The sequence below is a fragment of the Chroicocephalus ridibundus genome, chromosome 2 (assembly GCF_963924245.1).
Source record: "Chroicocephalus ridibundus chromosome 2, bChrRid1.1, whole genome shotgun sequence".
Lineage (NCBI taxonomy): Eukaryota > Metazoa > Chordata > Aves > Charadriiformes > Laridae > Chroicocephalus > Chroicocephalus ridibundus.
In genome coordinates, this window is record NC_086285.1 from 140,686,114 (window position 1) to 140,974,471 (window position 288,358).

Consider the following 288,358-nt stretch of genomic DNA (forward strand, 5'->3'; position numbering starts at 1 on the left):
ATTCTAGTCTAACATGAACCTGCAGAACTTAAAACACCAGCAGAAACACACAGGTTTCACCTTTCATAGTTAATTAGATATTGCCAGGGAAGACTTTTGGGCACTGAAGCTTCATCAGCTGTTAAACCGTTAGCATAGTTTTTAAATTTCTGGTACGGTCCTTAGCATGAGCTTGGCCTGAGCCAAAACACTCTCCCAAACAATATTTAGATTCGAATCATGGATTTTCATAGGCCAGAATCCATTCCTTGTAGGTAATTTTATGCAGCCTGTTTTGAATGGTTAGGGAGTTTAATGCTATGTAATAATAAACTATAGACCGTGTTCTGCCAGCTGGCTTTAGTGCCAGAGACTTGTCACAAGCCTTTCACTAATCTTGTTCTGCTCAGAGACCCCGTTTGATTGTCTAGAGCTACTTGCCCTCTCCCTCTACTCCTGTGACTCTTTTTTTTCCAAATCTGTTTCAATAAATCTGTTTTTCTGTTCATCATTAAAACCCTTTAGGAATTCCAAGTCTTCTTGGAATGGAAAAAGAAAAGTCACAGAAAAAAGTAGTACATCAAGAGATATTAAACAAGAAGATATAACCTTGGCTCAAGAATTCCCCGTGTTGCTGACTGCTAAGGGTTTAGAGGATTTACCAAAGAAATATTGTTATACCATTACCTTCTTCTTGTAATTTTCTGAATAATGTGCAATGGCTAGAGGGACTGCTCTGTACCCGTACAGCTGTTCCTTTGTTCTCATAAGAACAACCAGAAAAATACCCGTGGGAGAGATATTATTGTTCTTTTTCATTGAGTGGCCTAGGAATTTTTATTACATGCTGGCATCGTGAAGGATAGCAAAGTTTGTAGTCTAGTGTATGAAAATCCATCTTGCTGATTAGCATGATTATTGTGCTTTTTTTCCTGCAGTAATTATCTGTCATTAATAAAAGAAGAAAGCAGGAAATGTTCACATCCTGTTGTACAATAGACTAATTTGCAAAATCTGTTAAGAAGGACTTACAGTTATATAAGACATCACTCCCAAATATAATGAGATTAAATGTTGATGTTTTCCTTTTGACAACAGATTTATAGATAGCACCAAAATATCTACCAATACACACACACGCATATATAAAAATAATCATACACTGCCCATTTTTAAAAAATGTAATAAAAATTACATCTAAATGTATTTTCCTAGTGTCACATATGATCTGCTAGAGAAAATATTAAAAGGCAAAGTAGCAAAACCACAACTATTCCAGATTACATGGCTGTGAACTAGTGCATACAGCTTATAAGAACAGTATTGGAAAAGTATGTAGGATTGATGATGTTTTTACTGAGATCTGTGGGATGTTGTATCTGGCATTTATTTATTTATTTATAACAGGACTAAAATTTTACTCAAAAAATCCTTTTATCCTTTTTTTTTTTTAATAGCTGTCCAGCTATTAAATTCCAGATACTATTCCTATGCCATTGATTGAAATAAAGAAAATGATTCTTCACAACCTTGAATTGTTTAGTTTTTCCATATAACTGTTTCCAAGTGATTCATTGTTACATGGTAATTTTATGTTTTAAACTGCAAGTTTAACTGAAATAATTTGGCTTTTCAAAAAATCCTAAATAAATTTGATCTTTAATACATTCGAATCAACCTGTACTCATACTAGCAAATCTACTCTTGAAGCAGTATTTTTTTTTCCACTGGTCCAGTGAACTTCATTTGCCTTTTACTTTCTTTTTAGAGAAACACTATGTGAACCAGGATACACTTTACAGAAAGAAATAAATGTTGATCTTCTACATGCTATGTAAAAGGCTAGACTCTCTCCTCGATCTATCACAGTTAGGATGTTGTCCTGTAAGGTACAGAAACTGTTCCTCACAACGTGCTGAATGGTGTATAGCGTTCAAAATTATTTTTTAATCTAAACAAAGCAAGTTGTGCACATCCGATTTTAAATATTGGTTTACAGTGTTTTTTTCCATTGAATGTTATTTTGGATACTGTCCATACAGACAATATATGTCATATTTCAGTTGGAAGATAAAGTATATGGTGAGACTTTGCAGACTTTTTTGGCCATGTTAATATCATTCTCATTATGTTTTTTCACATTTCTGTCTAGACTGTTTAAAAATAGACTTTCTTAGCATATAGCCAGGCAACAGAAATGTTTATACAAATAGATTTCCCTATTATCATAGAATCATAGAATCATAGAATCATAGCATTGGAAGGGACCTCTGGAGATCATCTAGTCCAACCCCCCTGCCAGAGCAGGGTCACCTACAGCAGGTTGCACAGGAACGCGTCCAGGCGGGTTTTGAATGTCTCCAGAGACGGAGACTCCACCATCTCTCTGGGCAGCCTGTTCCAGTGCTCTGCCACCCTCAAAGTAAAGAAGTTCCTCCTCATGTTTAGGTGGAACTTCCTATGCTCACGTTTGTGCCCATTACCTCTTGTCTTGTCCCCAGGCACCACTGAAAAGATCCTGGCCCCATCCTCCTGACACCCACCCTTTAAGTATTTATAAGTGTTGATAAGATCCCCCCTCAGTCATCTTTTTTCCAGACTGAAGAGACCCAAATCCCTCAGCCTTTCTTCATAAGAGAGGTGTTCCAGTCCCCTAATCATCTTGGTAGCCCTTTGCTGTACCCTCTCCAGCAGTTCCCTGTCCCTCTTGAACCGGGGAGCCCAGAACTAGACACACTACTCCAGATGCGGCCTCACCAGGGCAGAGTAGAGGGGGAGGATGACCTCCCTCGACCTGCTGGCCACGCTCTTCTTGATTCACCCCAGGATGCCACTGGCCTTCTTGGCCACAAGGGCACATTGCTGGCTCATGGTCGTCCCGTTGTCCACCAGGACTCCCAGGTCTCTTTCCACTGAACTGCTCTCCAGCAGGTCAGCCCCCAACCTGTACTAGTGCATGGGGTTATTCCTCCCCAGGGGCAGCACCCTACACTTGCCCTTATTGAATTTCATAAGGTTCCTCTTTGCCCAGATCTCCAGCCTGTCAAGGTCTCTCTGTACGGCGGCACAGCCTTCCGGTGTGTCAGCCACCTCCCCCAGCTTTGTGTCATCAGCAAACTTGCTGAGGGTGCACCCTATCCCCTCATCCAGGTCATTGATGAATATATTGAAGAGGACTGGACCCAGTACTGACCCCTGGGGAACACCACTCGTCACTGACCTCCAACTAGACTCTGTGCCCCTAATCACTACCCTCTGAGCTCTGTCTTTCAACCAGTTATCTATCCACCTTACTGTCCATTCATCTAACCCACTCTTCCTAAGCTTCCCTATGAGGATGCTGTGGGAGACTGTGTCGAATGCCTTGCTTAAGTCAAGGTAGACAACATCTACTGCCCTCCCCTCTTCTATCCATCCAGTCATGCCATCATAGAAGGCTATCAGATTAGTCAGACATGATTTCCCCGTGGTGAATCCATGTTGAGTACTTCTGATAGCTTTCTTTTCCTACACATGCCTTGAGATGACACCCAGAATGAGCTGTTCCATCATCTTTCCAGGGATGGAGGTGAGGCTGACCAGCCTGTAGTTCCCCGGCTCCTCCTTCTTGGCTTCTTTGAAGACTGGAGTGACATTGTCTTTCCTCCAGTCCTCAGGCACCTCGCCTGTTTTCCAGGACCTTTCAAAGATGATGGAGAGCGGCCCAGCAATGACTTCTGCCAGCTCCCTCAGCACTCTCGGGTGCATCCCATCGGGGCCCATGGACTTGTGAATATCTAAATGATCTAATTGATCCCTCACTTGATCCTCCTCAACCCAAGGGAAGTCGTCTTCTTTCCCCATTACTTCCCCCAATGCCTGGGACTCCTGAGGGTTGGGCCGAGCGGTAAAGACCAAAGCAAAGAAGGCATTCAGTAACTCCACCTTCTCCGCATCTTCTGTCACCATGGCTCCTGTCTCATTCAACAGTGGGCCCACAACTTCTCTGGTCTTCCTTTTGCTTCCAATATGTTTGTAGAAGCCCTTCCTGTTGAGCTTGACATCCCTGGCCAGGTTTAATTCCAAGGCGGCCTTGGCTTTCCTTGTTTCATCCCTGCATGCTCTGGTGGCATTCTTGTAATCCTCCCAAGGGGTCAGTCCCTTCTTCCACTTATTGTAAACTTCCTTCTTCTGCTTGAGCTTTTTCAGAAGCTCCCTGCTCAACCATGCAGGTCTCCAGCGTCCCTTGGCCAATTTCTTTCTCTTAGGGATGCACCGATCCTGAGCTTGGAGGAAGTGGTCTTTGAATACCAACCAGCTTTCTTGAGACCCTTTGCCTTCCAGAGCCCTAGCCCATGGGATCTTTCCAAGCAGTTTCTTGAAGAGGTCAAAGTTAGCCCTCCTGAAATCCAAGGTTGTAATTTTACTTCTTGATGTTTTGTGCGTAGTACCCATGATCCTGGACTCTGTCATTTCATGATCACTACAACCTAGGGTGCCCCAACCTTAATGTCCTCCACCAGTCCCTCTGTGTTTGTCAGTAGCAGGTCCAGGAGTGCTCCTCACCTTGTTGGCTCCTGTACCACCTGTGTCAAAAAGTTATTATCAATGCACTGGAGGAGCCTCCTGGACTGTGAGTGCCTGGCTATATGGTCTTCCCAGCAGATATCAGGGTGATTGAAGTCCCCCATGAGAACCAAGGCCTGCGATTGCGAGGCATCAATCATAGATCAGTTATGCATATGCTTCAAACACTGATAAAGAACTAGATATGTCCCCGAGGTAGCTAAGTTTGTGGCATTTTTCTTACTTAGAAAAGTTTCATTGCAAAATATATACCATTCCACAGTAGGTAGATTCTTGACCGTAAATCACAGGAAGCTAGAACAGAGTCATGAATTACTAACAAGAAAGGGTAGTTTGTGTTAGGAATCTAACCATTTGTAGAGATTGAATGTTGTCGATATTTAGCTCCAACCTGGGTTTAACACAAAAACTTCAACCATTTCACTCTAATTTTGAATGCCTTTCTTATCTCAGGTCCCTCACTTTTTGCTGTAGACACGCATTTCAATTCATAAGGGAGTTTTTCCAGGAAATGCAGCTCACTGAATTAGCATTTCTCAGATTATAGAGCAATTTCTCTGTTCTACTGTCTGTGCTACTGGTAGTACTGAAGCATACTTTCAGAAGAGAAAATATCTGTTTGAGCAAAGAACTGTAGGTTGGACTTAGCCCAGAAACGTATATTACTGCCATATATTTTCATCCTGTTCAGGGTGCCCCAGAGCAGTGTTCTCCAAACTTGGGTGCTTGCAGCCTAGGGGGTGTGCATTCCCTTGGGTTTTTGGGAAGAAAATATTTTTGTATCTTTAATAAATAAAATTAAAAAATTAAAAGAGTGCTTATTTCATATTTACCTCACCTTGTTTTAATTTCTAATGGGTTGTATGTCTTATAATGTGCATAATATAATATTACAGTAATAAAAGTATATAATTTATAATAAATAAAAAAATGTATTGGGAGTCTGTGCTCAAAAATTTTTTACCGATAGGGGTGTACAATCAAAAATGTTTGGAGACCACTGCCCTAGAGGTCCCCTTTGTAATTACAGAACTCTACAAAATCTACAAGCCAGGCTGACAGCAAGCTCTAGCTTCCTCTGTCGGTCTCTGTGGTCCAGCAGCAATGGAACAGAATGGGCTGCTGACACCCTGCTCTGGCTTGTCCTCCCACCTTCCTAAAGGGTTTGTCCCAGAGGCCTCCAAATATATACCATATTGAAATTTTCAGCATCTTGTTCTTCGGTATGCAACAGATGTTTTGTCATTGCTCATTTAGTCTTATGGATGCTCCATAGCCGGTCTTCTGTGTTTCCTTACCTTATCTTTTTTTTTTTACTTCCTTTACACCTTGCTCTTCATGACTGTTTTTGTACCCACCCTCTTATTTTATTCTCTTTACTTTCCTCCTGTCCTCTGCTTCTCCCTATCTCTTTCTTTATCGTATCCTCTCATTTCCACACACTTATTCTATGTGACTGCTTCACCACACAGCAGCTTTAAGTTCACGCCAATTAAGTAATTATAAAATGCTCCCAAAGACAGGAACAAGTGTAAACAAGAAAGGGAGAATATAGCAAATGCAACTTTCCTATTATTGTAACTCTCATACTCTCTTGTTTGCAATCACTTACCCTGTCAGATCTAAGTTTACACTCTAAACTCCTCAAGGCAGAAACCATTTTTCACTTTCCTAGAAACTGTTATGCCGTCCTATTGCACTATATAAATATTGGTGTGCATTTTTAAAGACGATTAATCATTTTGTACACCACAATGCTCATCTGTCCAGCTAAAGAGTGCTTAAAGGGTTATGAATTTTATATGGCAGGTACTATGCGCTTCCTAAAATGGTGTTTCTTCAGAATGCCATATATTGGGTAACTGAGGTAATTAATTATGCTAGAAAATTTGAGCTAATAGCAACATCAATCATCTTATGCATTTTGCACAGGTCAATCTCACTGGCATCGCTGCCAGGAGGAGCAGAGGAGAAAAGCAGCAGCAAAGGAACTGCTCTCTGTTAGGAGCTGCCCAATCCAGCTGCCTGATAGAGGTGCAGTGGCTGCAGCTCCATCCGGCTCATTCCTCCAGCCAGTAATGAGGCTGAGCAGATTGTCCCAACAGGTACACAGACAAACACATGTATACAATACGCATACCCACACAGCCAGCCACACCAGCTGGCACAGACAGAAAACACAACGCTCGGGCAAATGCAGGCAGCACCAGTGGCCTCCTCCAGTTCCCCTCTTCGGTCCATCAGGATAAAAACCTCTTAGTGGAAAAGTGCATGTACGTACAATATGGATCCCTCCAGTAACTGGTGTAGACACTCGGTCTGCACTAGAATTGGCCCCTGGATTCCATTCTCCCCTGTTGTTAACAGCTGGACATAGGAGCCCCAAGGCCTGCAGCCCCACTCCAGCTGCTGGTGCAGACCTACATACACACACACAGTGGATGCACCCATTAACTGATCTTAGACACCCAGTTTATCCAGTAACTTTGAGATCCTCTCACCTCCTTTTGCCTTGTGCATTGACACACACGTGTGCAAATGGGTCCCTCAGTCAAACCCTTGACCCCATGGTCAGCCCAGCAGCTGATTTGGTCCTCCTGATCCCTCCAGTAATCAACTGGTAGATTCATTGGTCTCTCCAGTGTTCAGCCTCCACTTCTGTCCATTTCAGTATGTGTTTCCCAGGCCACTTACCCTACGTATTGGGTAGTCCAGCTTCATATTCACAAATAATCACACACTGACATATGTATACACACACTATGCACACGCTCCAGTCTCTGAACAGGAATGTATGCGGCACAAGGAGAAACACATACCAGTCAGAAAAATGGATGCAGGAATGTCATATGCTGTTTTCCCCCAGATTTAGAGGATCCCAATGTATTTACTTGCAACTGCTTAGGACAACCAGACTGAAAAACAAAGGACAGTGAGTAAATTCTTATTACTCACAAAGATGAGAAAAAATGGAAAGACTGTCAGCTCCTAGAGGACAAAAAGGTTATCCAAAACCAGCACAAGGCAATGCTTGGAGAAAGGAGGAGGACAGGACCCTTTGCCTTCTAGGTCATCACCAGGAATCCTGCTCGGACCACCTGAATACAAATGCCTTGGATGCTAGATGGACTACTTGGACGCAGAGGTTTTAGTGGTTTTGAGTATGTGGGCAAGACGGCGTGAGCGTGAATGAATGAAATAAGGTTTGTTTTAAAATTAAATCACCTTTTCCTGTAGCGCCTCAGGGTGAGCTTTGCTGTATTTCTGTTGCTACAGCGTTGCAACATTATTTCCTACAGCCTGGTTGAGATATCATCTTGCTTAGCCTACTGGCTGCTGTGAATCCCATTACCAGGCTCACTAGAAGTTGTCTCAAGAACTTAAATGCTTTCAATTAATGAATTTCATTAGGTGCTTGACACGTAAGTGTTTTGTGGGGTAACATGTCATGCTATCACACCTAAATCTGCTTGTGTATTTGGCTGTGTTTCAGTCACGATTCATTCATTGGGAGAGATCTGTTCTGGAAACCTTGCCTGATGTTCAAAATAGAATTTGTTGGCATATTTAGTAGGCAATCATCACTACCGTATTTGACTGCTAAAGGGCTCGAAGACCTCCTAAATAATCTCACAACAAATTCTAAATTTACACAATAGTACTTGTACTACCAGATTTGAAAATTCCCCATCCAGACAGTCGTCTTCTGTATTCACAGAAGTTGTGTTATATCCATTGTACTATTAAATGATAAATAAACAAGGACAGATTCTGACAATTTAGAAAAACTGAATTGCTATGAAATAAAGAGGAGTTTGGTCAGAGGAAGAACATCAGGATTTAGTCAAGCAGTTGAAGCTGAATTTAATGAAATACAATTACTTACTGAGCAGCCAGAGTGTGTGGGTGAAGTGAGACTGCGTGGGGGGGGAGGTTTAAATACATGTACATATTGCTATTTGTAACCACCCTTCATACACCAGGTGGTACATTCTGTTTCCCTAACAAAAAACATTTCCTTTCACTACAAATAAGTGCCTTTTTCCTTTTCCTTTTCTCATTTATTTTGATATGTAGGGTTACCGTATAAGGTACAGCTGTAATAACAACAGCTAAAAACATCATAAGGAACTAGGCAAGAAGTGCAGTATACAGGTTACTGTTAAACTTACAGGGATGAAGCACTGAAAGGGCCCAAGAGCTCTCTCCTTTAGTACCAGACACATACTGAGACACGAATGGCAGAGCATGCTAAAGGTAGGAATTTAAATACACAAAATTGCAATGCAATGTAAAAGTTTATATCTCCCCCTCCTTCTCCTGCAGGAATGTTTTCCTCATCATTAGAATAATACTGTATCTCTTGGACCCCCTCACCGGCTCCACACTTGACTTTCTAGTGAATGGCATACTTGCTGCAGAGAAGGCGTACGGTGTGTGTGAAGGTCTACTGTTCAGGGCACTCTTCTTGGAAGTGAAAAACCTGTGTTAGAAATAGTCATGCTAATAAAAGCTGGAGCCTTAGGCCAGCTACTTCCACATCTACTGCCCTAACACTAGGAAACCTAGATATTCAGGTCTGTGGAAGGTGAGAGAGCGCTACAGCCCTTTTTTTTTCCACATTCACTACTGCATATATTTGCCATCTCCCTGCTCAACACGCTTGGTGTTGTAAATCCCCCCCTGTACAGTGTATACAGCTATGAAAATGCAGTTTGCTCTGAGCTTTTCCAAATCAACCTTGCCTCTCCCTCCTTCTGATAAATGTTCATTCCCTCAGTCTCTACTTTCAAGAAGACAACTTTTTATGGGAGAATTAGGCGATTCATTCCTACCTGCACATTTTCACAACTACAGAACCCATCACACAGCCAGTTCCCCCTATACATGCAGACTTAGTTTTTCAGCAGTCACAAAGATTATGTTTTTTCCATGTTTATATTTTAAGAGACTTGAAGAAATGCTTATGCGTGCCTGCTACCTTTAAGCCAAAGCCAAACAATACCCATATTTTCAACTATGAGTCACAGCAGCTCTCTTCAGTTTCAGGTTAATTGATTTGATTGTACATTTTATTTTCCCTGTTAAAGGAAGTCCAGATTTCAGTACATACTTTTATATACTCATATTCAGCATATACACATATATACTCCTTATTTTATGATATGACTTGTCAAGTTCTCACTCCACTCAACTCAATGACAAGTTTAACTCCAGAATTTTATCCACAGTTACAGAAAATAAAGCTCTTTCCAGCCTGCTGTTCCGGAAGAAGAACAACCTCTTTTAGCAACAAACATGCTTAAAGTACTGTAATATATTTGCAAAATAGAATTAAAGACATTTTTGCCATCTGGAGGAAACATTCTGTTACCATGGGTTTGTTTTGAAAATTCAAAGGTGGCATCCTGGATGCGTAAGCAGAACAAGATTTGTTTTTCAGACACAATGGCTTACTTGAGCATTTGACAAAGCCAAATGTAACAAGACGGTCTATTCACTGCTTAAATATCTTAGTAGGCAGGTTTGTGTACCAAAACTGGGACTAATCCAGGTTGTTTTCTCTTTCAAAGTCCTAATTTTCTCAGCACAAAACTGCTGAAAGAGGGATGTGGTCATTTTCTGTTTAGAATCTTTTTCTCTGACTCTCTCCTTAATTACAGATCTCTTTTCCAAATTTTACCAGCTGCTGCTCTAACAGAAGATAAACAAATCAACTTGAGAAGATGTTCAGGAAGAAGAAATCAGAAAAGATGCATGGGATCTGGAAAAAAGAAAATCTCTCTGTCAGGAAATAGTGAGACAGTGCTTTAGAAAAAGGTTAGGGTAGATTGATTTTTCTTATGTACAGAGCTCTCCTACAACTGTTGCAATAAAATCCATAAGTGTAAAAAGGATAACTGGATGAAGCCCTGAGTTAAAACTGAATAAAATAACAGTGACAGGTTAATATACAGAAAGTGATGATCCAAGTGTAGTAAGTCAGCAATAGCTCTGATTTAAAGCTGAAAAATGAAAGGACTAGTATCCAGTACTTGGCATAGGATAAGCAAACTACTGCATACAGAGTTCCCAGTCATCATTGTCATCATCGTCTCCTTCTTGCTCTTCTTCTTCTACCTGCAGCTTCACCTTATGTGATGCTGGAGCACACCCTCAGCTTCTGTTCTCTGTCTTGTTTCAGGTGGATGCTTTTACTCAAAGTCCCCAGGTGTAGGACAATATACCATCACAGATGGTACAGCAGGGGTTGACCCTGATGGTACAGGCCACCTGACCAGGAAGACTGAACAGATGAGGCCCTCTATAGACAGACAGGAACAGCCTCACGTTCACATGGGGGACTTCAATCACCTGACATCTGTTGGAGGGAAAACACAGCAGGGCATAAGCGATACAGGAGGCTCCTGGAATGCGTGGATGTTAGCTCCAAGTGATAAAAGAATCAACGAGGAGTGGTCCCATGCTGGCCCTTGTTCTCACCAACAAGGAAGGGCTGGTGGGGAATGTGAAGCTCAAGGGCAGCCTTGGTTGCAGTGACCATGAGATGGTGGAGTTCAAGATAATTAGGGTGGTGAGGAGGGCACTTAGTAAGCTCGCTACCCTAGACTTCAGGAGAGCAGACTTTGGCCTCTTTAGGCATCTCCTTGGCAGAGTACCATGGGATAAAGCCCTGGAGTGAAGATGGGCCCAATAAAGCTGTCTAATATTCAAGGACCATATCCTCCAAGCTCAGGAGCGATGCATTCCAACAAAGAAGCAGTCAGGCAAAAACGACAAGAGGTCCACATGGATAAACAACGAGCTCCTGGACAATGTCAGGAAAAGGAAGCCTACAGAGGGTGTAAGCAAAGACAGGTAGCCTGGGAGGAATACAGAGAAATTGTCCAAGCAGACAGGGATCAGGTTAGGAAAGCTAAAGCCCAGATAGAGTTAAATCTGGCCAGGGATATCAAGGGCAACAAGAAAAGCTTCTACAGGTATGTCAGTGAGAAAAGGAAGACTAGGGAAAATGTGGGCCCTCTCTGGAAGGAAATGGGAGACTTGGTTACCCGGGACATGGATAAGGCTGAGGTACTGAATGACTTTTTCACCTCTGTCTTCACCAGCAAGTGGTCTAACCACACTGTCTAAGTCACAGAAGACAAAGGTAGGGATTGGGAGAATAAGGAACTGCTCATTGTGGGAGAAGACCAGGTTCAAGACCATCTAAGGAACCTGAAGGTGCACAACTCCTTGGGATCTGATGAAATCCATCTGCGGATCCTGAGGGAACTGGTGGATGAAGTTGCCAAGCTACTATCCATCGTATGTGAGATGCTGTGGCAGTCCATTAAAGCTCCCACTGACTGGAGAAAGGGAAACATAACCCCCGTTTTTAAAAAGGGAAAAAAGGAAGACCCAGCAAACTACAGGCCAGGCAATCTCACCTCTGTGCTCAGTAAGATCATGAAGCAGATCCTCCTGCAAACTCTGCTAAGGCACATGGAAAATAAGGAGGTGATCGGTGACAGCCAACGTGGCTACACTAAAGGCAAATCGTGTCTGACAAATTTGGTGGCCTTCTATGACAGCATTACTGCGTTGATAGATAAGGCAAGAGCAACTGACATCATCTACCTGGACTTGTGCAAGGCATTTGACACTGTCCCGCATAGTATCCTTGTCTCTAAATTGGAGAGACATTGATTTGATGGATGGACCACTTGATGGATAAGGAATTGGCTAGATAGCCACACTCAAAAAGTTACAGTTAATGGCTTGATGTCCAAGAGATGACCAGTGACAAGTGGTGTTCTTCAGGGGTCGGTACTGGAACTAGTGCTGTTTAACATCTTTGTTGGCAACATGGACAGTGGGATTGAGTGCACCCTCAGCAAACTTGCTGATGACACCAAGCTGTGTGGTGTGGTTGACATGCTGGAGGGAAGGCATGCCATCCAGACAGACCTGGAGAGGCTTGAGAGGTGGGCCTGTGCAAACCTGATGAAATACAACAAGGCCAAGTGCAAGGTCCTGCACATGAATTGGGGCAATTCCAAGCACAAATACAGGCTGGGCAGAGAATGGATTGAGAGCAGCCCTGAGAAGAAGGACTTGGGGGTGTTGGTTGATGAGAAGCTAAACATGAGTTGACAATGTGCTCTTGCAGCTCAGAAAGCCAACTGCATCCTGGGCTGTGCCAAAAGAAGCGTGGTCACCTGGTCAAGGGAGGTGATTCTCCCCCTCTACTCCGCTCCTACGGGACTCCACCTGGAGTACTGCATCCAGCTCTGGGTCCCGCAACATAAGAAGGACATGGACCTGCTGGAGCAAACCCAGATGAGGGCCACTAAGATGATAAGAGGGGTGGGACACCTCTCTTATGAAGACAGGCTGAGAGAGTTGGGGTTGTTCAGCCTGTGAAGAGAAGGCTCTGGGAAGACGTTATTGCGGCCTTCCAGTACTTAAAGGGGGCCTACAGGAAAGATGGGGAGGGACTCTTTATCAGGGAGTGTAGTGATAGGATGAGGGGTAACAGTTTTAAACTGAAAGAAGATAGAGCCAGATTAGTTATTAGGAAGAAATTCTTTCCTGTGAGGGTGGTGAGACAGTGGAATAGGTTGCCCAGAAAAGTTGTGGATGCCCCATTCCTGGAAATGTTCAAGGCCAGGCTGGATGGGGCTTTGAGTAACCTGCCGAAGTGGGAGGTGTCCCTGCCCATGGCAGGGGGGTTGGAACTAGATGATCTTTAATGTCCCTTCCAACTCTAACCATTCTATGATTCTATGATTTTCATATTAGAGAGGGATTTTGATTCAGGGTTTTGATGGACTGAAAAGGAAGAAAAAGACCAGTCATTAAGGCTTACTATTCAGCTCTCTGTGTAGGGATTTAGATGCCTTACCAGAGCATTTGGATTGAAAATATTTATTAATTTGCATATGCAACTAGTAAATATTGTAACTCAGACAAATCACAAGGAACTAGCTCCTCAGAAAGGTTTAAACATCTAGATGCCACCTCAGACACTTGCATTTAAAATAAAAACACCCATAATGCAGTTTATGTGCTGAAAGCTACCTCTGGAGGGACCTAAATTCCTTAGATGTCTAAGTTTTTACCAGTAAAATACCATGGGTACTGTACATGTACTGCTGACCCCATGCAAAGTCACCAATGGCATAACAGAAGTGAATCGTTCTTTGTATATGTCAGGAATATTCACAAATTATGTGTTTCCATGTTTAGGTCATCTCTTCTGCTTGTTTTAGTAGCATTTCCAAAACTTGGTTAATGGTTCTGGTCTCCCATATAGGCTGGTGTCTCTTTTAGCCGAGAGCCCAATGCTTAGAGCAAAAAGACCCATTTATCCACTTAAATTTAAGAGGGAGTCCAAAGTTCCCCATTCACAGCCCTTGTTCTATGCAGGTCACATAATCGCAAATAAAGCCTTACATTTGCCCCTTAGCTAGATGCAAGTCTCCAGGAGATGTCTCTTGCCACATGAGTCCCAGAGGCTGAGACCTGTTTTGCAAATAGGTGCTTGCGCGCCTGCTTTCCAGAAAGAGTGTTGGGATCTCTTTCCTGAAATGTTTGTAATAGTGGTTGTCTTGGACCTTCATTTCTGTTTCTTTTCTCTGACCTCTTCTAAGCAGGCACCTGCCACTGTGTTGAACGTATGGACATGTTTCACTCAATCAGTCATTACATGTTCAACTTTTCATTTTCTTAACTACAATGGTAGAATAGAGTTATGCAAGGATTCTGAAATACAATCCTGTTTAAATGAAAAAGAAAACTCATATGAAGATGCAGGTTATTCTATGCCACATGAAAAATTCTGTTTAGAACAAAGATGTTGACACAGTCTCATCACTGGAGCACAGAATCATAGAATCATAGGGTTGGAAGGGACCTCTGGAGGTCATCTAGTCCAACCCCCCTGCCAGAGCAGGGACACCTACAGCAGGTTGCACAGGAACGCATCCAGGCGGGTTTTGAATGTCTCCAGAGACGGAGACTCCACCATCTCTCTGGGCAGCCAGTTCCAGTGCTCTGCCACCCTCAAAGTAAAGAAGTTCCTTCTAACGTTTAGGTGGAACTTCCTATGCTCACGTTTGTGCCCATTACCTCTTGTCTTGTCCCAGGGCACCACTAAAAAGATCCCTCACTGTAACATACCTGGGCAGCTTTGGGGTGTGCAAGCATGCCACGCCTTTTTTAATAGCAGACTAAATGACTCACAAATTAGGCTACTTAGGCAAGGCAAGTGTAAATAACTTCCTCAACAATCCATAGCACCACAAAGCCCTATACTTTACTTTAGACTTTTAGATTACTTTGCTCTACAGACAGATGCCAGATTTCTACCCAGAGATATGATCTGGTAAAGGTACTTTTTCTGCTTTTTAAGATGGGAAACATATATATTTATATGATTATTGCCCAGATGTTTGAATTTATTTGACATTTCATGGCCTTGGCCTTGCCATGATTTTCCTTCCTTTCTGGACCTGTCCCTCCCTGTTTATCTGCCAGAGGAATGCAGCTGACATCTAAGAAGTTTCCTTGATGTATCATAAAAGTTCTGATTTAGCACTTGCTGCTTCACCTGATGGGATCAATCTACCCTTTCCACATGCACAGCGTAACGCTTCTCTCAGTTAGCCCCTCTCCACTGGAAGTTTAACTGTGCCAGCTACAAGGCAGTGCTTGCTGATGGCTTCTCTTGGGTGATACACGGCTGCAGTAGGTATGATCTGCTTTCTTTTACATGTCTTTCTCATCACTAGATTACTTTTTCTGATTTAAAAATAAAACTGTTGTTACAAGGAACAGCAAGCGGTGCATCCTGTCTCTCTTTGGTATTCTGATTCGTTTGTCTGAAACAGACCTCGATTCCTATTCTCAGAATAGTTTGAAAAGCAAGGTCATATAATATGATTTTCTCATTTAAACAACATTAGGCAGTAATTCTTCAATTCAGACTATCCCACAGTGCTCTGCTCTTATTACATTACAGACATGAGGACTGCACCTGTGAAAAAAAGGGGGAAAAAAAGAAAGAAAGAAAAAAGAATCAAGCCAAAAGAACATTTTACATACATTAACTTCATGGGGGAAAAAAAAAAAAAGTTTATTCTGGGCACCTTCCCTTTTTCAGTCCTTTACAGTATGCTACAGAACGTATGACAAATTTCTTTGCTTGTCATGAATGTCCAGTCTTAAAAGGAGTAATCATTGACAATCAAACACACAATCACTCATATGCCCCAGACAATAGACACAACACATAAACAAGATAGATGAAGACATTTTTGTTTGAGCTTAAATTCAACATCAGAAAATATTTTGCATACATTTTTCCCTTCTCTCCCCAAAATACCTAGTTTCTAAAGTAATATATGATCATGGACATATAATAGCATGTGAGATTATTTTTCCTCTCAGCATTGGAGTAAAGGGAAAAATATAGGTTATTTTCAAGTCCCGATCACCCTATAACTTGGTTAAGAACCTCAAGTACAGTATGGATTCAATACGCAGTTCTTCCCTCTTATTTCTATTTGGCAAAATGGAATATGGGGACAATATCAAGTTTACTGACATTAATATCCATCTAAATAAATGGATCAGGAAGGCTCTGCAGAGGATCAGGCTTCCTGTAAAGTCAATGGAAAGACGTATGAACATTCATTCCATCACAAAATAAGCACCTAAAATAAATATCATTCTTCTTTGATATAGGAGGTCTGTCCATATAGGGGACGCCCTTATCTCCCTTCTGGATATGTCTACTTCAAAACAGTAACTCTGGAAAGAATTTAGATAGCTACTTCAAACTTGACACCCAAAATACACTAAATGAATACAGCTCCAAAGGATAATGCAAACAAACAAATATAAAAGTTGTTGCCAGTCACTTCAATAAAAATAAGTACCAAGACATAAGCATCACAGACTAAGGTAAGGATTCACATTAGAAAGGTACAACTTGTTTTGTTTTGCTTTACCTCCTCTTAACACTACAAACACCACATCTAATTCCAGCCAGAAGCCCTATAAACAGTTCCTAAACCCAAGGAAGAGCCTGACGATCTATATAATAGGATGCAGGAAGCCTCTACTTCTCCTTGTCTAGTCATTTGAGTAGGTACACTCTAATATCACTTGCTAAAGCAGGCTTTGCAGACAAGGCAAGACTTAATTGATGGAAACATTATTATGGGATGATTAAAGATTTATAATTAGTAGCTGGGCCGAGCTTTAAAATACTTCTGTAGTATCTAAATATGGGACCTAATGAGGTGGAAGGATTCACCCCATTCAAGGCACTGAAGTTGGAAAAATATTCCTAGATCCCTTTACTGTTTGTCAGGGAGAGAGAGGCACTTCTAGAGGGAGATTCAGTTCCTCTGATTCACTCCTCTGGGGGTCGTCTCTCTCTACCTGTTTTGACTTGTGATTTTCCAGTTAGTTGCCCACTGACAGGAGAGAGGGTGGGAGGAATTCAAGCTCTATAATGGATATCAGCATTTCAGTCCTTCCAACATTTTCCCATTCATGTGTTTGTTTGTTTAGTTTTGTCCATTTAGTATGTTCTTTCTTTTGTACACATTAGTGGACAGATATATAGCTATTAAATAAAGCATCTGTTATGCGGCTTCCATTATCTGAATGATAACTAGTTTAGGGGAAAGGCTGAGACATTTGTTGTTCAACCCGGAGAAGAGAAGGCTCTGGGGAGACCTTATTGTGGTCTTTCAATACTTAATACTTTCCTGCTCTGGCAGGGGGGTTGGACTAGATGATCTCCAGAGGTCCCTTCCAACCCTATGATTCTATGATTCTATGATTCTATGATTCTATTCTAAGGGGCACCTTGTAAGAAAGATGGGGACAGACTTTTTAGTAGGGCCTGTTGCAATAGGACAAGGGGCGATGGTTTTAAACTAAAAGATGGTAGATTTAGACTACATATTAGGGAGAAATTTTTTACCATGGGGGTGTTGAAACACTGGAACAGGTTTCCCAGAGAGGCGGTAATGTGCCACCACTGGAAACATTGAAGGTCAGATTGGACAGGTCTCTGAGCAACCTGGTCTAGCTGAAGATGTCCCAGTGTGGAATAATTACTAAGTTGGCCAAGAATACGAAAGTACAGCATTGTTCACACATTAAGGAAAGTCATAAAATCAAGAGGCTTCTGAGGTAGAATACAGCCACAGCTGGCACGCAACGAATGCAACATCTGTGATTCCCTGTACAAGGTTCTTTGCGAAACTACACGAGGGATGGAATGGAATGCGATTGTTCCGTGGCCTTCCCTTGTGATGAATAGCAAATATGGGAACAAGATGGTACTACGGAACAGATAAGCTGCCTACTTGCTTACTACAAAACAGATAAGTGGCCCTACTTGCTCCCCTAGCCAACATTTTGTCAAATGTTGATGAAATGCTGTCCTTTGGGCGAACTTTGCTCATTACAATGTACCAAAACACACCTCCATCACAGAGGCTGTCCTCCCCCATGGTGTGACCACTCCTCTTTGAGTACACCAATCATAATAAAAGTATTAATGACTAAAGTCACTCAAACTCCACTTTGAAGATAAAAAAAAAGTATAAAAATAGCCCAAGAGAGGGGGGATATTGGGGAAGACACCATCACGAACAAGTCGGGAGAACTCCATCACTGACTTCCGGGACCGGTCGACGGGCTGAGCCTTTCTTCCATCCCATAGGGACGCCTTTGGGTAAGACTTAGATTATACCGAGTGTTTCCTCGGGGAACTTAGAAATTTCTCTAGAGAATCTCTATCCTACATTTATAGCCAGGCTGTATTGTTTATAACTTTGTCACACGTTTGTATACTTAACAATATCTTTATTTGCACGTGCTTTGCAGACAGTGTATTTATCACCGGCAATCCTGAGAACCTATATATCTGTTGTTTAAATAAACTGCACTGTTTAAGTAGCTAGTCGTTTCAGTTTCTCACTGAACACAACCAAAGACTCGAGAGTGGCCGTGCTAGTTCATGAGCACGACTAGACTGAAGGTGCAGTCCACTATTAGTGTATCCAAATCGTAACAGGTTAATACATATTAAACGCTATTGGACTGATAATGCTGAATTGGGCGTCACTCAGAATTTAAACCTAGCCACACCTGGCCTCCCACCTCCGTGAGGAGTGTTAGAATGCAAGGGGGTTTATCTTCTGCTGAAACTGCTATGCCCCTTTTCACACAACACCCTGCTCCTTGCAGAGGGGTTGTCACCTACCATTTAACTATGCATAATAATGTATTCTTTCTCACAGGAGCTTCTACCATATATTCAAATACTGCTAAAAGATAACTTTAAAAAAGCAGGAGTTTTGAAGTGACCAATTTTTCAGAAACACAAAATAAACAGGAGCTGAACAGGTGCCCCAGATGCACTGCCTATAATTCTGGTACATCAGCCTTTCTATGCTGTGTAGGAGTCTGGTGATGCCCACCACAGTGATTCACCTCCCTTTATACCCTTTCTCCAGGGATAATATACATCACCACTGATGTATATTACATATCCACTCATTCCAGAATCAGAGGAGCTTTATTTTAAACAGGCAGATAAGAACCCATTAAAATGAGTTGTCCCGTTCTTCTCAGACTCAAAGCAAATGGACATGGTTGTTTAACAAACAAACTAAATAAAAAGTTAATCTGCAGGAAGAGGACAGCAGGCAATTTAAAGTTGATGGCAGATGTTCTTAGACCCGCATCACAGCAAAAATTAATTTGAGCTAAGAATAAAGAAAAAAACCCAACAACTTTAAATGAGGTGCTGCTATGACAGTTTTATATTTAAGTAAAAATAAAACATGAAGCTTGGAGTTATATTCTAGTTCTACACTTTTCTAAATAAAGTGGGTTTGCACAGCATGAATAGGAGTTTCATAGTGGACTATTTATTATATGGCCTGACTAATTTGAGGATCTAGTTTAGCCAGTAGCCAAAACAGATCAGTATGATGAAGGCAGATGAATAGGATGGCCTTTACACAGAATCATGGAATGGTTTGGGTTGGAAGGGACCTTAAAGATCATCTAGTTCAATATAAACTTTATATTATATTTGTTAGAATGGCAAAGCAATATCTGTCATTCCTAATAGCTAGGGTGATTTTTTTTACCTGATATTATGAGGTAAAGTTATTTAAACAACCAAGAATTCTTCCAGTAACTTCTATTAATCTATTGTATATTGTTCTGGATTATTTAAAATCACGATAATAAAGTTGTTTGGTTAAACCAATGATGTACATACTAGGCTTAAATTTCAACCAGCTACTCTCATGTTGCCATCCCTCTGTGAAGGAGCCTTTGTTCATTCTGCAGAACAAGTTTAAAAATTAAAATGCAGAGGCTAGGAGAGACAAAAAATGGGAGATAAAAGATGATTCATGAGTTACCTTAGATCAACATAAATTGCTAATAACTCTCTGTCCCCCAGACCTTGGACACTACTATGTCAGAGCACAATACAAATCCCTAGCATTCAAACCAATTGGACTTCTTTATATAATTCAGGAAAATAGAACCTGTTCAGACTTAACCTCAGATGCAATGTCAACATCTGAAGTATTTTTAGTTAACTGTTGTACAGTTGTGAAAAAACCTCCGTAGCTTTACAGTTCCCATATATCCTGAAACTCACTTTCAATGTCATTTATCATTGCATTTGAAGTGAAACAATAGTCACTGACAGGCTTTTACAGACATATTTGGTTTACGAGTAGAGGCCACTTAAAAGAAGTGGAAGACTGTTTTTCTTTGAGCGACTTCTCAGTTGGCAGTATCTGAAGTATCATCTCTTCAGGAAACAAAACCTTCACTGAATATTTTTCTTCGCAGTAGAGTTCAGCAGTTGTATGACTGTTTTTCTAAACCAAAAATGTCAGCAACCTAGCTGTAGTATTTTTCATGCCTATTCATTCAATTAAATCTTCCAGCATTGAGCTTTCATAGCAGGAAAAAGATTTTATATTACTATGACTGATTATTTTAAAAGAATGTATACCTTCTCAGAAGTGAAAGAACTGAGCCTGTAGAAACCCTACATTAAAAAAACCATATGAACCGAAGAGCTCTATTGTAATATCTCCCCAGACTGGTTGCAGGGTGTATACATCTGCCTGAAACACATCAAGTTATTTTAACAGATTCAGAATTGCACAAATCCATCTTCAGGATTGTAATGCAGTCATACACCCTTGAGCTTAAGTGTCTCTCTAGAAATGGGGAATCCAGAGGATGGGAGAAGGAGTCCAAAGTAGGCACAAGTATGTGTGAAAATTTCAATTTGCAGCCATTTAGAAGGGAACCAGATTCCGCATTTACCTCACAGAATCTTTTCTGTATAGGGTTGCCTTAAAATGACAAATTACATAAAAATGTTATTTAATACTTTAAGCTTTACTTCTGTCATGGAAGTTTCAGTTTATAAATTAGGCTTTGAAACACAGACCGATAAATATTATTTTTACGAAAAAATTATGCTTTTCAGAGCAAGAACAGTAGTGCATTCATATGCACAACTGACATCTCATATAAAGATCCACAACCTGAAAAAAAAATTGAAAATAAAGACTATGTTTACTGATAATGGATTCGTTAGGATCTCTATCCTGCTGCCAACAGGCACAGGAAAAAGTTCTTTGGCTACATGTGCTGGCTACTCCTAGTGTTGATGGAAGAACTGAGACATCTTTCAATAGCATCCAAGTGAAAGGAGATCTTTGTTCTGTGTTCTAGTGTGACTGAAAACATACATTTTGAAACTCAAAGGTGTGTGCTGTAGGAAGACTTAGAAGATGTTTGTTAACTGAGGAGGCTCCAACAGGGGAAGTTAGACTAAATGTGTCACTGTTAAATTTATTATGAGTTCCAGAGGCCCAGACACTTTCAGGTTCCAAGAAATCTCAAAGTAATGCAGAATATGAAGGAAAATTATTTTTGCATGTACTTCACAAAAGCAGATTCATTGACTGCATAATTCTGTTTGAATAAAATGTTTAAATTTCAAGTTTAAACTTTACTTACTAGGAACACAAAATATTTCCATGGTATAGCTTGGAAGAGATCAGGAAAAAAAAATATATACGGAAAGCAGTCAGTTATTCTATAAGGCCCTAGGTATACATATTACTTGCATATTATTAGTCTAAATATCAATATAAACAAGAGTTTCCCCTAAATTTCTTTCTTCTTTTATGTTTCATTTAAAAAATCTTAATGGTGTGAGTGATTGAGAAAAAAAGTTGGTTTGAATTTGGCTTCATACCAGTTGTAAGACATTTCATCTCTTAGGGTCCTCACAGGGATGCTCAACTTGCCAAAATGTCAGGTGACAAGACAGGAACATGAGTATAACAGCGTGTGTGAATGGGTCTCCCAAAACTGCCTGAGAGATCATTTCACCCCAGTTTGAACATGGTAGCAAGGATGATGACAAACAGACAGGTTAATCAGTAATTGGAGAATTATCAAAGGACTTTGGAAGCACAGGAAGAGTCAGCTCAAAAAGAAGTATAAGAAATAATGAAAGTTGTAATGGTGAGAAGTGAGACTTTGGAAAGGAAAGATCAGCAACAAGGTTATATCTGGCATGACCCTGCCAGATACAACCTTGTGGCACTGGGTGGCGGCTCTGCATGGACCTGGCACCATGGCCCTCTACAGGCATCCCCAGCAGCAAGAAAAAGTTCAACATTTTGAAAACTGGAGTCCGTGATTACCTTCATCTTGTCTGTCTCTCACAGATAGCTGCATCCTGCATCTGTTCATGGTTTTCACTCCCAGGGTTAGGCAGGCTGTCCTGTAAGAAAACAAGATTGAATTTTCTACATCAAACCCTCCAGCCATAGTAGCAGTAAGAAAAAGTAAATGAAGGCAATTGCCCACTTTGCCTCTAGTTCACAATTTATTTGTTCATCTAATGTAGTATGTAGCACACCCCTGAGATGCAGATGGGAGAGAAGTTGACAAATAGAAGAGTCCTTCTGCTGGTAATTGTTCTACTTTGCATATCTCCCAAGCCAGAGAAATTGCTAAGCTATTTGATGCTGTCTTTTAGTGATGTTTACAATACATTTAGCGATTTAAAATTAGTAGTTTGTAGATATAGTGAGTAAAAAGAAAACATTCTGAAAGAATTAGAGTTGATAACATAATTAACTTGAAGAAACAACATGATAATAACTTTTCCTTGGCATACAATAATGTCAGAAGAGATATTTGCCTTACCTCAATTTTATGAATCATATTTTAATTCATAAAAAAATGCTCTGCTAAAAGATTCTAGGTGACTATGAATGATCACTGCTTTCAGTACATCACACATCCTGGCTTTTTATTGTTGATCAATCCCTTTCTACTACAACCACATACTTCAGGCAAGTGGGCCCAAACTCAGGAGCCCATCTCCCTCTGGGAAAGTATTTAAACATACATAGACATGTAAACTTAATTTCGTTCCTAAGCAAGACTTAAGCATATAAGTCTTAAGTATAAGTATACTTAAGTATAAGTGTTCATGTTTGAAACGTATTTGTCTTCGAAAGCGCCTGTGAACGGTTCCAATTACCCATTGAAAATCAGCTGCTACTTATTGCATAGCTATTAAAGCACATTGGACCATACCCTTCTTCCAGTTATATATTTTAACTGATTCAGACATTTACAACGTTTAGATATAATAAGTGTTCCTGGAACTTTTGCTGGAATCATTACAGGGACTGTAAAGAGGGTAGATTCAGACAAGATATTAGGAAGAAATTTTTCATTATGAGGGTGGTGAGGCAGTGGAACAGGTTGCCCAGAGAAGCTGTCGATACCCCATGCCTGGAAGTGTTCAAAGCCAGGCTGGATGGGGCTTTGAGCAACCTGGTCATGTGGGAGGTGTCCCTGCCCATGGCAGGGGGGTTGGACCTAGGTGATCTCCAAGGTCCCTTCCAACCTAAGCCATTCTATGATTCTATAATTTTGGTTTACCAACACAGCTTAGAAATGCAGGAAATTGTTGCTACAATTTCTTTGCTAAGTTCTCATGAGCATGTGTATACTTAGGAAATAGTCCCTAATTAAACTGAATCAAATAAACTATTGCATGGATGTAGTGGAACGTGTGGAAGTAAAGATGCATAGTTAATGAGGACACCTTGTTAGTGGGTACTTGTTCTGGTTTGGAGTGGAGCAGAGCCAACTTTCTGTTCAGCGAGAGAGGCTCTTGCTCACACTTGTTGCTGTGACAACCCAGGTCAGCTGACTTGGTTCTTTACCCTGTGGAAGTGGTACACCTGTGGACAGGTCAGGTAACCCAAACTGACCGATAGGGTGTTCCATCCCATCTGCCATGCTCAGCATAAAAGCTGAGGGATCAAAGGGGTCAGATTAGCTCTTCTTCAATGGCTTGGCTTCTTTAATGACTTACTTTCTTCAGTGACTGACATCTGAGGAGGACCCTGTGGATCAAAGGGGCTTATAGGAAGGGGGTCTGGCAGCTGAAGAGACAGGGGCCTGGGGCCAGCTGCTGGATAGGCTGAGGGTCTAAGGCCAGCTCCTGGAGGGATCAATTTATGTGTCCACGGTACTACCAAATTGCAAGCTGGACTAGCCAATGAGTCACACCATGAGGCCTGGGATCTAGTTACTGTAGAGGCCATAGGTCTAGGGAGACTGGGAGCAGCTACTGGAGGGGTGCTAGGACAGGGTCAGCCAGTAGAACTTCCCAAATGTAAGTGTGTGTGTGCTCTATTAGTAAGCCTCGAGGCTGATTAGCCTGCAGGTGAGACAAGAACCATAGAATAGTTTGGGTTGGATGGGGCCTTCAAAGGTCATCTAGTTCAACCCCCCTGCAATGAGCGGGGACATCTTCAACTAGATCAGGTTGCTCAGAACCCTGTCCAACTTGACCTTGAATGTTTCCAGGGATGGGGCATCTACCACCTCTCTGGGCAACTTGTGCCCAGAGAGGCACTTGTTTCACCACCCTCATTTTAAATTTTTTTCCTTATATCTAGTCTAAACCTACCCTCTTTTAGTTTAAAACCATTACCCCTTGTCCTATTGAAACAGGCCCTCCTAAAAAGTTTGTCTCCATTTTTCTTACAAGCACCCTTTAAGTATTGAAGGGGTCTCCCTTCAATAAGGGAATAAGGTCTCCCCAGAGCCTTCTCTTCTCCAGACTCAACAGCCCCAACTCTCTCAGCCTGTCTTCATAGGAGAGGTGTTCCAGCTTTCTGATCATCTTCATGGCCCTACTCTGGACCCGCTCCAACAGGTCCATGTGTTTCCTGTGCTGAGGACTCCAGAGACGGATGCAGTACCCCAGGTGGGGTCTCACCAGAGTGGAATAGAGGGACAGAATCATCTCCCTCGACCTGCTGACCATGCTTCTTTTAATGCAGCCCAGAATATGGTTGGTTTTCTGGGCTGTGAGTGCATGTTGTTGGCTCATGTCCAGCTTTTCATCCACCAGTACCCCCAAGTCCTTCTTGGCAGGGCTGCTTCAATCCCTTCATCCTCCAGCCTTTTTTGGTACCAGGGGTTGCCATGACCCAGATGTAGGACCTTATACTTGGCCTTTTTGAACCTCATGAAGTTCACATGTACCCACTTCTTGAACTTGTATCAGGCCATTGGTATAATTCACATCTGTGGGAGTGTTAATTTGTGGGCATGTGGCATCTGCCTGTAAGGGCAGTGTTTTCCTGGCTGTTTTACTTTGCTGTTGGTTGCTTGTGTGTGCATCTATGTAAGAGTGTGTGTGTGTATCAGGAGTACCTGCTTGGCCTCACTAGAGCTTTTGGGGACTGGGCCAGGAAGACTTACCGGAGTCTTTGGCTCTGGTGGACTGGGAATGATGACTCCCTTAGGTTCTGAACTTCACTGGATTTGGCATCCCTTTAGATCATAGTCCTAGAGGACCCTTCTGAATTATGCCTTGCACGCAGAGGGAAGAAACTGCAGGCACCAGGCTTCTATGAAGCCTTACCCTGACTCCTTCAAGGAGACCCCAGCCCCACTGGAGCCCCCACATGGCTCCAGAAACCCAAATCCAAGCACAAAATTTCTGTGGAGAATACCAAAAGCAATCTATATGACACAGAAAGAGAGAGGATAGCCACCAGAGTGCCAAAGCCCCATCTTGTGCAGTAATAGAAAGTTAACTAGGTAAAAACTCTTCCAAAGGAGCCTAGAGCCATCTCACACGCTATGAAGTAGATCCCCAAAAAGCTGTTGGTTCCTGTGAATTTGATCTGGAAGCAGACACAATTCTTTCTTGACCTCCAGCCAGGAGGCTGGATCTGGGGCACTTTAAACAGACACCCAACAGAGTCATTGACGCCACTAAAAGCAGAAATGCTTTTTTTTCCCATGTCTTGTACCTAGCATGGCCATCCTCTGAATCTCTTGAAAAAGGTGAAATGCAGTTCTGATACACAATTGTCCAAGTACAAGGGAAAAAGTCTTTCTTATCTACAAAAGTGCCTGCAGGAAAATCTAAAGCATGGAATCAATTTAGTACTGTACAAATACAGTGCAATATGTTTCCTGGTATGTATCAAAAATTCATGGCCAAGTGTTATTGATACAGAACTTATTTCTTTTTATCTTTCCAGGGTACTGAAAGGGGAAGAAATGGTGACGGAAGGGAAATAATGTTAGTGCTATTTCTTTTGTCAGCTATTTTTTCTCGTTGTGTTTTGATTTTTATTGTATTGTTGTACTGTTTTGTATCTATGTAAGTAATAAGTAGGCTGCCAACAGAATCACTTTTTCTTGGCCTCATTCAAAACACTGGCAAATATATGAAATATCAGAACAAACTCCTTAGTTTTCAGTGAGGAGAAGATTTTCAATTGCATTGACAAAGTTAATTCTTTTACGTTTAAAAATGTCATTCACATCCCAGATCCATGTTGACATTTCCTTTTCCATTTGTTTACGAAAAATTGTTACAAAGAACTGTACAGCTGTTAACTATGAAGGCAACTGCAGAAACCCCAGTGCAAAATTATGAGGCAAAATTTTCCTGTGTTACCTTGCTTGCTCCCAAGGGCCAGCAAGATACTATATATATAGGGATAGTAAATCCATTGAAAGCAAGGGAATCTTGCTTTTAAATTTACTTATAAAGTGATGATTTCTGAGGAAGACATCTGAGAAGGTCTTCCTTAATCAGCCACTTTCTACATTACATATCTTGAATTATTTTCTTAACACCTTAGGGAAAAATCTTTCCTTCTCTTCAGAAACTACAGCAAATCACTCATCCATTGCAAACTGTACAACAGGTGCGTGGGTTTTACTTAACCTTCCTGCTTGCATAGATATTAGACCTTATAGACCTTATAGCGACCTTCCAGTACCTGGAGGGGGCCTACAGGAAGGATGGGGAGGGGCTGTTGGCAAGGGCAGGTAGCCATAGGATGAGGGGCAATGGTTTTAAACTAGAGCAGGGTGGGTTTAGATTAGACATTAGGAAGAAGTTCTTCACCATGAGGGTGGTGAGACACTGGAACAGGTTGTCCAGAGAGGTGGTGGAGGCCCCATCCCTGGAGACATTCAAGGCCAGGCTTGATGAGGCTCTGAGCAACCTGATCTAGTTGAAGACGTCCCTGCTTACTGCAGGGGGGTTGGACTAGATGACCTTTAAAGGTCCCTCCCGACTCAATACATTCTATGATTCTATGATATATATATATACACACACACACTGAATTTTTTACAGAGTAAGTGGTAGAGTGAGCACATAAAATTATACTGATTAACTTACTGTGTTAGGAAAGGAAAAGATATATGAAAACTATTCCAAGGATTAATATTTAGTTTTTAATATAGAAGTACTCAGCTGGCCTCAGTGTGCCAAGTCAATCTTTTCATGAGTCACACTGAGTACCAACACACAGAAGGCATATTCAATAGGAAACTTGATGATGTAAAGATCTGTATCAGGGGAGACTGTCACAATATGATACACAGGAATCCTTGTCTCAGATTAGGCCTTCATCTGCGTAAAGATTCAATCACTAATGGTGAGCGTGACTGTTATGATAGCTCTAAAAAACATATTTTCAGGATCATTATCCCAAAACTCATCATCCCCCAAGTGGTTGATTATCATTGTGTCTGGTTTCAGTGCAGAACAGAATTACATGTATTTATCTCATCTAAATATTGATATTAAGTATATATACTAATGCATGGGTTGATATGAAATACAGAGTTCAGTAACTGAAGATTCTTCACATTTACATTTGAAGTCTCAGTTACTCAAAGCAGCGGGAAGCTTGGTAGTTTACTCCTCACTGAGTCGAGTCAATTGTAACAAATGCTGCTTGTTTACCAACTCAATATATAAACACATAAATGACAGTATGGGATCTAGTCCAGTATCTTGAGCTGCTTCCCCAGAGATATTACTCTAAATTTGCATTATTCTTATTTTTTTTCCACAATCGAGCACCTTGCTGTGTCAGGTCCTGTCTGGAGGACTCCCTGTGCCCATGGGGGTGGTTGGTATCGAATAGCTCTAAAGAGATTTTGCTGCTTTGCTTTTGTGGGTTCACTTTTTGAGTATATGTTATCTTTTACTGTCTATGTTAATTTGTAACAAATAGATGAGCATCTTACCTGTGTGTTCTGTAAAGTATCTACTATGGCTAGCTTTAAGCCTGACACCTGTTAGTTTAATTTGATTCACTTACCGGATAAGTAGGACAGTGAAAAATAACTTCACTTACATTTATTCATATAACTCAAGTTTTTAGACCATTTTTGTGTTTCACTTTTTTGAAGAGTCCTCCTACATGTAGTCATTTCTTATAAAATAGAAACATCTTTGATAATTTTGCCCATCCTTGCAGCCTTTATCCAAACACAGCTACATTATACAAAATTACTACTTTGTTACTATACGAATTTTGACATGCAAATGGAGGAAAGGAGGCAGAACTTCAAATAGAATTCAAGATGCAGGTATGTAATAGATTTATACAGCAGCATAATGATTTTTTATTATTATTATTTTGGTTTGTTCTCTATCCCATTCTTAACAACTTCCAACATCTCATTTGCTTTTCTTCATTGCTGCAGCATATTGAACTGATGCTTTCATAGATTTCTGTCTCCTATTTGTAAGAGCTTTTCTCAAACACTAATACTTGGCTCAGGAAACATCATTATATATATGAATTTTATTTTTTTCATATGTATTTCACTTGTACATAATTTAATTTATATGCCATTTCATTTCCACGTCCCTTAGTATTGTACGGCTTTTATTTTTACAATTATTAACACTCATTCCATGTCTTTATTACTGTTAGTATCATCAACAAACTTTGTCATATAACTCTTTCCAGATCATTTATGAATATAGCCTCTGGCAGAGACTCCTGTGAGTTTTATTTATGATGTCTCTTTATTGTGGAAACTAGACAATAATGCTTTCTTTTGTTTCCCATAGTTTAATAACCTTCTCATACATCTTACCTCTTTTGCTATCACAGCTAAATTTCTTTAAGAGTGTTTGGAGAAGGATCTTACTAAATGCCTTTTGGAAATCCAGAAAAGTGTATCAACTTGATTAGCATTATTTTGATTAGCATTATTTAAGTGTTTCAAGAACTCTAATAGATGATTCTGTTACTAAAGTAATTCTGATTCTACTCTCATATATCATATTTATCCATATATTTGCAAGTTCCTCTTTTAGGGTCAGTTTGCTCACTGGAGATGATAGTTTACTTTGCTACAGTTTTTCAGATTTCAGACAAAGTTCTTTAAAAAATTGCTGCCACTTTAACCACCTTCCAGTCATGAGACAGTTTTAGGAAGACACGATACAGCACAATTCATAAGTCAGTTATTTCTTTTTTCAGTTCCTTCAGAATACTTAAGTTAATTCCAGAGGAAATTTGATACTTATCATCCTATCAACTATTCTTTAACATCTTATACTGACATTTCAGCTTGAGATGATAATCGCATGCAGGAAGCCATTTCCACTTCGTGTTCTTCCACTCTTAACACAGTTACAGGATTTTGCATCTCTACAAAGGTTTGCCCAGGAAAACTATCAAATAAAGTAAAGTAAACCTAAAGAATAGTTGGAGAGGGATTAACCTTGGCTAGCAGCCAGCCGCCCACACAGCTGCTCACTCACTCCCCCTCCTCAACAAGACAGGAGCAGAAAATAAGATGGAAAACTTTGTGGGTTGAGATAAAGACAGGGAGATCACTTACCAATCACTGTCACGGGCAAAACAGACTCAGCTGGTGGGAAGTGAATTTAATTTATTGCCAATTAAAATAGGTTTGGATAGTGAGAAACAAAGGCAAATTAAAACACCACCTTCCCCTTTTCCCAGGCTCAACTTCACTCTTTTATTCCTGACTCTTCTACATCTCTCCTGCCCAGTCGGTGGTGGGGCATGAGGAATGGGAGATTTGGTCAGTCCGTAACAGCTCTTCTCTGCAGCTCCTTCCTCCTCACATTTTTCCCCTGTGCCAGTATGGGGCCTCTCCACAAGCTGCAGTCCTTCAGGATGCACCTGCTCCAGCATAGGATCCTCCATATCTGCTCCACCGTGGTCTTTGGACGGGCTGCAGGGGATTCTCTGCTCCAGCACCTGGAGGACCTCCTCCCCGTTCCTTCTTCTGTGACCCTGATAATTGCAGGGATGTTTCTCACCTTTTTTCCCCTTGCTCTTCACTGTCTGTGCAGTGTTTTCACCCTTTCTTAAATACATTTTCCCAGAGGCACCACCCACTTGGTTGACAGGTTCAACTGTGCCCTGCGGTGGGTCCATTGGAGCTGGTTGGAACCAGCTGGAACCGTCTGTGTCCAGCATGGGGCAGTCCCAACCTCTCCTCAAAGAGCCCGTCCTGCAGCACCTGCTGCTGGTGCCTGGGCACTGACAGCAGGTACAAAACAAATCCCTGTAAGACACCAAGAGGCCTCTGGGAAGAAGATCAGCCACCTTGTTCCACTCAGAAGGAACTTGCTGTGACAAATGCAACCTTAGAGTGTGAAGAAACACAGAATCCTCACAGAATTTATCAGTGACCCAGCTTAAGACATCCACTGCAAAGAGCCTTTGCTTTTATATCTAAGCTAGTGCCTAAATTCCTTCTGTGTTGACTGGAGAGGCAGTTTAGAATCAGATTCACACCAGTTGGCATAATATTTCCTAAATGAATGCTGAGGAAAAAACAATACTGAGAATTACTGAGGAAACAGAGTATTTAAAATCTTTCTTCTCTCTCTGGGTTAAGTACGCAAATGACAAAAGCTCTCTGGAAATTAAATATATAATTTTTCCTATTTTGGACGCAGAGGAAAGGAGACTGAGATGATGGAAGTCATCTAATTCCTAAGAACAGCCGGTTCCCCTTGAGCTCAGGGGCCTTTGGAGTCCAGAAGTCCCCACACCCTGGGAGTCACTCATCACTCCACACCTTAATGAGTCACTCGTCTTCAAACATGCGAGTTGCCCAACTCAGCAGTTGATGATGACCCAGAGCTCAAGATGCATCTAGCTCTTTCCCTAGCTGGTGGCTAAGACAAGAGGCAGAGTTGTACTGTCTTCCTCCTTCTAATAATAATCTTAAGCATCACCTTGCTAAACAGGTTGACTATTATGAATCATATTTTTAGTGCTCAGGGTATGGAGAGCTTAGACACACAACTCTATTGGCAATTCTACTCTTGTCAATACAGAGCATTACAATAGCTAGCCAGAGGAGATCACGGGATTCACCGAGGGTCAAAAAAGTAATCTGACTGTGCTGGGAAGGTGAATCTTATTCCAGTTAAACTAGTATTGCCATCACCTATGTATCTTTCTCACTATAGCCATAGGACTACAAAAGCAGATGCAAAACCTCTTTATGTTCTATGCAGATGGAAAGAATCAGCCTTAGAGACACTCTGGAGGTTGCCGGGCTGCAGACTGGGACTAACCGTTGTAATAATCCATGTAAAGAGTATGAAGGGAAAGAGACACGGGGGAACAAGATTACCGATGCTAAAATAATTACTTTTATGTATAAAGAAGAAAGCTCTGCATGAACTGTGCAGCTTCTGAGATAAACAGGCCCCTATGACTGTGCCAATGTAATTTGGAGAGAGGTGGGAGAGGTGAAGTGAGAGGTTTTGTCCCTCAAGGAACTGTTCCTGCAGCCCACATCAACAGAGGCATACGTACTGTGCAACACCGTGTAGCCTGACCCATCAAAGGAATAATTTAATCTTCAGAACTTTCAATTTCTTGTCTCTCTGAACCACTTAAGTTCAATTCTTTTAATTAACATTTAAATGAGATTACAATTCCCTGTTTGCGTTTTCAAAGGTCATTAGGACTTTACAGCATTAGGCAATGTCTCTTTCTTATCAAAGGATTTGAGAAATCTTCTCACATCCAGGCATTTTATACTTTCCCAGTACCGTTGATCTGGATTTATTTTGCTGCTTCCTCTTTAACTACTGATTGTACGTGGGCTTGATAAATAACACAGCCAGAAAAATGTGCATGGTCCAGATTTCCCCCAAAGTTAAGTACATAGAAATTCCACTGTCAAAATTAATTTCCATATTGTATAAAGCAAAGCTCAGAACTACTCTTTCTAAACACTCTGGTCTTTACTGCTTTTCTCATTAGGCACAGAATGTTTATCTTTTCCCCCATTTCCATCTTCTTATTACATTAGTAATATGCTCTGTGTCCCCATTTGTCTGTTCCTTCATCCTCTGAGAGACCTGAGTATACACAGTATAGTAACATTTCTCAGCAAGATGTAAGCTTGTGCTATATGCTATAAGCCAGCATATAAGCAAAGAGCTGTACACAGAGCTGCGCGTGCAAAAGCTGTAGGTGGCATTCAGCATTAACAGCCAGAGGGCATTCGGCACTGATGCCCTTGCAAGGCCTCTTTTTGCGTCACCTGTGTCCTGTCCGCCTAACCGATGTCCATATGGGGTAGCTCAACAAATGTGTCTTCTCTATGCTGTTTGCAATGTGCAGAAGCGCTGTCACACACGTGGATTTCAACAGTGAATCAGTGGAGGCACCTTCCATACAGGTGATAAGAGCGACTTAACGCTACCTGAATCATAGCTGACTCAAACAAAAGAAATCAGGAAGTGGTACACCCAGAAACCATGTATCTTGGCTGGGCACTTGTAAATGGGAGACTCGGGTTTCGTTGTTACCTGGGCAGTGTCCAGTGGTAGTACACAACTGTAGGACAGTTGAGTCTACAAGCACATGTCAGATATTTAAACACACAGAAGCATGTGTTAAGCTTCCTTTCCATTTTCCTTTCTTTTCCCCTCTTTTTACTGTGATTCCTGACAGTCCTGACATACCTCATTTATTTTAATTGTGTGGGATCTCTGAGTATTGCTGTTCCCAGCATCTTTTTCTATTGTCTGCATCTCTGTTCTCCTGGCTTAGGAGTGAAAGGGATACAATTCATTTAACTTACATGTCTTATCAAGAGAAAGAGTTTTAAATTAACTCCCAAATGTAGCTGCTGTTCAGTGGAGAGAGGAACCAACTTCTGAAGGCCACCAGCTAGGGTTCAAATCTATTATACTCAAGTAGAGCCCTAATGTGGCTACTTTAGGCACAGGTTAGGAGCTAAAAGTTGGCAATTATGCCCTATGCTAGACTTTTAAGGGACATTTAAGTTCCTGTATGCCAAACTGATTTTCTAGTAGACTAGGCTGACCTTGGAGAAGGTCTAACTTTTCTTTACCTCTGAGTTTGCACAGAGTGCTGAGTCTAAGCAGTGCCCGACTGGTTGTCAATTACACCCAAACAAGACTTACAAACTCATTGTTCTTCTAGCTGAACTGAACTTCTCGTGAACTGTGAGGTTCTATTTCTTTTTGAATTGAGGTATTTTCAGAGCATGCCTTACGCCTGGAAGTGTTACGCCTGCTGGGATCATATTATCCAGTATGCCAGAGTGATTCCTGGAATAGCTGCCTCCCAAAAGACAGCACAGGTTTTATCTCTAAAAGACCTAGCTAGTGCAGTCCAAAAGAAAATCTGCCATGGACACACAGTGTGGACCACCAGGGAAACAGGACCTGGAAGACCTTTGGGAATGAAGTTATTTGACACTGTGACAGTATTCAGATATTTCCTATCTTCCTTGTAAAACTAGTCCTTCACACATAATAGCGCATTTCCTTACAAAAGAACAACATGAATAGAAAAACTCTTCAGATTAAACCTGAATCTATCACTTTAACCAAGTATGAGCGAAGACATGCAGTGGGAAGTTGGGCAGTGTGACAGAGTAACAAGTTCCATGTGTAGAAACAAGGGGACTGCAGACACGCTTGTCATTTGTCATGGTGAGAATGTATGACTGATGCTGAAAATCAAAGCAAAAATTATCTGTGAACCACAACACAAAAGCACTGCACAGTGTATCTCTGATCTACCAAAGAGAGAGCAACTGAGGAAGACATGGATAACAAGGATGCCTCTACATGTCATTTCAGGGGAACATTTTAAATAGAAGAATCCTGGAAAAGTGAAGAAAGATAATCAATATGGTGATTAATGACAGTAATTTCACACAAACATCTGAGAAATTAAGCATGCTCTTTAGGAGTTGTTTCTTGCAGTGACTTGTGAAGGGATGAATGAGTTGCAAACCAAACTTCACATCAATATATTGAACAGTGTGGTAGCAACGATACTTATTTCATCTTGGAAACTTTCCAGAAAGTAAATACTAATATATAAAATTCTTCATTAAATATTGGGTTTTGAAATACTTTTTTTTGTTGATGTTTTCTTGGATGCTTCTTTACTTTTACAGCTTACCCACTCTAGTTCTTCTGAATTATAACTTGAATATTTCAGTTTGCTTTGGTTTTTTTTGGTTTGGGTTTTTTTCTTTTTTTTTTTTTTTTTTTAAAAAAAAAAAGAATTTCATAGTGGAAAGAGGCACTTAGGTAAAAATGTCTATAAGTTGCATTTAATGTGACACACACTGAAGTAAGAGAATACAGTTTCATTAGGTCTTGGAAAAGCTTCTTTTTATTCTGAGTGTTTGTGCAGAGGGTCATAACACACCTCCTTTTGGCTTGAAAGTGGCTCAAGTGAACACTGGTTAGGCGTTGGTCAGGGTCTAGCTTTTAGTACTGGTGAAGCACAGTTCAAATGTGCACCTAAACTTTGCGTAACTGATAGCAAAAATCTCTTTAGCAATACAGACTCATTTTCACCACTAGCAGCAGTACATTGCCAATATACTTGGGGAAAAGACAGTTTGACTTAGGTGTATTGTAGGCTTTAGGACTGAATAATGTTCATTAAAGCGCAGTCCTCACAGCTCATAATAAGCACCCAGAATTTTCCCAGTTGGCTTAGTAGGTGATCTATAAAATACTCGTTTCTTTTATCCTTAGCTTCTCATGAGCAGAAAATGAGTGTGTTCCATGCCATTGTATGCTGTTTAGAACTGACCAAAGTCATGTATAATATATCCATGTTTTAGTTCCATTGAAAGCTAGTGATGTCCAGATGTTTAGTTGATTTTGTTCACTGTTTGTAATAATTCAAACAAGTAGCATCAAAGTGGTTGGCAGGCAGTGATTAAGAATTATTTGTTTCATAATCAGTTTTGTCTATTTAGTTAACCTAGTATTGATTCTATTTCTTGATTGGAAAGATTTTTGGAGAAGAGTAATTCCTGGAAGCTACATCTTGAATTTTGGGCCTAAATATTAAAACAAAAATTTAATTATCTGCAACATAATTACATGAAAATAAGTCTGAAAAAGATTGAGTTATGGCACAAGATTTCTCATATGTTAACTGTGATTACTAGATGTTTACTAATAAGTTTCCTGCTTGTAGCAGTATCTTTACCTATGAAGTGAATGGTATTATGAAAACATGGATCAACCTGGAAGTTGTTTTTATTCATATCTTTCAGAAGCAACACACTTCCATGAACTTAAGATGCTAAGATATTTAAGACACTTCCCAAACCCTTTCATTCAGAACTGGTATTTTTCCTGTCAGTCATCTGCAGACAAGGTTCAGCCAGGAGTCTTTACCTCTCCCATGTGTGAGAACTGCAATCAGTGACTTCTGTAGCATCTGTTTTATTCAGTTTTCTTCCTTTAATCAGCTAAATAATGGAATTCCCTTTATTTTTTTTTCTTTTTTTATTTAATGATGAATCTACTTTTGAGTTTTGATAGAGTGGAAAAGAGTGAGGCTTCAGATAGCTTATATATGTGATGAGCTTGGCCTCAGGTTTTGGATCAGCTGACAAACACTTCCTTCTTTCTTACTAGGACTCTGAACCAATAATAAGTTTGTCTCCAAACAGATCGAGCTTGTTCCTGGTTTCCTGCACCCTCACACATGCACAGGTGTAAGAAGACTTTAATCCTCTATAGCCTGAGAAGAATTACATGTTTGTTGACATGAGAGGAACATAGATCTTTGCAAAGCTCAGCTGGATGGCCAAAGTTTCATAGAACTCTCCTTTGCATTTTAGTCCTGTGGTCTTCTATTGTGATCTGATTTCAAGAAAACTGTATATTTTTCAGTTGTTCTCTTCAGCTATTTTCTAACCTGAACCATTAGACTCACCTTTTCTTTACATTATACTTTTCATAGTTTTTCTTACACACAACAAAGGCAAAAATTCAGCCACCTGTTCATCATTTTTGTAGTGGATGTGACAGCAACCTCTAATGTATGGCCCTTCAGACATTACAGAAGTAGCTTCACTTGCACACACGTCACCTCTTTTCCATACAAATTAGTTTTTCCTATTCCATTTTGATTACAAAAATTAACTAATGTTTCTTTCATCCTGCTCGTACACAGATATATCTGTAATATCTCTATACGTTGTCATTACCTGTTAGACATTCCTCTTCTGAGGCTAAAGTTGGCTGTAGTGTTAGATGGTACATAGAGAGCAGCAGCTATTCATCTTAGAGTAGTATATACCAATTAAACCACAATGCCTTTATGAAACTTTTTTTCTGTTCTCTTATTTATTGACAGATTTTTTTTTTAATTACAACACAATGAAACGATGGTAAGTACATAAGATGCAATAGTATAAAAAGCCATTTTAACCCTTCCCTTGGTTAAGACACTTACAGCAGACAAGAACTGCCCCACCCCAATTCCCCCCTTCTCAAATGAAAACAAAAAAATAAATATAAATTAATAAATATAAAACAAATCACTGCACAGCCCTTAACTCTTTGATTGCCATGGCAAGAACCATAATGATGATCCTAGCATGTGACTTTCTGTGGTTAAAGGTTGCCGCAGCAGTCAAAGGGTTATAGCATTGTAAACATAAGTACTTTGTTGAAAATGTTCAGTCATGTTAATGGTCTACAGCAATGAGATTATTATCATGACCCCTTGACCTTTAATGACACAACATTATAAGGAGTTAAAGAGATAATAGCTTGGTGAGCTGTTACATAGATTAATTAACCCATTTTGTTTAACAATGCACTATGAGGTCTTGATTTACTAATAAAAGACAACTTGTGTATAATAAAACACTGTTCAATGCATTGATCAATAAAATCAATGAAAAAATCAGTCTAAGCACCACAAAATTTTGCCTGATTATATCTGACAGTCATAATACACTTTAGCACCATTTAGTCAGCCTTGCATTTGCACACAAACAAGCTTTGTGTTTGTCAGTAGAAGCTACCTGAAGGAATAACATATGTCAGTTATAAAAAGGTTACTGTATAGAATGCTGTGTGAGCAAATAAAATAAAATAAAATAACAATAATAAAATGAAATTTAGTTGCAGAAAGCAAGTAAATGCTCCAGTTATTTTGCTGCTAACACACATCTTAATGCACCAAACATGGGCATGAAATGCATATGGGGCTATGCAGAGAAAAGGGAATAAAAATGAGAAATTTGCGTCACACAAAGAAATCATCACATCCATATTCTGACTTATTTGTCATGCTTTGTAAATTAAATGAACAATTGTTGGGTGGTTCAAGAAGTAGAGCTTGAAAAGAGCTGATGTTTAACAATGTGTGAGTTTTACGGTCATGTTATGCATAAAACGACTTCCAGAGATATCCTAACAACTGCACCAAAATCCTTGCCTCTGCATGAAAGGTTGATTTCCTCTTTCTCAGAGGTGGAGGATAAACAAGCAAATCACAGTGTGGGAAGAGCAGTCACAATTGTAGTGGCTTCTAGCTAACATATTGGAACCAGATTTCTGCTGGAATTACAGGGAGGAGGGAATGGCAACAAGATGGAAAATGGAATCAGCTGCTAAAATAACACCCAACACGCAGAACTAAGGAAGAAATCAGGTTCTGGTAGATACTAGAGTACAGCACTTGGAGGGAAAGCAAGGTGCCTGTTATTCAGAAAGTAAGAGAAACAGGAACGTGTATGAAGCATGGAAAACAATGTACCGTTCTTGTACATGTCCGTATCAAATTCTGATTGACTACACACTGACAAAACTGGCTGTACATGCTTTAACTGCTAACAATAACTAACTACAGGACTGGCAAGGAGAAGACACCACCTCCCTCAATTGGAATCCTATAGGAACACTTATCACATACAATAAACCTACAGAAGTCAGACACCTGCATCTTTATCTGCAAGCTGTGACTGAACCATGCAATGAATCCAATTCCCAGACTTCAGTAGCAGATGTCAAAGAGAGCTCTTCATAAATATGTTATTTATGATACCTAAAAATTAGGATCAATCAGAAAACAATGCATAATAGCAAAGCATTCTGCCATGTAACAGTGCTCGTGTGTTATGCTACAGCAGTAATGTAATGGTAGTTGATATATGTGTATGGACTGACCGGTGGTAGAGGAAGGAGTCCAGCCATATAATTATTGTCTGAATATCCATGACACAGATTATAGGCATCAGAATGCGAAGGAGAAAGAGAAAAGGTTAAAGATGAGAACTGGAACTACTGGAAACAATAAAAACATTTTTGAAATGCAGCTTTCTAGACTGCAGACCTCTCACAAAGGGCATAAACCATGGATGCAAATGGTATGCTATGACTGGCATGAGAAACGATAGGTCTCTGCTGTTAACACCGTTTTACATGAGACCAGGCAAGTAGCCACAAGCTGCAAATGAGGAGTCCACGATGGTCAGTGCTGGCTATATCACATCATTTTTATGGTTGGACTAGATGATCTGAAAGGTCCCTTCCAACCTAGGCAATTCTATGATTTTCATAAAAGACTTAAAGGATGGAAGTGTCAGCCGATGGCAGAGATTTTGATAATGTGAAGTGAGTAACTTGGAGCTCAGTGTTGGGGAACTGGACAATGAGCGAGTTTTAGTGAAAGTTATACATCAAGTTTCTCAAATGGGCATGGGAGTTTTTGAGAAGGTACTACCTCGTCACCCTAGACCCTAGACACAAAAAGCTGCATTTCCTAGTGACAGACTGTAAAAAGTTGTGTGTGATTAAATGAGATAGATAGACAACAAAATTGTATTTTCTCATTTCCTCTGTATAGTGAACAGATAATTTCTCACTTGCTTACCAAGAGCGTATAAAATTAAACATTGCCTTAATTAGTCAGGAAACATGCCAAGGCACAGTGAAAAAAGGGGTGGAGGGGAATCAGAAGTTTGATCATATTTATCAATTTACCTAAAGAAATAGCAATAGATGATCCATACAAAGGTCATAAATGTATTTCTATTATATCAAACACTTCAGGACTGAGATATGGAGACAAAGATACATGGCTGTAGTAAAGACTAATAGAGCTATTTCATCCAGTGGAGTTCTTCAAATGATAGATAAATTCTTGGCCAATTTCTGAAAACAAATGTAAGAACATTTCACTGTGACAAGTTTTTGCACATAGATTCAGGCTGATGTTAGTTTTACTAAATCTCTCTTGAAAGATTTTTGATTGCAGCAGATAAATAATGCGCTCTCTATATATATTTGTAGTCAGGTTTAGAGTAACTATACTGAGGAGCCTTTTGATTGACTGCTTTCTGGTGGGTTGTGACACCAAATATAGAATTCAGTGGACTTTCTACAGCCGATCAGGTATCCTTGTTATTGGAGACCAATAATACTTTCAAAGCTATCATGAACTTCCTGATAATACCTCTTCTCTTTTATTGTTGATTACATAGCACTTACATGCAATTTTAGTGGTGTCAGTTGTCCTTGGCTCCTTCCTTGCAATTATAAAATGAAATGGTCTCATTCCTTTTCTTACATTCTTCTGGACACTAAAGATGGAAATGTACTTCTGCTGCTTTTTCTGTGTCTGTCTGTAGTCTTTGACCAAAAGATATAGTTGGCTTTCCTGTGGATCCTAGAAGTTGTGGAAAGAAAGTTCATGACTAATTTAAGTTTCCTCTGAGAAAGATTTCAATAAGGTTTTCCTTTAAATCTGTATTTTTCATCACTGTGGTTCAAGGAGTACCACCTTCAAAGGAATGCGTATTGATAGCAGATGATGACCTGTGTATCTTGGACGATGAGAAGGGAGGATCATAATCCTTGATCTATCCTATAAAATGGTTTTCAACCAGGCACAGTAAGACAGTATTGTGCATGAATTGATAAGAGATGCCTGCATGGTTTTGGAAACACAGTAAAGATGGATGTTAGTTAGATCTACTTAGTTGACAATGTTTTACCAAATGCATTACATAGAGTAAGAGCTGGGAATAGATTCTCTGCATCATCACATGTTCCTTGAATCCTGGATTCCTATTCAAGATTAAATTTCCCTGGGTATAACAATCTCAGGTATTTCTGTGTGTTGTGTGAGTATTGACAATGGCTATCCTAAAAGATTTTTTTAATAGTTTTCATCTACCTTGTGATGCATGGCCAGAGTTCATAGAACTTTATCATATGGAAAAAACACAACCTTGTAAATACAAGATGCAGCTATGCCTTACAGGTATGAATTGTAGTTGTGACGATCATTTAAAACAGCACTAGAGGTTGCTGAAGTTGTCTTCTGAATACACACCGTCACACGTACGTGTACCTTCTCCTAACTTAGATAACTCTACCTATATCCAAGCAGACAAACTGCTTGGAAATGACTTCAACATGGTGCTCCCATGAAATACGAAGATGACCAGTATGTGAGCACTGACAATTTTGCGGCAATAGCCAAGCATAGTGCACACAGTATGTGCACCTCTGTTTAGATTCATCGTATGCCTCAGTATGGGGCTGTGCATTTCATCTGGAATATATCAGTTGTACAACAGTACTTTTTGAGTTGTATAGAATATCATGTAATTGTGAACACTGACAAAGTATTATAAACCATCATTTTACATTATGGAAAAACCTACTTTCTTTTCTTTGAGGTTGTAAAATGATAGTAAGGGTATCAAAATTTGTTCACACCTTATAAACGAGTTAGCATTGCTTGCCTGCTGACCCTAAGCACTCTCAGCTTTCACAAGGCAGATGATTTTATGTACAGCCACGTAAACTACGAATATGTGTGCAGACTGGGTGTTAAACTATGCCAACACATCAGGATGAAAATATGGATTAGAAACATTGTTTTCTGATTTAACACACTACTCTTTGCAAGTGGCGAACCCATCTGGGCATGCACTCATTGGCAGAGTTCCACTGCTCTGTTGCCAGTGGGTATGTCATATTATACTTCACTGAAAACTCTTCAAACTCTGTTGTCATATTGTTAAGGGCCGACCAGGTACTTTAGGAAGTTATTTAATCCCAGCCTTCTGTCGCTAATCCCACTTCCCAGAAAGCCAGTTCCCAGAAAGATGGATGGGCAAATGGATGATCCAGGACGCATGCATGGCACAGAACGGAAGTGATTATTCCATGTGTTAGTGCCAGATGGCAAGATGGAGAGAATGTCCAGTATACATTTCACTGCAACAGCAAAAAAACTAATGGGCATGAAAAACTATGAATTAAGATATGCCAATAGTTTGCCAAGGAGATAAAGGCTGTAGTTGTAAAAGTATGTGTGTGCAATTTCATAGGGTAGAAATTACTATTAACTAAATGGAAAGCTTTGGTTTATGTGGTGGCTATTACAATTATCATCTGTGGACAATGTCATTCTACAGAAGCAGAAGAAACTAAACTGTGTGACTGGAAAGCTTTCTGCCATCATAAATGGCTGATGCGTAATGATTATTGTTTATGTAGTTTTACTGTGCCAGCAAGTAGCACTATGCTGCATGCACATCCAAATGCAGAAAATTGTCTTTAGCATGCTAGTTTACATTTCTTCATTGATGTCTTCTCTGCCTCTAAAATTTATTTCATCTATACTGTGGGCAGACCAGAGCAGTACTTAAGGCTATCTCCACAAGGCAAACATACTTTATGTACACCTCTCACAGAATGTCATATCTCAAAGTCATAACAGGCAGCTGCAACTGCGAATGTTAATAAACTGACTATAATTTGTAGATGATATGCTAAAGCTTATGTATACTGGGAAACAAGACCTGTTTATGATGCATGCGTTTAATGCTGTGTACATGCTTCTTTGAAATACATTTTGATTTTAGGAACAGATGCTTGCTGTGGTCACATACTGATGATCCTTCAAAATATGATCTCCTGATTATCACTGGGCTTTCCTAGTTACATGCATGCATCAAATAATGCCACTTCATACAGAATCTATGCTGCCTAACCTTAGAGGCTACCTTAGATCAAACATCAAATGGAGCCAGTCTGCAACAAGTGATGGTATGCTTTTGATGCTTACCAGACGTTTTCGGCATCGATGGCACTGATGACAATGTCTTACTCTGTCAGCCTCTGACATCTCAGACGGCAAGTCACAAGCATGAGTTAGACAGATTTGACTCACACATTACATTTTTTCCATGAGACCAGCGGCAGACAACTCATTGATTTACATGCATAAATCAGAGATTAATTTTATGAGTATATGGTTCATTTACACCTGATTTTGTAACTGACATATGTTTAAATGGTCTTATCTTATGCGAACCACTCTGTCTGCAGTCTGTGTAGTGTGAGCTAAGGAAGTACGCCTAACGTTACACTGCTGGTGTATCGGTCATGGCTATACCATTGTATGCAATAACAAGTTATCTGTTCCTCAGCTCCCACACAATATTATTTGATTTACAGCGTAGCTGAACACCTAAGTGGCCAGTGACAATTGTTCCCTCCACTGATAATAACGATTTTCCTTATGGCTCATAGGGCTGCAGTCAACTATTTACGCTTCTGGAAATAGAGCTGTCCAAAGACAGTCTTGACAACAACAAAAGGCGACAGGGAGCTATTGTTCTGTAATGGCTGCTTCACATCTCCTACTGCCACGGTGCAGGGCTTCCTCCGCCTCTGCAATTGGTGATAAAACTTAGGCCACGCTGTAAGAAGATATGGGAGCCAGGACAGAGGAAACCCCTGCAGTCATATCCTTGCTCCTCAGCCCAGTCATCTTGTGCTATCTCCATTTTAGGCTGCTAATGGTGTGGTAGCTTGCATTTCTACTTTCTTAAAAATGCAGTGCCTGGAACATTCACTGTTCAGTTTGCTATGTGTCTTTTTTAAGGTTTGCCCTAGCGACGGTTCAAATGCAAAAAACTAGAATAGGAATGTAATGCTTCCATTGCTTATAGGCAGACCTACTTTCTATTCTACACACTTTTTTTCTAACCAACAAGCTAGAATTTGATTCTATATAATTTGGTACCAAAAGCTACATTTAACTGACATTAAGATTGTGAAGTAAGACCCCCCAAAAAAGTTGAAAATTAAAAAATTAAGCCTTACACTTTGTTCTTAACTCACAGTGCTAATGGCACTGGAGTCTTGACCAAACAATTGGGGAGGTGAAGTACACTTCTAAGAAAAAGTGTAAGTCTGCCCCTTATGTTTGAATCTATTAGCTTCTGTTATTTTCATTCAAAAATTGGCCTTAAAAAAATCTTTTTCTTTAATTATACCCTCCCTTTGCCCCACTTTGAAAGAAGAAAAAGAACAAAAGTTCATAGGAAGATATAAAATATGTATTACATTTATTCAGGAGACTTGAAAGGGCTCCTTTGGAGCCATTTGAGTCTCTCCATCCCAGCCTATCCAGTAAATATACAGTTACATAGTTTTCAATTTTTTTTGATAAAAATTAATTTTTGTCTACAGTCAATAACCTTTTCATAGGTTTATACATTAAAATGCCAGAGGAAACACTGCCATCATCTACTCTGGCCTCCTGCATCATACAGACCATAGTACTCTGAAGATACACGACCCTGTATAGTCAGCTTGATAGACTGTAACTGATTAACACAATGCATATTCAGTTTTGTATTGTTCCACAGTACAGATCATGACAATAGCAATACGGAAATGTTTATTAAAAACTTTATGAAAAAAGTTACGGCACATGAGCAGGAACCCAGATTGCAGAACTGAAAATATTTTCAAATTGTTTTTTCTTAATTCTCATAATTATAGGCCCTGGTAGAAAAACAATTGTTCAAAAAATAACATTGTCTTAGAACTTTTACTTGTTTGAGTTCAAAACTAGATCAGGCAACATCACTAATTTACTTCTATAATTTGAAACTAGCCAGTACGTATTTGGGAATTACAGTGAACACAATTGCTCCTACATCTTTTACTTAAAACAAACCTTTATGAGTGTTATAACCTACTGAAAATAGGAGTATGCAATAGAAATGCTGACACAATCTTGCTCTGCATGACATAAACATGCCAGTATAACATTATTTTTCCTCCCTCTCTCTGTATATAATATATATGCACTTTTAAGTAAAAGAAAATAGATTAAACAATCAACTTATCATGTATTCATGTATCTATGATGTATCATATACCAAGCACTAGACTTATCACACTTACCTTCCCGCATAATTAAAGTTAAATTCTCCAAATACAAACATTTTTGTTACCTTATCAAAGAACAACAGTCAACATGCTCAGCACTTCATTACTGTCAGGGAAACAGTTGCACAAAAAGTTAAAGCTGCCATGAAAGATATTTCAAAATTGAAGTGAAATTTTCAAGTGAATCAAAAACCAGATAAGATGCTGTTCTGACTTAAAGGTAACAGAAAATGAGTTCTCCTATTGTAGAGGAAAACCAAATGCAGAATATGTCGTGCTGTTAGTATTTTCCACCAACTATCCAAGGGACAAAATTGGAACAGCAACATGAATCATTTTGTTCTGTCTGTAGCAGAACATAAGTTATAGTAGTTTGTTGACAGTAAAAATCTCTCCATGGATTAAAATATGCATGTACGTGTATGTGTGTGTTTGTGTGCATTTGTAAGTACACAAACACACACACATTTTAATATATATGAGAAACAGGCATAGAATTCCAAATTCACCAAATGAGCTGATGTGCAGTAAATATCCTATGTTACTGAACTGTCAATTAATCTACATTTTCAGCAACAACTGAATTGGATTTACTAAATAATGCTATGGGCTGATACTGGTGCACTTCTAACCTACAGTATGCAGTACCTCTACAAAACATCTCCAAAATGCCATCTGCATTGCATATTTGTCGTAAAACTATATCTTTTTCTAATCCTCATTTTTGTTAGCCATACATATGCATATCTGTTTATGCTCTAAGAAATAAGTTTGCAATGCTTTATAGCATGCCACATATGTTCATAAAATAAGTCCTCAAATCAATATAAAATCATGTAATTGAACAAAAAGGCATACTATTTTTCATGCTATGCTCAATATAAATATAAATTCAAGGCAGTCAAGCTATCCATTACCAAAATAATAATAACCATAATATATATGCATATATACCTACACTCTCTAAAAAGTGATCCAGTTGTGTGGATTAAGAAACCAGTAAGAAATTTGTTGAATGTAGTATAAAAGTCTCATTTTATGTAAAAGCCAATACTGGCCATTTCAAGTATTTTTATACTTTCCTATAACCTTTTCATTAATAACTAGCTATTTGTAGAAATGATAATTTTATACTGAAAATTGTATTGAAGTTAAATAAAAATTAACTTCTACTGTAGTTCATTTTTAGAGTGTGCATGTATACATAGCAAAATACCCTTCTACAGCTCTATCATAAATATTTTAGTTTATGTCAGTTCTTTTCTGTGAAAACACTTCAACCTTTTTTTTTTTTTCAAATTTTGGATAATGTATATCAGGCCTTTTAAGAAACAAAACTCATCTTAGTTCATTAGCAACACCAGATTCCCTTCAGTTTGTGCCAGTTTGCAAGTTAAAGGTCAAAGATCAAAGACATAGGACAGTACACTTTAAGGAAATTCAGACAGTGAAGCTGTTCACAGAAGACAATGTTTAACTTGGTAATGACAGTCAACAGGTCAATAATCAAGTTCAAGGCAAGCTGTTCATGGTTGCAAAAGCTACTCCCCTCAAATCCTGGCTTTCATAAAAAACCAGGTGTCTGACTTTTGGGGTGCATCATTCTGACCATCTTTAGTAAGTTCACAGCCCAGTGACTGTAAAGCCTATCACTGCAAGAAGCAGCTCCTAAAATCAATAAAGAGGTCTGTCAGTTGCTGACTTTTCTCTAGGAAAAAAATATTGATACAAACCTGCTCTGCAGGTCACATGAAAATGACAATACTGCTGTTAGCACAAGTTACACAGAATGACAAAATGCTTTGGTGGTCCCTTGGCTCTGTCAGTGATACCATGTTTGGCTGAAGGCCAGAAATTGGACTAACCCTTTGAGAACTATGGTGAACATGCAAAGGGGTAACACACCGGAGGATACTCATGCAATATCAGAGTCATCGTTTTAGCTTTCCTTTGAAACTGTAACTCTACCTCTGCAGAGGCAAATTGAATTATCATGCAACATAGTTTAAAAGAGAAATCCAAGATGCTTAAGTTAAAAGGCTAAGCTATAAAACTGTCTGTCGCCCATTCAGAAAAAATCTTGGTAAGTGGTAGAAGTTATTAAAAGAGGTTTGGTTCCTTTAACCAGAAAGTAGCTGGTAAATATATTTTGTTTGCTATTTATGTTACAAATGGTTTTCTATCAATAATGCAAATAATTAAAAACACTCACTTGCAGTCACAGGAAATCTGTTTTGAAAAACTGATTTTCTTTTAAAACCTGTATTACCCAAAGACAATCCTATAATTTAAAGACAACCAAGATTAACATCCACCAGACTCTGAAAATGGATGCAATAGTTCTCAAAGGGTTACACCACCAATGTAATACCAGTGTCAAGTTTCTCTGTAGCATGACTGTTGCTTTATTTCATTGAAATCCACTTTAGAGACACACTGCTTTTTACCATGCTTTGGAATGAGTGCTCCTGACAGACCTGTGAAAGGCCTGGGGCGGCTGGCTTGGTACAGCTTGGGAGATATTATGCAGGAAAACCAACCAAAAATCAAAGAAACCAATAAAAAGGTTCTGCTTGAATATAGTAATGAATAGAAATGAGTTTAAAACATTGAGGACATAGCCCAGAACAGCTGTAAAAAACACAAAATGAATGTATTATTAAGGCTGTTACTATATTGCAGATATTTTGGCCCCTTGTTTGTTGGAAAATGGCTGTCCAAACAGTCTGAAGTCCTGCATGTCATCCGAGTCTCCCACCTGACAAAACTGGAAGTAGGAGTATAGGACTTTATCCATAGCAGACAGAAAGCAATCCTCTTTGGAGACAAAGCTGTTTTGGGTCTTCTCACTTTCCTGAAAGTTCCATTGTGGGTTGTTGTGTTTTTCTAAAAAAATTTAATTTCAGCAAAAAATTTTTCAAAGGGGAACAGGCCTTAAGGGAAAAATGTAGAAACATGGATATTTTTTTTTTCCTCTTCATTAGTTAATCCTGATAGTTTATAGGGCTTTGAACGTGCAGAGGAAAGGCCTAGAATCGAATGACAAAGAAAGACAAAGGACTGAAGAAACAGCAGATACTGTGTATCATGGAAGCTTCCCAGCTGAGCGAATCGCCACTCACGCGCAGGACAGGCAACCCCCTGGGTTTTAAAGATCAGCTTTGATTCAGACTGACAGATGCCCGCTCCTAGCTAGGAAACTGCATAACAGCTCTTGTGTTGAATCTCAAGTTACCACAAACTCCTGGGAGGGAAAGAAAAAAAACAAAACCCTACATCACACCCACTCTTGCATAGAGCGTTTGCAGTACAGTATGTGGCGGGGTGTTCCTTTCCTTTTGAACTGGAACACAGTGTAAACCAAGACAAGGAGGCACAAGGCCAGGATGCAGGGAATGACGATGGCTATGGCTTTCACAGTGCTGGCTGTGTTGTCCAGTTTGATGACAATGTCAACATCATCTTGAGGGCTGTGTCGGTCTTTATCTCGATCTGTTGGTCCATCACAACCCATAAAATCCTTGAGGATGGATCTGGGATAGCCAGGTTCCACCCTGAGCATCTGGTTATTGAATTTCCAGTACTCTTTTCCTTTGTAGAAATATGTGAAGCCTGAGGAAGAAAATTGCAATTATTCATGGTCATATCACATCAAATCATGTCATCAACGCACCATGACCAAAACTACCGGTATCGGATTATTTTGTAATTAAAATATTAAAAAGATGTAAGGAATAGGCTTCAATTACATGTCTTTCAAATCTTCTTTACAAATTTATTTTCTTTACTGTCTCTAGAAAATCTAACATTGGGGTGGTTTTTTTTTTTTTAATTTAATAAACTGGGATTTTATTTTCTTCCATTACTACAAAAAATTAAAGGAATTCCAGAGAATATGATCTTTGACAGACCAGGGTCTAGCTGATTTGTTCATTCACTGAAAACCTAACCAGAGCTGGAATCCTCATGGGCAGGACTTTAAAGGATCACAACCTCTTCAACATGAGAAATCTTCTGAAACAAATTGCAATGCTATGCTACCGGAAATGAGAACTGACCCTCTTTAACGTCACATAGCCTACTGCTGTACTTCAGAAGTGTAACCAGTTTATGTTTTCTGCAAAGAGCTGGTATTTGATCATTCAGGCACAATCCAATGTTATTACTAAATGTGCCTAAATAGAAAAAACAAAACAAAACAAAACCAAAACCAAACAAAACCAAAGCTTGACTCCTTGCCAAAAATCTACACGACTTTATTATCCCAACTGAAAAATGGCATTGATCTGGCAAGCAAGAGACCTTCAGGAAGGGTGAACTTCCTCCTACTGTTTATGAACTGAATGCAAACAGCTGAATTTTTCCTTATCTTCACTTTATAGACCTCAACTTATTTCCTGCAGTACTAAAGGCCACTAAGAATACTAAGATAGATTGAGCACTATTTGTCGTTTTAACAATGCTTCCGAAAAAGATCAGTAATTGGCTATCTGGAGAGAATATTAGTAATCACCTATTCAAACAGCAATTAGTTTCTTTCAATTCTAAAAAATAAAATTACTTGATAGTATGTTTTTCAGCTCAAACTGTAAAAAAATCTTGATCATCTACTGCCACTTTTCAGAATATTTAGAATATTTGAACATTCTTCTACATTAGCTATTTATGAAATTTTAATGGCTTTCCTAGCCACTGAAAAGGTACTGTTTTCATTTCCTTAATCCCTTGCAGTTTTATTATCTGCAATTGTGTTAGTGTATCTATAGAAAGGTCTAATACTAGTTAAAAAGAAAAATGAAAAGAAAAGCACTAAGCTATACCAGAACAGTAGTTAGGAGGCTTGTTCACAAAATGCCTTCTATTCTGCCTGGGACGATTCAAAAAAGAGGACTGTAATTCTTTAGATACAATGAAGTTTTAAAATTTTAGCATATAAAAAGTTCCTTAAAGCAATCTGTAAACAAAAAATATTATCAAATACAAAATTTCAGTATTTGGAGCCAAATGTATTTTGCATGTGAGAAAGCACTGTGCATACTGGCCCTGGATGTGGAAATTTGATATATTATCTCTGTCAATATTCTAATACATATCAGGAGACCATATACAGATATGCCATCACTAAATCTATATTCTTACATATTTACAGACTACATATATGTATACATCAGGGGTACATATAGTATTAATTGTTATTGTACATTAAAATATTAAACTAAAACTGTTAATATCAAAGGATCAAAGGAATTGACAGCCCCTATAGGTCCAGTAAAAATTCTTCAATCAGAGCATATTTTCTACTGGAAAACTCTGAAGGTAGTTTAAACTTTTCTGTCATTTTGCTGAGACAGGGGCCAGGATAACAGTCAGTAACAGCTGAAGGATGAAAGTTACCAGCAGAGAAGGGTAGTTCTAAGAGACTGAGTAGTTTTACTGCTTCTCATGGCAGGACAAGTGGCTTCACATAACTGTTGAAAGTGATTTCATCTTATCTGCTTGTCTTGTTGAGCCCGTTTTGTGAGCTGCTGCTTACAATTTTCCATGTGCTAGTTGCTGAGAGTAGTGAGTGCAATGCTTGACCCAAACAGCATGGAAGGGCCTAGCAATCATTAACGTGTCAAATAGAAACTCAAATTAGTAGTGGTAGTAAGCGCAAGGCAAAAAAGCTCAATGGGCTAATAAAGTAGACTGCCTTTTCTCTTTTCTCTCTCTAAAAATTACCCCACCATCCACATCAGCAGAATTTCTAGATGGGAGGTGAGATTTTCTATGCTGCTCTCAAGACAGAAAGAAAGATTTCTCCAATCTGGAGAACTTTGTGTGATCTCATGGAGCAGCAGAAAGGAAATGTCTTCTTCATCTATCTCCTCCTAAGAGTTTCTACCACAGTGTTAGAAACCAAATCACAATATAAGAAGTAGCAGGGAGAGTTTCAAAGAAGTTACCTGTACCTTACCAAGCTTCTAGGACACTGAGTCAGGATGCTGACTAGAGTAGGAAATTGTTTTTTTTCTCATCTTTCCCAAGCCTCTTACTGCAAGATTACCCCAAATTTTTGTAGACAGTCAAGGAAACCCCTTTATGATCAGAATTATTTCAGGTGTTCATTCTCATGGTTTACGCAACAGAAAGACAAGGGAAAGAAAAAGGTATTCTTTAAAATTAAATGGATTTACTGAAAGACGTGCTTTCAGATGTTCCCTTACGAAGCTATATAGTAAAACTTCCTTGTCAACTCTGCTTCTGCCCAAAGAAACAAAAACTGTTTCAGGCAAAATGCAATCAACTTCTTTCCAACTAAGCTGTGGTACTTATTTGCATCTGCTTTCGTTTCTTTCTCTCCTCATACTAATAAGAGTGGAGCTGTGAACTGTTTCTTAAGACGTCTATTTTCTTGATTTCAGGGAAAATGTCTTAGTGGTCTTCTCGGGAACTTTATGGTGTCATTTTCAGTCCCTCTTTCTGCCTTGGGGCCCTTTTAGGCTTTCTGAGAAGCCCAAGAATGCCCTCTTTCCCTTCCCTTCTCCGCGATCTCATGGCATGTTTTACCACCCTCCTCACTGAAAGAGTTAGACAGACTATCAAAGCCACTGGGGTGAAATAGAGAAGTGGCTTTGATATAACCAAGAGTCTTTCCTGCCTTAGGAATGAGTGCTCTGCCTCTGCAGTACTTTCAAATCCACTGGTCTGAGTGTTACAGCACGATAGTTTCCATTTGTAATGACAGACACATATACCTGAGCTCAGTAAAGAAAACTTATTTTGGGGAAAGCAATCAAGGTAAGAAGAAACCCCAAACCCGCATATACATACATATATATATGTGTGTGTTAAATTCCTTTTGGATGTAAATCTTTAAAAATATGCTTAAAAAGTATTGAAGGGAAGGAAACAGAGGTTATATCCATTATGTTTGTCTGTGCACACATAATGTTTGTGCCTATTTCCACATAAGTGTGTATTTACAAACAGTTATTGAGTGTGATGTATGCAGAATATCATCTTGACTGACCCACTTTCCAGTTAAAAACAAACCAAAATAAATAAAAAGAACACAAAAAAATCCAGTCTAGCCAAAAGGCCAGAATCCAGAGACTGTTTCTGCTTCTGGATAAAACAGAGACAAAGCAAGGAAGCAATTAAACATATTTATGAAAAAAATCCCCAAACATTTCCATGGTAAATTACTTAATCAAGTTAGAGGTTGAAATAGGAGACTGAAATGGTTTATACAAGGAAATAAATGTTTTTATCTGCTTATTAAAAGGAAATTAAAATAATATGGCAATATATACGTGTGCTGTCTGGGAGGCAAACAGAATAAACTCAGAACATGCTAATAAATAAATCATAAATGCCATACAATTGACACACTTATCAACACAATGATAAGTGACGGCAAATGCATATTTTTATTCCCGTCAAAGGGATCTAACCTCTGCGCAACTGAGGGCTCTGCTGGCAGCCTCCCAGCAGCCCCTGGGTAGCACTGAATTCTCTTAAAATGGAGGAGATTTTGGCTGCTCTCATTCATTTGGAGGTGTGGCCAGCTGAGATTCTAGGTTCCTGTATGTGATGATGCATCTTGATACAGGTAATAGCTGTACTATTACTACTAATAGCATACTACTATTACTACTAATAGCATACTAACATCCTTGTGATCTGCCTTTCTACATCACGGGCTTATGACATCTTTGATTTATATAGATTCCCAGAGATATTTCTCCTTAGATAAAGATTTTCCTTCCCTTTTATAGTTGTTCAGAATGAAAGAAATACCTTCTAAGCTGTTTAAACAGGCAACACCTTGAAAAATCAAAAAAAGATATCCTGTGTTTGGGAAGCTTGTTTTAAGAGGTACCATAATTCATCAGAGAACAAAAAAATAAAGTGAATTAAGACACAAGAAAAAAAAAAAAGAATGGAGATTAAAGTTTATGATAGCAAATTTGAAAGATTTTTCTCCATGGTGTTAAATGATACATGCAAACAAACAGCCATTTTCACAACAGCAAGTTCTATAGCAGGAAACGTTCTGTTTACAAATCAAGAATTCCTTCGCTACTTAACCTGAATAGTCAATCACCCCTCTAGTACTCTATCTTACTTAAAGGGTGTTAGTAAATCATTAAAACAGGAATGTGTTTGCATACCATTTTCTTTGTGGACAAAGGCTCCCTGAGGAGATTCTGGGATACCTTTCCAAATTGTGATTGGTTTAGGGTAACCAGGGTCCATGGATCTCATTTCTTCACTGTATCTCCAGTACCTGGAATTTTTTTTAAAGGGGGGAAAAAAAAAAAGCATTTATAGGAAAGCAGATAAGTAACTACGTATTATTTTTCCTTCTAACATTTGCTACATTGATTAGCCACAAATGGGAATACTTGACTTCTTTTCTTTGAACATACTACCGGATTACAAAGAAACCTTTTTGCTGACTGGACAACTGTTTCATGTAAGCAGAAAGAAGATAAAAAAATTTTGCATTTTGACAACTACACCAGCATGCAACCCACTTACAAACTCAGCAATTCTGATACCTAGGACTTCTGCACAGTGATAGAGAGATAAGATTAGATAACATTTTAATCACGAAAAAGACAGCAGATTTAGATTAAAATGCTCCCAGCAATCTTAATTTAACTCTTTATATGTATGCATTACAGTAGCTTTTCGTTACATTATCATTAGGGAGATCCAGTGTAACACACAGTTCAACTTGGTTTTGTGCCTTTTTGCCAGCCAGACTTCCTCAAGTTTAAAAAGCTTCACCATGCAAATTCTAGGCAACCTGAACATGTAAGAAGAATTTACACTTGTGATTTTATTTACACTTACAGATAATGTTGATAATTTTGTTGTCCTTATGCAGCTGGCAAAATCACTATGCATATCTTATTATAAACTGGTTCTAAGAATTAACATACTGTATCTCTAGTATCTCTGTATATCCTGATATAATATTAGGGTGGGTAATCTCATATTTTGATTGGCTGCACTAATTTAAAGCATACCAATTTAGAGCCTAGTTTTCTTAGATATTTATTTTTCAAAATCAGTTTTATTCATGTAAAAAATTACATAAAAAGACAGCCGCTCACCGTTTCAGGACATCAAGAGCCTGAGAATATATCACTTTCATTGATAATCTGGTCACTGCTAAAAACTTGACCCTCTTTCTAATTTGAATTCATTTGACTTCAGCTTTTAGAAATCCTTGTTATGATCATTCCTGATACATTAAAGGATCCTTAAGTGGATGATATTTTGTTCCTGCAAAGGTACTTAGACACTTCAATCAATTCACATCTTAATCTTTTTTAAAAACAAAATGGTCTAAACTCCTCTGCATTTCTCCCTGCGGGGCTTTTCTCTGGCTTTAAACTTCCAATGAAATTAAAAGGTGGCAGGTTTCAAGTGGGTTAAGAATTGGCAAGTTACCTTAGAAAACATTTGTATTTATTTTTTCTTTCTTATGCATAAATTATTTTTATAGCCTGATTTCTTAACCTAGTCACATATGCATCAGTAACCAGCCAACAAAGTAATGCTCTTTATTTTGAAATGTAACATCTTTCAGAGTTTACAGTCTTTTACATGGAGAAAGAAACAACGTATAGAAGCAGTAAACATACTACTGCAGTTCTTCCTCATCTTTTGACTATGTGTTTCTTCATCCTTAGTTTGCATTTTCTCTTTTTACACCTGCCTGTTCTCTCTCTGCTTCTTTATTCTCACTCTTTGCTGAGCTTAATATTTCTTATCTCCATTTTTATCTGCATTTCTTCTTTATCAGCTATCTCACCTGTTCCTCTGTCCCTCTTTCCCAGAACCTTATTTCCTTCTTGCATGCTTCCACTCATTTTCCTTTTTGTTCATCCAACCTTTTCGCCTTTTTGAGATCCTTCTTTTACTAACCTCTGTGTTTTTCCACTAGGCTGCATGGTGGAAACAGACATTCTTATAGGACATTCAAAAATATACGTTGTCATTAAAAAACAAGTGTCTGAGGACACACCCAGTGCACACTCAAAAGTCCCCAAACTGTTGTTTTTTCAGCATCGATGAGAAAACCTCTGGGGGCCCATGACACTATCCAAGCAATCTGTGCTGGAATAATGAGCATGTCTACAACTAAGAAAAAGCCTAGTCTTGATTCTCTTTGGCATGTCAAATGTTCACAAGCAGACTCCTCAGTGATGATTCGAGCTTTACAAACTATATAAATTGTGTTACTGTATGTCAGTGACTGATAAAGTAACAAAGAGAAAATAAATGAAAGGGCACCTCGTTGCTTTAGAAAAAGGGAATTTTGAAAATATTGGCTAAAACATTATTTCCTGTATCTAATCCAATTTATATAATCATACTCTGAACTACTGGATGACTAAGCTTTATGAAGAAAAAAGTATTGATTTAAACTTCAAAGTACAAAAATCAGACACACCAGACAGGGTCATAAACAAGGCCATGTGTCAAGAAGTGCAGCAAACCTATTATCATCTTAGAACCATAGAACATTTTGGATTGGAAGGGACCTTAAAGATCAACTAGTTCCACCCTCCCTGCCATGGGCAGGGACATCTCCCACTAGACCAGGCTGCTCAAAGCCCCATCCAGCCTGGCCTTGAACACTTCCAGGGATGGGGCAGCCACAACTTCTCTGGGCAACCTGTTCCAGTGCCTCACCACCCTCACAGGAAAGAATTCCTTCCTACTATCTAATCTGAATCTCCCCTTTTTCCGTTTAAAACCATTACCCCTTCTCTTATCACTACACTCCCTGATAAAGAATCCCTCCCCATCTTTCCAGTAGGTCCCCCTTAGGTACTGGAAGGCTGCTATAAGTTCTCCCTGGAGCCTTCTCTTCTCCAGGTTGAACAACCCCTACTCTCTCAGCCTGTCTTCATAGGAGAAGTGCTCCAGCCCTCTGATCATCTTCGTGGCCCTCCTCTGGACTAGTTCCAACACGTCCATGTCCTCCTGATGTTAGCGGACCCAGAGCTGGACGCAGTACTCCAGGTGGGGTCTCACCAGCGCGGAGTAGAGGGACAGAATCACCTCCCTTGACATGCTGGCCATGCTTTTTTTGATGTATCTCAGGATATAGCTGGCTTTCTAGGCTGCAAGCACACATTGCTGGGTCATGTTTAACTTCACACCAACTAACAGTCCCAAGTCCTTCTCCTTAGGGCTGTGCTCAATCCATTGTCTGCCCAGCCTGTATTTGTGCTTGGAATTGCCCTGACCCACGTGCAAGATCTTGCACTTGGCCTTGTTTAACTTCATGAGGTCGCATGGGCCCACCTCTCAAGCACTCTGAATCTCAAGCCCTCAGGTCCCTCTGGATGGTATCCCTTCCCTCCAGCATATTGATCGCACCACACAGCTTGGTGTCTTCTGCAAATTTGCTGAGGGTGCACTCAATCCCACTGTCCATGTCAATGATGATGTTAAACAGCACCGGTCCCCATACTGACCCCTGAGGAATGGCACTTGTCCAATCTTGTCCTACGCTATTCAGTTCTGGTAGGAGAGGAATGAAAAAGGGCAAAATGTTTGCTGTAGTCATATTTTGTCCACTCTTTTGCTTTCACACAATTATTTGGGAGAATTATCTTTAGTGTTTAAGTGGATTATTTCAAATATTAATAATAATGATCCATACATGAGCTGCTTTAGACAGATAAGTATTACAATACCATTTACTATTTGGACTTTTAAATCTTCTTACTGGTTTGGGGTTTTTTTTGGTTTTAATTTTGATTTTTTCTTTCATTTTATAGACAATATTTGATGCTTTGTATTTTATTGCTCTTTTTTATGTATACTACTGTTCTGGGACATTTAACTCTGTCTAGATTCTATCCTGGAGCTCCTTAACTACAGGTTACTGTCAAAACAAAGTAAGTATACAGGTCCTTGAGTTACATAAGAAGGAACATTGTTATTTTGACGCTGGTGTAAATTTTTAGTTCCCTTTCATTCCTACCTCCTGCCACCAAGAAGCTACATTTATGTTACACCTTCTTCAGGAAAAGATCCACCCCTACAGTAGAATTACACATACTACTAAAACCAGCAGGAGAATTCAACTCCAACTTTACATTAAATAAAAATTGTGATATAAACAATACACATCGAGAAGCTTAGTGGTATATGGGTTTATTCCCACTGGTGGTCAATATCCTGTAATAGGTCAATTATCTCTGCAAGGTTCATGTTGTTCGATCTTCTAACATACTGTATTGCATTTATATCCTGCTGAGTTTCATCGTGCTTGTTAGCTCTAAGTAGCAACTTCTCTGTCAACAGATGTTTTCTCTGATAGTTCTTTTAGTCTAGTGTTATTACCAGTAGTGTTTTAGGAAAGTCTTGACTATAAGTAATTGCCTGTGCATGGAAATATAAAGGGAGACTGCTGTATAAAGGCTAAAGGAAGTACAGGGCACATAAGATTCCTACTGTACATATTTTCCCAGGAGTGTGGAGGCAGAAAATTATTACCTGAAAATGAACTTACATTTTTTAAAAAAATCTACTCAACCATGAGAAGCAAATTATTTAGGTGGTTTTCTTCCTCACTGTGGAAACTGATTGCTTGAAATGATACTTAATTGTCAAACACCACAAAAAATTTTACTTAGTTATCTACTTTACTCATCATGAGCACGAGTCTTTTTAAAAAAAAGCTTCATCATCAAAATTGGTTGTGGCAATCTGTAGTGCAATATTACAATACTGCTAAAAAACTATCAACTGTAGTGTGCTAAACATATTCTATGACGTGTATTAAATTAATTTCTTAAGTGATCCATGAATACTATTACTTTCCCAGAATACTAAGTACCACATAGTAACAAAAGCAGTCATCAGACTTTTCATAATACTAATACAAGCATTACAATTATTAATAATTTGTCTCTGAGTGCTCAGAATTTGCACAGTGATACATCAATCAACAAACATAGTAACATCCTGAAAATCTGTAAAATTCATCATTCAGATAACTTTCAGAGTTTCAAAAATGAATGAGTTCTGTTGACATCTCTATAAAGTAGACAAATATTCTTTCCCTTATTTTTACAGGCAGGAAAATGAAGACACAGAGACACTAAGTGACTAGTGCCTCTTTCAGGACTGGAAAATAACTCAGATTTTACAATTTTTTTCTGGTCTTTATTAATCATAAAAATAAGTGTCCCTCCTGAAGGGAACTGTAAGATTTATTTAAAAATAATTCCTAGGGAACTGCTCAGATTGTTCTCTAGCTTCCTGGTTTAGCTGTCATTTCCTTTTCTTACCTCATTTTTAAATAGCAGAAGAAATGTCACATTTTCACTGACCTTAAAAAGCTTTGGATCATGCTTTGCCTGTTTATGTGTTAGGATTTAGAAATGTGGATAAAAAGGAGCAGGTTAAGAGTGTACATAACTACATTACTTTGAATATTTAAGTTTAAATTTGTCACAGCTGTGACTTGCCTGTTGACTTCTGAAACATAACTTTTTCACTGGATATATATACTCATTTCAGTATATTCTCACAAATATAATTTAGGTTACAAGAAATGTGAAAACAGCATGGGCCTCTATGTAGGAGGAGTTAATTTCATAGACAGAAAATTAACTGTTTAAATGATTTGACTTCTTCTTTTGAGAAACAGAGGAAAAGATTAACACGCTTAGCTGACATCCACCAAATCGCTTCCTTGCAGAATTCCTATACCAACCTATCTCCTTTGAAGAAGTAGGTTTTCCCAACATCTTCCCACCAAATTGCTGAATCAATGCCATGGGAAGGAATTCCACTTCCAAGTGTTATCAAATCATGAGGATAACCTGGCTGAAGAGTAGTGTCCTTGAAAACCCAGAACTTGTTACCTGTACAAAAGCATATATATACACATACATACATGTGTGTTAGTCTTCAGTACTCTCAGTGTTAATATTAATACACTCCTAAGAAATAAGAAAACCTCCCAAAGGGCTATAGTGGTTCTGCCAAACACAATGAAATAAAAAATGTTCTATCACTGCAGATAATGCAAAATTAAATATGCCTTACAGATACCTTGCATTTATAAAGCACCTTTCATTCAATAAGCCCACAGAATATTTTGATACCAACTATACAGGGATCAAACCCAGAATGAAAATGAAGTCATGTCAAGAGGCTCTGTGGTTGATAATGTAACACATTTAGAGTAATACTACATAAGAGATTTACATTTCATGAGGAAAGAAGAGTGAATTTTAAGACAAAATGAGGTAAAACATATAAGTAAATAAAAAATAGAAATTACCATCCTCATACAGACCATATACTCTTACTACCCTTTTATTACTTTTTTTCTCAAGAAGTTAAATTACTTATAAAGGATGTACAGATTATTTCTGAAATGCCCATAGAATTTAATTATTATTTTTTATCACATTTTCTTTAGTGTGGCCTAAAGACAGCAAACTGAGGTTCTGAAGTTCCACAGGTGAAAACCTTGTGCTTCCGAAATTAATGGGGGGGTTGCCTTTACTACCAGTGGCAGTAAGATTTAACCTTTGTTTGTGGGTGATGAATCATTCAAAACCACCCAATTGACTTATTACATGCTGATAATACCAGGTAGTTGTTTGATGCTAGCTGGTGTTAGCACAGTGTCTAAACAAACCTCAGGTTACCTGAGCTGTCTTAAATACGAATAATAGCCTAGTGCCTCCTTGACAGCAATGCTCAGATAACTATATTGTCTATATAGGGGTATGAATGTCTACAGAAGCAGCACTTGCACCAGTGCTTTGTAGTATAGCCCACCCTGTAACTGGTTTTGGACAGGATATTTCCTGTACTCTCTCTTGTAACTGGACAGCTTACCTCAACAGCCCACAACTTCAGTTTCCCAGCTTCAGTTTGCTCCAGCTTCCCAGCCAAGCTTTTTTCTCACTGAACGCTTCCACGATTATCTCACCAGGTTCATCATCTCAGATTAAGCCTTTAGTCTAACACTTTCCCCAATAATTGTGTTGCCTTCCAGACTCTGTATTAGGGTTTTATCAGCATACTGTGCCTCCTGTCCTATTCTTGCAACTATCTTCTCCTTTTTACATTTTTGCTTTCTTCTAATTCTTCTTCAAAATATACTTCTCACCTGTTTCTTTTTTGGTTGAGACTTCTCTTTCAAACACAGTCATCTTTGACTGAAAAAAGGGAATAAAGATTCTATATGCCCCCTAGAAATAGGGAAAAGGGAGCATAATTTGCATTTTAGTACTTATCTGAAGAGCTTGCTTTGTCTTCTCTTTGCATTATATCATCTAGGCCACAGGGACACTCTGAGATAGACTATAGGCTCCATTGTGTAGAAAAAAAATTTCTCTTCAAAGCACTACCTTCATCTGTGTTTCCAAAAAATGTTGCTATTTTTTAGTAATAATAACACTGAAGGAGAAGATACTCTTTGACATCATGTAGACCCTTCTGAGTTACATCACAGAACAGTCTAGAGAAGATGAACATATATATTGACTTGGTCTATTGGATACTTCACTTTGGTCTATTCATTGTTATTTATGATGACGATATTTAAAATATAAGGGGAAAAGTTTGAAAATATATTTTGCTCAAACACTTTTGGAAAGAGATGCTAAGAGATAAAATGATGGCTCTCTTCATATTAGCCATTGTACTTACCTGTAAGGCTAGGCAGGCTATTAAACAGACTTAGAAGGCTAAGGCACTGTGCTGTATGAATACTTTATAAGGAAATGTAATATCATCCCAAAGATCTGGGATCAGGTGTATGCCAAGGTCACCAAGAGGGAAAATCCACAGAGCTGTTTAGCAGTTGGTTTTATATTTTAGTTATCCCTGAGTGACATTCAATGTTTGCTTAAAGGGAGGGGTTTTTTAATCTCCCTGTTTGTACCGTAGTGATTTAAAACATGTTTTTATTTTATCACAATTTTAATTAGGAGAGGGGATATAGCTTCAGTTCCTCCCATGCTGGGTTTCCAGAGTAAATTTTTTATCAGCTTCTTTACAGCTGCTTGTCACCCACTTCCAAGCACAGATACTACAATTTGTTCAACAGATCCATCTTCTCCCCCCTGCCAGTTGAAGGAAGAAAGGGTTCAAAGAATGAGTATGTACAGAGCCATTTGAAGTACTGAAAATAAAAGAGACCCAGAGATTTATGAATAATAGTCATGGAAAGCTGAGGTTTGTGTTGACCCGGGATTAAGGTCTATGCTATTCAAATTTACTATTACAAATTCACTTACAGGGTCTGATCATGACAGGGGTGAGCATCTTCAGTCACTCGCTGTCCCTCCTCCCATGTGGTTTATCTTTTTGCCAATTCACATGGCCAGACACAGAAGGCTTCAGATGGTAATGGCAGTTTCAAATGCAACGATAAGAGAAGTCATGCATTTTGGACCTTACTAGTTGGTACTTATGGTGTGAACAACAGATGGCATCCAGAGAATGATACTGAGCCAGCTCATTTCTGTTTCAGAAGATCATTCAAAATGACAGCTGTTGCACAGCATTGAGAGGCATATGCTGTGATGTATGTAATGCCATTACCTTTCTCTGTGCCTTACAAGGAATAAAAGTAACAGCAATTGTTAGGAATAGATCATTACCAGCCATACCCAGCAAGTCAAAAAAGATCAGGTCATACCAGAATAAACAAGGGTTGAGCACACACCATTATAAGTGACAGCATTACTGAGCCAGGTATTTGTTGCATATTCAGATGTACTGAAGTAGAAGGAAAGTGTAAATGTGGGAACACAAGACTTAAACTAAATTCTTCACGTGATTTCTTACTAAGAAGCAAATTCCTTCTGGGTAGAGAAAAGGTAAATTTAACTGTATTTTATGGAGACAGTAGGGCATTGAGTGCTCAAACATATGTGGGCAAGACTTCTATTGATTCTAACTAGAGGGAATTGTATTTAACATTTGCTTTGGAAGACATGTTTAGTCTGCTACAACTGTGTTGATTGTTAATGGGAAGGACTGTATATAAGAAATCCAAATGTTCCATCTGGCTGACAGTTTTCACTTTGGTTTTTTTTGTTTGTTTGTTTTTGTTTGTTTGTTTCAGGGGTTTTTAGGTGGTTTGTTCTGGGTTTTGTTGGGGTTTTTTTGTTGTTTGTTTGTTTTTTAGCTTCTGTCCCTCAGCTGGAGGAAAGTGGGTGTCTGTTGATCAGAGGGTTTCAGAAAAGTCAGGAAAAATGAGAAGCTTTGCAAACTCAGAACCAAATATTAGGAGGAGTTAAAGCTGAAAATCAATGCCTGACTATGATGAGAATTAGCTCCTTTTACTTCTAACTTATATTTATGTATCTTAAAATGTATTTAAAAAGAATGGTTAAATCAGTATTCTTTCATTTAGCACATATTCTACTTCCACTAGAAAATAGTCAGTACCCTTAATTATATGTGATTATAACAGAAATAAAGAATATATGACAAAACTAGAATAGTTATAGCCTGATGCTTCTTATAGATAACTAATGCTTGTTCAGAGAGTCCTAACCTACGCCCTTGGCAGAAATCACCACTGTATTTATTTTACAAATTGTTTTTAAAGGTCTGGTTGGTGGGTTTGTGATTCTCACCACATGTTTCATGAAGTCTGGCCAACCTTCAGAATGTTTCATCTCTCTGCTTTTATTCCCTAATGTAAGATCTAATATAATAACAAGCAGAATGGTAAGGTCACAAGCTGAGAATGAAGCAAGTGATAAAAAAGTCAAAATGTCTTACTTTTTGCAATAATGCTTTGTTAAATATCATCACTGTAGGGAAACAATTGAGAAGGATGAACTGTGACTGCAATTATTTGAAGTCTCTCAACATCTATCTTTGACATTCTAAAAAAATTACTGGAAATAAAGGCTATCTGTATTTCTATGCTTCACTTAAAACATTGAATATTTAAGTCCAGATATTTTTCAGACTATTTAACTGTCTCCTGACTATTGCAAACACTTAGGCAGTTTTTATCAATTGTAGTTTTTCCTTTGAAGAATCAGAATGCTGAATAGTTGTGCTCCTGTGTTGTCAGCACCCAAGTTTTTTGTTCATATTATATGCAAATATGATAGGTGTGTACTGCAAGACCTGTGCGGGATATTGCATATAATCACTGTAAGCATTACAGTGACGAGACAAATTCTCAAAACTTTTAGGAATTATATTCAATGGAAGCCAGTTAAAATTTTAATATCTAATTCTGAAAGTTTTTTTCTCCAGTCACCCTTGTTCTTCATTTTGGTCTTTCAAGACAGGATTAAGTAAGCGTCTTTTTACTAGTCCCCCCAAATTACTATTCATGCTTCTTTTTTTCTTATTCTCTGTTTCACACATTAAGTTTCTGTCATTTCTCTGCTCCATGACCTGACACTATAGTAAATATATTTTTCAAAATAAAACTGTCAAGCAGTGGGATAAGTGCAGTTGAAAGTTATGATGGTGGCACTGGTAGTACGAGTTTTACAGCAGCCTTTCTGTTGCTACATTTGGTTTATCATAACATTCAATAGCGCAGATGGCTTGACAATTTCATTTTTAGCACTATATAAATTCCCATAGGCATACAGAATAAATTTTACTATTACGTTTCCTCATTAAAAAAAAAAAAAAAAAGAAGAAAAAAGTATCGTTCTGGTGCCATCTTCTTATTATCATTCAGCATGGACACCAGCAGTGAATAATAACAAGAATGTAAACATCTGCTTTTTCTAAGCAGTGATCCACCAGATTGCCATGTACTTTATGAGCATTATGAGGCACAAGGAGGCAGGCCAAGTATCTTAAGCCACCCAAAATGAGCAAGCATTGCCTCGCACTACAAGCACGCTACTGAATTTTTACAATTGTTTTACCTTGTGTAAATAAATATTAAATTAAAAGAAAGAAAAACAACAACAAAAAGGAAATAACAGTTTAAATGGTAAAATTAAAAAAAATAAAATAAACCCAATGAAATTTCAAAACCAAAGATGACACTTGATCCAATAGTTTTGACTTGATTCAGCTTGATTTTCTGTAGACATCTAACACATTATGCATGATCTCCCAGGCTTCTCCAGTATTCTCAGGAGAGGAATATCAAATAGGTATAAATTTACTGATAGATTTTATTAGCACAATTTAATAATAGCTAAATTTCTCATCGCAAAAATGTAAGTTATAAAGAAGTTTCAAAGGTTCATAAATAAATTTTCCATCCTGAGCTGCCATCTTATATCGCTTGCATATGGCTCATATTTTACAACATGTTTTTAAATGTTTTAAATACTTTTATACCTTTACTAATCTCTATTTCTACTACTGTAAAGAAGTCTACTAATGTCATGAATCCAACTGTATACAGAAGGAAGAAAAATCTAATGCCAATAAAAAAAAGATAATAAAGATCTAAACCTTTTTTATAATTTAAATCAACTGTTTCAAATTTGATGTTTGCCATCCTGAAAGACAAGGATTGAAAGAATCAAATAGAGCATAGATTACTGAAAATAAGTGAGATTTGTGGTTTTCTAAAGAGATAAACAGAATGTTTCAGTCCAGGATGGTTCACAAGGCCTACCCTGAAAGCATCTTAAAAATGTCACTGGCCTAAATGAATATTGTTTATCCTTAACTTATGACAGTGTAGGCACATAAGGAGAAGCAAGGTGGCAATTACTCACTAGCAATTGCAGATGAGTAAATTGGCTTACTGCTTTCTTCACCTTTCTTAGAGAGTAAAGGTATTGCTCCGCAGGTATGGAAGCAAGAGTGAAAAACCAGTCAGTCACAGGAGGGCCTGTTTCACAGTAGTTAAAAAGTCTCCAAAGTGAGTGAAAGAGAGCAATGGAGAAGGAAGGTGTGTCTGGAACCTTCCTTTGAGCATCTGCAGAAGAAGCAGTGGCTGTTCCAAAGGGAGGATATTTACACACTGACCAGTTTCTCCAGCACATACCAGAGATTCAATACTCTATACCCTACAGGACATTGGAAGTTACGGATACCTTGAGAAGAAGTTTTGGAGACTTTATTTAAAAATCTGCAAGTAAATGATGTCTTCACTCAAACACCACACTTCGCTGTGAAGAACTGACCAGTCTTAAAATGAAATGATCTGGAAAAATGTTTTCCGAGAGGAGTGTGTAGTGACATTATTTCATTCCAAGCTCTGTGATGGCACTCACTCCATCTTTTCTATTTTTTCGCTGAATAATGGACATAAGTGTTGGCTTAGATATATGCTTTGTAAGCACATCTGTATGCCAGACATTAGATTTAAAGCTCCTTCTAGAACTTACTTGGTTTGACCAGTTTTAGATTGGTAAAGCATGCTACCTGGATTACACGTTCTACTTGCTCATCATCTTAGCAACAAGTCTATTTCTAGCTCCTTTGTGACGAAGACATATACTCTTTTCCTAGGAAGAAATTATGCAAAGGAATGGAAGAAAAGAGACAATGATTGTTACCTACAATCTATTTATATAGACTTCTGCAGTCATGTGCCACAAGGCAGCTGAGATCCTTGGTAAACAGGAATTTTCAAGGACACACAGACAAAAGACTTAACTGAACCTATTGATTTTGTGGCAGTGGAAAAACATGAATTAGACTAATAGACAAACACCATCAGGTAGATATTGGAAACCATGAAGAGGAAGTGGCCAAGAAGCAAAAATTCAGAAAAAATTGCACACGGACTTTTGGACCTTGGCAAACAAAGGGGCAATACAAGTGTCACTGGAAAAATAATGGAAGGAACTTTGAAAAGAAAGCAGGTGGAAAAATACCTGCAACAGAAAATCCAAGAATCATATGATATCAACTAGAAAGCACAGAACTAGGTGGTCTGAAATCAGAGAGCATAAGCTAAGGGATGATGAGGAAGGAAAAGAACATAATATTCTGACTTCTAAAAGTAGAAACCTGCTGCTTCTGCTTGCTTTACTTAATCTTATTTAATTCCCCAGCTAGAAAATAGATCACTTCCTCTCCATTTTTTTTGTTAACTATAACCTACAGACTAGAATCAATCCATTCCTCTAAGACCTAACAAGAGTCAGTAAGTGTTGGGTGAACAGTTAAATAATAATAAAACATATTTTGAGGTCATTGGGAAGGAAAAGAAAGCAGGTATAAGACTATGATCTTGATCATTTCTGTCTGAAGCTCAGGTAATCGGAAATAGTGTGGCCAGCAGGACTAGGGAAGTGATCCTCCCCCTGTACTCAGCACTGGTGAGGCCCCACCTGGAGTACCGTGTCCAGTTTTGGGCCCCTCACTACAAGAAAGACATTGAGGTGCTGGAGTCCGTCCAGAGAAGGGCAACAAAGCTGGTGAGGGGTCTGGAGAAAAAGTCTTATGAGGAGCAGCTGAGGGAACTGGGGTTGTTCAGCCTGGAGAAAAGGAGGCCTTATTTCTCTCTATAACTACCTGAAAGGAGGTTGTAGTGAGGTGGGGGTCGGTCTCTTCTCCCAAGTAACAGGTGATAAGATGAGAGGAAATAGCCTCAAGTTGCACCAGGGGAGGTTTAGATTGGATATTAGGAAAAAAATTTACACTGAAAGGGTTATTAAGCATTGGAACAGGCTGCCCAGGGAAGTGGTTGAGTCCCTATCCCTGGACATCTTTTAAAGACGTGTCAATGTGGTGCTGAGAGTCATGGTTTAGTCATGGACTTGGTAGTGCTAGGTTAATGGTTGGACTTGACGATCTTAAAGGTCTTTTCCAATTTAAATGATTCTATGATTCTATGATTCTAATGGATCCCAGAATTATCAAGGTAGAGGTCTGGAATGTGCAGCATATGTCCTTTGCTCTATGTAGCAGTGATGAGCAAAGAAATTACAGAATAATATTTGTATTGTCCCATGACCCATGGACCCAAGAATCAAGTAGAGGGATGGAGATTTGGAGGTACTTTGATCATGATTCCTGATCTTACCAACTTCACAGAGTTTATGACATGAAGTTTATCTTACGGCAACAGAAGTAAAAGCATATACGGCATTGAAGTCATGTAAATAGAAAATGTACTATATAGAATGTAATTTTCCTTATGATTCACACAAAAAATACAATTTCCCTATTACTAAAATATCATCTTCATTGTACTGTTATGCAGTGTTTCTGCATGTTATTAAATATTTTTCATTTAGCATTCACAAGATGATAATGTTTCCATAGTGAATGAAATATAATTTCTACTTCCCTGTTAACGATTCCACTTGTAAAAATGAATTCATTTTTGATATAACAACTTTTAAAAAAAACCTACTTTTTTGTAATGAGTTAACAAGCGAATCACTCACAATACTAAATAGATGAATAATTTTTCACATATCTATTGTTTCTTCTTTCTTCTCCCAAATTATTGTCTTATAAAACATATTTCACATGATTTTCACTCTTTTGTTCCTAAATGGGTACTTATTTAACATATAGGATAAATTTCTCATTAAATCTAAATTAGATGCACTTTCAAGAACTTTAATTTTGAAGAATTGCTGATGCCTGGAGTGAAACTTTGAAAAGAATGATTAGCAACAGTTCAATCTATACAACATATTTTCTGGAGTTTATGCTTCTTTAAAAACACTAAATACACATCTATGTAAAAGATATTTATTTTTCCCACTCCTAACATCTCTGTTCTCAGATGAATAAGTACAGTGCAGTAGAGTGAGATATATGCAGCTCAGATGCCATTTAAATATATGCAAATTTCATTTGTAAAAAGGAAGAAGTGGAAAGAGAATCACAAAGAAAAATTCGGAAATCTGTTCATTCTTGCTTCCTAATGCACATTTTTCATAAAGGAGTTCATAGTAGATCACTGCATTGCTATGTATGTCTATTATTTATACTTCCAAATTTTTACTGAATATGAACAGTAAATGATCTGATACTTTGAAGGGTAATCATAAATTAAAGCTGTAGTTGCCAAAATGAGAAAACATAACATATACTTTTCATTTAGCTATCAATTTGCAACATGATTTACAAATCATTAGTAAAAATAAGCAAGATATGTTCCAAGAAATCATCACAGCCAAAAGTATTACATAAAATCTTATTTTTCTTCTTTTCTTACCTTTAAAGAAGACAAAATTCCCCTCACTGTTTTCATAAACTGCATCAATGCTGGGAGGCAGTCCCCTCCAGAAGTAGGTAATCTGCATGGGGTATCCATCCATCACCCTGTTGTTTCTGACTCGCCAAAACCACTGATCCTGGAAACCAAATATACGTCTCTTACTATGCTTTGAGGCATTTAAATGTGTTCAGTTCCTGTCTTGAAAATACTAAACGGCCTATCTTAGCATTTTTAGAGCATGACCTTTCGCCGTTTGCATAACCATATTTGTGTTTGCATTTGTGTCACATCCACACATTACAAATGTGTCAGAACTAGTTGTTCCCTGAGGTGGGAATAAGCTACCCATGTGAACCGTGTGTTTGGTGTAGATAACCTTCGGCAGTACATACAGTGTGCTGTATGAGATGATGTAACTTTCTAAACATCTTTCCTATAAGGGGCCCAATTTAAAATTTGCTTTTAGAGCAAACGGTATGCTTATGTGTAAGCCTAATATATAAGGGGACTACAGACAGGCTTTGAAGATCAACTAATTCTGCAAGACATTTTTTTACAGTGGTTGCTAACAGTGAAAGGATGATAAATATTGCTGTAACATTACTATGTCAGTCTGATAAGAACTACTCTTTGATGACAACTTTACTGAAGATTTGCAGCCTTTCTGCGTAGTAAATGGTTAATATTACAGGCAGTTATAGGTGCTAAATCCAGTGTCACGGTAAATCTCTCTTAGCTTGTTGTCATCTAAAATGGCTTCTCCCCATGGGATATGCTATTGCTTTCAATGAGAGTTGTACGGAAGTTGCATTGCTGAGGAATGAGGAATGTTCGAGTTGAGAAACGAGTATGTGAAACATTAGGTGGCTGTTGATAAAGATGTCATCGTTGTACCTTTTCAGCTCTTATAACAACAACGGTTCCAGTCCATCCAATATTTAGAGATGAGGGAAGGGGTAAGCAAGTATTTAACTTTTTACACACATTTGCACATTTTTACAACGTTGATATTATATAAAACAAAACTCCTTAAATGATAAAGAAAGTGCTATTCTGTCAGATATCTGTCACTGTTTTACACATCAGCTCAGCCTTCTTTCTGTATAGGTCAACTTGCCAAGCAAAAGAGATCTGTGGTCTTATGGGAACTGGCACAGCTTAGAGAGAAGATTAATACTTTGCAGGAGCAGGCTTATGATGAACTGTATTCATCATTTTTCCAAACCTGAGATCACAGCTCTCTAATTGTTTATCTTTCCAATGACTCAACAATTTGTAAATCTCCATAAAAAGTATTAGCCATACAAATACAAAACAGCTCAATATAAATACAAAAATACATCTTAATCATGTGCATAAAAAAAGCCTAAAATTGAAAGAGTTGTTTTGAGTTCCAGATTTCTGAGAACGTCAGTGTTAAAAAAAGTTCAAATAGCTTAGACAACCTGAAATATATCATATTGAAAAGTTGCAATTGTCTGGAAATAATACTACTAAAATCCCTCACATTTTTTCATGTCTAGTTATTTCATTGTTAGTGTAACACAGTTGCACTATTCTCATCTGATTAGATTCCTATTTTCAGCTTTCATTGTTTTTTTATTGTAAGATGTGTTATAACATTTAATGAAGGTCAGCAAAGCAATTTTTTAGGATTAATTGACTAAATTCCAATAAGAGAACTGGCAAAAGTAGGGGAATACAACTTAGAGATCCAAGTATTTAGGAAGGCCTAACTGAAGCATGTGTTCTGAATGCTGGAACAGATAATGTCAACCTCTGTTATTTTTTATTATAGCATGGAAATAAGACAATAGGGCTTCGGAAATTAAAATTAGGGGGAATATCCTCAAAGCAGACATTTGGAAGTATTTTTTTTATTGAAACGGTAACAAATACTTGAAATGCAGATTTTTTAGGCATCACCAATCTAGGAATGATTTAGGAAGGAATCTCAATAGGCCAAACAGTTCTTTGTCCTCCACAAACTTCTATAAAACCCTCAAAGGTAGGCAGCATCTCAGAGATCACTTTATTAATAAAGTTTTTAAAAAAGGACAAACAAGTACCAAGCTGCAGTGATTTAAAACTGCAGTCTTTTTGATATCTGTTACTATCTTTAGTACAATGGAATATTCCAATCTTACCTTTCTTCATTCCAAGACAGAGACAACCCTTTTTATTCATCTGAATTTGGTTGCAAAAGCACACCTTAGAAAACAATGTTTAGTTGCAGGAAGGAACATATCCAGCTCTCATAAAATGTCCACCAACTTAGAAGGACATTGAGCAAATTGCAGGTACAAAATAAGCAAGATATAAAGCTGAACAAAGGCTGACTACTTAGCTGAATACAGAAGGACATAAGTACACACATCATTGCTTCATTGAACAAAGGTTGTAAATGAAACGTGCAGGCTTTCAGGAGTTTCCCAATACAATGCACATAGTACAGAAAGTCTGGACATCAGTGCTACAGACAAAGCTTATAACATTCTAGGTTGGCTAATGAATCAAGTATTCCACTGACACTTTGATATTACACCAGAAATCACCAGAATCTCAATTTTCAGGTAGTATACAAAAGCAGATCATGCAAATCACATTAATGTGTTACAAGAGGATTTCTGTAGTTCTAATGACAGTAATAATCTTCTTTTGATCAGACTTAAACTACATTGTTAAATATTCAATCAATTCCATTGACTGCTTTTTTCTTAAAAAAACCCAAAACAACCAACCAGCCAAACAAAAAACCCCCAAACTTTAAATAGTCATGGCTATATTCAATAGTTCACAAACTTCCAAGTATTAGGATAAATGTGGCCGGAGTAGCAAGCAGTCATTTTAGTTTGCACTACTGATTGCCTAGTACTATCCCATCATGGTGATTTCTGGTATAATATCAAAGTGTCAGTGGAATGACCTCAACAAGGAGACTAAACATGCATTCTTGAAAGAAACTGACTCTGTAACCAACACAGACTTCAAAGTATAACAAAACCTGTAAAATCAAGTAAAAAAAGATCTTCTTCTTGAGACTGTGTTATGTTTCAGCCTTAGTGATTTGTGGAATATATTTGCATTAACTCATTTTGATAACAAGACCAATAAAACTATATTCTGCAGATTTGGTATTGAGTTGCATGTCAAAGTGCATATTTCATATTTAATATTAGCGATTTGCAGCAAAATAGTGAGATTATTCTTATTTATTTTTTGCTCGAATTCCTTGGCAAACCAATAATTTGCCCTGCTATACCACAATTAAAATCTTCACAATAATAAAATTATGGCAAAGCTGGAACGTTTGATTCATGCACCATAGCCCCAGGAATATATATTTATAAATAAATACATTGAAAAATATAAATAAATATAAAATATATATGGTGACGTCAATACCTCTGTATCCATAAGCTTTCAACAATAATTCAAGGTATCTGCCAAGAAAATAATTCAGCAGGGTGTTACTGTGTACACATAGCCATACTGGACTGGCATTAAGCCTTTTCACCTGAGATTGCTTATAGAAGATCCCTACTCTATCCTTTAGTCATTTTAGAGATACTTCCAATAGAAATGGTATCTAAAATGGTATCATGAAAAATCATGAATCTTCAAGAACTTTTCTTTTTTTTTAATATGTACCTTATTACTTCCCAAATTCTACAAAGAAATGAGACCACCACTTCTGTACTAGTACCACTAGATGAGTGTCCAGTGAGTTACATAAGTAGAATCGATTTGAGCAGATTTATATGTCTACAATGTAAAAATCTGTTTTAGAAATTAATCACTTAACCTAACACAGTAAAAGTCCTTCATAGAAACATTCTCAGTTTGGCTTCACTTGTTTGTTTATTTCTTTATACCGATTATAAAGGGAATCTAGAAACCTGGCTCCTGTTTAGATGTCTGCAAAGTACAAAGTGGGCATCTAAATGCAAGTGAGATAAATCCCATCCATTCTCTACTTTTTGTTTCCTGGGTTCAACCTGTCATAATGCAAAGAACATCATAAGGATGACCACACAGGGCCAGATCAGGGTTCATCTACGCATGTATCTTATCTCCACTCAAATCACTACTAAAATTAACAGTTAAGACTTCAGCTCTGAAATGGTCAGGCAGGTGGACAAGATGATCATTGTAGGTCCCTTCCAACTGCACTATTCTACTCTGTTGTACTCTGCCTCTATTCTATTCCATTCCATTCCATTCTGGGGATGGACTCTTTATCAGAGAGTGTAATGATAGAAAGAGGGGTAATGATTTCAAACCGAAAGAGGGTAGATTGAGATCGGATATTAGATTTAGATTGGATATTAGGAATAAATTATTTACTGTGAGGGTGGTGAGGCACTGGAACAGGTTGCCCAGAGAAGTTGTGGCTGCCCCATCCCTGGAAGTGTTCAAGGCCAGGCTGGATGGGGCTTTGAGCAGCCTGGTCTAGTGGGAGGTGTCCCTGCCCATGGCAGGGGGGTTGGAACTAGATGGTCTTTAAGGTCCCTTCCAACCCGAACCATTCTATGATTCTATGATTCTAATTCTATTCTATTCCAATAAACACAAAGGGAACATGCAATGACACCTCTCTGATACTCTCTCCCAGTCACCCATCACTTGTTGTTCAGGGACCTCCTGGACCAAACGTAATAATTCTTGATGGACTTTTACTCTTCTAGACTCCTTCCTAAACACATGCAAATTCAGAGCATCCACAGCTGTCTGCAGAAAGACGCATGACAATTTAACGATCCACAGTGTGAAAAGCCATAAGCAGTCAGCAACAGTCACAGCTGCTCACTGGTGTTCAGCCCTCATTCACCTTATTTCTTTTTCTTTTATTTTCTTTTTCTTTATCATCAAGAATAGTAGCACTTTGACTGCAAGATCTAATCTAAGATCTTTGTCGCTTCATATTAAAACTATCTTGTAGACTAAATCCTTCTGATAGTTTTCAGGAAACCTTTCTATACTGTAACACATCTGGCCAATATTAAGGATAAAGGGTCTGTGGCTTGAAACAAGATCACGGAATCACGGAATCACGGAATCTTCAGAGTTGGAAGATTCTTCCTATGCCATTGCCTTTAATGTCTAAATACTCCATTCCAAATCATAATTGTGAACATAACATACCATGCTCTCTCTTTTGCTGATGGAATCCTTATTTTCCTGCTCTATTTCTATTTACATGCCATTGCAATAATCGTGAACAATGGGGTATTGCTCACCAGTGAAGACCCTACAGGTTTCCACAGAACTAAGATATTGAAAATGTATAATTTTAGCATTTTACGGTCTTAATTCAACAGACAGAAGCAGGCACATGATTTGCCAATAGATGTATTTTTAGAGACAGACAGACCGACATGAATCAGCAAATATCTGGAAATGTCTGAGAGCAGAACTGGAAGTTTGGATCATTTATACAGTTGGGCAAGGTAGATGTTGGCAGAGGTTGACAGAGTAATTTGTTTATGTAAATTTAATTTTCCTGGATGACTTATAAACGTACTGGACTCAACGGTTTTAGACTGCCAGAGTTCAAACTCTGGAACTCAGGTTAAGAAACTCTAGCATGTGGCTGTAGAGCATGCCAAGGATTTTTCTGAGGTATCAGATGGGGTAGGCTCTGCTTATAGAAAGAATGGAAGAATTCAGCACATATAACTAAATGTACCTAATTTATCTTAAACAAAGTAATGTTTACCAGCAATTTTATCATCTGCATTTTGATAAACGGGTACAATTACTGAAAATGTGTTTTCAACACAGTTCAGCTACTACTGAAATTGGAAAGAGGCATAGTCCAAGAGAAAGTGTATTCACTCTAAGAAAGCTCTTTCACACTTGAAGTAAATAGCTTGAAACAGTTTCTCTGACTAAACCTGTCTCAGTGTGTTTGGTTATAGTGAATAAACATAATTTTGCCTCTTTTGAGAGATACTGTGTATTGAAAAACTGTTTGTCTTTCCCACTCTATTGGTTAAATATACTTTTATTTCCCCAAAACACATTAACTCCTGCAGACAGGTTGAACACATGACTTGTCACATACACTGCAATTCCAAGCCTGACAAACGTGTACATTGAATGCATAGCTATTAGTGCCTTTCCTTGATGGCTAGCAAACGCCTTTTTGTATGCGTCTGTAGTTACCCAAAAGCTCCAAATATATGGATCACTTCTGTGCAGCTGGGATCTTGCATAATAATGGATCATTAAATATTATGACTATAGACATACTAAGTAAATTAAACTTGGACAATTATTCCCAGTTCAAAAAGCAGAACTGAAACAAAACCCAAAAATAATCAAAATTGAATTGAAATTAAGCAATATATCTAAGAATCAGAAAATGGGCATTGAGTAAGGAGAGACTGTAAGCTGTTTCAGAAACAGTATTATGGATAAAGAGTAACAGTAGAATGAAGAAGCAGGAGCAGTCACTCAAATTGAGTGTTATGAAATTTGTTTTATTTAGAAGATGGGATACTTCTGAGAAAAAACAGACAATAAAGCTTTTTAGAGAAAAAAAAATCAACAGAGGTTATAAATAAAACATTCTGCACTGTCAGTAAATGCTCTAGGTATTTTTTCCTGTGCATATGTAACTCAATGATGAGATGAAGGGACTAAAATATAGTATGTTCTTTATGATCATAGTAAATACCTTCCTCATAAAAGCACTTCTTCATTAACAACTTGGAGAATCTTGAATGGAACAGTGTATTCAAGTAAAAAAAATCTGGCTTATAATGCATAATTAATTTTCATAATTTATTGTTAGATACAGTCTCCTCCTAATCTTACAATAAACCAGTTTTATCTTTTTAGGGATGATCATGTTAAATTGTTCTTCATGTTTGATTCTATGAACTCTTCTAGCAAAGTTTCTAAACCAAAAAGTTTGTAACTTCCCTTTTATTTATTTCGATTTCATGCTGGTAAGCATTGATGCCATCTCATTTTTTTTCAAATGAATGTTTAAATCTGTACTCCTATGAATAATTAATTTCAAGTTTGGTATTTATTCTCACCGTAAACATCTTTCAGGTTCCTTAAGGTACACAGCTGATGGGTACGAGAATTAAAAACAATCTCCAGAATTAAAAACAATCTCCAGATATTTCAGTTCATCCATAATACACAAACTGATGGAGTTTTTAGTGCAAAATTAATGGAGCTTTCTTCTCTCAGCACCTCATTTTCTCCTGCATCTCTGGACCAACAACCATTGCCAACAACAAAACATTAATTTGCTACAAAATCTCTAGAACTCTGCCCTTTATTTTATACCTAATGAACTCTGTCTGCAGTTCTGTAGTGACAACATGACACTCCGACTCAGAGGTCCAAATGGTACCCACTAAAAACAGAAAGACTGCCCAATGTGACATTCTGAAAAATCTACAAACAGCTGTAAAGAAGAAAAAATTGGAAATCTTTCAAGTAGCAACTTCTGTAACTACTTTGAGATGAAGATTAAGCTGACTTCAGCAGAAATTAGGGTTTGTGTTGGTTTTACAAGGAATCTTAAAACTCGCTGTAGGTACACAAGGCAGGAAAAGATGAATGGCAAACAGTGGGATAAGTGAAAAAAAAGGACAAATCACAAATGTAAATTATAATATTTTGACTGTGATTATAAAAATGTGTGAAACCCCCCATAATTTGTGAAAAATCCTTGCATTGTACAGCAAATAACTCTGTGTCAATTTCTCTCAGTCAATACTGAGACTCTGTCTTGATGTTAAAGTATATATATAGTGCTGTTAAGGGTATCCCACCACAAAAAAAATGGAATGAGATGCAAAACTGAAAAGTTTAATATCTACAGCTGCTAGAGAGAGAAGTTTTACTATGGCTAGATTCCAAAGGATCACTGCTTGGCCTATTTAATTTCCAAAAAAAAAAAGAGATGAATAAACATAATACTTCTTCCCTAAATCTATGTTAATCAAATTCTGAATTCCAGTTAATACTGTAGCTTAATATTATTGACCAAACACATCAAGGTTTCACACTGGATCATGTCTTCTCCCATAAGCTACCTCTGACCATGTACAAAAGCAAGCCTTTGTCAATGGAAGATTAAACATACCCAGCAGCTATGCAAAGCAGGCGCGGTAGACTGAAACATTCAGTCAAATTAGTATGTTTATAATTTTTTTTACCATCTGAATATTGCTAAAAAAAAGCCACTGGTAAATAATATACTAAGCTGTTTAGTAACTTTATATTATTCTCTTAAAGAAAGAAAAGTTCTAGTTATGTACAGAGAAACTTACCAGAGGACAGAACTTGCAGAGACTATATTTCAAGACTGTGATCCAGCAGAGAATGAAGTTTCGCTATTATGCATCTTTGTGGGAGTATTATAAAACTTCTTGAATTTGGGAAATGCAAGGTATGTGTATTTTATCTAAGTCAAAATAAATCAGGAATATCCTTTTAAAAGTCTTGATCTAAAAAAACACTTTTCCACATCTAGTTCATCAGTTCATGTGAGATTCACCAGGGGATCTCAAAATGATGCTAGTACTGGGCCTGCAGCATGTGAGACTAAAGGCTTTGTTCCTACTCATGTGGGGAATTCCACTATTTTTTAATAACATCCATTTTCAACATGCCAAATTTGGAATTTACAACATTTAACTCAAAGGACACCACTGCACAGAATAGGAAAAAGAATGCTTTTGAGCAACTTTTTGTGAAATAATTTTCATGGAGCAGAAAAAAGAAGTTACAGTCCAGGGGAATTAAATGTAGAAAAAGTATTAGCACAATTCAGCTATGAGAATGATTGCTCAGATTATTTTTATTTTCTGTTTTGCATTTTTTTTTCAATATGGAATTTGAAATGAACCTTATAGATTAGCCCCACTTCAGTTCCTACTTAATTCCATAGCGGAAAACAATTGGCTCTAGTGAGACTGGAATCTGACATTAAATGGATGCTACCAATCTAGCTCATTTTAGGAAGCAATTAACTAAATGGGCTATTCTATACATACAGAGAATGCTTTAGCTCAGCTTATTATTAAGCTGATTCACATTAAGAAGAAACAAAGCTCCTTTAAAACTACAAAGGACTGTTATCTGTTCATTAACAGATGAATGGGTCATGCATTGAAGATGACTTATTTGAACTTCTAGAAGAATTCATCTTCCCTAATGTGTTTGGGACAACAGCATGGTTGTAATAGAGTAAAAATGTGGTCTGAGAACCACTATGAGAAGTCAGAGCACCAGGAAAACCTCAGCACTTCCTATATTGAGATCCTGAACTTCCTGATCATCTCCTCGCTGGATATGAGACCAACTCACTGGGTTTGAAACAAAGGGATGCAAAAACATAATGAAATGCTGTTGCTAATTCTCTTGTTTCCTTATACTCCCAAACAAGGAATGTACTTCCTTGATGCAATTTATTAACCACTGTTGATTACCATTTATTATTGGCATCTAATCAGACACTGAAGCACTCCTCCAGACAAATTATAGCCATTGTTTGTTACGATCTTATTGTTTTTCTTAACAAAATGTTAATGCTAAGCAACACCATGAACTAACTGCTGTAACTCAGAGTACGAGCAAGTAAAAAAACTGGTATATTTACCCATTTGTTTATGAGAAGTACTACACTGAAACTGCTTTAAAGTGTCTGTTTTCAGCTAAGTCACTGACATGAAAAGCTCACTGGTCTAAATACATTTTCAAGGAGAAAAATTATCTAGTGATTTTATCTAGGAAAACTTTGCTAAGGAGTAGCATTTTTTTTTTCTAATATCTGCTCTTGACTGTTTTTCTACATAACTGACAAAGTCAAGTCAAGTCAAGTAATTTATTCAAGGTCAATAGTGGCTCTGTTTATGTTCAAATCTACCTTCTTGGCTTCATATTCTTGGTCCTAACGATTGACTTGAATAGCCTCTTTTGCTCATTTGAGATATGTGCAAAACTTGTTTTTCATCGCTCATGCTGAAATCTATAGCTATGCTTGCTTTATTTAAAAAAAAAAAAAAAAAAAAAAAAGCAAAGCCTCACTAATCCAGAAATTAGGCTTCAAAGATTACGGAAAATATGAAAAACAACATTCCTTTTTCCAAAGGAGGCAAAGGCCTATGGCACTCCATATAAACTCTGACTCTCTTCACAAGAGAAACCTCTTTTTTTTCCCCTTCATTTATAAACTGCTGTATAGATCTCCTTCATGGAGACTATATATGAGAAAACGGTAATGTGCACTCTCGCTCACCTGAAGTCTGATTCTGCTTTACGCACCACCCGGATGACAGGATGTAACAAGACAAACTATGACTGAAGCTGGAGCTTAACGTTCAACATCAAATTCTAAAACATGGTCCATTAGCCAAAATGTTGGTATAATCCCTCTGAAACCTCTCCTGTCTTTTTGTAGTAATTTCAATAAAGTACTGCCAGCTGCACCCCAGTTTTCCCACTTCTAGTGCTGCACAGTGGGAAATCTGAGATGCAGGGTTTCTCCGCCTTTATTTTATCTTTGAATTTCTTCTTTTCTTTATAAGCTTCCCTCATTTACTCTTCCTCTAATTCGTACTTTGGCCATTTGTATGGGGTGTCGGTGCCCAGGTGCCGGCAGCGGGGCCTGTGGGGTGGCCTCTGTGAGGGGAGGCTGGGGCTGCCCCATGCCAGACACAGCCGGTTCCAGCCAGTTCCAGCCGGTTCCAATGGCCCCCCTCTCCCTCAGGACAAGCTGAGCCCCTCAGCTGAGCTGCTGCTGCCTTTGAGGTAAAGTATTTAAGAAAAGGCAAAAACATCACTCCCCACTCAAGAGGTTTTTTTTTATATTCAAAACACTTTCATGTTCAGTAGCAGATTTGAAGAATTCCTGATTATATTTCCAATACACAAAGCGTAATATTGAATGAATGCCTGGCAACAAGCTATACAAGAATTCAGCAGCTCTTCAACAAGCTTTGAAAAACACCCATTCATATCTAGACTAGATGCTGCAAATCACTCTTTCATGCTATATTTTTGTCATTTGAAAGACAACATTCATTGTTCAACTATTTCAAAGAGGTGTTATTTTGCCTAAAATCATCAACATAAAAGGAATATAAAACTATTAATATTTTTAGGATATAACTGTGAAGTTTATTTTGGCTATTGTATGTTGAAATTTTGCTAAATATCTTGCATGTTACAAAGCAAATATGAAAAAAAGTGCACAATACTGTGAACTTACATTACCTCTTCCTAAACAAAATATAACAAAATATGCAGCCAAGTACGTCATGCAGTTTGGTCCTTTGCTATGCAGAAATGGTTTTGGACATCTATTTGGTTGACTGTTAGTATATCCAAATACTCTGTGTGCTTCCTTGAATATTGAATGCATGTATGTATAAGACATTCACACACAAAGAAAAACAGGTCTTAAAAATAGATGTTAGGCTTAAAAAAATGCCCAAAGAGGCCAGTAATATTTTTGTAATCATAATTTTTTTAAGGAAACAGACTTGGTATAATTCAGGGAGAACTGCCAGAGAAATTACTTCTTTGAATGAATGTAGTGTACATAGCCTACTTGCAGAGGCATCCACAGCCACGGCTATAGTTCTATTTTGGAAGACATGTCTTGATTTAAATCCTGGCCCTTTCCTGTCTGCTCAGGTAACTTACTTTCATCTGCATTGCAAAGTGCATATGATTGCAATTGCCCTTTCCAGTGCAAATTCAAATAGTTTAAAAAAAAAATAAAATCTTGTCTACATTTCAAACTAACAAATTTAAATTCTTGCACATGAACAAATTCATTCTAAAATAGACATCTCTTAAGACTGCTATTAGTGTTTGGTGTTCTATGGAAATAATTAATTTAAGAACACTTTGATTTACATTTGGTTATTATTTAATTTTGGAATATTGTATCCTCATTTTGTTACATCTCTGTTCTAATTAGTAAATGATTCTTTCATTATATACTTTATTTCAATTCTTTCAGCCTCACTCAAATACGTATTTTATATTTATAATTTCTTAATTAACAAATTGTATCTGATCTTTTTATAAATTTTTTGATGCATATCCATCTGTCCTCTCAATTTTTCCTGTGTAGACAGTAGCAATGGCATTTATCTGGTTATTTTCTTTGTATACATTAACCTTTCAAAACTACTCTGAAGCAATCAAAACCTGTAAGTACCTATAGAATACTTTCAGTTCAAGGAAAAACTGTTACGTAGAATACTATTAAAATGTGCTACAGAGTCTTTGGTTACCACCAGCGGCTGGGTGACACTAGATCTTATCCCTGAAACTCAGCAATCTTAGAGACCCCTAACAACACTATGGGTTGATTTTGGCCTTATGTGGAAGATTACCACGTACTATATCACTATCATATACTTTCAATAGCACTTGGCTCCTCCTGGAAAATCTTCCACATCTGAACTTGCCTGTGTATCTATTCAGATGGCAAGTCTGACAGCTACAGACCTTGCACTATGGTGCAGCTGGAGATGATATTGCGTGGTGCTATTGCTTTTCTGATGTGTCCCAGAACATATTAACAGTAACAACTCAGGTATGAGAGTTATGTCATCAATACTTTTTCTTTGCCAACTGATCATTCAATTAAAAAAAAGAAAACATAACTATCTCCCTTTGGGTGGGTTTCTGTATTCCTAACTGAATTCAGCATTTCAATTCATTCTGATTTTGTCCAAATAACTAAAATTATAAAGACTCTATAAAGTGTTCCCATTGCCACATGATGATGATCCAATATGAAGAAACAGACGGCCATAAAAGAGGCACAATAAAGACCTCTAAAGACATCAAATCTAGGCTTGCAGCCAGGCATCTCTGGAATGCTCTCATTCCCCCTAATGCTCTGTAGGTAACAGCACATGCATATGAAGCACTGCACAAAACACTTCATCCACAGGTTGAATATTAGGCCTTTACAGAGCAGTTGACTGTTTTTTTCCCCAATGTTTACACTTTTGAGTGTACAAAACCCTCTGTAAATTTTCGTGAACCCAGTTCTGTTTCCTGTACTCACAGGGAGTTCACATAACAGTTAATGAGTTCCATGAGTTCATGGAGCAATGGTCCTTTCTGCACCATGGAAAGGTAAGAAAATTGCGCGTTTTTAATTATAAAAAAAAGATGACTCAAATGCAAAAAAAATATGGCATGTTTTCATTGATACACGTGCCTTTCTATGTAATATTATTCAAACAAGCGATTCCTGATAGATCCATCTATGAAGCCAGTGAGGTATGTAGTAGGGGCTAAATAATGAAAAGGAGTGAAAAGGTTTAATAAGTGGTTATAACAATGTGAGGTGAAGATGTCTGCTTTGCAGTAGCTGTCCTTGTCTCTTTACAAATAGTGTAAAACCAAGTTGTAACGAAAATCGGTGTTCTGAGAGGCCTGCATTTATACAGGCTGTGTCAACACATGATCATGTTTCTTGGAAATATAATGGGATGAGTGATGAATACGGTGTTCAAATGAGTGAAATCTCCTTTTCCATTTACCAACATCTACTTCTTGGAACTTCTCTTACACTAACACATTCCCTTCTTGATGCACTCTGTGGGAAACTAAATAACCAATACTTTTCCATGACAGATTGCTAGCTTAAATCTGACAAACCTGTGAGCCTCTATTCTATGAAAGCTCAGTAATACTAATTTTACAATGCCCTCCATTCTCCAAGTCATTGCTGATATTATATGTCATACTCTCCGCTTTTCTTCCACCCTTTTACAGCCTCTTTTACCACTCCTTTAAAAAAAAACAAAAAACCAAGAATCTTGGATTACCTTTTTCCCTTTAATAAAATTGCCAAGTGGATTTGAAAACATGTGCAATTCCCTAGAAATAAACAGGATATCAGCATAAAAGTATTTTCAAGATTCTTTTCCCAGCTGCACAGTATTCCCTAGCACTATGCTATATTGTCTTACCAACACTAGCACAGACCTTTAGAACAAAAGTCTCCTTCCTGGAGAAGATCAAGAGTACCACCTCAGATCCTATATAAAAATTAAGTATTTTTTTTTTCCACAGTTGTTTGTAATTTATTTTTGCTATCCAACTTGGTCTGTGAGAATAGAATAAAGAATATTTGATTTTGTGTGCCTACATTTTTTTCCGTAACTCCTCCCTAGCTCCCCCCACCCCCAGAATTATACTCTATCTATTTCTCATCAGTCTGAAATTGTTGACTCCACATTTTGTAAGGAATAGACACACAAATACGTGAAAATGGTCCAGGACAGACTTATCTTTGTAAGACGGACTGTTGCAATGAAATCAGAATAATTGTGTTTTCTCTACTTGTCTGCCCATATCACTTTATCCCTTGTAATAGGATACTTCACCATCTGCCTGAGGGGTGACCAGACTATTTTAACAACTACTACAAATATGTCTGAGTCATCAGACAGAATTGGGCACTCCCTGAAAATCAAACAGGACAGAGGAAAGCAAAGTCAACTCCCTTTCTTTATTTTTACCCCCAAAACACAGGAATTAAAGCAGGATGGAATGGAGACTATCGTTTTAGATAACCAAAAGTTACTGACAATCCAAGAGAAGGTATGACCTGCTTCATCAAAATTTCTAGATGTAGGCAGGGAAAACACTAAAAGAAGTCAAATGGAGACATTGTGATTAAGCCAAAGCCATAAATACTTGTTTCTAGTTTCTTTAACCCAGCTAGATACCACTGGCAAACCAAGAAGATTGGAAAACTCCAAATAGAGCACAGAAGGATTCACTCAGGAAAAAATAATATTCACCTACATGAATAGCCTGTGGCTTGTAAACTATGGATGTCTAGGAGATCATTTAGCATAATTTCCAGCTACAGGAAGCCTCTAAATCTCTTATCACTGTGGAAATAAAATATGAGTCATTATCATTTACTTTCTTTGGCCAAAAGCTTGTGAAGACGAGGGAGTAACAAACTATATCCACCAAGAACAGCCAAAACCAACTATCAAAAATCTATTCTTGATATTGTAGGAACACAGAAATTAGTACTCAAAATATTTTTCCTAGATGTAATACAGTTTTCATTTCCTTTAAGCAGTGATCTTTTTACTCTGAATGAATTGTGATGTATTTATGTTAATATTTATATGACTTATCACTATATCACCTGTCTTTTCATATTTCTGTCGTACCCATAAATTCATACACATCTGTGTTTCTCTCCATATGCATATGTATATCCCTGCCCATGGCAGGGGGGGTGTACTAGATGGTCTTTGAAGGTCCTTTCCAATCCAAAACATTCTATGATTCTATGCTTCTGTGACTAATAATAGGAAAGCGTTCACAAAAAGTAAGAAGAAAAAAACATTTAAAGAATAAGTGAAAAATTGGACAAAATGTTCCTAATAGAACACTAACATTACAAGTTGTAAACAAAGATGGATGCCAGTGGGTGAGGACATAGCATGAGCTGTTGGAAACCACAATGTAGGTTGTCATACACACATACACAAGTACAAAGCATGAAAACAGCTGTGTTGGTAACTCTCATGTTGACATTTGTTACCTCTCTGAAGACCTAAAATAATAATCTCCCTCCCTTGAAGCTTCATAATTACTGAAGCCAAATTTCATGGTTTTGCAATACAGATGCAATTCGATGTGATCCTAAGTGCAGATGCAGTACGTGCTCATCCTACCACTTATCCAGTCTCCCTGCCTTCCCCACACTGCACATTGCATGCATTCTCTGAGGAGACCAAAAGAAGGTTCAGTGCCCTGAAGAGTCATATCAGAACCACAGGTGAGAGCAAGAAATAGTGACTAATTTAAGTATTTCCTCCTGGTTGCAGTAGTTTAGGACAGTCCACGTATAAACAAGAGACTGAAGCTACTCTAACCAGGCTGGGGCTCTCAAGAGCATATCCCACTCCTTTTACACAATCTGTGTAGCGGAAATGGAAGAGGACCTACCCTACTGATTTCAGGGCCATACCACCTCTGTCCACATATGTCTACCTTTAACAAGCAGATGTGAAAAGATGTATATCAGCCTTCAAAACTTCCATGGTTTGGTATACCTAAATGCAAGATTTCAGAAATCGCAAAGTAGAAGTATTCAGGTCAGAGCTGTGGTTTCTTTGCAAAACGAACCAGAGACTTGTAAACAATGTAAAAATGCATTTAATTTTATACATGCCGCCAACCTTTCTAAATGCAAATAAGTATATATTTCTGTTAAGTTTCCTTTTTTGTTCATGTATTATCCTCAGTGGCCATGGATGTCAACTAATGCAATACTCCAAAGGCCAAAATGTCCCAAGCTTTTGCCCCAAAACCTAGCTATTGTAATTGTGTAATTGAGGAGACAAGTATTCTGAGAGAGACTGAAAATAATGAACTAGCTAACTAAACACTTAGGTAATGGACTAACAAGAGGCTGTTTGTAAATCCTCAAATGATGTACAAAAGTCCACACAAGTCAGTTGTAAAGAGCTATATGTGCAGACCAGGGCATAAATAAATTCAGATTTGAAAAGTATACAGCATGATCTGAATAAATGTTGCTGATAACTCAATCTTTCCTGCTGTTTACAGCATGAATTACGCAATGAGCTCTGATGAAATGATAACATACGAAAATAGGAGAAAACATGATGTAAGAAACTCTATAATTGAGTGTATGAGTGTTATTTTGGATTGAAGCTGGCGCAAGCTAAGACACTAATATCATAGAATCATAGAATCTTCATGGTTGGAAAGGACCTTTGAGATCATCGAGTCCAACCAAACAACCTACAATCTCTGCCACTAGAGCATGCCCTGAAGTGCCACATCTAGATGTTATATGCTGTTTAATCTCAGTTTAATGCTTGTGATCTATGAAACTATGCTGAAAACAAAAATAAAAAAATCTAGGTACCAAATCTAGCTTTGAGTAGCATGGGGCAAGGCCAAGTAAATCTTCTCCCCCATGGAAGTGGTTGGATTAGAAAAAGACTGTAGAAGTTCCCACTGTAATCAGAAGGTGAACAGCAATATTCTTGGAGTGACTCAACTTTGAGGTGGACAGCAGTGGCCAAAGAGAAAAACAGGCCATTAAGAGTGGTATATCCAGCAAAGAGCAGCCAACAGTGACATCTGTCATGACAATGAAAATAAGATAATGGTAGATATTTGATTGTCTTTGCTCACTGTCTCTGTCACTCAGATACAGGGTCATGAAGAAAGTGAACAAATTTCTATATGAATATGCAATATTGTAAATTACATCTGATTGCAGATAAGCCGTGAATGTACAATTTGGCCAGACTCCAAAACATCAACAAAGGCTTCATCATGATAAGACTGAGGAGAAACACTGGTGAACTGCTAGGGAGAATGGTGGGAAAGTGTTGAACTCTGTCATTATCAAGTATAACCTTTGACCTAATACAGTTTATTCTCCTCAGTGAAGATATTCTCACTGGACAGATATGTCAAATCATTAATTAAAATGATCCCTGTCTCATTCTCATTTATAGAATGGACAAGTAGTATACTCAAATTTGATTTTGTATAGGAAAACAGTTTTTGATTTCATATGGTTGGTTAATCTGCTGTTTCTTGTGTTATTTTACCTAATATGTATTACTCAAAATAGTCTCCCTGTCACGTCAAAGGTACTTCATTCTGAGGGAAATCTTGAATCTGTTACAGTCAATGGAATTTTTTTTCCCCATTACTTTCAACTGGGCTGAGTTTTCACTCAGCAGGCAAGGAAGGCAACACTTAAAAAATATTCAAGCTATATCTCATAAAAACCAAGAAAATACAGGATTGAAATAAATATCTATTGTAACTTTTTGATACTTTTCAACAGATTATCAATAGTGTGAATCATGTTTGACTGATTTTTTGAACAAAATAAACATGAATGTTGTTCTAATAATAGATTTAATAATAATGCTGGTAAATAATTAAGACCTCAGCTGTTCAGTAGTGCAGTATTTTGCATAGGAAATGGCTAATTCAGAGGAACAAATGAGATTAGTTTCTTTTCATTTAAATGTCTAATAAACCTCTTTTTGTGGACCCTCAACTCCTTGAAAGGGAAAAAAAAAGAAGCAAAGAAATTAAAAATACACAAATAGTTCTGGAATTTAAAGTTTTAGCTGTAAATCAAGATAAAGCAAATATTTCCAAGACTGATCAATACTACTGCTTGAAATAGCTTACATTACAAGTCATTCCAATTGTTTCACAAAATGTTTACCTAAATTAGTTGAAAGGCCACAATTTTGTACAACAAGAAATTTTAATTAAGCCTTGTGCTTGAAGTGTTTTTGCAATTACTCCCTTTGGTTCCATTAGGATGTAGCCCCAATTAAAATGTATTGTTAATATTACAAGATAACACTTGCTGGTGGTACAAAATTGAAGATATGCCTCCATGTAATTTTAGATTATTCCTTGCTGTGAGTTTTTGCAATTATTTTTTGTCAATAATGCTTTTTTTCTATTCTCTTGCCAATGAATATTTTTAATCAGTTTGCTCAAGCACCGAGTCTCTGAAAATGGGGAAGTTCTGGAAAATTAAATACCTTTTGAACCCTAGTATTCAGTTAAATATTTTTGTTAGTCATTTTTGTTGTAGTAAAATAACAAGTGAAAAATGAATAGGGTCACAGGATTCTCTGACTGCAGCAAGGAAATATTGTAACTGTGAGGGAAAAAAAATAAATCAGGATTTCATCTTTCAAGTTTAATTCACGTCATTAGTCCTTACTCAAGCAATTATGCCCATCGAAGGCACATGTGCGTATATTTTCTGCAATGAGATTCTCTGTCTAGGCTTGAGTTACTCAGAAGAAGTAAATCTGCCAGATCAAAGTCTTTCACGTGCATTTGTTTATCTGTATTTTTAACGTCTTTTAACGTCTTTCACTTATTTTAAAGTGCTACGCAGAACTATAATTGTTCTGTATTTCTTGCATTTGACAGTATGTAAAACTTGTTCTGATTGAAAGCACAAATAAGTTAATGGTCAATTAGATTTCAGAACAACCTTTTGCTATATGGGAACAAAAAAGGAACAGTTATATTCATTGATTTAGAAAAATAGCAATTCTAAATACAAAACCACCATATAAGCATGCTATAATTAGTTGGATGATCCTGTGGATTATTTTTTGTGGATCAAGAAAAAGTTATAATTTTTTTTTAATTCAGTATTGTTACAAATACTTTCCTAAGAATACATAAAAATTTGACCCACTATATCCTTTTGCTTACAGACAGTAACAGAGATGTTCAGATTCCACCAATTCAACTCTTAAAAACAGAACAAAAAAAACCAAAAGAGAACAAAAGAAAACAAAAGAAAACAAAAAAGCTTCTAAAGAATGACTAATTCTTGGAATTTTGGCCTATGATTTACAAATACTTAGTCTAAAATTTTTCAGTATTTATTACATTAAAACTAAATCAGAAATAAGAATTTGTTAAGATTCACGTTTAACTGTACAAACCTTTATGAACATTGTCCCAAATTCTCCCACCACATTTGTATATGGGTTCATACAAGTACTTGAATATTTCTGTTAAGCTCAGTCTCTCCACCCCATTGTGAAAACTCTTGAAGAGTCTGAAGTACCTTTTTTCAATTTGTGAGGACCCTCTGGGGTAGGGAATGCCCTTTGTGGGTATTAACAGCTCACCATGAGATGGTGAAAGTCTCACAGAGACTGGACTGGGTCAGTCTTTGAATAAAGTGTTTTAGCCCAGGGCCTGACCCTAGAAAGCAGGGTGATTTCCCTTGAAAGCTGAGACAGAGGAAGGAGACAGCAGAGGATCTGTCTCACACAGCTGGAAAAGGTGGACATTCCTTCCCCTGCAGTCCTCTTAGTGCTTTGTGAGCAGCAGCCGCACACACCAATCTCCTCTGCCTGGTCTCTTCTAAGCTGAATACAGAAATCACAAAACCTGACCAAATCTCCTGACCAATTCTCACTAGCTATTGCCTGTGAGTGCCATATCCTAAAAAGACATGATGGATCAAATGCTACTGGGAAATGAATGGGTGAAACAGTCACATTTCAGTGGATTCACAGAAAACACAGAATGGCTGAGGTTGGAAGGGACCTCTGGAGGTTTCGGGGGAGTAGGAAGAAATACTTGATCTTTCCTTTGGAGGAAAGTAGGAAGAACAGGTAACACAGAAACATTTTGGGAGGCTATGCCTTTTTAGTGCCTGTATTTCAGTTGCTACGCAAAATCACATAAGGGTTGAGTCTGGAGATCCAACCCCCTCCTTTGCTCAAAGCAGAGTCAGCTACAGCCAGCTGATCAGGTCTATGTCCAGTCAGCTTTTGAGTATCTCCAAGGATGGAGACTCCACGGCTCCTCTGGACAACCTGTTCCAGTGTTTAATCTGTAAGGGTTTACCATGAAAAAGTTTTTTCGTGTGTTTAAATTGAATTTAAACAAGCCATTCTGCCTTGTTTTTCTCTCAGGGAAAAGAAAATTCAGAAGGATATTAGTCTGTGAAGTCAAGGTCATGTCTCAGCACAGCTGTTAAATCTACCTCTTCTCCCTGGACTGTATTGAAATGCGCATTGTTCAAACTCGCAGTACGGAGGTAGTCGAGCAACAGGTACCACCATCGTGTCACGCAAAAAATGGTATGAGCAGAAATAATAATATGTGTTTTGCCTGTGAAGGCTTATTTGTGTGAGCAATTACATGTTAACAAGATGGTAACACCACTTGCATTGGTTGAAACACTTGTGTGGTACACTCTCAAGGGCTACACAGTCAAAGACACTAGTGTCTGAGAGATAGCTGCCCTTCAGAAAAATCTGAACCACGTGTATAGTGGAGCTGGCCTCAGAGGACAGACTGTATCTAATTCAAAGCAAAGCACATATGATGGACATGAGAGGAGCTGCGTACCATCTGCTATGCTACTGATCAATTCCTTTTACACCACATTGTTTGCCAATAAAAACATAGCCTTTTGGAAAAAAACAGTACTCTTTCCTCTGACAAATCTAGAGCGCTGCTGAAGATACTGAGTTACGCACCCTGCTAAGGTTATACTTTCTAATGGGCTAGTACATGAATAATAGGAATGTTATTAGCCAGATAGTACAGATTGTTAATCAGTTCAAGTTGCTTACAAGTTTCAATAACATGTATGTCCTTTACACTGATGCTTTTGTAAATAAAGCCCTAATAATATAGTTAAGATTTTTTCGAACTTTCTATAGATGTTTATATGTGTACAAATATACCTGTAGGTTAGTAGGTGCTAGACAATAAATATAGCTATGACTGGGTTGACATCTTTTGAATGGACATAAAACCACGTAATAAAGTCCAAGACAATTTTTTAAAAGGTGAGAGGGTAGAAGGATTTTTAACTGAACTACTCTGGTGCAATTACTGCCCAGGTAATCACATTGTTGTCTAAATTCCTCTGCAGCCGGATGGAATATGCTACCTACTTTCCATACAGTGATGAAGAAAACGGTGCTTTCCATTTTAAACCTGTGAAACGTGTTAGCTAAAACCTTTTCCTAGCTTAGAAGCACACTGAAAGGTTTAGGTAACATTTGGAAAATATTTTTGCATCTGTCAGTAAAAGTACCCATTTATCAAAAATATACAAGCTATGACCTTGTAGTATTCCAGAATGTCCCTGCTTTTTTCCGTCTTGACATCCTACAATTTATTTTTTGTGCCACAAAACATACATCCTGTACATTTCCAATGGGCTTGGTCTGCTGTGATACACTGAAGTCCCCAATGAGTTTTTGCTGCTTTTCTCCTTCCTTTTCAACATACCTGAATTAAAACAGCCTTCCTCCCTTACGAGTTCAAAAATGGCAAATTCCACCAGATTGTTCTTCCTAACATAATGATATAAAAAGTACAGGGAAAGGAGTCTGCTCTCTGCAGACTTAACTATTTCTGACCTCCTATTCCCAGTCTTTTAAAGATCAGATGTTAAGTGGTTTTCCCTCTCAGATCCCAAAGTGTCTACTTCCACAGCATCCTCTGCTGAACTTTCCCAGGCTGCAACTGACAGCCCAGACATCCACAGCATCACACGACAAAAACCAGCTACACAAACAGACCAGAAGAGCTTTGAAAAAATGTCTGCGTTCAAATACAGTGGAGTCAAGTCCCGTACTGTAGCTGATTCTTTGTCTCTACTTTTTGTTAGTAGTATTTTCCCTCCATCTCACAGATTTTTTATTAGACCTACCAGTTATGATTAAATAGCCATTGCTAAAATGCCTTAAGAATTCCTCATGTGTTTACCACATATCAAGAAACAGTTGTTTTTTTTTCCTTTTGTGTTTAACAGCATACTCTATATAAATACACAATTCTGAAAGGGATATTAAATGGCATCTATACAGTTATGTATAAAAGCAACTGCAGTCTAAACTAATGCCAAGGGGTAATGACAGCCTAATTGGCTTGGCTTGTTTGGTATGTCATCAATGTTTTTACAATGGTTCTTAGCAGATGAAGAGTCAGAAAACAAATTCCTGTGAGTTGTGGAGAAATTACTATAAAATACTACAACACAGCCTTGTTAAGGCCTCCCTAAAATTGGTTCCATATTCTACCATCTGTAATGTTAACATTTCAGAAGACATTTCTCTCAGCTGTAAATGCCATTATTCTGACGGACAAGCTTCTTTCTCTTATACTTACATTTCAACAAACATCCTAGTATACGACAGTGTTTAAAAATGCTTCTTCAAGGACTGAGCTAACTTTTCCAACATGAATGCTAAAACCATTATGGATTATATAGGATCCATTCATTTGTTTCTTAAAGATTTGGCATTAAACAAAGAAAGGACAGGTGCAACCTATATAAGGTGTTCTTCTGTGAAGCAAAAACCTGTGTCACATAAACAAAGAGCAGTCACCTGTCCCTCTAACTTGCTAATTACGCAGGACAAATTCCACACATTTAGTGCTTATTTTTCTAGATGTAACCTGTTCAAAAAACTAAGGATTTTGGTAAAATCTGTGAAACTGAAAAGGACATAAAGAAAAAGGATATTAACTGCAGCAACACAGATTGTTGAAGCAGAACTAGAGGTAATTTTGTTGCCAAGGAACAATCAGCACGTAGAGTCAAATACAAGCTATATGTGCCTCAAAAATAACAGAATAAGCAACCAGTGTTACTTGATCTGCATCCTTTGAAAGACAATATATTCTGTGCAACCATTCGCTCCCTTCGATTACTTTTTTTCACTTTGTAAAAGATTCAGAAGGTGTTAAAGTTAGTACCTTTACTGATAAGACATCCTAGGTTATCTTCAAAACTGTTTTGCTATAGAAGACTGGAAAAGCAGTGTGAATTCACAGAACACAGGAAGAAAGTGGAAATATATGCTGTAAACTTCTTCACTAATGGATCTTTTTTGGTGACCTTAGACAATGGGGTTCCTTTTCATGGTGCAGTTGCCCTAGAGGTGCTCTCAGGAGACTTTAAGGAAAAGACAGTGTTGTCAGATACCACATATTGCTATGTACAATGGCTGAGATGTTTTTCCATTAAAATGGTAGACAGTGTCATGCCACTCCACACAACTTTCCCAGAAAAGGAAACCAATTTGTTTTTCTCCATTTTCAGCCATTTTCTGTGTCCCAGGGGAGTTCTAACTAAACAGAGGGAGAAAATAGCTGGAGAATAGTTTGGAAATGAGAGTGACAGATAAATACTAATTGCAGTAAGCATAAATACAGAAGCTAACTGGAATCTCAAGACAAAAACTTGACACTCATGTATTTTGGCATAGAAATTTTTCTGTCCTGATGGTTGCTTATACCAGTTCCAGCATGTGTTAAATAATAGCAATAATTAAAAAACTGCATTCAATTAAGATAAATTTCATACAGTTTAACATATCACTTCATACAACTGAAACCAATACTTACAATACATTGATTTTAACTAATATTTTTCTTCTATCGTACACTATGTCCCCAAGCCTTAAAGCTAGTAGGGGCATTTTAAGGACATCTAATTTAAAGAATTCAGGAAGAAGTCCTTTTGGGACAATACATTTATATGTCAGTAATCCGTGTATATTTGACGAAAAATAATTTTGTTTTGCTTAAAATCCAATCATTTCTATGAAAACAATTGATCGGCAAAATCCTAATTTTATTTGGTAATCTTTGGAAATCTTTAATAAATTGATTGTTTTACTTTTGTGTTTACTGTTCACGTTAGATTAAGAACAGTTCCTCTTTATTTAATTTCTATAGCCCTACAAGTTTTATCAAGTGTTGCCAGGAATATTACTTTGCCAAAGTGATGGCAAAACAATGAAAAGGGTTGCATAAGTATAAATTCCATTTTCCCTTTAAGTTTAATGTTATTCAGTTTTACTCTGGATATATCCATTTGAGAATGATGGATAGTCTTAAAACCACAGACAAAGCTCATCAATTTGACTGAACATAGAAATTGTTTCTAATATTCTGATACTGTTAAGCGTACTTAATAGCTCAACAGCCAAAAGAAAACAATCTTCTTAAAATTAGTATTGTTTTTCACCTACTATGAAAACCCATAGTGTATCTCAAACTTATCTTTTGTGCTTCAGTTTTATGTTTAAATTATAATTTAATTATTCAAAAGGGCTCACATTCTTCAACTCTGTGGCTAAGTTCCCAAGCAATTTCAAGGATTTTTTAAACAAATTGAGCTCCAGAGCTTGAGACTTGCCCATGAGATAAAAAAGTGTCTATTTTCAATTTGAAATTGGTACATGGCATACGTGCCATTCAGAAGGCAGTAAAATCTGCCACTACACAATCATTATAGACCTGTGGATAAAGACAAAGAAAGAAAAGGATATCATTTGATTAGCCTCCAACTTTATTAATTTAACTCATCTGGGAACTATCCAGCAATAATTCCTCCAATGAAGGTCATAATTCTTCTTTAATTGTTTCCACCTGGTACAGTACTGCCATCAATCCCCTCCTGTTCTCCACCTCTCTGTACTTGGCTCTCAGCCCATCACTCATGACTTCCCAGTCTATCCTTGTGCTAGCATTAAGGGGCAAGGGCAAAGAGGTTTGGCTTTTTTGTTGTGCCACATCACAGAACTTCCAGCTTCGCTTCCTCCGTTGCTGAATGCTTTCCCTGAATTCAGTCCTTATTCCTGCTTATACCTTCTGGGAATTAATTCCTGCCCTGCTCCTGCTACAGTCTGACATGCTGAGCTTTTCCTTATAACCTGCCCCCCTGAGATGCTGCAAAGTAAATTGAAAATTACTAACAACCCCTGACTTTTCCCGCTCCTTTCATACTCCTCCCCATACAGCAAAAACCACCTTCCCCCATACAAAAAAACCAAACAAAAACCTCAAAGAGGTAATGCAACTCCTTTAGCAGACAAAAATCTTCATTAGCAAATTAACGTACAAAACAGAAGGTTAAGGCCTACTAACTTAAGCATTCAAAGACACTCGGACTACAAAGTCAAGATATGTATGCTTGAGTAAACTCCAATACTGCTTAGCGTGCTAACCCAAGTCATGCCTTACCGTGCTCCCAGGTATCCTGAGGAGAAAAAAGGAACTGTGGGACCCTTGAATAAATTAATCTGGACAAATTTCATCTCTTTCTTCCCTTCCCAACATGTTGCTTTTATGATTGCAGCAACTTCATTTTGCAGAGTCAGACTCTAAACATGAAATCTGTAGACACTCCGTTAGTTGTCATTGTTCACTGACAACGTTTTACTGTGTTTTCTCATTAGGGAGTGGATCATACATGGAGTTTTAATTTTGGAACATAAATGCAGTTTGCACACTAGTAAGCATACAAACTGTATAGTAAATACGTAGTGTTAAGGCAGCAAGCAGTAAACATTTTTGGAGAAAACTTAATTTGTATTTTCAATCAGAATAGGTAAGAGTGATTAGTAAAGGTGGTGAATCTGTTTATCCAGGAACACAGACTTGGCTAGACGGAAATTTTGTATTAGTGGGATAGCATTTCACTATTTGTTGATTTATGTCTAAAATCAATGAGAATACATTTTATGGCTCTTGAGGTGGATAACGTGAGATTGAAGTAGGTATTTTAATATCATGTTTAATGTCAAGTTAGAAAATTAGATTCTTCCTTAACCTTTGAGTTTTAATCATAAAAAGACTGATGGTTCAGGACCTCCCAGTGTTTGAAGATATGCCATCTATTCAAATGGAAAGGACTGACAGCCATAGGGCTGGCAAAATCCTTAGCTGTTTATGGGAAAAATATTTTGTGCCCATTGGGTTGGGAAGGTAGCTCAATAATGTTGAATGAATTTGCGTAAAGCTATTTATACATATTTTTTTCAGGTATGCTAAAGAAAGTGAAAATCTGGGTAGCTTTCCTAGTAAGATTTATCTGGAGTGGTAGATTAAATAAAAAGAAAACATATAAGGGAGAAATGGGGCCTATCAGATAGGGCAACAGAAGCCATTGAATTGGGAGCTTCATGTTTTGGGAAAAATTCATTGCACTTCCCTTGTACTTACACTATTGCTGAAGGGAAAACTGTTATTTATTCCCGTGAAAGACCCTTCTTCTCTACCTATAATGTTGAAGTTAAAAAGGATCATATCTTATATTTACAAAACAAAGACCCCACACTTCCTAGTGCTTAAGCAAATTTGATATACCAGTAGTTCAAAATAATAGATTATCCTGTTGCTTGTTTCTGTAACATTTGCACAGCACTACCTGTCAGCAAATTGGTTTAAGATTTAAGAGAATGAATAATAATGATTCTGTAATTATTCTTCAACATTCAATGCCTTCTGGAAACCATACTGCAGATCATCCTCCGAAGATGGCTTGATGCCCGTGAGTCTTAGCAAAGTCCTTCTATCAAAAGCTTGCCTTTCAGTTCAGTTTGTTTATTTCGATTTATTGTATGTACCACATTTTCAGCTCAGAGCAAGAAGATGAATGAAAATAAACAATGACACATTTGCAATAAGACTTTTGTGGCAACGACCTTCACTTAGATATTGTGGTTACAATGCAACCACAATACAATGACAAACTTCCTTTTTAAATGACTGATCTAATTGTAAAGTTGAAATTATACCTCCATGAAAAAAAAAAAAAAAGTGTTGAAGACACAATATCTACTGTATGTCTGGATGTGGCTGTATTCCCAACAAAATCATTCCTATTATTCATGAGTTGATTTACACTTTTTATCTCTCCATAACATGCAGTATTTATTTACCCTTACATTTTGAGGCATTACGGTTTCTGCTGACATGGGTATTTTCCCAAAATAGAACATTACGGCAGTCCTCTGCTAGACATTTAAGCCATGTGCATGTTTATTTTTTAATTTCTTTCTTGAACTTTCTAACTGTGAGCAGGCTGGGAAAGTGGAGTCATGATGAATGAGAGTTTGCTTTAAAACAAAAAAAAAAAAAAGGAGAAATGTAGACATTTGATGTAACATTGAAAAAAATCACAGCCTCCTACCTTGAAAACAAACATTTCCCGGCGAAGAATAGCCAGAGTGTTGAAGTTCCCATCACAGATGTTAGGCTTGGCTCCGGGATAAGAAGGTTTGTCACCAGTGGGTGGCCGGGGAGGTTTAGGTTGCCTGTCATTCTTCCGCGGGTCTGCTGGAGGGATTGAACGATGTGGGGGCACTGTTGGCAGAGGTCTCGTTGGTGGTGGGATCCTGTCAGGTGGACCTTTAAAAATATAGCAGCAGGATGTAATTTACATGCCCAGCAGTGGCACTCAGAGAAGAAATACACAACAAAAATCTGCTGTAAGCAGTGAAAATCCTACAGTGGACGGGGAATGGAAAAAGTGACCTAACATACCTTCCCTGGGTTGTTAGAGGGTATCATGAATGACTACCATAAAATCAAGGCACAAATGAAGAAAATAATTACTTTTCACTATCCAGAATCTTCCTTCCTTACTGGAATTACATTCCATTAAAACCTGCAACGGATGCATAGTCCACCATCATTTCAGATGAGAAGTAATTCACAGCACATACTTTACCAACTGAGTAAGAACTGTTAAAACAGAATCATTGTCTATTGTACAAAATAAAGGAAAACAAAAAAAAACCCTGTTCCTAATAAGATCATCAGCATTCAATGGATTTTCAATCCATATTTTTAATGGCCACTCATCAATTCACATATGCATATTTGTAGCATACATGTGTTTCCTACTGACCGATTTTATAGGCCACGTACTGTCATGTGCATTAGTGACAGGACATTCCCAGCTTTCCCCAATGCCCCTTGCTATGTATAGGAGCTCTTGAAACTGGACTTCAAATCGTAGGCATCCATATAAACAAACCCCATAATACACGTGTTTTCTTCAATATACTGAAATTAATTTTTATTTTTTAATTTTTATCTTGCAGTGAGTCTTACAAAGCTAGATACCTGGTCATTAAAGGAATTCTTCTGAGGATAAAGGGATTAAAAAGAACTAAAGTGAAAAACTGAAACTCCATACAGCAGTTTTAAAACATTTTTCTTCTTTCAAATACATTTTCTGTCATAATATACAGACTTTGATGACAGGTGAAACAACTTTCCCGCTCATAATTTCCCTACCTGAAAGTCAAATGGCCATCCTAGACAGATGCTATTCATAACCCTAATGGCATACTGAATGACTTGCAATGGGTCTACTGAAAATGTCTTTCCCTTTCTACACATATTACTATGTTTACTTATATTTTCCATGTACAAAAAGATAAGAAGTTTAAGTTGTATCAGTAAGATTTCTGGAAACAAGATGAACACTTTAATTTTGCTCATTTTCTTTAGGGCTCTCTCCAAATCATTGAAATACATAATCAATTTTGACTTTAAAAAATAAATATTTGCACGACCTGCTTCAGGAAGACTTTTGAACACTAAGACAACTCTAAAACTGCATAAATGGCATTTGATTTTCCGACACTTTTTCAAAGAGAGTATACTTTTTAAAGAACAAGATGGACTATGTAAGGAAATATTAAACTCGCCAAATGGTTGTCATACAATTTAATAAGGCATTTATTTCATTCACAGTTTTAAGGCTTGTGACATTTATAATTTACAGTTAATAATGGTGTTTCAAGGAATACTGCAGACCAAAGTAATTATTTTAATAGTTGTGACATTTTTATTGAGGCATATGAATCCAGATCACTTCTTGATTTTAAAAGGAGCAAAGAAATCAGTTTGCAGTAGCTCGTGTTGGAAAGTTTTTAACCCCAAACCAAAGTTTTCATATGCCGTTTGGTGGTGATGTCAGACATTACTTCCCAGGGGTAACACATTTCTCCTAATGTATAGCCCACAGCTGTTAGAGCTTAGCAGTTAGTTTTCAGCAAAATGTTCTTGTCTAGCCCTTAAGTCTAGACTACCAACTTATGAGGTCATGAGAAACAACCTTCCTTCCAGCTAATCACACAAGAAAAAAACCAACCAAACAAAACTTGATCAGTCAATCACTTGGAAATTGCTATTTATGCTTTATGAAAATATATATCAGTGCTTGTTAACATAATATTTTAAAAAGCTTGTTAACATAAAAAACTCGATTTTTTTATGGAGGCTGCAGGGTCCTAGTTAGCAGTACAGTAATTCCACATCATCATAGTTGTCCTTTCTAGTAGTAAAGATAAACAAGGGATGGCCCTGATAATATTCAATATAAACCTGACAAATCTTTAAACTGAAAATAACTGTGAGTACAAAATTGAATCAAATATAAAATTAATTGGGGAATATTAAGCAATGCAATTCCAAATGATAGGTACTGGATACGTAGCATTAACATACTGATACCACAGATTTTTCACTGTAGCAGAGAAAAACAAAATATCTTTTTAAAGAAAAATCCAGACTGTTTAAGAGATACCAATGGAATCAAAGTCTTTAAAATCAAGAACAAAACCATGTCTTTGGACATGTAAAAACAGTGAAACAGGAGCTAGTGGTACCTCCAATCCATAATCAGAATAATGTTACTATTTCAGATTTTTTTCTTAATTTTCAAATACCTTGCCTTGTCAGATTGAATTCGATCCCTGCAGAATTTATTTATATCTCATGTCTTTTATATGAGGCCACAAAAAAACTTAAACAAACGTATTTTTAAGTAGGCCTCTTTCTCCCAAGGTAACTCAAAATCTTGGGCTGGTAATAACATTCTTTTGAGATCAATTTGCTGTATTTATCACAAGAAAGGGTTTTTCCAGGACCACAATTTTGTGCATCCAGGGAACTATTTAGTATTATAACTGATAAAATGAGAAGCAATAAATTAATCCAGTTACACAAGCTTGGACTACAGTGGAAATAAGCTCATTATGGTTAAAGGCTTACATTTCTTAATACTTTCATAGTTCAGGATCCTTCTCCAGATATTTTCTTTATGGCTTTTAAAAACATTCAAAATTACTATTCCAGTTGAGTGCAAATTTGAATGCAAGTTGTGAACACTGAGAAAGAAAGTAAAAGATCTTCATCAAAATCTTTGGCCTACCCATATGAAGTGACACAACAACTGGCAGAGTCTACACTAACAAACTCTTTTGAGAGGTGGCATGGACAGGAGGACCTCAAGCATATTCTAAAGCAAAAAACTTATGTTGCTTAATTAGAGAATGACATACCGTATATCTTCTGGATGCCCTGTAAATCATCATTAGGTAGTTTGAAGTTATCGGTTTCCATATACTGGTAAAATGGAGCCATGATTGCAGTGGGATCATTAGAGTGCTCCAAGCCCAGAGCATGTCCTAGTTCATGCACTGCAACTAGAAACAGATCATTTCCTATGAAGAGAAGAAAAGGAAAAAAGACCTTTGAAACCATAAGCATAGTAACAGAAATAACACAAGTGTAGGACTCTGCACTTGAAAGACATTTTTCACTGAATTTGAATTTTACAAGGTAATGTTTAATAATGGATAACGTGGCAGCAAAGGCAGGTTTCCCTTTTTTTAAACAGGGAAACCATTATTGTTACATATAATATATGATACTCTTACAGACACCATAAACACAATCTTTTTTAACAGATGCACAAGGTTAGTCTAGGGTTCAAGTGTCATATCTCATGTCTGGGCTTCTGTGCAGTTTCTGACTTGAAGTTGACATTGCATTGAACCTGACTAAAAATACTTGCAGCAAGACATAGTTCCAAAAGGAAAATATCTGTGCTGTGTGTGGTAAACTTCACAAACTGACGGCTATCTATTGAGGACAAACCCCACAGGAAATTTAGTCATCCAAGCGCTTGTAATCCGACCCCTGCTGATTATTCGTAGACGTTGTCCATTTCTGAATCTCCATAACTGAAATACTAATGAGGAGAATATGAGTCTTGTGATATCCTTCTTAAAATAGGATGCCCTTATTTATTTCATTGTGTAATTCCCTGATAAGTGTAGTTGCTTACATAAGTATTAGAACTTTTTGATTTTTGTAGGTCTAAAAAATAAAATAACACACTCATGCTACAGACTGATTTAGCTTTTTTTGTTATTTCCTTCTAAAAGTCATCCTTTAATTTTTTATTACAGGTATTAGACACAACTAGAAGTTTTGGCAGTAGAATTATGGCATTTTGTGAAGCAAACACAAATCAAAGCCAATGGGATTATTTCTATAGAAATTTCAGCGCTGCACCTCTATGGTATTAATTTTTTTCTATTTTTATTCATCTAAGACTTAATTCAGCATATCTTTTTATGCGTCTTTTGTGCAGATTCTATCTGGAGTCGATCTGTCATATAATGAGACTTTGGAAAAATGTTTTACATCAGGAGAAAGATTCAGGACACTTGGAAGACGGTCACATCCAGGATATTGCTCATTTTCATCACCTAGGGATGGGGAGAATCATCCTCCAGAAGCGTGTTCCTGTCCCACTGACAAAAGAAGTATTCTAGATCAGCAGCTTATGCTGAACATCTAACTTTTAGATTGCTGGACTCAAATGAAACAGGTGCCACCTACAGTAGGAGTTTCTTGTTGAAAGAGCAGTATAAATAACAAAAAGCCTATACTGTGGCCTAATAGTTGTATATTGGAACAAGACAATGTTCAACATTAACTCTTATCCTATATTCTGTAAATTCTTGGCTGCGGACAGCTGGCACTTGTTCTGGAATCCTAAGGACTATTATAATATTAAGAGTAATAGTATTAAAAACTTGAATTTAGAAAAAAAAAAAATCACATATATATATAGATACAGAACTTTGAGGACATAGTTGGCAGCATTTCAATTTTTCAAGTATTTTGTCTTGTTGACACAAAGAAAGAAACTTTCTCCCAAGTATATATGAAAGTGGAAACACTTGGCAGTAGATGTCTTCATGATGCACAGAGACATGCTGATGTTTTTAAAATAAATGTTTGATTGAAAGCTTGGAAACAGTCACAACTAAAACTATGTGCTTAGTTGACAGAGTCTTTTCATGTCTTTCTGATTCTTAATCTGGAAATACGAACACTAAATGCTCTTGCTCTTTTATTCAGTATAACTGCAGAAAAATAATGTCTTTCAAAAATTAATGTGACATAATGTGCTTTCAGAAAGGAGAAGAGTTTATCCTATCATTTATAATTATGTGATTTCCAGATGAAATATTTTCATTACAATATTTTTTCTTGGATGCAGTTCTTTTTATAGTAAAGCAGATTCTCAATGTGCTGTTGTAACAGGTTTGATAAGCTTGACTGTCCTGGCAACGAATGGTTTTGATATCTGAATCTGCCCTTCTATATACAGTCAAAGCTGATCTTGGCATTATCTCACATGAATAATCCACAGGTTCTGTAGCTAACCTCAGCATTGGAAGCAATGCACCGGAATAACTCTGTAAAGGTTTTCATTCTGCATTCATAATGGAAGAATAATTAATATAATTTTAAAAAATTATAGGCTTTAGATGGAAAGACATGAAGGAAGAAGATGTTACTGTACTACAGCTATTGTACTGTGACATGTCTTACATTATTTTTCAGTTATTTTCTGCATTTTTTGAAAGTCAGAGTTCTAACCCAGGTTTATTAAAATGAAGTATTTCTTTGTCTAGCATTAACTCACTTATTTAAGATGCAAGTTTCTTTCGCTTTTCAGACCTTGTGAAAGGCAAATTTGCCTCCTAGACCTGTGATTCCTACATTTTAATGAAGAATATTAACGAATCTAGGTCCAATATTAATAATTGTGCTAATAGATTTGCCACAATATTTACTGAAACATTTTAAATTATTTTTAAATTAATAGTATTTGATTTTACCACTATTATTAGGCTGGTTAGTATCACTAGACCAAAGAGTGTTTCACATGTGGTACTCAACCTCTACTCCTTGAGGCAGTGAAGTTCACCAGAAAGTGAACCTGTTACAATTTCTAAAATTTCAAGAAACCATAGTTAATGAATAGTCTTGGAAGAGTCTACTGCTTCTCTCTATTTGTGCCAGTTATGCAATGCATGAAGAATCAATACATCCTTTGGTTATAAGTCCTCATTGAGTCCCCATAAAGATGTCCAGGAATTTCCATATTTTGTTCTATATTGACCTTGAAGGGGTGTGAATTACATAGTAATGGGGGAATAAAAAACACATTCTCATCTACTAGCATATCTTCCTTCTGGGATCACAGATAATGAGCATATGGTAGAGCACTTCCAAAGTAGTACTTCTAAATGACAGTGGAACTACGTCAGAGAACAGATATTATGCAGGGGGTGGCTGTTTCTTAGAATGTCTTTCTCCCATTGTCTTTTGGATATGGATGATTATGTAAAAAAAAAGAAAAAAAAAGAGAAAAAAAAGATATTTGCCATCTGACTGCCCCTCTGGACTTAGTCAAAGCCTATGTCCAAAAGTGAAAAACGCGGAAGAACTATGAGAAGTAATTTCCACCTCCTGCAATGCAACTTGTAGCCATCAGGGGAGCTATTATATGTGGTAAAGACAGAGCAGGCCTTGGAGCAAATGGGTAAGGGTGGAAGGGAGAAGGTCACAGGAAAGAGCTGGGAGAATAATATTCTTGCCTGGGGTGACACTGATTTAACAGGGAACATATTTTCTACTTATAGTCAAATAGCCCCATTATTCATAACAATTTCCATCAAGAATCATGATTGTCTCCAGGGCATCCTGAATTTAAACTGACCCAAATAACTTAGTGCAGTTGAAACGGAGGTTTAAACCAGTTCAAGATGTGTTGTCTGAGACCAAAGCAGGTAGGACTTACTAATGTTTAAGTTTCCATCCTTTTCCTTTGCATATAATTAGATTTCTCCAATTAAGCAACAATTACTCACTCCCTCTTTGCTTTCGGGAGCAGACTTGCCTTGAGCATCTCAATGTTACTGTAACTAGCTACTGAGAGTGCAGAAGGATAACCCTGAGCGCTCGCTCATTCACTCCAGGCTGCACAGAAGTGTACCTGTGACAGCAAAGTTGATAGTAGGCCAACTTCAGTTCCTTGGCCAGTGGTCAGAGTACGATGAAGGAGTGTAAAGGCAAGTGAACATTCATACTAGCTTTGTTATAGTACTGACATTGGATATAGTTTTTTAAACATTTTCAGTTGCCACTATTGAAGGGGAGAGTCCCAAATGATTCTATATTTCAGTATACATTACCCAAGTAGAAAAATATATTTCAGTGCACTTGGCAAAATGAAGCACCATTGCAAAACTTTAACAAGTTATGAGTAACAGAGTTAAATTACATATGACTATGATGACTTTTAAACTAAAAGTTGCCACTGCAGGATATATGATGGTGAATATTCATTGTGATAGTCTCGGTTACATCTTATATTTATCTATAGATTAGTAGAGAAATATTGGAAAATATATTTCACAAGTCCATAACTTGTGCATCTCCGGTTTTGTGTTCCCCATTAGCATGGAGATTTGGAATAGAATAGATATAAGTTCAAAAAGAATGTGATTGTTTTTCTTATTTTATCTCAAGTTTGATTTCACAAGGAGAAAAAAAGATGCTGTGCGTAAAGAACTAAGACAAAATGATTATTTTTATACTGACACTTTTCTCTGAGGCTATAAACTATTTTAGGCACTAAATCTGCCTGACTTTACAATCACTGCCCAAATTCCAGAATATAAATATGTATTAATATATCAAATATTCAACAGCCAGCGCTGTGGAGCATGGTGTATGGGGAAACCTTTCCCTGTAGCTAATATATACACTATTTTTCATGTCTACAGATAAACAAAGCTAATATGTTTGTCCACAGCAAGCTGTTAATAAACCCTAGTTCTGAAGATATACATTCCTGGTTTAAATGGTATGTGAGCTTAATTTATAAAAGCAGTACCCTAATGGCTTAGCAAGCCTTTGATTCATCACTTCGCCACCTTTTTAATGTAGTAGTAAAGGACACCTCACTTGCCATGTGACAGTTACCACTACAACACATTGTGAACTCAAGAGTCGTTCATGATTTTAATGCCATGTGACCTCAATTTTGAAGACTTTCTCATCCAGACAATAACAAAAAATCTAGAAACCGAATTTCAAATGACAGACAAACTGAAAAACTATAAAAATGTTTTCTACATAGACATACACTGTTTCTTCCAAAGATTATTCTACTTCATTTTTCATGTGATGCAGATAGATGATTTCAGATTAAATCTATATGAATCTGAAATGTTAATCTGTACAAGAAAAACTTTGATTCCAGCCCTATTAGCAACAAGACAGTACCTCAAAGTCAAGCTTACAGTTAATCAGAAAATATTGCACACATACTATGCATGAACTTGTGTCCAATGTATTTAAAATTTGCATTTTCATTATTCTGTTCATTTGTACCATTGACTCATCAAACCAATGCTAATCCCAATCAGTGGAAATGCTGCAAACTTTAGAGCAAGGTTCTTTCTCTACGTGGCATGCAGAAAGATAAAAATAAGTAATTAAATCTCTGATATTATTATTCTTTCCTCATAGGACAGAATTTTGAATGTGCTATTTCAACAGTCAGTGATAAAAGAAGATTCTTTCTGTCTCTGACCTTATTGCAATACAGCGGAATTGAGCATATACATTATGTATGCACTTACATAAGCACCATATATGCATATATATGCTATACAGAGAGTATACATGGACCTAAATATAAATCATAGGCATACTCTTACTCAAATAAAGGTGCAACACTTTCCAGTCTAAGAAATCATATACAGTTGCTTGACATTATCTCAAACTTCTGCCATTGGCACTGAAATTTAGTAGCTTGGTCATTATTTTGGAAAGTTTTGCTAAAAGATGGAGCTGAAATAGTGCAGTAGCTTTGAAAAATGAAGAGCAAAACTAGATTTTTGTGGTTTTAAATAAAAATGTATCATATATAGTACACCCCATTTGCTGTATAAACTTAGTTTATCTATTTTGTACACACTGTATTTTAAACAATAATTTTTCAATACAGGCTGAGAGAGTTGGCATTGTTCAGCCTGGAGAAGAGAAGGCTCCGAGGAGACCTTATAACAGCTTTCCAGTACCTAAAGGGGGCCTACAGGAAAGATGGGGAGGGACTCTTTATCAGGGAGTGTAATGACAGGACACAGGGTAATGGTTTCAAGCTGAAAGAGGGTAGATTTAGATTGGATATCAGGAAGAAATTCTTTACTGTGAGGGTGGCGAGGCACTGGAACAGGTTGCCCAGGGAAGCTGTGGATGCCCCATCCCTGGAAGTGTTCAAGGCCAGGCTGGATGGGGCTTTGAGCAGCCTGGTCTAGTAGGAGGTGTCCCTGCCCATGGCAGGGTGTTGGAACTAGATGGTCTTTGAGGTCCCTTCCAACCCGAACCATTCTATGGTTCTATATCTATACATTCAGCCTTTTTTTCCATTATGACAAAAGAGAATGACATAAAAATATATTTCACTCTATTATTACATATGCTAAGATATACACTAAAATCTTTGCAGGTTGACTTACTGAGATATATATATATATATATGCAGACAGAAGGAGAGGTACAGGCAGTTTGTTATATACAAATATGGACTAATATACTCTGTGTATAATTTAGTATACCTACACCCACACATATGTATTTTTGAAAAAAATATTCTGTTTAAAAAAGATCAACAGATTAGTGTGAAATTTAAACCTGTTTGCTTGAAATTTGACAAGGGGATATTCCTATAGGGCAAGACCATCTTCAAGTGACTCGGTGATCATTGATGAGATATGATACGGACATGTGAGTTTAGAGGTGCATATGTCCCTCCTGGCAGTATTCTACTGTCTCTGCATATTATGGGCATAATTTAGAAGAAGTCAGGAGCCTGATAATTAACATATTTGTTAGGAGCCCACATGCTTTTATAATACAGATCAGCCTGTACTTTAGAAGGCAGGGACATGCAAAGGGTAAGAATTTCTGCCTTACTACTTAGATTTATTACTAAGTACATTCTACAACTTTCTATTAAATTGCTTGAAAGGGGTGGAATTAATTACTTTATGTATTCTTAATTTGCATTCTAAAAAAGCACGGATGTAAGGATATTTCCACTTTGTTTCTCACAGTTTCAATCCCTAATACTGAAAAATTTCGCAAACTATTCTGACTAGCGAATCAATAGCAAGTTCTCCAAAGAGACAGAAGTGAAGCAGCTAGAGATGATCGACACGAGAGCTTGCTGCTTCCCAAAAAGGTGTAAATATGATGGTACGTGTTCCTTCTGCATGTATAATGCTTATGGCTTCATTTCATGCTTTGAGGAAACCCTGCTGTGACAGTGAACGTAACAAACGAAGAAAATCTACCCTTATGCTGAAACTCTAGCTCCTGGGATTAACTCCTTCATCACTCAGGTCCACTACTAAATTTCTATATTATTCTCAAATGGCATTTTCATTCTATTAGTAATAAAGTCATATTGATTAACAGACTGTAAAGATTTATTTTGGGTGTTCTCATGGTCATCTTTAGATAATAACTGTTTTAAAGAAATTAAATTTAAATCATAATGGAATTTTGCATTTTGCTAGAAAATATCTGCATAAATTAATTTCTCTCAGCAAGTTCAATCCATTAGAAATGTTTGAAAATACAATAGTCATTTTTATAACATTACCAGTGACCAGTTGCTAAATAACATTTATGCTATTTTTCCAGTAGTGTCAATGCAATTGCAAATGCTGCAAATAAAGTAGCAGCCTTATCTATTTATACTCTTTTCTATCTTCTCTTTGTTTCTGTTTTTAGTTGTTGCTGTGGGAACAATAAACTGGAGAAGTATTTAAAACTTCTTTCCGAAGTCCGTGAGAATGAACACATGCTGGGACTGAAGATTTGGATATGTGCATGAAAAGAACATGTATCACACAATTCTCAGCTGCCCTCCACGGTCCTGTCCCTGAGACTCATACACGTGAAGGGAATGGACATCTTTCTACCGCTCCTGCGTAAGTGCTAGTCTGGGTGAGAATAAATGTAAAAGGACCTTAATTGTTCATGAGTCCATATTAAAACCAAATCCTTGCCTTTAACAAAAATAAATGTATGTTTTGTCACTAAGCCACTCAGCTAAAATGCTAGCATGCTAACACTGCGGCTGTTTTTGTTTTGAAGGGATGATTTTTTTTTCTTCATTTCCCCTAACGTCCTGTGTGTCCTACCATAAAGAACTATGTGTAATTACTAGGAGGAAGGTCAAAGTCACGCTGCCAATATTCACAGTAGACGTAACTTGCCATGGGGCAGAAATGTGACAAGGGTCTTACAGATCACTGAAATCCCCACAATAGAATGTACATAGAATTATTTTATGAGCAAATCTTGTGTTGGCTGTCTGCAGAGATAATTTTTTACCCTGTGTCAGTTAAACTACTGAGACTAATTACATTATCCTCTAACTTAACTCACATTAAAGCCATCAAAACCAAGTTATTATTCTTACCCTATCATTGTATCTACTTAACACCTACATATGACTTTTAAGAATTTTGAAAAAGAAAGTGACATACTGCTGTATATATATTTCGGCATTTTATGTGAACAGTTCTTCTTTGACGGTTATTTTTATTGTTTAATTCCTATTAAGAAAAAAATGTCAAGATAGAATTGTCTATGTTTTTTTTTTTTTCATTGGACTAGTGATAAAAGAAGTGGGAATTTTGAATCCTAATTGGCAAAGTGATTAGGAGAGGAAAAAAAATCATTAAAATTTCTCTGATCTGAAAAGCAGATATGTTTTCTAAGAAGTCTGCAGACTTCAAAGGGAGACCTGATCCAAGTGTGTATCATATTCTAAATTGAGGCACCTTAAACTGGGGATCATGTATATGGAGAAAGTGACAGAAAGACAAATCTTCTACTTTGGTTTTACTTTGTTAAAATTCACTCATTTGAAATGCTCTGATCTACTGGATAATCTGCTACTGTTAGTGGGTATATCCATATAGCTGTTTGTTTCACTCTAGCTAGTGGAACCACTGTAAGCCTCTCTAGCACGCAGAGAATACTGTCAGTTTGGCACTGGTGACTCTTGGCACTTGTCAGCGGGGAGATGCCTTGGCACCCGCCATGGAGGGGCAGCCTCCAGGATGAAGGATTGCAAAGGGCAGGGCAAAGGGTGCTGGAGAGGCCGAGATGGTTAGGCAGCCAAGCCATCCATCTGGGCCTACCGCCAGAGGAAAGCCTATGAAGAGGATGCTTAGAGAGAAAGACGAAGGCAGGAGATAGCTGCCCCTGACAAAGTGCAAGAGAGCTTGGACATGGGAATGTTAGCCAGGGCAGAGTCCTGGCACACTTTCCCTTCTCTGAGTGAGGAGGTCAGCAGGGCCCAAGCCTGAGGGGACAGCGGCTGGCACAGGCAGGGAGAAGGGACAATGCCAGAGGTCCCATTTCTGATGGCTCTCAGACCAGAGCTTCTCACAGGACAGCAGGGAGCTGAGCGCAGAGTTGCTGGGGACACACTGTTCCCACAGCTGCTCTGCCACAGCCCACACTCAGGCAGGTCCGGGACCATTACCTCTCCACCTCTGCCAGTCAGCACGGCCAGCCCTGCCTGTAACACAAGTCATCACTAGAAACACAAACGAGCTACGGACTGACCGTTGGTATATATTGTAGGTGCTAACTCTTCCTGAAGCTCAGACCCTAATATTTTTACTGCTGCTGCTAGCACTGCTAGCTGGAGCACAGCTAGCAATGGTAACCCTATGTCACTACCATATCTGCAGTTTCCTGAATACTCAGTGATAATCCCATTTCCTCATACTTACACTGTATCAGTTCCTAAACTGCATCATAAAAAAGGTGCTTTGTATGATTCTTAGAAAAGTGAAACTAAATGTTTACACATTACTACATTACCAGCTATGCAATCAAAATTTAAGTGGTGCAATCCATTTGTGAATTACCATATTTAGATCAATAGGAGAGTGTTTGTCCTGCCATACCAAGAGGGACAGGGGATAGCCTACACCAGTCATTACCTTTTCTGAGTGTAATACTGAACTGTTCCCAAAACAGGCATCCCTGCTGCTCAGAAAGATTTCTTTGGACCCCAGTTGGTGCTGTTATTTGGAAGTACTTATCACTTCAGTTCTCCTCTAATCTGAAATTGCAGATGATTCAACATCACTGGTGGAAGCCATCTAGCTAAGGAAAACTGTAACACAAATGTCTATACCTGCACCTTTCACAGCCAGTGATGAGAAACAGGTATTTCAGGACATGATACATCTAGTTTATTTCAGACACTTATTTCAGGATGCAAAAAATCTTACCCAGGAAGGCAATATATTTCTAAAGATATACTCTAAAGGGACTCTGTGAGATTAACTCAGATATAAACATCAACATATGGTCAGATTAATTCCACCCACTCAAGTCTTCTGGCTTCTGACTTAGGTCTTTTCATTTAAGTCAGTGTCAAAACATTAATTATAAAAGTACAGGATATGGACTTCAGTGATATATGCACAAAACCAGGAAGACTTGAACTAGAGACTTAACCCTGTCCACTACAACAAAACATTTTGCACAAAACAATACTGTTCTTTCAATTTAGCTCGTTCTTTTTGATTTTTCTGTTTTCATCTTTTTTCCCAACCTGACGTTTTAGCTGTAGATGTTTCCAGGTATTGGTGCTAGCTGCTCAGCATTTTTTGAAACCCAAGCCACTTAGGAGGGAGTCTAAATATAGATTAAAAACATTTTGGCCTCAAGAACATATGGTTTGAGCATTTGAAGTGAAGATTTGTCAGGATAGAGCACAAATTATTCTCTAGGCTTGAGAACAGAGGTATTATAGAAAATCTTTCATTAGTTAGTCATATACTATCCTTAAAAAAGTAATATATAGTATTATCTTAAATTTTAGGGTTATCTTACAATTTTCTACTCTTGTAAAACTAATTCATTAAATTTCTGCCTAATAGATAAATAAATAGGTAAATACTGCAAAATTCTTGTCTCATTCTGTCAGGAAACCATGACAACATCCATAGTAATTGGCAACATGATTTTTCAGATTCTGTTTGCCCCTGAAAAGGCAGGGGAAGGGAGAGGTCAGCACAATAATAATATTCTATAGAACATCCTTGGTAAAAATCAGATTTCCTAAAGCTGCTGTCTTGGTGAAAAAGTCTTCACTAAGTGGTCCTAGCAGCAAACAGAGACTCAAAGATCTCTGGACCACATGACAGATGGAGTGCTAAGCCTGGTGCCTGCTTTAAATGACAGAAATGCCACTTTGTGGCATAAAGGGATAATTTGAGGTAGTTTCTCTTTCCTAAATAATTTCTATTAGCAGATCAGACTGAAAAGAAAAAAAATAATTTAAATTTATTAATTCAGTCGTTGATTTTTTAGTTGTGAATTGAACTTATTTGCAATAATAAAGGCGAATTTCTCTTTTTTTTAAGCCACTATGTTTGAAAATCTGGCTCTTCACAAGCTCTCCAAAGCAAGTAGTCTTTCAAGAACCTCAAATTCAGTCTCTTGTGTGAAATCTCATAGGTCATAAGGTAGTTTCTTTATTATTAACATTAGTTTTATTAGAATTAATTTTTTATCATACTTTTTAAGGAAATATTGCCACTTACAAAAAGATGCATAGGGGATAAGAAAACAAAAAGCACTGGAATATGTTAAATTATTTCCTTTGTCACCCTGCTTCTCTATAATTTTCTCTCAGGTACAAGAATTATATGAAGCTCTCTCAGATACAGGACTCAAAATTTGCTAAGTTTCTTTCTAAGAGGAGGAAAGGCTGAGGTAGCAGACAGATTTATTTATTTATTGTGTGTGAGATTTTACTTTTATTTTTTTCCTTGTCATTCCCACACAGTAACCATGTGTGAGGGGTTGTGGGGTAATAAAATAACCATGAAGGGGCTGGCCAACATTTTATGTATGCACTCATTCAAAATACATCTGTTTGCTTGAACAGAAAAGCCTTCCCAATGCTCTGTTTTAACACACTGGAGGGGAAAAAAAAAAGGAAAAAAAAACCAAAACAAAACCAAACCACAAAACATTGTTTTGGAAGTACTTATCCCTTTGGTGTCCCAACATTGTTAGTTTCAGCTTTTTAATATTTTAACAAACATTTTTCAGCTTAATTTCCCTATATTAACTCAGTACTCTTAATATACTAATATGAATGTCTGATCAAATGAATACAGTTTGGAAACATAAACTTATCTTCATTGTTGAATAAACAGTTGTTTGAAACAAAGACATCTTTGAAAAAAAAATAAAATACAGCAGTTCTTTTTCTGTGAATGTAGGTGCAATGGTTGCCAAAATTGTCTGCAAGGATCCATTCTGCCTTTCAGCTAGATGTTTCCTTGGCAGTAAAGTTGATGTAACAGACAATGTGAACTTTCCTCATTTATTTCCATGCAAAGTCAGCCAGCTTCATTTTAACACTTTTCATTAGGAAGATAGGCTGGCTGATCGCACACTGAGGCAGATGGCAAATGCAGTTTGTTCTACTGGCCCTAGTACGTGGGAAATAACCTCCAGTTGCAGTTTGAATGGATAACTGAGTTTGCAACTTCCCTAATTACTCCACGTAGGCTTGCAATGATCTGTGTTTACCTACACCATGATGGAAGCAACACGCAATTTCGTGGTTCAGGTTACGCTGCCTTTTTTGGTTTACGACCTGCATTATGACCATCTCTGTTTGGCTATTTAGCCACAGTGTAAGTATCGCCTTGCTTCTATGGACACAAAAAGCACAATGTAAGATGTGCGTAACAGTCTACATTTCCGTTGTTATAATTAAGAATATCGCAAAGTCCTTCTTGACATATTCCTCAGCCCCTCTTTCAGTTTGCATAACGGTGCCCTTGGCAATTTTAGCCCAAGAAGAAAGCTGAGAGCATGATTTTGCACACTGATAACCCCTGGGATGTATTAAAGGCAGACAGATAAACACACATCTAGAACATGGGGCTGGATTCATCCACAAGACTGCTTTCACTGACTGCCAATGTTTAACAGATTTCCCTTTTAATGAAATGTAAATGAAGTGCTTTCCTCAAAGCTGAAAGGTTGTTCCATGAAAGCAACAAAAAAGACTTCCCCCAAAACAAAAGCGAGGCCATTACCTTGCCAAAAGTTAATATTTGCCATCATCTGCCTTCCAGGCAGTAAATGGGGTCTAGCAGACAGATCCTCTTTTCCTATCTGTATAGCCCTATGTCTGATGACTGAGTCCTCACAAGCCAGCGAGGGCCATTTATGGTTTATTTTTTAACCGTTTTCCATCTCTTCAACTACTGAAAGGCATCTTTCTGTTCTCAAGTGCAGCTTTGCTTCCTATCATAATACTTTCAAGGACACATTTTATGTGGAAGACACTGAATGTTTCAGAGTTACCATTTAATGTAAGATCTTGGGGTGACTGGATATGGAAAAAGTGGACATATGTACACCTAGCAAGTATAATCCATGGAAAATTTGGGAAGTGTGAGGACAGATTACTCGTTAAATTCTTTCAGCACAACATGATGGGGAAATACCGGTTTGCTTTTTAAATACTGGAAGCCTTGAGGTTTAGCAATAGAAAGTAGTATCTGTGTTAGTTGACTCCTGAATTAAATTGGGTTTCAGGGGGAATGGTGAAATGAAAAGAATCAATCGTTACTCCATTTGTCTGCACCTTGCAAAGTTCTTTTAAATATTATCCTGGCATCTTCATCATTGTGCAATGTTATAACTGTAATAGTTGGGTTTTGCTGTCTTTATAATGGTGTTAATTCTCTCATTTTTCACTCAAATAGATTCAGTTTAAAATAGAAGCTGTGCTGCCTTAACCTTACAACTACATATAAACAACGCTGTAACTCAACTGGCTAGGTCTCTTTATCCTGGGAACAAGATGTGACAGAGGTCCATAACACTATGAATGGTACAGATAAAATGGTTAGGAAATTACTTCCTCACAATATAAGCACCAATGTACCTAAAGTGAATTTATCAATGGTAGGTTCAAAATTCAGAAAGAAGTAGTTTGTCACATCTGCTTAAACTGTAAAACACATTGTTCTCTAGTTGGATGTTGTGGATACCAAAGGCTTACATGAGTTCAAATAGAGATTACACCAATTCATGAAAGGAAATCCCTCAAAGGCTATTAAACACAAAAATATGGCCTGTGGCTCAGAAATTCAATGAGCCACAGATTGCTGGAAGCTAAGAGGGAATATGCTGGGGTTATGTTGCCATATGTTTGCCCTTCTCTTATTCTCTTCGGTAGGTATCTGTTAATAGCCATAACTGGAGATAGGATATTTTGTAAGATAACCTTTGATCTGAACCCATGTTGGCAATTCTGTGTTTAAAAGTATATACAGAAGTATAATACAAATTCAAATAAGATATTAATCTTTTACATGTTTATCCTAGTACAGAACTGGAAAACAAGCATGTGGCAATGGCAGGGTCACACCGCTTGGTTACGGATCAAATTTGATATTGATAAGAGCTTATTAAAAATATCTATAATCAATTAGGAGCACTATGCTTTATGAAATTAAAATCATGCTACTATTGTAATAGAGAACTTCCTTTAATCTGAAGTGCTTGGCTTTCTTTATACCTAACCATTGCATATGACATGAGCACGGTTTGAGACACAGAGCTCCCTTAGGAGACTTCGTTTTCGCGGCTCCACTGGTTCATATTTCCAGCAGCATATATCTCCTGCACTGTGTCAACCACACTGGCAGCCAAAAGAAATTTACTACAAGTTGATCTATGCAGTTCAGAGATCAGGATTTTCATAAATTTTTCTTGGCTGCCAACACAGTGCCCACAGCAGAATCTATGCACTACCTAGAGTCCAAGTACATGACACTAGATACTGTATTTGCATCAGGTCCAAGAAGCTTTTACTTGGGAATCTACAAACAGAATGGTACAAAGTGACGGGCTTGTTTTTCTCCTTTCTTTTTATTGCCTGCAAAATTTGAATAATCTTTTGAATGCTGTAAAATTAATAAAAAAAATTACCGGATTCTTGCAAGTTTTGGGCTTCTTTTGCTGAAAACACAGCTTCATGTATATACACGATACAAATATTCCACATGAACGTGAGCGCTCTGGTAATATTCTCCTTACGTTTAAATGTAGCTGTACACTAAAACCATCTATTATTTCTGTAATGGAGTTTCACTTGCTATTATTTATTGTAGATTCTTTGATGGAAGAACTGGTTTCTGCAGAATTTTAGTATGGTACAGTAGCTGCCTTGGTACCTACAGAGGTAAAAAATCATGCATTTTACTTTGATTTCTATTTTTCTTGCAGTTATGAATATGAAGATAAGAGTATCAAAATACCATTACTGATCTACTGTGTTTATCTAAGGAGAACTTCAACTTAGCTTTTGCCAAATATTTTCTGCCACTGTAACACACAGTTCTATGGTCAGATTTTAGCCAGTAATTGGTACATTAAGCATCATGTCTAATGTGCTTCAAACCTAAGCTCCCAAGAAATCCTTGTTTTCCCCAAGAGCTCCTTCTAAATCTTGCTCTGTTTTAAAAAGCTGCACTTGTTTAAGTAGGTCAATCTTAAATTAATCTAGTTAAAGTAGTGCACTCTCCATTCAAACTGGTTTAACACTCCCTTAAATAGTCTTAGATGCATTCAGTGATTTCCCAGAAAAAATAGCTGCTTTAAACAAGGTTTAAACTAACTTAAGTGCATGTAGCCAGGCAAATGTGAAATCAATTTTGATAAACCGATGCAATTTCTGAAATAGAGGAAAGAGTTTATGTCTTAAGTTAGAGACGTTTACCGTCTGGCAGATCGCAAAAATATTTTTATACACTCTCAGGTGAAGAAAAGAAAATATATACATTAAGGAGCCATAAAATATATAATAATATGTATTAGTAATGGATTTTTGCTTTCTTTAGAGCATAGGGTATTTATCTTAATCCGTTCTGGCCCCTTCTCTGAATGTCTTCCTTTCTGCTCTCTCTGCCATAATATTTAGGATTCCATCTGAGAGATTTACTATTTTTAATAGGAATTATTTTTATAATAAATCATGCAATAAATCCAAGGAAAAGAGATTGGTGGACAATACATAAGGCAATAGTGAGGAAGAAGAACAGATACATCTCAGTCATTATCTATGACTATGACCTGCCACTATCTGCCAAAATGAAACTTTTGAGCATAGTCACTAATTAAGGAATCTGGCTTTCATAGGTTGGGGTTGCCAGGGAATCTCAGAATGTTACACACACTTGATCGGTGAAATGGCCCTCAGGGTTTGCCAACAGAACGAGTGAAGACACACAGATTTCTAAATATGAGACAGCTTTCTACGAGGTCACTGTTCAGAAGACTGTTTTCAGACTCTTCATCTGTCCCTCTTTTGGGTTTTACTTCATAAATGGTGAAGGTTCTTAGATTCATTTAGCTTTTGAAACTCTCCACTTTTAAATTACTGAGAAAACTACAAACTAAACTGAGGATTGTTCTTGTCCTCTCCAAGGCCTTACAAGGGATTTCTTAAAAAAACCCCAACAAACGAAACAAAAAACAAAACCAGCAAATAACACTTTCTCTCCAAAATATAGCAGCTAATGATCCTATAATAAGGGACATATATATCTACTTCACCACTTCAGAAGCAGCCCCCACTGTGTAGACTGCATTTAGCAGCTCTTAGATCAAATGTTGCCTCCTCTCTTTCTCAAAGTTCTGTCATGGGATCAGAGGCAACCTTCAGCCACAGGAATGAGGCAATGAAATAAAATCTAGTGAGTACTCTATATAAAGTATGTTTTGACTTCTTTCTAATTCATATGTTCTGAAGCACACATAGGAAAACTGGCCTACTGAATTTTGTATGGTTGTATTACTATATGCTATTAACAGGGCAGAGTTGCAAGGTAAGCCCTATACCTAATTGTGTCACTGTAGAAATACACCCTCCATTTTTTCCAGTAGCAAACATCTATGCTCAGCAGACATTATCAACAGCTTTCAAAAGACTGTTGCTCAAAGTTAGAAAAAAACATGGAGAATATAAAAGTAGAAAAAAAATAAATGGCGGTCTTATGATAGGGAAAGCATCTTATCTAAAAGACCTTGTAAATGTGTGTGGTCCGTCGTGCTCAGTAACCTGGAGGATACAGGTGGAGGAGGACACTATAGGCTCTGAGGCTTACCAACTCCATAATGAAGCAGATCTTCCAGAAATCTAGCACACTACTTGTTGTACTAGAATCTAACACTGCAGCCTCTAATTCTATTGCAGTGCATCAAAAAATTTCAATGCTGCAGATTGAATAATGGACAGACGAAGATAACATGTGGGAGAGGCTAATGAGAGCCTGTTAAGGCTGAGAAGAACAACACTGTCAGTTTTGGTACAGGAAGACAGGGCATAGGATAGGATTTTTCTGCTAGCAACAGGAAAATTTACTACAGCGACAGTCCCTGTCCTGCCCTGCTCCCTGGCAGTGACTTTGAATTTCATCACAGTGATTTGAAATATTGCAATTGAAAAAGATTTTTGTTGAGAATTTTGACAATACTATATCTCCAAAATATTGTCACTCTTAGCAAGAAGTCATTGTCCTTTTCTGCATTTAGCTACATTATTCATTGTCCATAAATTTTTCATTCAAAAAATGAGGTGATATACATCACCTAAATGGCTTGGAGTACTGGGAACAATGAAACCTCTCCCTAGCCTCAAGAGTGGTATATTAAGATTTCTTCCTTTCCTTTCTTTTTCTCTACTCCTTTTTCTTTCCAGCACTTAAGTTCAGAAGAAAATAAAGATTTACAGTTTTTCTTAATAAGCACTGATTTTTCAGATAGCTACTTATGTAACTTGATTTTCATCTGTTTATTCTTTTTTACATCTTTAAGTGTACATATTGTGAAATGTTTTCCTGCGACATTCCTGTCCTTTCTGATTTGCTATTCCTGAACAGTGTTTCACCTTCAACGTTTGTTTCCCCCATCCTCTTCTTCTACCATAGTTGCTAAGTTACCAGAGTAACCTGAGTTTTAACCGAGATCACCAAAGAGCACGAGGTGCTTCATAAAATGCATGAAGAAACCATCCTGTCCCAAATAATTTACAAACCTAAGGCTCTCATCTCACACTGAAGCCTGGAAAGGCAGACCATAAAGGAAATAGGGTCTACTATAGGTGAAAATGCCTTCTCCAACAGAACAACTTTAGAAGTAGATGTCTTCAAAGCACAAGTGGTACACGAAAGCTGACGGGAGGAGGGCTACAGTCCAATGCACACAAACACTTTGTCCAAAGTACTGGAAGACTACCACTACCCTACCTTGCAATAAAACCCCAAACACCTTTCATCCTCCAGTACATCCCTCCTTCCCTAGTAAAAGAAATTCTGTCCTTGTTTCCATTGACACCCTGTGATGGCAAGCTTCTTGTCCTTTTTTATGGCCAATACTTCTGGCATCATCTGCAGCACTCTGGAAGGAAAGTCAGATAAAAGACCTCTACATCTCAGCTGTAGTTAAGGTACCAGCTGTGCTCTGCTTACAGGGTATTATGAAAGCAAAGAAATACATCATTTTAGAGAGCCTGCAAGTGTTAAATTGTATGACAGGAGGGTTTTTTTTCCTGAGCGACGGGCCCATTAGCCTTTACTCCTACAAGAGTCTTATTCATTCTTCAGAATGAGGGAGGAGTCAAAGCATAGATCTCTTCCCCAGAGCATGATTGATAAGATAGGTCTGTGATCCGCAAAAATATACCACTGAAGTGAGAACAAAGGAAAGCAGCACTGCACTGTGGAGATGACGTATTCCTATTGGAACTGTCCTTTCAGTCTAGAAGACTATTAAAACCAAGGAAAACACAAGAAAATGAAGCAAACACGAGAAGAAAAACAAAACCCAAACCAAAACCCAAACCTAAAGTATGAAGACACTGCAACTAACTAGTCAGGTTTAATTACCTTAGGAATTTACTATAGTCAGAATACTGAATTTGTATATGATTCCTTATATGGAATGAAAATTATTTTAAAAAGCACAACTGTTTATGAAAGCATTTCAAGTTGACTGTCTTTTCTGAGGTAGACACTATGCAAATTGCTTTCATTAGAAGAACAGTATAGGGTGGAAAATGAGGCTAGTAGTTTTCAAGAGGATCTTATATTTGCATTTTTGCTGCTAAATAACCAAGGTGGTCTGTGTTTTCAAATCACTCTGGAATAATAGAATAGGAATCAAAGAAAATCAGCCCCTTGGGGCGAGAGTTAATTTAAAAACAAAAATAAAAATAAATCACCAAATCTTTTTCCCCTTCTATTGGATTTCTAATAACACTACATGAAGATGACTATTGGACTATTGGAGCAATGAACCTTAAAAAAATGACACTCACACGGGAAAAATGACTCATAGCTAAGATCATAAATATATTTTTCAACGCTCTGCTTTTCAGTGCTCTGAGACTGAGCTCAAGATGATAGGGAGCCTACGAGAGCTGTAAATCTTTTCTTTCTGTCAATCCCAAATGGCATGCTTGTCTTCTTTTTCCACACAGAAATTTTTTCCAGTCACAAAAAAAATTCTGGATGTTCCTTCAGGATTCCTAGACATAAGCTAATGCAGTAAGATCATCAGCAGAACTTGGCCTACCTGATAACTGGAAATCACCAATCAGAGAAATAGCCACTCTGCGTATACAGATCAACTGCACATACATTGCTATTTCTAGAGTTACAATGACATAAGGCTTTTCTCTGAACAAGAGCTATGACCTAATATCCATGGTTCATACCATCTCAACAATGAAACTAGGAGTTGCCAAAAGTCTGCAGAAAACTTGCATTGGTAAGATATTTATTTCAATTGTCACGTATTTTGCACAAACTTTCCAGTCATAAAATATCATGGGTTTTCTACCTTGACTATTCCATTCTAACAGGAATATGTCTCCCTCAAAAAAGTATATATGAGCACACCAAAGTAGATAAGCTATTAAATTTGCAGAATAAATTTCCAGTAATACCTATTAAACCTTCATGATACAGATAGCAAAACATTTTTATTATAAAAGTTCAATGTTCTAAGATATATAAAAGCATATTTTTAGCAATAGTATAATTTTTCTTTCACTTGATTTTCCTTCCTTCAAAATATCTTAAATTTCATTAATACAAGAAATATCTTTTGAAAACTCCTTTATAAAAGTCAACCACAATAGGGCATACGAAGACATGAGCGGCCTTTTGCACTCTGAAAATTACTTAAGTTAAAGGAGAAGGAGATAGCCAGAAGTTTGCACGCTTTCATACAGACTAAAAGTATCCATATGTGGAACTGCTCCAAAAGAGTTATCACATTTTAAATTGACACCTTGACTTCAAACTACACATGCCTGTAGATTTTCCTGAGTGCTTGAAGTAATAGCTCCAAAACCATGGAACATTATGTGCAGTGTTGGTCTCCCACTGAGAGAAAAACACCTTTATTTAGCCTCACAATGCTGTGACTTATGCACCTGAACTGCTCAAACAGAAGATTCCCACTGCTGTTTCTTTGAGCTAAACTTATGAAAAGGGCAAATATGAGCAGTGCAATAGTACAGATTTAGCTCCAGTAAGAATCTAGGGCTTGGTCCACAAGAAATAAGCTTCTTGAACCCAGTCTGCTGCTAAGGGCTTTCACAGTGCAGTAGACTGCTCTTGCTTCACTGACCCTGGCACAGCAGAAGTATTGCACCATTAGAACAGTCACAATACCGTATTTATACGCCTGAAAGCTTTGTCACAAACTCCAGGCTACAAATACTGCTACATAAAAAGCTCTGAATTTTACTTGGAAGATCTCAGGCAAGAAAGGGAAAGGAAAGGAATTAGATAAAGCCTCTCATTGTTCACAAATTCAGTGTAACATTGAAATACACACTTCTGCACTTCTTGTCATCCTTATCATCTTTTGTAGGCCAGAAACATCCTCTTTGTGCATTTGTGCATCCTCTTTTGTGTATCGTTTGCTGAAGAGACTCTCTCAAACTCGATGTAACTGGCTTAGAGAGATTTACTAGGACAACTGAGGCTGCTTGGAACCAAAACCTGTCAAAGCACCAAACACAGAATATGCCTATACAAAAACTCTTCTTTGATACTGTTTTGCAGGGATGCAAGGCTAGCTTTAAATTAGGTTTCCTAGAAAATGGCAGTAATTTAGTCACATGAACTTGGAGCTCAGCAAGAGCCACATTATAGTTCTGTGAAGAGTAACTTTAAAGAGTATCTATAATCTTGATTTGATAAATTTTAGGTATGTCAAGTGTACTATGCAGTCACTCATTTGAGTATGGGCAATGTACAACTTAAGTAAACTGGAATTATGGTTGGAATTAACAATTCCAAAAGATGTTCAAAAGTTATTGGGAAACACTAACCCTGTTCTTGCAATGGCATCTCTAAAAGTTGTCTTTAAATGCTGCCATTGCATCACCATAAAGAAAAACTGGACAAGACTGGGTGTTATGTACAGTAGTATCCACTGTACTGGTGGAGTTCTTAACCTCTCTTATATCACCGCTAAAGAAGATTCCACATTTTCCCTAAACCTAAATAAGATCTATATGACAAACAATTTCAGAATGAAATGAGTTTATGTAAACATTCAACGGTACAATGTTTGAATGAACAGAAAAGTTTCTAACAAGAATTCAATGTTTTTCAAGAGATACACATTTTCACACTGTAACTTCCATTTAGACAGAAACTGCCTCAGATTCTAATAGACCAATCAACTGAAGATATTTCTAAAGTAATGTGAACTATATGACTTTAGGGGCAGGGAAGCACGGAAATGTTAGCTGAAAATTCATGCCATCTATTATTTTGTTTAAATTGAAATATTGTCTTACCATCATGATTGGGATTTCCCAAAGTCCATGGCTCATCTGAGTCAAAATGAGTGTCTCCCCCAATCCCTGGCCCAGGGAAATATGCATGTGCCAAAAATCCTCCCTCCCCATCAAAGGGAGAACTATCTCCATGAAAACCTGATGCAAAAATGATTGTAATATCCACGTCCCTCTTGCCATTTTCTAATTCAATATAAGGAACTTCTTCAAATGTTAGAGGAGTTACATTCTGCCACACATCGAAGGCACGGCGAATGGCTTTACGAGTTTCAGCATCACCTACTTTTGGAGTGACGTTCTTTATGCTGAAAGAAACAGAGAAATGTTAAAGAGATTAAATTTGATGGAGCGGTAAGTGACATTGCTTACATACGTTTTCCCCGAATTATTAAAAGCACATAAAACATGCTAGTCTGGCATTATATCCTTTAAGAAGAGTATTTTTAAACAAGCTGGTGCGAAATTATTGTGTCAATCTGTGTAGTCCTTCATGCTAGAACGTATTATATGTCAGTTAGGTTACTCTCATCAGTACGAAAAACTTATTTTTAGAAGATTAAAAATATTTTAAAATGAGAAATTCTTAACAGTGGGATAACTAGATTAATCAACCACTGACTGTTTACCTCCTGGACCACAATTAGAATCCATCACGGCTAAAGAACAGCATGTCATTTCTGATCAAAAGAAAAATGTTTCCAGTTAAATGAAATTTTAACTTCTTAGTGAGTCCATTAACAATAGCAGAGCTCCATACTGTGACCACCAACCAGTATTCACAAAGCCTTAAAAACAGTTCTTGTTGCATTTGTAACTGGATAGATATTTCCTTATCAGAAACAAAACCTTTTTATTTCAATACAGGCTAAGATGTCCTTTTATGATCTGATTACTTCTATAAATCTTGCATAAAACTGTAGAATTCATCAGAGAAATCATTTTATGGAAGATAATTATGTGCTAATTCAGAAACATATTTAAAACAGAAATTTCAGTCTCTACTACTTCAAATGACACACATGAGAGAAAGGCAAAACAACATCAGAATTACAGTTGAGTTCAGAATCGTAGTTACTAGTAAATTATAGTGGAACCACCTTTTCTTTATTTATTTGTATTATTGAATTCAAGAAAATAATGGCAATAATCAGTTTCAGACCTATCCAGTTTCCTCCATCGTTTTTACTTGATTCATATGGCCAGCAAAAACTCCGTTAGGTTTGTGTCTATTCTGAAACTGCTGTAATCAGAGGCTCTTTGGTCATTTGACATGCGCTTGACTGAATGTCCAGCACAAATTTCAGAAATTACATAGTTCTAGAGTATATGCAAGATTTATGTAAGTTTACACCGCATGGCATGGTAATGGAGAACAAAAATATTTTCGTGACTAACCCTGGAATGATTGATTTGTTTGCTGCATTACATTTGCTTGATTATATGGTATTGTAAGTTTATATAAATGGAAATAAATCCTTCAAGTCTAATTTTTACAGATTTGATTTCGCATATATAGTATTTTATTCATATGTTCATGTAGAAAACATAGTCACATATTTTGACTTCCACTCAAAAATATTCTTGCATTGAGTCCAATAATGCTAGTCTAAGCAAAGTACTATTTCTTTTTTGCTAGTATGTATGTTCCAAAGACATATCAAGACAGATTAGAAGATAGTATCTGTACAGAATCCACTGCTTCCCTTGCTCTTTTGTTCCGAACATGATTTAACCAGTTATTACATACTTGTGCCTATTCTCTTATTTGCCTGGCATGTAACATTGTTTCTTGTTCTGCCTTTCTCTTTCACACACATGAAATTTAAGAACATTTTCCCCCTAAAAAAAGGGGGACATTTAAAAGACATTTCTGCACTATGAAGTCATTACCTTTTTGTTGTCTCTTTGAATTTAAAAGTTTGAACTCCTTAAATCTCTTATTATAAGACATTTTATCCAATTTATTAAATATTTTCTGTGATTTTTATCGAACTCACTCCAATTTTGCAATGTTCTCTTAAAACTGACTCTGTCAGCACTACAAAGTACTGCTGTACTGATCTTGTTGTCAGAGAGAAAAAGTTCTCTGATCTATAGGCATAGCCTTAACCTATATGATATAAATGTCACATGATTCAAATTGCTCTGTATAATGTCGTTTCTTCATAGTTATTTACTTATCAGTAAGTTTACAATCAGTGTTGTGTTGATTTTTAGGTGATTAAAAAAATACTTGATGCACTGGACTAACTATCAGTCCCTACAGAACCCCTTTCTGAAAGCTCCTTCCTTTGTGAATTACTTTTTTGAGATGCTTTGGTTAGCAAATTCATAAACTACTCATCCTGTGCCCCTTGAGAATGTACAGTATTTTGCAACCAGAGTGTCATATGGCATTAAATCAAAACATCTCACAAAGCTACACTTACTGAAAACTTGACAACAGTTAACCTGTTGCTGTGCTAAGAATATCATTTACAAAGCTGATGAATTTTCTTTTAGTCAGTCCTGCAGTTTGGTCTCTAAAGCACATAAATTGTCTCATGCACAGGTCATTGAAGGATTAGAGCCTCTGTTATTTGCTACGTATAATGAATACAGCAAATGAATCAACAGGCTTTCACAGAAAATAGAATATGTCTAGCAAAACTGATATTTTGATGTAGGGAAAGTTCATCTGAAGGATACAGTTTATTGGGTTTTTTTATTGATTTGTTTTTAGGAATCTTAGTGATAGGTCAAAGTCACACTTTGGGGTTATATAAACAGAGTAAAAGGATGGACTGATGCTGTTATATGTTATATGACGAAATGGATAAAAACAGATTGGAATTTTATATTGGTGGTAAATTGATTAATTACTTGGTCTGAAAGGGTTTGACTCACGTTTTAAACCTTATCACTTTACATTTTCTTGCTTTTTCAATGCATGAAATTAAGTTTTAGCCATTGATTACAACTGAAAAATTGAACCATTGTGCTAGTTTCACACACATTAACTGGGGGTGATTACCTATGATGGGAGAACTTTTCCAGGGGACTCAGCTATTTAATTATTTTTGAAATAGCATCCTACATCTCAAGATTCATTGCCAAGTCAAAAGATTTTTCAAAGCATACATTCTGTATTAAAACAAGACAGATTTCTGTCTTCCACAACAACCTTCTGGAGAGGGTGAGATTATACTGAAAAATGTAGCTTCTAAAAGAAATGAAATAAATCAGTAGCTATTCCAACATGAGTATTTCCAGAAAATCACTGCCTATTTTAATGTGTTTAACACAAGCCATCTTCAATCCTAAAAGGGCAAATTCCAATATTGTGTGTAACACGAATGTTGAAGTTGTCTAGCTGGGAACTTTGCTTAGAATAATTCACCAATGTAGACATATGAAATCCAAGTTATTTTACATTTCTTTCATGGTATTGATCATATACCCTCCAAAGGAAAAAGTACAGTATGAAGATCAGTCCATGCAGACAATGTATCAACTGTCAGAGAGAGAGAGACTTATCTCTTAGAAGTCTTCAGTTTAGATACTGCAATAGCAAATAAAGTCTTATATGAACACTTTTCTTATTGTGTTGGGCTATACATCTTAAAGTCAGCAGTCACATTAAATAGTGGTAACTGTCACTGCTAACAAAACAAAAAAAAAAAAAAAAAGAGGAACTGGGTATCTTACACTCAACATGTCCAGATAATGGAGTTAAAATAAAAATAAGTGGAGGACATGACAACTCAGAACCACTCCTATTGCAAGGTGGCAGCATAGCAAGACAAAGGCCATCACAATAAGAAAACAATATCGCCTAAGTATTACTTTCTTAACCTCCAAGCCTGGTTATCATTTCACAGAAAAGACGTTCAATCAAGAGAGAAAGATCCATTGCTGACCTTGGCCAGATCAGCAGTGCAACTTTATAAAGAAGATAAAGAACATACTCACAATTCCTTCCGAAAGGGAAGTATTTTAGTAAGCAAAAGATGATCTATAAGATGAAATATCTAATATGATGTAATTTTTTACAAATTAGTAAACTGAGTGATGCTTTGTAGAAATTTTGAAAGCTGTTATTCTTAGACAACCACAGCAAGGTATCAATTTAATACAGTATTTTGTGGTTATTATTGCTCTTTGATGAAAACATTGTTTTCAACTTGATAGGTGCTTTAGGCATTATAGCTTTTAAATCCATGTCTTGCACAAGAATAAGATTAGACCAGTGATATGCACTTTTCACACTGATTTACTCTTTCTACAGATGCCTGAAAAGTCTTGTTTTAGAGACTGTTATTTTGAAATTCTGAGTCCTATTGATATTAGAAAAGCTTTGGGTTTTCCTGCCCCTCCTCCTCCTTCCCCAAAATATCCTCAAAAGAAATTATCCATGTTTCAGTGACACATTTTTGTCTGCAACAGCTTCAGTAGCCTTGCAAGGCTGTCAGGATATACCTCACTTGGCTTTGTAAAATCAGTCACCTGAAATTTAAATACAGTATATTAAGTAGCACATATTTGCCATTGAATTTCACTATTTTCTTTTTTCCTTCCTGAGCTGTCATTAGAACAAATCGTTATATGCTTCATGTAAATTGCTATGATTCTGTATACAAAGTCAACTCTTCTGACCCAAGCTAGACCAAAGAGGCAGTTCAGCAAAGGCTAAACAAAGCTCAAAACGCATAAAGCTTATTATTACTGCTTACCTTAGCGGTAATGGCCTGCACAAGAATTGCAATAACTCAGTGACAGACTTCTTCATGGCCTGTAGACTTTGATACTTCTATTCTCCACTGCATATAATAAATACTGGTTTTAAATTGATTCTATGCTCATTTCTGCATTAAATCCAGAGTACGAGATTAACAATATCTTACTACCCTGTTGTGCTGATTAGACTGGGTACTAATGAGTGCTTTTAGAATTATTAGGTGATTATAATGATGCAAGATGATATACTATTTTTTTTTAGAACACAAATATATCCATTAAATATAAATGGGGAAAAAGTTTCTACATTTCCACTTCTCTCAAACATTCAAAGATTTTCTTGGAGCAAAGTCACAAATTGGAAACCCCATTCTAAAGAAAGAAAGGACACAGAAGATAAAAGAGCAGGAAATTCAACTGAGTAGGTAAAAAGATGCATTCAATAATCTGTTTAAACCAAGCTAATTATAGATCTGTATTTGATATGAAACACTTAAGATAAAATGAATTGAAACATAGCTTAAATTCAAATAACTTGTTGAAACTACCTTCTCATTACTATTGCTGTAAATCAAACCTAAACTCAACCAAAGCTTTCCCTTTTTTTTTTAATCCCACTGTTACTTTTATTCAAATTAATAGATTACCTCTGTTTAAAGTTATACTTCATTTTGTGCCATCATTTCTCTAGAGATGTTTTCTGTCAAGTTGCTTCATTAGTCTCTCATTGATGTGTGTTTCTTAGCTTCAACTTCTTCCCAGTTTCACTTTGCTAACTCTTTGTAGCTATAACCTACAACTGTTTTTTCATGTAAAGTGTGATCTCGGTTCCTATAGCTCCTGATCTAGCTGATTAAATCCAAGTCAGAACTATTGCTTTTGATTTTCTCTTTCTGTGACCACGTTAAAAGTCAAACTACTGCTGCCATGTTGGAAGGAATTTAGAATTCTCTTGCCTATTCGGTTTCATGGGTAATATTCTCCTGTTATTCATTAAAAGGAGATGAAAGGTGACAAAGATGAGATTTCCAAGATACAAAATCAAGACTGGCAAAATACTTGATAAATGCTTTTATAGAAAAGATGTTCTAAGTAGTCCCATGTCATAATTTACTACTAATTAATTTAAAATGAATAAAATGCAACATAAGCATTTACAATTATAGCGTATTGATATTCAAATATTTAATTATTTCAGGATTGCTGAAGTAGGTAAGTATTAGAGAAATGAGAACTGATATTCTACAATTTTCAAATTTTATATGAAAAAGACTGACACTAAAAATACCTATTTTTTGTTAATTACACTGCTGAAAAACATAACTAATAGGATTGATTGTTACATTGGCATCCTCTCTCACAATTACAGTTACCTAGACTTTTTTCATTGCATAAATTTTAGAATCACGACGGTGTAATTCAATCTCCTTTTATTAGGTCTATTTTACATGTTCTCCCCCCTTCCATTCAGAGGTTAGAAATGCTAAGGTATATAACATTGCAAACATACTTCTTTAAGAAAAAGGCAAGCATTACCTTTATTAAGTTGGACTTTGGGAAAGCATCAAACTTCACAGAGGGACAAATATGCTTAAATCAACACTCAGGAAGTGAATTATTGCATTTTATTCAGATTTCTAACCATTGCCTATAATGGCACTAGCAGATATCAAGTAGATAGGTACTGGGAACTTTCCTGTATATGATTAGGTTGACTAGAATTGCATTTTTAACAGTATTTCTGATTGAAAGCTGGTAAGAGATGCAGTTATAATGACAAAATAATATTTAATAGAGCCTTAATTAGCATCTAATCCTGCATCCATGCTTACTACATAAAGCTAATGCTTAAATGTCAAGAACCATAGCATCCCTGTCCCATTAGTCCTTAAGGGTTGAAACTCTATGGTAGTCTAACAGTTTATGAGAACTTTATTGTAGAAACAAAGTCTCTGTAGTACAAATAAATTTTCTAGATTTGCAGCTGTAAATCATCAGAGTTCCAGCAAAACATGTGAGTAGGAATGCTAAGAACTTATGGGGGCTCATATTGAAAACATCTGTTTTCAGACAACCCTGAAAACTTCTTCACCATCCCACTCAGAATGCTTTCCACATCTGGAGGTATCACTTCTCAATATTAATCTGGAAGCATTTTCTATACTACTGTGTGCTCTGTGATAAAGAGGAGATAAGAATTTCAAAATTTGTTACTGACTTAATAATGGTAGGGTAGGGTTCTAACACATAGTTAGGTATTTCCACTGTCTTCAGGTCTTGTAGATCTCATTGAGGGAAAAAAATTGTGTCGAAGTGCAGCCCAATCCTGTAAATGTTTCTGGCATGTTTCAAAATATGTTAGTCAGGTACAACTGAATTAAAGCACAGAACATTGCTAGTGCATTGAAGAAAAGTCTTCAGACATTTCAGTAATTCATAAATTTGTTCTTGGCATCTCTGAAAAAAAACCCAGATAATAATTATTTGCCCTTATTTCTGCTTTTCATTTTTAATGGAAAGACAATATGCTCGTGCCTCGATGCTGAAATAGTGTAGCCATATATTTAAAAAATAATGCAGTGTGAACATCATCACAATGCAAAGCTTGTGTTATCATTTCAACATGACACAGAGCTGACCTTTTTTCATCCATGAGCCAAGCACAATCAAGGAAATTCAGAATATACTGACTTTGTGACAACTATGATTAATATGGTGTGCAACTCCTTGATTTACGAAATATTTTCTAAATATTCCTCTGTAGTAGTACACTCAAAATATTATTTTATTAAAAAATCTTGCTGCTACTTTGAATCAATAGTATTTTCTAAGTTTTTTCTTAATTCAGTTTTATCTTACTTTTCAGTGTGGCTTTTAAACACCCAAGAAAAATTGTCTTTCCATATTCCGCACAATATGGATCACTCAGACCATAGAAAAAACAGTCTACTGTTAACAAGTCAGATGATAGGACTTCTCATTGCATACTGAATCTCCCAGCCAGCATTAATTCATTTAGCTGGACAGCATGAAGTTAGACATGTCCAAGTCTTTCATCTTCGGTCGGTTTTTGGAGAGCTGAAATCCAGGATGTATCCAACTTGTTGAGAAAGGAAAAAGACATTAATCTAGGGCTTGATGCAGTGTCCACTGAAGTCAAGAAAAAGATTAAATCAATTCTAGTTGGGCTGGGATGAAGCCACTGACCATCTACAGTTAAGTTTCCTCCACCAATTAAATTATTACATATTGCTGAACAATCAAATTGTTTTGTCCTTTTCTTCTTCAAGTCAGCAAAATAAAGCAGAATAGCTTTTAAGTTATTATTTTCTTTCAAATAGTTATGAGTTCCAAGGCAAAGCTCAGCTTTTTAGAGAGTATTCTCCAATTTTATTTGCAAAAGTGTTCTGCAGACTGAATAATCTGAGCAATTCACCAATGACTAACTGCTGGAGTTAAAATTATGAATAGTACACATAGAATTCTGATGAGGAGGACTTTATATTCAGTAATTCTCTGTCTAAAAAGGACATATAAGCATTTATGTTCTATTTTTACAAAGCTGATTGCTTTATTGATTCACATTGTTGCTCCTTCTTTAAAGTTACTTCCCTAGAAAAAGAGATGGTGATCGTTTTTTGAGAGAGACTCGTAAGTGTCTTTGTAAACACCCCCTTAAAATATGCGTTTCATAGATTTCTTCTCTGACTCTATGTAATGTTCAGAGATTGTTATGTAACCTGATACGGTCTAAAACACTAAGGAAGAATCAAGACTATATCATTAAGACCTTTGTTATGTAACATGGATATAATTTTCATATACTCTAGATATTTGCCTTCACTCCTATACTCTTCTGGCTGGTAAAAAGGTTCAAATAATCACTTTCTGTTTCTCTCTTTGTAAGAGTCATGTTAATATACAACATAAGTACTAATAATGTTTACAAGATATACCAGGCAGAAAAGATAGATTATAATAGTAAGTCACTTTTTTGAAGCACTATCTTGAAATTTTGGGGAACTGTTTCAGCTTGAAAAATTACAAATTGAAAATATGGAAATGTAGGAAAAATATCACGTCACGTGTATCTCTTTTGATCCTCTTACCCATGATTACAGTGAAAATCCAAGAGGAAATATATTCTGAACAACATTAACTATTTTAAATTTAACAGGTAACAGGAGCAGTTCTTGGGGGGAAAAATAAGTGACAGACAGAAAATGCTAAAGTATAAGTAGGCACAGTTTAAAATGCATTTATATGTGATCTCAATTCTATTTTTCCATTAATACTGTCTTGATGTTTTGCCTGAAGTCATAATTATTTAATTTTAATAGAGCATCCGAAGATATACTCTAAGACCAAGTAGCCAGACAGATAGTAAGTGGTAAACGTAGCTTTTGGACTCTTTGAAAGGGCTCCCTGCAGCACTGCAGTTACACCTATTTGACAATGTTGTATATAAAGGAGAACTCCACATCTCTGGATTTCACAGAGTCCAACAAGAGTTTATACATTTATAGTATTATATTAAATATTTTCTTTAAATAAGCAACAAAGAAGCAAATTTGAAAAGCTTGTCTTGCACTATTGCAATCAAAATCCTTGGCAAAAAAAAAAAAAATCACCAAATATTTTAGGAAAACCCATTAACTGCTGTTAAGGTCCATGTTGTGCTCATCTGTTTGTCTCTTTTTAACATAATGGGTACGTCCACAAAATACTTTTTTTTTTGCTATTCTTTGTGCTCAGAAAAGCTGGTGAGTGCAGTCCTATGATAAGATAACTCTGATGGACATCATATTTTTTTATTGTTTATTCTGTGTTTCTGTTCTGTTGGGGGGTGAGAGGGCTTGGTTTTGGGCGTGGTTTTTTGTGGGGTTTTGTTTTTGTTTTTCTTTTCCAGAGAAGTGTAAGAGGTAGCAGACACTGAAATGAGGGAAAAAGTGCTCTTTCTTTGGAGGAATTACTAAGCTTGCTTAGCAGGCACACTTCACGCCACAAGGTTTGACTTGCCAGGAAGACGCAGAATACAGCTGGAAACCCACAGGTTATAAAGAGACTGAGAAGTGGCACTGAGAAAAATGGAGCAGACAAGTGGTGCTAGAGATAAGATCAAAAGTTTAGGCAACAAAGCAACTTAAAATGTCATTCAGTTAACTGGTATTAAGCCTGTAAGCAGGGAATTGCTGGGAAGAAAAAAGCAAGGGAGGAGAAGCATGTAAAGAATTTTATTTATCTTTTTGTTGTCCTTAGTTGCTTTGAGTTATTTTTTAATTCAGAAAGATTAATGTTATATTTTTTATTCTAATAAAATTTGGGTTCTCTCCTTTAAATATCTTTTGATCTGTAATTCACTATAAAAACACGATAGGCTTATTCTCTTCAAAGCCCTGGTTGACTGGAGGTCTTGTCAAAGTGAGAGAGCGAACATTTTACAAGAGGGAAGGCAGGAGGTAAAGAATTGCTATAAATTCTTCAAAGTGAGAAAGATTACTAGATAGTTGCCACATAGTTTAATACTGTGCACCCCTGTTTGTTATTATGATTAATGCCTTGGGTGACAGTACAGAAGATATACAAGTGGTAGGATTTAGACTGTAATGAAACAGAGAGAAAATCCTGTAATGAAATAGAGACTTAGACTCTGGTACAAATCAGAGTGATTTGCAGGTGACTTCGGATGCCTTCTCATATGTGTGCACACACACTACATTTAAATTTTAAAATACAGATAAATGGAAAGTGCTGTAGGTGGACATTCTTATTCTAAGCAATTATGCATTACATTTAACAATAAAACACTCCGGCCAATGCAACATATTAATCTCAAGGCAGTCAGATCTCTATTGCTTGTAGTTATATCAGTGTGTAATGTCTTAAAACAGAATTTTCCAATTCAGACATATTGACACAGAGCTGCTAATAAAATGATCTCTTCACTGTGGTATGAAGAACATCTATATGACCATTACAGCTTATGAACTTATAATTTAATACTTATATGGGTTCATGAATAATAGCACCAGTTAATGAATTTGAAAACTATTACAGGAATCCCAATGAGGCTGTGTAAATTTTCAAACAGGCTGTATTGGAATCCTTGGTTTGCTGACAAATTACGGATTTTATATTATATACATGACACTTTCTTTGGTTGGCAGAGCTCTAGCGAGTGCACAGTTTGCATCTAACTTTCCTTGCAAAGATCAGTTTTGACAGTAGACTCAAGAGTTATACAGATGTACACCTCCGCACATACCCCTATGCCCATCATCACGTAGGTAGGAAATGGTTGGGTCAACGACTCACCGAATTATGATCAAATTCATCTACTTAGAACAGACCTGTAGGCACCTACATTTTGCAGAGACTGACTGCTTTCAATAGCCTATTTTAAATACTTAAATTAGAGATCTGAGTTTCATTACAGCACTCCTAGTTTCAGAGCAATATTCCCTGAGAAGTTACCAAGAGGGTTAAAAGGTAAGGTTAAAAGGGTGTTAAATCAATGCTGAAAACTTCTGAGAATTTACCGGTTACTAAACGCATGCACTTTTAATCCAATAAAATAATTTGGTTCTTATGCAGCACATACATACTTATTCAAGAGGTAGCCAAATCAGAATTTTATATCACATATTAATAATAAAATTATAAAAATACTGGAAAAAAATTCAGAAATTTGTATTTACTTTAAATTAAAAGTCAGCACTACCAGTGACATTTATATACCTATATGAATATCATTGGTACCTGTAAGTGATATGTTTGTGTTGCCATTTCTGTCCGGTTAACGCGTAGCGTTTCCGACGAATGTTAAATTTGGAGCTACCTCTTGTTTGGTCAGGCACACCACATCGAGGCTTCTTCATCCAGCTGCAAGAAACAGCACCACATAGTTAAAGCAACAGGAAAGAAAAATCATAACCACTGCACCAAACTAATAAAAACATCATACTTTTTTTGAATTCACAGTATTATCAGTTTTGTGTCTACATGCAGCAATGACTAGCAAAAGGAACAGTTGCCTTGTTACCAGATGTACAGTTTGTGAATCTTCATTGCATCCCACGACACTCAGAAACCAAGTGCTTTGCTGCTATTTTTCCTAGTTTTCTTTTGTTACAACCTCTGAACAAAGACTTGACAACTACACAAGTCTTTCAGTCAATAATTTATTCTGATTCATTCAAGGTAATTATGATCCGTATTACTAGCTTGCTTGCTGAAGGTGAAGTTAAAGTATATACAAAAAGATTTAGTCAAATCACTGGTTCCTAAATTATTTTTTGTATTCTGGGATCCTTCTCTTTTGTCTCATTGTCATGATATTTAAACAAGCCTCAAGTTCCTTTAATCATTTTTTTTTTTAATTGAAGATACTGAAACTGCTAACTTCATGATGCTATTAAGTTCTTCTATTTTACTCTCTGTCACACAATGAAGAGTATCTCATTGCAACTGTAAGCTCCAAGTGGAGATATTTAATTCAAGAATTCTGATTAAGAATACTTACTGCTCTGCACAAAATCAAGCTGAAAAGCTCTAAATCACAAACAAGAAAAAAGACCATTGCAGCAGCACCAGGCTTTCCACAGAAATGCTCCATTTTTACAGTAGCCTTCAATATTTCGATGTTTTCCAATATTTAAAAAACTTCAAATTCGTCAGCATTCCAAATATGTCAACATTAGGATGATATCTAATGCAAAAGCATGAGTTCAACAGCAGTATCATTGAAGTGTTTCTCACTTGTAGTGTAAGGGGTTATTTAGTTTGAGTAAAAGTGAACAAAATCAGCTGAAGTTATTATTTTATATAAGCTGAATAGATGCAGAACAATTTACCATCAGGAAGCTAGTAGGATCAAAGACATTCACTGCATAAGTACAAGACAAATCTCCTCTGTTACTTTTCCAGTTCATTTGATTTTATTTCTATCATGCCAAATAATTACTGATGTAAAAGCTATAGTTTTCTGATGGTATTTACCACAAGAGTAGTCATACCCTATATTCAGGCTTGCATGAATGAATTTCTGACCATTAAACTGGCATTTAGGCATTGTTTCATAAAAAAATATACACACAGCAGCTGTTTGTATGTATGACTGGATGACAGCAAAGTCATTTGAAATGTCATCTCAGAATGTAGACTTATTTTTAAAAGATGTGCAGGTAACAAAAACTCAAAAAAAACAACGAGCCAAACATTTTTCATCTTTTCCAGTAGATATTCTTAGTTCAATATATGCCAAACAAAGAAAAACCTGTTGTGTTGTCCAAAAGAAAACATTGAATATTCGCACTACAAAAGAGTAGTGTGTGTGTGTGTGTGTACAAAAAACTACAGGATCTAATGAAATCATTGATTTTTCTGTTCTGTACTCAAGGAATGAGATGTGCATTCTAAGTTCTGTACCTACGAATACAAGAGAAACCATATTGCATACTGAATGAACTTTTAGAGATGGGCTAATCCAGTCAAAATCAGCCACACACATTTTCATAAATCCATGTGAAGAGGTTTAGAAGTACAACCAGATTTATAACGCTTCATAGATGCTGTAGCTACGGATATATAGCAAACTATTGTTTAAATGTATAAGTAGGAGTTCAGCTCACCAGCCTGTGGGAAAATACAAAATTTTAGTGATAGTACCAAGATGGCACTGCACTCCACTTGCACTGATAGAGACGATGGAATTGCCTGCAAAAACGTTGATGGATGATGCATCCATCAAGTAATCCGAGTGGAAAAGCCAAAACTTATGAATCTGACTGCCTGAACTGAAGACACTGAGCTCATAGTTACCTGTTTCAAATAAGAAACACAGAGTGATTTGCTCTAATTTCTGGTCAGAATAATTACAAAGTATGTGTGGCACATCAAACAGTTGATTATTATTTGTATTTGTAAGGAAGACAATCTTCTTTCCTTAATGTCTACAAAGACAATACTGCAAAATTGATAAAACTTTACCCCACCAGTATTTGCTGAAACACCCTGCAACTTTACTTCAGGCTCCTCTGTTTTTTAAAAAGAAGCATCAATTCAACAAAGTAGATGTTAGTGATTTCTGGGATGAAATGTCATTGAAAAGTTTAATTTGCTCTAATAATAAAAGAAAACGAAGGAAAGAAGCAGATCTTTGTTACAGACCAGAGGGCAGTTCTATTCCTCTTAGTAAAATGATATCGAATTTACACTTCAGCAAAAGAGATTAGAATTGGCTCAGACCTCAGCAAACTTTTAGACATGTTGTCAACAATACTTTTCCCCAGTGCATGTTAGATTGGCATGCAGTTACCATGCATTTTAATGACAGGTTATATTTAAATTATGCTGTTAAAACTGCACGCGCACATTGCGGAAAAAGACACAGAGGTAACAAAAGATCAGTGTTCTCACCTTAAGGTGATATCACTACATCAAAAGAAAGAAGCAAGGAATAAAGCAAAAACAAATAACTATTATATTTTGTTAGAAACAATGTACAAAAACATTGGGGTCTTGTATAAAAAATATAATATATCACTTATAGTTGTATTGTTTCAAGGGCAATGACTTTAAATTAATTGAATTAGGCCTCCCTACCCCCCCAAAAAAACCCCAAAGTTTAAATTATTTAGCTTAACTGATGGAGACCTATTTTAATAACAGGGTTTGCTCAGTGGCAAGCCAGGGGCAGTTAAGTGTCAATATTCCAAGTTGTGAATTTCAAAATTAATCTTCAAAGCTGTTGTTGAAATAACCTCTCACGTTATGTCAACGGTTTAATACCATCAGAGAAAATGTTAGCATAAAATGTTTTACACTTGAGACTTAATACAAAGTCAAGAACAGTAGGTAGCATGAATTCAAAATTCAACATTGTATTATCTTACTAGAACTACTGACAATCCATTTTTAGCTAAACAAAACATGGCCCAAAATAACATGTTATGAAATTCAAGCAGTCACAGTTTGTTCTTGCATTGATTTTGAAGTGGTATGTACCTATCAAGAGCATTATGCTTGTATCCTTATTGGTTTGGATGGGCCGGGGATGTTCCATGTTGTCATGCTGCCTGGCCCACTAATGTTCCTACTGTTCTTCCATAAGTACCGGGACTGGGGTTCACACACAATATAAACCCCAATGTAAATCAAATGGAAGCCTTTGCACAAGTGGTTGACTAGCTTTCGGGAAATTATCTTCACGTAAAATTTAAAGAAAGATGCGATATCTGAGTTGGGCTACCACCAGATCTATCACTTCGATCTTAGCTGAGCTAAGTTTAGCAGTCAGAATTTTTAACACATTATTACATGGTTAGTATTGGAGTCAGTATTTTCTAGCACAGAAATGGGGCAAAATGTTAACAACTTCTGGCACAGAAATTTCACATCTTTTTTTTTTGTAATACATTAACATTATTTTTTAAACAGTAATTATTCTCACACTGACTGGAAGACTTCTGTCAGTAGTAAACGTTAATGCTCATGACATTTGGGGATACTTAGTGTGTAATATGATCTTCTATCTGGGGGGAAGCTGAGAAATAAAACATTAATTTCTATTTTCTTCCAAATAAAGATGCTTTTAACATAATATGATCAAGGTCTTCCATGTTCTTGATTGATTTTTGGAGTTTTTTGGCGTTTTTTAATACTTGTTTTTCATTTATAAAAGGTGCATACTGGTAATGACTTTGCCTCTCTTTCATGTTTGTTTCTGAACTTGTACAAATCTTTTATGCAGCAGCCCCTAAAAATTAATATTTCATTGGTACTCAATAAAGAGGCTTAATTGTGACTAATGTACTCTATCTGTAGGCTATGTCACATCAAATTCCTCTCTTAGCTCCATTAGTTTGAATCTTGAGAAGCTATATATGTCAAGAGAATTAAAACAGTTTAGACTCACAGAAAATCTGAAAAGATTAAAATAAAAATATGCAACAAAATTGTAATGCTCTTCCAGCAGAGAGAGTGAGCTGAAACTGAACTTCTCGGAACTCAAACCCCTTGTCTAACCATATTTTGTTCTTTGGGGGTTAAGAGGAAGAATCTATTTCTGTCCCCTCACCTTCTTAAGCCTTCGGGTAAAAGTTTTGGTCCAGGGCAAAATCAAAACTTTAACAAAACCCACATTTGGTTAAACATTCCCCTCGTTTATCCCTATTCAAAACTGCTGCTTCGGCTGTATAATGTTTTTGTTGGTGTTGGGTTCTGGGGTTTTTTTTTGGCAGTGTTATAGCAAAAATGGAAAATAAAATGGAGAATTCAACGTGACTTAGTGCAACTTGGCTTAGTGGCTGGAAAAACAACAGGCAACTATTTACGAAAACTACTGAATGGCTCCCTTAAACTTCTTGTGAGGAGAGATATATGTTTTCTAAACATCTTTGCTTTTCCCTACTGTACTCTGCTATTATAAGACTTTACTGACACTCCTGTAAGTAATAGAAGCAGTAAAAGACGGATGTAAGATACTGTATTTCTGCCCTAGTACTAACGATGATTTGCCTGCAAGGCTTCCCATTGAATGTTTACTGAGGGTACAAGATCTTATGTATAGCTTTTGTACAAAAACATTTACTAATAAAATAGACAACTGAGCTAATTTCAACACCTCAAAATTTGTTGTTCACTCTTACTCTGTGACTGACAAGTAATATATAAAAGTCAGAGATCACACATTACATCTTAATTATGAACCTTGCAGGAAACTTGGTTAGAAGCTCATCTGAGCATTAAAATAAGCACATTTGCCATTTATTTATAAAGGATGACATAAAAATAAAATGAATGCTTTGTCACTATTGCATAGATATAGTCAGCATCCTATACACAACCGTTCTACCTGTATACCAAGAAATTTGTAATATAGTCCTCTAGACTGCAAAACTTGTTTTGGAAATAAATATGTATAGCAGTTTTAAGAAAAGACAAGAAGTAGTCTTATTCTATCTAGTATGTTTGGTTTAGGGATGTGAAAGACCGGGATGACAACAGTGGGTTCATTTTCAGAAGTCTCCTTTTCAATGAATCATTGACTGTGTTTGGTAATATATAAATGAATCACAGAAAATACTGTAGCATCCCATGCAAATGTCAGACACTGTTTTCATTGGGTTTGCCATTATCATGATACTGGTATTCATAGAACCATAGAATCATACAATGGTTTGGGTTGGAAGGGACCTTAAAGATTATCTAGTTCCGACCCCCTGCCATGGGCAGGGACACCTCCCACTAGACCAGGTTGCTCAAAGCCCCATCCAGCCTGGCCTTGAACACTTCCAGGGATGGGGCATCCACAGCTTCTCTGGGCAATCTGTTCAGTATCTCACCACACTCACAGTAAAGAACTTCATAAATCTAATCTAAATCTCCCCTCTTTCAGTTTAAAACTGCTGTCCCTCATGCTATCATTTCATTCCTTGATAAAGATTCCCTCCCCACCCTTACTGTAGGCCCCCGTTAGGTACTGGAAGGCTGCAATAAGGTCTCCCCAAAGCCTTCTCTTCTCCAGGTTGAACAACTCCAACTGTCTCAGCCTGTCTTCATAGGAGAGGTGCTCCAGCCCTCTGATCATCTTCATGGCCCTCCTCTGGACTAGTTCCAACACGTCCATGTCCTCCTGATGTTAGCCGACCCAGAGATGGATGCAGTACTCCAGGTGGAGTCTCATGAGAGGAGTAGAGGGGCAGAATCACCTCCTTCAACCTGTTGGCCATGCTTCTTTTGATGCAGCCCAGAATCAGGTTGGCTTTCTCGGCTGTGAGAACACATTGCTGGCTCATGTTGAGCTTCTCATCAACCAACACCCCCAAGTCCTTTTCCTCAGGGCTGTTCTCAATCCATTCTCCACAGAGCCTTAATTTGTGCTTGGCATTGCCCTGACCCCCGTGCAGGAACTTGCACTAGGCCTTATTGAACATAATGAGGTTTGCACAGGCCCACCTCTCAAGCCTGTCCAGGTCCCTCCTGGGGCAGGGGCCCAGGGCATCCCTTCCCTCCAATGTGTCAACCGCTCCACACAGCTTGGTGTTGTTGGCAAACTCATCACTGGTCTCCACTTGGACATTGAGCCATTGACTGCAATTCTTTGAGTGCGACCATCTAGCTAATTCTTTATCCACGGAGTGGTCCATCTATCAAATCCATGTCTCTCCAATTTAGCTACAAGATGTTGGACGAGACAGTGTCTAATGCTTTGCACAAGTCCAGGGAGATGATGTCAGTTGCTTTTTCCTTATCCACCAACGCTGTAACCGCATCGCAGAAGGCAGCCAAATTTCAGACACAATTTACCTTTAGTGAAGCCATGTTGGCTGTCACTGATCACCTCCTTATTTTCCATGTGCCTTAGTATAGTTTCCAGGAGGACCTGCTCCATGATCCTGCCAGGCACAGTTCAGATTGACTGGCCCTGATTCAGAATGTCCCTCATATTTTTTATGCCATTATAATGATGTCTCAATCTACTACTCACTTTTCCTTATCCCCAGCAATAAGCATGCATCATGCTTTTCAAGCCACTTGGGAAACAAATTAAAAAAATATAGCAGAAACAAGTGAATGGTGAGTAGTAGGGGGAAGATGAATATTGTTCATATTTATGCATACCAAAATGCTCATTGAGGGATTATCTTTTTTTCAGAGCAACAAAATCCCCCAGGGGACTTTTGATGATGATGCTGCAGGACATTATTTCTCTGTTAATATCCCCAAAGTTTGTTCCTATCAAGTTACTACTATAACTTCTTTTAATTATTTGTCCTTCTGAAGACAAGAGGCACTCGTAATCTCTTCTCAATACATGCTAGAGAAGCAGGTAAATCCTTATGCACAAGATGAGAACATATTGTTTTTATGAGGTTCCTGCGGTACTCTTTATTTTTAATCCCAGCATTGTATGTGATTATAAGACATTAATCACAGAGAAACAAACGGTAAACTGTCACTTATTTCTGGCCAAAAGAGAGTATATGTATTTTTTGTGTATATGAAAGGGAAAATTATTTCAAACATTTACAAAATACTGCTATAAATGAACGACTGAAAATAAAAAATTATCCTTTGTTATATGGTCATATCTCCCAAGAATATTCAGTGGTCTTAATTAATGGTAACTTGAGGCCACAGTTTAGTTTAATGAGTTTATTTGTTTTCTTAACACCAATGCAAATGTGACAAATCTTTAAGAATCAGTTCCGTTCCCAACTTGACTCAAGTTAATGCAACTCCAAATGTGTAAGCAAATGCAGAATTCATCCAGCATGAGTTATTTGTATGTAAGAATTGCCATGCTTTAATATATCTTTCTCTGTAGAAGAAAATAATGCATCAAAGAGATTTGGAAGACTCAATATCCACCAGATTGTAAAATTAATGTTTTGAACTGCTGCATAGATGGATTCCTTTTACATACCAGAAGAAGTGAAGACTACCTTACTGACATGCTGGTCAACAAGCCCAATTTAGCAAACATAAACCACTTCCCTTTGCAATTAAAGTTTTGGGTTGCTTTGATTTTTTTCCACTCGCTACCTGATACTCTTAACTAAGAGATGGCCCCCGCTTTCCCTTAGGTTACCGCTTTCTATCTTCTCTGTACTGCTAACTGTGAACAGATTATTTTCCTTTTAGTGAAATATATTGCCTCTTACAAAGCTGCCACTAATGTGTCTTTAAAAGGCTACTAGTGACTGGTATAGCAGAGCTCTCCCCTCAAGGATCAATCACTGCAGCTGTATAAAGAGCCTAGTCTCTCCACCCTGCAGACTGGATCATAAACATAGTTTTGAGTGTGGCTCTCACAAGGCGTTTACTGCTATTGCACTGCATGTTCTAAGGCCCTTTAAATTCCTAAACTGAGGGATGTGTGATCAACTCACCTCCCCCTAGGGCAGCCCTAAAATCTGCTTTGCTTTATTGCTTTTCAATGCAATAATGCATGTGCCAGTGGAATAAAATGATTTTTCCAATCCTGCCTGCATTTTGGGTAGCCTCTTCCCTAAACTCCAAATGATAGAAAAATAATTTGCATCAGCTACTTTACCAAAAAAAGAATAACAACACCTCAGATTTGGTTGGGGCTGGTAAATGGCAAATGAAGGAGGATTATTTCCCCTTCCCCCAAAAAGCATTTTTGAGAGGTAGTAGAAATATATTTCAACAAAGTAAATGTTGGATATGTACTATTTTGTTATTGTTTGCTTTTCAAGCAAAGTAACTTTTTCTAAAATCATAAAATAATCTTTATTGCATTTTAAGTGGAATGAGTCCAACAAGCACTTCAAATCTTAATCCCAGATACGTTTTCTTAATTGTGCACAATTTTTTATTTTTTTTTTCATTTTCCTGGCACCTTTTAAATGTTTGCATAGAATAGAGTTGTTTGGAAGTGTCTTTTACTAGCTCTGTTTCACAAAGTTTCTCTGTGTTCAGTCTGTCAGTAAAATCAGACACTGCTGGCCTCGCACATCTTCAGAATTGCAAAGGTCATGCAATACTAATCCAATTTTACTGCATATTAAAATGACCACACCTGGTCTTTTGTTACTGGAAACCATTAAATGAATGGGCCAGTGGAGCGTGCTAAATTTTTTTTCAATGAGGATAAGGAAATTTACACTGAAGATTTTCCAGTAAGAAAAGACTCTTTCACTGTGAAACACTTCGTGAATTTTTGCCAATTTTGAATAGGTTTTTCCACTTCCACATCAATAACCTTTTGGCCCTTTCTTTAGTTAACCCTAAAACATTTTCTTTACAGTCACATGCCCAAAGGCAGACAACAGGCAGGTGACTACCTGCTTCCATGAAATACAGATGATGGAAAAAAAAAGGCAAGGAGAGAAACACTTTAACTCCCCGTCTGAAGCTGCAACGCTATTTGGATATCACGGTCACCCTGCTTCATGTCTTATAAAGTTTTTCCAGTTCTATTTCACCCTGCTTGAAACAGAAAAGTCAAGAGCAGTTCAGTACTGGTTACTTACTCAATTGTGTTCCTGTCCACTTTTCCTGTCATATTAATGCCATAGAACTGCTGCATGGCAGCTATAGCTGATTGCATGGTTTCTGCAGAGCGCAACACCGACATTCGGGGGTCAGTTGGTGGAAGGTAGCCATACTTTTGTAACCATACCTGCAATGACAAGTGCAGTGGCTATTAAATAGAAATTAGAGGTAAATAAAATGCTCCCTAGTAATTAGTTTTGTACCATATATAATGAAGCTTCTAATTCACCAAGCATAAATCCTGTTAGTTTGGGGTTTGGTTTTTATTTGCAGAGAAGAAATTCTTTGGGGCTTTTGTTTCATCTTCTTTATTAAAGATTCTGCTGGTTTAAGACTTACAGTGTTTTCTACCCAGGAGCCAGCTCTCTTTATTATCTGAAGCTGCCTGCTTCAATTATTTATTTAATGTATTTATTTATTTGAAGTTACAACTTAAGCACCTATCTCTGGCTCTAGGCACTTCAAGAAATTTTTAAAGCAGACAAAATATAAAATCCACAGTATATGCCACATATAATTGACTGTCCACAGGGTACATAATAATATTCACCACCTACAATAATAAATCCACGATAGCTCTCACACAGTTACACTATATTGTTATCATCTCTCAAAAAATATGAAAGAGAGGGTGGGGAGACATTCAGCTTTCCGAGAAGAATATCAAACCCACATACTTATAGGCAAAGCAGGTGGCCAGGAGGTAGTGAAGTAGCAGAGTCTGTCCCCACTTACAGTAAATTCCCTGATAAGAGGATCTTCCCTTTTAAATCAAGATGGATTTAATGCCAACTGTTTATGCTCTTAATTGTGTAGAAGTGAGAGGGAGAAGGCATGGTCCAAATAACTGAAAGCTTTATGGATTAAAGCCAATATCTTAAGAACACCTGGAAAAACCCTCTGAAACATGCTGTCCTCTTGAGGCAACGTTTCATAAACAAGTAGCTGCGATTATCCTAATGTTTCTAAGCACTCTCAAAATCTACACAAAGCACAGTGTAAGATTTTTGAGGCAATGAGAGCACTGCTACATCTTTAAAAATGTCTTAGCTTCTCATCTAAAGACTGGAACTACTGACTAGAGTGAAAGGTACATATATTGCCAGTCTACAAGTTAAATTAAATTGCATTGCTGCAGCTTCCCTCTCCCCAGTAACAAAATACTTGTGACGTCATAAATCTGATCTTCTGATCTTTAAAAAACTGAATGAATATATAAACAAATAAAAAATTTATTTCACCTACCTCTTTCAAATGCATAACCTCCCAGTTCACGGATTCTGAGTCATTACATTAATGAATGCTCTCCACCCACTCTCCCCTTATAGCGTGTCGTGGGCTCTGTCTGCCTCATACAACACTTCTGGGGTTTTTATCTGTTTATACACACTGTTTACACACAACCTAACACCAAACTGTGTAGTCTGCAATCTTCAGCCTTAATTTAGCTTGCAGAGTCCACCTGATTCAGTTCCGTAGCAGGTTAACCATGCTGGTGGTGCACTCCTCTTTTACGGACCCAATGAAGAAACTCAAGATGCTATGGTTCACTTTAATAGCACCGAACAGATATTACAGGTGAACATTGGCTCAGCGTAAATGAAAGATCAAACTGGCACTAAAAATAGGGGAAATTTTCAGTTTATGAGTTCAGATATTTCTCATTGAAACAGGTATACCTTCCCACAGTGCAGTTCAGACACAATCTCAATGTCTGTGAGCTCCACACAACAGGTAGATACAGTACAGACAAGATTAAGACCCAGCCTGACCTCTTTCACCTTCGCACTACCTCTATATACGGCAGCTGTTCAGAATAAGAACAAAATTTTGTTTAATAGAAAGGAAGATGCTCTCATTTCAAGTATAAATGAATTGCTACAATCAGCACCTACATCCAACTTTACATACTCCTGACTTCTTGCACATTTCAGCTTCAAAGGTGAACTTGTGAGCGCTGAGTTTGTGCTAGATTTCGGTCATCACAGAAATAATTTAGCTTACGTGTCACTCTGCACAAGAAGTCTGTTTTTCCTTCCATTGTTGGAAGACAGCTCTGAAAGGCCAGCTAGAGCTGGAAGGTTGTCAAGAGCAATGCAATATGTGGAAACAAGACTATGGAAGTAAGGAATAAGTTTGACACAGAATGGGTTGATTTCAATGTAGCATGTTGAGTCCCTCTGAAATACTATTTACAATGAATATATGTAATAACGGGGTTATCTCGAGATTCATCTTCTCAAGTCAGTGTTATTAAAACACATGCTTAGTCAGGGAAGAAAAATAATTCTGAGCAGCGTGACACTGTTGTCTAAAATGATGCCACCTTCTCGCCACCTTCTCAGCGTGAATTTGGTATGCAGACACAGAGAGAGCTTTTCATGAAGCTCTCTTTCAGGTGCTAAGGGCATAGAAAATTGCTTGGTAGGCCTGTGAGGCCACCTATCATCACTCGAAATTATCCTTATTGTGGCATAACCGAAGGAGACAGAGGTATGTATGGGGTTACAAGTAACCAAATTTACCAGGAGCTAAACCTTCATATATCTGAATTAGAAAAGCTATAAAGAGAAAGGCAGAAAAAATAGCCTGGAGGGTACTACCCATGGGAGAAGGGGAGCAGAAAGTACAAACTGCAATCTAGTAGACTGCCACTGCAGACACAGAAAAGAAAAGCAGGGGTGGCACAGAAACAGCAGAAGAGAACAGTGTAGCCTTTTCCCTTCTAAAAACTTAAATACAGGATGCCTGGTAGTCACTCCCTACCATTGAACAAAGGAAGTAGACTGCCTGGGTCTTCCCTCAGCCTTCAAAATAGCAAATAGAATACACAGCCAACATACCAGAAACTCAGATGACACTCTGAAAGCAAGTTTCCTTTTTTCAAAATTTAGACAAGTTGACCTCCAAGACTAATAACTGGTAAATGCTTGAGAGCTAGTACTAGTATTCTGTCCTTGTGAGCAAGGACCATGAAACTAGATAAAGGGACAACAAATCTGGTTCCTGTTGCATTCCTCAGATTCTTTAGTTTTCTATTAACAAATCTAGAAGGACCTTGGCTCAGTCTGCTGTATACTTGAAGTATGCCCCTCAGATTCTGTTGTACATAGTCCAAATGCTGGGAACTGTGGAGCGGAAGCTTAGCTTTACAAAGTCCAGAATATACAGGTGGGTAAAACAACAAAGAGGAAAAGAAACAGAATGATGCAGAGACAACAGGAGAACAAAGGAAAACAATTTTCTCACAGCCTTTTATTTTTGAAGTAACCTATTAAAGAAATTATGACCACAAGAATTTCCCCCTTCCCCTCTACTGAAATTAGATGTCTCTGCCTTAATGCACTTCAGCAATGACAATGCAGTGCTGGTGAGCCGTCTGTCTTGGAACTCACCTGTCTTGGAACAAGGAAATAGTGAAGTAGATTCATCTAACATGTAACGTCTGGAATGCCAACAGAGATCCGACTCCAAAATCAGTGATATGTCTCATTCCTTTATACAGTTTAGGAAGACAAAATACTGGGACTTCAAGGGAAGTTTTTGGGCGGGACTTTCTTGTCCTGCAGCAAAATGAAAGCCATGGCAACCTCTCATGGTAACCACAGAAAAACACAGCTGGAAGACAATGGGTTCCACCACTTCCCGCTCTACTACAGTTCTTTACTATCCTACCACTGTGAAGTTTGCCTTAGAGTTGAATCTCCCTTACTATATTTTAAGCCTGTAACTTCTCATTTTACCTGCAACGGGTGAGAGGAACTGATTACTCCTTTCCCCTCTGCAGCACCCATTTATGTAGTTGAACTCTTATGTCAGCCACTCTTTCTGATCTTTTGAAAATAAACTAAAGAAACCTCCTTTGGTTAACCTTATTTCGTTGTTAATTGTTAATTGTTAATTCCACATTAACCTCCAGGAAACTAGAAGCTAAAATCTATCTTTACTAAGCGTCAGGTTGCACTAGAGTTGTATGTTAGTTCCCATTATTAGCCTACTAACAAACACTGGAGTTTAGCTGAAGTGTTAGGAAAAAATTCAGAAGAACGTGGACAATCAAATACTCCATTGTGAAAAAAAAAAAAACAAACAAAAAAACCCCAAAAACCAAACACCAAAACAAAACCCAGGAATAAAATTATCCTAAAAATATTTTTTCCCACTAAGTGAATATCAAGGCTTATGTCCCATTTATCTATACATCTATCTATAAAATTTTCCACCAGAAAAAATCCTTCACTATAATTCCACTTTCTCTTTTCATAATTGTAAGGAAAAAGATAAACAGAATTATTTGGTGATGAAAGCTGTAGAGATGCTAGGAGTTTGTTGGGGACCTGGCACTTTTGCAGGAGTCCAAGGAACCTGTAAGTGCGTGCTCCGCACATGAGCTGTATCACCTTCCAGATTTTGGATCTTATTGAGTAGATGCCAAAGGTTTGGGATGGGGCAGGGGGGTTCTGCCATGATGAAAAAATCTTTTAATTTTAGTTTGTGACTGCTACTAATGCTATGCTATATGGATCATCTGGATATGGAACACCTGTTTCTTTGTCACATGGCTGTACGTTTGTCTACTTTAAAGGATAAAGCATCGGCTTAAAGTGTGTTAAATACACCAATGGATGTCAATCATTCAGATCTTTGCTAGTTTGGGAAGAAAGAGTGCTCTCAAAAACAGTATGTCGATACCAAACTGTTATTAAGAACAAAGGAAACCCATACATCATCATTAAAGGTTAAGTAAGAATATTAGGAAGATAATTGGAGTTTCAGAGAGCTTACTGATTTCTAAGGTAGAAGAGAACTTACCAACAAATTATTAATGTTCCTCAACAACAGTACATAGTATAAGCTACAGTACCATTATGTTCTGTGAATGTGAAAGCTTAGTAAATCAAACAGCCTAATAAAGCACTGATCAAAACAATTTCATAAACACCTTCAGTAGTACAGCTGCATATCATTAGTATTCATGTATTCTTGTTCCTTTTTTAGATTTTATCATGCAAACAAAATTCCTATCTGTACTGAGTAAAACTGTGAGATTTCATAATTTCAAAATATTTTGACTTGTGTTTTTTAATACGCTTCCACCAAAGACAGTGTAAGTGAAATGATTTAAAATGTCTGAGTAATTCAGATTTATATTTTTAAAAAGCATACATTTAAGAATCTAACTTACACTGATCACCACAGGATTTAGCAGTTCAAGTGCTGATGTCATTGTGAAAAGAGATTGAGGCTTTTACTATGGTATGGATAAATAACCTAACTCCAAAATGAGTTACATATGACCAGGTAATTTCTCCATTTAGGTCAATTAATCATGTGTTTTAATTACAGACCTCACTATTGCACCTAATACTGACTTTTCAGTGTCAATTTGATAGCCAGATAGACAGCGATAGGCAAAAGTGTTTACACAGAACATTATAGGGAATCTTCTGCTGGTTTTCCTACGTCATATCTCTAATGCCACCGGTTCCTCATTGGTGGTGTTTTCTCTTTTTAACAGAAGACATGGATGTGAATTTACAGAATGGGTATATTGTGTATGGTACCTGCCTAGTGATAAAAAAAACAAACCTGTATAACAAGAACATATAGTCCGGGAGAGTCTAACCTAGTCTATCAGAAATGTTTATAGAATGACAATAAGAATTACTATAGATAATATAATAGACTAATGGTTATAATCGGTTTGCTACCTACCCTTAACAGATAAAAAAGTGCCTGCATATTCACAATATATTGGTCTGGGATGGCTTGAAGCTAACAAACAAATACACTTATTGGAAATTGCATGGCAGGGTGGAAAAGTTCTTAAATAGAAAGAATCATCTTTAGACCAAGCAACTATCTTGTTTGTCACTGTGAACATGCCAAAAAGAAAAGGTCAGCATACCAACTTGCAAAATTCAGTTCTCCAATGACCCAAACTAGAAAGTCACCGACTTATTTTCTTGTGAATTACTATGACCACTCCCCAAAAAACCAATTTAGATGCGGTATTGGCATAGACACATGAATGATGGTAATCTATTGTGGAGTATAGAATTTGCAACAAGGACTTAATAATTCAGAAAAGTCTGTGGGATATCTAGGTTGCAGATTGCACTACAGTATATGCTTAAATGCAGTACTAGAAGTAGCAGAGTTGAGCTCACGGTGGGCCAAAGAAGAGGATAAATTAGGCCTCATTGAGTTCAGCGTTGCTGCAGCTAGATAGTTAAAAATTAGTTGAGGCATCTCCACTGTTCTAGTATGTATTTTTTGCTTATAGTTTTTTATGAGTTCTGGCTGTAAAATGGATGTGAAACTGGGAATTCATATTATGTAAGTCTCGGATACTACAAAACCAGACTTACCAATACACAATCTTGTAGGTCTCTTCCTATATGAAGTCAGGAGAGAGTGGACAGTGTCTAGAATTTCCCCACACAACAAGCGTATGTTGACTGAGATAATTTTAAAAGGGAGCTCCTGCTCCCAGTGAGAGAGAACTCCATTGGAAGAACCCAGAATGCAGCCCAAGGCCAGAAGCTCTGCCTGGTTAGTGATTTAAACCAAACTCGGGGTCCAAGGAGTGGCAAAAGTAAAAAGGCCAAATATATTCAAAAACTGTTTGCTGATTTCCTCTCATTTATAATTCAAGTTTAGTTTAAATATTCTAAATCCTTTGCCTTACTGCCACACTTGTGCATGGAAAAAACAATGTAGCTTGAGAGCAGCAGGAGTGGAAGGTGTAAAAGAGCAGCCAGGAGCACCAGGACAGAGCCATTTGCAGATCCCAGGCAGGTGGGGTCCTACCGAGAAGTGGCAGATGTGGTATCTGCATGTAATGCAGTGCTTGAGAGACTCTGAAATACACTTGGAAGAGGGATCAGATACTACCCAGCTCCAAAGGCAGGAGTTATCCTTCTGCTGAGTGTCTGTAGTGAGAGTGGGTTAGTGTTATAAAAACTATGAAACAAATCCTTGCCCTGGAAAGAAACTCTTTGTACCTTGATCATTCCCTGTAACAGTACGCACATTTATAACTGACTGCAGAATGTGGACTTTATTCATTCGTTGCTCAGGGAAATTTTCTCCAGTCACTAATAGAAATCTCTGGAGAAGTCTGGCAAGGACGCAGACCAGTGGAAACACTTCCACAAATAAAACTAACAGTTCTAGTGGATGTAAACACTCATTCATATAGCAGAGGTTAGGGGAAACTCTTCTTACATCTCACTAGAATTTCTATAGCTTCTAGAAAAATATGAAGTGCTCTGCAGGGATAAGGATACCGTGTTGAATAATCTGGCTTTATAATTCATGACTGCTTCCGGGGGGGGGGGGGGGGGGGAAAGAAACTTCTAGGGCCATGAAGATGATTAAGAGATTGGAGCATTTCTCCTTTGAGGAAAGACTGAGAGATCTGTGACTGTTCAGCCTGGAAAAGAGAAGGCTCAGGGGGATCTTATCTATGTGTACAAACGTGTGAAGGGAGGGAGTAGAGAAGATGCAGCCAGGCTCTCCTCAGAAGTGCCCAGTGACAGGACCAGAGGAAATGGGCACAAACTGAAACACAGGAGGTTCCCTCTCAGCATAAGGAGACACTTTTTCACTATGAGGATGGTCAACCACTAGCACAGGTTGCCCAAGGATGTCATGGAGTCGCCATTCTTGAGATATTCAAAAGCCATCTGGACAGGGTCCTGGGTAGCCTGCTCTAGGTGACCCTGACCCTGCTTGAGCAGAGGTTTGGATCAGATGACCTCCAAAGGTCCCTTCCAACCTCGACCATTTTGTGGGATTCTGTGATTCTAAAATGAAGTTCTCAAAACTAATATCCTGAAGACTTGTAGAATCCTGCTTATACTGGCTTAAACCATGGAAAAGTCCCTGAGGGATTAGAAATCCAGGTAAGTCACTACTGGTATTTTTATAGGATTTTTTCCCCCAAGGTCTGTTGTAATAATTACTCTAAAATTACTCCAGAGTAATTCTCATATGGTCGAACAAAACAAAAGTTTTGGAGATAACAATCTATCCAGGAGAGCATTCGAAGATTACAGAAAAATAGTCCTCATGTTTAAAGATGAAAATAAGTCCCAGGAAGTTAATTCTTCACAGAGCTCTCTTTCTACAATACCTATTCAATAATACCTTTTGTTTACGAATCCCAAACTAAGGAAGACTTTGGGTGCAATTTTGTAACTTCTTGCCTGAGAGCTAAGCAGTCTGGCTTCTTATATACATTTTGCCAGAACTGTGGTCTACTTCTTTGACAACCATCATCTTGTGGCATATGGAGATTGCCCACAAGATTCCATAATCTCCAGTCCCTATTAGACTCATTTTATTTCTCAAACCTTTTACTTTTTCTGCCTCCTTCCCTCTCTATGTATCTTCTGAGAGGTTACTCATGTTCCTACCTGGAACATCCTTGATCTTTGCTGGGTTCAGATTTTTCTTTTTCTTTTACTGTTTTCTATGGCTTGTTATATGTAACTGTGGAGTCCTTTGAGATGCCAGGACCCCAGAACACTACTGTCCAGATCAAGGTGATTGGCATATATCAAAAACAATGATGGAGCTGGAGTCAGAATAATCCTGGTTGAACCACGGGCCCTTTAGATGTTCCCAGGAAAATCAGCTGGCTTTTGTGGTAGTAAAAATAAGAATGAGTGATGCTTCTGAACTTATCTCAGCACAGCATTGCAAGAATCCAGACAAGGTTGGAACATATAAAACGCTATATAAAGGCAACTGTCATTTGGTGATGTATCAAGGATGGCAAGAGTTCAAAGTGATTCCTTCATCACACTCCAGAAGATTACCCCACATTGCCATTGCCTTGGTATTAGCATCTTTGATCCCTATAGCTTTGCAATACCTCACCTGCAAGCTGATTATTTTTGTCTAATCCATCCATATATTGCTGGCATTATTTTGACTATGGTTACCATCAGAGTATTTTACTGCACAGTTTTTTCTTCTGTTTCACTATTTCTAAAAGCAAGGAGGGAACCGAACACCAACCAGGCAAACAGAGTTTGCTGCTTAGATCCCACAGCTTAGCATAGATTCCACAAGAGAAAGGCCTATCTCCTCTCACACACGTATGGTAAATGACCAAAGCAAGGCATTTCATCATGAATTCATAAGGACTGCCTCACTACTTCCATCGCCACACTACAAGCAGCAAAATCTCGAAGTGGCTGGCGCTATCTGGAAATGGCCATTTTTTAGGCTCTGAGAATTACTGCTGCAGTCAATCATGTACCTCAAAAAAGAGGCATTCACATCAGTAAAATTTAACAGTAACAGGATTTTTCCTCATAGACTAAAGTCATTAGCAGCAGCAGCAGCTACATCAGACTAATAGAAACTGTATACTGTTATAAGACTAATGTAAAAAATCTTGGTTATTTGGTATGTCTTCTATGACACAGTTATAAATTACATGCTGTCACGTAAAAAAAAAACAAACCCCCCAAAAAACCAAAAAAACCCAACCAACACTGTATTAACCAAAAATACATTAATAAGTACCGCCCTTTTTTATATGTCCCAATAGGTTGTTTCAAACAACCTTAATAAAAGTAGTAAAACTATAAGATGTTTATACAGGAAATGCATAAATGCATAATGTACCAACAGATGGTGTTGTGCTACTTTAAAAAGGCTTGTGGAAAGGTAGTCCATTGTATATAAAACCAAAAGGTCAAGCTACAAAGTTCCTTTAGGGAAATGATTATTCAAACCATATCTGACACTTGGTATTTTAATCCATTAGATAAAATAACTTTACTATTATAGTTTATGCAGTTTTAAGTTTACATCAGTGAAGTAGATGAACTGCAAGTTAAACATGTATAGGAAACGTGACTTGGCCAAACTTTTTTTTTTCCTCCACATCACTTATATTTAATTTTCTTAATTTTATAGGGTTTTTTTCCTCACTTTATAGAAATAAGAAATATATTTTGAATCATAAACACATCCTTTAAGTATCTATGCAAATATTTCCTGTATAGATATCAACATTGTGAATATTCTTATATTATGGACTAAAATAAAATTGCATTAAAGAATCGAAATGCAACAACACATTGCGTATCTTTTGTGGATTTATACTTCATAGGGTTTTTTACTACACCTTTACAGATAAGATAGCATGTAAATTCATACAGTACTGCACAAAAGCAGTGTTTGAAAGTCTACATCTGTAAAAAACCAAAGGCCATGCTAAACTCCACAGCAAAGTTTCCTTCAGTGGAAACAGGAGGTATTTTAACTGAATCAGATAGTTCCTTTATTTTGTTGAACGTTACTTTTATTTTTTTCCTTTCTATGCCTTTTCAGCAATTAAGATGTCACTACTACTTGCAGTATAAGCATTTATGGCACAGTATGTTTATTTCCCATGGTCAAAAGAGTTTTTAAATATAAATTGATACTAAATCCACCTTTAAATGGAATTATTTTTTTTTTCTGTCTTCTGCTTTTCAAAGTCAGATATATGAGATGTAGAATTTAAGATGCTGCACTTCCTTGCTGGTTATCTTCCCGTATTTTAGAAATTCTTCTTTTTTACAACCAAGCTGGTATAAGATTTGTGATATTTTGAGTACCGTAATAGCTCTTTGAAAAATATGATTCATGTTTTCCTGCACAAATCTGTAGATAGAAGATGAACATGTATTTTACAAGTATATAAAAGCCACAGGTACTATCAGTTTAGCACTTCTCAGGGAGAGAGAGGAAGAGAACGCAATGAACATAATACTGCATTTTCCCAAATTAGTTTATTTGGTCCACATAGCAGAATGAAAACAACAACAACAACAAAGTAAATACTACAACACAACATAATTTGGAAGAAAAGCCTTGTAACTTCTGCAAGGAGGCCAGGGAGCTAATAGAGGAGAAAGGAAGTAAAATCCTTGAAACGTTTGATTTCTTTGGAGCAACACACCCAGTTGGGAGGAACAAGGGCAACATCTTAATTCAGCCACTCTCTTCCTGTTTTGCAATGAAGACAATCTATTCAGCTACATAGTAACTATCTGATTAGAAGCTGTAATGATGAAAAGGAAAAGGCAGCACAGAAACCAGTTCGTCCTCTGTCCCATCCTCTTTTTGTTTCTGACTTACTCCCCAGTTTGGAAAATGCTGTTCCAGGAGAGGAGTTTCCATGGGATATTGATCTGTAATTAATGTTTCCCACTTTCATTTGCAACCCTTCTTCAGAAAATGCCCGTGGGAGATGATTCTGCCACAGGGATGGCAGGGATCAATCAGAATTTGGCACTTCCATGCTTGCTTCTAATGATTCTGATAATTCATGCAAATTACACCTGTCTTATTTTCCTCTTGTACATGTGGTTCAAATGGAGGCAGGCAGTGTTCTACAACTGAAGGGATAACAACAATACTTGTTAAATGTTTTTACCTTTTCATCATCTTCAACAGTGACCACACACCTTTCATAAATTCTGGTTTAGCATGGATCACAACAGGTGAATACAGTAGCTTTTCTGGATAGAGTTCAAATCTTAAGTAGCAAAAAAAGGTGAATGTAGTACGAGTAAGACACTATCTTTGCTTCAAATCACCACTGAATCCACCAGAATTGACTCCTGCCATCAACGTTAAGGTGAAGAAAAAAGACAGAAAGTGTAGAGAAAGCTATCTTGCTTGCTGTAATAAAGACATACAAATTCTGAACTAAAACATTCCCTTTCTTTGAAACCATCTCTGTGTAGATTAGAGGCAGAATATGACCCACTCAGGCTAGTTGTATTAGCCTCCTACTTTCATAAAGATAAAAAAGTCCTCATACTCCATTTGATAAGTAAATCTATTTTACTTGCAGTACACTAACTCACCAGCTGTTTGTAATCCTCCTGCAAGTAGCAGAAAGATCGCATACATTTCAGTACATCTGCAACTCTCCTTTTTATGTCATCCTCTAAACTCTATTTTTGTTAAAGGGCAGGATTACAAAAATAGAAGGGGGGAAGGGAAAGTGGGAGATTGATGCAAGTGAGGGATGTGACAAGGTGATTCCTGCAGGCAAAAAGGGAGATACAGTAATTGCTTCTAAGCAAACCACGGGATTATTTTTTATTAGATCCCCTATGGATTACGGTCTTGTGTTTTGCAATTTTAAGATGTAATAGAAGAATTTTAGCTTTGTTTAATTAGGACCCGCTGCTGTGAATTCCCCAGTACTCTCAATAGCCGTAAGTTCAGATGGATGCTCAGAGCACTCAGCACCTGGCAGAACTCAGTCAAGTGCCTCTATCAACCAACAGCAAGATTAGGATTTATCTATACTTTTATATAGATTAAAAAAATAAGTTGCTAAAATAAAATAATTTCCTTACACTCATCACTAGTAACATTTACAAAGCTCAGACATTGTAGAGGGTTTTTGTTTGTTTTTTTTTTAATAAATATATTGTTTTTCTAGCTCAAACATGCAGAGAGAATCAAAATAGCAAAAAAGGCCAGGGAAAATGATATGTGCATGCTTTTCTGTTTGTTTTTTTTTTTTCTTCCAAGAGACATGGTCTTCCATGCAATTGAGAAGGATAATATGCAAAACAAGTAGCCTAGTACATTTTAGAAATTACTTTTGCAATTAATAAACTTAATAGGTCCTGTATTCTCATAGCAATGTCATTAATATGCTAATCCTGTGAACCTAATGTTTAGGTATCCCAAGCAGCACTTTATTTGATATTTGTTTGTTCTCAGTTTAACATAAGGTTTTAAGACTTGGTCTACCATAAACTAGAAGCAAAATTAGAGCTGATATTACCCCATTCAGCAATTAAATTCAAATTTACAAAACTATGTATACTTTTTGTACAGGCTCAGACTACAAATGAGAACAGCTTTTGCACGTATAAAAGCCAAGGGTGTTTACGACTGTTTATCTCTGTATGTATACATATGTTTAAGATTAAAATTACGCATTTTTTTTTTCAGTTTTGGTCTTAGAAACAAGGAAAAATGCTTTAGTATAATTATTAAGTTAGGAATTGTTAATGGACAAGCTGAATATTTGATTTCTCAGCTCCTATCAGGAAGGAGGAAAAAACCTTAGGAAAAAGGAACAGTGTAAATTTTGCTATGCTGGGGGGAGGGTGGGGGGGAGAGAACACAGGGTTAGGAATCAAATGAACTCCTGCTCTTTGCAAACATCAAGCCCTCCTCCAGATTAAGGTACCTCAAAGCTGCAACTAAGGAACCAACACCCAAAACCCCTCCAGCCTGTGAACTACATATAATGAACAAAAAAATACAGATTATGGTGGACGTGGCATAAACTGGTTAGAATACATTGTTTTAGTCCATGCCGTCCCAAAACAGAACAGACACACAAAACATTTCCAGCTGAGATCTTCCAATAGGTGGTGGACATCATGGAAGGAGTACTCTCATGCTGTTGTGTTGTTTTTCTGTATGACAGCTAAACTAGAGCTTATTTTAGACACCCGGCAATGTTTTTTGACTTCCTAAAGGGAAGAGCTAACAGTATGCTTTTTGCGTTGTTTGAGGATGATATCTGTATGATAAACATTTGCACTATAAATTTCATAAATTTCATTTTTATCAAGAACCATCTCCTTATTCACCTTAAAATTTTGCAATTGACCTTCACCATATCTGTTCTAAGGTTCAATTTTGTTTAACACATTTGCTAAATACCATTTTATATATGCTTTTTTTTTCCCACAAAAAGTAATCTTTCTTCTTTTTCCCAATCTAAGGAATATTCAGTTTGAGAAAAGTGATAAAGTTACCCATCCTTTTTTAACAATGAGAATTTCATATTACTAAAAAGTAGAAATTATGTTACCTTTTAATTTTGGAATGTTTTCTGAGATCAGCTTATAAAACAATGATAGCTTTTCAACTCAACAATCTAACTTGGGTTATTTTTAAAGGTTTTTTAAGTATATCATTAGGACTCAAGTCTTTTTTTTTCTTTTTTTTTTTTTTTCATTTTAATAGTGGATTTAATATTGCAGCCATTTTCTGAACAGAAACTGGTGCAAAGATGACTTCCTGAATCTACAGAAGAGTACTTGAAGTGCTCATGCTGCTCTTTGATTATCTCATAAGGAGGAGCAGCGATATGAACAAGACTTTAATGAGAAGTTCCTAGAGAGTGAAAGCTGTAAGGAATCACATTGCTGAGAAAGCTACCTGTAGAAACACAGGGATGTAAATGGAAGCTGAAAGAGTGGCAGCAACCTTTCCGGTCTTTCTCTTTATAGCAGAAAGTCTGAAGAAGCAGTGATGGAGACCAAATCTGCAACTTGATGCAAACTTGAAGAAAGTTCTTCTGTCTTACAGCTAAAGGACAGAGCTTCAAAGTTACCAAGCACCTAATAGTTAGAAGTAGATTTGAAGACCCTAAGACATTACCTTAAGACATTACCTTAACAGGAACTATAACCAACTTTCCATTAGTTGTTAAGATATGGGACTAAACATGGGAAATTCCACAATGGATTGTCTCAATGGTGCTTCATCTCCTGCCTTAGTAAAAACTTCCTATTGGACAATTATGGAATAATCTGGCTCTTGGGGTGGATTCACCTTCACCCCTTCAGCTAAAGGTTGTTTTTTTAAAAAGCAATTTTCACTTCAAAGTTTACTGTCCACTTCAACTGATCCTAATTAATTTTTTAAAAGATAAATAGGAGAACTCAGTTTAGCCTTTCTTATTCTGACGGCTGATCCTATTTAGTCTCCTCAAATGGAACAGTATTAATATAGACCGTTACAAAAAGGCATTCCCTTACTCCAATTTTTCCTCACCCCTTTCTAGAATTCTGTCTTTTCTTGTGATGAATCACTTCCTGAGATGAAGTTGTCAGACCCTAACAAACACCATGTAAGAAAATAGTAATAGATTATCTTAATGGTATTAAAATATTTCATAATTTTTAGAATAGTTTTTAAACATCCTAGCATTTTCCCTTTTCAGCGCACTGAACAGCTGTTTTTGCTGAGCTGTCTAAAACATTGCCCAAGTCCCTTCCCTCAGTGACTACAATTAATTTAGAAATCTGCAACGTGTGTGAGAAATTCAAATTATCCCCTCTAGGATGCGTTACCTTATCAGCACTGAATTTCACCTGCCACCCTCAATAAATTGACAACCATTCACTCCAGTCCACACATTCTGAGAACTGTACTATAACACTCAGCAAATAACCTCTCTGTCTCTCAAAATAAATTCGAAATCTCATCATAAACTCACTTCTCAAAAAAACACGTGAGAAAAAAGTCTTGTAAGGGTAAGCAGCTAATGGAATAAGTTTCAAAGTTTTCAGAAATATTCTCCTCACTGGGAAGTTGAAAATCAGTATGGATTGTCTTTTCCCTAACGGATGTGCTTTATTTCAAAGCAGAATTAGTTCAGGGAAATCTTATGACCTTTACTATGAAAGCAGGATGATCAACAGTCTGCTATAAGAACAGGGCTCACATTATTTTCCTCCTCGAGTTAACAATCTTCTTAGAGATAATAATTCTTCATAAAAACGAAGAGATGGGATACTTCTACAATCACCATGGCAGTAGCTATTAGACTTGCGTTTTTGCGTATCATGATCTAGAAATCATTAGTCCTTCTTCTGTGCCTATCTCAGCCCCACGAAACACATGTGGTTGTGACAGCAAAGAGGTAATGCTTACTGTAAGCGAAAGCTGTATATTTAAGCGATATGCATCATTGGAGTTTGGGAGGTCTGGCAGGTGATGCCACCAGGGAACAGTGTTGAAGCCTTAATGAAAAAAAGCAGCAGGGACTGACAAATAACAGGACATAGATCTGCAGAGGGACTAAAATAGACCATTCTGGGGTTGGAAGGAACTGGAAAAGATTCATGTGGTTTTAGTGAGCACTGATCTGCTTTGTAGGAAAAAGAATCTGAGAGAAATGGATCAAAAGTCTGCTACTGAGGTCTGGGAGGATGTATTGGCTCAATAGGTGTTTATATAAATGGCTTCATTTGTACACATAAGGTCTAGACAGGTGGAAAACACATATACATCCCTTCAAACTCAACCAAAGCCTGTTTTCTGTCGTATGATTAAAAAAAAATTGAAATCTGCTTGCAGGCTCAGAATGAGCTATTTATTTTGTTTATTTCCGTAGGGCACACAGGGCAGCTGACATACCAAGTTCTGCACATGTCACTTTTCATAATGGAACACTTGAACTAAATCTTGTAAATTCCTTACAACTAATTAGTGTGAGAGGAATATATATAAAGTCTCTGTTCCTAATGTTGTGAAGGTCTTTAAACATTTCAAATAGTGCCAAGCAGTGCACGACGGCATTATAATAGAAATACTTGGCAAGACTTTTTTCTTCTCCTGACACTAATTTTTGTGTTCTCCTTTCCTTCGTAACTTTAAATATTGAAAACTTGCAACACCAGGAAAGTATCTGAAACCTCTCGGAAATGATGTTTTGATACTCCTATCATGTATTGAATATTCTGCTTAAAATTCAAGCACCTCCCCACGTCGCATGGATCTGGTACCCTCAGGCACTATTCTGCCATTCTGAAAGGCTTCTCGAGTAGCTGCTCTTTCCTAGAAAGGCATAGAATCTAATTTTGAAATACTCAGATTCAAAATTTAATTCCCACACAAGACTGGAAAAGTTTTATTATGGAGAGGTTAATTCAGTACAGCATGGACATGTACTCATAAAAATCTGTCATAGAGTTTGCGTTGCCTTAATAAATTAGTTTCTCTGAATATTTCACAATCTTAAAAGATTTCTTCTTACAGGAGATCAGATAGGGAAATAATGGTACTTTCCTTTCATAGACGAGCAACTGAAGTAGAGCTAAGGCAAAGAACAGTCCCACAAAGCCTCTGATGGGAGATTGAGAGGAGAAAACTCTGTTGGATATAAACTCTGCTTCCTCCTGATTCATCAGAACAAACTCTTATGCTGATACTTTAAAGTTCCTGAAGTTGATGGAACTGCTTTCACCTTGATGTTTGACCAAATGCTTTGTAAACCCATAAAAATACCCACTAAGGAAGGTTTCAGGACAATTTAAGTCCTTTGCAAAAGAGGAACTACATGAATGAAAGCACATACACTGTCATCATTTATCTCCATATTCAGATATTGGAGCCAGCTTGATAAGGTGTATTTAACTGGTAGCTAATTCGTGATTCGTCCTCTCTTTAAGTATATTCATTTTAAAATAAAAACCACATACTTTTTTAAATACTAGAGCTTTAAAAATCTCTGCCTGTGCCTCTTGTATTACTCATTATCTTTACAGATGTGTCCATGCACTATACTTTGGATCATATTAATTTCTTGAAATAACTTTTCAAGTTATTTCAATTTCTCATACTCCTAAGCAAATAAATATATTTCTATTGTATTAGTATTACAAAATATACAGTACCAATTAGCATGCTGTGGGTTATTTCTATGAATAATTAAAACCAATGGAAATAAATCAATATATAGGCATATAAAGGAAAATAAATCAATGAAAATATGCATATGACAATGCTTTACTATTTGTTCATCTTTTAACTCATAAAATTCAATTACCTTCAGTTCTCTCCCTGTAAAATCCTGCTCTCACCTATGAAATACCAGGTAAGATCTTTGGAAGTTATTTTTAAAGAACATTGAAGTATATGTGTTCTTAAAAATGGATCTTTCCCTATTTTAGTGCTATAGGTACAGGAATTTGAGTCATTTTTCCAGCATTTTTGCATACATTCATTGAAAAAAAGCCTATCAAAAATTTATGCCAGAGTACACAGATACTTCCCTCCCAAACTTCAATTTATGCAGATTTTAACTGTATTTAATAAATATCATTAAATGTATTCCAATTTCAGTGAATTTACAGAAATGTGAACATTGGTTTCATGGAATATTTTCCATTTTTTCTTCTATCAGATGGTTGGAAAACTGTTATTTGAAACTTTGTATCTCATGGTTCCTTTGAGCCACTTATTATAGAATAGCTGATTCCTTAATTAGTCTTAGTGCAGTACCTATAGTGCAACTCTGCTTTATTTTTGGAGACAAACACGTTTTCCTTGGCTAGTATAAGCATTATCCCAGATTCCTCAGGCTGCTTTGAATTCAGGTATTTGCTATTCAGGAAGATCTTTAGATCACAGAGGTATACATGCAAATTTCTTTCACAAAAAGAACCATAAGCATTCTTTGGTTCTATTCTCCTGTTTCCTGTTCTAACCACTGGAATAGAAATCCACACTGTTACTTGTGCTCTACTCTGTGGAGGCATTCCCTCTACTTCGGATAGCATTCCTCCTATACAGTAGGATTTCTTCAAAGGTTGGAGAGCTTCAAACTTGCCTCTAGTCAGACTATTGCAAGGGACTGTGGCAAAGAAGAGCCAAGAATATGAGCAAATGCTTTATTTAAAAGACTATAATGGAAAATTTGATGACTCCTTAACACCAGCTATCTGGAAGTACTTCCCAAAGACCATGGTGAACCAGCTACTCAAAGAGCTTATTTAGCTTGACAAAACCTGAAGAGAGTAGATGTCACAAACAAACTACTCTTTTCCACATTTCTGAGTGGAAGCTGAAGGTATTGTATAATCCATGCTAAATACCTTGTTCTCCCTTCCCAGTAAAAAGAATGCAGATTTGGGACATGATTTTTTTTTAATTCTCTTCCCATTCTGAGCCCTGCTAACACTCAACTTTGTTACGTTACATCTTCCTGTTTTCCTGGGTCTGACGTTTTCACATGCGATTGCACACGACAGCATATACTACAGTGAATGTCAATATGAACAGCTGAAAAAGCATAGACAAAAAAATTGGGAAAAAGAACACGATGATGAAAACAAGATAGGGTCCTATACAGAAGAGCAGGCAACCAAGGGAGGCATTCGCCCTTGTGATCCAAACCAGCAAACCCTTTCACGGTCTTCCGCGTCTTTGTATGTAAAATTTTGAATGCATCTAGGTTTTTGCAAGGCTCATAGATGTCACAAAGAGAAGTGTAACACGGATAATTACAACAAATCCTCAGAAGCCCTCAAGTGGTAGCTTAAGCCGTTTAAGTCCAGAGCAGCATCTCTGAGGTAGACTGAGAAATCTAATAATGGACTTGAACACGTATTCAGTGTCAGTTGCAAGTAACAAATTATAATCTGGAAATGCTTCCATTAAAATCAAAAGCCTGGAAAATTAAATCAAGGCCTCTTCAGGAAGATAACTGAGTAGGTAAGGTGGAACTGTACACAGGCTACATATTGTGAGTATTTCTTCATTATATATTTCTGACTAGCCAGGATGGTTATATCATGAAGGGTTTTTTTCCAAGTAAAGCCATATTTTCATACTGTATACTAATCATCACTACTCTGAAGAATTATAAAATACATAAAAATATCTAAAATACATAAAAATATCTAAAATACGTATCTTCACAGATAGTTGCACATGACTGAACTTTATGAGTATGGACTGTTTAAAAATATCTCAAATTGGGAATAAAAATGAAAACTACACATGAACCGATGTACATAAATAGTACAATTCATCTCAGGTATAAAAAATATAGTTAGCTATTAAACCACATATAGTTTATCTTTTTTATGTTAATAAAGCCATAAAACCAAAAAGCATGGATTTTTCCAACTGGAATTGCAGACGGACTCTGCAACGTGTTAGTCTGATTAAACTGAAATACCTTACACGCATTCACTGTGTTTGCAGCCAGATAGAAATGAGTTACGAATTTCACAGTGTGTTTACATTTTACTTCCATTACTGTTACATTAACTGTCTCATAGTTTCAAAATACCTTAATGATTATCACTTTGCTTCCTGTCCTTCACAGGTAGTCTTCTCCCTAGTCTATTGTTTAAAATGCCTTTCATTTGACAAAACATACAGCATTTCAGTTTACTCTGGCATTAAGTTTCATTATGGTATATACTTGGTAGTTTTTTTACTACATAAAAAACCAACACAAATTGGCAGCTAGGCAGAAGCTTTAAATTTGGGCAGGAAGTCTCCACAAGCAGAGTTCTTACCAGGCATTTTTCATGTCCTATTATCAGTGACAAGGCCCATAGATCCATATGACACCTTAAATACTATCATTTTACTGTAACCGATCCCAGTAACAATGGCTTGACTTTCATTTCAGTATCTTCCATCTTTACAACAAAATCTGTACATACTTAGAAAAAGAGGTCTGTGTTTCACCGTACTTTAACGTATCAAAGTAATACTTTTAATGTTGCCTGTAACACCCAAGCTCTTGTCGATAACTGTGCTTCAATTAATAAAATGATCTGCAAACACATTGGTTTTCACGAAGCATTAAGTTTATGTTTTTTCAACACTTGGCTGTGGAAACGTGGAATTAAATCCAGACCCAGATGTCCTCCCCTGTGTGTTACAAATTCACGCAGACTTGCACATGAGGAAAGGCTTAGCTTAAAGCACATGAAAGTCAGAAGTTTATTATCTAAATGGGATATGATTAAAACCGGGATTAAAGTGGCCTCACCAGATGTTTACTCTTGTGAACTGCTTAGCAGCAGCACCAAGTTAGACTTGATGTCAACTGCTTACTCTCATTTTTATCAAGAATTGATAAATCCTACTTTTTTAATTAAACAATGGCCAGTGTTTTGGAAAAACAGTTCTCATTTCACCTGATTTTGCTGGCAAAAAAATGTATCAACTTTCTGATATGTAATAGCATGATAGATGACTTCGAGAGTTACATTTTCAGAAAATGCCCAAATAATGCTCAAGTTTTTTATCAGCCTATATTTTACTGACCCAAAATTCAAACACAATCTCAGTGACAAGGGATCTGACAAAGAACCTCTAAGCAATGCCATCTGTGATGAGAATCTGACGTGTTCGGCTTTAGAAAGGTCAATGCAGAAGGACAACCTTGCTTGCAGCATCCATCACAATGGAATTCAGCAGCTTGGATGAAGAAAATGCTTTCCTTTAGTCTGATCAATCACACAATATCAGGGCAATGTTTCAAAATACTACGAAAAAGCACTAACGTGTTTGCAAATAATGATTTTTCTTTGCTTCTCTCACCTTCAAATCTGCATAATACTCCAGTTTGAGAGACTACCTCGAACCATTTGACATCATAGAAAGAATGAATTAGAAAAGTTGTCAGAAAAACTACATCAGCAAATAGCGTTCTCTTTAAATCACAGCTTTTATAATGCCTCAAAGTTCTTGTAAAAATTCTATTTTTAGTTGAAAAATATGTATAGGTTTAAGTTCTGGTTAACAAGTTACGATGTTGTTCAGTCCAACAACCTCCAGGTGATGAAACTACTTTAATTGTTTTATTCCTTCAGGAGTTATTCGATCCTGTCTATGCAGACAATGCCCTTCATCAACTTTGCAGTGCTTCTGGTCTGCAGGAACAATTTGACCTTCTGTATGTCTTTTCAAAATGTGACAGCAAGGTAAAATTACTTACGCTGTGCTTTGCTCAGAGTTCAACATTTTCCACGGACATGTCAGAAAAACAGCTACAGTAATCAGGCAACGTTTGAGTCTCGAAGGAAGCTCGGTGTTACTTTTTGGTGGTGCCAGCTTTGTAGCTACATAGATAACTACAAAAAAATGCAAGTAGAAACAGTACATGGAAGTACGTATGGACGCGATGAATGCTGTTCAGAAGAAAAGCAAATAATGAAGAAAAACCAGTAGGAGTAACACTACAGAAAGCTACAGAGTGGTAGTCTGGGACATGCTGCCATTGAAATCAGTATCAAGCACTGCTTGATCTCTGCGGTATAGCGCCCTATGATACACCAGCTCTGACGGTAGATCAGTCAGAAGTCTATGTATGAAAGAGTATAAACGTGGCCCCAACTCTCTGGTTACTTTCCACTGTTGAGATAATATACAATAATAATTTACATATGATGATAATTATTTCTTTAGCTGGATGGAACGCTCAAGTAACACTGAATTCAAGAATGTATTTATTTCTTTAAATAGTTCATGGCATCTTTTTACTAGCAACATAAATTACCATAAACAGACTGTGTCTTCCAGAACTACTACTTGCTCTAATTGTTTCATCCACATACACATCCACACATTCATCCACAAGTTGTTTCTCCTTTTCATTTTATTAGCTAAAACTAAAAGAACAATTCAATAATAGTCTTATTTAGCATCCTGAGTAGATAGCCCCCTGGACGCATACAGTGTAGCAATCTACAGGTAGAAGCACAAACATGAAATAAAACTGGAGTGTGAAGAAGATGCTCAGACCTATGATAGTCGCTGCCATCAAAAATACATCTGCAGCGGTTAGATGAGTCAAACATGACGAGAATGATTTAAAGGTTATCACGTCTCTTAGCGGCTGTAGTGCCACCTAATGAGCATAATCTGCAAAAGCCAACTCAAATTCCACTATTATTTGTTTTAATTTCATTTTAAAGAATGATTCAAAAGGAGTGCTCCAAACAAAATTTGGAGGGTGATGTGGACACAACGTGGACAGTGTGATGCCACTCTTTATGCATGTTAGTTTAGCATCTCTAAGTCCAAGTGGAAGGGTAGGGTAAAGGGAATCACCTAAGGCTGACCTTAAGTTAAACTGTAAATGTGTTTTATTTCGTCAGTTGTGCCATAGGCTTCTTTAACCGAAACCAAGCACCTGAAAGCAAGGCAATTATCGGTAAAACACATGGAAATGCCTCATAGCTCTCTGGCTAGCCCTGCTTCGTGGTGACATTTTCTATTATGTCACTTTTTCCACAGAGGTTCCCCTCTATAATGAGCAGCCACTCCTGCAGGGTCAGTGCTGGGTCACACACACACTTAGGAAGTCTCCTGTCCCACCTCTTCCATATGGTGATGGTGGTAGCTGGCACATCTCTGTGCCAACCTCTGCACAGGTGCAGGAGGGGGTATTTACTGGACACCCAACAGCTGTCATTCATTTCCTCTGTGAATAAAGGAGCAAGATGACATATTGTTGGTTTACTGCTATTATTTTTCATGCTGCTTTGAAATAGATGGTGTACGAATTGTGAAAAAAAGGTATGCCCCTGTTTGGTAATCCTTGTTTTGGACTAGAACAACAGCCAGCAAACTGTTCTGTGATATCCGAGATTAATTCAGTCTTAATGGCAGCCCATCGCTAGAAGTGGTGCGGCTCCATGCTAGTTATGAAGAAGTCCAGCTAGGACATTTGCATTACAGTGCTGCCCCCCATCTATTGTGCAATGATAATTACTGCAAACAGTGCACACTCCTATTTAAGCTCAGTGCTTTCCAGTCAGTCAGGATGAACAATGACTCTCGCACATTTTTATACCATGAAATGTACTCAACGTTCCAAACCTGACAGCCTGCACCAAGTTCTCCCCAGTCCCAGATAAAAAACATAGAATCATTTAGGTTGGAAAAGACCCTTGGGATCATCGAGTCCAACCATCAACTCCACTCTACAAAGGTCTCCCTTACACCATATCCCTTAACACCATATCTAAACGAGTCTTAAACACATCCAGGGATGGTGACTCCAGTACCCCCCTGGGCAGCCTATTCCAGTGTCTGACCACTCTTTCTGTGAAGAATTTTTTCCTAATGTCCAGCCTAAACCTACTCTGTTGCAGCTTGAACTCATTCCCTCTTGTTCTATCACTAATTACCTGTGAGAAGAGACCAGCACCAACCTCTCTACAATGTCCTTTCAAGTAGTTGTAGAGAGTGATGAGGTCTCCCCTCAGCCTCCTCTTCCTCACACTAAACAGTCCCAGCTCCTTCAATCGCTCCTCATAAGGTTTATTCTCCAGGCCCTTCACCAGCTTTGTTGCCCTCCTCTGCACTCGCTCCAGCACCTCGATATCTCTCTCTTATTGAGGTGCCCAGAACTGGACACAATACTCAAGGTGTGGCCTCACCAGTGCTGAGTACAGGGGGACAATCACCTCCCTCCTTCTGCTGGTCACACTATTTCTAATACAAGCCAGGATGCCATTGGCTTTCTTGGCCACCCGGGCACACTGCTGGCTCATGTTCAGCCACTTGTCAATTAGAACCCCCAGGTCCTTTTCTGCCAGGCAGCTCTCCAGCCACACTTCCCCAAGCCTGGAGCGATGCATGGGGTTGTTGTGGCCCAAGTGCAGGACCCGGCCCTTGGCCTTGTTGAAGCACATACCGTTAGCATTGGCCCATCGGTCCAATCTATCCAAGTCTCTCTGTAGAGCCTCCCTATCCTCATGCAGATCAACACTCCCACTTAGCTTCGTGTCATCTGCAAACTTGCTAATGATACACTCTATGTCCTTACCAAGGTCATCAATAAAGATGTTAAACAGAAACGGTCCCAACACTGCGCACTGAGGGACACCACTTGTGACCGGCCGCCAGCTGGATTTAACTCCACTGACCACCACTCTTTGGGACTGTCCATCCAGCCAGTGCTTGATCCAGCAGATCGTATGCTCATCCAGGCCATGAGCCGCCAGTTTTCCCATGAGAATTCTATGGGGGACAGTGTCAAATGCTTTTCGAAAGTCTAGGTAGACAATGTCCACTGCCTTTCCCTTATCCAATAATCGGGTCATCTTGTCATAGAAGGAAATCAGGTTCATCAGGCAGGACCTGCCTTTCATAAACCCATGCTGACTAGGCCTGATCCCCTGCTTGTCCATTATATGATTTGTAATGGCACTCAAGATGATCTGCTCCATGACCTTCCCTGCTACCAAGGTCAGACTGACAGGCCTATAGTTTCCCGGATCCTCCTTTCTGCCTTTCTTGTAGATGGGCGCTACATTTGCTACCCTCCAGTCCATTGGGACCTCCCCAGTTAGCCATGACTTCAGGTAGATCATGGAAAGTGGCTTGGCGAGCCCGTCTGCCAACTCTTTCAGCACTCTTGGATGTAACCCATCTGGTCCCATAGACTTGTGCGCATCCAAGCGACGTAGCAGGTCACCGATCACTTCCTCTTTAATTGTGATGACCTCGCTCAGCTTCCCCTCCCTGTCCCTAGCTCATGAGGCTGGGTGCCCAGGGAACAGCTAGTTCCACTGCTAAAGGCTGAGGCAAAGTAGGCATTGAGCACCTCAGCCTTTTCCTCATCCTTTGTGACTATGTTTCCCTCTGCATCCAGTAAGGGAGGGAGATTTTCCCTAATCCTCCTTTTGTTGTTAATGAATTTATAGAAACATTTTTTGTTATCCTTAACAGCTGTAGCTAGGTTGAGCTCTAGCTGCACTTTGGCTCTCCTAATTTTCTCCCTTCATAGCTTCGCTATATCCTTATAGTCTTCATGAGAGACCTGCCCCCTCTTCCAAAGGTCATAGACTCTCCTTTTGTTCTTGAGGTCCAGCCAAAGGTCCCTATTTAGCCAGGCCGGTCTCCTTCCCCGCCTACTTGTTTTTCAGCACACAGGGACAGCCTCCTCCTGTGCCTTTAAGACTTCTCTCTTGAAGTATGTCCAGCCTTCCTGGGCTCCTATATCCTTCAGGGCAGCCTCACAAGGGATTTTGTCCAGCAGTCTTCTGAACAGGTCAAAGTTTGCCCTCTGGAAGTCTAAGGTGGCACTTTTACTAACCCCTCTCCTTCTTTCTCCAAGAATCAGAAATTCGCTCATCTCATGATCACTGTGCCCCAGATTGCCACCAACCTTTTCTCCCCCCACAAGTTCTTCCCTGTTCACAAGAAGCGGGTCCAGGAGGGCACCTTCCCTCATCGGCTCACTTACCAGCTGTGTGAGGAAGTTATCTTCCACACACTCCAGGAACCTCCTGGATTGTTCCCTCTCTGCTGTGTTGTATTCCCAAACATACATCAGGCAGGAAAGCGAGGTAAAAGAAAGCAAAACCACTGCTGTCTTAAAAGTCCTTTGGGATCACAGGCAACCAGTGCAAGTCAAAGCACGCCACTCAGGGTGCACTCAGAGACTGGCTTTATGAGAAACCAACCTGGCCTGAAGTAATGTTCTCACCGTCCACCGCGTAAGATGAGCCAAGCACTACTTGGCCACAGCTGTGACTCTAAATCAAAATATCTCTTATTTGAAAAAAACAAAAATAAAAATACATCTTTCACTTACAAAAGATAAGAGCTTCCAGATGGCACAACTGTCAAGGCAGATCAGTTTCTGATACAGTTCCAGCTACCTTGACAGTATCGTCTTTAACACAGATGCAGACCAAAAAAAGTCCAGAAACACAACAGGACAGATGAGATTTGAATTCCAATTGTAAGGTTCTCTCTCTTTGAATCTTGTGATAAAAGTCACTTCAAAATCATATACATTCTGCTATTGCTTTTGGAACATAATATGCAGCTGTATATTGTAGATACAATTAAAAAGCCCACCTCTGAAAACAGTACAATGACACCAAACTCGTGTTTGACAATACAGAACAGCCAATGCACACTTCAGTATTGTTTCAAGCAAAAGCAAAGCAGAATTGATACAGCTGAAGTGCCTAGGAAAACTGACAACTCTAAGATATGAGAATATGTAAATCAGAGAAACTGCACATCCCGCAAAGGGAAATAACTGCTGATACTTTTGAAGGGATATTACCAAAAAACTTGAGTTAACCTCAGTTAAGAATGACATGCAATTCTAACCAATTAGAATGTTATCTAATTTCATAACAAATTTAACTTGATGTTTTCTCCGCTGTTTTATACAGGTTACACCGTTACTTCATCCTATCAAGAATCTTTCTCAGAACATTTGATCACCTGACATTCACAGTTCACCCAGCTACTGCCGTGCAAGCTCACAGAACTCTGGAATAAACTGGCTTGTGGCAGGTGAATTCCGTGGTTAAAACATAATGTACAAAAGATTTAAGCAAAGGGAGCCATCACACCTCACGTGGGAGACTGTTAATTCCCAGAACCCTCTGCTGTACATCATGAAATGCTGGATGTCTGGGAAAACTTCAGAAATGGGTTCACAGGAAGGAAAGGAGAAAGAGAGAGAGAGAGAAGTGGGATATGAGTATGACGGAAGACACAAAAGACAAGAATAGTAAAATAGTATGTATTTAAATTTATATAAGATCTTCATAAACAAAGGTATTTCTAAGCCAAAAATTTAAGTTGGCTCTAAATAGATTCCAATAAAGGCCTATAGGAAACACTTTGCATTATACTTATGATGTGTGCAAACCATTTCGATGTTTATCTCCTCACCTACGCTGCGTGGGACACATAAGCATATACACTTTAAGGTGCTTGCCAGTTAACTTTTTATAAATTACTCATATTTATAAACAAATCACAAAACATTTTTTCAAAAAATTTTCTCCATTTGAGGAGCAGGGAAAAAAAACAAACATCGTCCACAGCACGTCACAACCTCAAGTCCCCACCACCTTCCAATCTTAGAACAGGCTTTAGACTTCCACTATGAAAGACCAAGAGCCTCATAATGATAACGCTGCAGTGTAACATCTTTTTTTCAGGAGTGTTATGATAAGTTATTTGGAAATATAGGGTTTATATCTCGCAGAAGAGAAACACTGCTGTCAAGGGGAAAACTTGAGGGTATATTGTGATGAAAGTTTCTTCTATTTGGTTTCTCATGCCTGCACCTGGTGGTGCCATTTATAGCTGTTTGCCATCATAAGCATACTGACCTAAAATGAAAATAGGAACCATTACAGAATGACATGCGTAAGCTTTCTCAAATAAAAACATACAGGCAGCCATCAGCAGAACTAAATTCATATGATCAACCTGAAGTATGCTCTAAAGCAGCTGTGCGTTGATTATACTGTAAAGGGAGAAACTGCAGCTGGAAAAATCTTCAACAGCTTCATGTCTTTGCCCTTTGATTATAAAGACGTAGGAACATAAAGAGAGCTGATATCAACTGCACCTCACTTCACCACAGTTTCTTTGTGAATTAAATAAATTGCAATACATTTTGAGTTTAGAAGAATCAGACATTCCTTCATGAACCAGCTATTTAAACAGTCTTCCTTCTTAAAAAGCATGTATTTTATATTCTTTTATGTGATTGTATAGTTTGCTTCCATTTATTTGCCCACTTGTCTCTGAAAACCTGATTGATACACTTCCTAAGGCTTTCCCTGCTGTCATCCGCCTGCCTTCTCTGCCTCCTTAGACTTCCATTCAAAGCTCTGCCTCTGCCTTGTTCAACTTTTACACGGTTCTGGATGATTCCTACTTACGCTCTCTACAAACTCCAAGAGAATTTTACCTTTTCTTCTCTTTCATTACCCGCCTTGGCATTTCAAAGCACGAAGTTTAAGTGCAGTAGTAGCTCACTCACTTTACTCAGGCTTTACCCCAGCCTCCTTCCCTGTCTTTTTCATGCCAGCAGCTTCCATAGCAGATTATAGCCTTTCTGGCAACGGCCCACGTGAGCCTACACACTGCATTACAGGAGATGATGAGTTCGTTCTGCCTGCCCTACAAGCTAGCCAAGATGTACCTGCTTTACATAGAGCTAAGCCCGAATTAAAAAAGCCCTCCCGAGATATAAAATACATCAGCTCAAACTCAGTATTATGTCAGTATGGGCACAGATCGTTTGGATTCAGCTCAACTCACATTGCACTTTCTCAGAGCCCACATGAGAGACCCTAAATACAACTACAGAATATCTTGGAGACATCACCTCATTCTTCTAATTCTTCCTCCTCTCACAACTCCACATGCATTCATATAAATACGTGCAAACCATTCCTGGGTGAAGGAAAAAAAGATCAGTCCATACTCCAGAGTACTCCTCCTTGTTTACCCTTGCTATTTCCTCTGCAGTTTTGAATTAAAAAAAAACTTAAAAAAAAAAAATTCCCCTTCCCTCAAAACTTCTGCTGAAGGTGCAAAAACACCTGAGCCAACTCTGCTTAGGATGACGTGGATATAGAGGATCACTAGCCCAGGTTCTCACTCAGGTACAGTTGTCCTGCTTGTGATGCTGCCTTTTTTGGGGAGATTCCTATTCCCACACCTTGAACACATTTCCTACCATGTCATAGATTACCATGTCCAGTTCTGGACTTCACAGTACAAGGGAAGCATAGACACATGGGAGCAAGTCCAGCAAGGGGCCATGATTAAGGGACTGGAGCACCTGCCATATGAGAAGAGGCTGAGAGCTGGGACTGCTCAGCTTGGAGAAAAGGTGGTTCAATGAGGATTTCATCAATGTGCGTAAATAACTGATGAGTAGTAGTAGGAAGACGAAAGCAGGCTCTTGTCAGTGTTTCCCAGGGAGAGGACAAGAGACAATGGGAACAAATTGACACAAATTGACATAAAGGGAATTCCATTTATACATAAGAAAAATCTTTCTCCTTGTGAGGATGGTCAAGCACTGGAATAAATTGCCCAGAGAGGTCTTGGAGTCTCCATCCTTGCAGGCATTAAAAATCCAGCTGGACATGGCCCTGGCGAATCTGCTTTTGCTGATCTTTCTTTGAGCAAGGAGGTTGGACTAGATCTCCAAAGATGCCTTCCAGCCTTCAACCATTCTGTGATATCAACTTTGTGTCTCCACTTTCTTGCTTTTGACATCATTCACAACTCCCTCTTCTATTTCCTTTCCCCATTCCCAGCACTTTGTGTCTCTCTTTCTTGGAAGGCTCACTAATGACACTGAACTGCTGAGTAAGCTCAAATCAGAAAGCGGCACAACCAGCTCCACACAACTTCTGGACTTCTGAGCAATGCCACACACAAGAATCTGAGCAATGCCACACACAAGAATCATAGAATCACAGAATGGTTTGGGCTGGAAGGGACCTTTAGAGGTCATCTAGTCCAATCTCCCCTGCAATGAGCAGGGACATCTTCAACAAGATCAGGTTGCTCAGAGCCCCGTCCAACCTGACCTTGAATGCTTCCAGGGATGGGGCATCTACCACCTCCCTGGGCAATCTGTTCTGGTGTTTCACCACGCTCATTGTAAAAATTTCTTCCTTATATCTATCTTTTAGTTTAAAGCCATTGTCCCTGGTCCTACCACAAGATAAAAAGAAAAAGTTTGTCCCCATCTTTCCTGTAGGTCCCCTTTAAGAACTGAAAGGCCACAATAAAGGCCAGAAGGCCAGAGGAAAGAAGTTCCTCTGAATGAAAGAAAGCCAGAGCAGAGTTAATTGTGCTGACTGAACCCACAGCATGATCCACATACAGACCAGATAATTGATAACAGAAAGTTGATTTCCTTTCTGTTCTCTCAATTCCTGCTCACCCTTGTCAGCTTTGTCTAAAATGTCTCTGTGGTTTTTCGGACCATGGGTCATGCTAGCTCTGACTAAACCCAAACTACTTCTATGACTCTTTTATTTATAATAATAGGGACAATCTGGCTTTTAACCGGGAATATTAAAGTAAAGAAGGCCTTAAATCCTGGGATTTTAAGGGAAGACTTATAACATTTTTATTTCCTTATTTTTTCAGTTATTTTACTCATTGTGAAATCAGCACATCCAGAATACAGGACCCCTATCTCTGCAGACTTTGGGTAAACTGCAGCCCTGATCATCCTCTCATTATCCCTGATGGTTTCAGTGGAATTATTCCTTGCTTACGCTGATACAATGGAGGGAAGAAGCTGGTCCTCCATGTTGCAAGACTTACATCAAAGTACTGCGAAAAGAATCACCAAGATTTCTACAGCCTTTTTTTTAATATTGCATTTAATTACTGTTATAAGAATGGTCCATAACAAGCTTCAAACCTGGTTATATATTAACTGTATTTTTTTTTTGTTGCCACATATGCAAGCTGACTTAAAGGAAAAACTTCAAAGAGCCCTGTTTGTCCAATTGAGATGGGCTAGATTCAATTAAAGATAAGAAAAAGGCAAAGTAGTAAATTATTTAATCAACTGCATGTCTGCTTTACTAGAAGTTGCAGGATAATAAGGCTTTCTCTAATAAGATTTTACTATATCACAAATCCAAAGAAATAAATTGAAACATTATCCTGCTTCATGAAAAAATATAAACTACCAATGCTATCAAAAAATATTTTTTCTGCATTCTGTTATATAAGCCGGTACTGCCAAAAGTTATGTAGTGCTTAAAATACATAATTATACTGAATAACAGGGACAAAGCCCTGAGGAGGTTTAAAGTCACAGATAAAAGCCAACACAGTAGATGCAGCTCTGCAGCAGGGAGACTGGCGTTAGTGCTGCTTGACTTTTACTACTAGAAGTAGACTGACAAGTCAAAATCTAGCCATGATAGATGCAGGCACAGGTCAAAATGATTGAAGAGCTATGTGGAACAGAAAGCAGGGAGGGCCTGCTGGAGAAGGTGCTCCTATTTTAGCTTAGTGCTTGCAGGACCTATGAATGACATGACAGTGACCTTCCACGCTTCCCCACCAACAGAAACATTTCCGTGGTAGTTAAGTTAGGACAAAGAAGCTTACATGGATTTTCCACTAGACAGGTACTTCTGGTATCCCTCTCCTAGAAGCCAATTTCCTAGGTTTTTCTGCCCATGCTTTTCTGAAAAAAGGAAAGAAAATGAAGGCAGAATAATATATTCTTGCTGAGGACTGAAGAAAAAGGTAAATACTAGATTGTCACTTCCCATGTAAAAGGAGAGAATCTCCAAACAAGACCCATGAAAACACATATAAAGCTAAGAAAGCATCTGTGCAGGTTTTGCTATAAAGTAAAACAAGTATTAAGACCGATTTGGAAATTCCCACCATATACCTACTGGACATCAGCCATGTAAAAAAAAAAAAAGGTTGAAATAGCTGATCTCAAAGAGAAGCGAAATGCAAAACTAATCAATGAAGAGAAATGAATAATTAAAACTGTATTTGTCATTTGCTGGACCAGAAACAAAAACGTTGCAGTGGATGAAGAAATATGGCTGCTATTGTTATTCAAGTGGACAGACGTTTTGCGTGAGGTTGCTTTCATTATCCACAAAACTGCAAATACTTAAATGCTTTCAAGGAACTTTATAGCTTTAGTAAGTTTCCATTGAAAAACAACATGACATGGTGTGCTACTTATGTTTTTTTCCACAATAAATAAACTGTTACAAGAAGAGTATAATGCATTAAAGAGAAAATGTGACAGTTTCACCAGAAATAATAATAAGAAAAAAAAATCAAACCCAAAACAAACAATTGTTTTACATAACATGTTTGGCTTCAGACTGGAAGAGGGTAGATTTATCTTAGATGTTAAGAAGAAATTTTTCACTATGAGGGTGGTGAGGCACTGGAACAGGTTCCCTGGGGAAGCTGTGCAGGCCCTATCCCTGGAAGTGTTCAAGACCAGGCTGGATGGGGTCCCTGCCCATGGCAGAGAGGTTGGGAACTAGATGATCTTTAAGGTCCCTTCCAACCTGAACCAATCCATGGTTCTGTGATAATCACTTCAACTATGAAAAACAGAAGAATTCTGATTAAAAACCAGAATATCCCTAAGTGTCACCTATCAGCTGTGCAGGAGCAAAATTAAGAAAAGATTACATTACTGCTGCTCCTGAAGCAATGTCTTTCCTTACTCCAGCCAAGGATCCATTTTTTGGGGGGGTTTATTCCATTTATTGAAGCAACAAAGATGGGGGTATCTATGGAAATTAATTTCACGATCAATGAAAATAAACCCTCCCTGTCTATGCTTTCATATAAACCTCTCAGCTTTTAAATGAAAGGAGAAAATATTTTTGAAAAGAAACCCTCCCAATTACGAAACAAGGCCCTGTTTTCTTACTGAATCACACAGTTTGACACAGTCTGCTTATGGATCTCCTGCTTACGTAGGCATAAATCAGGAATAACTCTATCAAAGCTTCTATAATTACTCTGGTACAAAATGATGCAAGCAAATAGAATATCCAGCACAATTTGTTCTAAAATAGCGGTGAAATACCTGTTAGCCTGTCTGAACTACATCTTCCATGAGGCACTGGAGTCTCACCTAAATGAAACCAATGTGACAGAGGAGATCTAATCTAGTAAGAGAGATAGAAAACAAATGTCAAAATACTGGAATTGCCTACGGACAAAATTTGTGATTCCAGCTAGCTCTAATGTGATGTGTTCAGATACGGTGGCTGCCATTTCCATCAAACAGCACCAAAATAAACAAGATCGAAACCTGGAGAGGTGATATTCTCAGTCCACAGCAGAGAGACTGCTGTGCTCCAGATGCTCATCTGCAGCATCCACAAGACAGAAAAGTGTTCATGCAAAACTGTAGAGAGAGTATCTGTGGAATAATAAATAGCAGCGGTCTGGCAAGTGACTCATCCTGAGCTGGTTCAGAAGTTCTATTCCCTGCCGCTGTCTGTGTAAACCTGTTTGGAATAACTGATTAATTAGGAAGGCATCATATTTGAGGTAACCTGTCCAGTTCTCCAAATACAAAGACCAAATTAAAAAGCCACAGTAAACTAAATAGAAGTTTAAAAAGAATAGAGATGAGGGCGAAATCATAATTTTGACATAGCATTTTGCAAAGAATCATAAAAAAAGGAAGGCTAGCCGAATGTACAGGAGTAATGAAGTCACTTGCCTATCCCAAAGGCAGAGTTAAGTGTGTCTAGACTGTTCAGGATAGATTTTTTTCTTTAAGATCCCCAGTGAAAGAGAATCCACGCTGTTTCCCTTTAGTCTGCATTCCTGCATTTCATTCACAAAGGTGAAGGCTTTTCCCAATACCACATCTAAAGCAGTGGGCTTTGATTGGTTGGTTGCTTCTGTTTGGTTTTTTTGTTCATTTGTTTGTTTGTTTTGGTGGGTTTTGTTTTGTTTTGTTTTTTAAACTAAGTTAATTATTACCTGCTTATCCACATGGATGTCTTTTGAGTGTAAGTGACTTTTATGTCCTGGAATTCTGTTATCATGAGTTCCACCATTTAGATTAAAACAATTAAATATGTCTTCTCTGCTGAAAAGGTAATTTCCATACCTCTTGTAATTTTGCTACTCCCCTCTGAGCGTGTTATAATTTTAAGCTCATTTCTAAAGTGCGAAGGCAAAGAATGGACACATTATTTCATAGTTAAGCCTTTATCAGATCCAGAGGAAAATTGTTAACATATGTACACTGCATATGGCATTCTGGTTAATACAACCAGAATAACATCTGATGTTTATTTTTCAAAAACATCAATTTTCTAGCTGACAAAGTCTGTGGTCTAGTATGGTAATCAGATACTGTTCTTCAGAATAAATATCTAGTTCTTTATCCTCACTTTGTATTTGCGCATTTCACTCTTTCCCCAAGCATTTCACACTTATGTATTACTGAATTTCAGCACAGTGATACAAAACACCTTAAATTTTCCAAGATAATCATCTTTCTTTCTTAGCGTTCAAAATTATTCCAAACTCTCATATTTCATCCTTAAATTATATGAAGTATACTTGTTAGCCTGTTACTCAGTCATTTATGAAAATGTTGAATAAAACCAAGCCCAGCACTGTCCACCCTCCTTGACAGTCAGACATTGATAACTCAGCTTTAAGTATTGTTTCCAACTAGTTATGCGCCTTGTCTTAATTTCTTCTAGATCATATTGTCCTAATTTATTTAAGGGCTCCTTTATGGGACAGTGTCAGAAACCTTGCCTGAAGTCACAATTAATCCTATCTGTTCCCATATCCGATTAACCCAGAAATCCTATCAAAGAAAGTAATTAGACTATGTTGATGCAATTGTTTTTGACAAAACCATACTAGCTGGTTTTATTACTTTATTATCTTCTTTGTACCAACACGTTGAATGCCTAATAATTTGCTCCAGTAACTTCCCAGATGTTGAAATTACACTGATTCATCTATAATTCTAAAATAGTGTATTATTTCTTTTTTAAAGTTAGGTACTATGTTTGCTAATGGTTCAGGGGTTGAGCTGGCTAGGTTTTCTAAGTACTTAAGGGCAAATTTAATTGGATCCTGTCAGCATTAATACATCATGTTACATTAATATTCTTTAAATTGTTCCTTCCCAACTCTGTTTGTACCGATTTGGTAATGTTGTTTTGTTAAATACATGCCTGCAGAACTGAAGGGGATTTTTTTTCCTCTGTTTCTTGTTATTCTTTCTTGCTGAGCAATGGACCTGACTATCCTTTATCATTCTGTCATTCTAACGTATCATTCTAACATCTTAAGAACTTTTCCCCAAAGCTTTCATGTGCTTATTTGCGTAGCGTGATGCATCCATATTTCTGAGTACACTTCCTGCCTTTCCTCCCCATTGTGATAGTTTGCGACTCTGCTTTTAACACATTCTTTTTTCAGTAACTGCTAGCTCTCTTTCACTCAGTTATCCTTTAGATTATCTTCCCAGGAGACCACTTCTACGAGTCTCCAAGTGCATTAAAGTATACTTTTTGGAAGTCAGTTGTTCATGTTCTAGTAGTAGGCTGCTTCTTCCTAAAACCACAAACGTTGCCATTTTAGAGTCTCTTTCACCCAAATTGGCTTCCAAGTGCAGATTCTCATCTGGTTTCAGAAATCTCTTTGTCATAGCCAAATCTAAGAAATGCTATTTGTAATAACTTCCTCTGTCTTTTAAAATAAAGTTGTTTATATGTCAGACCTTCTCTATTCTTACATACAATTTTTCGAACCAAGTAATTGACGCTCTCCAATTCAACCACACCAGATCCTTCAGGTGTTTCTAGTGACTCTGTTCTTCTGACCAAGCTGTCTACAATAGATTGCAAGAATGACAAAGTTCTTTTTTCTTTTCCCCTCATAACTTTTTCCAGGCTGGTGAAGTCTACTTCTCACTTTCTTGCTTGAACATCAGAGCGCTATAAATACATTTTTCAGATGAAGTGTAACTACTGGTTCTCCTTGTCTTTTCTAAACCATACTCTTCTAACCCAGTAGTCCACCTTTGCTTTACTTCATGGCATCTCTGTCATTCATATAAAGTAATTGTTCTAGATGTGTGTTCAACTTCAAGATCTTCCAGTTTATCCTCCAGGCATCTCTGCAGAGAACTCTCAACGTTTGGAAGTTTTAACCTTCTGCTCTTTCCTACTGTCCTTCTATTTCCAGGTTCCTCCATCAGTTTTCAGGTCTGTTAATACTTCAGCCTATCAGTGATATCTTTACTCACAAATAGGTTCTTGTCATTAATTTAAAAGGGCTAGGACACCTCTCCTATGAAGAAAGGCTGAGAGCGTTGGGGTTGTTCAGCCTGGAGAAGGCTCTGGGGAGACCGTATGCAGCCTTTCAATACTTAAAAGGGGCATATAAGAAAGATGGAGAGGGACTTTTTATCAAGACCTGTAGTGACAAGACAAGGAGCAACTATTTTACACCAGAAGAGGGTAGATTTGGATTGGACATAAAGAAGAAATTTTTTGTAATTAGGGTGGTGAGACACTGGAACAGGTTGCCCAGAGAAGTTGTGGATGCCCTATCATTGGAAGTGTTCAAGGTCAGGTTGGATGAGGCTTTGAGCAGCCTGACCTAGAATAAGATGTCCCTGCATACAGGGAGGTTGGATCATCTTTCAAAGGTCCCTTCCAACTCAAAGCATTCTATGATTCTATAAAATCTGACTATGGCTGAGCAAGCTGACAATGGAGTGTACTCCCTTCCTAAAATTCACCAGAAGAGTTTTATTAATTGTGTGCCTATATATACATGTATGTTAATACAAGTGAAATCAAAAAGAAGGTGTTTACAAAACTTATAAACACCACGATAAATGCTATTAACAAAATTAATCAAGTCTTTCAATATTCATACTTAACACAAAAACCATTCTGTTACAGATACCTTTTTTTAGGTTTTGAACATTTTTGTTATTGCTTTAGACAGAAGCAATGCAATTCTAAATGCCTTTATGCTTTCTTAAGTACTAGGGATGATGTGAATACCTGTCAGTCATGTCCCTTGATCTCATTTTGACTGGAATTTTCACTAAATTATCTTCAGAACTGTGGGGAAATTCTGAATTACAAAGACTATAGTGAAAAAAAGTGTGACTCTACTAAAATAAATTGATTAGTTTACACTAAAATAAGCACTGAAAGTATGTATTCAGAACACTGGGCCATACCTGGCGGAACTAGCTGCTGTTAGATTCAGTGAAGTCACAGCACGGAGATAATTGTGCAACAAGGCTAAATCTGCAACTAGAAAGTTCCACCATTGACATTACAACATTCAGCTGCAATTTTGTGGTAACGTGCATAGCACCTTCCTTATGCCAGATCATTTATGGGATTATAGGTTTGGGTTTTTTTCATATTAGCAGACTAGTGAAGGAAGATTACTTCCTCAGAGAGCAGGCTTTGGAGAGAAAAAGGATGCAGACCTAAATTTATCCATCGTCACAGTAAAAAAAAATCCACAGCGATTTGATTTCTACCATCACAAGCTTGTCTTTGAAAGGAGGTGAGCATTTTGCAATGTATACTTCACACCTCTTTTTCAAGATAAACATGACTATTGAAAAACTGGACCTGTAAAAACTTTCTATATAAACAATACAATCATCATTTCTATAATTTTTTAAGCATAAATAATGATAAAAACACATGCAAATATTTCGAGTGATATATACTTGGAAATAAAGACTTAATTTGTATTCTTGAAATGGATACAACAAAACTTACAAAGTCTCTATACAGTTTGTATCATATATGTATTAGAAAAATGCAAGAAAAATTTAAAAGGAACAATTTAAATTCTAAAACCACTGCTCATATAAAGCTGATCTATTATCTCAGATTAATACTAATTTAAAGACTGGACTTCTGAGTTAGAAATGTAACACTCTATTGCCCTAAAATCAAATTAAATGAAAAAAGTATTCCAATAAATAGTAAATTCCAATGAGATAGAATATTTTCATAATACTTTCTTCATGTTTCACATACACTGCTGCAAACAAACAAACGGAAACAATGACTCTGTAACTATCTTGTACAGTGTCATTATTTGCATTTTATTAATTGTTCAATTTACACTTAATTAAGCTATTGCATTCGCATGAGATTTTCTCAGTACGTAATTGTTTTATACACAATTCTGACAAGTTAAAACTTTGTCAGTCTTCTGCAGTATAGCTTAATATTTAATTTAAAAGAGGGTTTCTTTTACACTGTCACTAGCAAATGCCTGACAATTTAACAATCTTTCTACAGTATAAACATTTATGAAAATGTCAATCATTGTGGCTTCCACGTGCTTAAAAATATTTAAAATTTCCCCAGAGGGCAGTAAGCTCAATTTCTTGTCCCGTTCTTGATATAGTAATGGGCTGTTATTACTGAAAGTTCTCCCAGGGTTTTCTATTTCTTTTAGATGGACGTAAATATGGTGAGAAGGCAGCTCTCTCTAATGTCGTTTTAAAGGCTCCTCCAACATGACCTTATCTCCAGCTTATTTGAGTTTATTCTTGCATTCTCTTCAACAAGGTATAGGAGATGGATTCTGTGGTCTTTAAGGTTATGTAAACCTAATCATTAGAATCACTGTAGATGTAAAGTCTTTCCCACCACAAGATAGCTAGCATTATTTAAAAAAAAAAAAAAAAACAAACAAAAAACCAAAACTAAAATGTGTTTAATGTATACCAGGATTTCCAAAGGTGCTTTAACCTGGTTCTGTTTCAGATATTGTGTAAACTGTCTTCAGCTGTGCTGAACAGAATGAAATGGAGAAACACTTTTTCGTAGTTTAGCTCATTTCATTAATTTAATGATGAATTAGGTAATGGCAGTTTATAATGAGTAGTGTGCACTGGTGCAGAGAATAAACAAAAATTAAAGAGGAGGAAGAGAAGCTGCAAAGATTTAAATACTGAGAGATAACATCTCTTCACTAGAAGGCAACTTAAGCTATAGTACAATAACCTTTGGAACTGCACAAACCTGCTTGGTCAAATGCCAAAAGGTCAAATGCAAACTTTGTAACTCTCTAAAAGTAAGGAGAATATTAAAATCCACAAAAGACTCAGTAGCTTCAACAAGATCCTGATTTCCTCAGGACATTGTAACACCATCACTTCACTGTCCCAATTTACTAAAGATGTCAAAGCTGAAATAAAATTGTAGCGTTGAAAATAATGAAAAGAAGTTTTGAAAAGTGTAATGTAGTCTACGAAAAAGTGACAGGAAAAGTATATTTGATACAAGTTTCAAGGGGAATTCAAGAATTCAAGAATTTCAAGATTAAAAAAAAAGTGGGGTCAGATGTTAGGTTGGATCCATCTTGGACTTTGTTACAAAGAAATTTATTCATCCTTGATGTTAAAATAATAAGTTAGCTCTGATCTGTTTCTGCAGTAGCCTACACTGCCTGATCCAACAAAGTAAGATGTTTTTACAGTTTCCACTAGAAAGGAACAAAGCTTTTTCTCTTATTAGCAGAAAATGTTATAGAAATTCAATAATATGTTCCCAAAGTTCACCCTACAAATTGAAGAAAATCTTGTTCGCAGAATTACACTAACATGCTAAAGAAACTCAAAAGGAGACCATTAAAACAATGGCTGAATTTGTTCCAGTTTATATGAACTTTGTCAAAACCTGTAAGACATATTAGCTGAGGAACAGGCCTGGGAGAAAATCACTGAATCAGAAATAAGTCAACAGACTAGAGAGGTCTGAAAAGGAATTCTTACTGTGATGAGTTGTAGGCACTCAGACAAGTCATGTTTTCTAAAATTTAACCTAATTTACTGGAATCAGATCCTTGCTCCCAGATTCTCCATACAAAAACAGATTTATCAGTAAACTAAATGTCATTGTGTTATGTGCAAATTTTTACTAAAATCACATACTCTGCTATCCAGCAGTGGGTTCTAAGGATGACAGCTATGATTGATTGATAACAAAGGTTTGAACTGTACAGAGAAATTCTGACCAAAGCAAAATTCTGAAAAAAAAAGGTCCACTGAAATTTGGAGTCCTATAAAACAAAACAGAACGAATTACCCATTACAGGAATTTAAGAAAAATGATTGTTTTGCAAACGAATACAGACTGTGACTGTGTCACGATTCTTTTCTCTAGAGTAGGGGATACAACCTTTCTAGACCAACCACTCTCAACAACATCTTTCATTTCTCACACATATACTTTTATTACTTAAAGGCTTTAAGCTAAAAAAAAAAAAAAAAAAAAAAAATCTATCTTTTATCATTATAATAAAGTCCTGAACTCTTTTGGAGTCAGTTCCAGGATACATGCAAGAATCTGTAGGCTGCAGAATGGAAAGCGCACAGGAAGAAAAGCACATAATGTTCCTGGCAACCTGTAATTTATTCCCTGCAACCTTTTTTTTTTGTACTAGGAGGCTCGATGCTCACACAGGAAGTAGGTGATCACAAATTCTGAAAGACTTCTTCCCCACTAGCTCCTTTCTGAAAAGTGCGGTTGAAATTGGATGTGTTAAATTTTATCATGTATTAACACGACAAAACAGTGAGTTACATACATTTAACTTGTTATCTCACTAAGTTAAGAACGTGAAATAGTTTGCAGGACCACAACCCAAAAGATTTACATGCACATAGTAGGTGCATGGTAGAAGTTGGTTCACTGAACTTTATTTCCTTGGATTGACTGGTCTTGAGGCATGAGTTTAATGAAGGAGGCATATGTGGCTACCAACCCCAGCTTTCAGTTATTTTGTTGCTTCTCCTAGAATCCTTAAGCTTCATATTTGTTTAATTCTCAGACTAATTTGCACCTTTCTATTTCTGACAAGGCAAAGATATTATATTTAGTAATTCTAAATAGCTTTTCTCATACTGTCAAATAAATGAGCAGAAAGATGGTCTGAAGGCCATTACGGAGAAAACATCTGCCCCTACTCTAGAATTCACCACATGTCAACAGAAAATGTTACAGAATAACGAAGAGGTATTTTTATTATTTTTCTCCCCTGTTTTATTTGAGTTTGGAAAAGCTAGCCTCAAATAAGAGGTAATTATCTGTAAGGCTAAACACTAAACCCTAGATGCAAATAAACAGGAGTCACCATCAAGCAATATATCAGTATCTCCTACCAAACATCCAGAAGTTAATTATACTAATTTCACACATTAATGGCTTTGGACTCTACCTAAAAGAGCCTACAGCCATTTTATGAAAGAAAAAAAGAATTAGTAGCTGCTGCAAGGGTGAATTTGAACAACAACATACATACCCTGGTTACACCTCTTGCTACTGTGAAGTTATATTTAAATTCTTACACAGTAAGTCAGCTAGTGATGCTTTTCTGCCTTAGTTGTAGAGCTAGTTGTACAAATCTTTATTTGTCCTGGTTTTTAGATCAAAGAGATGAGCTCCGGATCAGATGAAGAGACAACCAATTCACATTCCCTGAATGGAAAACACCCATTGTGGGCTCCTCCAAAAAAGCCAGTTTAATTATAGATCCAGCCACAACCTTTCAGAAAAATACATACATCTAGATCCTAGTTTATATACTCACCTCAAAACTAACTTTTTTTCCTGACCTATGAAGGTATCAGCTTGTATCATTTGTTGTAACAACTGTGCTAATTCACTTTCATAGTGAAAAATATGTTACCTAAACCCTGCTATTCTGCAGAGGTTCCATGCTACATTCTTTGAAGTTAAGGGGCACTTTGGCATTGACTTCGAGACTGCTGTGATATTGTAGCCTTTTAAAGCATACTGTATCCTCCAATCTACTTTTCACTCACAATGTACAGACCTGCTAACCATCGTCTTTTTATCCGTGGTGAATTCTACATGGTGCAACTAACTAATTCGGAATCAATGTTAGATTCAGATCTGGATATGCAATAGCCATTAAGCAGACACTACATTCTCCCTATTTTTTTTATACCCAGGGTGCAAACAAGGCCACTTCAGTGTTTACTTGACTGCTGTGATAGTTGCCAGGCCAATTCCACCGCAACTCAGAGGCCTTAGAGGGAGACTTGACCAGTGGACCAACAGGAGCGAATGACGGGCAGTTGCTCATGCAAATGTTCATACCGCTTTGCCTCTGGACATCTAATGAAATATAAGCTTATGATTCTTCTGGAACTGCTGAAGTGGGAAGTCTGATTTCCTGTAGATGTCCAGAGTGATCTTATGAGTGAGTATGATTTTGAAATCAATACATGATATAGGATTTTCAGTCTTCCTAAAGTCTGTTTTTTAAAGAAGACTGAGATCTGAGAACCTACCATAAACCCATATTTTTTTTTTATTTAATAGTCTAAGATAAATAACACTCTTTCTAGAAAGCTGTAAATTCTGTAAGCTCTGCGTAAATTCATCATTTTTGCAATCAGTATTCTGAAAACCTTAGAGTTAATTATTACAATGGACCCATAGGTGATGGCATAACAGATGTCTTCAACTACTTTACAATGAAAAAAACCAGAAATTTTATTTCCAATCATTTTACGTATGCAGTGTCTTTCATTTTTCAATGATGGATCAGGGGCAATATCAAGTAAAGAATCCAGATCTTTTGACTCCAGTGCTCTGCTGTGCCACCTTAGCGTTAAATTTCCTCTCATTCCTTCAAAACAATTAGTGAAATACAGTGCCTACTTAACAAACTATATTAAAAATGTAACTTAAGCAAGAGAAAGTTTTATCTTTTTAATTGAAAAAATATGCTAGCAACTATCTGCTTTGTAGCTCTCACGAATTAAGTCTGCTACAGCACCACCATGTTTTGAATTCTGACTTTAATTACAGCTGTGGGTAAATCTCCTTCGCCTGTGGTTAACATAACACATTGATATGTATGACCTACAAAAATTCAAAGTCTTAAAATAAACCTAGTAAAATCTATTCTCCCCTTATTTAAAAGTACTCCAGTATACTCTGCTCACTGCCTTAAGTACTTCGAAGATTAGAAATCGTCATTTTCTGTTACAGACGAAAAAATAACTTGCCCATATTAACCCGCACAACATTGATTTGTGCTTAGGAGAATAAGTTAGAACTAATGTTCATTTCCAAATACAGTGTTAAAAGCAGCTGCATGTACACTGCAGGCCCGCAATTCCCACACCAATTTGTATTTCTACAATCACAGTTTCTTAGTGTTAACACTTTTTCTGTCCTCTTTTGTAGTGTAAAGCACCTACATTAAAAGTGAGAATCGATTTATTAGCACTCTTTTTAAGCAGATCTAATGCACAAAGATGCATCTGGAGCATCTCTCTACTCCTGTCAAAGAGCAGAGTAGCTCTGCAGCCTATTTATCTTTTTCAAAACTTAAACCCATTTGCATGAGCAGCGATGTTAGAGATACCGCTCCTATCTGGGACAGATGCTACGCCCAAGAAACAGCTACTGAATATTGACAACATCTTTACTCCGAAACAGACAGACCACTCCAATTTGCTTCAAATATTACTGATGCATGGCAGAATGAGAAGCAGTAGTTCACTCATGTAGCACAGACAGTTTCCTTACACATAACTGGGTAGGAACACTTGACAGTAGGAGGCATATAATTGCAGGCAATGAAAAAAGATCTTCTTATGTGGCAGAGGAAAGACAAAAGTAGGGCACAAAAAGAAAGGAGAAAATGGCATGTCTGGCTGAAGTCCACACCCCTGCTTCTCCCATTAGTACAATGTTCTTTCCACTACAGATTTACTATTGCAAATCAGTGAAGGACATAATTACACCAGAGACAAAACATGTCAGATATCTTTTTTTTTTTTCCTCATTTGCTTGTTCTGAGAGGTCTAAACCTCACTTCCAAACTCTACTCGATTCATACTTAGTTGAACCACATGCTTTATGCAAACTATATGCAAAATATTGCTGCTGTAGCCAGCACTACATATTGTGCTAAAAAGAAACAGATCCCTTCATCCATGCATCCAGTTTTTCATTGTGGAAATTCTAAATTCTTCCTTAATCTCTACTCAGGCATTAAAGAAATGTGATAACCTATTGCTGCATAATGCATCCCTACAAATAATATCAGTATCCAAATATTATTAATTTTTCTAAGTGCAGTCCAAAAGTTTAGATTTCCTGTGAATTCAATGGACTGGCTAAGTACTATCTAAGGTATTATCTCTATCACTTTATGTTTAGAGCCACTTTCAGTCTGTTGTCTTCTGTTTCCTCAGCTATGCAAACAGTAAAATGAAAAGCCTATAATCTATTCCCTCTTTAGTTTACTGAAAATCCACAATATAGCTTTTCTCTTCCAGTGTTTACCCAATAAGCACACATCTTAAATGGGTTAATTCTTGATAAAAATGTCAAAACCAAGCCCTGTATCACAGCACGGTTCAGCTGTTCTCAGTGAAAGCTAGTCTGTTGGGATAGAATTAAACACCTTACTTGCTCTAAAGCTCCCTCTGTTTAAGCAGTGGGTGATAACCGTGGTTAGTTTGGCGCTCTCAAGTGCCAATTCTAATCTGACACTATTCCAGGTGAGCAGGATCCTCAGATTCAGCTGCCTCAACTCTGGAACTAGCCCTTCAAGCCTTTTAAGCGCCACAGTTAATTGAATAAGTTTCTCCGAGACCACACATGGCCACAACTGAGATTTCTTAAAGGAGAACAAGTTGGTAACAGACAGGGCACAAGGTCAGCAAAGGAATTTCTAAAAACAGCAAAGTGCTGTTCTCCTGAAAAAGAAAAAAGTGAAAAATAATTTTAAAAAAGGTAGGGGGAATTAAGTTCCTCAGGGAAACAACCTTCTGAATGCAATTTTACTTCTCAAACTTCTAATGAGCATTATGCTCATCCAGAAGCTTCATTCATCCTCCCCCTTCATATTCCATTTCTGGGCAAAAATAGCCTCCTTTTAAATCTTTCCTACTTCTGCTGTTTCAGTAGAAGTTCTGTTTGCTCTAATGCTCCTGTCATTTGCTACTGGATTTCTGGTCAGAGAGCTGTTCAAAGTAAATGGCCCAGCCTAGAGAACATCCACGCCGTTCCCAAAGGGAATCAATGCCAATAGCACTGCTTTTCTCTCACGCATCTTCCCACATTGGGCAATAGTTTTCTTGTAGAAAAAATTAACACTTAGAGCCTTAGCAACAATCATATTCAAAGTAAGACTGAAATACATTTTGACAGCCACATGCACACGCGGGGGGAAAAAAAAAACGTCCAAAACAGCAAGGACTTCAAACCCCGGTGAAGCCTTAGCCATCATCTGGGCATAGTATGTAGCACAACAAAATATGCTTGAATCAGTGACTGCAGTCAATTTTAAAGGACTATTCAACCCCAAAGACTGTTCCTGGAAAACAGCACCTCATAGCTCAATCTGTACTGTTTTTCAATGGCTTTTATCAGTTTTCAAGTAACAAGATTATAAAGAAGCTCCTCACCCCACACCCTCCCCCTTTCCAGGTTTCAGTGTGGGATCCAGAAAGGCGGTTTCTCTCACATTCTCCGCAGTAATCTCGATCCAACTTGTACACAGCAAAGGGACAACTATGGCAAGGATCACTTCTCTGGACTACTGCCCTCATCAGTAAATGTGGACATTAAGAATTACCTTTATTAAAAATTATGATTTGTTTGAGAATATTTATAAACTCCACGTGCACATGTTGTTTCAAAAAAACATCTTTACACACTTTTTGAAGGCTGGCAACAACAGATAGGGTGTACAAACAGTTGTGCTCCAAGGCTGCCGCAGGAGGTGACTATGGTGTTTGAGAATGCTCTTCTCTGTAATCACTGTGAAGCAACAGGTTCTGGACAGATTGGCCATTTTCAATTTCTAGACACTCACCTTGGATAAAGGGTAGTTGTATTTCAATTGAGGATGATGTGGCTCAAGCAACATTAAAAAAAAAAAAAAAAGATGCAAATTTCTGGGCATAAAATTCAATAACAATTTGTCACCTGCTCTCGCTGCAGACAGAGCATCATCAGTAAGGGCTGGGATCACATTGCCGTACAACAACTAGTAGTGCAGCCAGGAGAGCGCTACCAGGATGGATGCTGCCACAGTTTGGAAGAAGCCGGCAGACCTGAGACAGGCAGAACCATGGAGAGGCAGCTGCATCAGACTTAGACTGTGTGCTCCAACTAAAGAGGGAGGCTACAACCACCTTCACCTACTGAGTAAATCCAAGCTATATGAGGGTACAAATGACTACACTCCAATTGTTTTTTTTATTGTCTGCTTGTATTAGCGGTTTAATTACTTTTCCATATTTTAAAAAAGCATACAGGTACAATAGAAAACCTTAACTCTTCACCATAAACCAACATCTCATTTGAAATATTTATGAGTAAAGTATCACCTGTGTTAACAGGGAATTTAGTTTTGGCAGCTAATCACTTTGCACCAAAAGAACTTCTACCTTTCATAATATTTCAGGTAGTCAGAGGTTACATTCTTGATTACCTAATCAAACACCTGCCTTTTGCAGCACTTGGCTGTGTAATTAAAGGTGCAGCACTGAGCCGTAGTGTTCAAGGTCAACAACTGAAAAATCAATCATTTAAGTAATAAGCCCTGGCTGACTTTCCTAAAACCATTCTTCAGCTGCAAAATGTTTTTAAATAGATCAAGAAGATGGCTAGGTTACGAAATAGTTGTATTTCTCACTGTCAGACCTTTACAGAAGTTTTAATTAGAACATAAGCTTCAGAAACCTTAGCATAGCCTGCTTATTAAGACTCACATTGGTAAAATCAGGAGTGGTGCTCAATTCTAAGCATGTTATGAAATTATTCTGCCTTGGTATTCCTCCAAAGCTAAACACTTCCCCTCATACTCTAAATATTATCTTAATTAACTGTATCTTAATAATGCCCAGTATTGTGTACTGTAGATATAGTTTATCATGTTTCATTAGGCTCTAATTCAACCAGATATTTAACTACTAAGAATGTAATTGATGTTATCTAAGTCAATGGGTCTATTTAATGGGCATAAAGCTGAGAATTTCTTGCGGAAATGTTGAAGGTTAGGACCAGCACAGAGGCTGCAGAAGCAGTTGTGCTCCAAGGCTGGTGCAGGTCCCTGGGGAGATTTAAGATTTGCTTGCGGAAGGACCTTGTGGTATCAGGGGAGAAAGAAATAATTTCACGCCCGTATCTCACTGAGTGGCGGATACAACTAGTCTTTCTTAAGCAAGGTTCCATTCCGACTCGTGTAGCGTACATTTCACCCGAGGAACTGAGCCAGAACGGAGCATTTGGTCCAAACTGCCTCTCTGAGTTTTGCAGTGCAGCACAATACTGAAAAGCAACCCAAACGTTCCCTGAATGTTTGACTGCCACCTTTCTCCATTCAAACATCCAATATGACCTCAGAGGAGTTTAACATGTCTCATTTTAACTGTTTAAAAATGGAGAATAACATCAGCCATGTGCACTGATGATAGAATTATTGAAAATGTAAATATCTTCCCTTTTTCGTAACTCTCAAGCACTCAGGTACATAAGGAGTTGAAAGGAACAGCCATATATTGTAGCTCAGTGCAAAAGAGTTCAAAATATTTTTACAAGGCCATGCCACAAAGGAATAATTAAACTAATTTATGTTTTCAGAGCATTTTGAGACCTTTGAATTAATTTTAGTCACTTTTAAGGAACTTAAAACTCTCTTCCAGATTCCAGTGTTCCAGGAAGCAAATACCTCTGCCCTTTTTATTCAATTTCTAAAAGGTTCTCCTTTTATTGGCCTACCCAAAATGGAAAAAAAAAAAAATACAGCATAGTAACAGCAAGAATGAAAAGCAGTTGCAGTGGTTCACTGTTTCACAACGTGCTGAGTGGAGAGTAAATGGTAGAAAGAAGAAAAGAAGAGTGGATAAAGTGTTCCAAACAGGGAGAAATTAATGCTTTGTAGTACGTGTGAATCTGTTCTGCAGTTATGGTTGCTCTGACGAGGACAAAAGTTGTATTTCTTTTTTAAGAGTTAAGAAGAAATCTTATCTATTTATCATAAATACCAGCCCCTCCAAGACAGTAAAAAAAAAAAAATAAAAAAATATGTATTTCCAATATAATGGCCTTTTCACATGCTATCATATGCATAGCTTACATAGCCTACATATGCATATCTTTAAAGGGAAATCCAGTGAATCTGCAGTCTCCTCCCACTAAAGCTTCCTGTTGGAACTGTGTGAATGTTTCTGTAAAAAAAACATGCCACGTTTTGTAAATTATCTGTATACGAACTGCAAAACTAAAGGGTTAAGCTTATAAAAGAATCACAGCTTGTGATTACATGAACTAACTCCCTGTCATATCAACATTTGATCATCGTTCTGTAGAGGCCATATATTTCTGCCTATAGGTCTGTTTAGTGAATCCCATACAAAAAGTACAAATTAATGGCGAGAAGGTGGTGTTTGCATTAAACCAGGGGCTAAGAACACTCTTTATTCCTTATATAGCAGTATGTATGTCAGCTATGTTGCAAGTGATATTTACCCCCCTGAATTTGCAATTCAGATCAGATCTGAGGGCCCTATATAATTCTCTTTAATCTGCAGCATTTCTTTTAGGGTCTCATTCCTCCTCTGCAAATGGTGTTTCAAACAACTGCTCATAGTATAGTTAAATTTGTCAGAAAATGATACCTACTGTATTATATTAGTGTGGATCTAATATCTGGGCACACATCATACAGAGCCCTTTCAAAGCACAGAGTAGAGGTCATTCAGACCAAACCCATTACCCGTCAAAAATGGCTTGCTTCCCTTTATTGTCTAATTTCAGTCAAGTGCTGGTTCTTAACCATGCAAATTATTCTCATTTGTATGCTTACGTAAAGTTATAGCTGTCCATTATTATATAAAATAGACCTTTCAATTTATAGTGTATTAAACATACGCGTTTCGAACTCCACACTCTCAGAAACACTGAGATACCGAGTAAAGAATTTCAAGTATCAGCAAAGAATTTGAAGGATAAATATATTTCCTCTTTAGCAGTACTCTTCTATTCTTTTTAGGCAAGAAAATGGTCAATGCATGTTCGTATTTTCCAGTGCACTGACTGCAACAACCCAATAGAAACTGTAACATACAGCAAGAGAAAGCAGAGACACACTTTCACACATTTACACTGATTTATATTTGCGCCATTTGGAAAATATTGATTTTTCTTCTTGTTCCCTGAACGGAAGTGAAATTTGCATGTCTGCATTTGTTTAACAAGAGCAACTTCGACTTTGCACAGTGTCTTGACGTTCCCATATATCGTAGTCTGCGTACTACCATCTTTTGACTGATCCTTGCATAGCTCTAGGGATAGCGAATGCTTTTTAACTGTATCAGCATAACAAGGGAAGAACCAAAAGTACCAGGCACTCCACAGAAATAGTGGTTTTAGAAATCCTTACATCATAATACAATAAAAGAAGAGTAACCCGGCCTAGACAAGGGGGATCGGAAGACTATAACCCAGCAGAAGGTAACACACAACAACTGGGCCTGATTTGATGTCTGACATACTATTGCACAATAAATAGATCATGACAGACTAACATCTGGCTGACTTCTGGCCACGCTGCAAAGTAGCCTGATCACATTACCTTTGAGGACCTGAGTAAAAAGATGGGGTTTGTTTCTTGTACTGCTAATGAACTAATACTAATGAATACTAATGAACGCTGCTCTGCTCATGCCCTGAAGAGTCTGCCTTCTAATAACACAGAGAAGAAAAAACGTAAGGAATAACTAGGAAATGGGAATTACGTATGTCTCAAAGAAATAACTAACGAGACAAATAATACTCTATGCATAATATGTTGTAAATGGATGATACATGGAGCCAGTTACAAGTTTCCCTTACAAATGCATAGTTCTAGTTACTTACTGATATAGAACTTCAAAGGCATTTGACAAAGGAAAACTGAGTGACCTTGAGGACAGTCCCTGAGTTCTGCTACTATTGCACTAAGTGAGAAAAAGAAGTGTCTTTACAGAAGTGTTATTTCCCAACAAAAATTCTTGTGTGCATGCCCCTGTGTGGCATTTAAAAAAAAAAAAAAAAAAAAAAAGACTTTGGCTGAAGAGCCTAGCATATTAAAAACTGTAATAAAATCTTCCACGTAATTTATTTGTTTCAGTAGAAAACTGGAGCTGGTCCAGGGCATTTCACTTTGTAGCAAGGAAGCAGTTAGCCGCATTTATGGAACTGCAGTCCATCTTTGAATTACATGTATTTGACTCAGCAGTCACTTACAGACAGAAAAGTATAGTTTTTCAAATAGTAAATCTTAGAGTAATAGCTTTAGCTAGCTGGTACTGTGGGATTAAACTTCTTCAGTAGCTCATCAGCCACAGTTTAGCCCAGTCAAGTTAAATTAAGGTCAGAGGTTCAGGTACAGCTGCCTTTAGCTGATGAGTTCTGGGATAAGCAGTGCAGGTTGTCTATTGCTGTTATAGGCCCAGAAAATGTGCAGAACAGCATGTTTCTCTTCAGTTTGTAAGGGTGAGGTTAACAGAATGGCTTTCTCTCCATCCCTTCCCCATAAACTCTTAGCAGAAGTTTCCCTGTTCTAAATTTTGAAGTATATATTGATATTCTAATTTATTATTGAAATAGCTTTTGTCAGACCTACCTGTGGAGGGCTTACTTTTCTTAACTATTTCTCTGCTATGCTTTGATATCTGCTTCACCTGCTGTGCCTGCAGTCAAGCAGGGCATGTTCTGCAGATGCTTCATCCCATATTCTCATTTGAGATGTTACCAAAACTTCATCAGCCAGGACATGCTTTTGCAAATGGAGAACAGAATAAGGTAGCTAGTGGGGCAGTGTCCAGGGAGGGACAATGAGAAATGGAAATGCAATGGAAGGAGCAATAAATATTGAGAGGTAAAGTTGAGGAAGGAAAGGGAAAGAGAAGGCAGAAGGTTTGAGGACACATGACAGTTATGAAAGCATTCTGGGAGTAGAATTTTTGGTAAAGTTCTGTGGAAAAGGGAATAAGGTGAACAGATAATGGCAGAAAGTAGAGAACAGAAAAAGGAAGAAGGAAAAGAAAAAAAACCAGGAAGCCATAGTGAGCTTTTTAATATTTTAGAACATGTTCACCTTAGTCAGTAATTCCTAGGTATAACAGTGAAAAGACAGCCATGCCTATTAAAAAAAATATTAAAATCTCTGGATGAGAAAGCAAAAACACCTTTTCTTCGAACTTTTAACTCTGCCTTCATCTCCTTACAGGAAGGTATTTTAGTTGACTTCAGTTGATGCAATCCGTGTCACCAAAGGAAGGTAGGGCCATGGGGATTCTCCCCCAAAAATATCTTCTCTTCTTACATGCAAAAATTTGCTCCGTTCACAAGAAATACCGTACAAGACACTTCTCAAAACTCATCAGCCACATAGAACTATGTGATACTAACTGGAAGTTCAAATAATAGATAAAACCAAAACTAATTGATGAAACAGAGCAGGGTAGGTCTATAGAGCAGGGCAGGTTTAGATTAGACATTAGGAAGAAGTTCTTTACAATAAGGGTGGTGAGACACTGGCACAGGTTGCCCAGAGAGGTGGTGGAGGCCCCATCCCTGGAGACATTCAAGGCCAGGCTGGATGGGGCTCTGAGCAACCTGATCTAGTTGAAGACGTCCCTGCTTACTGCAGGGGGGTTGGACTAGATGACCCTTAAAGGTCCCTTCCAACCCAACACATTCTATGATTCTAAAACTGTAATGGAATTTGAGAATTGCTTGCAACATTTTTTTTTTCTTTCTTTGAAATTTCAGCATGTTTCTAATGAAAACAATAAAATCAAGCAAAACATCAAAGACTGGTTTCTAATGGCGCATTTCATTAGGTAGACACTTATTCCCTTTTCAACCACAGCCATGGGAAGCAGATATCAAGCTATTTAACATTCTGTAAAGTATTAGAACCAGACAACTGAATAGCACGCAACTCCTTGCAATATCTTCAAGGTATTCAAGCTGGTAAAAAAAAGAATAAAATAGAAGAGGCAAATATAGCAAACCCGAGAATATGGCCAAGCAGCCTATTTTTGGCTCCCTACTTATAAAAAACCTGTCTAGTAATCATATTTTGAACAATCTAAAATAAACACGGATAGATAATTCTGGAAGACTCAAACAGTCAGAGAAGTGCTATCCCACAGGATTAAATAAAATTCTGCAGCTGCAGTCACTTCCATTGAGCCAGTACAAGCATTTCAAGATACAGACATAGAAATGAAATGTGCAGTAACACTTTGAACATAAAAGCTCAATACACAAACAGAGTGTGAAATGAAAACATACCATTTGTAAAGACAATGTGCTATTTTCTCCTAATAGGATTCATACACATTTTAAATTTCAGTGGACATACAAGAAAAGAAAAATACTGAATATCTTAGTGAGAGAGCTTATCAAAATCAACACTCAATTCAGCCATCCAGAAGATAAATTTTAAATAAATGATTACTCAGGTTTTACAAATCAGCATTTACATTTCACCTACAGAAAAATGCAAAATATAGTGGGCATCGGCATCAGCACCAGCCAAGAGTTTAGCTTATCACAGACCATATGGGAGGATGTCCCCATAGACTGTGCATCTTGTACTAGCATGGCATCTGCAGTACATAGCAACACTTTATCTGATGTAATAACGCCTTCTGCTCTTAGCCTTTCTAAGTTATAAAACAAATGATTAAGTGATTTCACCATAAGCAGCCTCGTGGAACACTGACAGTGTGGGATGAATAGAGGGAGTTATCATTCCACACACCAGGCACTTTGTTACAGGAGTTAGATCCTAAGTTTACCCTTTTTTTAGAAGATTATATTGTTTTAAAAAAGAAACTAAAAATGTCAACTTGCAAATTGAGTGGAGGCTCCTGGAGCTCTTTGGTTCCTTACACTGCTTATGCCTGTGGATAAATGCATTCAATGAAGATATAACTAAATCAATGCAAACCTCAGTTATCAACAAATGGCTACCATACTTTGAAATTATTAGCTAGAATGCAGTAATGTAACCAGCACCATCCACAACACACAGGCTATAAACCCAGAATTTGCGGTGTACCTTCAACAAATACTAAGAGACCACAAATGGACTTTAGTGACTTGTTCTATGAGCTGCAGTCTTTAGAGCAGTCCTTCATAGGACCTTCCAGTGGGATAGGTGTTCCCTGTAGGCACCGTCTCCCATTGGATCATTGGAATAGCTAATAGAAATGCTGCTGACACACACGGTGAGGAAAGGTGAGAAAACATCAAGAGAAAGATGCTTTCCAACAAAGTACCTGTCTCAATCATGTGCCATAGAAGGATGGCATCATTAAAATTAATTTCAATAAACCAAATACAATCATTCCATTTTCTATACATGTTTTGCCATCAAATATGGCCTTTATTATTCTCTAGTAGTAGAATATGTATCTAAATACAGAAAGAAAGAGTATAGGAATGCCATAAAATTAAGGAAGAATGACATGCATTTATCCCTTTAACCTTTACCCAATGAAACAGAGACACAAAAAATAAACTCATCCACTATTTCACAGGAGTCTTCAACATAGGAGAAAATAAGTGGAGAAAGAAAACATACTCATGAAATGTTTCTGTTTTAGCATATTAGTGTTTTCCAACACTTGTTCTTCCCTAAAAAAAAATTCTATCCGGCTCTTACGTTATCTTGTCCTGTGCTAAAAGCACTGAGCAGGAAATGCTCTCACTGAAGTCATAAAATCAACAATATAATAAAATTGTCTTCAGGGTGCTCTGTCTTCTAAGAGCTCCCTTATACTGCCTGCAACCGAAACGATAGCTCTGCTGACAGCTACTGACAGAGCTAGCCTAAGACAGGACCATATTAGAGATTAGTTTTAGAGACTTTTGCAGTGATGTCATGTTCTCACGCAACAGGGATTAATCAATGACATTAGTCTCTTGTTTTATTAAAACCTCAATTTTACTATACTATGTCTGCTTTTAACATTCTTCTCTGATGTGTGAAGACCATTTGACCAAGCTGTGTTCCATCAAATAGAATCATAGAATCATACAATGGTTAGGGTTGGAAGGGACCTTAAAGACCATCTAGTTCCACGCCCTTCCCTGCCCTGGGCAGGGCCACCTCCCACTAGACCAGAATGCTCAAAGCCTCATCCAACCTGGCCTTGAACACTTCCAGGGATGGGGCATCCACAGCTTCTCTGGGCAACATGTTCCAGTGCCTCACCACCCTCAAAGGAAAGATTTTCTTCCTAATAGCTAATCCGAACCTACCATCTTTCAGTTTAAAACCATTACCCCTAGTCCTATTACTACACTCCCTCATAAAGAGTCCCTCCCCATCTTTCCAGTAGGCCCCCTTTAGGTACTGGAAGGCTACTATAAGGTCTCCTCGGAGCCTTCTCTTCTCCAGGCTGAACAACCCCAACTCTCTCAGCCTGTCTTCGTAGGAGAGGTGATCATCTCTGATCATCTTCATGGCCCTCCTCTGGACTCACTCCAACAGGTCCATGTCTTTCCTGTGCTGAGAGACCCAGAGGTGGATGCAGTACTCCAGGTGGGGTCTCACCAGGGCAGAGTAGAGGGACAGAATCACCTCCCTTGACCTGCTGGCCACGCTTCTTTTGACACAGCTCAGGATGTGGTTGGCTTTCTGGGCTGCAAGCACACATTGCTGGCTCATGTTGAGGTTCTCATCAACCAACACCCCCAAGTCCTTCTCCTCAGGGCTGCTCTTAATCCATTCTTTGCCCAGCCTGTATTTGTGTGTGGGATTCCTCCAATACATGTGCAGGACCTTGCACTTGGTCTTGTTGATCTTAATGAGGTTTGCACGGCCCCACCTCTCAAGCCTCTCCAGACCCCTCTGGATGGTATCCCTTCCCTCCAGCATGCCAACTGCACTACACAGCTTGGTGTCATCGGCAAGTTTGCTGAGGGTGCACTCAATCCCACTGTCCATGTTGCCAACAAAGATGTTAAACAGCATCAGTCCCAGTACTGAGCCCTGAAGAACACCATTCATCGCTGGTCGCCTCTTGGACATCGAGCTGTTGACTGTAACCCTTTGAGTGCGACCATCCAGCCAAATCTTTATCCACTGAGTGGTCCATCCATTAAATCCATGTCTCTCCAATTTAGAGACCAGCATGTCGTATGGGACAGCGTCAAATGCTTTGCATAAGTCCAGGCAGATGATGTCAGTTGCTCTCCTCTTATCTACCAACACTGTAACGCTGTCATAGAAGGCCACCAAATTTGTCAGACACAACTTGCCATTAGTGAAGCCATGTTGGCTGTCACCAATCACCTCCTTATTTTCCATGTGCCTTTACAGAATTTCCAGGAGGATCTGCTCTGTGATCTTACCAGGCACTGTGGTGAGAGTGACTGGCCTGTAGTTTGCTGGGTCTTCCTTTTTTCCCTGTTTAAAAATGAGGGGTTTGTTTCCCCTTTTCCAGTTAGCAGGAACTTCACCAGACTGACACTACTACTCAAATATGATGGATAGTAGCCTGGCAACTTCATCCACCAGTTTCCTCATGACCCACAGATGCATCTCATCAGATCCCACGGACCTGTGCACCTTCAGGTTCCTGAGAGGGTCTCATATTTGGTCTTCTCCTACAGTGGATGGTTCTTCATTCTCCCAGTCCTTGCCCTTACTTTCTGCAACTTGGGCAGTGTGGCTAGAGCACTTTCCAGAGAAGACTGAGGCAAAAAATTCTTTGAGTACCTCAGCCTTGTCCATATCCTTGGTGACCAGCTCTCCCATTTCCTTCCAGAGAGGGACCACATTTTCCCTAGTCTATCTTTTGTCACCGACAAACCTATAGAAGCTTTTCTTGTTGCCCTTGATGTACCTGGCCAGATTTAACTCTATCTGGGCTTTAGCTTTTCTAACCTGATCCCTGTTTGCTCAAACAATTTCTCTGTATTCCTCCCAGGATACCTGTCCTTGCTTCCACCCTCTGTAGGCTTGCTTTTTCTGTTTGAGATTGTCCAGAAGCTCCTTGTTCATCCATGCAGGCTTCCTGGAGTTTTAAATACTTGAAAGGAAATTGTTTTTCAGAATTATATGGGGTGGATTATCCAGAAAACCAGAGAGTCAACTTTGGTACTGCTTTTCCTTAAATATTTTTATCTTTAAAGGCCCTGACTCTCTAATCATATCTCATCTCTTAACACATAAAATGCATCTCCAGGTACAGTAATCTAATCCTGTTTAATCAAGGGAAATTCTTTCAGAGTTTTCTCAACATCTGTAAAATATGTGTCGCTTTTTGTCCACAATAAAGATAGCCTTAGAATATACAATATTTTTTTCATCCCCAGGATTGCCTTCGATTAACATTCTGTAAATCAGAATTATTTTCTCTATAATAAATATCTACCTAACAGACTATTTCTGATTGTCTTAGAGCAAAACCAGCACAACTGCACTGATTATAAAAGTGATCCTCTCATTTTATACAGTTGAATTTACTCAAACCTGCCTATTAAATTTGACTGCAGAGGAGATTACAGAGCTTAAAGATTCCTCGTTTGTGAAGCTCCAATAACTTCAACTGGGTTATAGCACTCTGCACAAAAATGATATAATCTCCAAACATTTGTAGGTAAGTGGTCAGCTCTCAGCAGGGCCTTTGAAAAATGCTCTTTCGATTCAAGTGTTAACATCCCACCTGAATTTTCATTCAAATGCTAGAACAATTTTTGGATATTTTCCTCAATGGGATTGCATAGGAGGAAGGTGTTTTCGTGTTTGAAAGCACTGTATGTTACATACATACTGCAGATTGTCTAATATCACTAGAACACGTGGTGGTGCAGTAGTTATTTCCTACTTGAAAACTGCCATTCATGTCCTAATCCTCTTCATGCAGTACAGTCATTCCATAACTAATCATCAGTAATGAAAAAGTAACACATATTCCTTCGGTAGAACAACTGCTGACTCAGTTGATCAAAGGGATCAAATAAAATCTTTTAATAACATGTCTTAGTTAAATTTTCTAACAAGCCATGTCAAATGAAACACACCCAGGCAACAAATGTGATTATCATGAAATAGGAGGGCTGCTCTTTTCCCATTCCGGCCACTGACATAGGTCTCTTATCCTCATTTTCAGTGTGAACATAGGTCTTTATGCTTTTTGGTCTAAACTCAGAAGTAATCACATTAAGAGAGGTCAATTTCAGACTCTTAATTTTTGGCTTTGCTTTTAATTTCGAACAGAATTCTCTAGGTCTTTTTTCCTGCTTGGACTTTTTTAATAAACCCTATTCCCTATAGTTCCTATTTCGATGCGTGACTGATTCCTTGAAGTTTTGCTCTCAAAGGAGGATAAAAAGATTCAGAGATGGAGGCTGGGAGGCAGAATACTAAGCTTTGCAGAGATGCGCTAATCTTTTTACGGCAACACTGTCACTGCGTTTGCGAATGAGATCACGCGGTAAGAACCAACAGCACTGGTCTCTAGCTGGAGGTAGAACAGCAACTCTTGGCTAAAGAGTTGGAAGAACAGATAAAGACAGAATGAATAACAGAGGTGGAGAAGAAAGAACTGAGCCAACCTGTGCCAGAAGAAATTAATTACTCGCATTTTTCCAACAACCAGGGATGGTTATCAAGGTTCTACTAATCTTTCCCGATAGGTGGCATTTGTTTGCAAGGTCCAGTGAAGGAAGAGACAGTCAGGAGTCTTTTCTCCTGAAGTCTTTTTCTTCTTAAACTGGTAGCTCAACAAATGGTGGATTTTACAGGTTCTGGGCAAGAAGTTTGGTATCAAGGTAATTAATGCTGATCCCAGGAGACATTGTGTTTCTCCTCACAAGGGCTCATTTAGAACAGCTGTGTTCAAACCTCCCTGACTTGGAGGGGGTGGGATTTTCTATGCACAGATGCAGGCATTGACTACACAACCTCCAACTAACACTCCATGATAATTCTAGACTAAGAGAAAACGAGACACAGCAACACAAAACATCCAGGGTAAAGTTGCCACACTTTCTTTGATATTGTCAGAGGCTGGGATTAACCAATCCATCCCATTTCACTCTAATAAACAAGGGCCCAGCTGTCCTGCTATGAAACGATGGAAACAGGATAGCATGTCAGCAGAAAGCAGTGAGGCATGTCAACATAAGAAATAGTAGTTTTAATGAAAATAGACTCCTACTCTTCTCCTTGTATTTTTACCTGGTCACCTGAATTTCCATGCAGACTGTCTGTCTGTAATGCTCTTATTCTGTACAGGCAGTAAGCTGAATTCAAGGAATGTCAGCAGGATATAACGCTGCCTGTGGAGTTGCACAAGCTAGCTCAAATACTAGAAGCAGTATAGTTGCATAATAGAGGTGTTCTGCTACAGCTAATTAGACCAACCACTGCATCATGTTGTGGGAACATACCCTAGGAGAGCTCCTGAGATCTGACACTAAATTTCTCTTAGATTTTAATTTCTAAGGTGGTGTATCTTTTGTTGAACATAGACTGCTTCATGCCCTTTGAAACACTTTGGATGCTGAGCTTTCCCATCTGAACTGACTCAGAACACCCAAACCAATCCATTTGTTTGATGGAGCCCTGGGTACTACCACAGCCTCTTTGTTTCTTATTGGGTAAGTTTCAAGCTATTTTCTGAAGCACTTTATAGCAAACAATTTGCAGTTTCTGTTCCAGGAAGATGCACAAATCACAATGTACTCCAAGAGTGAACCCTGAACGATGTGGAATTTTGGAGCTGTCTTAGTCTTAAAAAGACTTGCCTTTGTAATGCAAGCTTATTTCACTTGCAGTGATTTCCCACGTCTTCCTACTCTGTGTTTTACCAAGAAATCTCTTCACTGCTTGAAATCCCCAGCATTCCAATAGTTCTATAAACAGTTATAGAAACAGAGTACTTGCTTCTCCTGAACCAGAAGCCAGTTGTTACTCATATCCTTCATCTAGAGGCTTCCTCTACATCCTGCTCCAAATATTTCACCTTCAAAAGCTATGCTTTCACCCTTTGATTTAAAAGCGGTACTCTGGTACTGAGAGGAGCACTTTACACTGCAGGGTGGATGAATTCACCAGTTCATATTCCATTGATGTCTACCCTGACATTAGGAACTTCTTTGGTAAGTTTCCAGTAGATCTGAAAACAGATTTGAATCTTAAGTCTACTGAATTATGGAAAGAGATAAGCCTCTCTTTGCATGCCTGCTTTCCTCCTGTACATACAATTTTTGTTCTTCACCTAGATACTGTCCTAAAACAGCAAATGTCTGTTTAGGGCATCAGCATTATCATGTTTATGTCCATGCCTGCTTTAACTTTATAATCAGTCATAACATTTCAGGTTTTTTTTCTGACCGCTTAGCTAGCTGCCCCTCAAGAATCCTGAACCATAAAATCTATTGCAGGCATACACAATCTCTCTTGATTAGAACGGATGAAAAATAGGATGACAACGTCCTAGAATGTAACCAAAACTACAAGGCTGTGTAATTATTTCTCTCAGGAAAATCTGGACATCTCCTATGCTGACATACCACCTTCTTAAGACACTAGTATGCTTATGTATTGTTAGACTGTAAGGACTGCCAGGTATGTTCAACTTTAAAGAATTTTGGCATGCAAGCAGCCTAAAACTAGAGAAATGACAAGAGCTGTCAATGCTTGAGAAAGAAAAAAACACATTACATTAACTATTGTAAGCTTGCCTTTCTCGCTTAACCTGTGCAGTGTCCTGCCCATTTCCATATAACTTTAGTTATTTCTGAAGAAATGCTGATCTCAGTGACTTACTGTCTGCTTGTTAAATAACTCTCTTCTCTTTGGATTCAGTTTCTGACTGACAGCCTTCCGTTTATCACAGACTGCTTGCCAGACATTTCTTCAAAGACTTCAGCATGCATAAGGATACATTAGCAGGATAACAAACAGTCCTGGAAAGCCTGTTTCAATCAAGTCATGCTGAAACTTCCACACCTCCCTTTGTTTTTATGTTCTCTTAACTCTTCCATACACAGCCACCGTCTTCTCCAATAACACCCATTCGATGCCCAGTATGGTGCTCTGCCAAAGCTTTTCCACACACGGCCTTTCAGTTTCTGAGCGGCTTTGCACTGTCTTTGCTTCAGACAGACAGCAATGCTCATATGTCACATGCAACCATCAGAAATGAAAAACAGATATTAAACTTACTACTTCTTTACTTTGAACTGCAAACATGAACAGTAATTTTAATGAATGAATGTTCAGCTTCAGTCTATCATACAGCTGCTGATGCAGTAATTCTTTTCAAAAATCAGAGAAACAACACATATACAAATATTTCCAGAAACTGAAAAATGTTAGGCAGCAATAAAGCAGCAAGTAGCTTGCAACTTCAGCACGCAGATTTACATTGCTGTTAAATCTCTTTTGGTAGTATTACAGAGAGCTGTGATTCAAAGTTTTTAAACACATGCTGTACTTATTTCTATGGAAACTGAAAGTTTGCTTTCATTTGGAGTTGCACACCAAGCAAGCCTTACAAAATCCATATAACCTATTTCAGAAGGAAAAGTGCTCAATTTTGAAACAGTCACTTATCACATCTCACCAGAAGTGCTTTCATATGTCCAAACTACACACCTCACCAGCTCAACTCCACAGTGAATGAAAGGAAAAGAAATAACTTGCAGCATTTTCTTGGACACTAAGTAGCCTGTCTCCAAGGGGATGAATAAGACTGACCCCTGAAAACCCCATCACCCAGGTACACAATCACCAACCCCGTGAGCTGTATGTGCACACGTATGCAGAACCTCAGACACAACAGGACAATCAAGAACACACCAGTGACCCAATGACATGTTCACAGGTACCACGATCACTACTCTTAAGAAACTCCCTTCTGAGAAAAAAGTAATTGATCATCATATTAGTAAAAGTTCCACAACACTCCCATTATGCATTATTCAGAGAAATACTTCTGCCTGAGTGTTTTTTGAAGGAACATTTAGAAGTGACACCCCACCCCCCCCCAAAAAAAAATGAAATGCCTTTCCCTCTACCTGAAAATGCAGTAGGATCATTTTCAGACAAAAATCACAAAACTGTCTGCATGAGCAAGGGAATGGAAACAATTTTAAAAGCATGCACAGGCAGAAATAGAAAAAGAAATTATTTCACAGACAGGCCTAAGTATTTTTTCTGAAATTATCCACTGCACATTCTTCATTGCAATTGCCAGTTTGTGCTTATATACCTAATGCTATTCTATACGCAGATTATAGCATCATAAAAATTTTGGTTTGTGGGTTCTTTCAGCATAGTAATTATATCCATACAACTGCAGCTTCTGATTTAGATATGGCTATACTTTCTCTACATTTGATTCTTCATACTGTTATAACTTTTTAACTTCTTGCTTCTACATCTAGAACTAGACAGACCAGTAGAGACCACCTTTACACTCATGTCAATTCTACCAAGCCATGCTGGAGTAGAGTTTGCTTCTTCACCTGTCTCATTTACTGCTAAGGAAATAAACTTGTAGTGGCAACAAGCTGTGATGGACAGTCATTGTTTTTCATTCTTGGTGGCAGTTATGAACGTGTGTTGGGATGGAATCTGTTGAAAAGGGGATATTGCTCCTTCCTTGGGGAAGACAATGAGCGTCTCAAAGAGAAAAAGGTCGAGCAAAAGGAACTTGCATAGCAGTACAGATTTGGGAGCCTGCAACTCATCTGAAAAGGTGAAGAAATGATTGCAAGGAGCAGATAACCAGGTCTCAGAGCTGATGGGGCCTCTTTTTTTTTTCCCCCTTATGGGCCCCACATGATGGTGCTGAGTCAGGGGGTCAGTAGGTTTCTGAATGCAAGGATCAACTCTGGAAAGGCATTTGTTTATAAATCCTTCTTATTTCTATTGCCTTTCCTAAGTCCTTTGCATTTTCTTAGGAAGTTAACTAATCTAGTTTTATGCTAATAAAACCTAAAGGTACTTTACTTATTTACTTGTTTATTTAAAACCCTTTTGGTTTTCTTTGAAGAGTTCCTTGTAAGGGAAAAGTCTACGCACATCTGCCTCACAGCTGTGGTTGACTTGGGGTCCCATGGCACTAAAAAGTAAGTTCTTAAATCAGGAAAGCTTCAGCTGTTTCTGGCAAAAACAAACAAACAAAACCACCACCAAGAAAAACATCTAATAACAAAATCCAGCTGTACCTATGGTATGTTGGTCTTGCAACTTCATGGATTTGGCCATCAATTCAAGAATTCAGCCCCCCTAACTTTTACCTCTGACTCCTGTCTGACAATCACTTACCAGAAGGAACAAGAAGTGCCCCATGAATAACGAAGTCAGGTTAAATCCAGCTATTTGAAACAAGGAAAGCCAAAACCCCAGAACCAGTCACCTCTCTGTAGCTCCATTAGTCTCTACACTGTCGATGTGGTTTCAAACTGTGATATTTCTGTACAATACTCCTAAGTAATTTTTACTCTTACTATTCCTTAACTTAAATCCAACTTTTATAAATGTATTTTTGAAGCATATGCTTTTCAAGGCCTGAAGTTGTTCCTTACTAATTACAACAGCAGCACACTGAATGATGTAGACTCAATACAAGGTAATGTTCATGGTTATTGTAATGCTAAAATTATACCCATCCCAGATGCAGTTTCTGGAGCAACCCAAACAAGAAGAGTGGCCAAGGGCTGGGGTGTGAGGCAAACTCTCTAGCAGTGCAGGGGATACGCTTCATTTTGCTTCGCTTCTTGTAACTTCTTTTACCAAACCCATGCCAGGCAATGTCTTCTGCCCTGAGAGCTCATCCCCCTCTGCAGTCTCTACAGAAGCTTAGATGTGTCATGAAAATCACCCTATTCTCCTTTTTCTCAGTTTTATTCATACAAATGTTCAACTTAATCTGATGGAAAATAGCAGAAGAGGATTAAGGCAATCAGTCACTAAAGGAGATTCAGGCCACTGCACTAACAAACAAGAGATAAATTGTCATTTTTTGAGTCATAATTTACCATAGAAACTTCTCCTTCCATATCCCAGTTGTATTGCCTTTTTGAAAGGCAGACCTAACTAATATGAAATGTATTTCTTAAATAATGTTGGGTTTAAATGCATAAAGTAAAGAAAGTGCATTTCACAGTCTTAAATTATGGATTACAGTCTTCTACTTCAGCAGAGCTATGAGATCATACAGTGCATTAAATGTTAATTAGGATATTTTCTTTCAGTTCTCCCTTAAATTTAGGGACATGGGAATTAATTCTGCAGAACCGCTTGCGACAAAACTCTGTTCTCTTTTATCTAGGATATAAATGACAGGTGTAGTAGCAGTGCACTTGAACAGCATTTTTCTCTGAGAAAAACTGTATAAAATTGAAACCGGCTTACAAAAAAAATTCTCTGTTTCAGAAAACATCTCAGGAAAACATCCGAAATAATATACTAAGCTGGATAACAAACTTTTAGCTGGTTTTTTGGAGTAATTTGCTTGCCATTATTATAGTATTTTCAAAAAAGTTTGGTTTTTTTTTTTCAAGAAGCACAAAATGCATTTCTTACGGCATAGGTAAAGTCGCATTATCTTAAAGAACTCTTCATTAAACACCACTGCAAACTAAAGATGTGTAAACCTCATAATGTTTCTTTAAAATACCATTCATCCGTACTCTATACACTTCTATTTTAAGTAACAGAAGAAAACGTAATAAAAAACCTGGAGGACAATTGTAATTTAATACCACACTATACAGCCAGACCATTGACAAATCAGTTTTAACTAACGGCATGATAAATTTTTAAGCCTACTGATTGGAGGTTCTACACCTGACTTCTAAACATAACTGAGCCATTCAGCAATAAACTCAACACAGTGAGGGAAGCATTTTGACCATGACTTTCAAGTGTTTAAAAGAGCATATTTAAAAATACGGAGACTAAAATCCTTTCTTCACTAGGTTCAGTGGCAAATTGAGCTATTTTAACAGGGCAAAATGGCACATGGAGATGGCATTAAAATAGTCATTCAGTTTTACTAAAAGTAATGCCAAAATGTCACAGCCAAAACCACACACTACATTGTTGGTAGATTTTATTTTTACATGTCCACCAGGTAGCACCAGGTTACTTTGAAAAGTCAGGCCATATCTCATAAATCACTGTAACTACCCATTAGTAATCAAAGCTGGTGAAGCTGAATCTTTAGGCCATGGCACTAGCAAGACAGCCATCACCTCAGTTGATTAACGCAAATGACCAGGATCAATAAATTGATACTATAAAAAAAACTAAAAACATGCATATCGGAAAACAAAATATATTACTTACATGCTATAGCAAAAAGAATCCATTCCCATTTTTTAGTGCCTTCTTTAGAATTACAAATTCTCTAACTAATGATAATGAGATCTGTTGCGATGGTATTTCAATGAATTTATTTAATACACAGACAATTGTTTTCAGTGAATTCTACAAAGATGCTTTACATTTTGAAGTCTTTTTTTTATTTTTTGTAACACTTTAAAAGTGAAACTAAGCTTACATGTTTGATTGTTTGGGAGTAAATATAATCCATGTAATAACAATACCCAGATGTTCCACCTGTCAAAATAATATCATCTAAAAGAAAGGAGTATGTAAACTCCAGATTTCGGCTATAAGTAATCACCTAATAGCCTTATGCAGAGCATCACTCCCAGATTCAGAATCGGTTCCCCAAGAATAACACATATTCCTACAAATGAAGAAAAATAAAGCTGATGAACTAAGCATTAATGAAAAAAGATAACAGTACTTGTTGATTATTCACAGAAAACGTGAACTTTGAAATATACTGTATATCTTTACAGTGACTTTGTAAGGTCTTCAAATTCTTGTATTCTCTAGATTATAACCGATTCCTGTATTTAGTAATTCATCTTTATTTGCAGCTGGCAGATGCAAAGACATTAGCAACACTCAGGAGACTTTGACACGTGACTTCTTGAAATGCAGAGGAGTTACAATTTTCCCTTTAGAAAACTGTTCCATGTTTTATTTTCAAGAAATGTGAGTCCCAAGGCAAAATGAAATTATTAGACTGACTTACTTTGTTTCAAAATAAGAATTTCATGACTAACATGCTGCTTTTTACTTCTAATAACCTTAGCTAGCAAAGGCTTCAGTTTAGTTAATGTTACGTCTGGTTAAAAAAAATGCAGAGTGCAAAGGGTCAGAGTAATCTCAGCCACCTCATTCTGAGTCCTGCCTTGGACTTACAAGCTGGCAGAGCTGTGAAGAGGATCCTTCTGGTTGAGGCTGAAGCTGCAACGTGAATGCAGTGAATGGAGTGAAGGTTAGGCACCCCACTGCTTTGTGAGCCACTGATGATGAGAGGTAGCACTGGTAGCGTTTTGCCAGGTTAGATCAAGACTCACATGGACTAATTATACAGTATGCCAAGTGGGGAGTGTTCCTTCTGCAGGTTCAGATTTCATGGTCAATGCCATACTGCCATGTCAAAACCAAAAGGAGGTGAGTCAAGCAACAAAATATACCTGAACTTCAACCCCCTGACACAGACGTGGTCCCCACTGAATCTGTCAAACAGCTCATTTGTAATTCTTAGTGCTGTTGTACAAAAAGTGGTCATTAGATGAGTTGTTACATGAGTTATTGTGTGGATTTTCAACATGAATATGCATTTTTGACATGAACAGAGATTTGGTGAGTGGTAGTATGAAATAATCTTCTCCCCTTAGAAAGAAAATCATGAATTCTTCTGAAACAGAGGGCTTTTGAGTCTATACATGCATGATACTGTGCCCTGAATTACATGCACATGAATAATCCTTTATACAGTGAACTTTTAAAAATCGGTCTCACTGGTAAAGTTTTTCTCCAAAGTTTGAGGTGACAAATCAAACAGTGTACACATGATACATTACCTTTTCTCCCAGTATTCCAAATTTTCTTCATACTTGCAGTAGCTAATACTGGTAGAAATAACAGTAACTTCTGTCTGTTCTACTTAAATTCCCTACCTGCAAGTATGCCTCAAATCCCAAAACTGCATATATGTATTTTGGACTGGATATAGAACCATAGAATCACAGAATGGTTAGAGGTAGAAGGGACCTTAAAGATCATCCAGTTCCAACCCCCCTGCCATGGGCAGGGGCGTCTTCCACTAGACCAGGTTACTCAAAGCTCCATCCAACCTGGCCTTGAACACCTCCAGCGATGGGGCATCCACAGCTTCCCTGGGCAACCTCAGAGTAAAGAATTTCTTCATAATATCTAATCTAAATCTCCCCTCTTTCAGTTTAAAACCATTACCCCTAGTCCTATTACTACACTCCCTCACAAAGAGTCCCTCCCCATCTTTCCTGTGTAATCCAAGCACAATAACCACGCAGAAACAAAATATAGGTCAGTTAACTTTGCCAGTAACAACTGACAACTACCAAATGCTGTTTAACAAACTGATACCATCATCTAAATACACAGAACCATATAGCAATTTTGGGCATAATTATTTCGGGGCTTAATAATTCAGTGTATGAATTGTTGAACTCTTGTCGTAATTTCTCTCTTTGAAAGCACAGTGTTAAAAATGGACGAACAAAATTGTTCGAACATAAATAAAAGATATGCAAAGGAAAAAAGACTAGCAACTTACAGAGTAATTCTGTTATTTTCTGTTCATAACCATTGACAAAATGTGGGTATCCAGCATGGCCAGTGATTCATAGCAGAGCCTTAAGAAAACCAAGAGCAAACTGATCCCTCTGCTAGCTGGTGAGAACCTTCAAGCCCATCAGTATAAGCCGACTGATGTCACCTCCCTGCTCTCCTCAGTTACTCGCTAGGAGCCTGTTGCTGTATATTTTTTTTCTTCAGCACAGCTAAATAATTCATCAGGGCAGGGCGTTTTGTGAGCAGGCCAGACTGCAGGCATCAGGCCAAGACCAAGGTCGCCATGGAGACCTACATGCAGCTTCATCCCCGGACCCTCCCTTGCCGAGAGAGCCTATGAAAAACGGCATCAGCTGAGCAGCCGTGCTCATTTCAGCAGTGAACAATAGGTATAATAAAAACAAAAAAGCAGCAGCAAAATAAGGATATAAAAGCATCTGCTGTAACTGCGTTGAAAGATTTAAATGACAAATGACTCATTAAGCAGTTCCTATTTGCACGGATACAACTATTATTTTACATGACAGAAGTACTAACATCCCTTTATTAGTAAGAGCTATTGCTGCTCTTCGACCAGACAGATTATCCTATACATTGCAGATGGCAAATTATTAAAGATGCATGCTCTTTTGTGTTACTAAAATACAGTTGTAGGGGTAAAATGGAATCCTAACACAGAAATAAGATTTATTGCTTAGATTGCCTTTACCCTCTCACATTATACATAGTTGCTGCAGAATACTGATTTCCAGAGTTCTCTCATCATTCTTTAAAAAGACAGGCATATTTATTATCTAAGCAAAAAAAAAAAAACAGGAGTCAGAAATGCAAAAAATTATATCAAAGAGGAAAAACGCATTTGAACTGTATTTATGGAAGTGTTGTTTTATTTCTCAATTAATGTTTTTCATGAACATGAAAACAACATTTTTGTACACTTTAACAGTGAAAAAATGAAAATGTATTCTGAATTATTTATAGTAGATCAGCTTAACTTTCTAACTTGCGTTCTTTCATTTTTGCCTGCTGCATATTGCTGTTCTTTGACTATCTTGCTCTCCAGGCACCTGTTATTAGACATTACCGTATTTTATTACCCAAAAACATCTGCAAAGCGAGGGCCTGGTCATGTTTTAATTAGATATATAAAGTACAAGCCTTAAAACAAACTATATTCTGCAACCTCCTAGAATGAAATTCTTGATATTTTTTTTTCTCACTTCTAATGCTGTTTATTCCAGAAACTGTATAAAACCACTCCTGCTAGCACATTCCTACATCCTCAAGCTTACGTGTTTATTGGAAAAAGCGATTCTGCAGAATGCTGACTATATATATAACCTTTGCAAGCCGCAGTGTGCTCTCTATAGGTGATAATGGGAAAATTTACAGTGCAAGACCACAAGCGCGTAAGGCAGAGGACCACATGACTTCTGTGCGGTAACGCTGAAACTAAAAGAGGAGCATCTCCGACTGCTTTTCCTGGAAGGTCCTCATAGAGCACCCCTTTGCCTCCAAATATACACTCATGTTAGGGCTGCAGAACCCTGAATGGACCAATCCCATTACGTTTTTTCTCTATGATTGCCAATCTCCACCCTCTGCTTAGGCTCAATGATGTCTAGCAATATTCTTGTCTATTGCTTCCCCTTCCAGATTCTTGGTTTACTAAAAACTGTAGTCAAAGTATAGCAGGTCTGAGTGGACACAATAGACCTCTTCTCATTTCTGATACTCCCACAGAGATTCTCAATGTTCAAATAAAAGTTCATAAACAGAAGCCCCACAACATCTTGCAGCAGTGTCCCCACTGGCAACTGCATGTAGGTAGGCCATATAGAATTTGGGACCAATTTCTCCCGAGGTAAAGCTGAGAGATGGGAACTGGAGATCAGTGCACTTGAAAAAATCTGAGCAGCTAAAATTCAGGCAACCCCTGATTTCAGAACCACCAATCCCAGCCCACCCACCAAAACACAAGGAACTGATGTGTCTTTTGTCTTTGTTGTATAATTATGAAGGAGGTAAAAGAGTTCAAAAATATACCTTTTTAGGTTTTAGAGATTAATTTTTTTTTCCCCCAATATAATCTTTTGGCATGAAATGATCCAGAAATCCAGGTACTAACATGTGACTGTTACCGTCACATATTTTGTGGACAGAAGGCATGTGGGACATCTTTTCACTATTTCATCACACAGAGAACAAAAGTTCCCTTGTCTAGAAAGAGACTGCTAAATCACAAAAAAAAAAAATCTCTGCTGATGCTCGGAAGCACTGTAGACAGAAAATTAGAACAAGTAGAGTCCCTGTGCTCAATTATGAAATGGTAAAAAAATCAAAGGTTAAAGCCCTGCAGCTCAGGTAGGGATAGCATGATCTATTGCTGGAGGCCCAAACTCCGCTACAGGAGGAGGGCAGACCTCCGGGTGGAGTTTTCATTCCTGATGATCTAACTGCAGGCTTCTAAGCCAGCTGGCCATTACATTTATTTTCCATTGGATTTGACAGGTCTGGTCTGCCTCCAAGGCTGCACGCAGAACAGCCTGAGTATCATGGATCTGAAGACCTCATTATGAATTTGTAAAAAATCCAGATACAGTAACACAAACACCAGCAAGTGTTGGACAGCTGAGGAAATGTGCTGAAGGATTCTGATGCCCACGCTGATTTTATATGGACTAGAAGAGAGTTAGTTCTGCTTCAGCCTTCACGTAATGCCAGAACCAGGGCTTTTATCCTCTCCTGAACATATATAGCTTGAGAAAAGTTGCTATTCATCTGCCTTAAATTGATCCATTGTTTCATGAATATTGCACTTACACTCCTGTAAATCCTTGCAGCTATTGATGTTAATAAATCTCTTTGGTTTTGCTAGAAACATTGTTAGAGATGGATTCAGGGGCTGCCGATGGGACAGGTTGTTGTAATGAAGGACATAAAGAAAAATCATATTTCCTGAGATACAGTTTCTTGTTTTGTTATCACGATCATATGGGACATAGAGGACATTGGAAATGGGTTCTTTTGGACTTGGGCTTTAGCTACTGGCCTGCTTTTTCAGTCTTCTGCATACAGGAGTCCTACAGTGGACATAAATGTCATGTACAGGGCTTTGGATCCTTCTAACGCAGAAGAAGGGAGAGAAACAGTTGTTCACATGAGTTGCACTAAATTTCATATTGTCCCAAAGCAATTTCCTCTTTCTTCTGTGTGCTCTTAGAAGGAGGGAAAAACAGGATAGAAAGTACAAGCCCTTGTCCTCTGCCATGGGAAGACACGTCTTTAAACAAAGAGAGGCCATTTTGTCCTTTCTTTCGGATTGCTTGGGTCTCTTAGCATCTCCTGGTTCCTTTAGCATCCCTTGTGCACTCTGCAGTCAGTTATTTGATCCACATTTCTTCTTATCCTGTGTAACCCTTCTAGGGAGTGTGGCTTACAAGCTGGTGTACAAAGGATTTTTAAGCTCATTATTAGAAGAATGTGTGACATAGTGGTCTGACACCACTTTTCCAAAGTTATTAATCACGACGTCTGATTCTGGCTCTTGCAGTGATGTTTGGGCAGATTAACTGACGTCAGTTTCCTCATCCGTATAGTATGTATCCTAGAAAAATCCCATTTGACAAAGAAAGAATGCATACTGCTGTCAAAGGTCTGTTAAGTTTCACAAGGCTACAATGGTACTAACATACTAGTACCAACAAGCATGAAGCATTGGGGCTCACCTTCAATCACACAGATCAAATCATCAAACATCCCACTTACACCTGAACGGGTATATATGAGGAAGCCTTCCGGAGCAAGAACTTTTGGATCCATACCATGATGCCTTAATGACTTTACCGACAAACCACAGATAACTCCTATGGCATGTGATAAATCCATAGGAATCTCCAGGGGTGGTGGGCTTTTACTGAATGGGATGTTTAAACAAAGAGTGAGCATGTGTAGAACGTGAGAGCAGTACAGATTGGAGACTCAAAAAGAACGACAGGGTTGTGGCAGAGTGACTGAAAAGTCTGCCTAGAGTGATGACTAATATTTTCCAGCATATATATACAAGGTTTCAATAAATGTCCTATAAAGTGCTACAGCAAGTGCAGAGATAATGTTTTTACACTGCATTATTGTCGTTGTGAGAATTTGTTTGCTGATGTTTGTCAGGCATTTTGAACAAGGGCACATTTATACGCAGTAATAATAAAATAGAGTCATATTTAGCTGCTAGGCAACTATGGAAGAATGTAAGGCTCTTCCTCCAGACTACCACCACAACTTCACTTCATCTTGACACCCCATATTTCTTCCTATGCACTTGGACACCTATGCGTTGGTTCCACTACTTTAATTGCTGTACTGCTTTTGGCTGGGATAGTGTTAAGTTTCTGCATAGTAGCTTGTATCATACTATGCTTTGAATTTGTGATGAAAACAGTGTTGGTAACATAGGGAGGTTTTAGTTATTGCTGAGCAGTGCTCACACAGTGTCAAGGTCTTTTCTGCTTTTCAGGACGCCCCACTAGCAAGCAGGCTGGTGCACAAAAAGTTGGGATGGGACACAGCCAGGAGAGCTGACCCCAAATGACCAAAAGGATATTCCATACCATATGTCATCATGCTCAGCAATAAAAGCTGAGGGAAGGAGAAGGGGTGACATTCGGAGTTGCGGCTTTTGTCTTCCCAAGTAACCGTTACGCGTGGTGGAGCCCTGCTTTCCTGGAGATGGCTGAACATCTGCCTGCGTATGGGAAGTAGTGAATGAAGTCCTTATTTAGCTTTGTTTGCCTGCACAGCTTTTGCTTTACCTATTAAACTGTCTTTATCTCAACCCACGAGTTTTCTCACTTCTACCCTTCCGATTCTCTCCCCCATCCCACTGGGGGGAAAGTGAGCCAGTGGCTGAGTGGGGCTCAGCTGCCTACTCAGATTAAGCCATGACAATTGCGTAACAAAATGCTAGGCTGACTAGCAAAATGAAATATAGTAAAATGGACTTCCCAGTTAGTAAGGGACCTCCCCTAGGTATCTAAGGAAAAGGAGTAAAGTGATGAAGGTCTGGATCTACACATACTCATTTTCTGTCTTTGGATATGGGGATTTTTGGGTCAGGCTGTTGGGAGCCCCGTTAAGAACCCTTAACTAGCAGGCAAAGCAGGTAGAATCAATGGTAGTTTCAGGATATCTATTGTTTCACTCTATACTGTAGGACAGATGTGCCTTGCATATCACAAACAGTATCACAGATCTATATGTCACTATAGTGACATATGAGCATCTCATATATTTTAAAAGAAACATTTTACTTGGTGCTTGGCCAAAGAAAGGAGGAGTGACACAGCTAATGCCAATGGAGTGGCACTGGTGCAATATCACACGCTTTCCTCCTCCACATGGAAGGGAAATGCAAATAATTTGTCCCAGTACGTAGTTCAAGCAAAGAGGCTAGGTCAAAGCAGCAACATTTACACCTTGTTCTGCTGGTGATCATTCAGACTAATTTTGAGAGAGAATAATTTCAAGTCGATGCAGAAATTATGTCCTCATTTTACATCATGATGAAACGTAAGAAAAATAGTTCTAGTGATCTGGTATATATCTACCTGGTACATACAGGTAAGTTAAACATATTGATAATCATCACAAGTCCCTTTTTTCTGTAAGTGGCTTAAACTTGATAATTGTCCAACACCTTATTCAAAGGACCCTTAGCTAAGCATCTCCCAGTTCAAGTATTTGCATTGCCTCATTTAATATTTTGTTGTATTAACATTTTCTAAATAAAATAAAAGGAATCAGTCTTGATGACTTGAAGCTACTTTGCCAAGCACACAAGAAACATTTCTGGAAAATTATCGGCCACGTTATCATTCTACAAGCAATATTCCCCTGAATTACAGTCACCCCATAGTCTCCAGCGTTCAACCAATAGCACTGATGTTAGCAAGAGCTAACCCCACGAGTGAAGTACAGAGCAAAAGCAACATGAATCATTCCAGCTGGTGACAGGGGATGCCACGGCTTCAGACATAGTCCCCTCGTACTTGAACTGAAAGCTTTGTAAGAGAAGTGCTCCAGGTGAAACCACAGCCACACACAGGTCAGAGTAAAACTCCCATTAATTTTAGTCAGGACATAATTTCACTGTAGGAATTTCATTGTCCCCAGTCTTGCTGTATTTTCAATATCCTTTCTTCTACTTAGAATAAAGAAGTGAAGTTAAAAAGGCGAGAGGAAGCACCATATGTTATATGGTAATAACTGTATTTACATAAAGAACAAGGGAGGATCTGAAGAACTGCAACCCAGTAACTCTGACTTCACTTTTAGGACAGAAATTGGAAATTCTTGCTATGGCCTCATTTACAAACCTTTAAAACTGTATGCTGCATAGACCAGCCAGAGTAAATCAAACTCATAAAAAAACTACACATGCCAAATTCACTGCATGTATTGCTGATACGACAGAGGATAAACATGACACAATGAACATTTTATTTATCCCGATTTCAAATCAGTTAATGATGCATCACCCAAGGTCAGACATTAGAAAAGTTGCTCAAACAGATTAAGAATTGGCTTACAAAATGAGAACAGAGGGTGCCAGATCAAGAGAAAACATTTGACTTGTGTACGAGTAATAAACACAATAGGTATCAATAGCTCAATTTTGTTTACACAGTTTATACTGAAGACGGTATTTCAGAGGGTATCAGAGGAGGCTAATAATATCAATGACAAAAAGCCACTCTGGGCTTTCGCCTTTTCAAGACATTGAATGGTCTAGTTTCCCTAAACACAGTTCTCAATAGTATGCTTTCCCAGATCAAGGCTGAAGTCCCCTGCTATGTGCCAGACTGAGCTTTATAAAGAGAAACGCAAAGGAAAAAAGCAGAGGAAGGCTCATTTTTCCCCATCCAAGTACTACTCTGAATGTGGTCTTAAAGGCTAATAATGCTAGATCATTGCTGCTACAGGAGTTCAGAGAGCTGCCAGTACATAACACAAGTTGATCATCCCAGTTCAGTTCCCAAAAATACAGTTCAAATCAATTGTCAGTGGCGTTCTTCCTTGACAGTCCCAGGAAGTACCAAACAGTGAAGGAGCCTTGGAAAGTTCTCTTGACTTACCTCACCTTCAGTACAGGAGACGCCAAGCACCGGTTGCTTTTGCCTGAATCACATAAACACCTGCATACACCTGTCCACACCCTGCAAAGGGGCCTTTGGTTTTCTTAGCAAAGGGGACATGTTTTCCAGCAAAATTCCATCCACTGTGAGATTTTATCCGGACATACGGACCTGATTGTGAGGCAACACCGTAACATTTGCACAATCCACAGTCTGCAACCTTAATGGAAGTTTGTAATGCGGAACTGCAAACATATTAACTGCAGGGAAGCATTTCACAAAGGCCAACTGCGTAGGTCATGATCAGAGGTAACAATTAATGTTTCTGCTTCAGCTGACTCTATTCTCTCACCTAGAGACTTTCTCCAGCTCGGGTTTGATCAACTTTGGGTTACGGCATTGGGTAACTTGCCCTGTTGTTAGCCATTCTAGAGACAACGATGGGAAAAAGCATGTCTGGCTCCTCAACAGTCACACAACCAAGAAAAACACGATAGTAAGAAAGCAGAGATTCAAAAGAAATACCATGCAGGGCAGACAAACAAAGTGTTCACTCTCAATGTATGCAACAAATGGCAATAAAACTACTTCAGGCTTTTGAAGGCATATCTTCTAGATCATACATAAAACTTGACTGAGCCCTGGCCCAATACACCAGTATAACCCTACTGCAGACTGATACTAAATAAAGCTTGATCCTGAAGTCTTCAAATCTGGTTAAATTCTCCTTCTACCATAGAAGCGTCTGGGGCTAACCTTTGTCTGTGGTGCCTGGATGACGCAAGTCCAAGGAAAATACTGATATTCAAAAACAAAGTGTCTGTCATCAAATTTTTTTGAGAGAAACTGCAACAAATGGCAACAAGGACATCGATGTTCTGGACCTTTCCCCTTCACATCTCATCTGAACAGAGTGAATCACCACAAGGGACAAATCAGGATCTGTTCATTTAAGAACAATCACAAAAAAGACTGGTTGTGTCTAAATTAATGTGCCTGAGACCATTCTCCAGCACGAAAAAATTACTGGCACAACAGCTCACCTCTGTACTGTTAAACACACAGAGTGCCTGAATTCGGATCCTTCAGGAGGTTGCCCCAGTCAGTAAGAGTTCTGAAACCACACCTAAAACAATTTCACTGCATGGACAGATGAGTTCAGTGCCTGAAGACTTCTCTGGCATTGCTTAGCATACCAATATAGACAGAGTTACTCTGATACTGAATTTTACACTTTTTGAAACGTGATATGTTATTTTGAAACTTAACTCCTGCAAATTAACTTGCCATTAGCTTGGTATCTTGCATCAAGCAAATCAACAGGTGAAAGAGACAGAAGTTCCACATGATATGAAAACTCATCCAAACCTTATCAGTTTACCATCTGTGCTGGAAATTTCTCAACATAATTAAAGATACTGAAGACTTATACCAGTTTCAGTTAGGTCTCTAACGCAGCAATTTAAACTGTATTGGCACTTTTACATAGAGCTGTCCAGAAAACCTGCAAAAACAGTTTTATTATTTTAATATATTACACAGAAACACAGTCAGATCTCTTTCAAAATTCTTCCAATACTGTGTTCATTCAGCATAAACCCATGCGGCGTAACTTGAAACTCACAGTGAACTCAAGGGATACCTTCTTGTACAGACTCTGCTTCACTTTATGTAAGACAAGGGTTTTACGGTCATCTGGGACTGCATTTCAAATGCTTTTTTGTCTCCAACAGTAATGTGATTAGGGCTTTACATCCAAGCTGGACACAATGAGTTAAATTCATCCCACTATCTTTAGAGAGACCCTTTGTGGGACTACACCTCAAAAGCTGAATCTAACTCCATTACTACAAGCAGAGAGGAATGCCTGAAGGGATTACCTCCCCTGTTCTTTCAAACCCTTGTTTGAAAACAAAACATCCACTACATTTATCTGGCATATAACATCATGTTTCTGGTTAGCTCTTACTTAGAAATTCATGACTTGCTGTCTCCTTTCTACCCAAGCAATGTTTTCTGAATCATAGGAAAGGAATGAGGTGGCTGATTTAAAATACCCCCCCCATTATAAACATTACGGACCCCCCTATTTGCACTCTTGAACAAGCAGTATCCCTATTGCCACGTCTTCCAAAGGCCATCCTCTGGTTTTCAACTACTCGTTATGAAGTGAATTACTATGGGAATTCTGAAGTTTAAATTTATATTGTTAGGCAGTCAACTGTCTATCATGTTGTGTTGTCCCCCCTCCAATCAATAGCTATTGAATACGTATCAATCACCAGCATTTTTCTCATGAAAATAATATCTAAGTAGTCAGTAACTAAGCAGTCCTGTCTTCTTAAATTTCATGTATCTCAATCAAAGTGAAACTAAACAAAACAAAAAACCAAAACAATATAAAAAGAAAGACAAAAAAACATCTTATTACATAGGAGGGAAGATTTATATTATCTAAATATTCATCTAAAAATTCATTTATATTATTTAAATACTACCATCTAAATTAACCTCCTTAGTTCACAAATTATTGTTAGTTTATGACTAAAAGTACATGTCACTACTGACTTGTCACACACTTATTTTACATACTTTTATATATATAAAAATAAGTCACGCACACTTATTTTGATATACTGCTTTTGGAGGTCTAATCTTGAACCTCTAGGACGTTGGTCCTACCTCACTACAACTCTATTTGTCTGTCACATATGCTACAAAATACCAAGTTAAGAGTACAAAATGACAAATTTAGTTTAAAAGCACTAAAATCTGTGCTTTTCTTCTCCTCTTAGAGAAATCGCAGTACCTATAAAAACAAAAGCTAAATTTCTGGAGAACTACCCAGTCCCTGCTGCTGTAGACAATCAGTAGCTATGTCGCCGAATCAAACTTAGGCTTCTCCCATGGTCAAGCAAATAGTGATGCACCAGGAGCCACTTAGCCACTGTTAAACAGTTTAATAATGTTATGCAATTTGTATAATGTTAGTAATTTATCATCATATAGTGAAAGACAGTGTGTGTCAGCAGTTAGAAGTACTTTGACCTTTTCAAGTGGCAAGTTTTAACAGCAGCAAAAATAGCAGCAAATATAATTTTGAAGACAACCAAAACTGAAAAGAGGTTTGAATTGAGCGCTGTGGCTAGTGCTAGATATGTCTCATCTTAACATTTGTTATGTTTCCTGAAGACTTGGCTTACTGGATATAATGAAAATACTCAGTTTCTTCTTTAACTCTGAATTTTCCATCCTTGTTTCAGGAAAAAAAAAAAAAACAAAGAGGGAAAAAAAAAAGAAGACATGAACCCAAAAGCTCAAGAAACAGAAGACAACCAAAAATATTCCAAAAGCATTTTTATGATTACCAAACCAGTCTGGTTGATTCCACAGGTCTTATTCACGATTGTCAGCATTGAATTAAACGTTATTTGAAAAAGAGACTTTCACACATGGTACCTGAGGAGTGGAAGTGACAAAAAGCAATGAAGCGGAGAACTCAAGTGATGCAATATAGGCCACATTTTTGGTTTAATGCAATAGCTATAGAGTTCTTAAGGTGGACAGACTAATGCAGAAGAATAAACATTACAGTCCATGGCTGTCAGTAGAGCCATCAGCCTCACTGAATGAGGAAAATCACTGTTAGACTGAGGGTAGAAGACAAGGAAGGAATCCAGTCCTTTACTTCTGATGAGAGAAGTTACACTATGTAAGCCCTTTCATTAAATAGTTAGATCCCATCTCAAAGCAAGTTTAATTTTTCTCCCCTACATTCCCCCCCCACTATTCTTTCTGGCAAGTGGTTCTACAATACCATTCCTCTAACAATTTTAAACTTTCTTCTAACTAGAAGATTCAGTTTATGCATAGATAGTGTGTCTCCACTTCTTTTCATACCAATTTTATCCCTTTTGTACAGGTTAAGTCTATGGATTTACACACCAATATTTATCTTACATATTTAATATATACATGCTCTTAATTTACTCAGTCAAAATGTTTGGCAATTCAGTGCTTTTCAAACAGCTTGGAGCAAAATCTTGTACCCAATGAAATTAATGGCATATTTGGACCAATTCCATGAAGTTAGAATCTCATCACAGTTTTCCAATCAAGACCACCAAGCAGAGATATCTTATGAGGATAATAAATACATAAGTAAAGAAATAACAGTTATGTAAAAGAAAATAGATCAAATATGCGTGAATTCCCTTCTTCTTTCTGTCTCTAAAGTTTCTTCTTATCACTGAAACATGGGTATAGTGCATGAGGTTCAAAAAAATAAAAAAAAAGCAAGCATGGAGCACTCTCCATTTCTATACAAATCTGAAGGCTGTTGACTTCTTTCAACAACTCTGTGAATTCTTTGTGCCAAAGGAAAAAAAATAAACGATTTTTGGTTTTTAGTAATACTTTACCAAACACCACTACACAATCTTCAACTATGCATGTAGCTGTTTTATTTCTAAAAACAAGGTAACACCTACAAAGCCCTTGCACTGTAGGACATTTAAAGTCCCACTCTGTCCTTTTCCAGCTAACATGCTAAAACTAACTGGCATGATGAATTTCTCTATTGTATTAGAGTTGGAACATGAGAAAGGTTATAGTAGCTTTAGGCTCTCCTTTCCTTAGTCACTTATAACTTTTACAAAACATCACAGAATGTACTGTTCTAACATTTTTAAAGCCTAGTTTCACCTTAAGAATCATTTCCTCTGCTGCTGAAAATTTAAAGGAGGAAGGGAATATTCACAAAGACATTAAAAAACCCTTTTAATGAAATGGAATCTTTATTTTGAGCAAAGCTAAAGAAAGAACATACTTCTATAGAATCCAAATCTTTTGGTCCAAATTAAATTGACATCATCTCCTTAGAAAGATCTTGCATGTAGAGAAAGTTTCTCTAATATCTCAGTGGAAAAGGCATCTAAGCAATTAATCTATGAAGAACAATGACTCTATCTTTATCTGACTGCTGGGACAAAAAGTGAATTCTCTTGGCAGCCAGGAAAAATGATGGGATTATTCACAAAGGAACTAAAATACTGTTTTTTTCTCTAAATGAGCCTGTCAGCGCAAAACAATAGAGTAGAGCTAAATATTCAAAGGAAGCTCTTCTGGAATAAAAGATTGCAGATATATCACTCTTCCTTCTCACATGCAGACCTAAAAATCAACAGCAGATCTAGTCTCTCTTTAATTACACGATAGCAGAAAACTCATTTGAATAGTACATCAGGTAGCATACTCAGGTATTTCCAATTTTGGACTTATAAATAAGTAACGATACGAATACAAGCTGGCCAGTAACACTCTTATTCTGATCCAGTTAATTTCACAGTCCTGAAGACCTAAAGCAAGTATTGTAAATAATGGGGGGGGAGGGGGGGGGGGGGAATCAATGAAATTACGCACCTACCTATGATGAGATCTAAAGTGTGGTATTAGCACAGAAATGTAAATTTCTGTTGAATTAATCCACATTTTACTTTACATAACAAAAGTAGTTGAAAACACAGCTAATTATTAGTGAGGGCCCAGGGCTCTTACCCAAAGAAATTATTAAAATGTCATTTTTATTTTTATCTTCTTGGTGATTGTCTATCAGACAATAGACATTTAGCAAGCTTATTCTTCTAAAATATATTTTCTAATTACTTACTTCTTATAAAAATACTTAACATTCTGTTCTCTCCTCTCAAAGGCAATAAATAGCTGTTTAGAGGTTTGCATATTTAGGAAAGAAAGACAGCCTTTACAAATATTTATGGTAAGTCATCAAATAATGGTCAGAATCACTAAGTTTATTTGAAGTATTTGCTGTAAGTTAGGTAAAATTTTACACAGATTTAAACAGGCCCAGGCCTGGTCTCGTTAAGGTTGAAGGCAAAGCTGCCTTGTTGGCAATGGAGAAATGTTGTATTCTTTATACCCCTAACTAAATACTTAAAATACCTAAGATCTAAAGACGTAAGAAAGTGCTAGCCTCTTGCGCCAAGGGATAAATGTGTTTAATAACATGCAGGGCACCAGAGTGACAGGATAAAAATTGTAGTACCATAAAAATGGAGTTCTGCTCTTGATTTTCTCAGTAGTACAGGTGTCCGGTGTGATCTGAGATGATCTACACCATCCAGGGGATGACAGATACATCATCGGACCTTTAGGAGGCCCAGGCTTTTGTGGAGCATTATCTAGAGGCCAAGCAAGGTAGACCACTGCCTACACGTCATCAGGAATGTAGACAAGTGTAAGGAATCCCACCATTGCAGAGGGAAAGGATTCAACCCCAAATTACGACATCTGAATGCCAGTGATTACCTGGGGGAGCCTCATAGATATACATGTCTCAACACCCTCCACCATCACTTACAATTTGGAACAGGCTTCGGATACCTAAACAAGTGTGTAGTGTCGTCTGAGATGACTTAGGACACACAGCCTGGCTTCCTGTTGCTAGCCTAAAAAGATTAAGCTTTCGTAGGTCCCATGTTATTTCTGTCAGCCAAGGGCACCTTAAATGGTGGTGGATGCCTACACGTAATCAACCCAATCACGCTACTACTCAATACCAATAGTAGAGTCCAGAAAAAAGATTCAACTCACTGTGATACAGACAATAACTGGATGGTCAGCTGAATTAGTCTCTCTCTTTCATTGACTTCAGGGAGCAGACTGTTATTAATATAAAGGAAACACGTACAGCACATTTGAACACCTAAATTTAAGTACTATTCTCTCAAACTGAATCCCTTTCCCAATCTAACCCTGCAGCTTGCACACTTGCTGGGAAATATACCTCATGCAAATCACCCTGCACAAATCTCATCATCAGGATGTAGATCAGCAAACAAATTCCACCTTCCCGCATAAAATAACTTGAGATCCTTGTTTTGCAAGTGTTGCATAACGTGCAAAGCTGGACATTATGATAGCTCATACGTGCCAGTGTCACGAACATCTTTAAGTCTGTGCTTGTGACCCCACTAATGATGTAATATGTGAAATTCCAAAGTAAGATTTTTTTAACAGAGCGTAGTATCTAGATATCCATAACGCTCCTACTAATATCCAATTTTATTCACTAGGTAGTAATACTTAAATAGAACAAGGCATGGTACTTAGATAAAATCATCATAAACTAGTCAAGCCCTCCTGAGACAGTGTCAGCGATCCATACACATCTACATATCTTTTAAAATCAGGCAGTGTAAGTCCATTACAACTGCACTAAGAATTTCAAATGGAGTGAAAAATTAAATCAATGCTTCATTTCTCTCTGTCCTACCTGTATTTTTCTTTCTGTAAAGTCAAAGAAATACACCAAATTACCAATCAGTGCATGCCATCTATGCTCATAAACAGCTCCTATCATCCTGGATTACAGAAAAGGCATCACTTTCTGTCAGAAATTGCCTAACCTAAGACAACTTCAAACTGTTGCCAGTAGCCAAAGGAAAACTATACTGAAAAGAATTCTTCCACTGTAGTTTTCCCTACTGCACTTTTACCAGGTTTTTTTTCAACTCCAATTTTGGAATCCACCACTGTGGATTTTAAAACTTGACTTGACAAAACTCCGGCAAATACACCATAGTTAGCAATCCTTCACTGGCAGAGAAGTAGGCTTTTGATAAATCTTTCCCATCTCTAATATCTCTGATTCTATGGTGCAATAACGACTGATGATTTTCCTTGGCTGCAGGCAATGGTCTGTAGGAAGACAAGCTGAGGGGAAAGAAAAGAAAAAAAAAAAAGGGGGAAGAAGAAAAAACAAAGATGAAAACAAGAGATAAGAAAAAAGAAGCACGGAAATTAAAAGTAAGGAAGAAAGTGGGAAGAAGGAAGGAAGTTCATAAGGTGAACTCGTGGTACAGGAACACTGATTTACTTTCCACTTCTATCATACTTAACATGTCAGCACAGCAAATCTCTTATTTCCCCCGCGCCTCATCCTCCCACCATTAACATTCAGGGGTATGTGAGCAGCATGTCTGCCTATTAGTGGTGTCTAATAAAAAACATTAATACCTGGAGCAGTGGAAGGCCAGTCTTTTATTGTATTTCATAAAAATCCACAAATAGTCAGACAAAAAAGGAGAAGCTTAGGTACTGTGATTACAAGGCAACATGAATGTTTTCGGAACAATTTACTTAATAGTACATTTATTCAAAAATAGAAGAATTTTTAATTTTGCATTGTGTAACGTTAACAATCTGATCCAAAGTCCATTTTATTTGTTAAGAATTTTGCATTTATTTAAAAACATTTTGAAGCAGACTATTTGTTTTCATATTCGGGTAACAAAAATTATCTTATTCAAACTTTCATTCTGAAAGAGAACGTGATAATCTATCTTCAGTCATCTAATGACATCCATTATTTAATCCCACTGACAGTGTTCTCTGCGAAGTTTTGGTACTTACAATTTAAAAAAAAACAGAACTAAACTAAAAAACCACCAGGGTTTGAAGAGTTATAGACAAGTTTTTCACCTTTTCTGCTCTGATACCTGACTCTTGAACATAGTCACTACTTGAATGATTACACAGATGATCAAATTGGAATGCTCTATTTATATATATTTTATGATCTCCCACTACTACTTTTTATCAAGAGAAAAAAAAAAAAGTGAAACAGTCCTGAGACAAATGAATGATGAAGATATATTGCTGGCTCTTTTACATCACTTCTCTTGTTCTTGACATGTATTGGAAAAGGCAGTAAATACTCTTCAATTAGTCCAATTCACATTTGTTACAATTACAGAGATGGTTACAAAGATGGATAAGCTATGTGATTGATTTGAAGACTCATGATGGAACTGGACACACAGCCCAGATCTCCAGCCCTCAAGAGCAATGACTCGGTACTCACATCACCTCCTTTTTCCCACATATTTAAAAATACATGCAACAGAGAAAGAGATCATAAAGACCTTTCCAAAGCTGACATTCCTTGTACAAGCAATGAAGGACGGAAATATCAGAATCCAGCACTTCATAATCAATAAGGAAAATCAAAAAATGGACCACAGTCCTGGGTTGTGGTTTGTTTTTTTTATTTTTTAAAATACATACAAGTAATGAGAGAGAAAAAAAAAGCCTCGCTTGCCAAGACCAAAATCATGCTAAACAATTAGCAATATTATACTATTACGTCTAGTAATAATCATAGATTTTATTGTGTGGAAGACAGATCATTTCTTTTCCTTGCAATTAAATGTATTATTACTATTCTGTATGGCATGTAAACAAATACAATCTGTCAATTTCTCTGCAAAGACAGTGGGTCAAAGCAATTTCCTAGAAGAGCATCACGCAACCAACATCTGAGGTAAGAAAGAAAAATATGACAGGATCATCACCTTCAGATCCAGATGCAGTACAAAAAGGAAGCAATTTCCTCTTTGGTGCACTTTGTAAATATCCAGTGATATCCATTTAAAGGAAGTATGTTCCTTCCCTTTGAAAGGGACTCTTGTTTTTCTGTTTTTCTATCTAAGTTTTCAAGAAATTGATAATTTTCCGTCTACCTTTCAGCTGGTATTTTTCTGAAAAGGGAAGTCTCCCCCTTGCCAACCTGTATTTCACACTTGTAAGTGGAGATGTGATTACATGTCAGCAAAAATGAACAGGAACAATGAAATAAAACAACTGTTTCTCTACAAGATCACGAGGAAAAAAAATAATAAAGACCAGATTTCCTGAGGTTAGCATTTTTTTTTCAAATCATCTATACAACTGTGAAACCAGTTCAATTGTTTCGTAAAAGGTAAAAACACATGACAGCATCTTCATGTATTACAGACACGTCATATGAGTGGGAAAAGCTGATGAAAATCAATATAGATTTGTCTGACAGCAGTTACTTTGTCCCCCATAACCACAGCCCAGTATGAAGAGTTCTGGTGAGTTAATACAGTCAGAAACTCAGAGTGGAGGGCATCAGTCCTAGAGGGACATTTTTTCCCCAAGCTCTGAGTGGTCCGGTACAGAGGCAAAGCCACTACTGCCAAAAGGTAGCAGCAGACAGACAAATCTACTTCCACCCTGGCCCTACAGTGACAGATGTTCTTTTAAGGTGCAGCTTTAAGGAACTTGTTCCAACATTCCTCCCGATGGACCGAGATCCCTTCTACAAATGCTCCACAGCACAACAGCCCCATTCCACACTGCTATTCCACACAAGGGTCAATCACAATATGATCCATAAATAATCAACACAAAAGGCAAAATGTTTTTCATCCACAGTCACAAAACAATTGTCAAATAATATGCTTTATGAATGTTTTCTCACAGTGTAATAAAACCTGCTATTGTTCTACAGAGAGAAAGCACCAAGTGACTTTAATTTTCTACATAGCTATCGCGGCCCATTGCTTCAGCTGCACATCCCCTGTCGCAGCAGTTTTAATCCCGGAATTTTAAACCCCTTTTCCAATACTGGATTCAAGCCTCAGCACTTGAGATTGGATTGCTTACTGCTAAGCACTGAAATTAACATGGGATAAGTTTCCGCAGGCCCTGAAGCCTTGATCTTGAAATTAACAGGAGATTTTAAGCATGACAAAAACACCTGAACAAGCCCCTAAATCAATTAGGTGCTGTAATACCTCAAAAGGTATGCCAGGAACATTATGATCACAGCTGAAGTGCAGATAACTCCTCAGCTGGTATAAACCAGCTGTTAATAAGTAGAGAAACATTGTACCAGCAGTTTCAGTTAATAAGTAAAACTATAGAAATACTATTTTTTCCCCTTTCTGTAATTTATGTCAATTTTAATTCATCACAGAAATAAATTGTTACCACTTAATTGCTCTTACTGTACAGCAAAGATGCTTATAATGAAAGATGATAAGCAGGAACATGAATGAACAGTTGCCAGGCAACCAATAAATAAAGGTTCCAAATAGCATGACCTCTCTTTAAAGGATAAAGCTCTAATCATAATTATTTTTCAAATCCATTTCAGTGCCAACTAAAATCATGTTTGCAGCACTAATCCTGGTCTTCCTCATACAAAATGAAACCAAATCTGTCATTTGACATATCACAGATAACAAATTAAACAAACTCAACCTGCTCCCTCAGATTACGGTCAATAATAGTGTAGTTTGAGGACAGCAAACAGGTTAGACAAAGAACTGGAATCCAAAATTAGAGAGGTGAGAAGGATTAAGCAATTTAAAAAGGGTAATTAAAACATATTTTGTTAAAAAAAGTCATATTGTTACTTTAAGGATCTTCAAAAAGCATCAACACCGCGTCCTCCAGTGTTTAACTCCACAAAATGATCATTTGGTAAAGTAGAAGGATGAGACAGACTTTAAAATACTGGAAACAGATGTGGTTTGAAATGTTTTAAAATCTATAATACCACATTCTCTCTTTATAAACTCTTACAACTCAGTCTTGCCGAGTGCATAAGCAGAGCTGAGGTGCCTAGAGCAAGCACTGACCTTTCAGATGGATTCAAATAAAACTGACAAAGAGCAGCATAAATCTTAAACCAGTTAAAGAACACAGTATATCCACTCTGAAGAAACAATGAATGGTTATGCAGGAGTTTTACATTATGCCTTCTGAATAATGGAAGGGGAAGAGCTTGGGCTTGTTCAGGGCTTTTTGGTGGGCTAATAAATTGTGTACTTGTTTAAGTAAGATCTCATGTCAGAAAATATTAGGAACACATCTTTTGGTATGTTTATCTTGCGCTACATAAGGTGATTACATAAATCTCTTTATTTAACCATTTTATTTCTTTTCTTTAGTAGGATTGAGAATCACTAATAGCTGTGATGCTTAAACACTAAATAGTCAAAAATAAGATGAACTACAATTATAAACAAATATGTCTTGCACCTAAGGTCCAACATACTATGACAATTGTGAACTCATAAGAACTGGGACAATCTTTTCAATCCATCTTTGAGCAAAGTACAGGCAACAGAATGCGTGAACTTCCCTGCAACATTATCAGCATAAAAACAATCTCATACTTTATAGTAGAAAACTGATCTACTGGAATTTTTGTAAACAGGAATTATTGTTTAAATTACAGCAGAAAATGCACTCTGTCAACTAGTAGTCTCCACATATATTTCTTCATATCAAATGAGAGGCAGTTCATTATACAGTAGCTTTCTATGAACAGAAAAGTATTCTATTGCCTATCAGACACATAACCTTCCAATTATTTTCCTTATGTAGATGTATCTGCTCATCAGAAGCCTTTACAGGAGGCTTTCTATGTATCTGTATTTTGTCAATAAGCAAATATGAAATACATCACATTACACCTGTATTGTTATTGACTAATATTTCACCCACTAACCACCTCCACCAACTGATTCAATAACTCCTCTCCATGCTTCTAATAATTTCAGTTTGAACTTCTTGTTCTAACAAAAATCCAATTCATTCAGTTGATACCTTACACGAGTGAGATTCAGAATTCAAATAACTGAGATTCATGCGTGCTGACTGCAACTAAAAACAATGCAGAAGATCCTGTAAATTCCTTTTAGGACACATGGCAAAACCAAAACCACCTTGATTGCTTCTGCATAGATTTGAGCTTGCATTTTAACAAATTATAAAAATACTGTGCTGTGCTTGCAAACCTGAAAACCAAGGCCACTAGTTGAAAAGTGCGAAAAGGTGATATTGGAGGATTTTTTCCCCTCCCAAATGTTTGCTCATTTTCAAATACCAGCTGAAGAATTAAACTGGTCTGGTTTTATGCTTAGAAGACCCAAAGCCTACGGAAGAAAAGGTCATGCATTACCATTCAGCAGGAGCTGGAGGCTAATTGTAATGTTTATTAACAATGAAAACAATGGGGTTCTCAGACACTTACTACCATGGAGGAAACTGATGGTATTTTTCTGAAGTTTGGATTCCACTGCATTTTGTTCCACAATATGCAATTTAACTGTCCCACCTCTGAAAATGGGAGGAGAGAAAAGACTGTATTGTTTTCCAGCGCTGCTCACACTAAGAGTCACTTTAAGATCTCCCCTAGGGACTAAAGTCTATAAATTTAGCATTAGAAGAAGGAAAATAGAGCATAACTGCCAGCTTGAGGAGAGAGACGATGAAGCATGCTCTCTCTCTAGTGTTTCCCCCATCACAGATACAGTCAATGAAACTAGATGCAATTCTAAAAACACCTCTTTGCTCAACAGGATTTACGCAGATACTCATCTGAGTAAGAGTAGGCAGTATTAGGATTCGGAGATTAATCTTATTCTAGATTCATGCTGATCCTGTTTTCTGACCAAGGTATTCTTGTTTCAATAACCATTTTTCCCGTAACAGAATGGTGACATTGTTTTTCAATATTTTTTCTATTGAATATTTAATAGTAAATTAAATATACACATACTTACTATTTAAATATACACATAAACTAATGGATAACATTAGAATGTAAACTCTCAGGATAATACCAGCTCAAATAGTACAATATTATTGGTTTTAGGAAAACATAAATATATATGTAGTCTATATAGATGATACTTGTGAAAGACCATCTACAGACACTTCCAACAACAGACAAGGGAGTTATCTTTGAGCAACACAAGATATTATTACTGTAGTGAGGAACCCAGCCAGGGAGTCACAGGGAAGTTGGCTGCTCTATCATTTTTCAGTAACAAATTATCTTTTGTGTGTTTGTTTCAGTTTTACATTTAAAATGTTCTTTTAATAACTATTACTCCATTCGCTATCTCACTGAAGGGCATCTCCCTCTGCTAGTGTACAGAAATAGTTGAAAATTGTAGAAAAAAATCTACATTGATGGACACATTCTTCCATTAATGCACTTACTCATTGAAGTTATCATTTTGGACCAATAGTTCAGCACTGAGAAGAGGGAGCTAGCAGTGTAGTCCTTAGATTTTCCCATGATGTCAGAAACAAAGTCTCATAAAAAATGCCACTGGGAATCAGTGAACTTTGAAAGTTAATGCCAAAATCTCCCTCCACATAAGACTATGCGAATCTTAAACTTCATCATGATTACTTAAACCATCAATCTACAATCATCTCTCACACAGCTTTACCACAAAGCTCTGACTGACTCAGAGTGCAAGTGTGCCCCTCCTGAGTGCCGTACTCCATGATCTGAGTCCTACTCGGCTACATCGATTACATGAAATACTACATCCATGAACACATTTCAAGATTGACAATTCAGCTGTCATCAGACACTTGAGGACTTCACCCATGTAGATGTTTGGTTAAAAGAAATTTTACAGAGGGACAATGAAATTACAAGGAACAGCTCATACTACAAGGAACAGTTCATACAATCTTGCAAACTTCAGCTTTGTGTTCTTCTTTTAAAAGACAGCATTATTATTTAATATCTTTGAGCTACAGTAATATTGCCTAAGAATTGCTGTGGCTCACAGCCCAACAAACCTGCATTGAAACAAACAAACCAAAAAATCCAACACTACTACACAGATTTTGCTTCTCAATCAGGTATGTGGATTAAATGAGAAAGAACAACAAGAGGAAATAAATGATCCCTGCATTTTATAATGTTCAACTAGTATTATCTGTACTTTATTTAGAGACAAGAAAGAATGAAAAAAAACCAAACAAAAGCATCTTTTCAGTGACATTTCATTCAACTACATGTACACCACTTCTTTCCTGAATCCTACTTTGCATATTTATTCTTATCGTTCTAAGAAATATTTGTCCTATTTTCACAATTTACTATTATGTACAACCATTTTATGCACTTGTGCTGACTGGGAGGATTGTACAGCACAATACATACATGCTGTTGCCTCAAATTTCCCATGCTTTTAGCCTTTGCTGTTCCCAACAAAAAGAAATTTTCAGCGCTATCCAAACAATGTGAACATGGCAGTGGCTGTTCTGGGGCAAATCTCAGGTCCAATGACAGTGGTCAAAGTCAGTGATCTGGGGAAAAGCCCTGTATTAGGACTCTTAAATACTAGAGTAATTCCCTGGAACACTCTTCTGGCTTGCAGCAATCTGTGGCTCAAAGACTTAATTACAAAAAGAGACTGGGAGTGCTGGCATATGACAACATGCTGTTTCAGAAGGGCTGGGAGGCAGAACAGGAGATGGCATATTTCAAAAGCAAAAAATATGTGCCCTCATCACACACACACGCTACTTCATTCCCCCCAACAGTGTTTCTTGCTCCCGATATTGCCTCTGCCCTCAAAATGTGCTGGTTTCCATATGGAAGAGGTGGCAAAACTGCAAGTGTTTCCCTTCTTTCCTCATAAAACCTCCTTCTGACTGGAGCTGGCCTCCTGTTCATATTCCACTTGACTAAACCAATCTTTTTCTCCTCCCACACTAGCTCCATCTGCCGCCTGTCTCTCCAGCAGAGCCAGATGCCAGCAAAGCAGACTACTGTGGGAGGAGAAAGTTCTGTCGCTGGAATTTCTTCCCTACACCCTGCAGGGGGCCAGTCTATGAAGCCTGGAGAGGAGACCCGAGAGCAACTTCCTCTCTTCCACGCTGTTTTCCCCTGCTCATCAGTAAAGAAGGCAACTGAGGACATGGGCAAAAGATGGATAAAACTTCACGTGCACTCTGAAATTTGCAACTTTAATATTTATATGGCAAAAGTCTCACAGTTGTACTCCAGACTCAAGCACGGTACACACCGCATAAACATTTAAGAAGTCATGAGTCCTTCCTCAAAGAGCTTACACTCAAACAGAAGCAGTCATGCACATTTGTGATAAGGAACGAACAAGAGTGACTACAGCATAGATGACAGAGGAAAAAAAAAAGACTACGATTTATAATGAGGAGAGATCTTAATGACGGAGTAAAAAGACAATACTTTCCGGAGAGATACAAGTCAGAGAGAGAAGCTATAGATGTTGCTGTTAAGCTGAGGGGAGAATTGCATGTGGCAAGGCAAACTGCCTGTAGAGAGTGAAAGACTAGAATGAAAGCAGACATGGGGAAAGAAAAAGTGATTTTTTATTCGTTTGAGGCAATCTTGCATGAGGCAGACGGAGAAGTAGTACAGGTAAGAACTTTTAGACAAAAAGGGAGACAGTCAAGGGACGGAGGAGCATCTGCAGGAGCACCAGAGCCGGTGGCAAGAATGTGTCACTGAGTGAGAACAAGAGCTCATATAAAAAAAGCAAGTGTGCATATGTGAGAGACGGAGGAAACGAGACTTCATTTCTCTGAGAGAAAGAATTGTGGGAACCCAGGAGACAAGAGAGACTAGAAACAAGAACGAGGGAAGGTGGTGTATGGGTGCAGCAGAAAGTTTGGAGTGGGGCTGGCAGGACAGGAGAAAGTGAAGGAACACAGGGATCTAACAGAAAAAACAGAATTATGTATTAGAAGTTGAAAGAGCACATATAAATTAAAGAGACACATAACAAGAAAGATGAAGAAGTTGAATAGACAGGGAAAGGAAGAGGGAAATACACACATCATACTGAAACAGATTAAGAAAAAGAAGAACGAATGGAGTGACAGGAGGAGGAAAAAGGAGGAAAGAATATATGCAAGGATGATAAAGTCAGTAAAGGAACATTAGTTAATAGAAGGCATTATGTAAAAACATCATACGAGAAAACTGGGAGTGTATAGAAGAGTGACTGGAAATGGATGTCCACTGAATTCTCGCTGTCACTGTAAACTCTTAGGGTATGCCACATCTATGTATCCCCACATTTTAATTTTCAGTTGGAAAAATTCTGTTTCCTGGTCCTCCACACCCTCTAACTTTTGCGCTGTAGTTGCACCTTTACGTCGTTTGTTTCACTGTTTCTAGTGGCAACTCTTTTTGTTACGTTTAAATGGGGAAAAGACGGTATTTGGTCAAATACTCTACCACAAAGAAACGTGCCAAAATCTCAAGTTTCCTTTCCCCTGTCCCCATAACACTCTTTCATTCATTCTTCTTCTAAAAAAAAAAAAAAAAAGAAAAAAAAAAAAGGCTGGGGAAACTCAGCCGTGCAGCGGTATGTGAAGTCCAAGACATTCCCAGAGCCTTCCCACTTCGCCCCAAGTTCCCCCTGTGCCCGGGCTGAGGGTTTCCCGTCCCCCGCGGGCGGCCGGGGCTGCTCCGCGCCGCCGGTACCGGCGGGGATCTCCGCCTGAAACGCATCCATCAGGCGGGGGAACTGAGGGAGGGGAGGTAGCTACCGGCTGCTGGAAAGCCGACACAGACTGGCTGCTGGGAGACATGGCTGGCTGGCTATTTGGTTTTATTTTATTTAGGGGATATAAAAGAAAAGGAGAAGAGGGGAAAAGGTTGGGGGGGGGGGGGGGGGGAGGGAGAGGGGGAAGCACACACGCTCGCAGTCGCAGACGGCTGATCTTACCTCCACATTGAAATACTGCTCCGCTTTGCACACTGTAGCACATAAAATCCAAAGGAAGGTTTGCAAGAAAAACACCCTGGACTGAGACACGAAATCCAACCGGCTTCCAGTGCTGAATGCGAGTACGATCATAGTGAACTGTGCTTCAGTGGATGGAAGATCTCTTTCTCTCTCTTTCTCCCTCTCTTTGCCTTAAACAAATAGACAAACAAACCGACCCCCCCCCCCGTGTCGGTGAAGAGCCCGTAGCGCAGGTTCACCCACAGCAGGGGCGGAGGAGGAGCAGACACTTCACAGCACAGGCGGCGGCGGCGGCAGGGTCAGCTCTCGCTCATCCTCACCGCCAGTCCCGTAAGGAGGGAATGTGGCGTCCGAGTGCAGCCGCAGCTCCTGCACGACTCCTCTCTGCCCAGCAGCACCAACCGCCTCCCCGTGTCCTCCTCCTCCTCCTCCTCCCTCCCTCCTCCTCCCTCCCTCCCTCCTCCTCCTCCCTCTCCTCCTCCTCCTCCTCTCTTGCCTCCTCCCCTTCTGCCTCCTCCCGGGGAAGACCGGCCTGCCCGGCGGCTCGGCTCGGCTCGGCTCGGCTCGGCTCGGCTCGGCTCGGCTCGGCTCGGCTCGGCTCGGCTCGGCTCGGCTCGGCTCGGCTCGGCTCGGCTCGGCTCGGCTCGGCCCCCGCCGCTCCCCTGCACTCCAGAACGTTCAGCCGGGACCCGCGCAGCCCCGCCCCGTAGCCCTCTTAAAGGCGACGGGCCCTGCCGCGCCGCTGCCGCCGCTCGGACGCGCTGCGCGGGTTGGCGGCCCGCTGCCGCCGCGAGCGGCTGTCGGAGGGCGGCTGCCCACCTGGGAGGAGCGTCTGGCCCTTCCTCACACGAACGTACCGAACCAGCCGCCCAAGGGCCGAGTCCGCCGGGAGGGCGGGCCTCCATCCCCTCCTCCCGGAGGAGAGGGCGGGTGTCCCTCAGCCTCGGCGTCCCCCCCCCGCCGCCGCCGAGGGGCCGGGGACCCGCGGCTCCCCTCAGCCCCGGTTCGTCAGAGCGGGCCCTGCTGTGGTGCCGGGAACCGCGGCGACGGAGGAGCGCTCGGTGAGAGCGGCAAATTAAAGCGGCTGGAGGGTGGCCGAGGCGGAGAGATGGAGGGCCCTGACCGGGATGCCGCCCTGCCGTTAGGGTGACCCCGAGAGATTTGTTCTTTCCGCCGCTCGGACGAAAGTCCCCAGTCACTGCTGGCAAAGTTCACAGAAAGTGAGGGCCGTGGTTGATTGACGGTGGTACCAACAAGCCAGACAAAACCTGGGCATTGGGGTGATTGGAATTCTTATTTTAAGGTGCCCAAATATATGGTCACCCATTTAAGGGAAAACAATGTGTGAAATACATACAGCATAGACAAACTTTATGCTGATGTTCAAAAGGCCTTGTGATTATGGCAGATAAACTACTCGTGCAGTGATCTTATGGTTATTGGAACATTTTATGCAGCCCTTTGATACGTTATCCAGTCAAAGGAAGGTGAGACAATCCACAACATTAGTGAGACAAGCTATTGCAATAATGCATCTTGAGGGGAAAAAAGAGAGGAAAAGAAAAAGAAGCAGGCTTAATGAAAAAAAGAAGCAATTTTAAATTTCTGAGGTTTCACAAATTTATCTTATTTTTACTTGTTTGGCTATCAAAAAAAGGTGCAAGGATACGTGATCGTGATACAAAACAGCCTGGAAGTAAAAGACATACCTGACAAATGAAATCTTCTTACTCAGATAGTTGAGGTCAATGGCCAAAATTAAAACACGTGCAGATTAGATGTATAAAATTTTGACAGCACCTAGCAGTAGGATGTAGGAATGTGGCAGGTTCTACATCATTTATGTATCTTAAGAGTAAGGCAGTTATCTCTGAAGAAGTCATGTTCTGCGTCACGAAAAGTAATGTTATTTAGCAGAATTCCTTATGTGATATACTTTTTTCATGTTAACTGCTTGATCTTAAAGGCATTTTCTGTTCAGATTGTTAGGATGTGAATAATGAAATCATGAAATTGAGAGCTGGCAGCAAGCTAGAAGAACCTGTTAGCACTTTGGTGGCCAGTATTGGAAGTCAAAATGATCTTAACAAATTAAAGAAATGTCTTGGAACCATCAGGAGGAAACTTAATACTGACAAATGCAAATTACATGTGGGAAGAAAAATCAAAAAGCAAAAGGATACTGGTAAAACAGCAGCACTTCAGAAAAGAATCTGGGGGCTGTAATGGACTATAAAGTAAATATGAGTCAGCAACCTGATACCGGTAAAGAAAAAGACAAGACGGCCTCATTGTGGAGTGTATTAATAGGTGTGCACTACATCTGACAGGACAAATTATTTTCCTGCTAGGGATTGATGAACCCAACAGTGTTTGGTCTATAGGCAGTCCAGAGGAAAATAACAAAATATTAAAGCATTTTGAAAGTAAGGCATATGTGTAAAAGTCGAAAGAACACTATTTATTTAATCTGAGAAGCCTGAGGGTAAATGGTGTCTTTATATGGAAAGTGTTGCTGGGAAAAGGACAGAGATACTTCATTCTTTCTGGGTTTGGGGTGAAGGAAAAAATGAATCAACTTTTCCAGTTGATTATTCAGATTCATTATTCAGAAAGTTCAGATTCAATGTTAGACAAAACTTTCTAAGATGTGATGGTAGTAGCATTTGGAACAAGATAGCTAATGGGAGTGTGGAATCTCTTCCATATAGAGGTTTGATAGGCAAGACTATTATAGCTATCCTCTCTCCATTCCTAGGGCAGGGGATTGTATTATGAAATCTAGTAAACTATTTTGCTTCTAGTGTATCAGTAATTTCTTTCCTTTTATTACTCTATGAATTAATCGCTGTACCTGGTGTAAAAGAAATATTAACTCCCTAACTTTATGTTGTCCTTTTTGGTTTTTTCCTCTTCTAAGGGACCTGCTTCTTGTTTGTGCTATCAGCAAGCACTAGCTCTGCTTTTGCCGGTGTATTTTGTAGAGTCTGCCATTAGTGTAATACCCAGAAATGGAAACGGAAATGGAAATAGATAAGTTACTGTAACTGGAATTTCATTCATCTGTCCCGTCAGAACGGCTGTGGCTATTGTGAAAAGCAAGGGGCCATAAATATAGCTACCTCTTTCCCTTACACATTAGAAGGAGAAAGAAGAAAAGCAATGGTATGAATAGAATGGTGGAGAACAAAAGCACTTGTGTATTTGTCAGCGTGTTTGAGGAAGAGAGAGGGAGACCACACAGGTAGAGAAAGAGATTGTTAAGGTAAGAGAGTAGAAATGTGTGAATATGAGTGCCAAGGGAAGAGACAAGGCGTATGAAGGACAGAGAAGATCTTTGAAGTGAAAAATATCGTTCAGGAATGCTTGTGTGAGGGAAGAAACTCCAGCAATGATGGGAAAGGGCTTTGAATATTTATGAGTAAGCAGTGGGCAGGAACATAGAGCAGTAGGGTCAGAGCCTCATGGGACGTGTAAGAAAGTAAAAAGAAATAGAAAAGAATTTAAAACTCCACACATAGGGCTGTCTGTAGATATGTGTGTATGAGATTATGAGAGAGACTAAAAGAAAAGAGAGAAAAGCAACAAAGATGAAAGGGTATGTAAACAAGTAAAGAAGGAAGGAAGCAGAAAAATGCAACTGGAAAGAAATGGGAGCTGTTTGTTGAAGTACTTGAATGATTCAAGTCCTGTATTTTATATGTGTCTTGCAGATTTTTATCTTTATCAAATACCAATATGATTTTCTGTTCTTGCCTATGGCAGTTACCAGCAGTATTAATAAGCAGTGAGGTTTGTAGGGAAGTAAAATTGAAAAAACTGAGATTTCCATTTAGTTCTAAAATTTTCAGCCTTTTCAAAAGGCAGGAAAAGGTCTGTCTCCTGTGCTCCCAACCAGACCATTTACCAGCTGAGTTTCTTAGACTCTGTAGGATATATATTTTATGGATGACTATAGTCACAGATTTAAATGGATGATTACTAGAAGCAGACATAGACATGATTAAACATTCTCATATCCGGCTTTGAACACAGGACAAAAATCTTCCACATTACTGTATATCAATTCTGAATATAAACTCATATGGTAACCAAAAAAAAAAATTTTATGTATTGTCCTTTCTACATTTTGTGTTGCTTAGCTGCTGATAGTACCAGCTGGAACTTTTAAAGAGAAGAGAGCTTCAGTACAAGATATAGTAATCTGCAAAGACTGAGGGTAGATATTACTTATCTCACACATCTACATTTATCTCACACTGCTATATTTAGTTCTGGTTTGTAAAAGATGTTCTAAACACCTGGCCTTTTACTCGTGGAATGAAACTCTCATAGATGTGTCCGTATGAATTCTGCTTGACTGTTTGAAACGTCCTACAGGACATGAAAGCAACAAATGAGTTTAAGAGGAGGGAACACTGCACTGAGTATGTATTCCTGCCAGGAACCCACTCATATTGCTTGTGTTCATATGTCTATGATTCTTTATTTACACAAGGTTCACTGTAGGCATGAGACTATCTGGTCAGGAAGTAGAACTGACTTATGCTGCCACTGCACTTTACTGTGTTGTCTTACAGCTCCACCGATGGCTTTATAAAGAACCCAAGTAAAGAAAAATGACAGTGTAAAACCTCAAACATAATTGCAGGATCACAAGGAAAATTCCTAGAGTCATAAAGGTCAGTAATATTTCAGGATATTTTGTTTTGTGTTTGGTTGCAATTTTTCACAAAGAGCCAGTGAAGTCAGAGAGGAAGAAAGTGTAAAGTGTAAAAATTAGAAAAAAGAAAAACACCAAAGTTATAAATTGAATTTCTAATTCATAGAGTCATAATATAATAGAATAATTATACGAATAATCAACGAGACCTCTGTAAGTCATCAGATCCAACTGTGCACAAAGCAGAAGCAACTCAGGTTCGGTTACTCAGGTGCTTGTTCAGGGAGTTACAAATCAAGTTAATCTAACCCAAGCATCATTTCCTAGTCTGCAATGTGATTTCTCTGTCTCTATTTTGAGGGTGAAGTCCCTTCTGTGAGGCATTTGTCAGGCCTTCCGATATTTTGGTCTTTGTAGTGACAATGCCCATTTCAGCAAGTAGAGCAGGAATCTCCTAATCTCTTGAAGGCAGGAGAAGTGGCCAAGAGAACTAGGTATAGAAAATATAATTGTGTAGCTGAAGACTGAGAGAAATAGATTTTAAAGAGAAGGAAGATACAGTGTGAAAGAGAAATGGCTCCTGGAAGAAAAACGTCAAGAAAAACACGACAATAATAATAATTTTAAAAAAAAATAAAAAAACCCAACCAACAAAAAAACCACAACAAACCTCTTTTTTTAATAATGACATTTTCATAGGAACATTTCTAGGAACATGAATTAATACTGGGTTAGTGAAGAAGAGATCCAAAAAATGCACTGAAGCAGCCAAGTCCTTACTTATTTACTCTGTGTAACTCTTCATATCAAACTTTATTTTCTCTACTTTATGACAATTTTCATGCTCCTCTTTCCTCTCCCACTCCTGACGCATTCTCTCCATGCTTTCTGATTTTTGGCTCAGTCTGCGGAGCAAGAAAGGCCCATTCAAGTATCAAGTCCATCAGCAATTTCCCAACGTATATATCTCTAACTAAAGGGTTCATAGAATCATAGTATAGTTTGGGTTGGAAGAGGCCTTTAAAGTCATCTAATTCAAGCCCCTTGCAATGAACAGGGACATTTTCAACAACAATTAAGTTATTTACAGCTGTTCTACTGTTCTTCCTATGGACTGTGCTGGTGATTATTCACTGAATTTACAGTAGTGTCGGAATGGCAGTTTGGTGATTGTTGCAGGATCTTAACAATTTGTGTTGAATATTATCGCCTTCATTTTTACAAGGTGTCTTGTATATAAGATTGATATTGTTAACAGCTGAGAGAAGAACACAACACGTGAAGCAGAAATAAATAGTGCAGGGCAGTGGCAGGTGAGTCTGACAGGTTTGAGGAGGAAGAGGTGAGGAATTCTGAGAGGATGCTCTGGCATAGCTAAATGGCTTGAAAAGTAACAAAGTCCTCTTAGAAATATTGAAGGGTTGGGTCAAGAAAGAAACAAACAGGTGTCTGTCATAAATACTATGTTTCAAAAGTATGCAAGGGTCAAGTTACTATGTGGCTTCTATAACATAAAAACACAAAGGCCTCCATAAGTGCATATCAAGTTTAATCTTAAATGGAAGGTAATTAACCCAGGTTTTGTGTTGCCCTAAGCTGCCTGGAAATTCCACATCAACATGGTTAAAACAGACCTCTTTAAATTACTCAGTTAATTAACCTCCCCAATTTAACTGTTCTTGCAACCTTTGTCATTTATCTTATTGTCCACAGAAATTATATTGTCCATTTTCAGCTTTCAACATACTATTTAGTACATTTTTTTTCTCCATATGTTTACAGCACAAATGAATGTTGGAAGTGGTACCTGGGGAAAGATGAGCCTTGGCAGCTGGAGTCTGGAAGAAGTAGAGTTGCATTTGGCACTTGAAGAGTAAACCTGAGACTGTGGAATTTCATAGATGGATTGCATGCATCTGGCAAAATGAGTAGCACTAAAATAGATAGCAATGTTAGCATTTAAACATCAGTGGTGAGTTTCAAAGTTAATTACCAGTGTCATTAATGAAATCACTGCATCTCTGAGAGCTATTGTTCTGCAGACTCAAGAAAAAATTATTGGACTTGGCATATACATTCAAGGATTCTTTATCATCACAGCATAATTTCTTTACATATCTGCATTTGCATGAATTAAGGTTTAGGTTCTAAAAAGCAGTTTGGCTGCTTTGGTAGCCCAAGAACTGGAGTTACTCCCCTCAAAAGCATCAGACACATATGACTCCTTAAGATCATTTTACTTTATACCCTTCATATATGAGATTTTGGTTCAACAAGAGCTGAAAGAAGAGTTTAGAGAAGAAAAAACTGCACACTTCTTGTAAAGAGAGAGCAGTGTTAACAACAGAAAATGTGTTTTAAAAGGGCACATCTGAAAACATCTCTGAAGAGGCCAGCCTGCAGGAAACAGGAGGGTTCACTTAAGGTTAAGCTTATTTATTACTCCATTCTGCAATAAAGGTACACCCAAAGTGACAGGTACCTATCTAATAGAAACAGGTATTCAAGTGAGAAAGCAAAAATGACACACAGCAGATTCAGTTTATCTGTGTCTATTCCTCCAACTGCAACCTGTTTTCCCCTTTTATTGGCAACCTTTACTTCCATGTTAGGGTTATCTTAGCACCACTTTGCTATAACTGGTCAATTTTTTATCATTTGGGAAATGGTGGTCAGGTCAAAGATGACTATGCTCGTGAGACTAGTATTAAGGTTTCATCTGCAATTTCAACTTTTTAACTTGAATGCTGATGGTCCAATAAGCAACATTTAACAATTTTAGAAATGCAGCTTTTAAGTGCAGGAATATTAAAGTGTGGGTGTGTTTTTATAAACCCACTTATCCCAAAGTGAAAAAAATTGGGAAGGTGAAGGGAAGGAAAGATTCAGAAAATGAATTTGTTAGAATAGTAGGGCAGACATGTTTACCAGGGTTACGCTATCTGAAAATGCATTGCACACTTACGGGATCTAGTTGCATCGTATAGATGATTTTAGCTATCTTTGGGGAATATAAGTTTGGACCTCACTCAGTTTTCTTTTGCCCAAGCTCCTCTGGCTAAACAATGTTCAGTTCCTCTGTTTTTAACACAGTTTACTTCTCATTTAGAGCAACGTGAACACACTCTTCTTACTCCTACAGGTGTTCTTTAATTTATACTTGTTCTGGAAGGAGAGGATAGGGAATGATTTTAAAGTAATTAAGCCTAAACTGAATTTTACCCTGTTAACTTTTTTCATCAGTCAAATTTCATGGCCATCCTGGCTGTTCTTTGCTATTCCAGTGGCAGTCATGACCTTAGCAACAGCAATTTAAAAAATCTGCATAAAATATGTGACAAAGGGTGAAGATGCTGGTGTAGATGTGATTGGTGGGAAGAGGAGGAAATGTCTCAGAATCTGATGCCACAATATTACTGTAGCATTTCCAGAGGGAAGGACCTCATATAGAGAAGTACACATCAAACCTATCTGTACATATGATGTACACCTACAAACCTATCTGTATTGTAGGTGTGCGTAGAACTACAAAAATAGATTTAAAATCATTGTATTTCTAGTGTTGTATCAGGCAAAATTATGGTAAAGGAAAAAGATGGGAAGATAAAGTGGTGAGGCACAACTGAAGGTTATTAGCCTTGAAAAGTCTCTTTATACATGGCTACTGGTAACAGCAACATTGGCAAGAGAGTGAGATACGCAGTCCAGTTTTATGTCTGTATTCTGGGAGGAACACATAGAAAGTCGTTAGATTATGGTGTGGACTTTTATAAAGTCTTACTGGTTCAGACTGATGTGACCTGTATAACTGAGGTACAGAAAAGGCACTATTGAAGATTTTTGCAACACCACCCACCCCCCTTCCAATTTTGTTCTGTCCAATATGTGAGCACAAACACAGTCCTGGTCCTTGTAAAGTTTTGTATTACCTTTCTTCAAGAAAGCCACTGTTTATATATTTTTAAATTTATATATTTTTTAATCTTCCTTAATCTGAGACGTACCAGTTTTTATCTTTCCTCTGTCTTCCTTCCAGGATTTTTCTGGTCTTCTCAATTTTATTTTCTTCTAACTTCTCTATTGAAAGAGACTCCATAAAAGCACAAGAACTGACTATACAGTATTTCCATATCATTAAGGGGGCTCCCAGTAGAGATCCTAAGCATATGTTCTTACTCATGCATAACTGAAGAAGGGGCAGAATTATGCTTAGACCTTCAGCTTGAGAGATGCTTCCAAATAGTCCTCATATTTTCAGGATGAAATTTCAAGGCAACCTAACAGATTTGAACACCTAGTTCTCATTAATTTTTATGGGAACTGGACAAACCTATCCCACAGGCATATTTGAAAACACTAGGCTTACACTTCATCTATTTCATTGTCCTGTGGTGGAAAGGATGAAATAAAAATGAAAGAAATGAAAATAGGAGAATTAGAGACTTGCTAACACAGATAATTATTTTTAAAAGCGCACTTACTGCTGTTTATTAAGTTGCTTAGTCATCACCTGAGGCTTACACAGAGTTTACATTAATTGATTGATATTGCTGGTGCCCAACTTATTAAAGGCTCTGAAAGCCTTTTTTACTGCTCATATTATTTAGTATTATTACCATTGTTAGTGTGTTCCAGCCATTCACACTGAAAAATCACCTTCTTCATATAGTGAGCGGGCTTTATGAGGGGAGGGGTCTTTAGGCTTTCAGACCTTCAGCTCTCACTGACCCAAAGGCAGCTGAAGACATTTGTATGTTTTAGAAAGTTTCTCACATTTCGTTAGAACATTCCCATGTTTGTCAGGATGAGTAAAATTTCCAGAGGACAGAGGATGACAACAGCATCATTAGAAATGTGTGGGTTTTTTCATAGAATCAGAGAATCTTCATGGTTGGAAAGGACCTTTGAAATCATCGGGTCCAACCAAATTTCATTGCAACACACATACTAAAGTTGCAATTCCATAAGTGCGTGTATATGTGCGCATGCACACACACACGTGTGTGTGAGAGAAAGGGAAGAAGAGCACACTAGGCAGAGCTACAGATTATCTTTATAAAGAGAATATAATGTCTAGTTTTTCATTACAACTGTCCAGAAAGCTGCCAGAAAGTAGAGTGAGAGGGGGAGTTCTGAGACAAAGGCTTCTTGCTTTTACCAAGGCTATATGGGTACTTACCTTCAAATACATGATGTTCATCCATGTTTAGTATTGAACAAAATGTGTGTGAAACATATGCGTGGTATGCTTCTGAAAGTGTATGTATACATATGGACTAACAGAGATAATGGAGATTACATCATGTAAAAGAAATTTTCTCATTAATCATTTGAGCAAGTTCATTTTACCAGTTCTAACTTTTCAGTCTGGAACACCAAGCCTGTAACTTTACCATTTTTTATCAACCAAATAAGTGAGCTTGTCTGTTATTTAATTATCATTACAACTTTGAGACTGGAGTTCATAAAACAATTTAGTTGGAAATGTATTTATTTTTACCCTGTTTGTGCTTCTTTTTTTGTGTAAGTGATGTTAAGATATATTTGTAGGGTTCAAGACACTTAAACGCTACATTTGTAGCGTTTAAGTGTCTAAGTTTTGTAGTTGTTTTTCTTCCTTAGACAATGTAATTCTGAGCAAAAGTTATCATAGGAATGGTTAAAAACTAAAATTTAAGGGTTAAAAAGCTAAAATTCACAGAGAAAAATTATGTTCAAACCACGTAAGTGATCAACAGTCAAAAGAAAATAGCAAATTTTACATTTAGATGAAGAATTCCAATGCATCTGTAAGTATATGATCATATAGAAAATATTCAGGGACCATGAATAGTAATCAGATGACTTATGAAGCTATGCAGGCTCATACAAAACTTGGAAAGTTCCAATAAGTGTTCTGCAAATAACCTGTGAATGAAAAATCATTTGCTTAAAAATTCAGCTCTAAAAAAAGCGTAGAGCAGACAGATGCAAGTCCAGCTTTCAGATGAGGATTCAGGTTGACATGCTGTAGACTGATACTTTCATTGTTTTCAATAGGACTAACTTTTACTACCAAAGGACCTGTCTCAGGAAATCTATATTTGACCTAAATAATTTCCTGTAGCACAGTACAACCAAATACTTTGCTAATCATAAGAGAACAGATTAATGTGTATGTGACAAGAGAAGCACTAATAACTTTGAAAACTAAATATTGTTTAATTTTTATAATATGAGTTTCAGGTAAATGCAAAGTCTATGGAACTTAGGTCTTCAGTCTAACAAGATTACCTCAGTATTCAAAAGTGGTGCTGGTATGTATTAAGGGCACTTTTTCATTACGGCATTTTACAAATACTTAATGAAATTTAAGCCTTTTTCCTAATCATGCTATACAGTTCCTTGGATTCTTATTAAATTTTTCCCTTTTAAATCAACGATATAGGTAGCATGGTTTGCCACATATTCTTAACTTTTTACTTTAAAGTAGTATCACTGGATACGTACTTTTCCAATACTCGGTAATTTCAGGTTAATTGACCACACAATGACATTTGGTACCATGGTATTGAACTGGCACCTGGGAATCTCCATTTTCCTACCTTCCCATAGGATCAAAACAGTTCAAGTTTTGCATTTTCAAGATTTGATGGTTCAGTTCCCAAATATATGTAACTGTTTGGTCTATATGTTTTATGGTCTATATGTTTTAGCTGAATGCTCTGTTCCCCACCAAAGCACTTTGTTGCCATGACGAAACAAATATTTCCATTTTACTTGGTGCATTCACTAATCACTTTAGTATATGTTTTTCATGGAAGGCAGCATGGATTTAAGTCTGAAACTATGGGACAATGCATGATTAGGTGCTGAAAAAGGTTCCTTTCTTAATGTACAGCTTTTAGAAATCCAGCTCCTTAACGGTATACTATCATGTTGATTTTACACAGTCTAGAAGAAATTACCATAAGAGGTTGAAAACATATTGACAAAGTTCAGTTTTCAATAGTTTTTTATGTCAAACTGGTGGTGTGTTTCTGTCCCAGTTGACCCATTCAGGAAAACAGCTTCTCTGAAGGTCTATTCTGTATTTTCATTATTGATTTATACAAAGAAATGAAGGGCATAGTGATGCAATTTACAAATGGCACAATATTTGTGGAGTTTGCAAGTATTCTGGAGATCAATGTATGTCAGAGAAAAGATCCCAAATCTGATTAAATTTAACGATGACAAACGCAAGTACCATACTTGGGAAATATGTTACATAGGCAAATACAAAAGGAAGAAGGGCAATGCAAGACTACTGGAAAGCATTGATGTGCCATAATTTGAATTAAGGTTTATAAGATGTTACCAAAAAAGGTAAATGTCATTCTGGGAATGGATCATGGAAAATTGACAGCTCTGAGTGATATTTTTTCTTCCTTCCTAATCCTGGCAAGGCTTCAGCTATAAGTTTAGGTTTGGGCACCATTCTCTAAGAGAAAACAAACAGAAAGGAGCAACCAAGTGATCAGAGATTTAAAAGCATACGAGAAAACTTTTGTCTTAGACTGAAAATTGGATTTGTAGAGCATAGAAAGGAAGACAGTGCAGAGGACATGGTAATGATATCTATGAAACTGTACAGGTATCATGAAAAGAATACATTTATCCCCCATCACTGTGGGATAAATTTGACTTAATTTAAAACCAAGACATTTAGTTTAGGCATATTTTTGTCCTTGCTGTAATAATATGTAAACATTGGAAGAGGCTATGTAGGAAAGCCAGGTAAGTTTTAAAAATAAGAATGTTTCAAGTTACTCCTGCCTCAAAGCAGAGTAGATCGACCAAATGACTGACCCACTGAATTATCTTTTTAATGAATTATAGGTATACATTGCAGTCAACATTAAAAAATATCAAATTTATATTTGATCTGGATATAAGTTTGTATAGAACTATTTTTTTTTTCCATAGGAAGAATTTTTCACTTGTTCCACTCCTTGAGAATTAGTATAGGACAGAGAAATATTTGCATTTTTCCAGTACATACATTAAATTTATTTGTTAAAGATAAGTTTTTCCATTTTTCTCAGTTTTTTGGGGGTTTTTTGGGGTGTTTTTTTTGGTGTTTTTTTTTTTTTTTTGGTCAGGAAAGATCCTCAAGTGATGGGAAGTTTAGCGGGCTTTTGTGGAACACATTAGTGTGCTGACTAACGGAACTACTCTTTGAAACACTAGCATTCGCTCCCTTCATTTTTGCTGACAGATGATATATTTTTCCTTAGCTCTTGTAACTAAAAGCTTTTCATTTAATGATTAAAAATGTACTTGCTTGGAATGGTATGAGCTTGCCATTCTGAGAATCTGATGACAATAATATGATTGTGATGTAATTACAGCACGTACAGCTTTGGGAAGTGATCTCATTTTCAGAAACCCATATCTCCTCATAATAGTTACCAGTACAGTCTCTAAACTTGCCTTTACAGATGCGAAAAGGGTAGAGTTTGTCTGGACCCAATGCAGATCCCGATAATCGTACTTTTGCCATCTTTTAAGGCAACTTGTTGCCCTTCTCAAAACATGAACTTGAGGATCGTGAATTGTTAAAGATAGTGACCACAACAGCTTATTTCCTAGATTGTTTTCCTATATTGGGAGATGAATAAACTAAGTAGGTAAGATCAAGTGTTCCTGGCATATGAACATAGATAGTCTCTTCTAGCCTTTTTTTTTTGTTTTTCTTTTTTTCCCCCAGGAATAGATGCCACTTGCCATGGCAAGTGTTGCCATTTGGAGGGGGAAAGTGCAAGAACGGGATAACTTTTGAACCTTGGTCCACATTTTGAAGACCACCCTGTTATTAAGGCAGCTGTAAAGGGGTCATTTCAAAATGAGTAGTGACACTGCTCACCATATCATTCTTCTCCCTGCTATTTGCTGTAATAAGTTGTGTGTCTTATTTGGCTTAAACGTCTACAGCCAAGAAGACCACCAACTTAGTTTCAGTAGTGAAGACAAGGAAGAAGAACAGCCCCTCTGAGCATGTAGTGCCTTATAAACAACTCATGGCTCATATGGCTAGAAACCTTTCACATGAGTAGAGCAATAGACAGTATGGCATAGAAAAGTCAAATATGACACCAGTGCTGTTTAGAACAACAAACAAAGTGAGGCATACAAGGGCATGATCTTGTGGTGAGTAACCTACTCTTTATGCAAGTAATTTTCATTAAGGTAATCTAGTGAATACAGGGAATGATTTCTGTAAATATTCATTTAATTTCTTTAATGAATTCACTTCAGCATTGTATTTCTTGGTTGTGTTTCTCTGTGAATATTCTAGTGAACTAGAATTAGAGTGCAACATTGTACTTATTTGGTTAGTTAGATGTTTTTAAAAAGTGGTTCATTTGAAGGAAATGCTGGAGAATGTTTAAGGAAGATGGGTCTTGTACCTGAAAACAAAACTAGTCATGGCGATTCAAATACATTACAATTGAAAACCTCATCAGCTGCAGGTAAATGGAAAACAACCAAAAATATGTCCTAGGAAACAGATCTCCCCTTTTAAAATGTGCGAGGATACTAATGATATTCTTTAGCACCATCTCCCCTCCTTTGACCTATTATCTGGAATTAAGCTGAAGCAGGTCCAGAGATTTTATTTCTGTGACCCCCCCCAGTCAAGGTCTTTTACTTATAATTTCCTTGGAGGGAGAGGGAAGATAATGTCTCTTCCCCCGTGTTTCTGTTTTCTTACCATACTCATTCACTTTACTCAAAGAATTTGCAATTGTTCCCACCTCATACTTCTCCAAGTGGGGAAAAACCCTCTGACGAGGGTGAAGGGCCAGGATTTTCGTATCTCTTTTCCATTTACACCTCAGAAAGTCCCGTCCTAAAATCACGTGTAGCACTTCACCAAGTTGGTGAAAATGAATTTGCTCTGTGATTTTTAGGACATACAGATTAAAGAAATTAAACTAACTCTGGTCACCCTGCATCTCTCATATCTGGGCCGCCAACAGCTATGATGGAGATAAATGAATAATTAGTTCTTTAAAAATGTAGTCATTACACAGAATCTTTCTGTTTGGTTGGTTGGTTGGTTGGTTTTGTTTTGGGGTGTTTTTTTTCAGCTGTGTTGCTATCCTTTTTCACTGCTGCCTCCATATGGCCTTTGGTTAATTATATAATTAGTTGTGCGCCAGACTAGTTTGAAACTTTGGATTTCTCTACTTTCAAATACTTCTGAGAATTTTACTTTATATCTGATTGGATGTGAGACTCGGCGTATTCTCTATACTAATAGTAGGTTGTAAATTTTGAAGTTTTTCCAGCTATACAGAGTCTGCATTGCTTTCCTAGATGTTGGTCATGGGTAAAACTAGGTCTACCTTCATGCTACTCTTCCTTTTGCTTGTAGAAGATATGGTCAGTTACCTACAGAGCTCAAATTCTCTACAAGAGTAGAGAAAAGAGGAAGGAAGGCAAAAAAATAAAGTGGGGGGAAAAAATATAAGACAGAGAAAGAGCAGAGAGGTAGAATATCAGGTTACAATTTCTGATATGTCCCTGAAGAGTATCATCAGCCTTCTCAGGCATGGCTGTCTTTCACCATTTTCCGTTAATGTCTCTGCCTGTTCCCCCATTCTTTGGGAGACATTTTCACTTTTGTGGTGAATGGAAGAAGCAATCACTTCCCTGTTCAGAGTGGTAGGCTGTGTTTGTGGCATCCATCTGAAGGCCACTTTCTATTGCTCCATAATGAGGAAAGAGCAGAATAGCAAAATACAAAAAACAACAGGAAGAGACAGTGATTAAAAAAATGATGAGTCAAGCTGAATAGGGGAATATCCTTTTCAGATGCAGACAAGAGATTGATTATATGTGGTAAGGATGAGATATCAGTGCATCTAAGAGAAAGCAGGAAAAATGATACCATCTGAGAACATCATGACTGGAACAATGGAACGAAGAAATAATGAAGTAATAGGATGAGATCAAGAAGTGGAACTATGAGACCTTATTACTGCTTGACTGATTTGGGAGAAAAGATCTTTAGACTGGAAATTGCCAGGAACATGTTGAAACAGCAAGGAAAAAATTACTAGGAAAATGTTAAACAAAACAAGATAAAAGAAAAGATAGCTTTGAATCCAACCTCTGCCCTACTAACCAGTGAACTGTTGTTGCCCTGTTGTTGGGGATTCCAATGAGGTTTTTTTTGCCTAAATCAACAGTTGACATTGATTTTTTTTTTGCCTAAGTCAGTGTATTTTTTGCCTAAATCAACAGTTGCTGTGAGAATATAGTTGGCAAATTATGCAATCTGAAAAAAAAAATTAAACTGTAGATACAAAATAGCAGTTAAATGTCATTGTTAAAAATTGTTTAAAAACTCAGAAATGTGTTTATAAGTGAAAGGTGATTTTTATGAATGCATTAGGCTTTTGTACGACAGAAGCAGAATAATATCAGATTAGAAAATGTTCAAAATAATACAAGAAATAGATTGTAGAAAAATTTAATTCTTCATGAGTGATGTGTGGAAGTTCTGTCTGCCCTTAAAACTCAGAAACATTAAACATGATTCATAAAATTCAAGCAAATATAAATTTGTGCTTAATTTACTGATACTGGATATAAATTTGTTAAGGAAAAATTCTTATTTTATTCACCTGTTTGCCAGGGAGTGGCAAGAGGCCGACTGGTCCATTGAAGAGGACGAGCCAAGAGCATGTATGGCATGGGCAGGGCAGTGTCCTCTCTGATGAAGGCACAGACCTACTGCATCAGGGCAGGGAAGGGAGAGGGCTAGTGTCCATCAAAAGTCCTAGATAATGTGAGATAATGAGTCAAGTCCGGGGTGAACCCAGGGATCCCCTCAGGAGTAACAGGAGACAGGGCTGGAAACAAGGCTAGTACAGCATGGGTGCAGGGTCTGTCCAGGAACCCTGCAAGGCAGGACAGCAGGAGATGGGTCTGGGCTCAGGGACGCCTACAATGTAAGTCAGGGCAGGTCCGGGTGTCCAGGCATGAGCCTGAATGAAACCCTTGTGCCCATGGGCAGAGTGGGTGGGTGAAGGTCCAGTTGAGGCTGCTTAGGGTGGCTAAAGCCTGTTAAAGCACTCAGGGCCCTGACAGTGTAAATTCAAAGTAATCCCATTCACTTCAAAGCGTAAGCAATGGAATTTACAGTAATCAGTCGCTCTCAGTCAAGCTTTCAAGCCCGCTACGTGCTAAGAAATGGTTTAGAAAAATAATCAGTCATTTAATAAATATTTATGTTGGTCCTTATTGCGTGACATAAGTTTTATTGATGGACTCCGAATATTAAAACAGCGCCCACTGGATATTTAAAACAAATTAGATGACCAAATTATGTTAATACTAGAATTGCTGCAACATGTAAATTTGTGATATTTGTGAAGCCATGTTTTACTCCCATCAATCCATATTTCATAAAAATTCAGACACATCTTATCCCAAAGAGACTTTCTTTGATTCCTCTTCCAAATTAGAATATATAAGATATAATTCATTTTAGATATAAAGACCACATTTACACACATTTGAAGGGGTCTAACTACGCAGATTGATGCTCAGTGCAATCTACAATGGCAAGTGAGGTTCATTAAACAGTGCTTTTAGAAGTCAATGAGTTAAGTACTTACTCTAGTGGGTTCTTTTTAAAATCTGTCTACATTTTACTCACCTTAACTATCTTTATTAGATTGTTCCCTTCAATTCTGATCTTTATAATGTCATTCAGAAACCTGTTGTATTCTGCGCATGCCCTGATAATTCTGTAACACACTTCTGACGATAATTTCTTTTATTGCCTTTTAATGCTTACCCTTCCTTTTTCTGTGACAGAACATTATCCAAGGTTTGCTCTCTGTCCCCAATACAAGCCATGTGATTTTGACATGCTGACTAATTTCAGAAATTTAACCAAACATTGAAGCTACAATAAAACATGGATAACATCTGAGAGTGACTGAGACTTAAAAACACACATGCTGCAGCACTGAAATGACAGTCGCCCACTTAGTCTTAAGTTTGGTTTGGGCCTTAGGCGGTGATGCTATGCTGGCTTGCTTGGTACCACTGCTAGATAGATTTTGACCCTTGGTGGCAACAGACTTTACTCATCGTTTAATGTAATACAAGAAGTTTCCTGTCTTCCAATACAATTTACGTTTTATAATCCCCAACACATAACACATACTTTGCAAAAAGTAACTCCTCATGGGATATTTTTCAGTCAAGGACATTTTCTGGTTCAGACTCACTGTTCTATGTTACAGACCATGTTTTTCAAAATGTTTTCGGGATAATTTATACAATTGCAAATAAATAAGTCCACTAGAGGGCAATAACATTGCTAATCTAGCTGAAATAACAACATTGCAGTTGATTAAGATATTTAAGTGAATAAGGAAAGGCACAGTAAACCATGTAAATGACAGGGTATTTGTAATGACTCCAGGCTGGGAACACTACTTGTCCTGCTTCTTCAGTTTTCCTCTTCCAGGCATATAAGCTAACACCCAGGTTAGGTCAGATGTGCTGACTCCCTATTCCATGAGGAGAAAAGGGAATGTCAAAAGGACAATTTTGTAAGTAGAGGACTTCAGGAGCCCTATTTTCCCAGTGTAATTTAACCCGAGATGTAACCCTTCAGTCTTTAGCCTGAGCAGTAATCACATGTTCTCCTAGTTAAAATGACCTTTACTTATATAAAGAAGTTGGGAAAGTACAATAGTTGTCAAACCATCATCAGTTTCAGCCTTATTTAGAAAATCCTTTCCTGACCTGCAAAGTAGCAATCAGAAAGACTTACAGTGTCTTTGAAAAGCTATCCCTTGGGAGTATATACCAACCCTTGCAGCATAAGAAGGAAAACATGAGTAAAGAATGGTAGAAGAGATAGAAGAGTAGTTAGAAGTCTCTTTCTAAAATGTTTTGACTGGAAAGAATGGCAGAAAGAATATTCCTGAGACCATATTACCTTATGTCCACTCCCCTTCTCCACCTCACTCCTCGGAGCTTTGCTGGGGCTATCTATCATGGATGTTTCACACCCGATGAAACGAGTAGTAATTTCTATATAACTGAAAGCATCTTTTTAATTCATTTATGAATGAAACATCTGAAATTTGGTTTGCTTTACCTTTCTGATGCAAACCTGGGTGATACAGAAAGTACATGAAAATGATGAATACAGTGCAATTTCAGATTCGTACTGCATAAATTATGATGAGGGTTCAGACATATCACAGGTATATTTATAACAGCCCGCTCAGTTGTCTTGGTAGATAAGTCTCATGCAAACTGTCCATATTGATATTACAAAAGTTTTGGTGGAATCATACATACACTTAAATCATCTGCAAAATACAACAAAACACGTTGATCTCATCAGCAAACTATCTCATTTATATAATGAATTCCTATATCGATTATGTAAACAACGTGGGGTAAAAAGGTGGAAAAAACATCAGTAAATTAACTTTTGACTATGTGTAAATTAAGAGTAGAAATAAATTATTAGTGATGTGTGAATAATTTGCAATAAGTTTATAGGGTCAGTATCCCTCCATTTTTTTTTTTCTTTAGAATATTCATAAACACAGAATATGAACACATTTAAAGCAGAGTGTTGAAGCAATGTTAGGCTCCTCTATTCTCATTTTCACTGTTGCTTAGCTGAACTCCATGAAGGTGCAGTTGGGATAAAGCTCGGCATAACTGAGATTAAAACTGAGTGAAAAACAGGTATTATTGCTTTCCAGTGAACTTTTATTGAGAGAATACATTTTTACCAAAGCAGGTACTGATTGAATTAAGAAAACGTAGAAAGTGTATGGTGATAGCCAATAGTCATTGGAATGCAACGGCTAACAAAAGTTTTTCAACAGCCTATTGGTGTTCTTCACCTAAAGCTTTCTCCTTTGCTGCTTATTACCACAAAACATGCTTCTGTGCTTTAGCATGTACGTGTGGCATATGGCCCTCTATTTTCATGCCAAAAAATCATTCTTTTCTTTAGGTTTTGTTGCCATAGTAAGTGACACATTACCTGGTCTGTTCACAACTAGGGACGAGAAGAAACTGAGGTCCTTGCAAACAATTCCAATGCACTCATCAAGAGTTAGTGAGCTCCAGAGAGCTTTTTTATTCCCCGCATGATTGTTTTTTGTTGTTTACAAAAAGTAAAATCTTAAAAAAGACATCTTGAAAATAAATCACCTTCATATCTTCATGGGTACTTTGGAGACCCTCCAGATTCAGGAACTCTGACAATTCTGTTGCGGATTGAATTCCAAACAGAGCCTTTCATAACAGAATATTTCTAGCCTGTTTGAAAGGAGTTGAACCATGTTTATAAGAGAAAACCAGAACTAGATCTGGATAGTTTACACAGGTTATACATAATTTTGTCTAAGTGCTATTCTGTTTGGTGTTATGACAAAATTATCCCCTGCATAGTGTGCTTTGCTCCAAGGAAAAATTGCCATTACATGTGAATCCTGGGAACAGCAGCTGAGGAAAGCTGAAGAAACATTATTCAGTTGTTGTGGCATTAGGCAGGTCTCAGAGGTCTAGGCCTTTCAGGCAGAAGAAATGTGTGTAGGGAATAAGTATGAAGAAAATAAGACAACAGTAACAAAAAGGCACATGTTAGAATATGCTTCTGAAAAAATAATAACATAAAATTATTGGTAAAAAACAAATTCTGCTAATCTATTTTCAGTTATAAAACTAAATTTGCAGATTTATTTGAACAATTTAAGTAGAAATAAAGGTCTCTCTTTAAATTTCATCCCAATATTAATGAAGTTTTAATGATATGTCTAGTCACTATATACACATACACTTACGTGCAAGGTCTGAAATGGGTTAAGGAAATAATAAACATACATATGAAATTATAGGTAAATCAGTTTAAATGGAAATATGTTCCAGATGCCAAAGGAGATGCTGGTAAAATGCCTGGGATGTGACGTCAAAGATGATGAGTAAATAGGGTTTAGTAGTAGCAATGAATTAATCCTGAAGATAAAGGAGCCTTGATGTATGCTCCAGGAGGAATTCACACAGGAAACTGTAAACTAGAAGGTCGTAACTGTTGCACTAGATGGATGGGGGAATATATTCTGCTTGAGCCTTGCCTTCTCTCTGGCACTGCATAGATGCCCTGTCATGCCGGGGCTGCGGAATTCCTTGTGCTTTGTGATAGGTACCTGGAAGCATGGGAAATGGAATATGAAAGCATCTTTTCCTTTTGCCTCTGTAAATGTTTAGATAAGTCCATAACCTCTCTCTTTTTTCCCCAAGTGTACAGTTTTGGGAATATAGTTTTCTTCAAATATACAGTCCCGGTCCTGCAAGATCACTATATCTGCATCAGTTCTGATTTATCCTAATCTCCTCTAGGTAGTACGTATGCAAGAAAAACCCAACACATTTAAAGATTAAAACTCAGGCTAGAAAGCCTAGAAGGTTTTTATCTCCAGAATGTCTAAGTGAAGTTTTGATGCACAGAAAGCCATCTACTTGACTTAGTGCACTGAACATTGTTGTCAGGGCCCCAGGGGCACCACAAGCCCAGCATGGGACTCCTCCACCCTGCCCATGGCCCAGGACCCTATGTCAGCCCCCCAGGGCCGTCAGCTCCCTGCCCCAGCAGCACTGCAGCAGGGCCGGTCCCCAGCTCCCCACGGCACTGTACTGCCATGGGGCCTGCCAAGCTGGGCCCACCACACATCCATGCCCCAGCCTGTCCCTGTCCCCGTCCCCATCCCCGGGGAGGTGTCTAATGCCCCGGACTGTGTTACCCTCTGTTACCCTCACCAGACATGAACCTGACCCATCCACTTGGCTTGACCTCAGACCTACCCGATCAACATGACCTTGCCTGGTGATCTGACCACTTGTGTGAACTCATTTGCCATATTCAGGCCACCCTGCTGCCCTGCTGGCGTGGTTGGATTGGCTCCTTGGCCCCTGGTCCTCAGGGAGCAGCTGGTCCTTGCTGCTCCCTGGCAATCAGCCTCTGAGCAAGCTTTCAGTAATAATGATTGTAAAGCATTAAGAAATAATAGAGATTTGAATTGATAATCTTGAAATGATAAATTCTACATCCGACTATAAACACATGGTGTTCTCTTAAGCCAGTAGGTATGTGTTAAAACATTATGCCCAGTGCATTACACTGTAGGTTCAGCTACAACACAGTTAAAATAAACCCCATAGTTCATTGCAATCAAAGCTTTTTCTGTTACTGTATCTTCACAAAATATAAAATACCTTCATTATAAGACTATTATTAAATATTATGTGAATTAAGTCTTATCTCCCAAGAACTACATAGTCCTGACAGTAAAACTACAAATTCACTCCTGAAGATTTTTGGTAGGAGTGTGTCATACCAACAACAAAAGCCAATACTCACTCTTATGCAAGTATAAGCCTCTTCTACGTACACCTCAGTAACTGGGTGGACTTTCAATAAATTAATAGCCCCTATAATTTGAATATGGAAACTTTTTGAATTAATCTTTCAACAACTTAGGAGATATGTTCTTTGCACCATGATTTGAAAGGGACCTTAAGTACTCTAACCAAGATCAGAATCGAAGTAGCACAAATAATATATAATCTTATTAATGTTATGTCAGAAGATTGACTTATTTTTAGATTTCTACCAAATATGCATCATAAGTCCATTTGAAGTGGATTAGTGGGCTTCCTTTTTTGGAGTTACTAACACTTGGCAGGAGGTGGAGTAGAAGAAGGATAATCTCCACAACTTTCCTGTTAGTCAATGAGAGAGGTTCCTCCTGAATGATGAGGACTTTAATTTAACATGCTGAACAACCTCTTAAGGAATCTTTCTACACAGATTATACAAAGCCAAAGCACAAACATGATTCTAGGTATAGATATAATAAGATACACTTAGAAGAAATTGATTATTTTTATATTTTTTTTTCTGAAGATGAGTCCAAATTTATAGGCTTTCTTTACCTAGTATATGATTTTCTGGAAGTCTGAAATTTCGCTATTATGGTGCCAGAGGTGGTTAGATCATTAAATAATTTATTTCTAAAAAATCACAACTAAAATCCAGTGAATCATAGACACGATGATTGTGAGTCGTATTTGTGCTTAAATCACATTCTCAGATGATCTTCTTTGTCTGAAAAGTAATGCATCAGTTTTCACCAAGTATCTAGCCTAGCCAGTAGAAATAACTTCTGGTGAAAAGGTATAATGAAGTATATTGATTTATATACTGAAATATTCTCTTTAAGAATTTTTGTGTTTATTTCAGTGTTTTCATTTTCTCCATATGATTTACCAATTAGTTTTTCTCACCAAATTAAGGCAAGAAATGCCATTGGGATAGTTAGATAATTCTTCCTTAAGAATTAATCTTCAGGAAGCCTTCTCTACAATAAGATGATTCAGAAAAAAAAAAAAAAGAGAAAAAAGATTGTTTCAAGAATTCTTGGTGCCAGGTAGTTAATGCTCCTCAAAAGTGTTGTAGTTTCTTGCTGCCATAATCATTAAAGTTTTCTTATGACTTTGCCATGCCCAGCCTTTTGTGTCTAAGGCACAAGGTAACAGATGAATGAGAGAAGAAACACAGAGTGAAATCCTTAACCCAGGGTGATACAGAGGAACCCTAAAATGTGACTTTCTCTGTCCAGCTCTCACATAGCACTGCTTTGACTTACGCAGCCCTCTAAAGCTTTGTAAAGTCAGTTACAAAGACAGACTAGATTCACTGGTGTGCCCTGCTCCGAAAATGTACAATAACTATCAATGCAGGGGTCTGAATTGTTTGGCATGGTAACAAACCTGATCTCAACGGTTAATTTTTTTTTTTATTTTTTAAAGGTTGATATTTCATGTCTTCGGGTCATTAGAAGTTATGAAAGGAATATTCTCTGACAGCTTCTTACCTCAGTTTCCTAATATAAACCATTTGGTAATTCTTAAAATGTAAGAAAATATATGGAAAAATCCTCTGCAAAGGTAAAAAGCGAAGTTTGCCAACAACAAAATGCTGCTTACTCTTCATTTCCCGACACACACTACCAACTCTACTTCTGTTTTAAAATATGTTTTTGTCGCTGGATTATACATTACATATACAAATGTACATACAGTGGTGACATTCAGTTGTTAACTGACAGACACCTACACACATATAGTTTAATCATTTCAGCAGTCTAATCAGAGATTCAGGGTGATCCATGGTGATTTGAATTAAATGATTTCACTACAGTCTGTATCATGGAAGACTTTCTATACTGTGCAACTTTACGGAGGGATGGAGGAACATGAAATATTTATTCTAAAGACGAAAACACACAAGACCACTTTTCTCAGCTTAATAGCAAGATGTTTGAAGTCTGAAAGAGTTTTATGTTCTTTGCCTGCAAGTGAGGCCCATTCCATAGTTACACTCTATGGTGTGTAATTCCTGAAATCATGTAAAGCAAACGGATGAGTAACAGAATTAAAACAAAAACTACTTTTCTTTCTTGATGTGCCTCTACTATTACTTCCTGAAGGAAAGGCACAAATGGTAGCTGTTTTTTATAAACTTAAAAGTCGTTTTCAATCAGGTGTTGAATTATGCAATGAATATGCTTGGGCCATCATACAGAGAATTGCCTTGGGTCCACTATAAAGTAACGTTATTAGCCTAAACTGCTTACAGGGCAATGTCAGACTGATACCAAAAATAATATTTCTGAGCAAGCTATTCTGAATACAGCCACTGGCTGTGTCCCTTTGGACGACAAGTGACTTTGGTGATTCTCCTTGAAAAGGATTTTGTGTGTTTACATTAGAAGAAATTTTCACTAATGTATATATATTATTATGAACAAAGTGACACGTAAAGCAGCTTTGTGATTTGTTTTTCTCCACTTTCTGTTCAGTGGACTAAGTTAAAATAATAGTGACAAGAAAAAATCATCAGAGCAACTATACCTGAATTCAACTTTTAATGAGTCAATTGTTTCTCCACAGGCTGAAACTTACCAGCTCAGATTAACGAATGGATGACAGTGAAGTCTAAAATGCCTTTGTATGTTATCCTGTATTGATGACTTGACTTCTCTTCTTGGCTTTCTTTTTCTATACTTTTTTCAAAGCTTAAATTTAATAAAATCTGGTTTTATTCACTGTCTTTTGCATTCAAGGTACCCTGAAGAGTTTTACAAGATAATAAGACACAAGCTGGTCTTTTCAAAGGATGTGTAAGAAAGAGCAGAATGTGTTTGGTTAAAGGAGGGGAATGATCTACACATCCTGGTTTGGGTGACATTTGTATTGACCTCATGTGGAACTTTCCTAAATAATAATTGTAGGCAAAGCTTTTGCAAGGACAGGACAGCCTGAGCAGGCAGCCCAAATGTTATCCCTCCCAAGGGAAGGGATATAACTGAATTAACAGTGGAACTTGCCCTGCTCCAACCTCCCAGAGCAGCCTGTGCCAGGGTATCTTCTGAAGTACAAATTAAAGAGAAAGCTGGGGAAAATGCAGCCAGAGCACCAGGACATATATCTTCTTCCTCCTTTACAGGCACTTATTTTCCCCATACAACGTCAGGGCGAATAAATATCCAGCTGGATGCAAAGTGATGTACTTTGTTTCTGATTTCAGATATTAATGTCTACATCACAAGAGAGCTAAGTATTGGTGGGGAAAGTACCCCCTGATATTTTAATCTGTCACAGATTCCTAAGTTAATTGCTCTTCTCCACATTTCCTGAAATTTCTGAAAAGTATTTTGATTTACCAGATGCAAGAAGCCTTTAAACAGTGCAATTTAACCTAATAACTTTGGGCAGCACCACCAAATCTTTCAAATGTAGTGGATGCATGACTCATGCTCCCCATCCCACCATCCTCTATCCTAGGAGTGGTTTCTAAATTAGGCTTCTAAATTACTTCTTCAAAGTAATCATGTTGTCATCCTTCCTGTTACTGCTGTGTCGTGGCCATAAGATGTTGCTCAACTTCTCTCTGCTAGCATCATTTACATGAAAACACTTATCTCTGGGAATTGATGTTTAAAGAAAAGCACCCTAAATACAGGAAGAATTGGCAACAGCACACAAGCACACAGGAACAGAAGATGAGTACCCAATTTTCTTACTGAAAGACAACTCTGCTGTCTGCATCATAGTCAAGTGTAGAGATAGCCATGTTAGTCTGTGACTAGAGTAACATCAGACTTAGCAGAGTAGTGGATATGGCAGGATGTATTTTGAAGGAAGAAAGCAAGACAGCAGCTCATTTACAGCTAGGATTCTTGCTGTACTTGATGTAAATAAATTAATAAAGAGTTTTCTTAATAAAAAATCAATTTTTCTTTAACAACCTGATGTAGTTTCATGCATGTACTGAGTTAATATAACTAAAGTAACTGGTGCTACATTAGTTATGGTGACAGGGAGTTGTTTTATCAGATCCAGAGTTAAGAAGAGTATTTGATTAGTGCACAAAGAAGTACTTTGGAAGACAGCAAAGTGGCACCATAGAAGGAGTCAACTTCTAGCATATCCTGAATTTCTGTAAGTCAGAATTTGCAATGTTTAAAAGCAACATGTGAGCCAGTACAGGAAAATGAAAAGGGAAGATAAAACAAAACCATTAAGAATAAAGCATTTTTTTATCCCCTCTACTGCATTGTTCAGGGAAAAGGACAACGCTGTTGTCAGGAATAATAGCAGAAGAGTAGAATATGTGATCGCATCCAGAGTAAGACAGAAGAAAAATACTTTTTACTCGAAACCAAGTTGCAATATGGGTACTAGATACTTGCGAATTTGAGTGTTGTCATCTGCTTATGTTTGAAAAAAGGTCACATACGTAACATATAGCAGAGTTTAAGAGAGAATGTGCAGTAATAGCTATAATCTAAGAAAAAAAATCTCCAAATAGAAAGGAAACAGTCATCGATAGAGTAAGCTGAAGTGGAAATACATGGCCAGATGCACCTTGTGAGACAGAATTGTAGTAGAGAATAGGAAGCCTACAAAGACATATCATTACATCAAAAACTTGCACAGGATGAATGTCCTTGATAAAAAGAAAACAAACAAACAAACAAAATCTTTAAATAACCTGAAGGCTAGCACTATCCCAAAACACTTCAGATAACATTGAAAAGAAGTCAGGATCGTTATGAACAACATGGGTATGCTGTCCAATTTCTCCAGAGAAATAATGCTCCATTTTTGTGATATAAAAATGAATTCTGTCATATTGAGCCATATGAACTACTCAACTATTGACAATTTTTGCTACATATTTTGGCAGATACCACCAAATTTGAATGCCTATTGACAGAATATCACCAGAAAACAGGACGATACCCAACTGTATCAAATTTATTGCCAATACATTAATTTATTAGGCAGAGAAAAAATGACATCAAGGAAATAGCAATTCCTGTGCAGGTACTAGAAGAATGTAAATAAATTGAATATTCAGTGAGATTATTCCAGTCTTCATTTCTTGACAGGTGCTGGTCTCCAGCTTTGCCTTAAACACTGAGAAAAGTAAAGGAACCCCAGAGTAATGGATGGGAAATGAGTCCAGCAATTTATAGAGGTGGTTTAATTATCTTAACTACCTTAGCTTCAGAATACCATGAACTCTTGAGAAGCTTTGTGTATAACGATGTGATATGGAAATAGAGAGCAAGGGGCGACATTTGAAGAAAGAAATCAAATCATAAGAGGGTCACTAATCCTGGAGAACCTTACCTCTTCAGAAGCTAGAACAGCAATGCACTATTTTTAAATGATGTTTCAGGCACCACTGATAGAAAGCAACATCTACTAGTAAGTCTTTAGAAACTGTAAAAGGGGGCATACTTAACAACTTGATGCTTAAAGGTGCTTTTTGTTGTGGATCACTTTCCAGAAGTAATTTTTAAGACAAATATAACATTTAGTCACATTATTGGTGTTAAAAATGTTCCATAAAGAAGCTGCGCTGAGGATAAAATGCAGTGAATGATATTAAATCTCTTCAGTCTGGAAGGCATAGCATTGCTCAAATATGGCTCTACTGTTGTACTTGGCATAGCTGGCAGGGTTTTGCTACAGGGGCAACAGTTGTGACTCGTGTGGGAGGAGACCATGAACAGCCAGATCTAGCCAGCTGTGTACACCAGTGTGAGTGCTTCATTGTGCACCAAAACCACAGCCAGGTGGAGAGGCCCCAGTGCCATGGCTCTGCCGTGTTTAAGAAAGAGTAGCAGCCACTGTGGAGGGAACAAGATGAAGGAGATGTTGTTGGGAACATGGCGGAAACACAGCCTCAGCTGAAACACAGGAGGTTCTCTCTGAGCATAAGGAAACACTTTTTCACTGTGAGGGTGATCAAGCACTGGTACAGGCTGCCCAGAGAGGTTGTGGAGTCTCCATCCTTGGAGATATTCAAAAGCCATCTGGACATGGTCCTGGGCAACCATCTCTAGGTGACACTGTTTGAGCAGGGGAAATTGGACCACATGACCTCCAGAGGTCCCTTCCAGCCTCAGCCTGTCTGTGATTCTATGTGATTCTGTGAGAGAGACCCAGCTGTTGTTCCTTTAGCAACTCAAGCAATCTGCCAAAGGCAGTATCAAACTGACCAAGGGTGCCACTAGGAGAATATGAAAACTAAATGATTACCTGGAAAAACAAGGAGTGCTCTCAAAGACTCATTTACCTTACAGCAGCCCTGTTTGGTGGGTACGGAGCCTGCTGGAGAATGGTAGTTAGCAGTAGGTGTTAGCTTTGAATTAAATCACACCCCCATTACCTGCTGAGTTTCCAGACATGTTGTACCTCTTGTACAAGCTAGAACCCAAAGAATATACCTTGTTCTCTACAACTGATGTTGCAAATACTTTTTCTCAGTCCCTCTGGTTGCAGAAGGAAGACCCCAATTTGTCTTTGCCTGAATGGTGTGCACCTGGACCCAGCTGACCCGGGGGTGCAAAAGCAGCCATACCATCCACCTTGGCGTCATCCGACAAACCTTAAATCAACAGATCTCCAGATAATGATGATGCATTAATTGGAAGAACAACTTCGGAAGAACAACTTCAGAAGTACTAAGTAAAGGATATGGTAGGTTAACCTTGGACTGCAGTCAGATGCCTAGTCACTCACTACTCCACCTCCTCACCAGGGCAGGGGGAGAAAATAGGATGAAAAATCCCCTCAAGAGATGAGAGGCAAGCTGTTGGGATTCTGGAGCTGGAGCTACAAAAGACCCCAAAATAACTACATTTCTGTGGAGCAAGAGGTTCAAGCTGCAGATGAGGACATTCTGTATGACACTGAATTGTTAGGCACAGAGCAGCCACTGTGGTTATACCCTAGACTACCTCTCTTGATTTTTTTGTTCAAGGATTCAAAACCCGCTGGTGGAAGAGCAACCAGTGCTACGTGGCAAAAATGTGTGCTGGCCTTTAACCAGTAAGCATGTATTCGTTCAAGGTTTAGATTGGGATTAGCTGAGTTTATTAGTCTGTAGCAAGTAAATCAATAATGTGAGGAAACCAGATTCCTGAGGCTATTGAAGCCCCAGCATATGAAGAATTAAGTGCTGAAAACAAACAATGGAGTTTGTTTACAAACAGATCTTGTAAAATTACAGCAGGGACCAGGAGGTGGTGAGCTGCTTCTTGGAATCCCTCCACGGGAGAAGCTGCCACCTGCAAAGGGACTGGAGGCTCTAGTCAGTTTGCAGAAGTAATGGCCTTGAAAATAGCCTTGGAACATGTTCAGGAGCATCGCTGGCCCCAGTATATGTACATACAGACTCCTGGATGGTGGCTAATGCAGTGTGGGAACGCCTTGAAGACTGGAATCATGTTAACTGGCAGCAGTGAGCAGTTGAGCCTGGGGAGAGGGGAGGAAAGTGTTAGTGTTTAATTGTGTATGTTTTCCTTTTTTTTTTCTCAGCACCCGAATCAGTAATCAAAAGTTTGTGTTAACTGCCAATGAAACTTAAGTAAAATTCCTCTAATTGAAAATATTTTGCCTCTGAGAACTGTTGGCAAGGTGGCCCAAACAAGAAGATTTCTGGGGACAGTTTTTGCAAAGCAATATGTTTATTCCATACGTTTGCTACCATACCCTTATTTCATGAAAGTACTAAGAAGGATATTGAATGGATGGACAGATCTTAAGGAACAAATATGCCAAATTGCTGAGGGGACTATGCAGGTAGCCCTTGCAGATTTAGGAGCAGACCTAATAAAAAAGTATGTTTCGCTCTGCACATAAGTAGACTAGTGTCTGGGAAAGCTTATTTGGCATATGTTTGAACACTGAGAAGAGTGCAAACAATACGGAAGACATGTAGCCTCACCAAATTCTTAACCAAATCTAGAAAACATCAGATCAGGATTTAGGAAATCTATGGATAACAGAAGGTTAATTTCCAAATTTCTGAGAGACAGTCTATCTGGAGGGCAAAAAAAATGTGATGAGGGAACTAAAGATAGATTTTACAAGTTCTGACCTATCTGACATTGATTCAGGAAACGAGCAACACATTGCAGGAGAATTCAAGTGGTTCAGTGGCATCTGGGAATCTGAAAACATAATGGATAGCAGTAGGCATGCATAATCCCCTGGAAAGACATCCAAGAAACTGATGGCAAGGGCAAACAAACAGAAAAGATCCTTACCTGCTAGTGTTGGATCCAGCAAAACATCTTCCCAGGTAACAAAGCAAGGTCTGATGAGCTAGAAAAACATTTTTATCCCCTGAAGTCATCTGGACCTCACTAGAGAAATGACAGACTGACCCTGTCAGTTAGGAGAATGCCAAGCGAAGTGGACAGCCCTCTATAGCAAAGACAGTGACCCAAGGTGAGGATGTACACCTGAGCACGCTTGGGTCCCACCATCAAATCACTACACAAACAATGGCAAAAGGCAACAGCCCATGTTCCCATGGAAAACAGTGTACATAAAGTGAATGCAGACTGAGAGAATGGTGGAGAGAAAGCTGTGGACAACTGCTTAGTTGGCAGACAGACAGCATATAAAGCACAGGAGGAATGTGACCTAGAGTGACCTAGAATATAAGAAATGAATTTGACTAAAGGCACCACAAATACTTCCAAAATCAGACTTTCAATGGCCAAAGTATTTTTAGCATTTATGTTTGATAGGAATTCTGAAAATATTTTGTTCCCATTCTGGTTCAAAAATTATCATCAATCTTTATCCTGAAACAGAAAATCTGGATTTAGCCAACGGTACATCAAACCTGTTTCAAACGGATGGCAAGATTTTTCATTTTTCCACTACATCCCATCTATGACTTTTTCTTTTAATGTCTTAGATATTATAATACATAGACTTTATGAAAATAAACAAAATATGTAGCTTAAATAATATCAGATGTTCCCGAATGTGAGTTGTTTAACTAGACATTAATTTGGTGCAGATTCTTTAAGCAGTCAATGCAAACACAAAGGGATGAAAAACTGTTTTATTAAATATAGCATAAGTTACCATTACCACAATCTCAATTTTTCCTCTGATTTGATTTTTAGGTGAGAAATGTCTCATTTATCCTATAAAATAAATTCTGAAGGATTTATATAGAATATTCTTTAATATATTGATAGAACACTTTTTCCTAAATAGATTATCTGTGGTGTGGATTCTAACTTTAATCTAGTTTAGATCTGGTTAGCCATTAAGTCCCTTACAGAATTATATCAATGTGAAATGTTACAAAATTTGTCTTTGCAGTATCAGGAAAGAACTTACTAATTGAAACTACTTATAGATTTCAGTTTATACTTAATTTGTGTGGGGAGAACTGAAAGCAGGTTCTTAATTTTATCTCTACCACACTAACACTGACAGAAGAACTTCAGTGTTATGGATGGAAATTAGCACTGTCAGGTGAAAATTTAATGGGAAACAGTGAGAGTGCGTTAAGGGCAACACCTTCTCTAACCTCCTCTCAGTGAGAGTAAAAGAGAGCTGACAACGTGGCAGTGCCCATTTCGCAGTTTAGCCGTATTTTTCAGGTAGCCTTACTGAATGGAATACTCTCACTTAAATGAAAAGCATAATTGATCCAGTGTAGACATGCAGGATGGATGAAAGGAGTGGTGCCAAGTACTGTAGGAATAGACCAAATATATATTTTGCTGTGAAGTATATGATACGCTGGACGTGAAATATTAAACAACATTACAGCATTTTAAAATACAGCTCTAGCGAATCATGATGCTTTGGCTTCAGACCAAATATACCTTCCCTGCCTGTGAAGTATCTATAGTAAAAGAGATCACCGTTTTTGGCATATGTAGGCATTAAATGTCATGGAGGGTTTTTGTTTTGGTTTGGTTTTGTTTTTTTTAAATGTTCTTGAACATAAATTCTATCTCTTTTGGTTATTTTATTAAAAAATTATGCACATATTTTCAAAGTTTTCTGTATGTTTCTGGATATTCATACAGAAGATCAATCCATGTAAGGAACTACTCAGTTTTATGCTATTTATGGAAAAATATCAGAGATTAAATTTTAATCCTAGTTGCCATTATGAATAATAATTTATTTAATAGTTCAAAACAGATGATCAGGGTTTTAATATAATTTGCAGATTTTATATAGAATAACTAACTTTAAGGTAGGAAGATAATCTAAACCCATAAATTGATGCTTATATTATAATTCAAAATAAGACAGTTAGTGAAGGCAATTAACCGCTGAGACAGTTTAACAAGAACTGTGGTAGATTTTTTAATACACTGAACTGAAAACTGAATGTTGTCCTAAAAGTCATGGTCTGACTAATAAATGAGTTAAAGGGCATGTGATGAATTTCTACTCCTTTGATATATGGAAGATGTAATTATAATGATAATTCTCACCTTAAGTACTCTGAAAAGAGCTCTTACCTAACAACATACTTGTAACATCTCATCACAATAGGGATGAACATACTTCCATCCTAAAGGAAAAATTAAACATCTGTTGGTGCTGAGTGCATGCTGTGATGTGAGAGCATTTTTGTGACACCCATCAGTTCCATTCTTCTTTCTCCTATTACAACTTTTGGCTAGTAGATTTGAAGTAGTAGTAGTAAATTTGAAGTAGTAGTAGTAAATTTGAAGTAGATGAGAACAGAGAAGTATCCTCTGACCTGGCATACGAAAACTATCTCTCTTGTCTCTCCGGAAAACAGTTTTATATTTTATGTTAGCTGGAGTTTTATTTTAAATATATGTAGATTAAACTTTGATTTTGCAGGTTTTAAAATTGCACATTCTTAGATGTGCTCATATGTTTATAGATATAGATATAATGTGAAGTGAGGAGGGAAGAGCTAACAACTTTACAGTCTGATTCTACCACCATATTTTTATTGGAATGAGCCAGCCATTTCACTGTATCACTACAGTGCTGATTTAGAGCCTTAAAAGGTAATATATAATCATTGCCCAGGGAAAAAAAAGGAGTGAGGGTTGGAATATAGCTTATCTGCAAGGGAAATAGAGGGTTGGAAAGAAGGTAGGAAAATGTGGTTAGTTTTTTTAAATGCAAATTTTGAAATGTTAAAAATAATTTTAATTGCCCTGGCGTTGCATGAATATTATTGGATTAGTCATTAATTCAAGCTGGCAGCAGGTGTTTTATACTTTTCCTACTTTGCTGTGTGAGGAAACAGATCATTTTAATGGATATTTAAAGCCTCAAGATGTATCTAATACTGAAAAAGCTTCAATGTAAAACCGGCAGAATGATAGTGACATCCTAATTTTATTCAAAACTGTCTCAATGTGGCTAATACGTCATGTAGACCTCTCACAAAAGATGGCTCCTGTTTACAGGATGGCAGCAATGAAGAGTTTGGCCCCATTTGTGCTTTGTCGTCTTTGCTTTCCTTACGTCCTATTTTAAGGCTATGGTTTGAGAGCAGCTCATGTAGAAATTTTCTGTTTTCTTCCAATCTGTAAGGCTTTCACTGATGATAGTGGGGCTTATGAGTAGTTTGGAAACTAAGTAATTATTAAATAATTCTAAGTTAATTGATTCCCACTGGGTTGTCTTTTTCTATTCAAAGTTGGACTAAGCACAGACTGAGCCACAAAAATAAGTAATGAACTTCTCTGCGGCACAGACAGAGGACTAGACCTAGTGAGAGATTTAGGCACACGTAAGTGTTTTACAGCAACTAAATGCACCTTCCTGTGTAGGTTAGCTCAAAAAGAGATGATGTCTGTAGTACCATCCCAAATTACTTGCCCAGGTTCTGAGAAGGTGCAGTTTTGTTATCCAAGAGCTCCACATACCTGGGAAAAAGCATGCTATGCAGTGCAGTACCACGCAGAAAACCACGAGTGTTTCCTGGCATCTCAGAGCATACAAAACCCTGCTAGCTGCAAGCATCTAGGAAACATTTGTACCACGTGTTATTTTTTACGGAGTTTTGACTCATAAAATCACGAGCATTTCCTCATTTGTGTAAATAAACAAGCAATCAAACCCCTGATTTTATTACTCTTAATTATGTTGGGCAGTCCTTACTGTGGTCCTTATAAAAGGTGTCTCCAGTCTAACAACAATTAAGGCACTACCAAAACCCTTGCTAGTTTTCCAACACTAAAAACCATCAATAAATCTTTTAAACCCACAGGAAATGTATAAAAACCAATCAAAGCACGTGAAACTTAAATAATCTTCGAAGGTGAGTAAACAAAATATTACTAACTGAAATACTACATTGCTCAATTTTTTTCCCTTTAATTGTGTTGAGTTTTACACAGGAAAAGACTCGCTTGACAGCATTTGAAAAACATTAGAGATAGCAATAAATATGCTGCTTGTGTCAGAAGAGATACAAGCTAGGCTAGGTTATATTGAGTAGTTATTGCCGCTGCAGAAATCCAGTCATTTTTCTTTTAATATACACAAGGACAGGAAAAAGATAAAAAGTTGGTGAGACTGGATCTCAATTGCAACTTAAAAATAAGGAAATTACAAGTACAGTGTGCAGTCTTATCTGTCACGTCCAGACCTGATAAACCTCTGCCTATGCCTGTGAATAGAGGAATGAGCCTGATGTAAGAAAGTTTGTTTCCTGACACAGAAGAGTTTGTATAGTCAATCCATGCGCGTAAAACAACCTACCTCGGGGTTTTCAGTCCCTTTAAAAATATTCAGGACTTACATTATACCTGAGTCCATCCTGGCCCATCTCTAATTAACTGGACAAAGTGCTTTACCCCTAAACCCTTATAGTGCTATGTGATACCTCCTCTTCCTTCAGTCTTTAATTCAAAAAGGAAATCCAGTGAGGATTCTTGCTTAAACTATGTAAAGGAATGAGATTTTGACATGGTTCCCTTCCTAACTTCTGCATTTGCTATGGGGTAGTTTAAGAAGACTCCTCACTCAACAATGTCATTTCTGAACTGCCTAATACATTTTGTATATCATGAGAGAGCAAGGCTCTTAATTTTGTGTTTTAGATTCCGGTCTGGTAGGTCTCACATGTCAAACCCATATGGTCCTAGGGATGAATCCAGTTCATTTAACTTAGGTGACTAGCTAATACCTTCATTTTAGGTATCTAATGAAGTAGTAAGATTTATCTCCAACGCAAGGATGTATTTGTCCAAGGTTAAGCACCTAAATTAGGCAGATATGATCTCTTTCATGAGGACTTCAAAGGCACCTACCTCTCTCCATTGACCAGATAGATGTAAGCTTTACCTTTAGAAGTTTGTGTGCTTTTATAGAGCTAAAATTGAAGGTAAACAGAGCAGGCTATACCCTAAGAATGCTTTGGGGTCTAGCCTGCAATGCCTGGTCTTGCATTTTGAATTTTTTATTTCGTCCCATTTATTTTGTATTCCAATCCTCAGAACCATTCAGTCATCCTCACGTGATATTCTGTATTTAAAGTGCTTTTCAATTCTATATCATCAATAAATTTCATTATCACATTGACACTTTTGTGCCAAGTCTCTAATGAAGTATTTAAATAACATCAGACCCAAGACTAACCTTTTAGGGACTTCACCAGTAACTTTCTTCTATGAAGACAAATCTCATTTCAGTTCTTTTTCGTATTTGATTGGTCAGTTTCTTTACCTATCATACAGTTCCTCTACTTGTTCCCATTTTCTCTGGCTTAATGAACATCCCATATGACACTCCATCAATTTCTTTTAGTGAAGAGCAGATTAAAATCTGCTGCATTTCTCTAAATGGCTTAGGAACAAAGGAAACATGATCCATTATATTAAATCAGCTTAGAAATTACATCTCAGCAAAGTTTAGTGTAAAGAGATAATAATTTTAAGATATTAATCAAAAATGAGAAGTAATATTCTCAGAATTCACCCAGAGCCCAAAGTGAAGTCTTTCCTTATTAAAACAGGTGGGGAGAAACCAAAACAACACTATCCAGAAAAATCAGACTAAAAAATATTTTTTTTAAAATGACAGTTATTAACTGAACTGTTTTAATGATCTGATATTTAGACACCAATCAGCTGGGTACCCTGCTCCCTTGGCAACTGCAAATATTGGCTCTACAATATAATATGATGTTTTATTTCCCTCCTTCTTGGTTCTTTCTGACAGTGTGATGAATGATGTTGGTGTTGCAAGTTATTGGGTCACTAAAGTTAGAGCACAAACTCATTTTTGTGACAGCACTAAGATATTACTCTGCCTATTCCTTGGAAATGAAAAGAGTCTTTTTGAAGTTGCAACTTTTTCTACATGCAACAAAAAATGATTTCTGTGCTCTCTTAAAAGCGAAATTACTTTGTAATACACATCACATCCGTATGTCACATCTGACATCAATAAGCCCTGATATGTTTCTTGCTAAGTGTTAATGTCAATGCCTGAAATAAAGCACTACTCCAGAGGAAAGGAATAACCTGGGAAATACAGATGCACTGAGGGCTCTTGTGATTCACTAGCGTAGAAATGTCTTACTGGGTGAAGTGATGACCGTGTTCTGTATACTATTTTCCAGCCAAGGCAGAGTGTGTTTTTTCTTCTGTGAGCAGAAAAACATGAAAGATTAGTACACTGATGTGTAATAATGCTTATCAGACAGCAAAACCAGAAGTGCACCAGATCAAGAGCAATTTATTATTCACAAAATATAGACTTACAGTTTAGGGGTGATGTCTGAGAATGATTAATTTGGGAAAAGTGGATGAAATCTTGGCTTCAATGAAGTCAGTGAAATGTTGTCACCAATTTGAGCAGAGATAGAATTCCAGCTTCTTATTTGAGTCTTCATTTTCCTATGTCCCTCTTTTGGGTTCTCTGGACACTTTGTGTTCATAATGCATTGCAAATGGTTTCATTTTTCAGCTTGGTTCTAGGAAAAATTTGCACATCTCTACATCCAAAGCGCTTGAGTAATCTCACTGGGTTTTGACTGATTACTTATATATGCAAATTTATTCTTGAGCATTACTGTGGGTACGAAGGGCTGGAACGTCTGTGTGAAGGGTGAACATGTGAAAGGCAATTACACAGATTTTACACAAGTTCAGTGGAAAAAAAATATGGATTACTGTCTTTAATGGTATCTCTGTTTCTAAAGGAAACCGGTACTCTTAAACACCGTGAAGGGTATCTACCAAGATGCTCAAGGCACACAGCCTATATGAAGAGGTTGAGAGAGCTTCTTTGGACTGTCAGAGAGAAGACTAAGAGACAGTGAAATACTGGAAGGGTGGTTACAAACATGATGGAGCCAAACTTTTCTCAGCAAATGTTTCAACAAGCAGCAACAGGATAATTCAGGATGGAAGGGAACTCAAGAGGTCTCTAGTCCAACCTACTCAAAGCATAGTCAACTGTGAGGTCAGAACAGTTTGCTCACTGCTTCAAGCAATCTGGTCTAAAAACCTTCAAGGATGGAAACTGTACAATCTCCCTGGCCAACTTGTTCCATTGTTTGAGTGCCCCCATGGTATAAAAGTTTATCCTTATATCCAGTCTGAGCTTCTCTTGCTTCAACTTATTCTTGTTGTATCTCATCTAGCCACTGTGAAGAGCCTGACACCATCTTCTTGATGACCTCCATATTGGTACTGGTAAGTTACTATTAGGTTTTTCCTAAGCCTTCCATTCTTCAGGCTGATCAAGGCCAGCTTCCTCAGTCTTCCCTGATACGGCAAGTGCTCCAACCCCAGCCATCATGTTGACTCTCTTCTGAATCTGATTCACTTGTTCAGATTACTTTTTATACTGGGGGGAACAAAACCAGATGCAGTATTCCAGATGTGGTCTCATGAGCACAGAGTAGAGTGGAACTTCCCCTGATCTGTTTACTAAACTGGTGTTCTTTTCACCCAGTGTGCAGCTGGCCCTCTTTGCTGCCAGGACACCCTGCTGGCTCATGCTTAGCCTAGTGTCTATGAAGACCGCCAGGTCCCTTTCAGCAGAGCTGTTCCCCAGCCAGGCTCTCCCTGCCTGTATTGTTTCCAGGCGTTCTTCTTTCCAAGATGCAGGATGTGACATTTGTCCTTATGGAATGCCATAGAGTTCTTGTTGGCCCATTCCTTCAGCCTGTCCAAGACACCTTGCGTGGCAGTCCTACTTTCAGCTGTTTCTGCTGTTCCTTCCATTTTAGTGTGATCTGCAGACCTGAGAACATGGTACTCAGTCACCTCTTCAAGATAATGGCACTAAACAGAACAGGACCCAGAGCAGACCCCTGCAGTTCTGCACTTTTTGACAGCCTCCAGGTAGAGCACAACCCATTAACCACTACCTTCTGAACCCACTGCTGTTGAACTGTCTTTTTACCCATCTAGACTGTAATGTCCTAATTTGGATTCAAGAATATTGTAGAAGACAGTATCAAAAGCCTTGCTAAGGTCAAGGTAAATTATATTCACTGCTGTCATTTCATTCACAGACCTTGTTATTTTATCATAGAAGACAATCAAGTTAGTCAGACACGATTTATTGTTGGTAAATCCATGCTGACTGTTTCCACTTACCTTCTTCTCCCTTGCGTCTCCAGGAATGTGTACCAAAAGAACTCCTCCCATTATGTCCCCAGGGACGAAGCAGGCTGACTGGCCTGCCACAGACTGAGGCTTGGTATACTGAGGTTGGAGATTAGGTAAAAAATTCTGTAAGGAGTAATGTAGTGCTGGAACAGATGATGGAATTTCCATCTCTGGAGTTTGTCAAGGCTCAGCTAGCCAAAACCATTACTGACCTAATTAAACACTGGTGATCTCCTATGTTAAAGTATCAGGTTGGATTAGATGACCTGCAAAAGTCTAACTAGCATTTCTGTGATGTTATAACTCTTTGATATAATTAATCATAAAATTCACAAGGTTTTGAATATTCTATAGATGATGGGATCTCTTTGATGTTGAGATGCGTTTATTGCTATTAATAATAACCCTATTGTCTTGTGGAAATTTACCTTATGTTGTATCACAATCACATTTTCTATGCATATCAGATTAAGCCATTTTGTGGCTTTCATGCAGCATACACAGGACTGTGTTTTGCCCATAATGGATTATTTTTGCATTACTCTGGGAAAAGAATAAGTAGTTAAGGATGCTCTAAGGCAACATTTTAAGTACAGTCAAGAGACCTTTAGAAAACATTGCAGAGATAATGCACAGCTGTTTAAAGGCTGCTTTCATATGAAGTTCAGAACTACTCCTAATATTGGGAACAGAAGAATTAGGTGGCATTGTCCCTCCTCAGCCACGCTACACCTTATAAAGACACAGAAAGAACATTTTAGGATCTACTGTGTAATATGAATGACTGCATTTCAAACTACTTTTCATCCAAGGATGACTTACGTACCTTACAAAAGTTGTTGAATCCTATACAGATGGGGAAATTAAGAAAGAAACTATTAAAGCCATTATTTCAAGAGTGGCATTTTAATAGTGTTATGAGCACTCAGCATCTTGCAGGATTATGCCAAAGAAATTCCATTCAAGAAAACTGCATTGAAGTGACTTTGTGAACATCGTGATGAAGAGGATGTTATTACAACAGAGCTGTATTTTCCATCTTTTTGGGTCATTGTCATGTTTGGTAGGACCTGTGTGCAAATGACTTTTTTATATTGTTATGGGTTTTTTATATTTAGACATCTTTTTTGCAGGTCTAGAAATTCTGTTGTTCCAATATGATTGGACCTTCAAAAACAGAATCTTATTGAAACTAATGAGGATTTGACCTGAATAAGAACCTAGTAAAATACATACAAAATTCTCAGATTCTATAGCAATTTTAAGAATTGAATATACCGCACCATGCAATCTGTTAATATATATTGAGGGGTTTTTTTAGAAATTAAACATGGTAGCATTTCTATTGATTTTTTTAACCTGCTTTTACATTCTTGTATGTTTGAATGCCTTTTTATAGTCTATTTTCTCTTTTTGTGCATCATATTACATACATAGAAATTTCTATCTATCCAAGGACATGGATACAGAAATGGATATTATCTATGTAGTAAGTTGGACAGGCACAGGATAACTTCCAGAAGAATGTGATGCATTTGATTAAGGCTTGCATTTGATTGTCTGTTTTTACCTCTACTCACTACCCTATTTTCTCCGTGATTTACTTTAATTTCCAGACATTGGGGAAACATCAACCAACTGCTCAAAAAAATTAAATCAATGCACTGAAAAAGTATTTTCCATCTCACACATCACAGACCCTAGTGCTAAATCCTCATTTTCATCTTGGAAATAATGATCTCACTGTAACTACTTCTAAGGCCTGGGTTCAAATCTATCGCAGTATTAAAATGAAATGCGCAGAAGTTTTCTGTCTCTTGCCCAACAAAAAATTTGTTTGTCACATTTTAAACCCACTTATAAACTTGCGCTTGTTGCCATTGTCAAGAGATGGAAAATGGTCGGGGGGCTGGAAACTGAAAAGTGAGCAACGGCCCAGCGTTGCAAAACGCTGGTGGAATTTCAGTTGCGTCTTTTCGTTACCAGCCACGCCTCTATGAGCAGGTCAGAAGGGACCTCTAAGGGAGCTGCTCTTCTGGCTCATACCCACAGTTCTCCCTCTGACAAACAGTCAGGGCTCTTGCTCACCTGCTGCTGAGTGCCAGACAATGGCAGGCGCTGCCCCTGCGTGTCCTTCTCTAGATGCCAAAGGGAGACAGTTTATATCTCTCCAGGCTAGTCTTATCCAGTTTGTTATCAGGCCAATCCCTGCTGCTTTGATATTTATCTCTAAGCAAAGTATTTCCACTAAATGAACTTAAAAGAGGTTTTTAAAGATCTAAGCTTTCCATATCATCTGCTTACCTGCTAGGAAATGAGGAATATAAACACCCTGGAATCACTCAGGCTGGACAGATTAGTGGCCCTTGAAATTGCAAAGTACCAGTGAACAGCAAAAAAGACATTTTCTCATGTGAAATCTGCATTGTGAAAACAGTCTATAGCTCATTGGACAAAAATAAACAGATTAGTGCCCCATGAAACTGATGCTTTGTACAGTCTGGGCATTGACATAACAAGCTTATGAAGTTGGGGCCAGGCCAGTTCTGATTCCAGGAACACAGCAAGAGATTGATTAAAGTGAGCTTTATACCATCTGTGGTCAGTTTATGCTTGGTATAGTTCATATATCTGCAAGAGCAGCAATAAATATGCCAGTAGAGACAACAGCTTTTCATGAATCGAGAAAAGAAATAGAAGCCGACCAGGAAGATGGCTTCTGCCTGTCAGGAAGGATTCAAGAATGAGTGGCCCCCTGTCACCTGTGAGAAAAGATCACCTGCAAAGGAAAGCTGGTACTGGAAAATGCTCTCTCAGAAATTAATTTATGATTCAAACTCAAATTCATTCCAATATTTATTCAATTAAATTTGGTATAGGCATTTTGGCAGAAATTCAAAGTCTACATTAGCAAGACAGTAGCAAAATATATATCTGGTTAGGAATGACTGGCTCTCAACTGCGTTACTCTATTAATGAGATTGAAAGTAAAAGCCAAATTATAGCCAAAGCATAAACAGGCACAGTTTAATTGGCTTCAGTGGTATGGTACACATTTATGCCAGGTCTAAGTTTTGCCACAAGAGGCTCAGAGAGAGCAAAGAAGTCCTTTCTTCTCGACACCTTCAGCTAACACTGAGCAGCTGTCATTCCCACCACAAAAATTACTTGATTCCATAAACATGCCATTTCTGATCCATCCACAGTGTAGGCCTTGTGCCAGCTCCTGCTGTGGGTGGCTTGGCAGGGAGCTCCATTAAGATCTGAATTACCAGCACACATAATCACCAATGTCAGTTGTTAAACATGAGGCAGTTATGTCAAAGGATAAAGCAGAGAATATATTTTGCGATTAATCTCCTGTTCAATGTTTTGTTATTTCAAGCATCTGATTGGACCCAGAAAAGATTTGTCAGTGCTTATAAGCATTTTAGCACTGAACTCAGAAAAGTTGGAATATGACAGGAAACACTTTCCATGTTTAAGGGATGACAAGAAGTAGATAGCTGAAAATAGTAAAGCATATGATTTAGGCAGGTAAAGTAATAACGTGTTCTCAGATCCACTTACACTGGAGTAATTCAGATACACTTTTGTTGCCACTTTTGCTTGGCTTTTGATATAAAGCTTTCCAAAATTGGTTATGTGTGGATTTATAGTAATAAAAATATAAGGCATATTTCTAATAGCAGGCATGTGCAACAACTGTTGAATCTATTCTGGAGCAGTATCTTCTTTTTAAAGAGTACCAAATTCATTCTATGTTATTAATTAATGCTATCATTATTGCATGTATTCTCTGATTCAGTTTGCTGCTTCTCAGTAAATTACCATGTTCTCATTAAACCCCATAACAGTATGGGGTTAGACAGTAACCAAACCGCTGTAATGGACAGCTAATATAATCTTCTGACATTGTCTTTTAGAAACCATTTGATTGTAAAGTAAGTCTAATAATCCCTCTTTTCCTAGGAACACGTTTTCTTACCTAGTCTTCTGGCAGAAAAACATTTTTCAAACTGTGTAATACCAGATGCAATCTTTGGATGTATTTTTGGATATTCTTTGGAATAATCTTGACTAGGAATATTCACCTATTTGTTACCTAATGGTTTTAACTTTTACTCCTTTTTTCACCCATTTTATGTAATTTTTGATTTGTGATTTTTTTTTTTTTTTTGAGAATAGCTCTGCAAATGTTAAGTATATAGTTGCTATTTAGGCATTAACATTCATGTTCACAAGCTCCCATTAGCTTTGCCAATGTATGACTTTTCAAATACATTTTTCATTTGACCAGGCTAATTCTTGTCCCTTTTTTCTGGATTTCATGGTTGAGCTTCTTTTGTGTATCAACAAAGCCATATGCCGGCCTGAGGATGACGTGTCTTTTTGATGGTGTGATACTACAAAATCTTCCTGGGAAGCCTAAGCCAGAAAGAGGTAGGAAATATTTTTGTACACGTTATGTACCTTTCATCTTCTTGGTCTCATTCAGATAGGTGTTTAACTCTTATTTTAGTCACTTATAAGATGCATTTTTAAGCATTACATTTTCCTTTGCCACATCTTAATGGACCTCTTCTGCTTTGAACCCAAAATTACTAGCTCCCAAAACTCCCATATTTTGGACTCTGTGTGAAGCAGTGTCTTTCCAACACAAGCCAAGAACCCATATTGCTGCTTTATTTGACCTTCAATAACAAAGTCCTTTCAGATTTATTTAGCTATGTAGATGAAAGAAAGAATAAAGATAAGAAGTCAACTTCACAAGAAAGACATCAATGGCTTAGGGAGCATGAAAGGCTGATTTTATGCTTACCATGGTGAATGACAGAGACTCCCAAATGCAGGTTCAAGCTTTGCCACTGAGTTGCTACTGCCTTTGCCACATCTCCTAAGTCCAGCATCACTGACGGGTATTCTGAGTGTTTGGGTCATGACCCCAAGGTGGAAACACGTCAATTCTTGGGTTAGTCCTAGGTTCAGTTCTCTCTTCAGCCTAAGGCAGTAGAAAACTTATGTCCGTGGAGATGGGCCTCAGAATGATCCCATTATATAGAGGCTTAGGTAAAAGTAATTACCCATCCTCAGACAGAAGTGTACGTAACCCATGTATAGCATTTGAGTCAATCTCAAAATAATTGTCTGCTAATGTGTGACTCATGAGTTTTAGAAGGGTTTATAGTCCCATGGGTTTATTTTCGCCAGGGAAGCATAGGGATGTGCTTCACATCTCCAGTAAAACATTGGTTTGTGTTCCAATGTTTGGTTTCCTTCTGATATGTTGAGAAATAGACACCAGGTGATTTCTAAACACAGGGAAACATTTCTTTTTCCCACATTTCAGTTTTGGGTAGAGTCGAACTATTTAGTGTGAATTTTATTGAATTTAGACCAAGGCACACATCTGGTAAGAAAAATTGTAGCTCAGTCACTGAAATTTGAGGAAATTAATTGCAAGCGGAAATAGAAATATGTGAAGGAATAGCATCATCTTATTACTAAAAGAGTCTTCTGAGACATGCATTTTACTTGCAAGAGATCTTGAAAAAGCAGTCACATAAACACAATTGCTTAGTAGTATCTAATTACATTATCAAGATACACTTGTCACTGAAATTATATGCTGCAGTAAGTGCAATAATAAATAATATCAGAAAAGGATTTGCTGAAGAAATTCCAAAGGCTGAATCGTCGTTTTTGTTAAAATAATTACATTGGGAAGAGTTTCAAAACTAGGAGAGAAGCCATTCACTTAACCATGTAGAAAGGATTAAACAGTGGTGGTGGTACCCTGAGATAGTCTTTGGCCCATCCTCAACATAGCTGAGAGTATGTAAGTACTCACAAAATTCTTAGCTCAGCAGGAATTTTCTACATTAAGTTTTGATGTTGTTCTTCTTAATTCCTCCCTTAAGTAACATCTATTGGGGGACATTTTTCAAGTCAGACAGTTCATAGATTTTCTTTCTTTATTTTTACATGATCAGCTGCTGTTAAAATTAAGAAAAGAAAGGCTAAAACTTTACCAAATGGGAAAAAGGGATGGAGAACATGGGCTGCCTGTATGAAAGAATATGTAGGGGGCCAAAAATCTCTATGGCATCAGACCTGGCATGAAACTTCCCTGTCCTTGGAGCAGCTCATGACGTATAAAGCCATGGGGTTGTGCATGGTATTTGTCCATTTTACTGAAAACAAATCCAGACCCAGAGGATCTCATTTTCCTGTCTCATAGAAGACATTATCTTTTTATTGCTGGAAGTCAAAGTGATCATTTATATGCCTGAAAGAGTAGAGAGCTAGGGCCAAGAAATTTTGCTTTTCTAATTTCCTCCTTTCTGGAGTTTTCATGTGGGGAGCTATCATTAAGCACATATAGTGCAAAAGGCTAATAATAAAAGTCCATTATCTGTAGACTATTAAACTGTACCATGAAAAGAATGCTTGTTCTTTAAGGCACGCATTCAAGATCCCAGATTGGAGGGGGAAGTCCTCTAGTGTCCTATTAATATATGCCATAGAAGTAGACAGACAGACTTGTGCACTGTACTATTGCCTATGGAGAAGCTCGAAAAAGTGAATTGGGAAGATATAAATCCCTGCAGGAACCCATATGTGAGTTAGGAGGGAAACCGGATTAAGATGATAAGAAAACTGTACTTATACTTCTAACTACTCCTCTGGGGAATAACTAAGATGCTGAATTTATCAGGCTTGAACCTGGAAAGAAATTCATACAGCTAAAAGGATTATTTAAGGGTAAGAGCTCTAGCCATACTTATGACATTCCTGTGGTAAACATGGAGAAATCAAAGAAAAAAAATGTGCATTTATGCTGGATCATGTCCCATCTGCAGTTAACTGATCATTTTAATTTTGAATTCCTGGTTCTGTACTATCTTTACTTAATGAAACACGTTTTATTTCTAATTTCTAAAAATCCAGCCTCAGCATATTCTAGCAGCCTTGGCTCAGAGAAGTGTGAAATATAACTAGGCAATTGGAAAGGAAGCTTGGTGGAGATCTCCCATTCTTGGATTAATTTAGTTGAACAACTAAATATAAACTATGAAGTTCTTATTACCTATTTCATTCCATATATTACTACCCCATTTTTTCAGTGGTGTCTGATATCAGCTTTAGGATTCATTATTATTGTAAAAGCTGGTTGGAAAATTAAGATTTTTCTAGAAGTGTTTGAAATGTATTTCAAATGCAGAAATACTTTTCAAATAGATAAGCAACACATGCAGACTACTGAAGCCTAATGAAAAGAGATCCTAAGGTAAATATCACAATAAGTGAAACAAAATCTCTACTGGTTTTAAACACTGTTAATTTATTGCCCTCCTGGCATTTGAACACTTACAAGATCATCAATTTAATAACTTCCATTACTTTAAATGGACATACAGAAAGTCTTACTTATCCATGTGAAGGAATATTTTTCTTTTGAAAACACAAACTAGGTGTTGATTGAACTGAAGAATACAAGGCTGTAAACAAAATAAAAATAATAAATGAATATCCCTTTGTGCTTCCTCCGATGCAGGCAATGTATAAAATATACATCACAGGAGAAAACTGGAAAGCCCGTGCATATATTTTGTCCAATATTTTTCTGTAGGTGATATTTTACGTGACAAAACTTTCTTGAGGAATTCACCAATTAGAAGGAAAACCATAGTTATTTTGACAAACGTCCGGGATTTTCCATAGCTACATTACCAAAATACTGCTTTCACCTGTTCCAAAACCCAAAAGTGTTTATGAATTATACTCAGAGGTGACTAAGCCTGGTCTATCATTGACTATCAGACAGTAACATGTAGACCAAGAAAACAGACAGGGAGTCAGAAATTCAGACAGTTTGGGTAAACACAGACACCACATTGCATCTCTCATACTACCTCAACAGGAAAGACTGGTACAAAGTGATAAAAATATACCAGACAAATGGCTACTGTAACCTGTTTTCAAGCTTCTGCTTTTCCTGTAAAACTTTAACATCGCATTAAAATGTTTTTTCTCAGAACCTCACCCATTTGAAAGTACAGAATACTTCATGTGCTAGTGGATGGCAGATTGTCTGGGTAGTTCTTGTAAAAAGGTCTAGGAACCTTTGAATTGGATCACCCAACTTTGAGTTTAGTAGAATCTGAAAGAGCAATGAGAAATTTCTTCAGTGAAGTGATGCTTCTTGAAGGGTCACTAAGACTATTGCGCAATGTAAGCATCTAGTGTTTGACAAGCATTTGGAGACCCTTAGATGGAAAATGTTATTTAAATTTAAAGGATTATATCTATGTATTTATTCATAAGAGAGGCTGAAGTGGGATTGGCTTTCTGTCAAAAACTGTCAAACAAAAATAGGATTCCTTCTGGATAGTTGTCCTGAGGATTCCTCCTGCTGCCTCAGAGATTTATGTGGAAAGATTTACAAGAGTATTATGGGCCGGTAGGTAACACACAGGACTAAAACGGGAAGACTCATGTTCTGCTAACACCTCTGACTAATTATTTTGTGATCTTTTACATGTCTTTCTGCCTTTCTTTTCTTTCCTATCTATTGTCAAACTTCTTTCCTTTTGCAAATTTGCAAGGGCAAAGGAAGAGAATGTGGCTGAGGAGCCCTAATACCCCAATAGCACAATTCCCAGTGATATTACAAGAATACCTTCATAGCTTTATAGTCTCCTTCAACCTCCACCTAACCTCTTGTCAGAGGCAATGACTGCTCCCAGCGTATATTTTTGTGATTAATTAAAAAATGAAATCTATTGATTATATAGATGTTAATGTAAAATTATTATTATTGTTATTATTACTGGTAATACTATTAATAATTATAATAATGTTGTTACATGCGTATTGATATAAAAATTTCCTAGCTGTACGTTAGTGTTTCAGAATACGAGTTCACATAACTTGGACATCTACTGGCCATATGGATATGTCAAAACCAGGCAGCAGTCTCATTTGGTTAGAGAAAGTTGGGCTGTACAAGGGTTGTAACGTATTCTTACGGGTCCCTAATCTGAACAATGAGGTGACCAGGAACCTCAGCAGTTTTATGTAGGTAGTAAGTAAATTCTTTTCAGAATATGAACAAGGCACAGGCCGTCCATATTTTTGTTCTTGAGAAGCACACTAAGAAATGGATGCATAAGGAAGATTGTACAGATTCTCTTTCAGTTAGCTACACGTGCCTGTATAATAGTCATATTCAGAACAATCAGATTATAGATTAATCTATCCATGAAATATTCATGCTTTGACTTTTCTTTTAAACATTATGCTTTATTGATTTCTAAATGTCACGAAAAGGACATGTAATTATTTAGCACAGAAAAAAACAGCTTTAGATCTTTCAATAAACAGAGGAGACAGAAGACTCAAAATAAGAAATGACAGTTTGCCGACCTTATTTCATAAATTATGGAAAAGGAAAAAGAAAGAAAATAATAGCAATTAAATGGTTATAAATCAGATCAAGGAAGTTAATACAAAATATTTTCTGTGACTGTGTGATTGGCTTTTTTTGTGCATTCCTGTCAGTCACATTTTTTACTTTGTGTTTCTTTTTATTAAGCCAGTGAAAATTATTTTCTGGCCTAAATGTTTGCAAACAGAGAATACAAGGTCACATCTATGAAAACAACCTGAAATCTAAATTTACGTTTGCGTGTGTGAGGATTTGCAGTAGAGCTGCTTGGATGTTTATCCAATCAGGAAATAAGAACAATACCATGTGCCTTTGCTGATCAAGGCATCCAACACATGAATACTCCATAAAAACAATTCATATTCAGTCCATAGAACTAACAACTTTTTTAAGAAGCTATTTTAATTCTGAATACTGAATAAATTTGAAAGAACTGCAATCTGCTCACAGATATGCCATAAGAAAAGGATTTAGATAAATTATTCATAACAAGCCATTCACTCATCTATGTTCTCAACAATATCCATCAATATCCAGTGTTCCTGGAGGTGTTTATATAACAGCAAAATGTGTAAATATACACATGACAGTGGACTGCTCTATATTATGCTTGAGAAAAGTAAAGAAAGGAGCTTGTTAACTTTAACCTATAACCCACAATTTAAAAATAATTTAGTAAAGTAACTTTTACAATAAAATTTCCAGATTTTATTTGCATTATTCTACAGATCAGTTGTGTAGGGAACAGTTTGATAGCTGTGTCACTGATTTGACAGTGCTTAGGTGTCATGACCTTGGGTATAGTTAACTATACCAACCAAAAATTCAAAATGAAATAATGTTTTCCCCAAAGTACTGAAGCTACTCTAATCTACTGAAGCTGCTGTAATATTGGACATGAGAAAAATAAATACACTGTCTGAATATACTTCTGCATAAGAACAAATAATACTTTCTTAAAATGTCCAGAAATTCATTATATAATAGAAGACGCCATATAGCAATAACATGATATGGTTTTAATTCTGTAAAACTGTCAAAATCTCAGATAGACTAAACCTGAGCAGATGGAAGATACATTCACATATAGAATGAGACCTTAACTTTATATTTAGATGTGTATGGCTAGGTCTTGGATTCATAGTTTACAGCAAGGACTGCAGAGGAATATGGACACTCCCAGTGGAAACAATTCAGGGATCGAAGATTATAACAATTTGTTTTTGTTTAAAGTGATAAAACCAAAATCTGAGTCCTGATATAGCACATGAATGATGTTCAAGGACATTAGTTCTCATTTTCTCCCCCACACACCAATCTGTGCCTATGATTGTATAGAAGCAGTGACACAGAAACAAATTCTGAGGCATCTGATCTCTGTTGCGCAATTTTCTCTGTTTTTTAGCCCTTATTTTCCTGAAAAACCCAAAGTGATAGTCCAACTTTCTTCCTGGAAAAGCCGTGCTATGACTGTGGAAGAAATGTAAAATAAATAAACCCCACAGTGAACAATTAAAGAATATGTACAATTTATGAATTTTTGGCTGATATGTCTGTGAAACAACATCTGTATTAGCAAACTCTTAAACAGCTCCCAGGATTTTTTTAGTGAAAAACAGTTGCCCTGTGTCAGTACTATACCAGGGACTGTGCTAACAATTGCACAACACAGATAATCCCATTCCCGTGACTGAAAAAGCTGTCTATACAGACAGAAACAAATGCATCCTACAATTATATGTCTTATGCTTCAGACAAGGACCAGAGCTTGCCTCTTGGAAGTCTGTCTTTGGAAGAAAGCATCATTGAGGTGTCTTCTCTATGATGCACATACGTGAAGAGAAGGTTACAGTTCCTTCCTTTCATGGGGCTAGAATTTAGAGCAGGAGAATTTCTCTAGTGGTTTCATACTGGAACTCTGTGTTACTATGGGGACTGAAGAATAGCAGAGACTCCCAGGAAGATGACAACAAAAAGAGACTGGAAGAGGAAGAACATAATGACTTGTTTCTGACTGTAGGACTAGCCAAAGTCAAAGGAAGCTCATAAAGACAGACAAGCAAAAGACTACCATGCTTCAGAAGAGAAATTATAATTGTGGACAACATCGCAGAGGATCTAGCTGGAGAGAAATGCCCTAGAGCGGGGAAGAATCTTAGGAAGAGAAGTATGTAGTTTGCGCATTATTTTGCCTAAATCTGTACTCATCAGAAAAGCAAAAGAGCAAGCATCAAGTGTGGTTAGTGGCATTAGGTGTCACTGTCTTTATTTTCAACCGTCTCCCATTACCTAAGTGCTCTATTCTATGTGAGGGAAAAGTTAAGAGTCTCAAAAAAGGATTTAAGCAGCCAACAAAGCCAAGAGTTTACCTATCAGGGAAGAAGTGGGGCTGAAGTCACCCCCTTGCCTAGGGCTGGGGAGCCTGACTCAGGACTGTAGGGAGGCATCCTGATCTTTTCAAGATCCTCTTTTGTCTGAAAGTATCTGTCACTATTCTGGTGCGTACTGAACAGGTAGGTCTTTAGCAGGACTTCTAGCTTTAAAATGTGCAAATTCTCAAAAGATTTTATGAGAAATATGATAATCAGGGTTTTATATACTATGAGTTTACATTTGTGAGTTTGCAGGACAGGAGACTTTCTCTCTGGGAATTTGCCTGAAAAAAGTAAAGAGATTCAGATTTTTTTTTGTTTGTTTTACAATTCAAAGACCCTGGTATACTTCAAAGACTTCCATGTGTTCAGGCTATAGGTAGTTACCACATCTCAGTACAAAGCTTTATTGTCTAGCATATCTCCTTGTTTTTTCATGAATTAAACATAGCATCCTACCAAACACAGGGAGGTTTCATTTCCAGTACAAAATTTTCCATTGTTTAGGATTTTCTGTGGGAGGAAAATCATCATTGTATTGCTAGAGGAAATCAGTTATAAAAAAATATTAATTGTATCATGAATGAGATTCATGTAGTACTGAGAGGCTTGGTTTTAGGGCAGTTAGATTGTGTGGAGACTGTGTGGAGAATCAGTAAAGGAACAGGTTTCTCCAGCTTCATGCTCTTGGTTATAGCTGATGTTAACCTTAGGAATACACACACATTTGTGTTAATGTTGAGTAATAAATATAAGAAACATTTTTCTTATATTGACGTATTGAAAAGATCCATCCCTAGCATAAAGAAAATATAGCACTTGCTATTTATGCTTCTGAGAGCAGTAAACGTTCTATTTTACAGAAGAGAATACTTCAGCTAAGAGAGAACAACCTTGAGAGATGTGGGAATAGGACTAGTCTTTTGTGTGTAACACCAGGCTACAAGGGCATACAACAGCTGAATCTCATAGAGGGGCTGAAAACTAAAGGGAAGGCATCTTCCTTGTCCTTTCAGATATTTTTTTAAACATTTAGTAAATTATCTTATTAAATTTGCATGGCGGGGGGGAACAAGTTGGTACAATATTTTTGTTGTCTTGTAATTACTTGAAAGAGTCTCAATTCCCGTGACTTGTCAGACAAGTGATAATTGCCTGATTTCAGTCAAAGATGTTAGGTAATGTCTGAAAGAGCAGAAGGTACTTGAATAGAATATTCCATCAGTTAGTATACACAGTCCACGGAGTCACATACAGCATGAGCTTTGAATTGTAGCTACCACTGAGGCCGTCAACATAGCTGTTTAGGCATGATTGTATGGGGGATGTAAATCTGATTGCTAAAAAAACCAAAATAGAATGGGAGAGGAGATATTTCCTAGAAAATTAATCTCATTTCTAGTTCTTAGGAGCACTGAAGATTTAAAAAAAGGTTATATTATCTAAAACACTATCTTTTTTTTTAAAGTAATCAGCAGGATTAGTGCCTTCTAGAAGAGGTGGACAGGGCACCTTGAGCCACCACTACCTGTTCTTAAATGCACTGGGAAGGAGACTGAAAGCCTGTAGAAATTGCAAGCCAAATACCAGTTTCTTCTGCATTAGATTGTTTTGTCAGGGAGGATTCATCTCACTAGACAAGTGTACGCTGAACAAATATGTGATTGTCTTTCTCAGGGTCTTCCATTCTTCAGTCCATTCAGATCTTATCATCATTCTGGCTTGGATAAGGCTCTTTTTTCAAGTTTTGCATTTTCACATTTCAGAGAAAGAAAAATACCACAAAAACAGTTTGCTAGTTTGGAAGTCAAAATATGATCAAGATTTCTCGTGGTTTTGCTATTATTTCCAGTGGTGTTAGTGTCTCTTCTATCATTTCTATTTTAAACAGCTTTCTTTTTCTATCGTCATGCTGGAGTTCCCCCTTTCTGGGAAATGAGACAAAGCTATGTTTGCTGCCTCCTATGCATTTATTGTCTTCTAGAATCACTAAAGAGATTCTACAGGGGTGCAGTTGAGGTTGAATTCCCAAAGTGGTTTTGCACACAAGAGCATAGATTAATCTTTTTCTGAAAAGCAAAGAGGACAAGTCAATAGAAAATTTCACTCAGAATTAGTTTTCCAGGTTCTTATATTTTTCTTGTAGATTTTATTAATTTGCAATTCAAAACATTTGCCATGAAAGTCTTTGAACTTGGGCTCTGAAAACTGAATTCTGCCAAAGTCATTCATACTTTGCATTTCTGACTGATAGCTCTTTAGAAGCAGTCTGTCATATACAGTTTGTCAGAAAAGTGAATCTTGGATACATTTGTGACAAACTTTCATTTTTACTTTTTAAGGGTCTTTTTTTTTTTTTCTTTGCCAGAATTCACACCAGAGTTAAACAGCTATGCCCAGTGCTCAAAACCTGAAAGATTGAGGCTAGATGCATGTCTATTAGGTAGATTAACAGGACGCAAATACCTGTGGCCAGATGAGAAAGGATGGCACCCTGATGCCATGTTATTGATATATGATCCAGTATATTAGTCTTCACAAAAAATACCTTATTTCAATAGGAATACATGTAGACAAAATTCTCCCTCAGTATTATTTTTTAAAAGAAAGAATAAAGGTAGAAAAGCAAAAGGAAAGCATGATTTATCTTGCATTTCATGCTCTGTAATGCATGATAGTTTTGTGGTGCCGTGAGGATGGGTGATCGGGGGACTAAAGCACGTGAAGTTAAGGTATATTAATTTCCCATTTTTATGCTTTTCTATGAGGCTTTCTATCAGTAAAAAAATTGAAAGAAGATGCCTGTCCAAGAAAGCAAAGATATTTTTTTTTAATAGCAGACAGAAAAAATGATGCTGACTTCATCATAGCAGAAATCTACAATGCCCAGGTGAAGTCCACTGTTTACTAATGCTGCTTTCTGCTTTATATTCTACTTCATGAATGTAAAGTAATGTTGTATTGATTTACAATTATAATTTCTGGGTGCAAAATATTGCATTTCATGGGGTATATTGCACAGAAAAGAACAGAAAACTTGTGGGTTTTTTAATATTATATACAAGCACATTTATTTTAAGCTATCAGTGTGTGGTAGCTTATTGATCATAGTGATAGATTACTGATCATAGTATCATGATTTTATGCAGGGCAGTTTGTCCTTAGAAATCTGAAGCTGCCCACATTAATAATGTAAATTATTACACTTTCTCGTACCATAAATTGGCTTTTGAAATGATCCCATGATATCCCTTGTGTTTCCTGCTAGTTGTCCTTTATTCTACATGTTGATTTTCTAATTTTGTCTCTATATGTCTGTGCTAATCTTTTATTTGTGGTCTCACCTACATTCCACATAATGAACACAATCATAAAATCATAGAATATCTCAAGTTATAAGGGGCCCATAAGGATCATCAAGTCCAACTCCCTGCTCTGTGCAGGGCTACCTAAAACTAAACCATATGACTAAGAGCGTCATCCAGACACTCCTTGAACTCTGACAGGCTTGGCACAAAGATCGCTTCCCTGGGGAGCCTGTTGCAGTGACTGACAACCCTCTCAGTGAAGAACCTTTTCCTAATGTCCAATCTTAACCTCCCCTGATGCAGTTTCATTCCATTCCCTCGTGTCCTATCGCTGGTCAACAGAGAGCAGAGGTCAGAACTTCCTCCTCCTCTTCCCCCCTTTAAGGAAGTTGCAGACTGCCATGAGGTCACCCCTCAGCCTTCTCTTCTCCAAGCGGAACAAACCAAGTGACTTCAGCCTCTCCTCATAAGTCTTACCCTTGAGGCCTTTCACCATCTTGGTCGCCTTCCTCTGGACACACTCTAGTAGTTTGATGTCCTTCTTATATTGAGTTGCCTAAAACTGCAGACAGTACTTGAGTTGGGGCCGCACCAGTGCAGTGTAGAGTAGGACAATCACCTCCCTCAACCAGCTAGCTATGCTGTGCTTGGTGCACCCCAGGACACGGTTGGCCCTTTTGGCTGCCAGGACATGCTGTTGACTCACGTTCAACTTGCCATCAACCCAAACCCCCAGATCTCTTTCTGCGGGGCTGCTCTCCAGCCTTTCATCCCCCAGTTTGTATGTATGAGAGGCTGGAGAGCAGCCTATCCTACAATCACAAACTGTCCCTTTCCATAAACAATAAATGAAGTGTAGTAGCGTGTTGTCCCTACTGCATTGATTTTGTATCCACGTTATTGGTGCTTTAAAGAGCAATCAGATATGCTCACCTTTTTCTTCCCTTAGAACTGGTTGCAGTGAGATACTTCTTATTTCACTGAGGATTTTTTTCTTTTTTTCTCTTTTGCTTTTTTTTTTTTCCCAATCCTCTCAGTGTTTTTTCTGCTTAAAATAGAATTTTTCTTTTCTGAAGTGGATGTACTGGATCATTCTTTGTTACAAGACAGGGAAAAGTAGCAAAGGAAGGTACAATTCAGGTACAACATTGGAGAAATTGCAATAGAAAAAAGGTTGTGAATTCAGTGTATATGCTCAAATGAGAGGGGAACCTTCACTTGTCTTCTTCTGAAGCTTTCTCCCTTACAACTGAGGGCCACAATTGTGCTTCAATTTTTACACAGAGTGAAAGAGCTCTAGCAGAGGATGCTGTAAAAAAAAAAATATCACCCACCCCAGAATACCCTTAAACTCAAGACTGAAGAAGTTTGAGTTAAATCTCTATTGGAAATCAAGCAAAGAAAAAACTCCTATCCAGAAATACACATGCATGTTGACCTAGCTTCCAGGAAATCCTTGCACTGTTTGCTTGTTCAATAGTCACATTGTAATTAAAATTGTAGGGCCCATTGGAAAAAGCTGGGTGGAATCACTGTAAGAATGGCCTGATCTGGAAAAAGAAAGACCCTTCATTGCCAGCAGCTATAAGCCTTGATTTTCAGGGACTGTAAGGTCCAAGCAGCTGGAATGTATGGAAATGAATTTCCATGTGCTTCAGGGGCTCCAGTTACTGAGGGCTACAGGGCCTGGATCATCGCACAATGCTAGTTTCCTGAGTGCTATAGGGTTTGATCTGTCAGAGAAAGTTGCCACCGTGAACAAAATATGCTGAACTGTGATTTATTGCTGTCACCCAACATATGCATGATTCCACCTTATAGCATGCAACTGTCAGGGGTTTGCACAACTAGACAGCTAGGATATCCCTCATGGTTTGGCTCTCCTAATTCAATGAACAAGCAGCCATTCATATCTGTGTTTCATATGGGCTCCACATCTGCTTTTCTGACACTCATTCTCCTTGCTATCACAAGAGTCATACAATATATACTCCTGGCAAAGAGGATCCATGCAAGGAAGCAGAGACCAGATTCAAGCTGAAGAGTGGAATTCCTCTATTTTCCATACTTTTCACTTATCCAGCTGCTCTTATGCTCTATGGAAGAAGCTCTGGAAACAATCAATATTGCCTGTGAACCTATAATGCCACGTATCATAAATTTGGTAGGGTGTATAATATAAATCTGAATTAATATTAACTATCTGTAGCTACTAAATAGATAGATTAGTAACATGAACATGCCTAGGACCCTTCTCTGCCTTAAAGCTAACTAGCATAGGGTGTGCTAGTTGAGTCCCATTAAACTCTCTTGAACTTCAGAAGAGCCTTCTGGAAATATTCTGCAGCTTGCACTGATTCCCAGGCTGCTTGGCAATTGTTTGAAAGAGTGTGGCATAGGCCAAACCTCAGACAGGCAAAATTGTAACAAATTAGCAGTAAGACAATCAAATTTAAGAGCCCAGAAATGTTCCTCGTAGCTGTTGCATATACCCTGTGTATTATGGCTTGCTTGCCTGACATCAGTCAGGAAAGAATTACGGAAGATATGGACCTCATGA

The 288,358-nt window shown here is 37.8% G+C and overlaps 1 protein-coding gene across 2 annotated transcripts; it reads right to left on the reverse strand.

Moving 5' to 3' along the window:
* Positions 1 to 36,686: 36,686 nt before the first annotated feature.
* MMP16 (matrix metallopeptidase 16) lies at positions 36,687 to 232,360 on the reverse strand. 2 transcript variants are annotated; one of them, XM_063327151.1, is made up of 10 exons: positions 231,935 to 232,360; positions 140,811 to 140,959; positions 131,569 to 131,691; positions 120,094 to 120,398; positions 98,324 to 98,485; positions 95,158 to 95,375; positions 67,620 to 67,758; positions 58,236 to 58,386; positions 52,654 to 52,769; positions 36,687 to 48,109 (listed from the first exon to the last, which is right to left on the reverse strand). In XM_063327151.1, exons 1-10 carry the CDS (start codon positions 232,064 to 232,066, stop codon positions 47,775 to 47,777), a joined length of 1,830 nt encoding a protein of 609 aa, XP_063183221.1. In that variant the 5' UTR covers positions 232,067 to 232,360; the 3' UTR covers positions 36,687 to 47,774. The 2 variants fall into 2 exon arrangements, with proteins under 2 accessions (XP_063183221.1, XP_063183223.1); XM_063327153.1 differs by lacking the exon at positions 140,811 to 140,959 and having other exon boundaries at positions 231,935 to 232,010.
* Between the last annotated feature and the right edge of the window lie 55,998 nt (positions 232,361 to 288,358).

What these genes read in the sequence shown, in the direction of transcription:
- MMP16 (XM_063327151.1), bottom strand. Translation starts at nt 232,066, where the DNA reads ATGATCGTACTCGCATTCAGCACTGGAAGCCGGTTGGATTTCGTGTCT. An exon ending in GTGGACAGGAACACAATTGA is followed by an intron (nt 131,692 to 140,810) that starts GTAAGTAACCAG and finishes TGTTTCTTGCAG; the next exon opens with CTGGATGAAGAAGCCTCGAT. An exon ending in CACAAACATATCACTTACAG is followed by an intron (nt 120,399 to 131,568) that starts GTACCAATGATA and finishes TGTTTCTTTCAG; the next exon opens with CATAAAGAACGTCACTCCAA.